Consider the following 206905-nt stretch of genomic DNA (forward strand, 5'->3'; position numbering starts at 1 on the left):
CCAGTGTCAGTGTTTCGGAGGCTTGCTGCCGATCCTAGCTGTCTTGAGAGTACATTGGTTTAAACTTGGCTACTCTGTTTCTCTTTTGCTGTCATCTGTCATCAACACAGGTAATGGTGGTAGTCACTTAATGTTGACCGCAGTCTCCATGCCTTTATGGCAGCCTCTGCCCGCTGCCTTTGCTCACGTTCAATGGCAGAGTCCAAGGCACGTGGTCTGCAGGTGGACGTGGCTGCGCTTATCTGGGACCTTGTCTGGCTGTTTTAAAATCATGTCTATAATTGTAACTAATTAAACTAACCAAGCTGGTTGAAACTTTCTTGAGTTCACACTCATGTGCTGTCAGTGAATAGAGAAGCCCTCTTTGTTCATGGAGCCATCTAGTTGGTTATGGAGGGCCATCTCTTCCTGCCTCCAGAAGTTGGGGCACACAGCCTAATGAAAAAGTACATTTGAGGGCCTGAAAGAAATCAGGCCAGCAATTTAGGAAATGCAGGCTAGTCTCTAGTGCCCCCAGCCTCCTGAAGTGTCTGCCTTCAGGCACATCTTCACTGTGACCTTGGTGAGGGTGAGGAGAGTCATGGGGCAGTGTGAGAGGCTTAGGCGAGCTGCTCGGTGGAGTTCTGGCGTCCTGGTGGGATTCGGTCAACACACAGCTCTACATTGTCGCTGAAGAATGTCACTTGCCCACGCGACTTGCTGCTTCAGTCTCAGTGGTTGGTCGTGGAGCTGGTTGTAATTCTGCGCCACCTCAGCTGTGGACTCTCATTTAATATGACTGACTAAGACCAAGGGAGCCATTCTCCTGGCTTCACTATCTTGGCATGATGGATCAGTGGTTGCTGTTTAACTGGTTCTGTAATCATGGCTCATAATGTTTGTGGACAAAACAACTCTGTGAGCAGCTTCTAGATTTGCTGATGGTATTACATCTTTGGTTACGCCATATGACCCAGGATTTTCAGATTCTAGGGACATGTACTTTACCTTGCTTGTAATCTGGGAACATCCAGCCCACAGTATTGCACACTATGTGCTTTAGCATGTCTACCACATCCAAGGGCATCTGGTGCCTCTAGTACTTTATTTCACGTGTGTGCTCTCAGAGTTAGAGGGGTGTTTGAAGTTTCTCTGTGCTGCAGCTGATACACTTTTCCACAGAGGAGCAGCAATGAGGAAATTTTCATTCAGTGCATTTCCCCTTATTCCCACCCTCCCCCTGCCTTCTTCCCAGTCTCTACAAGGTTTTCTCTATTGTGAAGTAATTACGCAGGCCATAAAATATTCTTCTATTATAAATGATGTGCCAGGAAGGTTTGCCAGGAACAACATGAGCTTTGTTTTTGTATTTTTTGCTGCAAATAATTACTTGATTTGATGTCATGCCACTGAATCAGCCAGATGATTATTATCTCTACATCCACAGTACTGATGGCATACTGGAATCTCTACCAACTTGTTATTTGTGGTGAGGGAGCTGTCAGAAAACCGTTTGCTGGCTGTTTCATTCTGTATGAGTTCCCAACCACGACTAATTTGCTAGACCTCTTCAGATGCTTTGTAGGCTTTTTTTTTTTTTAACTTTCACCAGACAACAAAGTTAAACTAGGTGTGAAGACATGAGAAAGGACATTCTGTCAGCCCACATGGTGTGAACATTCTGAGACAGATGACCTTGATGAAGGCCAGCTTGGGCCTTACAGCAAGCAGTCCATATGGGTGAGCTCACCTGGTCACCATTCTCGAGATATAGGTGGTGAGCTGGCTGACTTATTAAGTAGCTTATCATATGAATAAAAATTCATGTCCTGTCACTCTGCATGTCTTTAAAAATGAAATGATCAATCAGACATTACTGTGAATTCCGATATGTCCTTGATGTCTTTATTTTTGGTAACATAATGAACATTATAAAATTCAAGAGTCTGCTTCTCTGGAAATTTTTTCTTAAAGATGAGGTCATATCTCACTGTGGTACAGTTTATTTCTAATGCTTTTCTGAGGCGGAGTTGTCCAGATCTCCTCTAGCCTTTTAGTTTTCAGGTTGGCACAGAAGAGCAGTCAAATATTATTGATATTAGAGCCATGGCGGTTTTTCCAGTTTAACCCACTGCAGTGGCCTTGTCCCTGTACTGCCCCTTCAGGCGCTCTTTGCTCGTCCCTGATGCGGCGTCTTTGCTTGTGCTGTTATTTCAGCTGAAACATCCTTTTGATGAAAACCAAAAAAACTTCACACCCTCGAAAGTCAATGTCAAGTTCTACTTCTTTCAGGAGTAGTTTGTTTTGTTTTTTCATCTCTATTAAACTGTCCTCAAATTTTATATCATTTGTAGTCTATATCATATAATTTGATAGTTGATTATATAATATCTTCTGTTCTCTAATTTTTCACTTGTGTATAGCTCATGTCCCAAATTATTTGGTGGATTCCTCTAGAACAGGCAATGTAAATTAAAATATCTGTGTATGTATGTATATTTTGGTACTCCCCTGAAGCATTTACGACAGCCTAGCCACAAAGTGATCTCATAATCAGTGCCTGTCGGCACCTTCCTACACTGCAGATACTCACTGAACTGTACTCTCTCCTTCCACAATTACGGCAGGTCACCATTGGAGTGTCTCCATGGGCCTCTACCCCATTTTTAAAGGGAAGAGTTTAAAAATGGAGAGGTAGTGCCAGGCCACACCATGCCCCATTTCAGAGGCAAGGCCGAGGGCAAGAGTGGTGAAGTGGGTGCCCATGTCCCCGTCCTCTGAACAGCCCAAATCTGATCCAGGTTGGGGGACCAGGGGCAGTGTAGCCAGATCTGCCCCCTGCTGGCACCCATGAGGATAGAAGGCTGCCACTCTCCTCTTTCTGAAGGGGAAACCAGACTAGGTGAAGAATAAGTTAATAAAGATTCAACAACATAGTGTGGGGATATAATCTTAGAAATGGGAGACATCTCCAGAAGAAGCAACACACAGTAGCTCAGCCAGGAGTCAGGGACCGTTTTCGGTTTCCAGTGAGCGAGGGCAGGGCTTCTGAAACAGAAACAGACGGTGAGAAGAGAGGCGGAGGCCTGATGAGGGAAGCTTCCGGAGCCTGCGGGCGGGGGGCCTGAGCTGAGGTTAGCCTGATCTCCCCTGAGTGAAGACAGCTGTGTGAGAGGGCACAGCGCGCAGGCAGAGGGTGGTTCCCGCACGCTGCAGGATGCCAGGAGGCTGTCAGCAAGACTGTGTATGCCAAGCACTGCCGCAGCTCCTGAGGGGGCCAAGACTGAGATGGGGCCTTAGAAGCGGCCGGTGCGACGAGGCAAAGCCTGGACACACAGTCTCGGGGAGCAGGAGGCGGAACTCGAGGGCCACAGGCCCAGGGAGGGTGCTCCCCGATCACAGCTGGCGTTTGGGCATGTGTGCTCCTCCTCAACCCCAGGACCTACCTGCCATCTCAGGTGCCAACATCCCAAGTCCCCTCAGGCAGCAGTGCTTCTGAGCAGTGCTTGGGAGCTTGTCCGTTTCTTAGCCCGCAGTCACCCTCAGTTTAGCAGTATCCAGCACGCAGTCACCTCTCCCCTTCTGAGGCCCCTGAAGATGGCTTCTGGGCTAATCCCCAGAGGAACAGTTAGGAGGGCAGTCCCCAACACCCACATGATAACATTCAAAACACATTTCATACTAGCGGTAATACTCGTCAGCTCTAACACAGCGGACAACAGTTTATCTGTTGTTCTTTAGCTTATACTCTTCATTAGTGTTCTGATTTGAAAAGTACAAAAATAAAAATCTATTTGGTGTGGGGAGCCATGCACAATAGAGGTTTAAACAGATCAATGGAAGAATCTTGGGGAAGGTCCAAGGCCCCAGTGATATGAAATATCTCTCCCTCCTCTGCTCCCCAGAACTGTGTGTGTCATAGTTGTAAAGAGCCTGCCTGCCAGTGCAGGAGACATAAGAGACACAGGTTCAATCTCTGTGTTGGGAAGATCCCCTGGAGAACAGCATGGCAACCCACTCCAGTATCCTTGCCTGGAGAATCCATGGACAGAGGAGCCTGACAGGCTACAGTTTATGTGGTCGTGAAGCGTTGGACATGACTGATTGATGCTTTCACTTTCACTGTCCCTGGGGCCTGTGCCCTAGAGTTCGGACATCTGCTCCTTGAGACTATGTGTGCGGGCTTGGGGAGGGGGCAGCGATAGGGTCCCTGGGCTGGACCTGACCAGGTCTGCTCCTCACATAGTGAATGTGCATGCCGCTCCATCTTATGATCTGGCACTGATAAATGATACCTATAACTCTGTGGTGTTGAGATTTTCAGTCTTTGTTCAAAAACACCAGCTGCTTAGCTAATTCTCTTTTTGAAGAGTAATGATCTGAATACATTTTCTTTTTTAATCTTTATAGAGTAACTCTTAGTTCATTGGACACAAAGTCTAAAAAGCCATGTAACTGTACCAAATCCCAGTGTCTGAAATTGTAAGTAATCGCAAATCCTTCATTATTAAATAGAAATAAGGTTGTGTAGAGTCAGTAAGCGGAGCAGGGTCCAGACAAGCACGACGGCTAGCAGTGTCTATGCTACAGTTAAGACCCAAGAGCCGCACCTCACGCTCCCCGGAAACCAGAGCAACAAACAGCACTTTCTGCACAAGCCTGGTTGGGATCTTTCGGTATCATCTTGACCAACCAACTTAGTAAAAGACTCTGCCTGCGCCTCCAGTGGTGTAATTTCCTTGGATTTTGGTTTACGTTCTGCAGTCCCTCCAACAAGTGCTAAACACGGCATCCTTGTTGAGCGTTAACTGTAACATTTCCACGTCTTAGTTTTTAAAAGCTGGATGAATTGGTTTACTCTATATTGAATTCTTCTCAGAATAATTCTCCCCCAGGGATGCCAGCTCCTGGGAGGCTCGGTCAAGGGGGTGGGAGGGCAGGTTGTGAAGCAGAGTCCCGGGCTGGGGTGGACTGTGTGGCTGGAATAGGAGGTGGACCGGTGACCATGACTGCTGGCACCGTACCCTTGAGCTCCCATCCCCGCCCGTCACGTGGACATTCATTCTTGCAATCTGTCTGCTCTCAGTTTCCGCCCTAAGCGCCGATGTCTGACAACCCTAACCACAGTCTCCACACGATTTTTCCACCGCAGAGCTCCCGCTGACGCCACTGAGAGCCCACTGATGGGACAGTGATGCGGGTGCGGCAGTGGGTAGACAGCCAGACGCCTGTGAAGCTGGGCTCACAGAACAAACCGAGCAAACGAACGGATTGTTTAAGCCAGTGTTCAAGTCGAGGGCTGACTGTATGTAGATACTGAGCTGTCGTTGGTTTAGTCTGTGAATGCAAGTCCTGTGCCTCTCTGAACATCGGACACACCCTGAGACCGCTGACCAGGAGCCTAGAGATGCAGCTGGGTGAGGAGGAAGGCGAGCGGAGGGAAAAGCCTGCACCAGGCGACACTGTCGAGCCGGAGTGGCCGATGGAGACTTCTGACGCGGCGGAGGGCGGGGCGGAGGACTAGATGGACAGAGCTGGGGTGAAGGGGCTCCTGTGGACAAGGGCTGCCGTGCTGCTGGCTGGGTCGGCGACTGGGCTGCCCGTGAACACCCGTGAAGCCTAGAGCAGGGCGCACACTGCGCCTGGGGACAGAGAGAGGCGGCTCTTCAGACTTGGAAATAAGATGTCTCTAAGAAGGGTCGCTTTTTGATTACTTCATAATGGAAAGGCCCAAGAAATAGCTTTCTGCCTAGAAGCAGCTTTCCAGATTAATCTGTGACTAACGTGCTAAGGGAAGATTTTATCATCATGAGGGGGCTTGGTCAGCGTTGGAACAACTGAAGAGGAGGTTCAGAGCGTCTGTGGTGCTGTCCCGGGAAGGCAGACACTGTCTGGGGGCTGCGGGGGCCGCCTCCTGCAGGGCAGTGTGGGCGCCGTGCACAGGGGTGTGTCGTCCTCCCAGTGTGTTCTGTGCCTCTGCACCTCCACATTCACACTCACACCGGTGACTTTGCTTCCTCAGTAGCAGCATCCTGAGAAGCAGGGGGCCCTGAGTAAAGGCTGTGAACATTATAGGCACTGGAGGGGATGTTGTTTCCACCAAAAATTAACACACAGCACTCTGACCAGTGCATCTTTGTTTGGTTGGTACCAATCTACCACTGAGAAACCAATTATCTCCAGAAATACTGCTTTTGGAAAGGCTAGAAATGGGCACATTCAACCCAGGGGACCTTCTTGGTGAGATCTGTGCAAATGTTCTCTCCCCGCAGCTATGTTCAAAGCAATGGAATCTAATTTTCTTGGAGTCCATTTGTCCCACATTATTGGGAATCTCTCTTGGATAAATGTTAAGAGGGATTACTACTAACTGGCCGTTAATAAAGAGAAAACCACATTGTTGTATTTTTTAAAAATCCAAGTGATGCATACATGTGGGTTTTGACCCTGTCTGACCCTCATTCTAACCCTGAGAGAGAGAACATTTCCACGATTCTAAGTCTCATGGTGAGGAGGTCTGTGTCTATAACTACCTCCAGTGTCCAGTGCAAGGTTGATGTCTGCTGCTGCTGCTGCTGCTGCTAAGTCACTTCAGTCGTGTCCGACTCTGTGTGACCCCATAGACCGAAGCCCACCAGGCTCCCCCGTCCCTGGGATTCTCCAGGCAAGAACACTGGAGTGGGTTGCCATTTCCTTCTCCAATGTGTGAAAGTGGAAAGTGAAAAGTGAAAGTGAAGTCGCTCAGTCGTGTCCGACGCATAGCGACCCCACGGACTGCAGCCTACCAGGCTCCTCCATCCATGGGATTTTCTAGGCAATAGTACTGGAGTGGCTTGCCATTGCCTTCTCCGAGGTTGATGTCTACTGGGCACTTAATATACATGGCAGAAAATGAGTAGTGACTTTTGTTGAACAGAAGTTTTCAAATTAATATAGTCAAAATTATCAAGTGTCTTTATTGTTACTGCCTTTGTGTGCCTTGTTTAAGAAATCTGGCCATATCCCAAGGTTAAATAGATGTGCCATTAGACTATTTATAAAAGTTTAAAGGTTTGCTTTTTGTCATTGAGGCCTTAATGCACCTGTAATTGATTTTTGTGAATGGCATTAGGTAGAAATTAATTTTTTATCATACGTACAGTTAATTTTCTAGCACCATTTATTTCAAAGCCCTAATATGGTCACCCATAATCTGCCACGCATTCCCTGTCAGCTCTCAGAGTTTGAAGTACACATGTGGGTCTGGTTCTGGATTCTTAATCCTGCTCCTGGCATGGGTCCCACTTCTTAGTTGTAATGATTCGTCTATGAATTTCCTTCATCTTTGTATTTAATCAATCATCTTGTCTGCAAAGTGTCTTTGATGGTGTCTTTCCCATCCTTTCCTTTTCCTTGTCTTATGGTCTTAGCTAGGACTTCTACTGCTGTGATGAGGGAATGCTGGTGCGAGGCACTGCCTTGCTCCTGATTTTCACAGGAACGCTTCTAAAATTCCCTTACCTAAATTTTATTCCCTGAATAAAATATTTGCTGTCGGTTTTTGAGAAATGCTCTACAGTATGCAGAGGATATGCCTATACGCTGCAACAAAGACTCTAAGCGCCAACCGGGGCTCTTGAGGAGGCTGATGGGGGTTAGTGTCTCCACCTCCACCAGTCGTTCTGCCATCCTCCCGTGAGTGATTCCATTTTGTGGCTAAGAGGGCTGCCCCAGCTGCCACCCTCACGGTCGCATTCCAGCCACTGGGGAGGAGGAAAGAGCAGGGTAAGGGCACACACTGCTCACCTTCTGAGGCACAATCAGCGATTGCCACAGCCGCTTCCACCCAAATTCCCTTGGCCAGAACCTAGTCGTGGGGTCAGACCATGTAATGTAGGAAGCTGGGAAGTGAAGCAGAGTCAACCACGTTCTCAACTAGAGCCGTGGCAAGGGGCAGAGTGAGGGGCGTGTGGGCTGTTTTCTGCTGCATGCCCACCTCGGACTCAGAAAGTGTCCTTCTATGTATGCCTGGTTTTCTAAATGGCTTTCTTTTTTAATTTTTAATATAAATGAGCGGTGAATTTTATCAAAGCCTTTTTGCCTGCATTCTTTTAAATGATCAGATTGTTTTCCTCTTTTAATCTTACAGTTTGATCTATGACAACATTTTCTAATGGCCATCCACCCTCGTAGGCCAGAGATTAAACCCAGTTTGATCACGATGTATTGATTTTCTCTCTCGTGTGCACTGCTAGATTCAGTTTTTCAATATTTTGCTAGGATCTTTGTATCTTTTTCATCAGTGAGATAGATCTGTAATTTTCCTTTCTTGTATTTCCTTTGTTTGAAATTGCTATTAGTGCTGAATTGCCTAATAAAATGCATTAGCAGTCTTCCCAATTCCCACTAGACCCTGTTTTTCTCTAGCCTCTGGAAAAGTTGGGCAGGATAGGATTTATTAGTTGTTTGAAGTCTGATTAAACTTTGTGCATGCAGCTGTTTGATCTAATGTCTGGGATTTGGAGTGGGGGTATGGATGTGAGAGTTGGACTGTGAAGAAGGCTGATCGCCAAAGAATTGATGCTTTTGAATTGTGGTGCTGGAGAAGACTCTTGAGAGTCCCTTGGACTGCAAGGAGATCCAACCAGTCCATTCTAAAGGAGATCAATCCTGGGTGTTCTTTGGAAGGACTGATGCTAAAGCTGAAACTGCAATACTTTGGCCACCTCATGCGACGAGTTGACTCACTGGAAAAGACTCTGATGCTGGGAAAGGTTGGGGGCGGGAGGAGAAGGGGACGACAGAGAATGAGATGGCTGGATGGCATCACCGACTCTGTGGACATGAGTTTGAGTGAACTCTGGGAGTTGGTGATGGACAGGGAGGCCTGGCGTGCTGTGATTCATGGGGTTGCGGAGAGTCGGACATGACTGAGCGACTGAACTGAACTGAACTGAACTGAAGAGGTGGAGCACTCACTTTCTTTACAAGTTGCTGCCGTCTCTAAGTTTGTGTTTCTTCTTGAGTCCACTTTAGTGTATATTTTCTTGAAAATTATTGATTTCTTGAAGATTATTATTATTATTATTGACATTTTCAAGTCTCAGTATATCTCTGTTCATACAATCTTTTGTTATTTTTAAAAATTATTGATCTGTAGTTAGAGCTTTAAACTTTTCTAATTTTAATTTCTACTGTTGTTTGTTGTATCTTTTCTTCTCCTTGATCAGTCTCATGAGAGATTTGTCTGTTTTGTCAGTCATTTCAGAGCAGCAACTTTTGGTTTGATTGATTTTCTGGCTTATATTCCTGTTTTAAAAACATTACTTCTCACTCTTTACTCTTTTCTCCCTCATACAATAATTATTACAGTGCCTGCCTGCATGCCCAGTCATGTCTGACTCTGTGACCCCACGGACTAAACTGCCAGACTCCTCTGTCCATGAAATTTTCCAGACAAGAATACTGGTGTGGGTTGCCATTTCCTTCTCCAGGGGATCTTGCTGACCCAGGGATCTAACCTGAGTCTCTTGCGTCTCCTGCATCAACATGTGGGTTCTTTACAACTGTGCCACCTGGGAAGCCCATTTTCTCCCTCATTTTATTCCCTTGTTGTAATAGCTTTTTTGTGTTAAATGCTTATTTATTTACAATCTCTTTTTTAGGAAATGCATTTAAAGTGATAGATTGCTCTGTGTACTGCTTGACTGCATCCTCCAAGGGTTATGTGCTACTTTCATTGTCATTCACTCAAAATATTTTGTAATTTTCATTGTAATGTTCTCTTCACTGCGTGAATTATTTAGGTGTACATTTCAAAGTATCCAGATATACATGTATGCATATATATGCATGTATCTGTGTATAAATATTTTAAAGCAACATTTTTATTGTCAATTTTTATGTTTAATTATAATGTGGTGAGATAATATGGTTTGTATGATAGCAATACTTTGAAATTAATGAAGATTGCCTTATGACAATGTTTGGTCAATTTTTAATATATTCTATATTAACTTAAAAATGTATATTCTCTATTTGTTAGATGCATTTACTATCCATTAGTTCAAGTTTGTTAGTTTTGTTTTTTAAATCTGCTAAATGCTTATTAAATTTTGTGTGATTTATCTGTTTTTTTTTATAAAAGTGCATTAAGACATCTCATTATGATTGTGAATTTGCTTATTTTTTCCTTATAATTCCATTTTGGTTTATACTTTGAGCCTATAGTGAAAGGTGTACAAATTCATGATTGTTGTATCTTTTGTGAATTATTCCATTAACTGTTAAATGTGACTCTGTACCCTAGTGCTTTTTGCTTTATATTCTTTTTTTATATTGCTGTTACTAGACCGTATTTTCTTTGGTTAGTAAGAGCAAATTGTGCTCCTAACATCCTTCTATGTTCATACTTTGTGTGGTAGTGTTTTAGGTGTGTCTTCTGTCATCTAAATATAGTTGGGTTTTTATTTTGTTTTATTTACTTATTGCATTACTATTATTCTTTTTGGCCATGCCACACAGTGACCAGGGTTCTAACCTACCAGTGACCAGGGTTTGACCAAGGTTCGAACCTTCCTGCAGTGGAAGTACAGAATCTTAGTCATTGGACTGCGAGAGAAGTCCTATAGTTGGGTTTTTAATAAGCAAATCTAATAATACATGTTTCAATAGACTTTAAAATCTATTTGCATTCTTTGTCTCATTATTGACATATGTGGACTTATTTGTGTCACAAATAAGTTTCATAAATTTTTTTTGAAGTCTTAAAATGTATTTAAGATCTTTTCTTTCCCCAAATGGCAGCATTTCATATGTGCAATCTGCACCTTGCTTTTTTTAAATCATGGTAAAATATGCAAAACATAAAATTTACCATTTTAGCCATTTTTAAATAAACAATTCAGTGGTATTAATTGTACTCATGATGTGCAACCATCACCATTACCCATTTCTGGAACCCTTTTGTCATCTCAGATAGAAAGTCTGTACCCATTAAATAGGTTTCTGTTACCCCCAACCCCTGGCAAACCTCTGTTCTACCTTCTGTCTCTTAGTTTTCCGGTTCCAGGCACCTCATATAGGTGGATTCATACAGTATTGTGCTTTTGTGTCTGGCTTTTTTCACTAACATAATATTTTCAGGGTTCATCCATGTTGCAGCATGCATTAGTACTTTATTCTTTTTCCAGGTTGATTGATATCCCACTGTGTCATGGACCACATTTGTTTATCCACTGATTGATTGTCCATCATCTGTTGATAGACACTTGGGTGTTTCTACCTTTGACTATTGTGCATAATGCAGCCATGAACATGGGTGTGCAAGTGTCTGTCTGAGTTCTTGCTTTCATTTCTTTTGGGTATATACCTAGAAGTGGAATTGCTGAATAATATGGTAATTTTTTATTTAACTTTTTGAAGAAACGCATTACTGGTTTTCACAATGACTACATCATTTTATATTCCCATCAGAAATACAGAGTACCACTTTCGTGTTTTCTGATTACTGTTTTTTCCTTGCTTCCTTTTGCCTGATATATGGTCTAAAAAACCAATGGCAAAGTGGAAGAAGTTGAAGATTAGGAGACTATCACAATGGCATAGACAAAAATCATGATGACCTGAGCTAGGGCAGAGATGGCAGGATGAAGAAAAACCCACAGATTTAAGAGACATTTCAAACTGTATGTAAAGAGACATATACATTTTTCACTCTTATTTATTCATTCCACAAATATTTTTGATTCCTGTGATTTCAGGGATAGAGAAAACAGAAATTAACAAGATAAGTTATGGTCCCTGCCCTCTCAATACTCACAGTCCAGCTGGGGAGACAGACGTGAATATACAGTCACATACACAGAGACCATGGTGGATGTGTGGCAAAGGAGCAGCAATGGGCAGAGGGTAGTGGGGGAGCTGACCCAGTATGACAGCCAGGAAGAGTCTCCTGAGGAGGGGAGGGGTTTTGAATGACGAGGAGTTAATCAGGAGTTAATGAGGCAGAGGTGGATTCAAAGTGGGTCGATAAGAGCATTCCAGGCAGAGGAAATAGCAGGTACAAAGGCGGTGTGGCAAGAGAGAGAGGGTACCGGGTTCTGGGAACAGAAAGGAGGCCAGAGCCATTTGCGTAGTACTGTTCATTATACCAAAATGTACAAGAGAATCTGAGTGTTCAGTTTAAGGGGAATTATTAATCACTCTACAGTGATGTTACTACAGAGTGGGACACAGTGCAGTCATTACAGTGACATGAATCTATTTACATGTGATATTAACTCTCATATTGAAAGTAATAAAAGCAAGCTGTCATACTGAGTACTGACTTTGATACGCAGTAAAATCACATTGAAACTGTATAGAATATGATCTTGTTTTTATTTATATATGTAGCCAAATAGCATGTAGTTATTGATAACATGCATAGTTTTACAGAAAAACTCTGAAATACATTCACCAAATGATCATCTCTAGGGAGCAGGATTCTGAATTATTTTAATTTTTTCTTCTTATTTATATTCTAAAAGACTACAACAAATGTTATTTTCTTGTATCAAGAATACAATTAGCAAAGACATTTCTGAGCCAGAATCAGAAGACTTGGTAACCTCTTGGATATGAGAAAAGAGAGAAAGGCAGTCATCAGAAATGACTCAGGGTCACGTCACTGGGTGGGTGATGACACCACAAATGCAGAGAGGCTATAGCAAGAGCAGGGTGAAGGCTGAAGGTGAAGGTCAGAACTTAAGGTCTGGACACCCTAAGTTGAAGGTGGAAATGTCTGATAGGCAGTAGGGAAATGGTTCTGGAGCCTAATTGTGCCACTTGCTGCTGTGAGGTAAATGCAGTGCAGAGATCCTTGCATTTTCTGGTTAAGGAGGCTGTTGACCACCTTTGAGAGTTAGAGGGAGGCAGGAAGATGGTCTGAGCAGTAGGTTAAAGAATGAATGGGGACGAGGAAGGATGAGCAGCAAGTGAGGAAACCCTTTCCTAATGTTTGAGAAAGAAGAAAATGAGACTTTGGTGACACAGATTTACAAATCTACGTAAAGGTTTTTAAAAAGAAGGTGAAAGTTGCTCAGTTGTGTCCAACTCTTTGCAGGCCTATTCTCCAGGCCAGTAGTGGGTAGCTGTTCCCTTCTCCAGGGGATCTTCCCAAGCCAGGGATTGAACCCAGGTCTCCCACATTGCAGGTGGATTCTTTACCAGCTGAGCTACCAGGGAAGCCCAAGAATACTGGAGTGGGTAGCCTATCCCTTCTCCAATGGATCTTCCTGTACCAGGAATCAAACTGGTGTCTCCCGCATAGCAGGTGGATTCTTTACCAACTGAGCTACCAGGAAAACCCAAAGTTTTAAAAAGTAGTCAATAAATAAAATCACCCACCAAAGTGTGTAGAGCTAGAAAAGAAGTGTGCCTAGCTTGGATCTCAGTGACTAAACATAGCCTGACTGGGTATAAAATTCTAGATTGTCAGTTTTTCCTCTCTATGCTATAAAAATATTGTTCTACTGTTTTCCATTATTTCTAACACAAAGTCAGTGGTCAGTCTGGGTGATGTCTTTTTATCTTCGATTTTTCTTTCTATTTGCTTTTCTGAAATCTGAGGACCCACAACTGGAAAACACAGGTATCCTCACTCCAAGTATAACTCTCTTGTGTTTCTCTTTTCTGTCCTGTAATGCTTATCAGACATTCGTGACCTGCTAACTAGGGACCATTTCTCTTCATTTCTCCCATGTTTCTAACTTCTTTGTCATTTTATGCTGAATCTGGATCTAACTCTTTATCTTTCAGTTTATCCTTTCTGACTTTTAATTTTTGCGTTTATCCAGGTCGTATGTACATACTTTAAAGAGCCAAATAGGGAATTCCATGACTGTCCAGTGGTTAGGATGCTGCATTTGCACTGCTGAGGACCTGGGTTTGAGCCCTGGTCAGGGAACTAAGATCCTGAAAGCTGTGTGGCTCAGTAAAAAAAAAAAAAGTCTAATAATTATACAAGGTTTATGATAAAAAATGTAGTTCCTGATAATTGTTCCTTATTTTCTGATCTCCAGACATTTTCAGCCCTTAACCAAATCTTTTAGTATTTGCCTCCATAAATCTAAATAATATGCCTGTATTGCTGCTTCTTAGCTTTTCGGTTTCAGCATGATCTCTTATTGTTGTGCCATGAAAGATATGGATTTAGCTGTTTCCTCTTCCTACTCACACCTAACCCCCTCCCAGCATGCACATGTCCTGTTCCCAGGCATCAGATGTACTTTGTTAGATCAGTAGTGTTTTTATGACTATGAAAACACATCTGAGGCTTGATTAATATTCTTCCTCAACTTCTTTCTCTTCTCCTTCACATTAATACTTAGCTTTTAAATGTACCTAACACTAACTTCGGAGAAGGCAATGGCAAGCCACTCCAGTACTCTTGCCTGGAAAATCCCATGGATGGAGGAGCCTGGTAGGCTGCAGTCCATGGGGTCGCTAAGGGTCAGACACGACTGAGCGACTTCACTTTCACTTTTCACTTTCACACATTGGAGAAGGAAATGGCAACCCACTCCAGTGTTCTTGCCTGGAGAATCCCAGGGACGGGGGAGCCTGGTGGGCTTCCGTCTATGGGGTCGCACAGAGTCGGATACGACTGAAGTGGCTTAGTAGCAGCAGCAGCAGCAACACTAACTTACGGAGAAGGCAATGGCAACCCACTCCGGTTTTCTTGCCTGGAGAATCCCAGGGACGGGGGAGCCTGGTGGGCTGCCGTCTATGGGGTTGCACAGAGTTGTACACGACTGAAGCGACTTAGCAGCAGTTAGCAGCAACACTAACTTAACCCTTGACTCTCCTCTACTTGTGTAAGTGCTTTCTCAACATTTGCAAACACACTAGGTATTCAGTGACCTGGTCTGGAGGAAACCTTTCCTGCAGCCATCAAGGTCCTGCTCCTGAGGGGCTGGTTCCCAGCCTTAGGTACAGTTCTCCTTATGGACCCTCCTTCCAGCATTGGTCCCAGGGTTTCCTTTGCTTCTTCCTCATATCTGACCCCCTGGCTCCTGGATAGCATTATCTTCCTCATTCTTGATTCATTGCATTGTTTTCAGGCAGCATGTCCTCCAGCAGCTTCCCAAGCAAGAGTGATGGGAGAGGATGTTTTCAGACTGTGCTTGTCTGAAAGTGTTATGTCTGTCCTCACACTAAGATGATCACTTTGGATGGATGGTAGGATTTTCAACTTCAACTAATTAAGTTTTCCTTTAGGATTTGGAAGGCTTTGCTGAATTTTCTTCTGGTTTTCAATGTTGTTATGAAATTTTTTCTCACCCTTTGTATGAAACCTGTGTTATTCTTTCTAGAACCTTCTGGGATCTTCTTTTTGGTCCCTGTGCTCTGAAATCTCCGTGAAGTAGATTTGTGGGAAGGTTGCCTTTCAAGGATGCACACTTTAAAAGGGGTTTTTTGATCCAACTCCCACCTTCTGTAGCTCAGGCGCTGTCTCCTGCAGGAGTGTCCAATTTGAACCCAAGCTCCGGGCCACTAGGGGCCAGCAGAGGGCCCAGGACAACACTTGGCAGCTATAGAACTCACCCCTCTGGGTTCATAGTTTCTTATCTTTTCACATCCGACAATCTCCTTTACTCTCCTCTTTGTTTGGGATGAATTTTGACACATTATTTAAAATATTAAAATAATAAATGTTAAAATAATTTTACTTAGGAATTCTATAACAGGAAGGTTACTGCAAGCATCTAGTCCACCATATAGCCAGACGCAGAGGCTCTCCTGCCTTCATGCAGCGCTCTGTCGCAGGAAGCACACCAGGGCTTCAGGCCTTTCCTCAGCAGCTCTGTGAGCCCAGGCAGTCAAGCGGCAGAATTCCCATCTCCTGGCTCTAGACACTGACATAAATAACTTGGATCAGGTAACATGGGAAACTAGTAGCAGAGCTGATAGTAAACCTGCATATGAAGCTCTTTTCCATGAACTGTGCTCAGGAACAGAACACTATGGGTCCTCTCCAGTCACAAGCTGAAGCCGTAGGGTGGCTAATGAGCCTCCCAAAGCCTCTCAGGGGTGCAGATTACAGGTAGGTTGTTAGGAGTCTTTGTCCAGACACTGAATTCTTACGTAAGTTGAAGAAAGTGTCTTGTCCCTCTTCATACTGAAAAACCTCAGGCCTATAAATGCCTCGGCCATGCAGCACGAGAGGAAGCTCCTCCAGGAGCATGTGAAGCAGCTCACGGCCATCAGCACTGAGCGCCCTTTAAGGGTGAGACAGCGGAGAAGGCGCTGGCCACTGCCCTTGAGCCACAGGGTACTGCCTGCCTGACTCCAGGGCCTCAGGGTGGGAGGTGGATGCCCAGACGGGTCGACTCAGCCTGCTATTCTGTGGATTCTGCGCACTTCTGTGGAAGACCTGTGTGACAGCACTCAGCTGCGTCTCTGCCCCAGTCGTGTCTCCCTCCTCCACAGGCTGACGTGGAGTGGAAGTGCTACAAAGCCCAGGTCCACCTCCAGGTCCCTTAGGTTCTTCTCATAGGCAAGGTCTGGCTGAGAAGTGAGCTGGCATTCACTGGTGCTGGCTGGGTTGGGGTGGTTGATGGGAGAGTGGCTCTGTGCTCACCAGCTTACAGCTCTCCTGCAGCAAGGGTGGTGGGCGTTAGGGGAAGGAGGTAATGGATGCCAGTGGACATTGACTGGAAATTGTTTATTCTGCCAACTGCCGTGTTATGAAACCCATGATTTTCACTAGTCTCTCTCTTCTGTGTTGGTCCCTGGAGAACATCATCCCAGTGGATCTATTTTCACAGAAAGAGGAGAATCAGGTAACTTAAGGTCGTGTCCGACCCAGCGTGCTGGCCAGCCCTCTCCCTGTAGGTATGTGCACGCTTGTCTTCATATCCTCGCTGGGTGCCTTTGACACGCTGTGTTGTTTATCCACAGGTACTGTGATTGCTTTGCTAGCGGGGACTTTTGCAACAACTGCAATTGTAATAATTGTTGCAACAATTTACGTCATGAAATCGAACGGTTTAAAGCCATTAAGGTAAAAATTTCCTTTAAATACACTCGTGTTGATACATACATGTGGAATCTAGAAATATGGTACATATGAACCTATTTGCAGGGCCAGAATAGAGATGTAGGGAATGGACATGTGGACACGGGGAGTGTGGGAAGGGGAGGGTGGGACAAACTGAGAGATTCGGATTGACAGATACACTGCTGCTGCTGCAGCTATTGCTAAGTCGCTTCAGTCGTGTCCAACTCTGTGCGACCCCATAGACGGCAGCCCACCAGGCTCCCCCGTCCCTGGGATTCTCCAGGCAAGAACACTGGAGTGGGCTGCCATTTCCTTCTCCAATGCATGAAAGTGAAAAGTGAAAGTGAAGTCGCTCTACCACGTGTAGAGCACAGAGCTAGAGGAACTTGCTGCATAGCACAAGGAGCTCGGCTTTGCGTTCTGTGGTGACCTAGAAGGGTGGGGTGGGAGTGGGAGTGGGAGGCAGGCCCGGGAGGGAGGGGATATATGTATGCACACAGCTGATTCACTTTGTTGTGCAGCAGAAACTAACACAACATTGAAAAGCAATTAGACTCCAATTAAAAAATACATTTAAAAGTTCCAGGAATATTCACAAAACAATTTCTACAAGTTTCTCATTTCAATATTGGGGCAACCCAAAAGTGTTGAAGAGTATACATTAAATAGGACTCTATTCATGAAGGCGGGGGCACTGGCCATGACCAGAAGCTGCTGTGAGAGTGGCAGTCAGAGAAAGACCTTTATTCTCCACCCAGTATCAGGAGGCTTAGAGGGGCAGCAGGGTCCCAGAAGTTTCCGGTTTAAGGACATGCAGATATCCATTTTGTCTTGATTTGGGGTTTAGAAACTTAGATTGTGATCTGTAGCAGTAAGCCTAAGTTCAAAGAGAATAGTTTGAAAAGGTGTAGATGGTTCACTGTGTGAAGAAACTTTGATGAAAGCTCTCAGCCATTGTTAGTTTTGGCTGATTTTTATTCTTTCTGGCTTTTGGGCCAAAGGGAGAATCTAGAGGTGAACAGCACCTTGGAGAGCCCCTCAGGCCACCTGCTAAAGGCTAAATGCAGGAAAGAGGTTAACCACCACCCCTTCACCCCCACCCTGGTGATGAAAGACCACTGGAGAAGGGGACGCGGCACCCCTGCCCGGGCCGTGTCTTGCTGTCCTCTCACTTACCCGAGGAGACTTGGGCTTGAGGCTCTCATACTGTGCCATGGTTAGTCTGTGTTTTTCTGGAATAATTTAATTTGCCTCCATTTTTAGATAAATCATTTGAAAATCAGTTTTGATACTGGCAGATCCACAGGACAGAAAAAAGTAGGGATTCATCTGAAGTTCAACACAGTTGTATTTTCTTTAGGGGTAAAGAACACTGTCTGCAATTAAAAGTATAAAAAGTTTTATTTAAAAACCATGGAAAGCTGGTCACAATGTAAATTGGTGCAAGCACTTTGGAAAATTGTTTGGCAATAGTTACTAAAGCTAAACTTCTGTGTGTGCTGTGACCCGGCAGTTTCATTCCTGAAAATACAACCCCTAGAAATGAGTGTACATGTCCACCAGGGGCTTGTACAAATATGTTCACAGCAGCTGTGTTCATAACAGCCCCAAACTGGAATCAAGCCACATGCCTCTGTGGTGGACTGGATAGTCCGTAGTAGATAGTATGGTGGGTTACACACATTGGTGGGAAAGAAAGACCTCCAGCTCGTGCCGCAGCCCAGAGAGCCTCACAGACACTGCACTGATGGAAGAGGTCGGATGAGCAGGAGTGCATGCTGAATGGCTCCACTGGGCTGACGCTCCAGAGCAGCAAAAGTAAAGCAGCCCGAGTCAGAAGAGGGGTTCCCACTGTGGGTGTGTTGATGGGGAGGGACTGTCCTCTGACCTGGCCTGGGTGGGGGGTTGCACGGGGTCACAAATGCCCAAATTCATCATATTCTACCATCCCTTCTGCTTCACTAAAAAGTAGAACACACATTAAAGGATCCTCACTGCAAAGGCCCTTCTGCAGAGCCAGGCTCTGGTGTCAGACGGATCCCCCAGCTCATGGTGAGGGGAGAGGGAGCATGGGGCTGCTGCTGTGATGTCCATATTGCCCCGACCCAGCTTCATAAAGAGCACAGTGTCATCTTGTTAGAGAGGTGATTGAGACCCGGGGCTGGCCGTGAACTCAGAGAACTTCCCTGGGCTACAATCTTCTGACCCCTCGGCGCCTCAGTTTCTTCACCCATCAGACACCAAGAGGAGGGGGTGGTATTTGCTCCACAAGGTTGTGTGAGGCTTCAGTGAGAGAACGCATACATCGCACAGAAAGATGCCTGGAACACCGTGCCTGTTTAATAAATGTGAGCTGGTAGCAGAGTGCCGTGATCCCAACTATTAACATCTCAGGAAACAATGTACACAGGAGCCTGGAAGGAGCTGTGTGCACACGGACACAGTGATATTCTTTGCATCTTTACCGTCCACTAGTCCACCTTTAAGTATTCAAGCGATTGGAACAGGATAGGGGTAGAGGCCCTCTGCTTGTTGTGGCTGCTTCTGAAGTTACAGCTAGACCCAGTTATGGCAAGCCAGATACCTGGCACTAAGCATTGTTTTAAGTAATAAAGTGTATCTTGATGGTGTTTTGCATTTTCTGTCTTAGGCATGTCTTGAGAGAAATCCAGAAGCTTTCCAACCAAAAATTGGGAAAGGAAAACTGGGTGATGTGAAGCCTCGACATAACAAAGGATGTAATTGCAAGAGGTCGGGCTGCCTTAAGAACTACTGTGAGTGCTATGAGGTCAGTCAACAATTGCCAGGCATTATTTTTAAAAGCCAGGTAAATGGCCTAAGTAAGTTTGTGGTTAAAAATTTAATTAAGAATTTAATTTTCTTCCTTCCAGGGCTTCTAAAGAGCACTCATCAATCTACCTTAATGTCTCAAATATAAATTTCACTTTATGAAGCAAGGGCTCCTTTGGGAGCATGTCGTCCCCACTGAGCTTGCCCAAAGTGTCCTGGGAGGGTGCCCAGTGCCGCAGCCTTGCCCGCTCCACTGCTGCTAATCTGATGCTGGAGCCACCCTCAGGGCCCAGCAGTCTGTTGGCTCCCTGAGGTGGGCTTCTGCCCGGCTGAGCAGAGATGCTGTGGGAGGGGCAGTGAGGGCAGCCTTGTCCCCAGACGAGCCTTCCCCTGGGTGCTTTGAGGGGGCAACTTCTGAGTGGACAGAGACCAGAATGCAGAGTTGCCTTTGCTGCTGGAGAGATGCTGACCAGTTCTCAGACAGAGCTTTGTTTTCTTCCTTAAAAGATTTAAAGGCAGCAGAGGGACTGGTTTTCTCCTTTAGGTCCATCCCTCACTCACCTCCCTTTTCTGTCTCTCTCTGTCTTTCTTTGTGTTGAAGGGAAAGGAAGAAAGAGGGAGGAAGGGAACCCTCAGTGAAGCTGCCGAGAAGCCCCTCCTGCAAAGACTCTCTTTGATTTGCTTGAGGTCTCTTGGGGATGTTCCTGTGAACTTTATTTTTAGAAGATTGTCATAGAAGGTCAGACTTCAGTAGAGTCTTCCTGATTCTGGAGATCCAGCAGACCTAGCAATCCCCTAGCTCACATTTTGAAAATAGAGTCAAAAATACTGCAGAGCTGGAGATACAGGAAGGCAGCGGCTTCACTGCAGTGGAGCTGCTTTCAAATATCCTCACAGTGTCTCTGCTCTTCTCCACGTCCTCGCTGCTGCCCCGAGGCAGCGTGTCAGCCCGCTCTCCTCAGCCGGGCAGAGGTCCTGCAGTGCCCGATACTATAGCAGACCAGAAATTCCCAAAAACCTCCTGCGCAAAACCCCCAGAGGTGCAAAGGAAAGCACACCCCTTTAGATGCAGGTCTGAGTTTCCCTGAGGGAACCCCCCAGGGGCTGAAACCGTGAGGAGGCCAGAAATGAGCTAGTCTTCCCACTGCCCCCAGGCGTGGCTGGCACAAGGGGTTGGCCCCTGGCCCTGAGTGTCACCCGACCATGTGACAAGAAACAGTGTTCCCCACGAGGAAGAACGAAGGCCCTCCCCCTAGAATGCCCACCACTGGCCTGGCCTCGGGTGGGTTTAGTGTTTTACCCATGAGCACGTTCTCTACAACCACAGGGCCAGCACCACACTCTCAGTGCTGAAGGAAGGGTGGCTGGGCAGCTGGAGTTCTAGAATCAGCCAGGACAGGCTTCCTGCAGAACAAGGGTCAGGTAGAGTCTTCACTGTGTGCCCCCTGGGCAAGGGAGAGACTCGGCTCTCTGCTCAGGGCTCACGCCCACACCCACCCACCCACCTTCAGGGGCCGCCTCCCTCCCTCGCCCCTGGTGGCGTGACGTGGATGGAAACGTGCCTTCCTCTTTACAGCACCCTCACTCATCCATCTTCACTCCTCCCTTCCCCTTTTTTCTGGCATGAATATTGCGATTACTATGTGTGCGCACACACAAATATAAAACATTATTAAGGTCCAAATAGTTTTTGTCAGTTTTTGATGAATTGTATGGCAACCTAATTTTATTAAAGCATTTTATGTTACCAGGCCAAAATTATGTGTTCTTCTATTTGCAAATGCATTGGTTGCAAAAATTATGAAGAAAGCCCAGAACGAAAAACACTAATGAACATGCCACACTCCATGGAAATTGGAGGTTTTGAAGGCGGCCATCATTTGTCACCAACGAAATTTTCAAGACTGACAAAATTCAGAAAAGATAGGTAGGTACTCTGTAGTTAGCCTCCTAATAAGGGAATTCAAGGTTAACTTGAGAGGGGAATTGGGACTTCCTGGTGAAACAGGGCTTAGGATTAAGCACTTCCACTGCAGGAGGCATGGGTTCAGTCCCTGCTCAGGGAAACTAAGATCCTGTAAGCCTCACCTCACGGTCAAGAAAAAATTTAAGAGGAGAGTTAAAATAGTTTCTGCACTGGCAGGAAAGCATTTTGTCTGCAGGAGGGCAGGAGATGAGGGACAGGGAAGGGAGACTCCAGCTTCTCCATCTTGACCAGCCCTCAGTCCCACGCTGGGCTACCCCAGAGGTGCCCCTGCTGCCGAGACCCCGTGGTCTCTTCTGTCCTCTTAGCTCAACCTTTCTGTCCTCACTGTCTGAGTTATCCCTGAGCAGAGGGCCTCCAGGGCCTCAGGTGGCACGTGCCTGCGCCGCTCTTCACCACATGAAGTGACTGCGGAGGGCGGTCTCAGTGTGTGTCGTACGCCTCGCTAAAGGGCTGATGGAGTCCACTTTACTGGGATTTCTTCCCATGTAATTATTTTGAGGCCATTTTTTAATATTTTGTAATAATTACAAAAAATATTTGTAATTATTATACTCCTCAGTTCAGTTCAGTTCAGTTCAGTCACTCAGTCGTGTCCGACTCTCCGCGACCCCATGAATCACAGCACGCCAGGCCTCCCTGTCCATCACCAACTCCCGGAGTTCACTCAAACTCATTATACTCCTAGGAAGTCTCAAAGGTTGAGTAATAATTTTATTAGATATCGGACTAGATTCACCCATTTAAAAAAATTTCCTTGAGTTTGATGGGATGGGTCATGTCATGATAAATTACCAGATGTCATTAATTAATTGATAACATGTAGAAAAGACAAATTTATGCTTTGTTGGTTAGAGATATCGGAAATACTCATCACTGTAACCTGTAGAGGTCTTTATTGGTAAAAATTTACTGAAACATGGCTGCATCTTCTGTGAAATGACATGTGGAAACATTTTTGCCTGACATGGTGATGCTGAGTGTCTGACAGAATGTGACAGGGACTCCATACTCGGAAGTCCAGTCTCAAAATGTTAAGACTCTTGACCTGAGGCCAGCCCTGTTCATTCATCTGCAACGAAAGTCATTGTGTATTGCCTTGACAGATTTAAACCAATCCCAGCGTCTATATTTTCATAATCTATAGTTTTGCTAAATTTTTTCAGTTTGAGTATGACTTGGGCAACTGTCTAGCTAAGTCACAGTTGCCTCTGGAGCCCAGTGAGGAAGTGACTGGTGCTGTGTGACATGGTTCAGCCGACTTTCAGAACCGCTTCAGGGATCCAGGGGTGATAAGAAGCAAGCTGACAGTGTGCCCCCCAGGAGGCGACTCCTCAGAGCCACTGGGCCCCTGGGGGGGAGGGGCAGCGCCCAGAGCCCACTGCGCTGTGGCCGCTTTCCTCAAGCAGACAGACCTGTGCTCGGAGCCCAGACCGTGGTTTGTCTTAGCTAAGATTCCTGCTGCTTCAACCCCTGCCCAGCCTGCAGGCTGGACGCTGCAGCCCAGGTCTCCGGGCTCCTTTGTGTATCTAAGTTTGAGAAAATGTAGAATCTTCAGGGAAAAGCTGTCTAGGAGCTGACAGACTCATCTGTCCTCTGCATTCTTCTTCTAAAAGCAGTCCTTTATATGGTCACAGGGCATATAATTTCCAGTATTAAGAAAACAACATTAGATTTCATTAGATTTCAAAGTGCTGTAACAAGCATGTCCCCTGGACTGTGAAAGGTGTTTGAAACAGTGGAGTGACTGAACGTGGCCTTCAACTGGTTTGCTCTGACAGGCGGTCCACCTCGTGCATCTCCTGGGAGGTGGTGGAAGCCACGTGCGCCTGCCTGCTGGCCCAGGGCGAAGAGGCGGAGAAGGAGCACTGCTCCGAGTTCCTGGCGGAGCAAATGATCCTAGAGGAGTTCGGGAGATGCTTGTCACAGATTCTCCACATTGAGTTTAAATCCAAAGGGCTGAGAATTGAGTCGAGCACAGAGTGGTGAGAGACACACGCATGTAGGTTTTGTCTCCGTATTCTGAGGGAAACCTGTCGCTTAGATTGTTTTAAGGAGCATGAGGCTGGGTCTGCACCAGTAGCTGCATCATTAAGAACAAATGTTCTCTCTGCATCAGGACACTGAGTCTCTAAGGGATTTGGCGACTAAATCCTCCCCCACTTTTTGAGGAAGTGCATGACCCTACTGTTGTTGTCTGGACCCAAGGAGACAGCATGGGTTCCTGTAATCCTGGGAGAATGGTCTGCACTAACATTGAGTAATGGAGGGTGGAAGCAGGCCCTGGAGAGAAATATAAGTCCTTTCCTATTGACTTCACCCTCTCCAGGGAGTTTTCCTCCTCAGGAGGCTTCTCTGCATGAAAAGCCATAATGATTTTTCCCCTAAATTGTTTAGAAATAAATTCCCCAGATAGGCTGCTAAGGTACAACGTAAAATCTGTGGAGAATTACTAAATGCCTTAGAGAATTTCTGAGTGTAAATATTTCCCTGGAGTCTCAGAAATTACTAGTCTCCTCTAGGGTCACCATGAAGTACAGACAGTGGGGTTGGTTTGATCAGTAGCATTTTGAGTTGTGGGGCTGAAATTATCTAGTTTCTTATATGTTTTCATTTAAATTGTGGAAAAGCTCTATTATCCAATTAACTTCTCCATAATTACTGTTATATATTACTATTGTTTGTAAAATATGGTTAAAATAACTAATTTGCAGGTGTCAGCAGGAAAGATAAGTTATTAAGTTGACTCTCTTTTGGCTCTATTGTAAAAGCAAAGAATAAAAATTTCAAATGTCTTCCATTATTGCAATTAACTTAATAACTGAACATATATTTGTTACGTTTCTGTGTTCATTAAGAGTGTTGCCCCTTGGAGAATGTTTTAAAAACTCACTTACAAACACACCACTTAAAGAAGTGGAGTCCTAGGATCTGGTCACTGGGCACATCAGTGAGCAAGAAGCCAAGGAGTCAGTTGAGATTTGCAGAGCTGCGTTTGGAAAAGCCTAGCTCTGATGGGGAACCAAAGGGGGGATTTGTTGTTGTTCAGTCACTTAGCTGTGTCTGACTAGTTTGCAACCCCAGGGACTGCAGCACGCCAGGCTTCCCTGTCCTTCACTGTCTCCCGGAGCTTGCTCAAACTCATGTCCGCTGAGTCGGTGATGCCATCCAACCGTCTCATCCTCTGTCACCCCTTCTCCTCCTGCCTTCAGTATTTCCCAGCACCAAGGTCTTTTCTAATGAGTCAGCTCTTCGCATCAGGTAGCCAAAGTATTAGAGCTTCAGCTTCAACATCAGTATTTCCAATGAATATTCAGGATAAATTTCCTTTACAACTGACTGGTTTGATCTCCTTGCAGTCCAAGGGACTCAAGAGTCTTCTCCAACACCACTGTTCAATTCTTTGGTGCTCAGCCTTCTTTATGGTTCAACTCTCATATCCGTACATGACTACTGGAAAACCATAGCTTTGATTATATGAACCTTTGTCAGCAAAGTGATGTCTCTTTTTTTTAATACACTGCCTAGGTTTGTCATAGCTTTTCTTCCAAGGAGCCAAGTGTCTTATAATTTCATAGCTGCAGTCACTGTCCACGGTGACTTTGGAGCCCAAGGAAATAAGGTCTGTCACTGTTTCCATTGTTTCCCCATCTATTCGCCTTGAAGTGATGGGACAGGATGCCATGATCTTCTTTTTTTAGTGTTGAGTTTTAAGCCACCTTTTCAGTCTCCTCTTTCATCTTCTTCAAGAGGCTCTTTACTTTAGTTCCTCTTTGCCTTCTGCCATTAGGGTGGTGTCATCTGCAGTATCTGAGGTTATTGATATTTCTCCCGGCAATCTTGATTCCAGTTTGAGCTTCATCCAGCCCTGCATTTTGATTACACTTAGGTCTGTGCTCCACTTTGAGTTAATTTTTGTGAAGAATATATGGTCTGTGTCTAGATTCATTTTTCTGCACGCGGATGTCCAGTTGTTCTGCACCTTTTGCTGAAAAGACTACCTTTTCCTTATTGTATTGCCTTTGTTCCTTTGCCACAGATCAATTGACTGTATATAGTTTTCCTTTTTTTTCCTTTTTTGTTTGCTTGTCTGTCTTTTGGCCATAGCACACAGCTTGTGGGACCTTAGTCCCCCGACCAGGGATCAAACCCCAGGCCCTGGCAGTGAAAGCACCGAGTCCCAACCACTGGATCACCAGGGGTTCCCTATCAGTCGACTGCGTTCATGTTTCTGTCTCTCTATTCCGTTCCATTGACCTGTTTGTTAATTTTTCCACAGATATTACAGTCTTGATGCTGTAGCTTTATAGTGAGTCTCAAAGTCGGGCGCTGTCAGTCCTCAGACTTTGTTCTTCTTCAGTATTGTGTTGGCCATTCTAGGTCTTTCGCCTCTTCACGTCACTTTAGCATCAGCTTTTTGACATCACAAAATAACCTGCTGAGATTTTGATTGGGATTGTGTTGATTCTGTAGATCGAGAACTGACATCTTAGAAATACTGAGTCTCTCCATGAACATGGAATATCTATTTAGTTGTTCTTTGAGTTTTAAAAATGTTTATTTGACTGTTTATATATTAAACTGTGCTGGGTCTTTCTTGCTGCACAGGCTTTTCTCTAATTGTGGAGAGAGCAGCTACTCTTTAGTTATGGTGTGTGGGCTTCTCACTGGAGTGGCTTTTCTTGTTTCAGAGCATGGACGCTAGGGCACTCAAGCCTCGGTAGTTGCTGCTCCAGGCTCTAGAGCACAGGCTCAATCGTTGGGCCACAAGCAGTTAGTAGCTCCTACTTCTGCTTTATTGACTACGCTAAAAAGCATAGTCTTTTGACTGTGTGGATCACAACAAACTGTGGGAAATTCTTCAAGAGATGGGGATATCAGACCACTTGACCTGCCTCTTGAGAAATCTGTATGCAGGTCAGGAAGCAACAGTTAGAACTGGACATGGAACAACAGACTGGTTCCAAATTGGGAAAGGAGTATGTCAAGGCTGTATATTATCACCTGCTTATTTAACTTATATGCAGAGTACATCATGAGAAATGCTGGGCTGGATGAAGCACAAGCTGGAATCAAGGTTAACGGGAGAAATATCAATAACCTCAGATATGCAGATGACACCACCCTTATGGTGGAAAGCAAAGAACTAAAGAGTCTCTTGATGAAAGTGAAATAGGAAAGGAGGAGGTCATGGCAATCCACTTCAGTTTTCTTGCCTGAGGAGCCTGGCAGGCTACAGTCCATAGGGTTGCAAAGAGTCGGACATGACTGAAGTGATTTAGCACGCGTGCATGTAGAGTTTTTGTTAGATATTCTTTATCAAGTTATAGATATTCTTTATATATTCATTGTTTACCAAAGGCTTTCTTTTTTTAATCATCTATAGGTATTGGATTTTGTCACATGCCTTTTCTGCATCTACTGATAAGATCCTGAGGTTTTTTTCTTCTTTAGCCTATTTATGCAATGGATTGCATTAACATTTGTCTTTTTTTGGCTGTGCTGGGCATTCATTGCTATTCTCAGGCTTTCTCTAGTCATGGCAGGCAAGAGCCACTCTTCCGCACAGTGTTCGGCTTCTCGCGGCAGCAGCTTCTCTTGTTGCAGAGTGCGGGCTCGAGGGCGCTCGGGCTGCAGCAGCCTCGCCTCTCAGGCTCTAGACTGCAGGCCCAGTAGTTGTGACACCTGGGCTCCGTTGCTCCTCAGCGTGCAGGCTCATCCTGGAACAGGGGTTGAACCTGTGTCCCCTGCACTGGCAAGTGGATTCCTAGCCACTGTGCCACCAGGAAAATCTAACATGAATTGACTTCAGGTTGTTGAACCAGACTTACACACGTAGGTTAAATTCCACTTAGCTGTGGTGTATAATTTTTTTATACTCAGTTGGATTTGACTTGCTATACTTTGTTGAGGATTTTGGCATTTATGTTCATCAGAGATATTGGTCTGTAGTTTTCATGCAGTGTTTGTGTGTGTGTCTGGGTTAGAGTAATATTGCGCTCATAGGATGAGTTAGAATGAGTTGGGAAGTATTCCCTCAGCTTCTGTGTCTCAGAAGGGATAGTAAAGAATTGGAATAATTTTTTCCTTAAATATTTAGTAGAATTCACCAGTGAACATACCGAGGCCCCAAAATATATTTTAGTAGCTTCTTAAAAATTTAAAGATTTCATTTAAAGATAATTGTGATTTATATGGAGAAGGAAATGGCAACCCACTCCAGTGTTCTTGCCTGGAGAACCCCAGGGAAGGGGGAGCCTGATGGGCTTCCGTCTATGGGGTCGCACAGAGTCGGACACGACTGAAGTGACTTAGCTTAGCGGTGATTTATATACAATTGTAAGAAATAATACAGAGAGATATGTACCCTTTATCTAGTTTTCCCTAGTGGTAACATCTTGCAAAACTTTCGTACAGTATCACAGCCAGGATGGTGACGTTGACACAGTCAAGACGCAGAATTCTGTCACCTCAAGGCTCCCTCAGGTCACTCTTTTGTCTTCACAGCCACCTCCCTCCTTTTCCCATCCCCTCCCAAAGCTTGGCAACCACTAGTCTGTTCTCCGTATGTGTAGTTTAGTCACTTCAAGAATGTTATATAAATGGAGCCATGCAATATGTAACTCAGAAGAATTCTCTGGAGATCCGCCAGGTTGTGAGTCTTAATGATCTGTTCCTTTTCACTCACTAGCAGGTGTGGGTGACGAGAGAATAGCCCGTTGAAGGGCAGCTGAGCTGTTTCAGGTTGCTGGCTGTCATGAATAAACTACTGTGAATAGTCGCGTGGGTCCTTGTGTAAAGCTGTCTTCATTTGTCTGGGGTAAGTGCTTGGGACTGCAGGGGTCGGGTTGGATGGTTGTGGCATGTTTGATTTTTAAAGATGTGATCAGCTCTCTTCCAAAGCTGCTGAGTCATTTTACATTTTCAGCAGCAGCGTGAGTCATCCAGTTTCTCTGCGCCCTTGCCAGCAGTTGGCTGTCACTGTTTCTTCAGCCGTTTGAAGGGGTGTTTGGCGGTCCTTGGCTGTGGTGTTAGTGTTCAGCCCCCTAAACAGTAATTGTGCTGAACATCTCTTCTGGTGCTTTCCTTCCATCTCTGTAAGCTGGTCAGTGAAGCGTCTGTTCATGTATCGTGCTCATTTTAACTGGACTTTTTGTTGCGCTTTGAGAGTCCTTTATATGTTTTAGAGAACAGTCCTTGGTGGGGTATGTGGTTTGCAAATATTCTCTCCCAGTCCTTAACTTTTTTTTTCATGCTCTTTCTTGAAGGGCATCGTGTTGTCTGTGTATCAATTCAGAGACAGTCGACCTCTTCCCTCTGCTGAGGAGGCAGGAAGGGGCCCAGGTCTCCTCACTGTGTCATCCCCAGGCCCTGATTTCCCTGCTGCCCTGCCTTCCTCCTGACTTTGAATCTCCTAGTGTTTGTTTTATGTATAATGTCCAGGGCTTTTCACTGTACTGACAGAGGAATGAGAGAAAATACACCTATTTTCAAAAGCACTAGTCAGCAAACATCACATTTTAAGGTTAGATCAGAGGTGGTCAAGCTTTCTGCTTTCTAGAACCTTCTTTGTTGTTACCACAGATAAAATAGGGTAAAATTCAGACTTTAAAATGGACCATTAGTATCTCTCTCTCTTTTGCAATGTATTAAAAACAGAAGTTGAGTTGTATGTTAGAACGACAGGAGCTGTGATTCTTGTCATCTTTCTGAGACTTCACCGCCCTTCCCTGAGGCCTTCCTTAGCCTCCCGAGCCTCTCCCCTCCTCTCAGGCATCACCTCCTCCTCCCCTTTCTCCTCCCTCCTGAAGGGGCTCCCCAGGGAGGCAGACTCGCCCTTCCTCAGCCTGGTCTCCCTGTCGGCCACCTCACCCGCCCCGAGTGCGCCCGAGCAGCATGGCTCTGCGCAGATGGCGGGGGAGGCCCCTGTCCTTGGCCTTGGATCGCAGCCCTCAGCTTTCATGACCGCTCCTCGCGGGACAGACAGCCTCGAGGAAAATCTCCCCACGCTCTCCTCGTCCACCTCGCAGCTGGTCCCCTGGGTGGTTCTCAGGCCTGTCTGTAAATTCTCCACTTCCTCTGGGATCTGGTGAACTCTCCTCCTTGGAAATACTGGCCACGATTGGCATGGCCATGGCCAGCTCCAGCCACGTTCTCTCTGGGAAGTAAAGAGTCTCCTCCGCAGCCTTCCCCTGAGAGGGGCCACCGAGCCCATCACTTGTGACCAGCAGATGGCGCCACAGCCGCTCCCGGCCCTCGCCTCTCGCTGCCACCGTCTGGCCCACTGCACTTAAATCTAAACGGCAGAAGAGGCTTGGAGCAGGCGGGCTGAGGGGGTGAGACTGCAGAGCGCGTCCGGGAGCCCACGCGGCTGCACCTACACTGAGGCCCCTGAGATGCGCTCCTGCCCGCCAGGTGCGATGTTGGAAGCCAGCGTGTGGCCCCAGCTCACCTCTGCTCCTCCGGCAAGGGTGGTTTCCTGAGGGAGTTGCAGTGTGGGGAAGACAGACAGCCACAGACAGAACTCTGACCGGGGCAGCGCCACACCCCCTGGGCTTGCACACAGCCCCGCTCGGGGAGAGTGAACAGGAAGGCATCCCGGAGGAGGCCACCACAGAGCGGGGCCACGTGGGATGTGTAGGAGTTTACCAGACACAGGCAGGGAGGCATGCAGAGGTTCCAAGTGAGAGACACTGGGCCAGGGGCTGCAGTTGGCAGGATCTGGGGCTCAGGGCACAGGGAGGCTAGCAGAGCAGGCTGGGTGGCGCCCAGTGTGGATGGAAGGGGGCAAGGCCAGGGGCAGGGCAGGCAGACTGCAGGCGGGTGTGGGTGGGGAGTGAATGAGGTTAGTGTGGCCCCTGCCAGCCGCGCATGCCGGGCGCTTCTGAGGCATTCAGGCTCTGCCCACCTGGTCGTCCTGAGCACCCCGGGCAGGGGCCTCCCCCCGAGCTCTGACGGGGCTTCTGGGGGTGCCGGGGCCCCCGCGAGTCTGGGGGAGTTAGCAACACAGAAGAGGAGCCTGAGGACGGTGAGGGCAGGAGGCGAAGGCCGGCTGGCGCCTGGGGGACCTGCGGGTGGCGGCCTGCGCCCTGAGCTGGGAGGGCCCACCCGGGCGTGCGCGTGGCGCGTGCCAGCAGGAGCGGCTGGGGCAGGCGGGAGCGTTTCTGAGAGTCCCAGCCGGGAAGAGGCCGGGCTGGGCTCCCACCAGCGGGCCTTGGAGTACTAAGATTGTCTACTTCTTCCCGGAAGCGGGTGGTCAGCGCCACACTTGGCCGCGTACTGCAGTCACCTGGGGAGCATGGGAACATGGGCACCCGGACTGACTCAGGGGTCTGCGGGCCACCTGGGCCCCCAGGGGTGAGAGGCGCTGCTGGGGCGGAGATCACGGGGAGACCGCCTGCTTCCTCCTCAGATCTGCTCGGGCTCCCGAGAAAGAGCCTAGGAGCCGTCACTGAACGACTGTCTGGCTTCTTCGTCATCACCTGTTTCCTTCTTGGGTCTTTGGTAAGAAGACCAAGATTTCTACCCTTAGTCCCCACATGGTGTCCTTAACTCAGCACTAACCCAGCACATCTCCCGATCCAAAGAAAAGTGAGTTTTTCTGATAGTTGCCTCCGAACCCACCACATGAATTCTGATGCTCTGTGTTAATCCCCACCTCACCGTGGCCCCTGCACTGCTGCCCCTCACCACCCTACACCTCCACGAGCCCATCACATCCGCCTCCACTTCACTCCTCGCCCCTCAAGTTTAGGATTCCTTTAGGCCGTTCTCCCCCATCTCCCCATATCAGCTCCATGAGGTCAGGGTTCCATTTGTGGTTTTGTCTGTCTCAGAAACAAACTCACCTTCATAATTATCTTTGACTCAGCTTCATATTAGGACAACTTTGTTCCCCAAACATGACTGACAACAGAAGGTGTCTCAGAGACACTCTGGATGGTGGAATTTGAGGGTAAAGTTTTATCTAATACCCACGATTATAAACAAGCATCATCCTTTAAAAACACATTGGTGGCAGTGGTGACCAGACACCTGGAAGGAAGTGATAATCACAAGCCACTGCTGTTTTATTTTTTTAATTTTGCTACTCAAACTTATGACGGAAGGGGAAAAATCTGACATGGTAAGGACACAGCATCAGGGCAGCAGGGACGGGGTGGTTGCCGTACGACGGGCATCCTCTTCGAGCATGACTGCGAATGACAACGGGGAGACCGACGGGCCCCGGGAGGCTGCTCAGAACTGCTTGGCGTCTTCTGCGGATTCTGCTGTGGGGAGACCAGGCAGGCGCTCCAGGGCCCCGGCGTCTGCAGGCAGAAGGGACACACTCGCAGATTTCCCCACATCAACCCCAGAATCAGGCACGCGTCACATTTAACTCCCACACTGGGTATGCATTTAGATAATAAAAATCAATGTCCCCTAAGGAAAGAAGTTCCATGTTGCAACATTCCAAAAAGAACAAACAAACCCGTAAGAGTCAGTCTGCCCTTGCTGGAAAAGTCACCAGTTTCTCCACAGAGGTCTCCCCAGAGGCTCCACTGGGCTCCTGGCTCTGAGGTTTCTAAGTCCTTCTCCCACAGTCCCACTGCCGATGGATGGTTCTGAGGAAAAGCCTCAAGCTTAAATCTCCCCCCAACTCCTCCCCCGCTAAGCCCCCCACTAAAGGCAGTGGAGCCTGAGAGCAAGTGGATCAAGACAGAACCCAGAAATCCTCTTCACTCTCCCAACTGGACAACAAAAGTGTGACAGCCCTGGTGTCTCCCTTGGAGCCTCGGGGTGGCCCGCATCCCGCTGTGTCCCCAGGCCAGTGAGCTCTCAGAGCCCCTTCCACAGGGCGGCTCTGATTAAGGCCAGACTCTCACTGGGGCACGAGCGGCAGTCAGGAGCACAGAAGCGCTGAGGTCCGATGGGCCACAGGGAGGCCCCCTCGTCTGCAGCGTCCATGGAAGAGCCTGGATCCCAGGCCGCAGAGCTGAGGGGGTCAAACGCAGCCTGCCCCCCGGAGACTGCGTGCGGTGCAAGTGCAGCCAGGAGCCGGGGCTCCAGGCGGTCTGCGGGGAGCCTGGCTGTGTGCAGTGACTGCGGCCTCACAGGGACAGCTGCCGTCACCACGTCCACGAGCCTGGGTCCGCAGCGCGAACGAGCCCGGCCCCCCGTGGCTGGGCCCAGCCCCGGCCTCGTCACCCCTCCCGCCAGCGTGACTAGGTGTGAGGTGGACCCGGCCCCTCCCCGGGAGAAGTCCATGGAACCCTTTCTCCGCAGGCCTCCAAGAGTGGGGCTTCCCCTTGGTGGTACTTCACGCACCTTTGAGATGCAGGAAAGTCAGAAACTCGATTATCGTGCGCACGGCGTTGCTCTCTGCCAGCGGTCTGTCCAAGCTCCCTAGAAACCAGAGGGGGCAGGGCTGACGACTATGGTGCCTGTCCAGGACCTGGGCACCTGGGGGCATCACCGGGATGCCCCTCGCTCCCTGCCAGAGCCCGGTTTGGTGCAGGGGAGGCCCCGAGACCCCGCGGCTGCCCCAGGACCTCACTCTCAGGTTTGGGGCGCCTCGTTCTGGCGGCTGACAGATTTTGCCGGGCCCAGCTCAGGCTGGGTTGTGGATCGGGGGTGGCAGGAGACCAATGCCCCCACTGCCCCGCGTGCCCTGGGATTAAAGTCCTCTCACCTAGCCGGGCTTCATCTTCAAGCTCGAGTTCCCGCTTGCCGGCGAGGCCATGCTTGTCGTGAAATGACCTGTGGTTGTCGATGGCATCTGTTGGCAAATCAGGGAGGAAAGCACCTGAGTGTTGTCGTCGTGACAGGGCCTGCGGCTGCTTACCACCAACACACAACACAAGCAGACTGTACAAATCAAGCAAGCCAGGGACACCGTGGACGAGAAAGGGCCATTCTCCGCGGAACCAGAGGAGAGAACTCGTGCCAGGGCCAGGGCACCGCTCCCATCCAGGGGCTGGGGGTCCACAGAGCCGGGGGGAGCTGCTGGTCCAGACGGGGCCGGCAGGTGGCTGGTGGAGGGCACAGGCTCCGGGCCTGGTCAGCAGGGGCGCCCCAGGGGGGCTGGCGTTTGAACTGGGCACCTCCCAGGCAGAGGACAGGGGCTGGGGTCCTGTGTCCCTGAAAACAGGGGCAGGCGGAGCCACAGTATTCGCCCTTCTGAAGAAAGCAGATGTTATCTAAGACCACTGGCTGCTGTGAGGGAGACGGACTGGAGCCAGGGAGCGAGAGAGTCAGGGAGGAGGAGGAGGAGCAGGGAGGGGGCGAGAAGGAAGGCGGGAGGTGGAGTGTGTGCATGTGTGTGCACGTGTGCGCATGTATGTACGTGTATGTATGTACTCGTGTGTGCATGTATGTGCATGTGTGTGTGTGCTCGTGTCTATGTGTGTGTGTGCACGTGCATGCATGTTGGCTGGAGTGAAAAGCGGGAATTGAGGTTGCAAGCAGAGAGATCCCCTAAGAAAGTATTGAACTGGCAGGCCAGCGGTTAGGACTTGGCGGTTTCACTGCTGAAAGCCCGGGTTCAATCCCTGGTCAGGGAACTCAGATCTCATAAACTGCAGAGCGTGGCCAAAAAGATAAAGCAAAATAAAAAGAACTGGAAAGAAAGAATGAGGACTCTGCGCCAACCGGCCTGCAGTGAAGGGAAGGGCCTGACCTGGGGCCCTTTGGGGTAAAGGAGCCGACCTGCACCGTGGTTTCTGGCTGCCAGGCCTGAGGCACCGCATCGCCCCCAAGCCTGGGCAAGCGAGAACTAACGCATCTTCCCACCGAGTCCTCGGCCTGCAGAGCGGAGGAATGACAGGCACCAGGCATGTCAGGAGGCCTCCGGCTGCCTCTAGGCTCAGACCAGCCTGGCAGCAAGCACATTCTCGTGCTGCCGTTTTCTGCGCTGACGACAGAAGCCGGGAGCACAGTGCAAAGTCGTAAGGGCTTCTGACAAAGAGCTAGTCTAGGTGGACAGCTTCTGCTGATCTGACTTGATGGTGAAAAACAGCTTGTTTTCTGACTCAGGATTTTTTGGCCACGCTGCTAGACTTGTGGAATGTTAGCTCCTCAGTCAGGGATCAAACCCGGGGAACCGGAAGTGAAGGCATGGAGTCCTAAGCACTGGAAAACCAGGGGAGTCCCAGATGCCCTTGATAAATACATTTTAAACATGGGCTCCTCCTTTCTTTGGGTCCAGAAGCACCAGAGATGAGGTGCTTTCTTGGGAGGAAGAGACGCCAGGCTGCAGAGGGCTCAGGAAAACTTGTGAGTCAGTATCCGGCAGGCAAGGCCACTCCACCAACAGTGCCCAGACCCCTGGGGACTGGCCGCTGCTTTTGTTCCAAGGCCAGAGATGCCCAGGGGACCCTCCCTGTGGCCCCGCCTTGTTTTCATTTCTATCTCTGTGTTTCTCAAAGCCCGGCTCTCAGGGACCCTGCAGATGATCAGATAAACAACCACGTGCAGTGGAAGAAGAGTCTGTACTTAAACTCAGGAGTTAAAAACTAAAAGCAGCTTCCCAGGATCGTTTAAATGGGGATGGCTCTTCCCAATGACTCTGGAAGGACTGGGACAAGAGCTATCTGTTTGCCTCCTTTGCTGTGGGACAACAGGAAATAAACAGAGGTGGATTTTCTTCAAGACTGATGGTTGTCCCCAACGAAACCATGCCTGCAAATCTGAAAGTAGGGACAGGGGGGATGAGAAGTGAAAGGTCTCCCCTCACCCCTCCTTGAGGACAAAACCTGAAGGGGTCACTGCGGACAGAGGACGTTCAGGAAGCGGAGTGGGGGCGGGCAGGCGAGGGGTCTGGAGTGTCCCCTTTAGCACCTGGAGGCAAGCCACTTCCCACCTCTGCTGCTTCCCACGCCCACTGGGGAATTCCACAGCAGCGAGGCAGTCACCGAGCCCCGGGGTCTGTGTGCTTACCCGTAAACGCAGAAGTCGAATTGGGACTCTCTGAAGGCCCCGCTAGTCTACACTCACTGGAGTCTGCATCCTGAACAGAGGCAAATTACTCACACCAAGTGCAGACAACGTCACATCAAAGCCAAGCCCCCGAGGGTCAGTCACCCTGCAGGACGGCTCGGAACAGATTCGGAGCAGAAAGAGAACCCTTGACAGTCAGTCTTGGCATGAGCATGTTTTGGCCTCTTCATCAAGGAACGGACGGGCGCGTTCAGGGAGAGACAGAGGGACCCGAGGCAGGGCCCAGAACAGAGTCCCAGGGAGTGTCTGCCTTCCGAGACGCTCAGGGGAGGCCTGAACAGGGTCTGAGGCTGCGAGTCCTAGAGGAAGGCAAGGCCTCGGAAGGGCCTGGGTCAGCCCCTTCAGTTAAACCTACAGAGAAACCCACCCTGCCTGAAAGTCTCAGGGAAAACTCCCCTGTGTCCCTTTATCTGACTCGCAGTGGAATATCAAGGGCTCGGAGCAACGACCGGCAACGCCCGCATTTCAGGAAGAGCAGGGTCAGCACCAGGGCCGCAGCCAGCTTGACCAGAGCAGGTTTGCGGGAGATGCCGGCCCAGCCTCACTCACGTGGTCCGAGAAGGTAGCCGGCACTGTTCAGGGTCCAACCTCTCTTCTCTTTCACCTTAAACGGGAGGGCAGAGGTCAGAGGGCAAGCATCCTGTCTGGTGCAGGCTGCCATGGCTCAAAGAAGCCCCCAGCGGCAGCTTCTGTTCGTATAACCCACCATGGCAGCCTGTGAAGTTAGCATCTACTTCAAATAGCCACATTGCTTCATTGACAAAGACTCTTGACTCTCTTGGAATAAGCTAAGAGATGCAAACAGTTAAAGCAAGAGCTTTAAATGAAATTGCTGCTGCTGCTAAGTCACTTCAGTCGTGTCCGACTCTGTGTGACCCCATAGAAGGAAGCCCACCAGGCTTCCCCGTCCCTGGGATTCTCCAAGCAAAAACATTGGAGTGGGTTGCCATTTCCTTCTCCAATGTGTGAAAGTGGAAAGTGAAAAGTGAAAGTGAAGTCGCTCAGTCGTGTCCGACCCTTAGCGACCCCACGGACTGCAGCCTACCAGGCTCCTCCATCCATGGGATTTTCTAGGCAAGAGTACTGGAGTGGCTTGCCATTGCCTTCTCCGTTAAATGAAATTAGAAAGACATTAAGTGAAATTCACCCAGACTTTCCAGGCAGGATTCAGGAATTAGAATAACGTGTGTACTCTGGGAAACTGCAAGACATTCCAGACTTGCACCCCAGTAAGCTACACTCGACAGGAAAACAGCACTGCCTGCGTTATCAGGGAATTCCTTTAGAGTTACAGACCACAGACTCGGAGTGCACCCGCTGGCTTTTAAATGATGCTGAAGACACGTGTTGATAAAACCAGCTGGCCAGCGGGGCAACTGACGCTCTGCTGAACTTTACCAAAAGGGGTTCACCCCTCACTCGTCTGAGGCGCCAACCTCCGGTCCGCAGGCTCCACACTTAGTGGCCCACACCCAGGGGCTCTTTGTACTGGGAGAGGCGGCTGCCTGGAGGATCCGAGCGAGCGTCTCCGCGGAAACCCCCACCGCCCATCTGCCCTGAGGACTCGGCCCCTCCCCGCGCCGCCCCCACCCCCGACTCCCCAGTCTTCCGACGCCCCCACACCCCCTCCCACCCCGGAGGCAGAGTCCACGGCTCTCTCTGTTCCCCGCACAAGGCACTCACCCCACCCCCACCCCAGTCTGGCTCTGATGCGGTCGCCCCCTCTTTGCCGAGAAGGAGACTCGGCTTGGCGGGCGTTTGCCCCCGCCCTGCGCTTACCGGTGACCCGAGGCCCAGGGTGGCTGAAAGGGCCGCGGCGAGGAGCAGGGAGGCGAGCAGGAGGACGGAGCCTCTGGGCATCTGCAAGGGAAGGGGCGGTGGGCGTTGGCGCGGGGAGACCCTCCCCAGGGCGCACGTCGGGCCGGGGCTCGGGAGCCCCCCAATCCCTGCGGGTGCGGGAGGGGCAGCCAGGAGCCAGGGTGCCCAGGAGAGAGCCCGGCCAGGGGCGGAGGCGCCGCGCCGGCCCCGGGGAAGGTCCACCGGCAGGCGGGCGCTCTGGAGAGGGGAACGCGGTGAAAAAGTGGGGTGAGCTCGGGGGCGCGGTACCTTGAGCGGGCGCGGAGGGTCGGGGATGTCTGCGGGTCCTGGTGTCGGCGGGGCCGCGCGTCCGTCGAGTCGGGTGGGGCCGGGCCGGGACGCTCACCGCATGGCGCGGCCTCGGGGACGCGGAGGCGGGGAGCGCAGGGCGGCCGGGCTCCCTCGACGTGTCCGCGCCGGAGCCGCCGCCGCCGCTATTTATGCGGCGCATCCCGGAGCCGCTCGGCCGCGTCACGGGCTCCGCTCCCGCCTCCCGCGCCCTCGCCGGCCCGAGTGGGCGGGAGTGGCCGGAACTCAGTCCCCGGGGCCCTGAGCGCCCGCGGGGCGGGGGCGCGCGGTGGTCCTGCCTCGCGAGTGGGGCTGGCGGGGATGGCGAGAAGCCCCCCGCACCTGGCGGGAGAGCCCCCATCGCCGCGAAGGGAGAACCCCAGCCCGCGGTGGAGACCCCAGGCCTGTTAGCGCGACCCCCGGGCCAGCGCAGCCCGCGCTGCGCAGGGAACTCCGCAGCCGGAAACCCTCGCTCTGAGCTGGGCGCAGTCGCGGGGTCCTGGGCACCGCCGACCCCGCACGCTGTGCCCCCGCACACTGTTGCAGCGGCAGGATTACGGGCTCAGCCTCGAGAACCATCCATGGGGGAAGGACAGCAGCCCGAAGCCCGCCCAGCTTCCTCCTCCCGGGCCCAGTGGCCCTCCCTGCCCGGACTCCGGTCCCCTTTTTCTGGGCTGGGCTAAGTCTCTTCGGCCATGTCCGACTCTTTGCGACCCCATGGACTGTAGCCCGCCAGGCTCCTCTGTCCGTGGGATTTCCCAGGCAAGAAGACTGGACTGGGTAGCCACTCTCTTCGCCAGGGGATCTTCCCGACAGGGATCGAACCCGTTTCTCGCATTGGCAAGTGGGTTCTTTACCACCAGCCCCACCTGGAAGCCCTTCCTTTTTTTCTAAAAGGGGCGGATCCGCAAGCGCACTTAGGCTGTGAGGGCTGTGGGCGCCCCCCTCCATCCCACTGCGCTGCTGGGCGGGAAGGGGTACCTGCAGCCCTTCAGGACAAGGCAGAGCTCTTGGGAGCAGGGTCAGGCAGTGGATGAGCCTTTGAGGGCCTGGAACCAGACCCCCCAAGGTTCCCAGAGGTAGCCAAGGGCTGGGTGGGTGGGCGGCTGACAGCAGGGTGAGGCTGCCCTGGACAGGTGGCCAGAGTCACCTGGGAATAAGGCCATCCGTGGCTCACTGCAGGATGCGCCTTAGCTTGGGCCAGGCCTTGCTTGCAAAGACAGCTGGGGACACACAGGCCGGGCGCCTCCAGGCTTCTGAGGAGGGATGAAGCCATCAGGAGAAAATTTGCCCAATCCCCTCTCCCACCTGGCTGGACACTACTGGCCTTTGAAGTCCTCAGTGGCGGCAGGCAGAGGCAGACAGAGGGGCCCCTGCTGGAAGGTGCCAGCCAGTGGCCGAGCTGGTTGCCAGGAGGGTGCAGCCTTGTCCCCACCTGCCCAGCTGAATGTTAGGTTGATTGACTTAATTGAGGACTCTGGGGTGAACAGGATTCAGGAGAGAGAATCATGATGATGATACCCTATGTGTCACCTACATTTAGTCCCATGAACCTCAGTACTGAAAGCTCCGACCATCTCCAGGGGAGCCATTTGCTTCTGCAGGGATGGTAAAGGACGCAGGGCGCCTGAAGCCTCCAGTCCAGGCCAGCTAGCTGGTTAGGAAGGAGCAAAGCCCTAACCTGGGGTGCTGAGTACCCACCCTGGCTTACTGGAGTGTGGGGGGTAATGCAGGGGGCACCTGGCTTGGTAAGTGATCTCGGGGACACTCCTGGCTGAGATGAGGGCGATAGGGAAAGATGGGGTGTGTTCTCCAGGGCACAGCTGACTTCCAGTTGCTCCTATTTTGGCAGCCTGGGGTGGGAGGGGACTAAGGGGCAGGAGGGCCTAAGTAGGAATCACAGACTGATTTCAGAAGCCCCTGGTCAACCCAGCGTGTTCCTTTGAGGGAAGGAAGGGGGAATGGGGACTCCCGCTCTGGCAGGCTGTCAGTGGTGGGCAGATGGACGCCTGACATGAGGAGGAGCTGAGGGCAACTTTCTGCGACTCGCCGGAGAAGAATGGGGATGCCCATCAGACAGGTTGGGGAGTAGACAGGGGCCCGGCCAGGGGTACTCCCGGCTACCTGAGAAATGCCACCACCTCTCGACAATGACTGCTTTAGCAGGAGAGTCACGTGTCCGTCATAACACTGGCTGTTCTTCCAAGAACAAATGCATCCTGGTGCACCAGCAAGTGGCTAATGTCAGCCTTCTCCTGTCTGCCATGCTCAGCGAATCTCACCATCGACGGGAGCTTGAGGACCCTTCTGCTCAGTTTACTTTGTCAAGGAACCTCTTCGTCTGTCTGAAGAAGCAGAAGTTCTAAACAGAAGTCCTGGGTCCAGAATGCTCTGGCCACAGAGCCAGCATTCAGGTCCCTAAGTGGGAGGAGATGGCCCCGCAGATAAGCGAGACACGAGTGAGCCCCCGTTGGTGATACACCTCAGAGGGGCTGTCAGAGTTTTTATCCTGCCAGCAGCCCCCAGATCGTCCTGGAAGCCAAACCCTGATGCATGCTTGAGCCCTGGCCCTGGAGGAGGGCATGGCAACCCACTCCAGTATTCTTCCCTAGAGAATCCCATGGACAGAGGAGCCTGGTGGGCTACAAGTCTGTAGGGTCGCAAAGAATCAGACACAACTGAAGCACTTAGCACGCACGTGGCCAGGGCACACAGCAGGGGCACTGGGAGACAGAGCGAGAACCTTTCAAAAACCAAAAACCTGCCCTCTGGTCACTTTTTTCCACGTGTCTCAGGGACTATCATAAGCAGTCTTTACATGTATTATGAATCCACTTAGCAAGGCTGCGTGTATGCTCAGTCACTCCAGTCATGTCCAACTCTTTGTGACCCTATGGACTGTAGCCTGCCAGGCTCCTCTGTCCATGAGACTGTCCAGGCAAGAATACTGGAGTGGGTTGTCATGCCCTCCTCCATGGGATCTTCCCGACCCAGAATCGAACCGGCAACTCTTGCGTCTCCTGCCTTGCAGGTGGATTCTGGGCCACCTGGGAAGCTCTTCGCAAGTCCACGTTAAATAATTAGACACATGCTGTATACAAGCACGGGTCCCCCAAGTTGACGTGGTCTGTCACCATGTTGCCAGCCAGGGGCACAACCGCTGTCCCTGCCTCTCCCTGTCTGGTGAGGGGACTGTACAAATCCTGGGTGTGCCTGGTGACCCCGGCCAGGGAGAGGTGGGTGGGTACCAGAAGCAGGCAGACACAGCAAGGCAGAAGTGGGGAGGGTGCTCTGACTTCCCAGGACCAGCAGATGCGCTCAGACCAAGGAGGACCGCACCCCCAGATGGCAGGCACTGGCTTCCTGGCACAGGCTGTGCCGGGACCCACAGCCAGCACTGTAATGGGCTCTGTGTACCCAGCAGGGACCCGGTGGGACACTGTCAACCTGTCATCTTGAAGACAGCCTGGTGTGAGGCAGGCAAAGTGGGTCACCATTAGAGTAATGGAAACCAAGCAGGAAGCATAATTTGCCCCTGCACTGCGAGCTGGCCCAACTTCCCTTAGACGCCCTGTTCACCACCAAAACCAGCCCGGGTCTGATGAGCAAGAAGAGGAAGAAGAATCCAGAGGAAACCCAGGCTGCGGTCCAGCACTGGGTCTCATCTCTCCCTCATCCAGCCCGGGAGAGATGCTGCTTCCCCCAGCAGCGCACTGGGACTGCAGCAGATGTCCAACCCTCGTGGAGATTACAATCTAGTGGGGACCCAAATGCACAGAAACAGTTGTACAAGTAACTGCTTATTATCGTGAGAAGGATATTCAGAGTGCCTCGCCTGACAGGTGAGCAGGATCGGCCAGGTGGGACCGAGCACACTCCAGGTGAAAGGAATCCCATGGGCAGCCCTTTTCTGGCCCTTTTCCTTCCCGCCTTCCTGCGGCCTGGAATGCGAATGTGGGGCCTGGAACTGTGCAGCCATTTTGGACTAGAAGGTAATGACTCTGGATGAGCTGGGACTGAAGCAGCCTGGGCTGCGCACCTCCAGGCTTGTTTTACTACAGAGAGAAACAAACTTCTTTTACTTAAGCCAAATGTTGTTTGGAGGATTTCTATTAATGTTATATGTAGTTGGAATAACTTTACTAATACGGTGTTTCGCACAAAATAGCAAATGTTTAATGAACGAATTAATGAATAAAAGTGAATGAGGGGATACACAGCTTCAGTGACGGTGAGGAGCTAATGTTGGCAAAGGGGCGCACAGAGGAGGCTTACGAGGGAAGGCACTTTAGCCAGCTGATGCCAAGAGCCAACTCGTTGGGAAAGACCCTGATGCTGGGAAAGAGTGAAGGCAGGAGGAGAAGGAGACAGAGGATGAGGTGGTTGAACGGCATCACTGACTCAATGGACGTGAGTCTGAGAAAAGTGAAGACAGAGGCAGTGAAAAGACAGGGGAAAGGGAGACAGTGAAGGACAGGAGGCCTGGCGTGCTGCAGTCCAGGGGGTCGCAGAGTCGGACACGACTGAGCGGATGAGTGACAACGAAAGAAGGTGACAAAGAGGCTCCCCTGCTGACCCCACGATGGTCTCACTGTGTGTGTGTGTGTGTGTGTGTGTGTGTGTGTGTGTGTCAGTCGATCGGTCGTGTCCGACTCTGCAGCCCCATGGACTGCAGCTCACCAGGCTCATCTGTCCATGGAATTCTCCAGGCAAGAATAGTGAAGTGGATAGTCATTACCTTCTCAAGGGGACCTTCTTTATCATCTGAGCCACCAGGGAAGCCCTCAATGGTCTCATTACTATTAAACAAATGAGGAAATGCGTGACCATCTAACCTTGGCTTTTGACCCTGCAAGGGCTGCGCCCTTGGTCCTGCCCCTCTGTGGGTCCCAGTCCTACTCAACCTCCCGTCGTGGCACAGATATCATGAAAAAAAAACCAAAACCCCAGGTGCTCGCTGAAGGTAACAGCTTGCTACGGATCTGGCTGAAGTGAAGGTTATTACAGCTCTTCGAATGGCCTTTTGAGTGGATGTATTCAGCTCATCGTAGGTCTCCATTAAAGGACTCATGATATGTGCGACAATTTGTTTACTTTGTCCACGGGAACAATCGGTGGTTTTAGTAGGGCATTGGCTGCGAAGAAGGGAGAGACAGGGGAGAAGAAGGGGATGAGAGGTCTGGGAACTTTGGGTGAAAGGATCCCCTCCTCCCTTTGCCAATTCTTGGGGGACCTCTCCTCCCAGAGGCACGTCAGCCGCAGAGGAGGCTGCGGAACGGGGTCTGCAATTACATGCAGTGCCAGTGGCCCACTGAAATTGGGGTTCTGAACCAGAGGACAGAAGATTGGACCCTGGTCCTAGTGATCAGGGGGCTCAGCCTCAGGCAGGGCCCCAAGACAACTGTTCTCAAGGTTGCACGTTTTTGTAAGATTGAAATAAGCTACAAGCACAGCATCCCTGGTGGCTCAGACAGTAAAGATACCTGCCTGCAATGCAGGAGACCTGGGTTCAATCCCTGGGTCAGGAAGATCCCCTGGAGGAGGGAATGGCAACCCACCCCAGTCTTCTTGCCTGGAGAATTCCATGGCCAGAGGAGCCTGGTGGGCTACAGTCCATGGGTCGCAAAGAGTGGGACAGGACAGAGCGACTAAAGTGCACATAAGCACAGTCAGCCCAGACCCACGCCTTCCACATCTCTCCCTGCGCCATGATGGCCCCACGGAAAGTGGTGCCAGGGAAGCTGAGGGCATTTCTGGGCTCTCAGGGGAGGTTGGACTGGGGGTTCCATTTAGCTGGGGTTCAGGTGGGAGGGAAGATTTTTCCGGCTCCTGGTGGGGTGCTTACAGTGGGGCGGGTCTATCTCGCATGCATCTACGACAGTGTGGCCAGCCCTCCCAGTGTGGAGAGGCCCACAGCGTCCACGCCCGGGTCTCAGATCAGCCCTAGAGTTGCTGGTACGTCTCCAAAAGCTGGGAGCGGTACAAACCCGGGGTCACCAGGGGAAGAGACAGCAGCGTTTCAAGGCGCCGTCCGCTCTTGATCAGCCGCCACCCTCGGCCAGCGGCTCGTGGGGGCACCAGGACCTCTCATTAGGCCCACAACCCCACCAGCAGCACCCCCGACGCCATCACCCCCAGGGCTCAATGCTCCTGGGCAGGCTCAACTCTGGGGGAGTGGAGCGGGGGCTTGATGTTTCCGGGGTGGTCCAGCTTGGGTCCTCGGACAAGTCCTGGGCTCTGAGGTCTAAGCCATCCTCGCCTGCCACCTGCCCTTCCTGCCGGGGTGCAGGCTTCCTCTTCCCTAAGCCGGCCCTCAGCGTTTTCTCCCGCAGGAGCGCACCTCCCGCGGCCCGCTCCCCACTGCCCCGGGCTCTGTGCCAGGAAGCATCCTCTGCTCATTCCAGCCCCGGCCGCTGCCCACGCCCCCTGCCGCGCCCCGCCCACTCGCGCCCCCGCCCACTCGCGCCCCTCCCACCTCCCCTGCCTCCGCCCACCCCAGCCCCGGCCCCGCCCACCCTTCTGTTCCCGCCCCTTCCTGACCCCTCACTCGCCCCCCTCCCCCCAGGAGCTTCCCCAGGGAGTGCTGCTGCCAGTCAGAGGGCCAGCTCCCCTGGGTGTCGGGAATCCTCTTGCCCCCTGCCTGGGGTGACTTACCCGGGTGTTTTCCGGGTGGCTCAGCGGAGGTGGGCTAGTGACTCAGCCGCAGGCCTGGGCAGCAGCACCTGTTTCCTGGCCTTGAGTCAGGCCTGCGGCAGTACCCCCAGGGCCATGTGGGAGCCCAGGGTTGGGGGACCCAAAGGGAGGGGCGTTTGCACTCCGGGGGAACTGTGGGGGCTGGGGAAGCAGCCACCCTGGGCCCCGCCCCCTTCTCAGGGACCCAGAACACTTCAGGGGAATTCGGAAGCCATGAGCATTTAAAACCTTTAGTGGTTAAAAAAAATGAAAAAAAACAAAACCTTTAACTGAAGGACAATCCATAGACAAAAAGGTGCTCGGGTGTGGAGCTGGCTGAACGTGCACACGGATGCACCACCAGGGTCCCAAGGTCCCCCCAAATCGCCCGCCCCCGGCCACGGTGGCCCTGCAGGCTTCCAGCATCAGTGACTTCACCTGTTTTAAACTTTGTGGAAATGGAGCCGCCCGGCAGGGTCCCTCTCCCATTCTGCCCGGGCGCCCTCAGAGTTGCTTTGTGTCTGTAAACACAGAGCCTGCCAGAGGGTGACAGTGTCTGGCCCTCGGGTGGATGGGAGCGGGGTCAGTCACTTAGGGGTACTGGCCACTGTGATCGGCTCCACTGGGACTCCCAGTCCTCCACAGCCTCATCCTCTCATCGGTATTGATGGGCAGTCCCTGCGGAAGGACCCCTGGCCCTGGTGGTCTGGCGGGGGTGCTAGAGACACGGTCCACCCCCCAGCATCCCAGAGCCCCGCTGGGTCAAGGCTGGACCGTGGCCCCACCTTCGCTCCAAGTTCAGAGCCAACTAAGTAACACACACAGAGGCCAGGACAAGAGCCGAACACCAGGTTCAAATCCTACCTCAGCATGGGACACTGGTCAGCCATCTGGGAACACTGAATGGTGTTGGCCAGTTACCTAGAATGGTCTGCAGTCAAAGCCAGGCTGGCCTTAGTTATCTCCCTGGGGGGCACACAATCAGAAATCACCCACAATCGGATCACTTTTTAAAGCTTTAACAATAAGCAACATTCGTTCCGCCACCCGCACCTCTAGAGGAACCTCTGCAGACGGGCGTGTGTTCTTCCAGGCGCGTCTGTGTTTTCACTGCGGTGACATGTGCGCTTTAGAAGGAAAGGAAAAGATGGACCTAGAGATCATCCGACTGAGTGAAGCGGGTCCGACAGAGAGAAATACTGTATGATGTCACTTACACACAGAATCTAGAAAGAAGAGGTACAGATGATATTATTTCCAAAACAGAAACAGATGCACAAACTTAGAGAAGGAACTTAGGCTTACCAGTGTAGGGAAGGACGGGGGAAAGGACAGCTAGGCAGTTTGGGATCGACATGTACACACCGCTCCGTTTAAAATAGATAACCAAAAAATTAAAAAATGAAATGGCTTACCAACGAGGACCTACTGTATAGCACAGGAAGCTGCTCAAAATTATGTTGGTGTTGTTGCTCGATATTATGCAACAACCTAAATAGGGGAAGAATTTAGAAAAGAATAGATGCATGTGTCTGAATCACTTTGATGTCCACTTGAAACTATCTCAGCGTCGTTAATCAACTGGGCTCCAATATAAGATAAAACGTTGAAAAAAATAAAGTGGAATTTTCCTCTGCTTGTTCTTCCGTTTTACATCTGGGATGGCTTGGACCACAGTGTTCCTACCACTGTGCATTGCCCAGCTCACCTTCCCAGGCCACGACATCCTGGCATCCTTATGCAGAGTTCTCCAGGATCAGAGGATGGAGTCTTAGCCCTGGGGACAGGGACACTGAACGTGGGCATCTCAACTTCTGTTAGACGCACCCAGTGACCTTCTGGAAAGGCTGTGCCCATCACAGTCCCCTGACACCCTCCGCCCTCTGCCCCAACCCCTGGCTGGTCCTACCACACGGTCAGATTTTGCCAGTCTGACAAGGGGACCTGCAGGAGTCTGCTGGGGCTGCGGAAACAACCACCGACAAGGCAGCTTAAGCAACAGCAATGTAACATCTTCCCAGGTGGCGCTAGTAGTAAAGAGCCCACCTGCCAAGGCAAGAAACATAAGAGATGCAGGTTCGATCCCTGGGTCGGGAAGATTCCCCTGGAGAAAGGAATGGCAATCCACTGCAGTATTCTTGCCTGGAGAACCCCATTGACAGAGTTGTCCCATGAACTATAGGGGAGGGCCGCAGTCCACTCGATCGCAAAGAGTTGGACACGACTGAAGTGACTTAGCACGAACACACAAATGTAACATCTGACGGTTTGGAGCACGCTTGTGAGGATGGAGCCACATTTTCACCGAGTCGTCAACTGAAGGACACTTGAGTTGTTTCTACCTCCTGACTACTGTGAATAATACTGCCAGGAACATTCGTGGATAGGCTTTCATTCAAACGCGTGCATGCTAAGTCACTTCCGTTGTGTCCGACTCTTTGAGACCCCATGGACTGTAGCCCTCCAGGCTCCTCTGTCCATGGGACTCTCCAGGCAAGAATGCTGGTGTGGGTTGCCATGCCCTCCTCCAGAGGATCTTCCCAACCCAGGGATCGAACCCACGTCTCTTATGTCTCCTGCACTGGCATGTGGGTTGTTTACCACAAGTGCCACCTGGGAAATCCCTTCATTCAAATAACTGTTTACAATTCTTTTTGGTATATACCTCGGGGGTGACTTGCTGGGTTAGATAGGAATTCTTTTTTTTAAGTAGTTACTACTTTTAAAACATATACATATATGTGTGTTTACTTGGCTGCCTCAGATCTTAATTTTGGCCCATGGGCTTAGCTGCTCTGAAGCACATGGGATCTTGGTTTCCCAACCAGGGGTCAAACCCATGTTCCCCACATTGGAAGGTAGATTCTTACCCGCTGGACCACCAGGGAAGTCTCCAGATGGGAATTTTATACTGAATATTTTAAGGAATTTTATTTAAGTTTTTGATATGTTGCTTATCACAGATATGTTACATTTATTTGGATCTTTTAAAAGGATGTTTTGATATGGACCATTTTTAAAGCCTTTATTGAATTTGTTACAATATTGTTTTTCTGTTTTCTAATTGATGTTTCTGACTCACTGGAAGGTAAAGTCTTAACCACTGGACAGCCAGGGAACCACAGACAGTCCCAGATTTATTTTTATTTTTAACTTAGCTGTTGCGTTGAAGGCTTTATATTGGTTGTTGAGTCTGGGCCCCCCTTACATTTTGCTCCTGGCCCTGTGGGGTGGCGGCGGGCAGTGTGGGGGGATTGGGTGGATTTGATGCGTTTCTGGGAGGCAAACTTGCCCCCATAATTTTGTTCTTGCTGTTTCCTTGGTCTAGAACGGCCTTCCCCCTTGGGGTGACCAACCGTCTCATTTTCCTGGGACTGTGGGGTTCCCAGGAAGTCCTGGGCAAGCCGGGACTGATGGTCACCCAGGTCCCACCATTTCTTTGCCAGCTTCTTCCTCTCCCTCTTTTTTCCAATCAGGTGTAGCTGGCGGGGACACTGTCCAAGTTCATGCTCCCTGGAGGGTCTTCCTTGCATTTCCCATCACCCCTCCCCTGGGTTGTTCCTTTCTCGTTCACCTTTTTCTGGGTCCCTCTTGCTGTGGTAGTCAGCTCCACTTCATTCCAAATGGGCCCTTATTAAGTAAAAACACAGGATGTACAGTTAAACTTGAATCTCAGATAAACAACAGATTTTGATTGTAAGAATGTCCACACAATATTTGGGATGTATTGTACCAAAAAGCTGGAGTTCCCAGGTGGCGCTTGTGGTAAGCACCCCATCTGCCAACGCAGGAGACATGGGAGACAAGGGTTCGATTCCTGGGTCTGGAAGATCCCCTGGAGGAGGGCATGGCAACCCACTCCAGTATTCTTGCCTGGAGAATCCCATGGACAGAGGAGCCTGGCGGGCTACACTTTGTGAGGTTGCAAGAGTCGGACAGGACTGAGTGACTAAGCACAGGGGTCAGAGCGTGGTGGGGACTCGGGGACCCCGTCCTCTGGAACCTCGTGTCTTGGTCATGGAGACAAGCTGAGCAAGAATGACGCTTTCCCATTTCCACAGATAAGTATTTGGGGTCAAGCTCTGACCAGAGGAAAAACGGAGAGACCTGTGTGGGCTCCGTGTTTTGTTAAAAGAAGACATGGATCTGGTAGGGACGTGGATGTGAACACCAATTAGGAGGAAATCAGGTTGACAGATCCTCTGTGGTAAGAGCTTTCTTCCCCCTGTAATGCGTTGACAGCAGAACAAATCACGACCCTGGGGGAAAAAATTAAATTCTCAAACTCTGTTTATTGTATTTGAAAAGTCAGGCTGACTTCCCAAAGGAAGGACATTGCCAATTACCATTGCCAGGGCCCTCATTTCCCAGGGAGCACAGCTGTCCTGCAAGCTGTCCGGGAAGCAGCCCCCAGCCCGACAGCTGGGCCCCCAGCTCGGCCACATACATCCCCGGGGAGCCTGCAGACTGCTTGCCAAGGGGGTGAGGTGGGGACGGAGCTGCTGTGACTTCGGCAGGAAGCAACACCTGGGAACAGTGGTCAGACCTGTCCGGGGCTTCTCGGGGTGGTCACTGTGCTGGCCCCAGCTCCACCCATCAGGTGCTTATCCACAGAGTCCAGCCAACTCCTCCTTCCCAGAGTCTCCATGTCCCGGTTGCAGGTATTTATTGCCACGTAACAAATTACCCAGGGCTTCCCTATGGCTCAGTGGTAAAAAACTTGCCTGCCAATGCCAGACACATAGGTTTGATCCCTGGGTCGAGAAGATCCCCTAAGAAGGAAATGGCAACCCACTCCAGTATTCTTGCCTGGAAAAATTCCATGGACAGAGGAGCCTGTCCGTGAGCTTCAGGACCCGTAGCTGTCCATGAGCTACAATTCATGGAGTTGCAAAGAGTCGGACATGATGAGTGATGGAGCACGCATGCGCGCAACCAACTGCCCCCAAGCTGAGACGTTCAAAACAACAGTGTTTCTTGCAGTTTTGTAAGACAGGCAGCACTTTGCTGCACGCAGCCTTCCCCAGGGTGGGCTGGCAGGTCACTGCTGGCTTGGAGCTCAGCTGGAGGGTGTGGCCACTTGTATAGAGGCTGAGTTCCCAGAGGGAGGCGGCCTGGACCTGGCACAGTGGCCCTTCTGCCACGTTCTACTCTCAGTCAGAGACTCAGAGGTTCAACCCAGATGCAAGGAGCTGGGGAAGCAGCCCCCACAGCTCCGTGGGCAAAGTGGGAGGAATCTGCGGCTGTTTCTAATGGCCCAGACCCAGTTTCTCCTGCTCTTCCTAGTCCATGGCAGCCATGGGGAACATTCCCAAACATAGATCTGACTGTAACTCTGCTGCCAGGAAAACTCAGCAGCTTCTTTATCATCCAGGGAATCAACTTTAAACATTTTATGTGGTGCTGGCTTCCCTGGTGGCTCAGATGGGAAAGAATCCGCCTGCAATGCAGGAGACTCAGGTTCGATCCCTGGGACAGGAAGATTCCCCTGGAGGAGGGCGTGGCAACCCACTCCAGTATTCTTGCCTGGAGAATCCCATGGACAGAGGAGCCAGGCGGGTTACAGTCCATGGGGGTCACACAGAGTCAGACATGACGGAGCAACTTTCACTTCACTTGAGGCTCTCCAGCATCTGACACCCACACGTCTGTTCATCCCTCCAGCTCCCCCAGCTTATTTATTCTCCAAACATCGGGTCCACACACGGAGCAAATCCTTTCCAGGGGTACATTTTTCCTTATTCTGAAAAAATATTATCTCTCACACCTAGTATATTTTCTTGCTGGACTCGGGTCATGAAAAGTGACAACTTTTTAAATATTTATTTTTATTTATTTGACTGTGCCAGGTCTTAGCTGCAGCACTCGTGATCCTCTCTTGCAGCACTGGGGACGCAGTTCCCCAACCCAGGATCAAACCCAGGCCCCTGACACTGGGAGCTCGGAGTCTCAGCCCCAGGACCACCCGGTAAGCCCCCTGACAGTCTGTTTCCAAGTTGACTAAAGGTATCTTCTTGCCCTACCCCTCCAGCCACTTATTATTCTGTGTGAATTTAGAAAATAAAACTCTTTCTTGGCATTTGGTGTTTTTCCCTCCCTCTCGTTTTAATTGTCAGTAATGAAAAGATGCTTTTGAACTGTGGTGCTGGAGAAGACTCTTGAGAGTCCCTTGGACTGCAAAGAAATCCAACCAGTCCATTCTAAAGGTGATCAATCCTGGGTGTTCATTGGAAGGACTGATGCTAAAGCTGAAACTCCAATACTTTGGCCACCTCATGCGACGAGTTGACTTACTGGAAAAGAGTCTGATGCTGGGAAAGGTTGGGGGTGGGAGGAGACGGGGACGACAGAGAATGAGATGGCTGGATGGCATCACCGACTCTGTGGACATGAGTTTGAGTGAACTCCGGGAGTTGGTGATGGACAGGGAGGCCTGGCGTGCTGTGTTTCATGGGGTCGCAAAGAGTCAGACACGACTGAGCGACTGAACTGAACTGAACTGAATGAAAAGAGAAGCAGAATAGGAAATTTTGATGCCAATAGGCATATGAAAAGACTCTCAGCATCACTATTTATTAGAGAAATGCAAGTCAAAACAACCAGGTACTGCCTCACACTGGTCAGAATGGTCATCAAAAAGTTTACAAATAACAAATAGTGGAGAGGATGCGGAGGAAAGGGACCCCTCCTACACTGACGGGAACATCAATTGGCACAGCCACAATGGAGAACAGTATCAGTTCAGTTCAGTTCAGTCGCTCAGTCATGTCCGACTCTTTGCAACCCCATGCCTCTTGAGAGTCCCTTGGACTGCAAGGAGATCCAACCAGTCCATTCTAAAGGAGAACAGTATAGAGACTCCTTAAACACTAAAAGTGGAGCCACCACATGACCTGGCAATCCCTCTTCTGGGCACATACCCCAAGAAAACCGTAAGTCAAAAAGTTACATGCACCCCAATGTTTGTACCAGTGTTATTCGCAATACCCAAGACACGGAGCCAAGCCAAGTGCTCAAGATGGGTGAACGGGTAAAGAAGATGTGGTACAAATACACCGCGGAGTAGCGCTTAGTCACTGGGGGTGGGAGAGGGGACAACAGAGGACGAGATGGTCGGATGGCAGCACCAACTCAATGGACATGAGTTTGAGTAAACCCCAGGAGTTGGTGATGGACAGGGAGGCCTGGCGTGCTGTGTTTCATGGGGTCGCAAAGAGTCAGACACGACTGAGCGACTGAACTGAACTGAACTCAGCCGTAAAAAGAATGAAATAATGCCACTCGCAGCAACACAGATGGGTCTGGAGAACGTCATCCTGAGTGAAGAAAGTCAGAAAGACGACAAATGTTGCTCCTCTATGGAATCCAAAACAAATACGGTACAAATGAACTTATTTACAAAACAGAAATAGACTCACAGACGTAAAACACAAACCTATGGTTTCCAAAAGGGAAAGGTAGGAGAGGGATGAATTAGGAGTTTGGGATTAACATACACACACGACTATACATAAGACAGCCAGCCAGCTGACTTATGTGTAGCACAAGGAACGATACGCGTTATCATGCAATAACCTGAGACAGAAAGGAATCCAGGAAAGAATCTATATATGTGCACATTAATATGTGTAACTGAATCACGGCGCCGTGCACCTGAAACTAACACAACACTGCAAATCAACAACATTTCAGTTAAAACCGTTTAAGTTAAAAAACCTTCTCACTCTCCTCTTTCACTTTCATCAAGAGGCTCTTTAGTTCCTCTTCACTTTCTGCCATAAGGGTGGTGTCATCTGCATGTCTGAGGTTATTGATATTTCTCCCGGCAATCTTGATTCCAGCCTGTGCTTCTTCCAGCCCAGCGTTCCTCATGATGTACTCTGCATATAAGTTAAATAAGCAGGGTGACAATATACAACCTTGACGTACTCCTTTTCCTATTTGGAACCAGTCTGTTGTTCCATGTCCAGTTCTGACTGTTGCTTCCTGACCTGCATACAGGTTTCTCAAGAGTCAGGTCAGGTGGTCTGGGATTCCCATCTCTTTCAGAATTTTCCTCAGTTTATTTTGATCCACACAGTCAAAGGCTTTGGCATAGTCAATAAAGCAGAAATAGATGTTCTTCTGGAACTCTCTTCCTTTTTCCATGATCCAGCGGATGTTGGCAATTTGATCTCTTGTTCCTCTGCCTTTTCTACCAACTTGAACATCTGGAAGTTCACGGTTCACATATTGCTGAAGCCTGGCTTGGAGAATTTTGAGCATTATTTTACTAGCGTGTGAGATGAATGCAATTGTGCGGTAGTTTGAGCATTCTTTGGCATTGCCTTTCTTTGGGATTGGAATGAAGACTGACCTTTTCCAGTCCTGTGGCCACTGCTGAGTTTTCCAAATTTGCTGGCATATTGAGTGCAGCATTTTCATAGCATCATCTTTCAGGATTTGAAATAGTTCAACTGGAATTCCATCACCTCCACTAGCTTTGTTCGTGGTGATGCTTTCTAAGGCCCACTTGACTTCACATTCCAGGATGTCTGGCTCTAGGTCAATGATCACACCATCGTGATTATCTGGGTCGTGAAGATCTTTTTTGTACAGTTCTTCTGTGTATTCTTGCCACCTCTTCTTAATATCTTCTGCTTCTGTTAGGTCCATACCATTTCTGTCCTTTATCGAGCCCATCTTTGCATGAAATGTTCCCTTGGTATCTCTGATTTTCTTGAAGAGATCTCTTGTCTTTCCTATTCTGTTGTTTTCCTCTATTTCTTTTCATTGATCACTTAGGAAGGCTTTCTTATTTCTCTTTGCTATTCTTTGGAACTCTGCATTCAGATGCTTATATCTTTCCTTTTCTACTTTGCTTTTCACTTCTCTTCATCTGGACCCATCACTTCATGGGAAATAGATGGGAAAACAGTGGAAACAGTGTCAGACTTTATTTTGGGGGGCTCCAAAATCACTGATTGCAGCCATGAAATTAAAAGACGCTCACTCCTTGAAAGGAAAGTTATGACCAACCTAGATAGCATATTAAAAAACAGAGACATTACTTTGCCAACAAAGGTCTGTCTAGTCAAGGCTGTGGTTTTTCCAGTGGTCATGTATGGATGTAAGAGTTGGACTGTGAAGAAAGCTGAGCGCCGAAGAATTGATGCGTTTGAACTGTGGTGTTGGAGAAGACTCTTGCGAGTCCCTTGGACTGCAAGGACATCCAACCAGTCCATCCTAAAGGAGATCAGTCCTGGGTGTTCATTGGAAGGACTGATGCTAAAGCTGAAACTCCAATACTTTGGCCACCTCATGCGACGAGTTGACTCACTGGAAAAGACTCTGATGCTGGGCGGGATTGGGGGCAGGAGGAGAAGGGGATGACAGAGAATGAGATGGCTGGATGGCATCACCGACTCGATGGACATGAGTTTGAGTGAACTCCGGGAGTTGGTGATGGACAGGGAGGCCTGGTGTGCTATGATTCATGGGGTCGCAGAGAGTCGGACATGACTGAGCGACTGAACTGAACTGAACTGAACTGAAGTTAAAAAAAGGATGGGAAATGTTCAGGTACTAACGGGCCAAATCATTCTCTTTTTTATTTAAAAAAACCACAACAGTTTGGATGTACGTGTGTATTAGCTGCTCAGTCGTGTCCAGCTTTTTGCAAATCCATGGACTGTGGCCCACCAGGCTCCTCTGTCCATGGGACTCTCCAGGCAAGAACATTGGAGTGGGTTGCCATACCCTCGTCCAGGGGATCTTCCCAATCTAGGGATCAACCCGGGTCTCCTGCACTGCATGAAATATTAAAATGACTGTGACAAACACCCACGAGCCGTCACTCTTCCATCTCTACCCATCAACGCTGTCTCTGCCCAGACGCCATGGGTAGAAGCTCCGAGGAACGGGAGTGGGGGTGGTCTTCAATGCACCTGAGAGGAGAGAAGAGCGTGTTCCTGGGAGCAAAAAGAAGAGAAAGACTGCAGGCACTGCCCTAAGGAGGCCCTGGAGTCCATGCGGGGAGAGCCGCCTGACCCTCTGTCCTCTGGGCCAGGGATCCTGTCTGTCTGCACCAGGGACCCACCGAGCGTGACACTGTGCACTCCCCGGTCGGTGTTTTTGGCTGGATCCTGCGTGCAGGTGGGCAAGTCAGAGGTGCCAACTCTGGCCTTCGGATAGATTTTGCCAAACTGCCCTCCCAGGGTTGTACAGTTTCGCCTGCCTGCTCTTGTCAACAAAACTCCAATGAACTATCAAGGTAAGAAATACAAAAGGGAATTTTACTTGAGCCAAACTGAGGATTACAACTCAGGAAGCAGATTCTCAGAAGTCGAAGGCCCAGTGATACACCTTTTCTAGACCAAAGATCATGTGTCAAAATGACCCATTGATACCGTTTGTGAAGTTCACCAGGGACTCAAGTCCACATACACAGGGGGCAGCAACAAGTCACCACAATGCCCCGACTCGGAGCTGAAAAAGAACACAGTGCCTTTAAGAAGTCACACGGCCAGATTGGAAGAAAGAAAAAAAAAAAAGATCTTTATGGGGGGGCAGGGCCACCTTCTTTTAGGGGTTCTGGTTAATGTACAACACGGATGCACAGGGCACTTTAGGGAGGGAGTGGCGGCCCAAACATACACGCACACACAGAATTTTGTGTTCAAATGTTTTCTTGTCCTGCCTTACAATATAAATTCTATTTCATCACTCCCCAGTCCTCTACAACAGTGTGAGCCAGCTGGCAGGTTCTGGCCAATCCGACAGCTGAGAAATGTCCACTCAGGGTAGTTTTGACGTGAGCGTCTTTAGCAGGAGTGGAGGGAGCTTTTTCCTACTCTAGCGGCGTTTCTCCCCCTGTGCGCTGCCCTTTGCCTGCATCCCTCCACTGCTGTCATGCTGCTGTTCCTTCCTCGGAGGATTCTCCATGTGTTGGGGAGATAAGCCTTTGGCCTGTATTGTGACAGGCGGATACTTTTGCATTTAACTGATAGAGGTTTGCTTGTTTGTTTTGCTCTGCTTTTCTCCAACGTGGTAGAACTGATCAGTCTTTAATTTTATGGCGTTTGAATCCATCAGAAAGACCTCTCCTCCTCCAAGATTGTAAAGGAATCCGTCCGTATTTTCTTTGGAAACCTTTTTTGTGATTTCACTGTTTTGCCATTTACCCCGTTGTAAGGGTCACCTTGCTAGTTCTTAGAAAGTCAGGTTACTCCCCTGAAACGGAGAAACTCACACGTCAATCTATTTAAATAACTGTAGCTGGAGTCGGTCACTGTAAAGGTAACACGCCCTCAGTGAAGATGCTCAGAGGAGACAGTTAAAGGAGTCATCCTTTACCGCGACACCCGGCAGCCTGATTTGCTGTTGTTCGGTCACTGTGTCCGACTCTGAGTCACGCTCTTGTGTTCCCCCTCCCCCACGCTGGAACCAAGTGACCACGCAGGGACCAGGGCGGGCAGAGCAGCAGCTTCTCAGGGAAGAGTTCCCTCACATGCCCAGGGAGAGGCTGTGCTTACCTTCATTATGGTCCAAACATGATGAGTTAACATTGTTGTTCAGTTGCTAGGTCGTGTCCGACTCTGCGACCCCGTAGACTGCAGCACACCAGGCTCCCCTGTCCTTACCATCTCCCAGAGATTGCTCAGACTCATGTCCATTGAGTCGGTGATGCCATCCAACAAACTGGTCCTCTATCGCCCCCTTTTCCTCCTGCCCTCAATGTTTCCCAATGAGTTGGCTTTTTGAATCAGGTGGCCAAAGTATTAGAGTTTCAGTCCTTCCAATTGAATATTCAGGGCTGACTTCCTTTAGGATTGACTGGTTTGATGTAATTGGAGATATTTGTGCCTACACTGCTGTTTTACTTTGATCGACATCAGGACATGGCGTAAGAACGGTGGTTAGCTTTTATAACTAAGATGGTCCCGAAGAACCTCCAGATTGTTGTCTGACTTGAAGTCTCCTGAGACAAAGGAGGAAAGAAAAGCGCATTTAGTTTCTTTTTTTGAAATAGTTTAGCTGTGAAAATGACTGTTTTCATTATCGCCTCTTAGCCAAGAAGATGTTTTGAAATTATCTTAAAATGTTCCTTCTCCTAAGAAACAGCATATGGTAATAAAGGTGTATTTTCACCAAGAACAAAATGTCCAGAAAGGAAAGTTCTTAAAAGCGGAATGAATGACAACCTGCACACAGAGACTCGTCGCCTGCGCGGAGGCCGGGGCGGGGAGGGTGGGGAATTGGCTGGGGAGGGCTGTGGGGGTCTGGGGGCATGGGGTGAGGGAGCGGAAGTGCGGCGTGGACAGGGGGCCCCATTAGAGGCGACCTTCTTTGTGATGTGTCTGCAATGCGATCATTTGGCTCCTTTGGCCACTTTTTGGTTTGATTTCACTTCTTCCAACCTCCCATGGGACACGCGAGGGGCAGCATTAGAGGGACTTTCAGCTAACATTTTCTTTCGGAAGCCAAGCCCTCACCCGAGTCTGCAGGGGCTTGGAGGCAGATGCGGGCCGTTGGAAGCGGGGCTGGAGCCAGGGGGCGGACCGCGCCCTGGGAGGGACTCAGCCTAGCTCGCTGGTGGTGGGCAGGGAGCGTTCAGGGCCGGGGGCTGCTTTCCTAGCCCCAGAGGACACGGGGGAAACGGCTCATCCAACTGCATAAGCTGTTGCCAGTTAGTAGTTTTTTGGAGAAACTTCTCAGTTGACAGTGTGCCCAGGCTGGGGGTGGGGGCAGGCCTCTCAGCCAGCCTGCTCACGGACGCCCTTCCTGGAGGGGCCCCTCCAGGCCTGGGGCTCCGGGTGGACTGAGGGATGCTGAAGCTCCGCCTCTTGGAGGTCATGTTGACACACCTGCAGGGCCTGGTGAGCTGGGGGCAGACCCAGGATGGAGGGGAGGGACACAGGTGAGCCTCACCCCCAACCTACCCAGAGATGTGAGTTCGGCTGTCATTCTCAGCTCATGCCTTTCATAGACGGTTCTGTTGTTGTTCAGCCGCTAAGACGTGTCTGACTCCTTGCGACCCCAGGGACTGCAGCACTCCAGGCTTTCCTGTTCTCCACTATCTCCTGGAGTTTGTTCAACTCATGCCCATTGAGTCAGTGATGCCATCCAGTCATCTGGTCCTCCACCATCCCCTTCTCCTGCCGTCAGTCTTTCCCAGCGTCAGGGTCTTTTCCAGTGAGTCAGCTCTTCGTATCAGGTGGCCAAAGTATTGGAACGTCAGCTTCAGCCTCAGTCCTTCCAGTGAATATTCAGAGTTGATTTCCTTTAGGCTGGACCGGTTTGATCTCCTTGCTGTCCGAGGGACTCTCAACAGTCTTCTCCAGCACCACAGTTCGAAAGCTTCAATTCTTCAGCGCTCAGCCTTCTTTATGATCCATAATGGTTTACACAGGTGAATTATAAAATGTCTATATATGATCCAAATCATACACATATGTATGATCACAGATGCCACGAGGAGCAAATTTAACTCACATCCCAACTCAGTTGTATGGATTAAAAATTTTTTTTTAATTTTGTCTATTAACTAATGTCCCTAGTACCCCCACTTGAGATAAAACCATCAGCCACCTCTCTGGGTGTGTCTTGACTCTGCATGAATTCTAACGCAGGAAATAATTGATCCAAGAGTGTGGACGATTCTGTATTCTCGAAACCTGCAGCCAAATCCCTAAATTCATGTGGTTTTGCACCTCAGTCCTGCGGCGCTGAGCCCTTGCGGGGGCGGGACCGCAGCCCTCAGCCCAGCACTGGATTGTCAGGCTGCCTGAGTGTGCACGCCTGTGTCCTTGCTCACAGCGACCCAGATCCGCAGGTGGGTGGCGTCTGAAGAGGCTGCGGTCTCCGTACAACGGAGCATTCAAAAGGAAGGAAATTCTGACACAAGCTACAGCACGGGTGAACGCTGAGGACGGTGTGCTCAATGAGATAAGCCAGATGCGAGTGGACAAAGCCTGTACGAGTCCACTTGGAGGAGGTCCCGAGACCAGCAAATCCACAGACGCAGAACATAAAACAGAGGTTCCCAGGCTCCGTGGTGGGGTGCGGGGCACAGGGAGTTTGATGGGGACAGAGTTTCTGTTTGGGAGGATGAAAGGTTTTTGGAAATGGATAGTGGTGGTGGTTGCAGGACGTGGTGAACGTGAACAGGTATATATAGGGGCTTCCCTGGTGGCTCAGTCAGTAAAGAATCCGCCTGCAATGCAGGAGACGCGGTTCAATCCCTGGGTGGGGAGATCCCCTGGAGAAGGAAATGGCAACCCACTCTAGTGTTCTTGCCTGGAAATTTCCATGGACAGAGGAGCCTGGTGGGCTTCAGTCCACGGGGTTGCGAAGGGTTGGACACGGCTGAGCCCTGAATCACCTCCACCACCAAAGGTATATATATCTTTTATTAATTTATTCAGTGCACTGAAGTCTGTTGCTTTAACTGAAGTATAACTGATTTACAACAGAGCAGTAACTCAGTTATACATCTCTCTATATATATCTATTCTTTCCCAGTCTTTTCCCTTAGAGGTTAGTACAAAGTGTTAAGTATAGTTCCCTATACAATAGATCCTGTCAACATTGGGAATATATTTAATACCAATGATTTGCAGGCTTAAAATATATAAAATGGTAAATTTTTATTTATGTTTTATCACAATTTTAAAAAGTAAAAAAGTGATGGGAGGGAAGACCGCTGACACTCGAACAACACAGATTTGACCTGTGGGTCCACAAATAGGCAGCTTTTTTTTCCATAAAGATATATATGAACCATAAATGTATTTTTATTTTCCTTATGATTTTAATAGCGTTTATTCTCTAGCTTACTTAATTGTAATTAGTATACAGTATATAATATGAATGACAAACATGTAACATGCAAAATATGTGTTCATCACCTGAGCTGTTCATGGGTCAGCTGTAATTATTCTCCAAGTCATGTGATTCATTTACAAAATCCCTCCCAAAAGTAACCTGGAAAAATGTTCTTACAAATTTCACAACCTAGCTCCCAAAGTCTGCTGTGTTCCCGGTAAAGCTGGAAACGTCCGTGAAAAGTGACAGGCAATGGAGCGGCGACACCACGTGAACCAGGCTCTCGTCGTCCTTGGCGGGCCTGCTGGGCCCCTTGATGTCGAAAATGCTTTCTGATTATTATATAAATCCGTGCCTGTCAAGAGACTCAGGAGGGCGGTGTGACCCTTCTGATGGCATTATCTCAACTTTTTTAAGTCTCATTTCTAGGTCATCATGATGGAAAGATTCTTAAATGAATATTGCAGCTTAGAGTTGAAAAGCTCGCTATGCTTCCCATCAGTAATGGATCCTGCAGTTCCACAGCGTGGGGCCGGAGCCGGGGCGCCCTTTGTTTTCCGGGGGAGGGGGGCGTCAGGTGCCGTTTCCCCAGGGTAGGCATCTTCTTAAGGATTTGGGGACCTTGTCTAGTTGGGGGCAGGTGGATATCAGCATGGGAGGGGGCCCAGGCCGAGTCTCCGGGTCTTCACTTCCGCTCTCTGGCTGCCCCTTGCCCCTGGAGTGTGTGTGTGCTCGAGTGTGCCCATATGTGTCTAGGGCTGTGTCCCTGGGTGTGACCCGGACCCTGACTCTACCTGGCATCCCCTCCGCTCCTTTTGTGTGGGACAGACCCTCCCTGTCCACCCCCGCGGGCCTCGTGTGGGGAACATGGGGTCTCCTGACCTGGGGTCTCTGCCTCCTGAACGCAGGGCTCCTGGGGCAGGGACCTGCTGAAGGAGGGGCTGGGCTGGGGGTCTGCTGAGCTGGTCTGAGCAGGTACCTGGTTTTTTCCTTTTCCCAGCTGGGTTGGGACGGCCTCACTGAACCCCGCTGGCCCCTCACCTCCGCACTCACCCCCCACCTTTGACTCCTCTCTCCTCATCTGGGCCACATGGGCCTTTCAGCTCCTCTGGAAAGTGTACAGATGCTAGTTTGCCAAATCAAATTTGACTTATTAAGTTATTTTTGCCCTTTTTAAGAAAAACGTCACCATGCCTAGCAAATTTCCTAATTGAATAATATATAGCAAATGAACTTTTTTTTTTTAAATGAAAACCAAAACCCCTAAAAGCGTTATGAAATGGGGCACTATGTCGGTCTTCCTTCTGTTCCCACTGGTCAAGCCCCTTCCTTCCAGGAAAAAATTGCCTCCCACACATCAAAGCCCGCAGGCCGCCAGGGGACTTAGAGCAAGAAGGAAACCAGCTAAACACACCATGTGCTGGCAAGGGCTGGGCTTCCGGCAGGAGCAGGCCCCCACTTGCCCCCAACTCAAGGTCAGCCTCCTGTGTCGACCCTCCCTCTTCAGGCCCACCTTGGTTGCTGGTTGGTGAGGGGCACCCCAGCTGGCGAGGCGAGAGGCTTGCTGACACTCTCATCACCCCTGACCTTCCAAGCTGGACCACTTGGACGGGAGTAAGGGGTGGGGGAAGCCAGGGCCATGATTCCTGATTCGTTTGATCAGGAATCACGGGGCAGCCTCATGCCTGCCATCCCTCCCAGCCGCCCACAGGCTTGACTATTGCAGAAACCGTGGTCCCTGAGCTGGTCTGGTCTCGGGAGAAGGGAGAGGTGGGGAGAGTCAGCAGGATCTCAGGCCCTCGGGTCCTCTGGACTCTGCTCCTGCCCTGGGACGGACCCCCAGCCCAGGTGTGGCCCACACCTGCCCTCGCGCCATCCACTCCATGTACCCGGAGCACCTCCCAGGGGTTTCCACGACCAGACGAGCTCATTTATGTCAGACTCTGCATCAGACCGGACCCAAGGGGGCCCCGTGGATGCCAGCCAGTGCCCCAGGGTCCCTGTTCCACGGCAGGAGCCTCCTCTCTTGTGGGACAGCCCAGCAGAGTGACAGGACCAGGTCACAGTAACGGCTACGAGGGCCGCGCTCCTGGCCACCCAGACAATGCTAAGCCCCAGGCCGGTCCCGGGCCGGGAAGGAGGTGAGCCCGCCCCGCTCCAAACCTGGCAGAGTGGTTTCACCCCAAGGCCTCGGCCCCGGGCCTGCGGGCGGCCACCCCGTCCTGATCACCTCCCGAAGGCCCCGCCAGCCCCCGAATGCCATCACGCTGTTGCAGGAGCTCTTTCGGACAGCTGACCTGCAGGTGGGTCACCCTCACCCGAGAGCCCTGAAAGGCAGCGCCCCCACCCATGGGCTCAGTCAATATCTCATAGTCGACTGGGAGTCTCTCTCAGGGGGGCTCGGTGCCTCCCGGAGCCGCACCTGGGGCCTGCTGGGGGGGACTAGGGCAGTGTGTGTCTGGCAGAGCCCGCACCCCGGGGCCCTGGCCGGCAGAGCAGCGGCCCCTCGCCTCCAAAGACAGGAGCGAGGCCCCGTCCCCCGCCCTCGCCCCTGACGCAGAGGACAATACAGCTCAGCACTCACTTTCATCAGCAGGCAGAGAGCCCTGGTGGCAGCACATAATGGCCTAATTTACGCCGAAATTATCGATAATTTGGGCCATTGAAGCTCATGGGCTGATGGCTACCTTTCCTGAACACAGGATAAAGATGAACTCTTTAAAGTAGCTGTTTCTGGGGTTATATTTTCATGTTTTACTTTCTTTTAAATGCGTCCACAGCTGAGTGATGAGCCCTAGAAACAGGGCTGGCGAACAGGCTGCCCGGTGGCCCATGGCCCAGCTCCCGGCCCAACCCCACGTGCCACTGTCAGCGACCTGCCGCCCCGCCGCCTGCGGGCCAGTCTCTCCATCTCGTTTGCATTTTTATTCCTTTACAGGCCTTCCCCTTCATAACTTTCATATCTGTAAGCATTAAAGGCAGATGGAGATGTATATTTGAATTGACTTGGGCATCACCTAATGAGATTTGAGTTTCATTTGAAGCTATTAAAAACACATTTAGAGGATATTGGCCAGAGTTAAGAAGTTGAGCTGAGAATATTCCGGAGAATTGACCCTTCTGAGTGAAGGCCAGCTCACGGAAGTCATCAACAGGAGACAAGCTCATCGCTGGACCCCTGACGTGGTTTAGACGCCGGAGGGGCTCAGGGCGCTGAGGAGTCACAGGCCTCTGAGGGCCAGCTGAGCGTGGACCAGGCCTTGCGTGGATCTGGTCCTGGACAGTGTTCTCCCTGTAAGGGCTAAAGGGAGAGCACCCCTCGGAGCAGCGACTGGACCTCCATCGAGGTCAGGGGTGTCCGTAAAGGACCGGACAGTGACTGAGGCTTTGAGGGCCACCTGGTGTCACACGGCTCAGCCTGGAGCTGCAGCGTGACAGCCACTGAAGCCATGTGTGGGCAAGCCAGCTCAGCCTTGTTTCAATAAAATGTCACAAAACCAGGCAGAGGTCCGGGTCTGGCCCTAGGGCCGTAGTTTGCTGACCTGATCGGAATCCCCGTTCAGCCAAAAGGCCGAGATCACCATGTTCACACAGTTCGTTGCAGCATTCAGCTCCATGGTGGCATAAGTGATGGGAGCCTGTCTTTGTGGGGACGGGATTCAACCCCCACACGGGGACAGGTCCCTGTGGCTTGCAGGCCCGTCTGTGCGGTTAGTGTACTGACCGATGGCCACCCCGACCCAGCAGCGGCTCCTGGGGACACAGCTGCCACCCTGGCCTGTCATGGAGGCAGGGCCAAGGCACGGCCAAGGGGTGATGGTGTCCCCTGGCCCAGCCCTGGGGGTGCGTGGGGAGCGCAGGGGAGCAGGGCGTGGGGTTTGGAGCCAGAAGCCAGTCTGCGGGGCACTGAGCCTCGGGGAGGCAGGCCAGTTGGTGCCGGGCCCAGTGAGACCCAGTTCCCTCCAGTCCAGCTGCGCTAAGCACGCAGGTACAGACCCACCGCCAGGCTCTGCTCTTCCGACGGGAATTGGGTTCGTCAAGCCGCCTGCAGCTCCCGCGGCCAACTTGAGTCACAGCTGTGAAAGCCCTTCGGTGACAACGAGCTCGATGGAGTCTGAAAGTTCTCGGCTTCCCCGAGATGAGCTCTGAGGCTTCCGAACATCCCTCTCTACCGCCGACGAGGAGAAACAAGTCCACGTCGGCCGCTGGAAGGAAAGCTGTGCCCTTGGCCTCTTCTCTCCACAGCAAACAGTCACACGGTCCTGACACGGAGAGGAGAAGGGTGAGCACTTTCCAGAACGCAGGTGACAAGTCCCAGGCTGAGCCGGCCTTGCTGAGCATCCTGAAGGTCCTGACCTCGGTGATGAGGGCGGCACCCAGCGACTTCTGCAACTTTGTAATGTGTTGTGGTTTCCTTTCCCAGGAAATGGAATTTATCTACCCTCCACCCCCGCCCTTCTCACTCTTGGAGGTCCCTGCAGACCCCACCACACCCCAGCCGCTCTGCCAGAAGGATGAGGGGCTCTGACCCGATGGGTGTCAGGAAGTGGGCAGCCGTGGGAGCTGGACGGGCTGCGCAGAGGCTGCCGGGAAGACAGGCCAAGTGCTCCTTCTGGCGGGCAGACTGGAACAGGTCCAGGACTGACGAGTCCCCACAGCAGACTCCTGGGGTCCTGATGACCCCAAGGGGCGGAACCCGTCCTCCTGACACTTGCTCTGCTTGCAGGTACCCCCGCTCCCTGCGGGGTCAGGGATGTGCCCGTGGTGGCCTGAGCAAAAACTTGCAGGACCAACCACGTGAGAACATTCACAGCCCTCTCAATGCTTTGGCTATTGCTATTCTTCCTCTTCCCCTTATTCTACAAATTTCTCCTGGGAGCCACTCAATGTCATGCCCTGAGCAAGGATGATGGATTCCCCAGGGCACCCTTGTGACTCAACAAGCTGTGTGAAATGTTCTTCCCTGCTTGGGATCCTGATGTGATGGCTAGAGCTGCACAGCTGTCTTAAGACCATGAGGTCACAGCAAGAAGTATGGAAAGCCACCGTTCTGAGGGTAAAAGAGAGAAAGAGCCTGGGTGGTCGAGGTGCCACAAGCCAGCCCTGAGATGATCTCCTCCCCACTTCTCAGGAAGAGGAGTAATTCACGTCTTTGCTTTCAGTCATTGCCAGTCCAACGTTCTATTACTTGTAGCCAGAAGTGTCAGGACTGATTCACAGGCAAAGCTTTTGAACCATTAGGGTGACTGTGTTAGAGTGAGCGTACATGCTGATGGGAAAGATTAATGACTGGGAGAAGGAGGTGGGAGACCAGGGGAGGGGTCCTTTGGTGGGGATGGTTGCTGTTCAGTTGCTCAGTCCTGTCCGACTCTTTGCCATCCCACAAACTGCAGGACACCAGGCTTCCCTGTCCTCCATTATCTCCCAGAGTTTGCTCACATTCATGTCCATTGAGTTGGTGATGCTATTTTCTTTTTTCTACTAGCCATCCTAGTAGATGTGAAACAGTCTCACCTTTTCAGTTTGCATTTCCCTAATGCAGAGATTGGGGTTTCCCAAGTGGCTCAGTGGTAAAAGAATTCACCTGCCAATGTAGGAGATGTAGGAGAGGAGGGTTGGATCCCTGGGTCAGGAAGATCCCCTGGAGGAGGGCATGGCAACCCACTGCAGCATTCTTGCCTGGAGAACCCAATGGATAGAGGAGCCTGGCGGGCAACGTGGGGTTGCAAAGAGTTGGGCGTGACTGAGCACGCACAGTCTTCTAAAAGCTTCCAGAGAGAAGACATCAGCATCCAGGAAACAAGACTCAGACTGACAGGAGTTTCCAGTCAGGGACACAAGACCAAAGGCGGTAACAGCAGCACCTTCGGGCCCTGGAGGGAAGGTGAACCCGGATGCGGAGGCCTGGCCCTTCACCAGACAGGCGCACACCCTGCTGAACACACATCGATGAAGTTGTTCATGTCTCCGTGAAAGGCACCTTGACGAGAGTGAAAAGACAAACCAGTCTTGCAGGATGTTTGTGAAACGCGTAAAATGTCGAAGAATCAGCCCTGAGAATAACTGTGTGGAGGCGTCCTACAAATTCATGAGAAAGAAGTCAACAGAATGGACGGAAGACACAGCAGGCTTCTCACAGAGCAGGAGGTGTGGCCGGTGATACACCGTGGAGATTCGCTCCACGGCGGCTGATGGAACTCCGTCTGAAAAAGACACACAAACGCTGCAGGGACAAGGAGGGAGGAGGAGTGAGTTTTCTGTCTCTCCCTTCCCTGAGAACAGAGAAGATGAAGAGAATGGTGAGCAGACCTGAGCACCCCTCGGCGTTTACTTCGTGTGCTGTGCTTAAGTCACTCAGTCGTGTCCGGCTCTGAGAGCCCATGGCCAGTAGCCCATCAGGCTCCTCTGTCCATGGGATTCTCCAGACAAGAATACTGGAGTGGGTGGCCATGCCCTCCTCCAGGGGATCTTCTCAACCCAGGGATCGAACCCAGGTCTCCTGCATTGCAGGCAGATTCTTTACCATCTGAGCCACCAGGGAAGCCCAAGAATACTGGAATGGGTAGCCTATCCCTTCTCCAGGGAATCTTCCCGACCCAGGAATCGAACCAGGGTCTCCTGCATTGCAGGCAGATTCTTTACCAGCGAGCTATCTGGAAAGCCCAGTTTTTTACTTGAACTGCTCCCTACTCTGTGTGTCTGTAAGTTTGCTTTTCTGCCCCCTAACTCTGCAGGAGCCACACTTCACACCTAATTTTCCTTTAACTCTATGCTAAACACATCCTGTATGCGGTGTTTACCCTTACAACACCCTTCCCCTTGTAGTTATCAGAAAGGAGGCCACAGTCACCGAAACGCCAGTCAATTACCGATGCCAGCCTATGACTGTTTTTGAAACAATGCAAAAGGAAGAAATCAAGATGCTATCGCCTTTACTCCTCATCTTATGTGAGCCCCTAGACTCCTCACGGGGGCGGGGGCGCAGTTCTGGAGGGGTGAGCCTGCTGTGTTCCCCTCTGCCGGCTGCGAATTAAAGCCACCTTCCTATTCCTCCAAACTCTGTCTCCATATTTTTTATTCAGCTTCAGTGGGCAGAGGAAACAAGGCTTTTGGCCAGCAACACAAAGGCGACCGCTGCTCGTGTGGGACAGGACGCAGGGCGGTGCGGCCTCGTGCCTCGTTGGGTAGAAGGTAAAAGGTTCTGCTCCCTTGGGACGGAATCCTCGGGTCAACCTGGACGTCCACGCCTCACAGCTCCGCTGTGGGGTCACCCAAGCGGGACTGCGACCCTGTCTTCCCTGGGGACACACCCTAGAATGTCCTCAGAGGCACCATGTGTTGTAGCCAAACCAGGAAACAGCCCAAATGCGACAGTAGGACACGGGCTCTCAGTGACAAGCAGCTGCAGGATGGGAGTGGGGCCTGGGGAGCCCTCGGACCCCGCACAGAAACCTCCTGGGGGGACCCGGCCAGGGCACATGGCGGGCTCTGCAGGACGTTGCCCCCGGAAGGGCTGTGGCCAGGGCCGTGTCCTGCACCCCTTCTTGACCTCACCCCTGTGAGCCATCACCCAGGACCGGGCAGCTGTCCCCAGATGCAGCAGCTGCAGGTCCCACCCAGAGGCCCCACGAGACAGGACCGGGAGGACTCAGCTCCCTCAGCCCATTGAGGAGCCAGGGTCTTGCTCCCCGCCAGCCTGGCGTCCCCACCATCGCAGCTCTGGGGACCCTCACACACCTGGGCCTCAGCCTCCCCAGAGCCATTCCCCAGCCCCAGGTGGCTCTGAAGCTCACCTGAGCCCCCAGCCTGGGCCTTCCCGCCTGGCGGGCTTCTCTGGCCCAGTGAGGGGGCCTGGCCCAGGGGAACATCACTCCTTCCATCGCCAGGCCCACCAGGCCCTCTGGGGTCTCCCATCTCCTTCCGCGTGCCCTGCTGTGTCTATAGGCTCAGAAGTGGACCTTCAGACCCAGGTTCCCAGCTCAGCACCACTGACCCAGGGTGGTAACACTACCCACCAGGGGCCAGCGGCAGCTTCCCTGCAACACCCTCCTCCCCCCCGCCACAATGTCTGCACAGAAGAGCCGCCGGGGGCCTATGATCTATGAGCACATCCTAGCGGCCCGTGCCCCCCACACCCACAGCACGGGACAGGGCCCACCGGGTGAAAGTGAAGACGAGGCCCGAGGCCCCCACCTCTTCCAGGCTGGGGACACAGGCCGGAGGGCTGCACGCTGTCTCTGGCCTCAACAGGAACAGCGGGGTGGTGGCCTGTCCCACCACCTCCCCAGGATGGATACGCCCTTGCCGCCCTCAGGCCCGGGCCTGGAGACCTTCCCAGGGAGGCCCAGCTCGTCCACCCTGGGGAGACACACCCTAGGCAAGGTCAAATGGCACAGGAGGTCACAGAGGCCTCTCGATGGCCTGGGAAGCCTCAGAGCACCAGCTGAGTCCAGTCTGGAGGGAGCGACCCCAGGGGTGCAGAGCCCTCGCCTGTGGTTCATCAGCCGCCAGAGATCTCTGTGTGTAGACACGGTGATGCTTTGTTTTCAGAGTGAAGTCCCCAGAACGTGTTCCAGGATGGGGATCAGAGTCAGCCGTGCTGGGACCCAGGGTCCCCAGCAGAGACAGCAGCCGTTTGTTTTCAGAGTAAAGTCCCCCAGAACTTGTTCCAGGGTTGTGATCAGAGCCAGCTATGCTGGGCTCCAGGGCCCCGGCAGGGACAGCAGCAGGAGGCCACACAAGTCCTCGTGCCAGGTCGACACTTTCTGCGCATTCCAATGTCACCTTGCGGCCCAGATGCAGGCAAGGACAGAGCTGGCCTGCACCCCACGCGCCCAGGGCCAGCTGAGTGCAGCACGTGGAATGAAGTATGCAGCCCTGTGTTTCTGCAAAAACAAGCTGGTCGTTAGTTCAAGGGAACCTGCGGAGCAACCAGTTCCCGTGAGTGGCCTCAGCCACACCCCCGCACTCAGAACTGGACCCGACAGGCCTGGGGGTGAGGGCGCCACAGCCCCGAGGCTCCAGGATGTGGTGGGGGCTTTGGGGAGCCAACCTCGTGCGGAGCAGGTCCCTCGGAAATCGTGTGGCAAGTCTTCCCTGAGGGTCGCTGGTTTGGGACTGATGTTCTCATTCTGACCTTCTGTGCTCCAGGACCACCCCTGCTGCAGAGTATCAGCTCCAAAAGGTGGAGTCCCAGGGTCCCCAGGGCCTGGCGTGTAGGAAGAACTGAACCAAGACTGGACAGGAGGTTGAAGGTGGGCCTGGTGCCCCCCACCCCTGTGTGGCAGAGGCCACTCCCAAGAGGTGAAGTGCCTGCAGAAAATTTGGGATTTGATGGCATGGACCCCGCCTCTGAGGGTGAAGGAGCAGAGCTCAGGATCTGGGGCCCTGGGGGGACATGGGGGATGGGAGATGGGAGGGTGAAGGGAGGGGGAGGAGGGTGATGTTTCCCCTCCCAACCCTCCGCTGCCCAGCAAGGTGCCCTGGGTTCAGGTGCTGCCTTGGAAGGCACACCGGCTGGCCTGGGTCAGGGGTACTGGCTCCTCTGGCTGGAGCTGGGGGTGTGCTGGGAGGGACCTGGCTCTTTTCTGTGCCTGAGTCCCCACCGTGAGCCTCTGCTCTCCTGCGGGGATCCATCAGCTGCGGGGTAGGAGGGCCACAGGGCCCTCTGGGTGCAGGCAGGGAGCAGCACTCAGGGCAGAGCTGGGAGCCTATGGAAGGGCCGGGGGGTTGCGCAGAGCTGGCTGGGGGGCTGGGTTCTGGTTCTGGGTGGGGGGCTCTGGGCCGGTGTAGAAGGGCTTCGCCAGGCCCGTCCTACTCCCTCTCCCAAGCTCAGCTTGGGGAGCTCTTTTGCATGGCCTCCCTAATGGCCTTAATGTCTCAGGTGAACACTAATGCAAGTAATTTTGCCTCCCACTCACAGATTTAAAAAAAAAAAAATAGCATACAATGGCCCTAGTCCACTTCAGCAGAGAAAATAAAATAGTAGAAAAATAATAGGAAAAATTAGCGTGTAACTTTCATCACCTTTTTAAAAAAATTCACTTGCTTACCTTTTCTCCCCCGTTTTCCTGAATTTCCAACAAAGCGGAGGTTATGATTAATTTCCGGACAGGGTAACCTTTTTGTCAATGCATCGTCCACACAAATGAACTACTGCTTGTGGTAATGAATGTCATCTTGGGCCCGATGGCGCGTGCTAATAAGGATAATTGGCAGCAGCGAGCATTAGCCGTGATTAGTCATATGCCTCTATGGGGCCTGTAATTTTCCACACGGAAAGGGTTTACTTGTTTTCGGCCTCTGTTTTTAGGCATTGGACTCTGGGCCGAACATTTCTCTGAAAAGGATCCCCTTTCTGCCTGGTGCTCAAAAGCCGGGTTCTCTTTTCAAAGGTGGAAAAAGCACCATGTAGAACATTTTGTGTTGGCTAGGTTTTAATGAAAAAAATGGCTATAATGAAGTCAGCACCCCCTGGGATTTGGTGTTTATTAACATGGACACGCTCTTTGTATCATGATGAAACTGATGCTCAGAACTCAGAGATAGGATTCACCCAAGAAATATCACAATAGAAAAAGAAAGGCCTTCTTTGTAAAACAGAGTTTTAAACAGAGTTTTTCAGTTCACTTGAATGGCCTTGATAAATTGTTCCTGACATGCGAAGAAGAACAGATGATAGACAAGGCCGTGAAACAAATGAGCACAATGGATACTTTAAAATGTGAGGACTGGTAAGACCCGGTGATGAAACTGCAGGTGGCTTTCTTTTCTTTGTGCTTCTCTTTATGTTCTGGAATTCCTATAATGAACTTGCATTGCTGCTATAATCAGAGGGAAAAGATTTTATTAGTTATTTCACAGTGCCTTTCACCTTTCAGTCCAGTCTACACAAACTGTTAGATTATTTTCTCTGCAAAATCATGTCACTCCCTGTTAGATGAATGTGTTAGTTGTTCAGTCGTGTCCAACTCTTTGTGACCCCATGGACTGGGGCCCACCAGGCTCCTCTGTCCATGGAATTCTCCAGGCGAGAATACTGGAGTGGGTTGCCATGCCCTCCTCCAGGGGATCTTCGTGACCCAGGGATCGAACCCAGGACGCCTGCACTGAGGGCAGACTGTTGAACATCTGAGCCACTGCTGATGCTGTAATCAGAGGGAAAAGATTTCGCCTTTCAGTCCAGTCTACACAAACTTGTTTTCTCTGCAAAATCATGCCACTCCCTGTTAGATAAAGGAAGAAAGGCCCTAAAATCCAATAGGCTTCTTAAAACAATTATGTATTTACTTGTTTGCCGGTGCCGGGCCTCAGTCGTGGCACTTGAGATCTTTGCTCTTTGCTGCAACATGTACAGTCTTAGCTGTGGACTGTGGGATCTAGTTTCCTGATGAGGGATTGAACCTGGGCCCCCGGCATGGGGAGGGTGGAGTGGTTAGGATGCCACGCTTCCATCTCAGGTTGGGGAACTAAGATCCCTTATGATGCGCAGCGTGGCCAAAAATAGAATAAAATCTCCCTCGAGGAAACCTCTCACTGAGTGTTTGCTCTGCAGGCATCATCTCTCCATCCACCCTGGCATGGCAGGAGCTCCGAGGGGCAGGGCAGTGTCTGAATGGACCATACGAAACAGAAGCCAGCGTGTAATTTCATCCCTGAGGCAGGATACTGGCAACAGTTCCTGGGACAGAGGCGTCTGACCAGGAAGATAGATCCCTGAGCAAGCCTTCCATGGTCGTCTCTCAGGGGCCTGGAATTGTGGTGGGGGTGGTGTTTCAGAGAGAAATCTGGAGCTTCCCCTGAGTTCAGAGAGTATGTCAGGATTTGAGCAGAAAGGAGGGCGATGGGGTACCCTGGGGTGACTTGCTGTTGGTGTCCCCTCGGATCCACTTTACCAGGCCGGGGACGGTTGCTGCTGTGGATGTTGGTGGTGAACCTCTCAGGACGGCCCCTTCTCTGGAGACGTGCCCTCAGCGGATGGAAATCACGTTTCCACATGCTGCCCAGGGTGGCCACCGTCAGTGGCTGACGGATCCAGGCACAAAAGGCCAGCCCCTCAATGCGATATGCCCCACAGTCACGGCAGTGGAAAGTCACAATCTTCCAGGTCAGGGTGACAGAGAAGCTGGAAACAGGGGAGAAACCCTGGAAGCAGAAGGGAATGAGACCCAGAATCTGAGCATGAACTCTGCCCAGGGGAATTCCCTGGTGGCCTAGCGGTTAGTTAGGACTTGGCGTTTTCACTTCTACAGTCTGGGTTCAATTCCTGCTGGGGAACTGACATCCCACAAGCCGCACGGTGAGCCCCACCCACAAAACAACACTCTGCCCAGATCCCTAGATAACCACCAAACTAGACACGCACAGCAGAGCTCTAAGGGACCTCAGTAAAAAAGCAGACAGATATGAGAGAGGCATCTACCCTTAAAAGACATAACCACTCGGGGTGATATTCATGAGTCTTCTCTCTATACATACAGAGCTTAGCGACAGAAAGCTGAAGCCTTACTGGCTTGATGTGTCATAGGATACAGTGTGGACTGGCAGAGCTGCTGGAAAATTGGGTGTCAAGTTCCCAGACAAGGGAGCTACAGAAGGGCTGAGCCTCCAAATCTGAGCATAAATTCTGTTAAGTATGCAGACGCAGAGGGCAAGCCTCCAAGGCTACAGCTGGAAGCTAAAAAGCTGAGCAGAAATGCCAGCTGCCACACACCATGGAGAAAACTTTAGTTTCAGATCTGTCAAGTTAACTCCCAACAATCTTGAGAAGAACATAACAGAATCCAAAGTGGCTGAAAATACTACCTATGCTGTCCAGTTATCAACACAAAATAACTAGACATATGAAGCAATAAGAACTTGTGATTCATATTCAGGAAGAAGGCAGTCAACAGAAACTGACTCCAAATGGACCCGAGGTTAGATTTAGCAGATAGGCTCTGAAACAGCTATTATAAATATGTTCAAGGAATTAAATTTTAAAATGATCAAATAGCTGAAGCAAAACATAGTCTTAATGAGGAAACAGATAGGGATCTCAACAGAGAAAAGAGAACTCCAAAAAAGAATCAAATGAAAATTCTAGAGGCCAAAAGTGAAATAACATAAATGAAAAGTTCACTAGACAGGCTCAAAAATGAGATGGTAGGAGAAAGAACTTGTGAACTTGAAGATAGCTCAATAGAAATTAACCAAAGACGCCCAGAGGGAAAAGACAGGGCAAAGGGACAGCCTGAGAGCTCTGTGGGATATGAAGCAGTCCAACACACATGTAATTAGAATCCCAGGAGAGGAGAGCAGGAGACGCAAGGGAAGAGAAAGGCAGAAAAAAATACATGAAGAAATAATCACCCCCGGTTTCTCAAACCTTGGCACATCATAAACAAACTGCTAAAAGCCAAAGAGGACATCTTGAAAGCTGCGAGAGAGAAAAACAACACACGACGTTCAGAGAAACGACACTGCGCTCATTAGACAGAGGAACACAGGCAAGGTGGTGAAAGAAAACAGAAGTGCGCAAAACAATGACACTGGACTCCTACCATCCACCACTTGCAAAGGTTAACTTGAAATGGAAGACCTGACAAGAAAAACTCCAAGAAGAAAACATGGAGACAAGGTTCCTTTGACACTGGTTTTGGTAATATTTTTTGGATGTGACACCAAAATCATAAAATATTTCTTATGATTATTTTTTATTTTGACAGCAAAAGTAAACCAGCAGAACTACATTAAACTAAAAGGTTCTGCACAGCAAAAGAAACAAATGATAAAACGAAGAGGCAACCTACAAACATAGGTTTGTAGGTTAATATTAATGTTTGTGAGCCACGTATCTGACAAAGGATTAATCTACAAAACACGTAAGGAACTCATACATGCATGCACGCAGATTATGTCACTTATTTGTGTCCGACTCTTTCTGACCCCATGGACAAGAAGGCTGCCAGGCTCCTCTGTCCATGAGACTCTCCAGGCAAGAATACTGGAGTAGGTTGCATTCCCTTCTCCTGGGGATCTTCCCAACCCAGGGATCAAACTTGAATCTCCTGCATTGCCAGAAGGGTTCTTTACCTCTAGTGTCACCTGGGAAGCCCCATAAACTCAACAGCAAAATTCCCAAATAATCCAATTAAAAAGTGGGCGAAGAACCTGAATATACATTTTTACATAGGCATACAAATGGCCAACAGGTGCATGGCAAGGAGCTTAGCATCAGTAATCATCAGGGGACACGTAAACCAAAACTACAATGAGATATCACCTCACACCTGTTAAAAAGGCCATTATCAAATAGACAAGAGATAACGAATATTGGTGAAAATGTGGAGAAAGGGGAACACTTGTGCACTGTTAATGTAAATTGGTGCAGCCACCTTGGAAAACTGCAGTTTCCTCAAAAAATTAAAAATAGAACGACCATATAATTCAGTAATCCCAATTCTGGGTATTTATCAGAAGTATCAAAAACCAGTCAATCTTAAGGGAAATCAACCGTGAATATTCGCTGGAAGGACTGATGCTAAAGCTGAAGCTCCAGTATTTTGGTCATCTGACGAGAACAGCTGACACACTGGAAAAGCCCCTGATGCTGGGAAAGATTGAGGGCAGAAGGAGAAGAGGGCCTCAGAGGATGAGATGGCTGGATGGCATCACTGATGCAATGGACATGAGCTTGGGCAAACTCCGGGAGATGGTGAGGGACAGAGGCCTGGCGTGCTGCCCACGAGGTTGCAAAGAGTCAGACACGACTGGGCAACTGAACAGTAACAACTGGAAGGAAATGGAATCACTCTCGTCATATACAGCCGTGATTATGTTGTGGTATGTTCCTTCTATACTCAATTTCTTGAGAGTTTTCTTACTATGAAAGGATGTTGAGTTCTGTCAAATGCTTTTTTATGCATTTGTTGAGATCGTACGGTTTTGAGTCTTCATTCTGTTAACAAGGTGCATTTCATCTGGTGTATATTCCTGTGTGCTTCCCCTGCCTCCATGCTCCCACAACCATATAATCATCACAGACCTGTTTTCCTTTGGTCACCCATTTGTTCTTTAATGAGACCAACAAATTTCATTTACTTTACAGAAAATGCTATTTTGTCTCAAGGATACCCCGTGCATACCCTTTCAAATCAATTGAGCAAGGGCTAAGGGATTATTCTTTATCATGCTTAGAATTCCAAATACAACTTCTAATTCTGGAAAATAACCAGCTAGTATTTGTTCAAATATTGCTTCTCCACAATCTTCTGCAACTCCCCTCTCCGTGTTACAGCCTTGACCCATCCGCCAAGCCCTGCAAGCTCTCTCATCATTCATGCAAGGTTCTGGCCGAAGTTCTCAGAACCATCTTCTAACCCACCAGCTCTCTACCTATGTCCACAGCTGATCTTGTCTACTGCCTTTTTAAAAAATGTTACTGACTGTATTTTTCATTTACAAGATTTCTGATTGGTTTTCCTCTCTTCTTCTAGATGTTTTGTTTACCATAATTTTGTTTCTTTGGGTGGGAGGAATGTCTTCATTCTGTGTATCTTTGTTTCTCTCCTTGAGCCTCCTAAACATCCTTACTTTAGTCCTACTTTTTATGACCCCACGGACGGGCTGCACGCCAGGCTTCCCTGTTCTTCACTATCTCCCTGAGTTTGCTCAAACTCATGTCCACTGAGTCGGTGATGCCGTCCAGCCATCTCATCCTCTGCCATCCCCTTCTCCTCCTGCCCTCAATCTTTCCCAGCATCGGGGGCTTTTCCAATGAGTCGGCTCTTCACATAGGGGGCCAAAGTATTGGAGCTTCAGCATCAGTCCTTCCAGTGAATATTCAGGATTGATTTTGGTTTGCTCTCTTTGCAGTCCAAGAACTCTCAAAGAGTCTTCTCCAGCACCACAATTCAAAAACATCAATTCCTTGGAGCTCAGCCTTCTTTACGGTCCAACTCTCACACCTGTATGTGACCACTGGAAAAACCAAAGTTTTGATTATATGGACCCTTGATGGCACAGTGATGTCTCTGCTTTTTAGTATGCTATCTAGGTTTGTCATAGCTTTTCTTCCAAGGAGCATCTTTTAATTTCATTGCTGCAGTCACCATCCACAGTGGTTTTGGAGCCCAAGAAAATAGTCTGTCATTTCCATCCTTTCCCCATCTATTTGCCATGAAGTGATAGGACCAGATGCCATGATCTTAGTTTTTTGAATGCTGAGTTTTAAGTCAGCTTTTTCAGTCTCCTCTTCCACTTTCATCAAGAGGCTCTTGCTTTCTGCCATTAGGGCAGTATCCTCTGCATATCTGAGGTCATTGATATTTCTCCTAGCAATCTTGATTCCAACTTGTGATTCATACAGCCTGGCATTTTGCGTAATTACTCTGCATAGAAGTTAAATAAACAGGATGACAATATAGTCTTTATGAGACTGTTCGATAAAATCAGTTTCACCTGAAGTGGATCCGAGTTACAGAGTTGGATAACTTCTCGTTAACATTAGAATTCTGTATGTCAATCTTGGAATTTCAGCTTGTAAGATCTTCGGAGGTGGCATTTTTTCTCTGAGTTCACTGTTTTTGTCTAATGGCTTTATGACAGTCTGTGCAGCCTCAAACCATCTCCTGTGATGGCGCTTAGTGCCTGCTCTGTGTAGGGGACCCTAGAATATTCTGGATGGAGTCGCCCACTGTGGGGCAGGCTGATCCAGGATGAGGTCCCAGCTGCTCCACGGAAGTTGTAGTACCAGAGGTTGGCTCCCTTTTCCCACTTGTTTTACGAGTGAGTCCATCCAGCTGCTGTCCAGGAAGGTCCCCTGGAGGAGGGCACAGCAACCCACCCCAGTATTCTTGCCTGGAGAATCCCATGGACAGAGGAGCTTGGGGGGCTACAGCCCATAAGGCGCACAGAGTTGGACACAACCGAAACAACTTAGGAGGAGCCCACCCAGCTGCTGTCCTCAGCCTCCCACCTGCACAGACCTCCATGAACAGCTGTGATCTCACATACTATAACCTGCTTACCGATTTTCCTGCTGTTAGACAAGTTTTCGATCTTGTTATTACGAACAAAGTGACAACAAGCATCCCTGTATGTCTTTCATGGACATATGTTCTACTGGCTTCACATTTTCGTCAGTATTTGATAATGTTGGTCTTAATTTTAGACATTCTACCAGGTGGGAAAGGGTAACGACCTGTGATTTTAATTTGATTTCCCTAGTGACTCTTAACTCGACACAACCGCTCATGTTCTTATTGGTCACTTGTGTGGCTCCCTGGTGATGGTGTGCTCATCTCTTTCCCACTGGTTCCACTTCACCTCATTGTTTATTGTTTATTTCCTGGATGGGAGTCCTCTGTCAGACTCACAGAGGTTACTCTTGTCCTGGCTGTCCATGGACAAAACCTGTTCATTTTGAAGAGCAGAAAAATTTCACTTTGATGGCAGCCTCATTTCTTTTCCCTTGTGATTTGTGTCCTAAGAATTCTCTGCCCATTGCAAAGCTAATCAGATATTATTGCTTTCTTCTGGAAGCTTATGTAAATGCTTATGTTTTTAGACCCATCTGTTTATTTATTTTTTTTAGGGGGAGCTGTGACACGTGGCTTGGGGAATCGTAGTTCCGTGACCAGGGACTGAACCCAGGCCCTCAACAGTGAAAGTGCTAAGTACTAACCACTGTACCACCAGTGAGTCCCCCATCAGTTTCTCTGTATTAATTTTTGTATATGGTGTTTGACAGGATCCAAGGTTAATTTCTTTCCATACAGATAGCCAGTTGCCAGCTGAAAAGACTTTCCTTTCCCTGTCTAACTGCCTTAGCAATGTTGTTGAAAATTAACTCACCATGTACCTGTGGGTCTACTCCTGGATTCTATTCCATTTCACTGATCTATTTCAGGGGCCGGCAAGCTTTCTCTATAAGGGCCAGAGAATAAACATGTTGGGGTCTGCAGGCCGTATGGCCTCTGTTGCAACTACACAACTCTGCCACTGATCACGAGAGCAGCCAGCTGGGGCTGGGTCCAGGAGCAAGTATGAGCCCCTCAGAAGCCACTGCTCCCGTAATCCCATCAAGAGCGGTTCTCACACACACACTGGTCTGTGCTGTTTCTGTTCACCATCTGGCGCTGCCTACCACAATGCCTGTCACATTTCTATCGTTTTACTGGCCACTAAGCACTCAATGTTCGATGGTCTCCACTCACTGCTCTCCTCTGACACCAAACTGACAAATTCTAAGAAAAAAATAAACACCACAGGATGTGACTGGGAGTGTACTATAGTAACAAACAGTTACTGATATTGGCAGCTGATATTAGCTGAGCATTGTTCTTTAAATAATGAAAGTTAATCTTCACAACTCTTGGCACTTGCTAGCTGGGCACCGTTTGTCAAAACTAACGTCTGTGACCCTCTCATCCATGTGTGAAATGAGGACAGCCGTCCATCTCATAAAACTGCTGTGAAGGAAAGTTAATGCACATAAAGCTTTTAGAACAGTGCTTTAAGATCTCAGTTTCGGTTAACAAGTAGAGAACTGTACAGGAGAAATAAAACAGAACCACCCAATACCTTATGTCAGGTGGTATGAAACACCATCAGCTGAGTGGTCCTCATCTTTAAGCACATATAAGCCATCTCAGGGAATAAATTCAAAGGCAGCGCTTTGTCCTGTTCACTAGGTAAGCGATGAAAGACTGGTATAGATGGTAAGGGCAAAGCCCAGGCGCTGACCACTGAAATGGAGGGCTGAGCAGGAAAGGCATCAGTAGCAACAGGAGCAGGAAGCAGACGAAGAAACCGAACCAAAGGCAAGGATGAAGACCGGCTGTGGAGGGAGGCAAGCAACTCGACTCCTGGCCTGTCAGCGGGGTGCAGGAGCAGCAGAGAGCGGACAAACCAAGGCGCGTGGCTCTGTCCCGATAAAACTGAACACAGGCGTTGGGCCAGAGCTGCTACGGGAGAGGCAGCTGACCCTGAAGCAGAAAAATTACTAAATCCATCTTTCTGGAGTGAAGGCATCTGAGTTCTCCGGAGGTGCAGGCTGTAAACAGCTCAAATCCAGGCTCAAAGTCAAGATTTACAAAGGCCAGCAGGTGACGTTAGCAGGTGAAGAAGCGAGTAGGGAGTTCATACTAACATTTCCTGATTTACATTGCTGTGTAAATTGCTGTGGTTTTCCCATGTGACAGAAAAAGCAGCTGAGACAGAAAAGTTCTCCATCCTGTGTGGGCAGAGTGGCTTGTGAGTGAGTCAGTGCCAGCTGGCCCCGCTGCCCTCAGTGCCCTGGCCCTGAGCGCCTGGCAGGTTCTGCGGCGTCACAGTACACAGAGGTGTGTGTCCAGACTAACACGGGGGCCTGGTGACCAGCTGGTTCTGGAGGATGGGTAACAACCAGGGGGACACTTTCTCATGCAGATGGGGAAAAAGGGAAAGCAAGCAGCTGTGACGTGGCGGCGTCGTTGTGGAACAACTGAGAAATTTCACCTCCAAGTTACTGGTAATGCCAGAGCCCCAGGCTGGGGAGGCACTAAATATGGAGAACACACACACAGCAGGGAAGACACAGGCTCCCGCAGTGCCCCTGCCGTCGGCACTGACTGCTCTCGCCGCGGGGGCAGGACGCATGTAGCTCGTCACCTGGCATGGCTCCTTCTCGCCATCCCAGGATCTCATGCCAGGGAGCCTGACCCCTCAGAATCCAGTGGTGGTCCTTTCACAGCCCCAAACCCTGTCTGGGTACCAGAGCCCAAGCAAGGTACAGAGAAGACTACTGGACACAAAGAACCAGGCTTTATTTTGTTGTCTTTTTTGTTTTTTTTAATACAGGTCTGGTATCATAGACATCTGCAGTCTTGCATTCAGTAGGGCCAACCCACAAAAATTAAAGTAGAAACTCAATGAGCATGTACTCGCTCCAATCCCTGGGGCCGGCAGACTCCCACCCGACAGACTCTGCACTGCCCACCCGTGTCCCCTCCCTGCCAGGCGTGACGAGCGGGACACAACCCACCCCAAGGGCCCTTCCATCAGCAGCGGGCGGGATGAACAAGATGCCAGGTTTACCTTGGGAGGGTGCAGAGGCCGAGGAGATCCAGAGGGTGTGGGACTGTGCGTGCAGCCCTGGAGCCAGGCGGTGCCTGCAGAGCTCTCCACTAGGCCAGACCAGAGCACGCCAGCCGCCGGCAGTCCCCGAGGTCCGGCCGCGTCGGTCAGCACCCTTGAGACCAGCGAGGGGAGGCCTGTCCTCTGGCGGCGTTGAGGGTCCAGGGGTGCGTGCTTGAGGACAGTGTCTTCTGAGAGGAGCTCCCGAAAGAAAGGGTCCCTGAGTTGGTGCAGAGGCCAGCGCGGCAGCCCCACCGACTGTCCCAGGGCACATGGCTGGCCCCACTGTCCTTGGGGGCTAGTCTGCCTCCGGAAACCTCACCAAGGGCCTCCACACCATTTACAGTGGAAAAGTAAACCAGAAATAAGGCATTAGACATTTGATTTTTTTTTTATTTCCATATGCAATGTAATGTTTAGGCACGCTGCTTGGGATGCTATTTCTAAAAAAATTGTTGGCCATTTTTCAGAATATCCTTTTGGTTTTAAATACTGGTCAGGAAAAACAAATGATGTAAAAATACGTGAATAATTTTCTATTACAGAAATGAAAAACTGATTTGCATCTAAAAGTGCAAGAGGTGAAGTAATTTAACCCTTTCACCAGACGATATGGCAATATACAATATATTGCTTCAGCTGTTTGAGAAGGCTGTGATGTATTTTTATATTGACATAGAAAATTATAAATTACATTGAATTAGTATCCATAATCACTATATATGTACACAAACCAGTTCTAAAAAAAAATACACTGGTTTAGAATTTACGAGTGAAAACCTCACAAGGTACAGTAAAACAATGAACATGCTGAGGTGCTGGACTCTGATTTCTAGTTTAAAAAGACTAGCCTGTAAAATGAACGCACTCTAATTCCATTAGCAGCACGAGCATTTTTCCACTGACTTGCCTAATATGATTCAGGTATGTTAAATATGAAGATTGCTCTGAAATGTTCATTGGTGATGCTTGTTATTAACAAGGTAAATTTTGGTGAATGGGTTAAAAGGCAGATGAACAACCAAAACAAAACATAAAACAAACAAAACCCAAACCACAAGCCTGTACACTCCAAATATTCTAGTGTTTCACCTGCAGGGATAAACAGTTCAAGCAAACAAGACTTTAACAGAACATATGGCTTTACAATAACACAATTTATCAACTAAGTTGTAGCAATAAATACTTAATCTCTACCAATAGACTTACATTTTTTGATCCGTTTTTAAACAATACAGAAAACAGTTACCAATTAAAAACTGGTTATAAAAAGAACACCAAATATTTCTTATTCAAAATCACTTTTGTAAGTTAGAACAACCAAAATAACACTTAGGAGGGCATTTCAATCCTACAACTCCTTGTCAACCTGGAAGAAAAATGAATTCAGAATTTTGTACAAGGTGAAAAATGTATGAAAACTGCCTAATACTTTGGTCACACTAATAATTGTCAAATAGTTATGTTTCAAATACAATAGATCTGTGTATTCACTTTTATAAAACTATTCTTACAGCCATTTTAACTATAGTATTACTACTATTATTACATGGGTGGCAAGATCTTATTTCACAGGCTACCCATTATTTAGAACAATACAATATAAACATACGCAAAAATTCTTGGTATTTGTCAATGTGCAACATTTGTACACTTCTGGATTTCTCTGTACAGCGTCTTAGACTAGAATAGAAAGCTTGCTGGTCCTGATCCCTTGCAGAGTGAGTGCAGCGGCGGTGGCTCGGCGGGCTCCCCACGCAGCCCGGAGCCCCGCCTGCTCGGCGCCCGCCGCCCTCGGTCAGCAGCACAGGGGGCTCCTCATCATACAGGGCCATTGACCGCTGCATCGCCCGGCACACTCGGCAGCTCAGTCCTGCAGGGAGGGCGAGAGATGGCCTCAGGACTCCCAGAGAGACCAACGCCATGCCGCCCCCGGGCAGGGTGGATGACGTTCATCAGAATACTGTTCAGGCGGGCCTAGCACAAAGCCTGCACAAAGCACCATGAAATGCTTCTTAGTCAACGTTCCTAAAGCTACAGAAACTAACTGCACAGCTCTAAGCCTCGGCTGGGGGTGACAAGGGCTACAGAGCAGCAGGTGCTGGGAGACCCTCCCCACCTCGCCGCTGGAAGCGGTCTGCAGCCACTGTTCCCTGAGTCTTCATTAGCTATCCGATCACCCCTCCTTCAGCACAACTTTTCATGTTCCATACACTGCCATCCACATAAAATTTCACTTGGAAAAGTAGGATTCTGCTACTCAGAGAAGAGGTGGGGGGGGGTGGGGGAGGGACTGGAAAAGTCTATAAAAGGACCAACTTTGGAAACAAAGGTGTGTCCTGTAATATGTGCTCCCATGAAGAAAAGGTCAGGGTAACTCTGGGGGTGTGGGGGGTGTGTGTGGGGTGTGTGTGTGTGTGTGTGGGGGGGGTTATGTGTGTGTGTTTACAGGATACCCAGATTCTTCACGGTGTGTGTGTGTTGACAGGGTGTGTGTGTGTGTGTGTTGACAGGGTGTGTGTGTGTGGGGTGTGTGTGTGGGGGTGTCTGTGGGGTGGGTGTGTGTATGTGTGGGGTGTGTGTGTGTGTGGGGTGTGTGTGTGTGGGGTGTGTGTGTGTGGGGGGTGTGTGTGGGGTGTGTGTGTGTGTGTGTGTGGGTGTGGGGTGGGTGCGTGTATGTGTGGGGTGTGTGTGTGTGTGTGTGGGGTGTGTGTTGACAGGGTGTGTGTGTGTGGTGTGTGTGTATGTGGGGGTGTGTGTGTGGTGTCTGTGTGTGTGTGTGTGTGTGTGTTGACACAGTACCCAGATTCTTCAGATGCTCCCGGAAAGGAGACAGCGCTGACAGCACGCAGCACAAGGACTCCTGACCCAGCGTCCGCCGCTTCAGCTCGCCAATCCCAACAGAGACCCGTGAGGGCAGCTCCACACACACGGCAGACTCGACCCACACTTGACGCTGTCTCATTACATCAGAGACACAGGCCCTGCCTTCACCACCTGTGAGCTGTGTGATCTTCAGTAAGTTTCTCAACCACTCTCAGCTTGTTTTCTGCCCCTGTAAAAGGGGGGCAGAAGCCCCCAGAGCTTAGTAGGTCTACAATGCATGCACAATGCCCATCTGTGCACTAAAGGCAGATGCCACACACACGCGATCAACACTGAAAGACAATAGTTTGTGGCAACAGACACCAAGTCAACAGCACCTACAGCCTCGTATCTGGTAGACAGACCCCCCCAACGTAAGACTGCACACGGAAGTCCAAACAGCTGTCTCCACCTTCAGCACCGCTTTACACACACTGCTCTCGGAACGTGGCGTGCCGCATCAGCAAGCCCGCCTCTGTCCCTGTGGTCAGGCGTCCGCCTCCCAGAGCGCCCCTCCCAGTCCCTCACCCGGCGGCACGCAGTCTTCACGCCCCCGTGTTATCTGTGGCTCTGTCACCAGGACCAAACCGCTTTCCACTGTGTGACGACCCCCTCCCTCTCCCCCTGCTGGCTCTCCCCACCTGCTCCTCCACCACCTGAGGCCTGCAGGTTAGGAGAAGTCTCTAGGCTCAGAGAAGAGCATGTGCGTTTCCCCTGGGGCAGACACCCCTGCACTCCAGAGCCCAGAAACTGCTCCCACAGGCCTGCCTCCCTCACATCAGAGAAAGCAGACCCAGGCTCCACGGCTGCAGAGTGGGTGGGTTAGCTGGCTTGCAGGCCACACACAACAGGAGGGAATTTATGGGCAGACAGCGCGGGGATGATGATACCTGATCAGAAGCCAGACCTGCAGAGGACTCTGGAGAAACAAAGGAGATGCCCAGACGAAAAAATGGCTTACCCAGACCCTGAGCAGCACAGCTCGGCCAGACCCCCAAAGCCGGGTTTGTTACACAAGGGACACGCAGTTTACCGACTTGTGAACCGAGAGTGCCCCCTGTTGGTGACCACTGGTTATACTGTCCCTAAAATGCCTGGATTTTGGGGGATCAGGTGAGCAGAAAGCACTTCCCTGAAAAGGCTTCCTAAAGTTACGCAATTCCTTATGGAAGGAATATACAATCAAAAAAGGATGTATTTTTGATTCTATATATATATACAGAATATATTCACTATATATTGGATCTATTCAATCAAAAAAGTTCCCTCTGGGCAGGGCTGAGCAGAGGTCTGTGTGGTCCAAGGCAAGCTCTACAGCAGCAGGACGCTGTCCTGGCTTGTGGGGCCTATGGTGGCCCTCGGGGACGGGCGGAGGCTGGGGCTTGGCCTGCCCCTCCAGACCACCGGCTCACGCTAAGCACAAGGCGACTACAGAGGGTACGTTATACTGTAAATCCCTTGACTCTGCAGGTAAAAGCTTCAAACTTCAGCTGGACAAGATACTATTTTGCAAAAATAAAACCAAAGAGAGACTCACATCGAGAGCTGCGAACACTGAGCTTACGCATAGGGAGCTGCACTCTGGGAAGCCACCTGAGTGTCCCATGGACACGTCTGCCCAAGTGGGCACAGGAGCCGCTTGTCTTGGGAGCTGGGCATCTGCAGGACAGAGGGAAGCCAATCCCGGAGGGGGAACCCAACCCTGGAGGGGCTCAATATCAGCCCCAACTTGGTGCCCCTTCAAGAAAAACAGGAGGGGGTATGCCAGCACGAGAGACTCTCCCACCCCCAACAACTTCTCAGAGGACCAGTGACACTACCTCCAAGAATCAGAAGGTTTTCAGCCTCTGGGCTAGGAGGTGAACTGCGACAGGTTAAGTTCCCAGCTCAGTCACCTGGCTGCCATATGGAACTGAGGACCACTACCCTGCTAGGCAGTCACTGATCAGCGGAGGACAACTGCAATGGCCCCTCACCCCCAGGCCAGCGCCCCGCCCGGCTCCCAGGAGACAAAGCGGGGCAGGGCTGAGGCCGGCCGGGAGGAGGCAAGCACTCACCTCTGCTCTGGGCTGCTGCTGGGGGGCCGGGGGGCCACAGACTTGCCCTCTGCCGACTCAGGGCTCTCCTCCACGTCCTTACAAGCAGCATCTTGAGAGGTAGACAGTTTTCCTTCCTCACTGCATAAAGAGGACGACAGGCAGCGTGAGAGGCCAAGGTGGCACCAGCGGGCGGAGGATGAGGACGCATGCGATGGCACTGAAGTCATGGTGGCCATGGAGCCAAGCCCCGGGGCTGAGCATGCTCAGGGAGGGGGCGCAGGGGCCACAGACACGCCGGGGAGACCACAGGGGGGAGGACCACACACGTGGGAGCTGAGAGAGGGACGATGTGATGCAGTTGGTGTCTGGTAAAGAACGGCCCCGCGGCACTGTACATACCGGTAGGATCTCAACACTCTGAGGCCAAGGGTGCAAAACAGAAAAAGAAATGGACAAGACTTTCAGAATACTCCTAAAATGAGGTATTTGGGGGAATACTATGTCCACGACTGCACATAAGCAAACTGCAGGCTCGGAGAAGGTGTCAAATGAACCTGTTTGAAGGAACGAGTCTTCAGTTAAAGGTTTTGCGCCCAGGGCCAAGCCCCCCATCGGCTTGCTGGCTGAGGTCCCGGAAGCAGGAGGCCATGCAGCTGAGCCAGGACCAGCTTCTCGAGCTGTCTCTGACACGGCATGAGAAGGACAAACCATGGCAGGAGAGAGTGGGAACAGCGGACAGGACTGGGGCAAACCGAGCCTTAAGGGGTCAGAGGGCTTGGGGAAATGAAACACCAAAGGATCGTCTCCCCTTCGATGCTCCTGGCGTCTCCACTGTCTGTGGACTGGAAACTTAAGACTTTCGCCTAGTCTGTCTGGATTTCCCGTTTTTTTGTGTGTGCAACAATTCAAGACAGCACTAAACAGAGCTTAAGGGCAGCTACAGGTCCCACTATCCTTAGTGCTGGGTCCTATCTTCGATCCGCTTGTGAGAAACCTCATTTTAGGATGACTTATGAGTGGTTTTCAGATGGCTCGGGGAAATACATTTATGGGAAGAGACCCGAAGTCAAGCCCATTCCTCCTCCTAATTCATCCCCACTCTCCACTCCCTGCCCAACGCAGCTATGCTGATGTGTTCCATGCTTGTTACCTTCATTGTTGTAAAACGTAGAATCATTTTACCCATGTGGATTCTGAGACTCATGACTGGTCGTGAATCGCACCCTCCCTGCACTCAGGACTGTCCCAGCATAGCTGGGATCTCTGTCCGCCCCGCTGACGGGAGCACAGCACCCCGAGGCGCCCACCTCCCATTCCACAGCGCACCTCGCAGAGACCAGAGACTGTACATACAAAGCTGCAACAGCCGCCACTGCCTGCCTCCACCCCAGCGGACCCACTCGGGCACCTCTCAGGGCTTCACACACAGGACTGGAAAACACTGTCATCTTTCCTATTACAAGGAAGCCCCCGCTGCCCCTGAGAATGAATGCCCTGGTCAGCATCCACCGAGCAGGGCCTTGGGGCTCCTACGGCCCCACACCCATCAACACTCACGTTCCCTATCGTTCCCCCTCCTGCTGGTCTAATAAGATGTGTCTGAGTTCTCAGAATCTCTTGAGTTTTTCTTCTTTTTGCCCCTTTGGGTTTCCTTGTCTATAAACTGCCTGTTGCTATTTTTTGCCCATTTTCTGATCTGGGTTTTCATTCTTTTCCTTACTGGTTTGAATATTAAATGCTAATTTCTGGCTGATTTAGAACTGTAAGTTTTTCCCCCTTAATTTGCCATCTGCCTCCTAATTTTGTCTACAGTAATTTATCAACCAGAAATTCTTCACTTTGATGTAACCCAATCCTATTCTTTGCATGAAGTTTATGCTTTCAAAGGCAGTTTGTTTTGTTTCAAAAAAGAAGGCCCTTTCTGCCCTCAGGTCAGAACACTGCATTCTCTTCTAACTACCATGAGACTTTGGCCACACCATTTAATTCCAGTACCGCATTTCCCATCTGTAAAGTGGGATGATAACCATGGTGCTTTCAGTTTTAATCATATACATTTTTTTCCCCCAAACACGTCATCACAAATGTCAAATGACTTCTTCATTCTATTGATATGCACTGAATTACACAGACGGATTTTCTGATATTGAACCATCTTTACAATTCAGGGATAAACTAACTTATCATTATGAAGGATTTCTGGTATACTTTAAGGATGTTGACCCATCTTTACAGTTTAGGGATAAACTGATCATTATGAATTTTTCTGGTATACTGTTAGGTTCAGTTAGCAAACATTTCACATAGGATTTCTGCATTTAGTTTGCCTGTGACATAAGTTGATCATTTTCTGTAATTATCTTCATCTGGTTCTGGAATTAGGCTTCACTGCTTCATAAAAAGGCCCAGGCAGTTTTGACACTTTTTCTATTTTCTGTAACAACTTAGGAATTAATAGATTGACATGTAACATGCATGAAACAGCACTGAATTGTCACATCACTGACATAAGCCTGGCCCATTAGTCAGTCTACTTTTTCCCTCTGCAAATAACAGCTTGTTTGTATCCTCTGTCAAATTAAAAGTTATTTATTGTCTCTTCCTTTGGTATGAGGATCTTCCTATACCCTGTGTGTTTCTTTGCTAGTTATGACTTGTCTTTTCATTTTACTGTGTCTTTTAGAAGACTAGAAATTTTGTCTTTCATACCTGTATTGAGAACAGAGGTGTAACTTGTTCTCTGACATGGGTATGTGCAACTTATCAGTCCCTTCTCTCGTCATGAACGTCACCTGACCACGTCAGTGTACGGGTCTGCTCGGACAGCTCTGCACCATGGTCCCAGCACCATCTTAGGAACAGCGGGCCCTGACAGCTCCCACGGTAAGGCCCCTCACTCTCCTCTTTACAGTGATCCTGCTCAGCACAGCTCTCCTCGGTCTTCTCTGAAAAGTACAATCCGTTTTTCCCTTTCATAAAAACCTCCACGGGGATTTTGAGGAGAAATCTATTGAGAAGCAATGCCAAAGTTAGCAAACATGCTGTGTGAAGTCACTTCAGTCATGTCTTGGGCCTTTACGACCCTACGGACAGTGGCCCACTAGGTTCCTCTGTCCATGAGATTCTCCAGGCAAGAACTGGAGTGGGCTGCCATGCCTTCCTCCAGGGGGCTTTCTTGACCCGGGGATCAAACCCACACTTCTTATGTCTCCTGCATTGGCAGGCAGGTTCTTTACCACTAGTGCCACCTGGGAAGCCCTTCTGGCAAAATTAGCAAACTATAAAAGGTCTTAGTCACCTGGATAAACCATGATGGTGTGGTCACTCACCTCAAGCCAGACATCCTAGAGTATGAAGTCAACTAGGCTTAGGAAGCATTTCTACGAACAAAGCTGGTGGAAGTGATGGAATTCCAACTAAGCTGTTTCAAATTCTAAAAGATGATGCTGTCAAAGTGTTACACTCAATACACCAGCAAACTTGGAAAACTCAGCAGTGGCCACAGGACTGGAAGAGGTCAGTTTTCATTTTCATTCCAATCCCAAAGAAGGGCAATGCCGAAGATTGTTCAAACTACGGTACAATTGCACTCATTTCACATGCTGGCAAGGTAATCAGTACATGAACTGAGAACTTCCAGATGTACAAGATGGACTTAGAAAAGGCAGAGGAACTAGAGATCAAATTGTCAGCATTCTTTGGATCACAGAGAAAGCAAGGGAATTCCAGAAAAACATCTACTTCTGCTTCATTGACTGTGCTAAAGCCTTTGACTATATGGATCACAACAAACCGGAAAATTCTTAAAAGAGATGGGAATACCAGACCACCTTATCTGTCTCCTGAGAATCCGTATGTGGATCAAGAAGCAACAGTTAGAACAGGACATGGAACAACAGACTGGTTCCGAATTGGGAAAGGAGTATGTCAAATCTATACACTGTTACCCTGTTTATTTAACTTCTATTCAGAGTACATCAAGTGAAATGCCAGGCTGGATGAATCACAAGCTGGAAGCAAGACTGCTGGGAAAAATATAAACCACCTCAGATATGCAGATGATACCACCCTAATGGCAGAAAGTGAAGAGGAACTAAAGAGCCTCTTGATGAAAGTGAAAGAGAAAAGTGAAAAAGCTGGCTTAAAACTCAACATTAAAAAACTAAGATCATGGTATCCAGTCCCATCACTTCATGGTAAACAGAAGGGGAAAGAGTAGAAACAGTGACAGATTTTATTTTCCTGGGCTCCAAAATCACTGCAGATGGAGACTGTAGCCATGAAATTAAGAGGCTTGCTCCTTGGAAGGAGAGCTACGACAAACCTAGAAAGCGTATTAAAAAGCAGAGACATCACTTTACCAATGGTCCATATAGTCAAAGTGATGGTTTTTCCAGTAGTCATGTACAGATAAGACAGCTGGACCATAATGAAGGCTGAGCACCAAAGAATTGATGCTTTTGAATTGTGATGCTGGAGAAGACTCTTGAGAGACCCTTAAACTGCAGGGAGATCAACCAGTCAATCCTAAAGGAAACCAACCCTGAATAGTCATTGGAAGGACTGATGCTGAAGCTCTAATACTTTGGCCAGGAAAAGCCACTGATGCTGGGAAAGATTGAGGGCAGGAAGAGAAAGGGGCAACAGAGGATGAGATGGTTGGATGGCATCACCAACTTAATACACAGGAGTTTGCACAAACTCTGGGAAACAGTGACGAACAGAGAAGCCTGGTGCACTGCGGCCCCCGGGGCCGCGGAGTCTGACGTGGCTCAGCAACTGAACAACAAGGGAGCACGGCACTGACGCCTGAACCTGTGCACTTCGGTTTTTAGGTCTCAGTTACAGACACGGGTTAACTTCTCGTTTAAAGGGGAAGGGGTACAGCTCAGACATCTTGTGCTGGCTTCCATGGAGCAATCGACTTGAGGGTGTATTCAGTACACTTGCTAAACTTTACTAGCAATTCTGATGTTTACATACAGATTCCACTGGAATTTTTATATAGCAAGTCACAACCTACAAATAACCTGCAGTCCACGGGGTCGCAAAGAGTCAGACACGATTGAGTGACTGAGCTGAACCTACAAATAAACAAAAACCATTTTAGTTCTTTTGAATGTGTATGCCTTTTACTTTTAACTTATGCTGCATATGCTAAGACCAGCAGCACAGTGCTGATGAGAAGCAGTAACGGCAGGGCTCACTGTCTGTCTTGTCTTTGAAAATGAGTATTTCTTCAAAATAATGTTTTAGAGTCTGTTGTAGATTTTCAGTGGACACTTATATCAGTAGCTACTTCTTATTCCTAGCTTGCTAAAAAGTCACAAATAGCTTTAATTTTTATCAAATGTTTTTTTACCTACTGAAAGTCCAAAAGGTTTCCAACCATCTATCTGTGAATTGCCATCAGTAATCTTTTGGTTTGCCAGCTTCTAACTTTAAAGCATTCTGCATACAGACGCACACATGGAATCAGCGTACAATAATTTCTTCTTTCATGCTTTGTTTTGTGTTGGCTTCACAAGTTGGGAAGCATTATTCTTGGGACATGAAAGGGTCTGTGTAAGATGGAGACCAGCGCTCTAAGCACTGATTTAGCTGCAGCCTGTGGGTTTTGGTAGAACTTTTTTCACTACTTTTTCAGCTTTCCTTTTAATTTGCATTATGATTCCTTTTTTGACACATAAGTTTACAACTGAGGGTAATTTCCAAATATATTTTTGCAAGCTATCATTCTGTTACTGAATTCTGCTGGTTGCATTGTGTCTGGAGGAAATGATCTGTATAACACCAAACTTATGGTTTAGATGGTCCCAGCTTTGTTTTCTGTATCCAATGCAATTCCTGTTTCCAGAACTCATGTATTTTGAATCCATCAGTCTTCTCAACCTTTAGTCTTCAAAATACTATTAAAAGGGGAAGGGCAGACACCGAGACCCAAACTCCATCTCTTTGTTAAGACTTAACAAAGTTAATGGAAATAATAGAATGACGTCAGGCTAATGTCTGAACCCACGCTGGAACCAAATTAAGGGTGTCAGCATTTGTGGCTTCTCCCCCACCGCCCTCCCGACAAGCTGAAGCTGCCAGCATGGCCGAGCCTGGTTACCTTTTGAAGACCGCAGTCTCTGTCTTGGCGTCTACAGTGAGGCTGAGAGTTTCCTTCACGCCGCCATTCATCACTGTCTCAGTTACCTTGCCTGTGCTTTCCGCATCCTCCTCGCCATCGGAGCTGGCTTCCATGGCCACACTGCCTGGCGCTGAAAAGAACACAGCTGATGGTCATGTGCACCAACACCGACCCTGGCGCCCCTCTGAGGAGACCCACCCACCCAGCGTCGCCTCAGCTGCTTAGAGACAGAGACGTGAGACGGTCAGTCCGCTGCTGCCTCTTAATGACGCCCACGGGGCAGACGCTGTGAGGGATCACTGACTACAGCCCAGGACCAGCTGGACTCCCAGTCTGCCCCGCTACCTGCACACCCAACTGCCTCAGACGACTGTCCTGCCCCTCACTTCTCCAGCTCCCAGACAGGGCAGAGGCGGCGGCCAAATCCTCTGCAGCCACAGCCCACTGCTCCGCCAGCGCTGTTCGCGCTCACCCTGCGCCTCTCGCTTACCCACACTCGGGCCCTATTTTGTTCTGTTTGCTAACTTACCTTGTTCCGGTTCTCTGTGGATCATTTTTGTGTCCTACGAGAGGGAGTCATGTGGTAAACTGGTGACGAGCATCTGAATTCATACCTGGCCTCACAGACCAGGTCAAAGCACCCAACCTGGGCCTGAGTTTTCTTATGAACAAAACTGGAGGTGTTTGAACCCCCTTATAGAACTGCTCAGGGATAAACTAGGTCATCTACATAGAATGTGGCTCAGACAGTAAAGCGTCTGCCTACAAGGTGGGAGACCCAGTTTCAATCTCTGGGTGGGGAAGATCCCCTGGAGAAGGAAAGGGCAACCCACTCCAGTATTCTTGCCTGGAAAATCCCATGGATGGAGGAGCCTGGTAGGCTACAGTCCATGGGGTCGCAAAGAGTTGGACATGACTGAGCGACTTCACTTTTACTTTTCAGAAGAATGACAAAACACTAATTTCTGGATTTATTCATTTCCCTTGCCCCTTGGTTCTTGTGCCCTACACATGTACCCTCATTTTCTGAGAACTAACTTTTCGTCTCTTCCGTGTCAATCCCTCCTTCGTGCCCCTTCACCAACCTCCCACAGCCCTAATCATCAGGTTAGAAACAGTTCAGGGCCCATGCAAGCTACACCTGCCTATTCTGAGTAAGACAGTCACTGAACAGCCTCAACCATGTCACCTGTTCATAAAGATGCAAAGAAATAAACAACTACACAGCCTGAAATGCACCCAGACAGCACACTCCAAGGAATAAAAGCACCAGATGCAGCCAGGCCTGGAGCACCCATGACAAGTGCTGGCCTCATTCCCCCTGGGTGTTGCAGGCTAAGACACTGTCCTTTCTGGGCCTGTTTCCTTTCCTGTCTTGAGGGGACTGAATGACTGGCAACTTAGATACCTTACTCTTTCTAGGATCAGCATGCTGTGGTTCTAGAATAAACACACAATTGCTTTTCGCCCAAAGCCCTGAGGATATCAGACCCACATCTCATTTTCCTGGGTCCTTTGAGCCCGTGAACTTTTTTAGAAACCCTACTTGGCGGACAAAGACAACTTCCCAGATCTAGGGAAATCAGTGTCATATTCCAGGGCAAACACCCGCCAGGAGCGCAGTCCGTGGCTCCGGACCCACCTTCTGGCTGCGCACCTAGCGCAGCCACACTGGGCGTCAGAGGGTCCGTCGGTTCAGTGCTGGTTTCCATCTCCACCGGGGAGTTACTCCTTAAAGACTCTTTCGTACTTTTAGAGAAGAGAAAATTCAGAGGTGAGCAGTGGGAGACAGCCCTCAGGATCATCATTCACAGAAAACCCATGAACACTAGTTTCAAATCCACTGTGGAGACACAGCTGGTTACAGACGCCAAGAAACACAAACGTGAGTGTGGACGGCAGAGTGGAGTGGCAGATGAGCCGGGGTGGGAGACGTTCTGCTGGGTCAGCAAGGCAGCGACACGGGGACTTCTCGGAGGTTCCCAGAGAGTCTCAAGATGCCCCCAGCCCCTCAGGCTCACACAAGCACCAGGCTCCCGAGGCTGGGACAGGAGTGCACACACTGTACACTATCAACTGTATCTACAGCTCCGTTTTTACAAAAACCCTATCACCTCTAGGCAAACTGCCCAGAGGGCCTGGCCCTGCTGCTGATGTTCGATGAGTCAACACGGACCGTGCACAAGGGCTTGTAACGGGAAGCAGCTGCTCCAGCAGCATCCTCGAGCAACCGGAAGAGCAGGAGGCAGAAACCTGGCTGCCCTGCACTGGAGAAGAGCCAGCACCTCATCGTATTTTGGAGACATCTTCCATAAACCGCACTTCACCTCTGAGTAACAGCTCACTGCTGTTATCAGAGTTGCTCTAAAGCAACGAGGCTTTCAGTCTCTTCTCGGGATTTGTCTACGATGGTAACTGCTAGCTCACATCAGGTTGTCTTCTAATCTTTGCCATTACAGTGACTATTTAAAAACATGTCTTTTTAGAACAAGGAAAGAAAGTCTTTCAAGTCAGGGGGTGGAAATCTCCACCCCATTTTCTCAGGAGACAAAATGAAACAACAGTAAGCAAATCAAAATAAGTGTAAGGAGACATGAAATCTATGGTTAATACTCAAATGCTGACAATATTACTCAGGAAAACTACAAAATGATCAGTTGCTGTTGCTGAGACTAATACAAATAACAAGACTGACAGTCACACCTGACATACCCCTAAATTTACAGAGCTAGATTAGCCCCAAGCGGAATGTACGTTCAATATTATCTATTAAACGCAAGGTGCATGCTGCGTCTCTGTAACGCCCCTCACGGAGGCGCCCCTCAGGAACTCCTGGCTCCTCCTCGTCTGAAGCCTGTCCTGGCTCCGCCGTCAGCACTCTGCTCCCTGACTCCCTGGGCTGTCTCCTCAGCCCACTGTATCATCCACTCCTCCTCCCCGTTCACCCTGGGAGAGAGCAGGGAGGAGGAGGCTGGTGTTTCCCTGTAACTCAGAGCCGTGTCTACATCTCCCCCGTTGATTTTTCAATCTTGTTTAAGGCACTGTATTCAACCGGGAACACGCTTCACACACGGTTCTCAGGTGGGAAGGCTTGGAGAGCTGTGCCCGCGCTCACCTCAGGGAAGACGTGAACTCTGAGAAAGAAGCCCAGCCCGTTTCCTTTGTCGGCATAGGCTCCTCCGTGCTCCAGACGTCAGACCCCACGGAGTCTAAGGGAGCACCGTGCGTTGTCTCCATGGGGACATCAAAGTTGGCTGACCAGCTGGGTGCTAAAAAGAGGGGAGGAATTCCACTTTGAGAATGCTTCGGTAATTTAATGTAACACAAGTATTTTTCAGAAACAGATGTGCAGTGTTAAGAAAAGAAAAAAGACGGCAGGTGTGGGGCAAAGGGTATTCTAACACACCACTGACGGAAGGGGATAAGCCACAAGCACGTGGAGGGCCATTCGGTAACGTCTATTATAGAACTGTCAGTTTCCTTTGATCCCTTAGCAATTCCCCTTTCTGTGATTTTTTTTCCAACAGCAATTATCACACAAGAATACAAAGGCACACATAAAACAATATACTGATGTTAATTTCTCGATTTTGACAAAGGTACCAAGGTTACATGAACACTAGGAGGAAGCTGGGTGAAGGGTATACAGCCACTTCCTGACAATCTTTGCACCTTTTCTGCAAATCCAAAATTAGTATCAAATAAATAGCTTTTAAAAAGCATGTCAGTACTCAGTCACAGTAAACTGGGAATAAGCTCAAGGCTTCCTGCCCCACCCCGACCCCACACACCCCGACCCCACACTGGTCCTTCTCGCAGCGCCCCGCAGTCTACACCGGAGCGCACGCAGCAGGGGGCTTCCTGCGACAGGAGGAGGAATACAGAGGGAGCCTCTGCCCACCCCAACCCCACCCCCATCTCTGCAGTGACAAACGGTTTCTGTATCTAAAGAGATGAGACTGGGAGCTCCTGGAGAGCCTTGGGATGGGGACTGGGGGAGTGGGGCAATCAAGTGTGTAGAGAGCTGGAACTTTTGGCCCTTCCCCACCACCCCTCCCTCAACTTTCTAGAAGGGTAAGGGGCTAGAGGTCAAGTTAATCACTAATGACCAAAGATTTTACCAATCAAGCCCACTTAGCAAGATCCCCATGAACACCCAAGTTGCAGGGCTTCTGGGGTGGGGACAGAGGTGGCAGATGAAACTACACTGGGGACCCAAGTTTCTGCCCGTGGGACCCTCTGAACCTGTCCTGTTCATTTGCAGCCTTTAATATATCCTTTGTAACCAACTGGTAACGGCAGATAAAGGATTTTTCTGAATTCTGTGAGCAGTTCTAGCAAATAATCAAAACCACAGAGGTCACGGGAACTCCCAGTTTACAGCCAGTTGGTCAGACATACTGGCCGGAGGTAGGGACAGGCAGCCGACTCACGGGGCGAGTGAGCTCTAACCTGCGGGCCTGACTCAGACGGTCAGTGCCTCGGCTGAGCTGTGTGGGAGACTCACACATTTGGTGTCAGGAGTGAAGTTCTGAGAGCAGGGAGGAGCTCTGTTCCCGCTGGCTTTCTAGGTGCTGGAGGCAGGGGAGAGTGCTCAGGGATGGGGGTGGCAGGCGGCCGCGCCCTGTCTGTGCTGCTCCTCGCACCCTGCCGGTCTCTGCTTAAATGTCGCCCCCCGAGGTGTGTCCCTTCAGACGAAATCGGGTCTGCTTGCTCTCATCACACATCGTGCGGTTCCTTCACAGTACCCCATGCTGAATGCCCAAATCCTTGCTGCGGACGAGCTGGCAGTGGGGACCACCGCTCTTTATCAGGGATGCTCTCTATCACAATTGGAGGAGGCTCCAGGCTGTAAGGAAGGAATGCTAGGCTACGGGATCCTCGAGCTATTTGGGGATGCTCCTCAAGATAAATGACCAAGAAAGACCTGGTATAACAGAGGTGCTCCAACCCACAGACAGACCTTCCCGGGACTCTGGGCAACTTACTCAGCTCCCCCTGGGCTAGGTTTCCTCATCTGTTCACTTCAGATAAAACCATCTACTTAGTCCTGAGGGTTAAATGAGGGCCTCATCTAGCAGGTACTGACAGAGGGCTGTTTCTGAGCTTCCTGCCCTCCGATCTGTGTACCCAGGCGGCAGGGCTCCACAGGCTCTCAGAAGGAATAGTACCTTAATGTCTGAAAACCCCACCTGCAACCTCAGAAAGTCAAGAAAGTGAAAGTGTTAGCCGCTCAGTCATGTCTGACTCTTTGCAACTCCACAGACTACACCCTGCCAAGCTCCTCTGTCCATGGGCTTCTCCAGGCAAGAATACTGGAGCTTGTTGCCATCTCCTTCTCCAGGGGATCTTCCCAACCCAGGAATCGAACCCTGGTCTCCTGAATTGCGGGCAGATTCTTTACCATTTGTCACCTCCAGAGAAGGTGACAGGTATTTCTGCCTGCCCACGATATGCAAAGTTCTGGACTTGCTCCATCCAAATAAACTAGGCTACACAGAAATGACTGTTGTTAGTAATTTCTTATTATTATCATCCCAGGATAGTCTTCGGAGAAGGCAATGGCAACCCACTCCAGTACTCTTGCCTGGAAAATCCCATGGACGGAGGAGCGTGGTAGGCTGCAGTCCATGGGGTCGCTAAGAGTCGGACACAACTGAGCACCTTCACTTTCACGCATTGGAGAAGGAAATGGCAACCAACTCCAGTGTTCCTGCCTGGAGAATCCCAGAGACGGGGGAGCCTCATGGGCTGCCGTCTATGGGGTTGCACAGAGTTGGACACGACTGAAGTGACTTAGCAGCAGCAGCAGGATAGTCTTTCCCAGACTAGCTCCCCAGAATTACTCTAACATTAACCGTTGAGAAACTCTTCTCAACAGTCGAGAAAAACTCTGGAAGAAGCCACAGAGATTGGGTGGACGGCAGAGGCTCTCAAGTCAGAGGCTGAGGCAGCTCAGAGCCCTGGAGGGGAGCACTCCCTACCCTGGTCCCACCTCAACCCCGGCTGACCTGCCAGTGCAAAGAAAGCTTTCCCAAGCAGCAAGGTCAGGAGGGCTGAGACCTGTGCGGCCATGCCCTGTGGGTGAGCCTCACACCTCCGGCCCTCGTCTCTCCCTGTAGCTCCAGAGAAACCGTGACAGGGGGAGTGAGCCACACCAAGGGTACGGTCACTCCCCAAGTCACACGTCACCCACTCAGCGATCTCACAGATCCACAGACTCCAAAATATCATTCAGCCTTAAGAAAGAGTAATAAAACCCTGCTACACACTTGAACATGGATGAACCTGGAGGGCACCATGCTAAAGGAAGTAAACCAGTCACAAAAAGACAAAATACTCCATGACTCCACTTAGGATGAGGTCCCTAGAGGACTCAAATTCAGACACAGAAGGTAGAATGGTGGTGGCCAGGGACTGGGGAAAGGCGAGTGCAGTTTATGGGTATAGCTTCAGCTTTGCAAGGTGAGAAAGTTCTAGAGGCCCACTACACAACAGTGTGAATACACAACACTACTGAACCACACAGGTGAACACACACACACAAGCCGAAAGCTCTGGGCCTCCGTCCTGTCTTCGCCCCCTGCCGCCTGCCCCAGCTCCTGATGAGGCCCTGCCGTTTCTCACGTCTCACAATGAGTCCCGCTGCTGGTCTTCCTGTCCCTGAGCACGCTTTCTAATCCAGCTTTCACGCTGCTACAAAGAGTAATCATGTCAAAACAGGTCAAAACCCAGGATTCTCAATAGAACCCTCACGAGGAGGATTACAACCTCCAAAATAAAATTCTCCTTCCGGCCTCTGGCCACGTCTCCACCCTGAGCTACATTCACCAGTGGTGGGTCTATGACTTCCTAGGAGCTGTTTTCCTGCAAGCGAATCATCCCTACTTGTCCTCATGGCACACCCTGTCCTCTGGGCGGGCTCTGCAGAGGCCTGGGGGAGCAGGGCCCCCGTTCTCCCCACATTCTCCATCTGCTCAGACTCCAAGGCTCTGGAGGCTGTGCCTGTGCCCCAGCTCCTGGCACACAGCAGGAACCTGACACAGGCCGGCTGGTGTGAACGGCGTCACGCCCTCCTGAAGGCGGTGAGCCGGGAAGGAGAGGACAGAGAACGGGGGTGAGCACGCGGGGTCTGCTGGATGCCTGCCGAGCTCCGAGGTCACAATGAGGTTGAACCTGACCCCCAGAGTGGGGTTTCAGCCTCTAGAACCGAGGCATAAAAACCCTCCCAGGCAACAGGAAGCACTGTTGGTCTGGAGAAAAGCCCCGATATCAGCCTACACGGCTACTTTATGTGAAAATTTGTCTGAACTTTTAGGCATTAACAGTATTTTTAAAAGGCCAGTCAACTGAAGTCTTCTCAGCAAGTGGTCAAACGCAGATAAGCATTTGGCTGGCGAGTTTCTGGGTTGCAGGGCTCACACTGTGGGCCCCTGTGTGAGCCGCTCCAGCTCTAAGGATTCCCGTGGCTCAGGCGCACTCCTGACCCTGCAGTCTTCCCTCGGCTCCCCAGGAGCTGCGGTCCCTCCCCGTCTGCGACGGTGCCATCTCTGCAGCTGGAGGATGGACCTGTGGGCGCGTTGCTGTCCTCTACCCAGAAGCACACAGAGGGCTTCCAAACCGGAAAGAGACGCCCTCTCACCAAAGGTGTGACTGGTTCCTTCCCTCAGGCCCGGGCCCCGAGACGGAAACCTTCAAGGAAGCTCAAACGACAGCGTGTGCTTCCACGTAACTATCCCTCAGAGGCCACCCCAGGTTCTGCAGGCCAGCGCTGACGGGGAGAAGGCGGCGACTTACGTTCGTTCAGATCTACCTCCATTTTGTCCTCCGGGTTGGCACTACTGGACTCGAACAAGTCTTGTTTTGCGCCATCTTCCTCCTCAGAGTCTGTACTTTCCTCACTGTCTGTACTCCCCGAGCTGAGGGGAAAAGTCCAAAATATTACTGCTGCACATCGGCCCCCCAGCTAAATCCAGAGCCCAGAAGACATCCCACACCGAAACACCGTGCTGCGCTTCACCTGGGTCCCCCGTGCCTGTCACTGTCAGGACTCGCCCCACCCCAGGCACGGGCTGCTCCCATTGGGGCTGTGCTTGCAGACGATTCGGAAACCTTGCAGCTGCCTGGTGTGCAGGCGCCCCCTGGTGGCGAGAGTCCGTACTTCCCTCACGACCAAGGATGTTGAGCAGTTTCTCACACGCTCACCTCCTGTTCTCAAGCGTCTTTTCACATCTTTAGCCTATTTTAAAAACTCGGTTGTCTTTTCTCATTACTATAGAGTTTTGAGAGTTCTTCATATGCTCTACGTGTAAGTCCTTTATGAGATACATGATTCGCAAATTTTGTCTCTGTCTACGCCTTGTGCTTGTGTTAACATTGTCTTTTGAAGAATATTAGTATTCAATTTTGATAAAGTTTAACTTACCACCATTTTTTTTCATGTATAAGTGCTTCAATATTGTATCTCAGAGATCTCTGCCTCACCCAAGGTCACAAAGATTTTCCAGTATTAAAGTTTTCTAATGATTCAGACGTAAGATCCATTTTTGGTTACTGTGTATACACAGCAAGGGTACAGACCAAGGTCATTTTCCCACATATAATGTCCAACTATTCCAGCTCTTTTTCTTCAGATGACTACCCTCTCTCCATTGATCTGCCTCTGCACCTCCACCATCAATCAGACGTCTATGTGTGTGTGTAGGCCTATTTATGGGCTCTCTATTCTGTCCCCTGATCTACCCGTCTTAACTACTGTACCTAGAAGTCAGGCAGTGTCAATACTGTTCTTTACGAAAGCTGTTTTGGCTATTCCAGGTCCTTTGCATCTTCATATAAATTTTAAAATCAACTTATCAACTGCTACCAAAAAACCTGCTATAATTTTGTTTGGAATAGCAATGATTCCAGATCAATCCAGATCTGGGGAGAATTGGCATCTTAATAATATTGTCTTCCAAATCATAAACAAATATTTATCAAGCCTTGATTTCTCTCAGCTGTTCTTAGTGTATGAGCCTTGCACATCTTTTGTCAGATTTATCTGTACATATCTAATATTCTGATGCTACTTTGAATAGTACTATTTAGTAATTTTAATTCCAATTGTTGGCTGAAGTATGTAGAAAAACAATTACACCGATCCAAGATTATGCAATCTTGCTAAACCCACCAAACTATATTCTAGGAGTCTTTTTGTAGATCCCAACAAACTTTCTACATAGACAGTCATGTTGTCTATGAATAATGGTAGTTCTTACTTTTCCTTTCCAATCAGATACCATTATTTCCTTCTCTTGACCCACTGCACTGGCGAGCACCTCCAGCACAATATGAAAAGCAGGGGTTAAGAATAGGTATCCTCATCTTGTTCCCAATCGTGGGAGGAAAGCATTCAGTCTTTCACCATTAAGTGTGATGTCAACTGTTAGGTTTACTGCACAAGCGTTAAACAAATTGAAGACATTCCCCTGTCTCCAGTTTACTGAGCAGCCCTACCAGGAACAGATGCTGAATTCAGCCACATGCCTACTGACTTTCAAATGTTAAAGCAAGTCTGCACTGCCGGACTAAAAATTCAACTTCGTCAGCAGACACAGGACCATCTGGGTTATAGTTTTCTGTTTTTGGTTGAGGTTTGGTAGTTTGTGTCTTTCAAAGACCATCTAAGCTGTCAGATTTATTGGCAAAGAGTTGCTCCTAGTATTCCTTATTATCCTATTAATATCTGTAGAATCTATAGTGATGTCACCTGTCCTGTTCCTGATATTAATAATTTGTATCTTTTTCCCTTGACCTTCTGTCTGTGGGGTGTATCAATTTTATTAATCTTCTCAAAGAACAACTTTTAATTATGACCCATCGATTATAATGATTTTCTCTCCTGTTTTTCTGTTTCCTATTTCTCGCCGTTTCTTATGGTGGACACTGAGGTCACTGATTTGCTCTCCTTTTAATGGAAGCGGGTAGTACCAAACGTGATCCTTTAAGTACATTTCAGTTGCAGCCCCCACACTTCCTGGTAAATACTGAGTTCCCGTTTTCTTTCAATTCAAAATACTGTGTAAATTCCCCCTTTTTTCTTTAACTCATGTTATTTAGAGATTTTCTGAAGATCTGTCATTGATTTCTAATTTAATTCCATTGGGTCAGAAAGCATATTTTATATCACCTGAATCTTTTTTTTTACTGACTCTTGCTCTGTGGCCCAAAGATGGTCTCTCTAAGCAGTTCATGTACACTTGAAAGGAATGCACACTCTTTTGTGGAGTGCTTTGAAGATCCCCAGACGGTCAAGCTGGTTGACAGTATTATGTCAATGCTCCACACTTTTATACTTATCAATTACTAGGGGAGGAGTGTTGAAACATCTAACTGTAACTGCGGACTCGGTCTCCTCTTCGTGCTTCTATCAGTTTTGCTCTGTGTGCTCTGAAGTCCTGTTATTAGCAATGTAGATACTGACAGAACTGGCATTATGCTCTCCTAATAACCACTTTATGACCTTTGAATCTTTTCCTTCGAAATCTACTTTAATATTAATAAAGATTTCTCTACCTTTTAACCTGTTTAAATCTTATTTTAAAATTTAAGTTCTTAAATAATTTAAATCATTTCCCACAGGCAGCATTAAGTCAGGCCTTTTTTTTTTTTTTTTAATCCAATCTGACAAGCTCTGCATTTTATTTGGGGTTTTGGGATAGAATTTTGAAAATTGATCCCAATGGGTATCATATTACATGACTCTGTCTCAAGTAAAATTAATTTTTAGAAACAACTTTCCTCTTTCCAGGGAAGCTTTCAGATTTCTATAAGAAATAACACGTAACTCAGCTGCTGCTCTTATTACTAGTCAGGGAACACTCCTCAAGGCACCGTATGACGGCATTCCTCAGCATCACTTCCCCATCACAAGAGGCTGTGTCACAATAGTTCACGAACTATGTCAGAACACTTGGAGCACTTTCAAACAGGTTACCCTGACTTGTTCACACTGCAGACAAGTGAGGTGGTACCAACTCATACCAGTTAACAAGGGCCTTTCTGATCGTGACAAAAGCATGGATCTCTGGGTCAAATTTGTATGTTTGGAGAGGCAAATAATACTTGTTTTATGCACTGGACATTACTACTGTAACAGGCTATTGCTCACCTTGATCGTCTTTGGGATTCTGGTGTAAATGCAATATGCTTTTCCTCCCAGATATCTTCCTCATCAGAGCCACCATCATCAAATTGTTGTATTCTTTCCTTACAACATGCTTCAAACAAGGCAATATTTCCCTAAGTGAGACAGGAAAAAAATTTTAAAAATCAAGTTATTTTCGGCAAAAGTTACCAATGTAAATCATATTCTTAAAAAATGCCGATCACCTATACCAAAATAAAATTTAAGCATGTAAAGTCAGCTTCTATGTAAGTAACAACAAAAATGTCCCCCCAAGGACTGGCTTCAAAATTAGTATACAGGAAACTAACACTATCTATACATAGGCTCTCTTCATCTAATGAGAGCAGCATTTTCGTTCAAGAGCCTCCCCAGGTCATCCGCTTAGCACGCAGCCCCACGTACCCTAACAGCAACAGCAACCTGTACTTCCTCTGCTTTTCAAGGCCAGCTAAGCAATGAGGAGTGTCAACATCCGCTCAGTTAGTCTCCGGCTTATCAAAACAGCGAGTAAACCAGCAGACTCTCACACTAAGTGACATAAAATCAACATTGCGCCCATTCAAATGACACTAATGTCCATCTGTAAACGTGGCTGACTTGGCATTTCAGAACTGCCTGGTGATGAAGGGCTGGCCCCCATCTGGCCCAAGTTTCTCTCCTGGTGACATTCAGCAGATGCAAAAGGCAGCAGGTTGGAGTCAAACTGCTGTCTTTGAAGCCAAATGTCTACACTGGCTTCATTAGCCCCGTCACATCTTAAATGAGGGCAGCAAATTTACACACCTATGGGGCCAGGCAGGCCACGTGCGCGGCTGAAGTCACCGCCATCTAAGACAAAGGCTCCTCGAGTCGGGAGCCCTGGCACACACAGCACGCATTCCCACCGGTAGACCTCTCATACGCCTCACTACTCGCGAGCAGCATGAATACTTACACTTTCATTTGTATTGAGAGTAAAGTTGATGTCTGACACCCGATCAAAAGAAACACTGTAAACAAAAGACAAGTGCCATGGTTAATTATCTACAGACTCAGAAACAGGATTCATTAAATTATCCAAATTTACAGTATGACAAAATCTCCATTAGTAAAGCCAAATTATTTACATTAAGTGATCCCTCCTCCCTCGGTATAAGGAATTTACACAGGATGGGAGGCCTCAAAGCCTTCCTTATAAACAATGTTTAACAGCCACGGTAGAAACCATAGTTCTATGGGCCATGCCTACATAACCCCAAAAAGGTTATCTGCAGATAAGAAACAGGTTGAAATATGAAAAAAGGGTCACAGGCACTGTCAGACCCTGAGCTTTCTCCAGATACAGACAAATGCAGACATAAAATACAGACACCCTTGAAGTCTTACACTACAACATGGCATAGACGGGACAAAAACAGGGATTCAAAGAATCCCTAGCCTATCCAATGTGTAACTTTTGAGTAGGTAGGGCTATCTTAGAATCCTTAAAGAATATGTTTGAATCAAACATCATTCTAAGTATCCCATACAAAATTCTAGAGAGACTGGATTCCAAACCAGCAACTCTTAACAAATGGGCCCAGACAGGCAGGCGCTGAGACACCACATGCTGGGAGGTGGGGGGTGGGGGCTGCAGGTTCTGGTCTGAGTGCTCCCGGGGTGCAGACAAGCCCCGTGTGGAGGGGCCTTGCTCTTCTGGGGTTGAAATGAGCTGATTCCTAGGGCAGCTGACAGCCTCTACCACTGCTCTACCCACTTACAGTGGGGCCTCCAGGACTTCCCTGGGGGCTCAGATGGTAAAGCGTCTGCCTACAATGTGGGAGACTGGGGTTTGATCCCTGGGTTGGGAAGATCCTCTGGAGAAGGAAATGGCCACCCACTCCAGTACTCCTGCCTGGAAAATCCCATGGACGGAGGACACTGGTAGGCTACAGTCCACGGGGTCGCAGAGAGTCGGACATGACTGAGCAACTAAACTTTAACTTTCTAGGCCCTTGCCTACACGGCATAGTGTTTGACACAATCAGAGGGTGTGGAAAAGTCTTTCAGCTTCTCGCCTGTGGTAAACAGCAACTTAGGACAAACAGCAGCCTCCACTGGCTCCAGTTTAACCAATGCCCGAGCATCTACTGCTGGGGAGGAAACTGAGAGATGCTGGGTGTTGACGACCCTGCTCAGGGTGCTCCCGTGAGACAGAACTCTGCTCAGAGAGCTGCAACACACCTCGAGTAAACACTTGGTTCATAAACACGCGCATTTCCCAAGGTCAGGGGCCAGACCACTTGTCTTCCTTTCTGTGGACGGCTCCCACAGCAGCTGTTCCTGGATTCTGCACATCTCTGGGCTCCTCTTTCCCTGACTACAGGACAAGGGAACTGACTGCCCGGCCCTCGGGGGCGGGGAGCCCAACCCCAACTCCACCTTCCAGTTAGTCACTCAGACAAGAGAATGTGGGCAGGGTGGCGCCCGCTCAGCCACAGCGTGGTTCTGTCCACTGTGCTGTGCAAGGACCAGACCTGCTCAGGCCACTGAACTGACAGAGGGATTAACCACTGAGGACGCTGCGGCCCAGCGCCAAACCCTGAAAGGGAGGACGACGACTTGAGCTCCTGAGTCTAACAGAAATAAACTGCTGTGGAGACGTCGAGGCCGAGGGCAGGCTCTCCTTACGGGAGTCGCGTTCTACTCCTGCAGTTGTCTGGGTGGCTCAGGCTGATGGGCCAGACCTGAAGGGCAGGTTCCTCCCAACTCACAAACACAAGGATTCCAAGAACTCAGAGGAAACAGAGGGCAGGAGTGCAAGACACAGAAAGGCTGTGCAAACAGAAAGGTATACTCACTTGCCAATGTCATCTTGATCTGCAAACTTCTCATCGTTGAAGCCAAACTGGTCAATAAAATTGGACGTCATTTGTTGCATCTGATAATCAGAAAAGGCCTGGCAACCCCAGGGCCAGTGACAGTGATACAATGATTCTAATGGCATTCTACACACTATATGCCCACTTATTATGTTCCAGAAACCCCTGATTTATATACAGCCACAGGGCTTAAAAAGTTGGTGTGTTCTTTAAAAAAAAAAAACAAGTAATTTCAGACACAATTTATCCCAAAAAGGAAACATTTGGATTTTGTCCACAAATTATTCTAATGCACATGCCATGTAAGAAGTGTTAAATGACCACTGTCCTCTATTCTGAATTGTCTTGAGAGAGAGGTTTGGGTCCGGTTCAAAAAAGTGATCAAGTGACATGTGCCAGTCTGAAATTATAAGGTGTATCAGCCACCTCTGAACACAACCAACCTTAAAACCCAACAAGCGGTAACCACCGACCCTCCCTTTCAGCATCTCCCCACCCCCGTCCACTACAGCAACAGGGCAACAGAGGGAAAATGACTAGTGACCACAATCCCAACTCTACCACACCATCGCCAGGGAGCCTTCTTCACTTTCCCAAAAAAAAAAAAGATTCAAGTCTCAGAGGCTGAGAAGAGTACAAAGTAACTACCATCCTACCTACCTTAGAGAGAGGACAGAAAGCTTTAACACTGATTGGCAATCACTCTGAAAACCCACAACACTGAGAGATCCACGGAGGAAGCAGTTCTGTTTGCTACACCGTTTTTACAGAGCCCCAGGGTTCTCCGGTGAGGAAGGGGGACGCTACCATGGACTCCACAGAAGTGCTGCTGCTCTGACTGTGAACTGCAGCAGGCCAGGGGGACGGTGAAGTCAGCAAATGTGCTCCAGGCTCGCTCAGTCAGGGTTAAAGAGACGAAGACAAGCAAGGGCCCCCCTCACTCTGCCGCAAGCAACCCATACAGAGACAAACTGTGTGCGTGTGTGCTGCCCGTGGACAGAGCTGCCCATGGACTGTGCGGGGGCTCAAGCAACAGCTGTGGCTGGACTAAAGGCATTGGCCCTGAGGCCCCTGCCAGGCAGGCCACCAAGCTCTCCTGCGTTCTCTGAGCTGGGCCCACGGACTCCACCCTGCAGAAATGCCTCTGCCGTTAATTTCTGATGATTCATTATGGTGGCAGGGAATTATGGCATGGATAATCCAAATTGTGGATAATTAAAAAATAAACCTTATATTTGGCTTTGGAAGGCATCTTTTCCTTAGAACTAAAAAAGTGCTGCATATACAGTTTACTGAGAACCTAAAACCTCGCTCGCATTTCTCTAACTCGATACCCACCTCTCCCTGCTCACTGTTGCACCGTCAAGCTGCCCCTTTCCTGCCCTCAGAGACGACACTGCCCGAGCACCTGGGGGCTGGAGGCTGGCCCCAGGTAGGCAGATGGTAAGGAACACCAAGGCTCTGGGAGTCTGGGTGAGAGCAGAGGCAAGGACAAGGCCTAGGAGGCTGGGGGAGTTCCAGATGGGCGAATACAAAATATGCACACACATATTTGCACTATCTATCCACCTAAGGAGGAAGACAGACACAGCCTCCAAACAGTAACGCAGAGGACACGGGAAACCAGCGAGCCGCAGTCCTCAATAGTTCTGGGTCCATTGTTGCTTCTAGGAAGACCTACCAGCAAAGAAGCTAGGTTTCAAATCTGATTTTTACTAATAAAGCTGTCAAGGCTTACTAAACCCACAGCTGTGAAGACTGTTACTGTATTCTCCCTAAAGCTTTATGAAAGTGCTTTGGACACTGAGAAATTCAAGTCTGGAAAGCGCCATATGGTTGTGCAATTATTAAAAACTTTTAATTACATTTCAAAAGGGGGTAAAAGCCCCCCATGTCTCAAAACTGTCACCCTGGTCAAAGCCAGGGGCTGTTCTGGTCCTTTATTAAGTCAATCTCTTGCGGGGGGGGGGGTCCCCACCTGGGCAGCGGGAGTGGTCCCCACCTGTGGCAGTGAGCCCCAATCCTCCAGACACTGCAAGAGGAAGACCTCCTCCCCTTCCCCCAGAGAGGCGGCCACGGGAGGAGGGAGAGCAGACTCCAGAGGTGAGGAAACCAGCCGGGCACCAAGGCTGGGAGTGGGTGTGTTCAGTGACCCGCCCTGAGCTCTCTGTGCGTGCGCGTCACCAGACCTGGCTTCAGATGTGAATGAGCGCGCCACAGTGACACACAGAGACTATCTGGTTATGACGGAGACCAGCACGAACATTCTAGGTTAACCTAGACGTGAACTCCTGAACTCAGAAAAAAATACTTTAGAGTTCGCTTCCTATTTTCAAAATGATTCAAGACTGCTCTATAATTTCAACATGCAAAAACAGTTTACTGGAAGCCTGTCAACCAAAAGAGAGTACTTATTCTCCCTACCTTTGAGGGCTACATGGGGTGGATAGACTCCACAGGACAGGAGCCTGGTGTCACTGAGGCGTTCTGGTGACTGAGATCGGGCCACACACATCAGTCAGAAAAGTCTCCCCAGAAAACCTATGACCCCGGAACCAGATCTCAGGAGAGAGGCAGGGAATTCACTTTCCAGACACCAGAATGTCATCAGCTTGATTAAACTAGCTGCTGCAAACTCTGAGTTCATTAACTTATTTGCAAATATTTGCAAAACAAAAAGGGCGTTCTCTTTCTTAAAAGTTCTTAAAAGCTATTCACCAGAATCAGAATCACCCTGAAAATGCGCACTGCACACCATTCAGCTTCTCTGGAGAGGTGGAACGATGTGTAATTGGGATACAGAGCAGGTTGAGGGATCAATTTGATACTGTCCAGGTGCTCCAGGGTCGGGGAAGGATTGCTCAAAGGCACGAGGGTGCACAGGAAGCCAGCCGGGCCTCTAGGGTGGCCAGTGCTGCCGCGCAGTAGACGAATGTGTGAGCGGACCAGGAGGCCCACCTGCTGGACAGCTCCCCTGAGGGCTGGCTGCACCCTGGCCCTCACCTCGGGAAGCTAGTCTCCAGGGGCAATGCCAAGAATCAAGAGAAGCCAAAATGCTACCTCAGGCCCATCCTGAACATGTACACATTAAACTGCCTTAGTCCTAAAATCAGACGACTGCTTAGTTCAGCCTATACCGGGGTGTGTCAGTCTACTTGGACACCAAAAGGCAGGGCCTATAGAGTCATCAGGAACTTCATCCTGGCCCTGGTAAAAGGGGCTTCAGGATTGGGAAAAACATTCAGTGCCAGGGAAGGTAACCACATTAATTCCACTGCCACACCAAATCACCTGACAAGCAAGACTCGGTCCTGACCAAGGGTAGCTTCTCCATATAAGGAGCTGCTACTGCTGCTAAGTCAGACTCTGTGAGACCCCACAGACGGCAGCCCACCAGGCTCCTCCGTCCCTGGGATTCTCCAGGCAAGAATACTGGAGTGGGTTGCCATTTCCTTCTCCAATACATGAAAATGAAAAGTGAAAGTGAAGTCGCTCAGTCATGTCCAACTCTTAGCGACCCTATGGACTGCAGCCTACCAGGCTCCTCCGTCCATGGGATTTTCCACCTTCCAAAAGGGCTTCCAGGTTGAGCTCCCAAACGTGATACTCAGAAGGGACAGTGAATTCACTCCTCACCTCCGCAGGAACTACCAAGGGAGGATATATCAGTATGCCCGTTTTTATATCCTGTTTTTGCCCCCACAAAGATTCCCAGCACCTGCTAAATGAAGAGGAATTTGGGGACAGGATGAATCTGGGGATGCTACAGAATCTGAAGATATCAGAAACATATAAGTCATTTGGTTCAGGAACACTGGGTAAGTTACTTGCACTGACATTAAACAAGTCTTCCTAGTCTTCTCTACAAATCCCTACTGCAGGATCTCTGCATAATCAGCATGTCCAAAACGCATGCTTACTGAACTATCCATGTCATTAAAATCTCCTGAAAAGTTACCCGACTCATCATCATTATCAGATCTAAAGAAACATGCCCTGGAAATATAATCAACATACACCTTTCTCTCACATACCCAACACTTCCTCTTTTAAACACTTTGATCTAACTACTAAGTAGCCCCCAAACATACCCTAATTAATGCATGTCTGACTCCAAAGCTGATTCATAAATGACAACTAAACTAAGCATTTAAAATAAAAACAAAAAACAAAACTTTTAGGCATGACTCACTTGCTGCAAAGAAGAATCCTGTGAGAAACCCGTTTCTTTAAAGTCAATTTCATCATCACTGGATGAATGAATATGGCAGGTTGTAACCTATATGCATAAAAATGTAAAAAACTATTTAAGAGAGAAAAATTTTGGACATTTGTATCAGCAATTTTACGGAAGAAAATCACATTTAGTTTTTCTCTCAAATGTGTAACAATAGCATGAACAAAAACAAGTAAGAGCTAAGCTGTAAAATGCACCCAATAATTCCAGGGAGCACTTCACTCAATCAGGAGGTTCAGCCACCTAGCATTCTGCTGCCCACTTGCAGCTACTTTACCCATATTAACCACACCACAAAGCATGTGAGAGACGAGTTACTTCACATATGTGACTTTGATAATTATCTCCAATTAGATGATTACAAAGCAAAGGAAGAAGCAATGGCTCAGATAAAATATAAAATAATTAACTATTTCAAGCCTAAAGGGTAAAACTGCAATCCCAGGGATCACTAATGAGCCATTAGAAAGTTCAGGTTTAAATACAACCATTTCATTTTGAATTCTTGCACTTCTTGCCCATTCTAAGAAAAGCACTGCTCCTAAGTGCTAAATATGACTTGAGTCAACAGTCCCCTGCTCATGGTAAGACCTCAGACCTTCTGCCCCTTAACACGTAATCCCTGACCTCACAATTTAAAACTAACTCACATTAATTAAATAAGCAAAAGTATAAACAGGAACTGCTCACCAATTCACAGTGATTTTCATTAATTTATTCATTCATTCATAAATGTATTAACAAACAGAAATGACTAAGTACCACACTAATAATGGTAATTGCTACAGAGCAAGTAATAAATGTGAACAGTCTGCAAAATTCTAAGAACAAGCACTGTGCTTCTTAGGTAACTTACACTGTATTTTCTGAGTCACTTGTCCTGTAGCAGTGTTCTAGGCAGAGCTCTGTCCTCAGGGGAGAAACAGCAGCCGTTAACTACCAGCCCGTGCAGCTGTGCCCAGAAGCCTCGAGCGATAGACACTGGCCTGGTTTGCTCTGTGATGTTCCAACACTGATTCAAGAGGCCCAAAGTGGAATCCACAGGGGTCTGTATGTGGTGTGGCTTATGAAACTCTGAGCAAATTACTGTCTGAATAAAACTAATCTCATCTCTCTTTATCTGGACATCTCTGAGGAAGATACTAAGTCCAAGTGAATAACCCAGTTTCCAACTAACTCCCTCTCCATCCTCCCTAAAGTGCAGACAAAACATTCACATGAATTTTGCACTTGACCTGATGAAATTAAAGCAGAATTTGTGATCTGCCTGCCTGAATCAACCATTGCTTTAGCAAGCAGACGGGAAAAATGTGTGTGTGTGTGGGGGGGGGTAGTTTGTCCATGAGAGCCCAGCCGGAGTACAGATGGGAGGGGTGGAACACTGCTTGGTCACGGCAGCTGGCACCTTACAGGGTGACTGCAACGAGAGCAGGTCAGTGGCTCTGCTGCAGAGATTTAGGAGCTTCAGGCCACGTGGCTGGCAAGGCAGTACAAGAATCACACTAAGCCCATGGTGGGGGGTGGGGCACAAAAACAGAAGACAATTCAAAGAGAAAGCCGGGAGAACTGGACAGCCAAAAAGGCGTCCACCACTCCTGGTCTGTCTTGCTGTTTCAAGTTCAACAAGAATACAGTGTATCCTTATTCATACTTTTTGCTACAAAATAAGAATTTATCAGCTCATTAATGAAAACAAGAAACTAGAGTCTTGTTTTCAAACTTGAGCAACTACTATGTGCCAGACACTGTGACCCCTTCCATCTTCTCCTTAACTAGTATCCTCAAAGCAATTCAAGTAATCTTTTCCTCCAGAAAGAAACTACTGTTTTAGAAAGTTATTATTAATAACAGCACAAAGCATGTACACCTTCTCAATTATTCTACTGAGAGATGTGGTGATTCTGATTCTACCTACAGGGTAATGTAGTCTGAAATCATTAATAAAATGAGCTAAAAGATGCAATTTAACTTGTTAATCTTAGTCCCTGATCTAAACTTTCAGAATACACCCCTTTTGAAGCATCTCCAGCTCAATAAATGCCTCCCTCATTCCTCTTCTTCCAGCTGAAGTCTTGTCATCTTGTTTCTTCTGTCCCACCCACACCTGTTCACCCTTACTGTCAAAGCAGAACCTGAAACCCCATCACTTCTCTTCAAGTCTATCATCACCTCCCTAGGGAGGGTTTCTCTCTCATCTGGATGCACACTGCATCCAGCAGTCTCTCTGCTGCACCTCTAGTCCCACTAGAGTCTGTCCTCAAGCCAGCAGCCATGATGATCCTTTAAACATGACAGATTTAAAACCCACTGACATTAAATCACGGCACTTTTCATTCAGTTCCGAACCCAACGACTTTTCACCTCACTAAGATCACAACCCTGGGAGCGCGCCTTGAAGCTGCGAGAGCTCCCGTTTCCTTCTCTGCCACACTCTTTCTGACATGAATATGTGGGCACCGTACCGGCCTCTGAAACTGCTCTTCCAGCCCCACTCACCTCAGCCTCTGCACCAATATTCTCAAGGGCGTTTCCCTAGACCACTTAATTCTAAATGCACGGCTGCCCGAAACACTGCAACTCCCCTCCCCTCGTCTGCCCTCCCCCTTCGGCTGTCCACCTCCACGGAGGCAGAGAGTTTTGCCAATCTTGTCTAGTCCAACATCCAGTGGCCAGCACACAGTAGCCACTCAACGAGTTAATGAATTAAGGAAGACCAATAAATCACTAAATGAGAATACAGAATCATAACTTTTAAGAAAGTAACAGGGAGATAAGAACACTCTTGCCAAGCAAGATGTATTCTAAGCAAACTAGACTTTTTTCTTAATCAGCAAAAATGCTTTTGTTTTGTGCAAAAAGAGTAAACTATACTCTTGATACTACAGTGAATGAAAAAAAAAAAGCCTTTGAGTTGTTACCTTCTTTGATGATAAAATTTCAGATTTATTAACTGTTGTGAAAAGAAAAGGCAAGTAAGAGTTTTCTTCATCTTGGCTGATCAGGTTGCTATGCAGCCTTAAGTATCACCTGACTGGAAACATCTGGGTGAAAAGTAGAAGCCACAGACTCCTCCTTGTCCCACTGTGGACCCTGGGACCTACATGACCCAGGGCTGGTTGGAAACGCAAACCCTCAGAGGTTCCACCTCGATCCACTGGGCCTGCAAACAATTCCTATGTGCGCTCTGTATTCCTCTACACAACCTCCATAAACCATCTCATAAACTACCTCAACATTTAAAACACACACCCTTGCCCCTGGAGAGGAAGATAAAGAATGAAACAAACTCAGTTCTCCAAAGTCAGCACAAAAACATTTCCTACGTTTTCTAAATTTATCTAAATCCTTGCCAGTTTTTACAGTTTGGGGGCTTAGTCAAAACAGTGTAGTCTCTGGATGTTAAAATACCAAGTTTTATTGATAATAAGCTCCCAACAAAAAAACATGAAGAGTGTATGACTCTCTTGTGCATTTACTTTGGCAATAGAGGGTCACAAGGTTGAAGTACTTCAAAGAGCTCAGCAAGAAGGCAATTCTATATCCCTACTGGGACACAGCCTGAAACATTCTGGGCAGAAAATAAAGAGTTTGGAAGCTACAGTTCAAGTATCCTTGGTGGCCTGGGATTAATGTAAAAGGATCCTTAAAAACTTGGAAGCCCCACATCCCTAAAAATACAGGGTTGGCCATAACACTGATGAACAAACTCTTTGGTCAACCCAATACTACAAAGAATTCCCCACTGAAGGACTCAGACTAACGGGCAGTGGTCTCTTAGTCTTGGGTGTTTGAAACCAAAGAAGCGAGAGGTCCTGCGAGAGCGACACAGAGCCTCAGGAAACAAGATCAGAGTGTGGCCAAGTTGACACAGACAGAGCACCGCTAACAGGATCTATTACTGGCTGCTTCTGCCCCATGAGCCAACGTCTCCTCCTTCTGCTTTACTGTGGGTTATCTGCATTGTCCAAGGGTTATGGCAGAAAGTACAACGGGCAAAGGAGAACCAGGCTTCCGTCAGCATGACAGGTGGAGCCCAGGATAACTCTTCCTGCCACACAAGTGGAAACGTCTGTCTAGATGGAAATGTCTGTCTACATTTAAAGGACCCAAAGGAGCTGTGCACTAATTTCGTGCTGTATGGCCATGCTCCTGCGTGGCCATATACAACATTACACACAGTCACACACTAGATGACCGACAGCACAGTGCAAAGTAGCTGAGTGTCACCTGAACTTCAATGTAGTCCTTCTTTACATATTGACAAGAGAAATGTACTTGAATTACCGAAGTTTTTTAAAAATCCTGATAACAAGTTTAACTGACATTTTTTACTTCTACCTTTGAAGTTAATCAAAGGGCAAGTTTTAACAAATTTTCCCAAATAAGATCAGAATTAATACTCCTAACTATTTCTCTATGAATAAGAAAAAAGTCAAAACTCCCTTTCAAGGAGATCACATTGCCTGTATTCTTAACAAGGACTCAATATGGGGACCTCTAAATTAACTGGTTCAATTTAACAGTATGAAAACAACTTTACTCTGCAATAACACCCTGATCATCCAGAATTTTAACCAATTTGACGGGGGGAAAAAAAAACAATCTATAGTGGGTAATACGTTCATTAAAACTTACTTAACCATTCCCTGCGCAAAGGGCTGTCAAAGTGAATGTCACTTCCTCTGCTGGGCTGTGACACCCTGAGACACAGGGGCCACTAAACTGGTTTTAATTAAATGGCCCCACACAGCTCCCTTTCTACACTTACCTCTTCATAATTCTTTCAGCTTCTAGTACCTAATAATTCTCTCACTATATCCACCTTAACAAGCCACCAATCTGTCAAGAGTCTGTTAAAAGACAACCAAAGTTGTGAGATGATCTACAGAGTGGGAGGCGACAGGCCCTTGGGGCCATGTGACACAGGGTGACCCAGGGACTGCTCTGTAGCACTCCCTACCCCCACCCCCATTTCTAAATTCTGTTCTGAGCAGGTAAGGCTGCCAGGTACTTGACTGCCTAACAATCGAGGGAGTTACTGTGTATTAGAAATTCAAGACTGCAGCTGCTGAATTTCAAAAGCAGAACGAAATGTCTGATACATCTACTTCCATATACAATCAAGACTACCATCTCAGTTATCAAGTGGCATGTGCTTGCAAAAGGAAATGCTTTCCCTCATCTTCAAAACCAAATCAATACTTACCTTAAAACTTAATGTCTTAAAGAAAACAAAGACTACATTCCAAAGTCCAATATAATTTTTAAAAATATTATCAATGCCATTGTTCCCTGGCTCAAAGTACCAATCTGTTAAAGCTGGGGTTCCAAAGTCATCTGCAGAACTTCCCCCAACTGGGAATGACTTTAATGAAGGTAAACTCAACTAAGCAGAAGTAGAAACCAGACACAGGAATATTTTGGTTCTCTAACCACCTGGGATCACACAGGTGTAAGGCACCAAGCCCGAGCGTGACAGGACAGCTGGGGCTGTACGGAGGAGCCCGGGGAGCAGGCACCAAGGAGCCTGGGAGCAGGTGCCGAGGGAGGTGGAAGCGGTGCGGCAGGAAGCGGGGCTGAGGGGCTGCGTGTCCCCTACGTCGCCCCAGGCCGGAACTGGGAGCCGACTGGGCAAACGAGCCAGAGCACTGCGGATGTAGCCTCTTTTACTGGTAAGAAACATGAACGTACCCCTTGGTCTACCGTCACCAGGACAAGTGGAAGAAAGGTGCCTCACATCTTTCTGAATAAACAGGCAAAGCCCCAGAGCACCAAAACCACAGATATGTAAGCTTGTAGAACCTACTAGATCTACCGTGTTCCTCTTGTTAGTTTCTCCCAAGGAGCTCGTGCAGAATGTCTCCCATCGCTCCCTGACTTCGTCTGGAAGATCTTCAGAGGGAAGAAAAGGAAAAAAGCATGATCACTACAGTGACTCACACACAAACAGGGAGCACGAGAGGGCGCCACCATGTGGTCCATCAGGGATGAGCAAGCCCGCCGGGCTCTGGGAGGCTCAGGGTTACAGAGCCGTGCTCAGTCTGAACCCTGAGAACTTTCAGGAACCCCCCTACCTCACCCCCGTGGTCTATGCTTGATGACAAGAGCCCTAACCAATTATCTGAATTTAACAATTTTTTTAGGATCTTTTGGTAAAAACTTAACCTGGAAAATATTAATATTTAAGTGTTTCCACTGAACTCCTTACAAAGTTGTGGGTAACAGTGGTCCTGCTCCACAGTCATGCACGTTCAGGAACCACTGCACACATTCACTTCTGCACACTTCTTGAGAAATTCTAAGGGCTTTTAGCCCATGACTGCCCCATGGAACCCAGTGTGGGTTCTCAAGCTCCTCAAAAATAATGTTTTCTAAATACTTGTGTCATAGGAAAACAAACGAATATGTATGCAATAGTGAAATCTATCTTCTACAGAAAATTTAAAGAAAAGGAGACACAAATAGTTTTATGAGAAAAGGAAACTACAGCTGCAATCTGGGAGCCCTCACTAGACTGAAGTTGTCGTCTGACAATTCTGGTTGAAACACACGTTCATACACCCTCACAAACACATGTGGGGAGCAACCACCATAAAACTAAGACTGCTCTCAAAGAACACACAAATGACAGGGCCAATTCACGCATACGGCTAAGGACATACAGTGTGATGATATGGCTAATCTCTCTCTCAAGAAGCAAAATTCAGGGGGCCAAGCCCCAGTTTTCTCCATCACTGGGCCACAATCATGCTTTTACTGCACATTCAATAGGAATGGCCTCTTGAACACAAACATTCTTAAGAGAGAAGTAGGATAGACTGGGAGCCGATTTTCAGCAAGCTAACAACTGAACAAATGCTGTACTACGAGGCTAAGACATTTTGCCTTTGGAGTGAGTCACAGGACTAGTAATCCCACTGGAGCACACGGGGTTCTTAATGTTCTCATCCAGGAGAAGGTGGACTCAAGGCCAGGGAGCCAGTGTAAAAGGCATCCGCACAGCTTTTTCAAGGAATCTTGGGTTGATTACATTCAAATGCTAGTACAGAAAGAGTCTTTTAGGATACTGGCTAATAGCTCTCATTTTAGTAATAGAAAGATAGAAAAAAATGCTGGTAAGTATCTTAATATGCTAGTGAAAGGAACTCAAATCCACAGGCCATGGGGGGGCCTTCAGGAAAAAAGAAAAAGCAAGAGTAGCTAACTATAGCTCACAAGGGTCCACCGTCAGCCTATGAGGACTTCAAGCTCAAAGGAGGGACTTGTGAGCCATACCCTTAGAGAATGAAAGTGGGTGACTCCAGTTACCGGCCAAGCCTGCCGATACTTAGTAAAAGGACTGCAAAAGTAAGAACAGAGATACAGCAAAGAGTTATACTGTTCAAACACATTCTCAAGAGTCTCATTCAAATCTCCAGATAATGTGGAAGTAGAAGGAAACTCCTCAGACGGCTATTTAAAACGCTATGACTCCTTCCACTCTCCCCTAACTTCTTTCTCCAATCCAACAGAAACGACGCTGTAACCCCTGAGCCCGTTACCTTTGATGAGCTGCTGCACTAGGGCGCTGTTGGGGCCCTTCTCCGTGCTGTGCACGATGCAGTTAGCTATCCTCGTCAGGTGGCCCATGTAGCCGTGCCGCCGACCTCCCTCGGCCCTGCCAGGGGGCAAAGGACAGATGTTCAGACTCCTGACAGGGTGGGCTGATGAAGCAGCTGGGTGACTACTGTGGACTTCAGCAATCATTCTAAAATCCAAGCCACCAAGGACAAGAACAGACAGGAGAGGAGAATAAGGAGTCTTAGCAGACTCGGGGGGCAGTGAAATGTGTGGCAGGAAACAGTCTACTCAAAAAATTACACCGCAGCCTCACTGCTGCTGCTGCTGCAAGTCACTTCAGTCGTGTCCGACTCTGTGCGACCCCATAGACGGAAGCCCACCAGGCTCCCCTGTCCCTGGGATTCTCCAGGCAAGAACACTGGAGTGGGTTGCCATTTCCTTCTCCAATGTGTGAAAGTGAAAAGTGAAAGTGAAGTCGCTCAGTCGTGTCCGACCCTTAGCGACCCCAAGGACTGCAGCCTACCAGGCTCCTCCATCCATGGGATTTTCTAGGCAATAGTACTGGAGTGGCTTGCCATTGCCTTCTCCGGCAGCCTCACTAGACAGGACATATTTTGTTCAAGTATTTAAACCAAATGTCTTCAGTTATATATTATCTTTAAAAACAAAAACCCAAACATTCACTGGCGCCTGATGATTCTGTGGCTGTGACTTTCCTTTCTCTTTCTAGAAAACTATTTTTCAGACTAAACAGACTGTAGAGAACTGAGGTGAGAATTCTACTGGTTCATTTTGCAAAGACATTATATTAAATTTCTATCACATTAATCAATTACCAGAGAAAGTTATCTACTAATGGCATTTCTTGAGTTACAGTGTTAGCTGATTCGAGGACTTGGCCAAGAGGAGAGGCAGTCAGCTTGCATTTGGCCCGTACACCACTGGGAACACCGGCATGCATGTTACTCCTCACCCCTTCCCTGACCAGAGTCTAATCTTCACAACTGACCCATCTTCACACTTAAGACTTCTCACATCACTGTGACCTCTCTACCTGAATATTTAAAAAGTGTCAATATTTTAAATTCTATGAAACAAGACTTTTGAATGCAGACAGGAGGGAACAAACTCAAGAGATCTTTACTTAAAAGGGGACTCTTTCAGGAGCCACTTTAAAAAAGAAGCAAACTACATAATGCTTACAGGCCTGCCTCAAACATGAAAGTATCCGCTACCAAGCTTAGAGGCTGCACGGACCCCTACAGGCTGGAAGGCACAGGGCGGGCTTCAGCCGGAGCTGCTAAGAGCCTCTCCTGCTGTTCTTCAGTCGCTCAGTCGTGTCCAACTCTTTGCGACCTCTTTCAGTTTCACAATAAGATTCACAATAAGAACCTGAATGTTCATTTGGGGCAAATTCTCACAAACTCTGCTGTATTCCCTCAAACCTCCACAAGTGAAATCAAACACCCTTCTCCAAGCTTTTTGGCCCAAGGCTCCCAATGTTGTTTACGCTTCCTGTTCAAGGAAACCTTAAAAAGCTCTTTCAGGACCCCCCAAGGAAGAAGAAATAATCTTAGCCAGGATTTCAGAGGCTGGAGCTCACAGGGAGCAGAGCACTGGTGCGACGAGGAGGCAGAGAGAGGAAGGGAGTCAAGGAAGACGAAGATGGACCAGAGACGTCAGTCTGGCCACAGAAGGGCTCTTGGAGGAGGAGAGGACCTGAGCCCCAGCCACACTCACTACAAGCCATCTTTCTCCACAAAGAATCAAAGCAAAGCCCTATCGGTTTTAGTAAGTGATTTTTAAAAGAAATGTATACCCCAAAATGTATGCTTCCATAAATCTGACTTAAATGCAAACGCAAGAATGCCTTGAGAGTGTTTCCCAAACACACCCCCCTGCTGCAGAATCTATGGGAAGGCATAAAAGCTCCCTGGGCATTAGAGAGGAATGCTCATCCCAGACAACACTGCTAGGGGAAACTGCGTAACAAAACCACTCACAGGCAGCAGCAAATACCTCAAGTAATTGTGCCAAGCAGCTAAGGGAAATGTCCTATAAAAGGAAATACTGGGCAATTTTACCCTCCTCTAGCTCCAGGCACAAAGTGACTCTAGGAGCTAATTATCATCACAGAGGATATGCTTTTGTGATTCTGTTCCTTCTCCTTCCCATCATTCTCAGAAAAACCACCATTCACAAAGAAACAAGAAGTTTCAAAGGCAGCAACAGAGGAGGGGCGTACTCCCAACCCCTGGTTTCCCCTCAGGACAGGTAGAAAGACAGGGAGATCTAAAAGTAAATTATTAGAAAAATACCTGTTAACAATTAAATGCTCTGGAAGTCCCAAGAGAGCCATTTGTAACTAACTATACCATGTAACTAACCATAACTATAGTTAGTATAGTATAGTTACTAACTATACCATGTAACTAACTATACCATGTTAGATCTAAAAGTAAATTACTAGAAAAATACCTGTTAACAATTAAATGCTCTGGAAGTCCCAAGAGAGCCATTTGTAACTAACTAGTCCAAAATCACTGCAGATGCTGACTGCAGCCATGAAATTAAAAGACGCTTACTCCTTGGAAGGAAAGTCATGACCAACCTAGATAGCATATTAAAGAGCAGAGACATTACCTGGCGAACCAAGGTCTGTCTAGTTAAGGCTATGGTTTTTCCCGTAGTCATGTATGGATGTGAGAGTTGGACTGTGAAGAAAGCTGATTGCCAAAGAATTGATGCTTTTGAACTGTGGTGCTGGAGAAGAGTCTTGAGAGTCCCTTGGACTGCAAGGAGATCCAACCAGTCCATTCTAAAGGAGATCAGTCCTGGGTGTTCATTGGAAGGACTGCTGCTAAAGCTGAAACTCCAATACTCTGGCCATCTCATGCGATGAGTTGACTCACTGGAAAAGACTCTGATGCTAGGAGGGATTGCGGGCAGGAGGAGAAGGGGACGACAGAGAATGAGATGGCTGGATGGCATCACTGACTCGATGGACATGAGTTTGAGTGAACTCCAGGAGTTGGTGATGGACAGGCAGGCCTGGCGTGCTGTGATTCATGGGGTCGCAAAGAGTCGGACACGACTGAGCGACTGAACTGAACTGATACCATGTAACTAACTATACCATTAACTATACCATGTAACTACACTCATTGTTCCCTGTCTAGAGCAAGGGCGCACATTTTCTTCAAATTAAAAATCAGGGCTTCTCTGGAGGCTCAGTGGTGAGGAGTCTGCCTGCCAACACAGGAGACACAGGTTCGGTCCCTGGTCCAGAAGACCCCACAGGTCTCGGAGTGGCAACTGCTAAGCCTGTGCTCTAGAGTCCAAGAGCCACAACTGCTGACACCTGAGTGCCTAGGGCCTGTGCTCTGGACAAGAGAAGCCTCGGCAACAAGAAGCCCACATGCTGGAGCTGGAGGGTGGACCCACATGCCAGAACCAGCGCAAAAAAGCCTGAGCAGCAGCAAAGGCCCAGCACAGCCAAATATAAATAAATACGTAATCAAACCGAACTCCTATCAGAAAACAATATACTTACTGTTTCTTCTCATTCATTTCCCAGGCGTCAAGTATTCGTTCTATTAACTGACATTTTTGAAAGAGCTAAATAAAAAAGGAATGTTTCAGGTTAACATTGACATAAATGTCGAAGTGTCAAAATTTTAAAGTGAAACAGAACTCTAGTTAACCAGAAAAGTGATACATACCACTTTATACATACAACACAGCAAACTAAACACAGCTGAGAATTATTGGCTAAATCAGATGCAATGTGATAAAGTAACTGCTACCAGTGAGCAGCTGACCTAAAGCAACGCCAGGTTTTATTCTGAAATGGAATCGTGCCCCAGCAAAAATTTAGTTTACAACCCACAGCAATACTTGTACTTTTCAAATGTGAGCAACACTTAGTTCTACATGAACTAACACTGTTGCATTCTTATTGAAAACAGGCGTGGCTAGACAACGACCAGAGCTGTGGGCTGCATTATCAGAACGTGCAAGGCCAGTCTCATTCACATGGCACTTGTCTACCCATCTACTGGGTCACTCCAGGCTAGCCTTGCCCATCGTCAAGGCTTGGGGGTAACACAGTATGAGCGAGAGAATGTCCACAGTCACAGAACTGCAGAGCAAGAAGACACCTGAAGACGGACTCAGTAAAACCACCACCTCATATTTAACAGAAGACAACAGATCCCCGGAGGGGCGTGCTGACACTGCAGAGAACTCAGCTCTCCCCACTTTCAGTCACAGATTCAGCAACAGAAAAGAAAAGTTAGGCAAGCCAAATAACTGTTCAAATGTTATTTAAAGTTGTATTGTTTTTTTAATTTCCAAAAGGTTTCTAAATCTTCCAATCTATTGAGTTTACTGAAACTTTTTTTAAAAGTTCACCTAAAGGTGAACTGCCTAGGATATGATTTATAGAATCACTGGTTAGAAGTACAATCAAAATAAGACAGTTAAATCCTTAGATTCTGAAATCTCACCTCCTACCCTCAGACTTCAGCTCACTTCATAACTTAAAGAGAAAACTACTGTAACCAGGAGAGGCAGAAAAAAAGACACCAAGTAAGCTTACATGTTTCAGTAACAAGTTGTCACTAGTGGAGTCTTGATCAGTAATTGTGCTATTTTCTGTGTTTTCAAAAGGACTCGCAAGAATCAGTGCAATGCAAATTTCCACTTGTGTGTGTAAAAAGTTATTCCATGTGTATCTGAAGAACATGTCCTATAAAAAAAAAAAGAAAAGCAACGCTTTCTTTTACTGTCACCTCAATCTTCTAGTCACTACTTCAATACATTCACCAAATAATCAATCAATCAATGACGTCCTCCTGGTACAGTAAAACAAATTAAAAGGAATACATTATTTTTAAAGGCAGCTTAAAACACCTTCATAGACTAAACAACATTTGCTCATTCAACATGTCAGAATGTGCACGGAATCTAAGAGACCAACAGTAAGTGCATAAAGACAGTAAGAAATTTCTCAGAGAAAACCTGTTTTCACAGTGACTAATACAGATATGAAGTTTAGTAAATTTCCAATGATTTTCAAAGAAATTTATGCGAGTTTCATTTTGATTTAACAAAATGTTCACTGATGACTCCGGAGCAGTGCCCAGTGCCAGTTGCAAAATACGGTCTCCAATGTCAAGGTGCTCACACCTTAAAAAAATAACCACTCGAGCCCTCTAAACTCATGGAACTATAGCAGATGGAGCAAAACAAGACAGTATGGCAGGAGGTGATGTGTGGAACTCCTGGAGATGCAAGGGCTTTCCAGATTACCTGGAAAAGGCAAAGGTAGCAGAAAAGAAGACAGCTCCTAAAAGCGCAAAACACACAACTGCAGTATGTTTTCAGGATATCTCTGAGTCTGGCTATCCAATCTCAAAATGAAAAGGTAATAATTAATGATCCATTTAGAAGTTTTATCAAATCAAGCACTCAAAAGTAGCTCTAATATTAACAACAGAATGAATTAACAATAGCTGTACACTTATTAGCAGTAAGATTAAAGACTAGTAATTGATGACTTCAAGGAGACTCCCAAAGACAGGCGTGGGAAGTTATGCTCCTGTCAGAGGGTGAGGCAGAGACTCTGTCCCCAGGGGGCAAGGGCTATGCTACCAAAGAAAGTGTGATCCTGTGACGGCTCCTCTTGCCCCAAAATGGCCCTGCTCTCTGTGCCCTCCACTGATGTGTCCCTTAACACACCCGGCTGAAACACAACCGAAGTATCTCAGCGCTGCTACCAAGCACAACGGGATGGCTGATAGAGCACGCATGGGTGTGAACGTGGACGCGGATTCAAATCTTGGCTCCACGACTTACTAGCTGTACTCTGGGCATGATCTGAAAAAAACAGTTTTATACCCATGATCATAGGAGAAATGTATGTTAAGTGTCCACTTGATGCCTCTCATGTGAAGAGCAAACACCAGGCCCTCCTCTGAAACACACGTCAAATCCCCCCGGGGCACAGTGTGACCGCCCCGGGAACCGTCCGTGCTATGGCAGACAGGTCAGAGCCAGCAGGGGCCCCAGGCCAGGCCCGTGGATCCTAAGCACAGGCCTCGGAGCCGGGGACCTCAGGGGAGCGGGAAGTCCATATAAGACAGTCTTAATACCCTCTGCAGCTCTCTTTCAGTGGAAAAAAACACAAAAGCCTGTCCCCCGAAGAGAAGCATTATGAAGGGAAAACAGGGCTGCAGGCAACAGCTATTTATGGCTCACACAACCCCCCAAAGAAACTGACTACATTCACTCTATCCTCCACGGGAGACCGAGCTTCTGGAGGGAAATGTCTGTGTCTTAACTGTCCTGGAAATTCTCTATAACACAGACACAGATCTTTACACAGAGCAACAATAAATCACTACTGAAAAACTAAAAGCATTCAAAACTGATGATAACCTCAAGGGGAAGACTGTTTGCACTCAGACCAAGACACATACTGTGAATTTATGAGGTTCTACAACCAGCGATCTCATTCATAAAAGCTCAAGGGCAAGTGAAGACGTCTTTTGGGGACATCTTACCAGTATGACCCCAATGCTATTCAGCTCCATGAGGTCCCCGTTGATGCTGCTGGTATTCGTCTGGAGGAGGCTGGATACCAACCTAACCACACTCAGCCGGGTGTTCCCCACGGGGGGGTCCAGCACGCCCCACGTAGTCTTCATCACGCTTTTCTGACAAAGAAAAAGCTTTCTGATTAGGTTCAGTTCAGGACTTCCCTAGCGGTCCAGTGCTGAAGAATCCGCCTGCCGACGCAGGGGACAGAGGTTTGATCTCTGGTCCAAGAAGATCACACATGCCAAGGGGCAACTAAGCCCACGTGCCCTGGGGTCCATGCTCCACAACAAGAAGAGCCATCTCAGGGCGGAGCCCTCGCACTGCAACCAGAGGGCAGCCCCAACTCACTGCAACTAGAGAAAAGCCTGCAGGCAGCGACGAAAACCCGAGCACAACCAAAAATAAACAAAAAACTTAAACACCAGTTCAATCAATAAACAAACGATACAGGAGTATGTACTAAGATACAACACTAGTTAAACTAAGCCCGCGAACAACCTGGCCTAAATTCTACACCTGCAGGAAAATCCGAAACTCCTACTGATAGCTTTAAGATATAAGGAAATAAATGTAAGAGAAAAAAATAGGTAATTTCCCTCGACTACGTATTTTGTAAGAAATCAAGTATCCCCCGCCTTTAATATTCTAAACAAGCAGAAAGCTCGTCAAGTCCATGAAGAAAGAGTGCAATATTCCAAACCTGACCAGAAACCTGAGAAACTGAGAAAAGTGACAAGTGGTTTTGGAACACAAGTCCTCAATCTCTGCCAAATCTGTGATAAAAATGCAAAGTCAGTAGCTGTCTCTGGGTAACAATTTAGAAACAGAATCAACCTCAAACCTGCTTTCATCCATAAAAGGGAGTTTGTATTCCTTGAAATCACAGAAGATAGACCCAGAACACTTCAGAACTTTAGAAGTTTGGCAGGAGACCCGCGACAAAGTGGAAAGGGTATCCTTCTCCATGTCCCCGTCCAACAGGGCCTCCCCCGCCACTCCCTGCAGCACAGTGCTAATGAACACGGATCTACTCACACGCTGCACTGCACAATAACGCCAGTCACAGGCTGACCCACTGCCCCCAGCAGGGAAAGAGAAGTCCACACAAAACACTGCCTAACTTCGGAACCAGGCCCAAGAGGAGCACCAGAGTGAGGATCCACAGGAGATGCTTCTCTGGCCACCGAGAAAGGCGACGGCGACACCTGGGACCCGGGTCGGGGCGCCTGGCCACACGCCCGCTTCCCTCAGGTCCTCCCCCACCTCCGACTTTCACTGCTTTTCTCTTGGACAAATCCTGCTTCTTCCCTGACTCTCCTGCCCTGCTCCCCACGCCTGGCAGGAAGGACGCCACCGGCCAACATCAGTAGGCGCACTTTCCACAGTGGGCCCTGAGCACTCCGGCCTGTGCCCCAGACCACTGCCTGCTCGCTGGTCATACGAGGAGACAATCTAGAAGCTGAACCAGACTCCAAGCACAAAGGACATAAATTATTCTCTGCGCCCCCTCCACAAACTGGAAACACCTAAAGCAGAAGGGAGACACTACTACGCTCTATCCCCAGGAACTCACTCAGCAGAGGCCACAGAGATGCACTGTGTATAGCCTGAGACGCCGGATACAATGTTGCAAGCAGAAGAAAAAACCAAAGTGTAAGAACTGGTGTGGGCGGCAGAACTCTCAAGGAACTGTCTTCCTCCCCAGAGACACCACAAGGAAGAGCCCCGTCCCCTAACCTCAGTCTGCAGCAATCCAAGGGGTAGCCGTCACGAAGGACACTGCTATGGACCATGGACACCCTGCTTTTGTAGGTGTTCACTGTCTGCATTTTCAGTGGCTGCCTGAATAAACAAGTCATTTCTGGATTAGCACACGGATGCCCCTGACAGAAAAACTAACACTCCAAGTCACAATCAACACACGACTTCTTAAACGACAATCGGTCCATCAGGCAGTTACACTGCTCTAACTCTGAGTAAGACAACTCAACTTCCAAGATTAGTTTCTTGAAGATTAACCTGTACCTCAAAGATGGGAAAATAACATGCTATGAGAAGAAAACTATTTTACTTGCATGTAAATACACAAAATTTATAGGAAAAAAAAAAAGAACAAAAAGCTGAGTTTTCTAAGTAGGTGAGTATCTCCTTAATTTACTTAATTCTATTCCATTCATCAATTTAGACACTATATACAGATAAAAGCCAATTTAAAGACTAGCTCAAAAGCAATGAAAACCAATGGCACTTTTAACATTCTTTGTACAAGGGGGGTGGGTCACAGCTGGTTCTTTAACTCAGAAGGTTCATCTACCTTCTAACAGCTGAAATCAAATTACGGAGCTGTTCAATTATGCTTCAGAGAGCTGCCTTACCTTGGGGGGCTCAAGCAGGAGTTGGTGAAAAGATCCAAGTCTTCCTCGAATGGCTTCTAGAACACTCTTGTTGACCGAACAAGCTGAATGACTCATGCCTGGTGGGCAGATCTCTATATGGCCTTCAAATCTTGAAACAAAGCAAGTTAATTTTATTTATCATTTCAGAACAAACCATTCAAGGTGCTCCGTAACAGCGTATGGTAGTGGCTGAGTCACATGGTCATGTCTGACTCTTGCAACCTCACAGACTATAGCCCAACAGGCTCCTCTATCCGTGGGATTTTCCAAGCAAGAGTACTGGAGTGGGCTGTCATCTCCTCCTCCAGGGGATCTTCCTGACCCAGGGCTCGAATCAGTGTCCCCTACATTGGCAGGCAGGTTCTTTACCAACTGAGCCACCAGGGAAACCCATATCAGAGTACAGGGATATTCAAAACAACTGTGGAATATATGTAATTATATCGAAATTTCTGGAAGGATAGGAAGAGGGTATAATAAAATCTTGATGGGGATCAGCTGACATGACCAGAAATCCAAAAACATATGCTGTCAGGGGAGAAATTATATGCCATTTCCTCCCATTTTCTCCTGAACTTTCTAGCTCCTTGCACCCACTGTGCTAATACCATGTCTCTAACCAAAAAATGTGGAAAGCAACCAGAGATCCCTGAATTACAGTGCATACCATTCTTGCCTACCACTGGATGACTGTTAATAATAAACAGGCCTGGGATTTCCCTGGTGCTCCAGTGGTTAAGAATTGGCCTGCCAATGCAGGGGACACAGGTTCAATCCCTGGTCCAGGAAGATCCCACATGCTGTGGGGCAACTAAGCTCACAACTGCGCCACAACTACCAGACCTGGGCACCCTAGAGCCACATGCAGCAATGAAGACCCAGAGTAGCCAAAATAAATAGGTCTGTATTTGTTCTACGGGTTCTCTTAACTAATCCATCAACATCGCTTCTTCTTTAAAAGGCGAATATTAATGTTCTGTATAAAGCTCTATCTATAGTCATTATAAGTGGCTTGGAGCTTCCCTGGTGGCTCAGACAGTAAAGCGTCTGCCTACAATGCGGGAGACCAGGGTTCAATCCCTGGGTTGGGAAGATCTCCTGGAGAAGGAAATGGCAAGCCACTCCAGTATTCTTACCTGAAAAATCCCATGGACGGAGGAGCCTGGTAGACTACAGTCCATGGGGTCGCAAAGAGTCGGACACAACTGAGCGATTTCACTTTCTTTCACTTATAGTCATTATAAACCACTTCTCTTAGGAAAACAATTACAAAATTGCTTTCATAAAATCAGTGTTAGGAAGCACGGGGATTCTCAAAGTTGGGGGACAGAAGGGAGGGGTGTAAAAATGTGGGTGCACAATTCAGATTAAAAGATAAACCCAGGAGTGGTATGTCAGTGCAAACTCGCTCCCAACAACACAGCTGCTGGAGCAAGGCCTGCACCAAATCCTGACCCTTTGCTCACCAGCTATTTGTTCTGATACTGAAAGAACGGCCCTCCCAGGACTGTTGGGGACCACGCTGGCACCAAGGGCCGAGAGCAGAACCCGACACAGCTGACACCTGGAGAGGGACCGTTACAACAGTCATCTGAAAACTCTTTACACGTGCAAGTGATTTCCAAGAGCAACACGTAACAGCATTCAGAACTGCAATTACAGAAGGGCGCGTGGGCAGGGGAAGGACTCTGCTGTGACCAAGCGCTTTTCACCGTGTAGGGGCTTTAATAATTTATGTGGCCAAATACAGCATTCTTCACTACAGTTTCTGTCCAGGAAGCCATCCTTTAAAACTTCTTTACAATGTCATAATCCTATGAGCTTCTGCATACTTCTCCTCTAGTATTTTTCGTTTATTATCTGTAATTTATTTTTATGCAAAACAGGCATAGACACTGGATTTCTTCTCCAAGTGGCGAGTCACTTTCTAAGCCACATTTACAACCTGTTTTTTTCTACTCATGTGAAAATACCATACCAAAACTTATACTCAAAATCCTTACTCATTCACATAGGTTTCATTTGTTCATCTAATAAATACTGGTGGTGGTTCAGAAGCAAAGTTGTATCTGATTCTTTCCAACCTCATGGTCTGTAACCTGGCAGGCTCCTCTGTCCATGGGATTTTCCAGGCAAGTATACTAGAGTAGGTTGCCATTCCTTTCTCCTGGGGATCTTCCCAATGCAGGGATCAAACCCCAGTCTCCTGCATTGCTAGCAGATTCTTTTACCAACTAAGCTGTTCATCCAATAAATACTTAGTGAGCATAAAGTTATCTACCTGCCTTGACTCAGGTACAACAGTCAATATCCACAGTGTTTCTCACATTTTAGTTCTTTCAAATGTATGTAAAAATCCACCAAATCCAAAACAAAACTCACACTGATATTCCAAGCGGGGTATGTTAAATGCGGAACTCAGACTTGGAAAGGCACAGGCAGTGGTGGATGCTGGGGGCATCGGCAGTCAGTGCCCTTTCTCTGCTGAGCAGCGACCTAGCGTCCAGACACACCACAGCTTCCTCACCCACTCGCCAGGTAAAGACACTGCCTGCGCAGTTCCGGGTGATTACTAGTAAAGCGCGCAAACATTCACTTGTAAGTTCGTGTGATGCAATTTTCACTTCTCGTGGGTAAATATCTAAGAGTGCTGGATAACAAAGGTCTGTTACTTAAAAACTGCCAGGTGCTTTTAGAAGGTGGCCACGTGACTTTCCACCCCAGGTGGATGGTGTAGGCTTCACTGTCACCAGCACTGGCTATTTGTTTATGCTTATTTGGTTTAGCTACGCTAGTGGGCTGAGTGGTGTTCCTCCCCAAAAAACGCACTTGTCCACCTCGCAGTCCCCAGTCTGGATGCCGAGGTTTCCTTCCTGCCTCATGACCAACAGCATGAGGCCAAAAAGAACTGGTGAGGGGGATATTCTCGCCATGGCCCCTGATTTTGGGGGCTATGATTTCAGCCTCTACCATTAAGAATGATGGTGCGCCAGGGTTTTCTTTCTGTTTCTCAGTTTCCAAGTTCCTTTATATTTCTTATTTGCAGACGTTTATAAAAGACTTTAATGAAATAGTCACATGGTTTTACTTCTTTAGTTTGTTGATACGAATTACACTGATTTTTATAAAAACTATTTTTATGCAGTGGTTTTAAGTTCACAGAAGAATGGAGGGGAAGGTACAGACTGGCCGTGTGCCCCCTGCCCTCACAGCCTCCCCCACTGCCAACATCCTCTACCAGAGCACGTACTGCAACCCAGGACCCTGCACTGACACGTCACCGTCACCCGGAGCCCAGGGCAGTCTGCAGCGCACTCCAGACGGCGCACAGTTTACGCGTCTGGACAATAATGACACATGCAGGGCACCAAGACACTGTATGGAGGACTTTCACGGCCCTAAAGGTCCTGAGCGCCACCTATTCACTTAGCCCCCACCGCCACCCTCTGCTCATCAGTGATCTTTTTACCGTCTCCACAGTAAAATGAGACATTTCCCAGAAGGTTATGTAGCCTTTTCAGATTGACTTCTTTCCCTTCTTTTTCACTTGCATTCAAGGTTCCTCCATGCCTTTTCATGGCTGGAGGGTGCCTTCTTTTAGGGCTGAATAATATTCCACTGTATGGATGAGCTACAGTTTGCTTATCCACTCACTCACGGAAGACATCTTAGCTGCTTCCAAGTTGTGGCAAGGGTGGAAAAAGCTGCTAAACAACCACGTGTAGGAGGTTTTTGTGTGAACATACGTTTTCTACTCCTTTGGGTAAATACCAAGGAACATAACTGCTGGGACTGTTATGGTGAGAGCATGTTTGGTTTTGTAAGAAATTGCTGGACTGCCTTTCCAACTGGCTGCAGCATTTTGCGTTCCCACCAGCAAGGAATGAGAGCGCCCGCAGTTCTGCGGGCCCGCCAGCACTCAGTGCTGTCAGTCAGGCCCAGTGAACTGCTAGCACTGTGCTTCATACTGATTTCTGTCTGAATGTTATGTCTGTTTCTGAGAACAGTTTAGACTTACAGAAAAAGTGCACAAGTACTAAAGTGCCCATATGACCTATACTCAATTTCCCCCATCATTATCCTACATTTATCAAAGTTAATTCACCACTACTCACACGTAAAATCCACACTTCTTCAGGTTTCCGTGTATCTACCCCAAGTCTGTCCCTGTCTGGGGTCCACGCAGGACGCCTCACTATGCTCACTGTCACGCGTCCTCTGTCCTTCGGCTCTTCTTGGCTCTGGCAGTTACTCCAACCTCCCGGGCTGGGCACTCTGCACAGTGTCCCTCAGATGGGGGCTGGTCTTGTGCTTCTGTCATGATCGTGGGTTTTTGAGAGGAAGACCACACAAGTAAAATGCCATTTCCATTACACACCATCAGTACCACTTAACACTGGCTGCTGACTTTGAGTGTCTGGCTGAGGAAGTGTTGGTTGTAGCTGTCCTTCCAGTGTACTTTCTAGAAGGAAGTCATGAGGTGCCAGCTACAAGTAAAGAATGGAGAGTTTTGCTCTTCCCCCTGGAGATGTAATTATGAACCACTTGGAATCCTGCCACATGGGAGAGCTGTCCCTTCTTCCCCGTGTACTCGTGCAGTTGTTTATTTGTGTCAGCGTGGACTCATGGTTATTTCATACAGCCACTTTGTGTTAGAATACAACACTGCTTTAGTTTACTGTGCGAGCATTGGCAGTCCCAGCTTTGGCCAATGGGAGCTCTTTCAGTTGCCTCCTGTGTCCTGCTCACACACCCTTACTGTGGGGTTTTTTCCTCCTTTTTTTGGTCATCCTGCACATGGGTTCCTGGTTCCCTGACCAGGGGTCAAACCTGCATCCCCTGTATCGGAAGCACGGGGTCTGAGCCGCTGGACCTCCAAGGTGATCCCTGTGGGTGCTCCCTGCTGAGCACGCCCTTAGTCTCTGCCCACACGATGCTCCACGCGCATCTCATGCATGTCCGACCCCAGCGGGAGGACCAGCTGTTTCTCCAGAGCCCTGACTCCTTTACTGGAGGGCGGGGTTAGAAACCAAGACCCCGGCACACAGTGCACGTGTTTCTGGCGGTGCATCACGGCTTCTGGGCCTCACAGAGCAACTGCCTCCTGGGCCTGACTCTTCATATTTCACTGTAGGTAACTTCTAATGTCCTACAGTGATTCTTTCCTCAACTATGTCGAAGTTCACAAATGAGCCCCAAAATATTTTTCATTTGTTTTATTTTTCATTTCTAGCATTTCCAGGTGATCCTCCATAGCTCTGCTAAAATTCTCCATCTGTTCACACATTGCTGCTCACTCTTCCCACAAGTCTTTAACATATCAATCACAGTTTTTTTTTTAATTCCCTACCAGATAGTTCCAACACTTTGGACTCTAGTTCTATTGCCTGCTTTTTCTCTTGAGAGCGCGTCAGCTTCATCTGGCTTCTTCAGCTCGCAGTCTTTTGGTTGGAACATGGACACGCTGTGCAAGACAGCAGAGACCGACGTAACAAGTGCCTATCTGCGGCGGACACGCCTCTTTACCCCGAAGTCTTTACTGTGAACTTTGGGGACCAATTTACAGTCAGCAGCGGAGCTAGGTTCAGGCTCTGCTGTTGCTGTGACTGTTTTTTCTCAGTGCACCAAGACTTCAAACTTGTCTCAAGTTACTCTGTGTTTACAGTTACAGCTGGACCCGCCAGGTCTTTCTCAACGTCTGCTCTGCCCTCAGCTGAAGTTCCTCCTTCAAGCTCGCTCCCATGCTGACGGTCTCCCTGTGCCAGGCCGCAGCCTCCCCTCCCTCAGCACCCGGCTTCACCCACTCCACATGTGGTGGCCTGGGGCGGGGGGAGGCGTGGGAGAAAGGGCTCTGTTGTTCTGGCTCAGCCTCAGGCACCAGAAATGCCCCTGGGCCTCAGGGATGGGCCATCTCGGTGACCCCACCCTTACTTCGCAGACAGGGGCTCTCTAACAGCCTGGGTCCTGAATGTGTCCCTGCTTGTCCTGTGGGATAGAGGTTCTTTCCTGGTCCCCTCCCCCCACTGCCAATGGTCCCCACGCATGCTAAGTCACTTCAGTCATGTCCGACTCTTTGTAAGCCCACAGACTGTAGCCCGCCAAGCTCCTCTGTCCATGGGATTCTCCAGGCAAGAATACCGGAGTGGGTATGTATGCCCTCCTCCAGGGGATCTTCCCCACCCAGGGACCAAGTGGCAAGCAGTGCTCTTTACCACTAGAGCCACTTGGAAGCCCCCACCTGTGTCTTCAGGGTTACAGAGTTTGCTGCCCTTTCCCCAGTGGCTTAACAGCTGGCGGCCAGCATGTGCTGAGCAGGGCTAACAAGTGAATGCAAAGTCCTGTGTCCACAGTTTCAGGGCACCCTTGCTCTCCCTGCACCTGTGGCACTTACGACGTTAAGTAACCTACTACCACTCTATATTTATTAGAAAACACATCGGAACCATCACCTTTTAAGCTGAAAAATGGAACTATTATGAAAATACCTCAGTTCCTCAGTAGAAGATAAAGAGTTACACTGTGCACTAACTTACCCCTTCTCTCCATATTTCTTGAGTTTTATTAAAATAATCTGGAATTTGTGTTTTTTCAACATTTGACTTATCCAATTCATTCCTAACCTAACAGTCACATGAATTTTAACATCCCTGTTGCATTTATCATTACTTTCACCAATATATTTCTTTATCTTAAGTTCTTTATTCTACCTTACTTTTCTGTTTGACTTTGATAAAGTTCATCTTCAAGTAACTGGCCCCAGGAACAGATGGAACATTGAGGTCTCATATGACTGTAAATGCCTCATGCACTCACACAACAATGAAAGTATTTCAGGGTCACAATCCTGCCCTCTGTCTTTTGGTGTTTACGCAACTTTACAAATGAGATGTCTGGCAATCTGATCTGCTTTGTAGTTAACCCATTTTTCTTGTCCAAATAGTTTTAAGATTTACCCTTTATCCTGGGGACTCAGAAATCTCCTAAGGATAAGGCTAAGATCTTAGCCATCCACCACCCCTCTGTCCATCCCTCTTTAAAGTTAATCCTGCTGAGTGTCTGATGAACCTTTGTGGTCTGGGGGTAAGTTCCTTCTGATCAGAAATTTCTTCTGCCATTTCTTTTATAATTTCTGCTCTCAAGCCGAAGTTGTCAACATAAAACTCACAGCACCAGCTCATGTGCTTTTCAAGCATTTTAAGAGAAGATGCAACTGCCTTACACTAGGAGTAGCAAGATAACATTCCTGTACCCCCTGATTAATATCTTAAGTTACTGGTTACATTATTTAAAATAGGATTTAACAGGAAAAACACAGGATAAGTCAGAACTGCAGATACAATCCCAAAATTACAATACACTTGAAGCACTGCTGCCACATTGACATTCCACGATCAGTAACCAGAGCTGAAAAGGACAGGAACAGAGATGAAGACTTTGGGAAGCAGGGACTGATAAGGCTGTGTTCACTGTTTTGCTAAGAACCAACTGACGTCACTGAAGATAAACCCAGGAGTCCTGGACCGCTGAGCTCTTATGCTGACAGCAGACCTCGCTGCTCCTTCACTCCGTGCGTCTGCTTTACAGGACGGATCCAATGACGAACAGGAAAAAAAATTCTAATCTCTAAACCACATGCTACTGGAACACGAATGTATGCATACCTCTTCAAATTCTCATTCTCCAGGAAACAATTTGGAAAACTCTGACAATTAATAAGTAAATCAGCTTTAGGTATAAAACTGTAAAGAATATGACAAATATTAAATGACTTGTCCAGAGGCATACAAATACGAAAAACAGACTATCTTTCTAATTCTTAAACACGCCACAAAATTTTCCTCAAGGCCTCAAGCCACCTGTCCATCCATTTTAAACAGCCTAATGAACTGCAGTGCCTCACGTGTGAAGCCTCAAGTTAGCACAGAGAGGACAGACTCACAGGACAGAAGAGCCCTGGATCGTCACTTGGAGGAGAACTGCACACCAACCAAGAAATAAGCTCCTCCTGAATGTGAGCCATTCTGCATGGATTTGACTTATTATAGTAGCATTTTGGTAATGACTACAAAAACTCAAATGACAAGAATCCAAATGTTGCCAATAGTGTTTACTAAAGCATATAACTACATATTTGCATTGCATTCATATAAAACTATTTATACAGTTGAAAAATATTCAACAAACGAAATTCAAAGGCACAATACTGTAGTAATAAACCACTAACTTAATTCTTAGTTTTTAAAAACTCTAAAAGGAAAACTAAATAACTCATTTCACGAAACAGAAGGAAAACTTACGTTGGTCGCCGTGTCTCAAGTAAAGTCAACAATATCTGGATTGCACTGACTATGGCCGATTCGTTTTTCTCCGTGTGGAAAATATTTGATAGAAGCTGCTCTATAATTTCTTGCCTAGGGAAACAAATCAACAGTCAAGTGCTAACTGTAATGTTATTTAACACTAACAACTTCGGAAGAAAAGGTCACAGTAATACAAGTACTATATAAGAATGTACTTAATTAACCAAGATCTAAAACAGGTACAAGAGAGTATCGATTGCTGCGTTTTGCCCTAAAATTAAAACTTGGTAAATCAAAATAACGTGGCAGAAGTAAAATGGATCTGACTGAACTACTGCCCATTAAGTATTCTCCACAAGCTCTCCCCAGGACACTCTCCTATGCATGTAAACTGGTCACAATTAAGGTAAAACACAAGGGTAACCTGTTAAGTAAATTTATACACATGTTCTCAAGGAAAACGTGTTTCCCAGGCTCTCAGTAATTTTTAGAACCCATGCAGACTAAGAAATGGAATCTCCCTTGCACTGTGACTGACAGCTGGCTATACCTGTCGCTCGCCTGACACACACACCAGTCTCCCCACAGTACAGTGGGCTCAGCAGGTACTAACACCAGCTCCTCCACCAGGTCAGGATGGAAAGCAGGGAACAAACTCTTCCTCTTTGGGGGAAGCAAACAAAACTGGCCTCTAACCTAACTTCAGAGAATCCCCTCGCAGGAAGCAGTCTTCCAGTACTCCCAGCCAGCACTCAAACTGCTTATAAGATCTCTATCCCTAAACAGTACTGTAAAAGTCACTCAACACACAGCAGTCTATAGAATAAATATTAAACTTGGAATTGAGCTCTGAAAAACAGGCTGTTTTTTTTTTTTTTTTTTTTACAGTAAACCCATATATTCTTCAAACAGCAGCCTCACCCCAGAGAGAAAGGTACTGAGCACCACGTGTGGCCATGGAACATCAGAAGGTAACCAGTCTGAACTGACCTGAGTGTAAAGTACACGCTGGATTTCCCAGACTTTGTACACAGAAGTGAATGTAGAATATCTCTAATAATTTTAAATAAACACATGTTGAAATATTTTTGTATCTATAAATAACAGTATATACTTATATATATATTTTGTATTATGTAATTACTCTAGAATATATAAAAATTAATTTCACCTATCTTTTACTTTAATATGGCCACTAGAAAAATTTTAATTACATGTGACTTTTATTGTATTTTTATTAGACAAAGTAATCATGTACCATATGAAATTACTGACAGCCCACATTTTTTAACCTACCTGAATGGCAATTTCACACGGTTCAACCTCATACCAGTGTGGTTACTAGTATTGAGTGGAGTCATCAGCTACAATGACAAGTTTGACTAAACGGGGCAGGCAAGGTGACATGTTACTCAGAAGCTCTTAGGGTTTGCTACTCGAGAGGACTAGTGAGCTCCTTCCTATTCTACAATGCACACTGGGAAAATAAAACTTTATTTCTCAGAATACAGATTAAAACAAGATATTTTGTCTCTTATTTGTTCCTTGCTTGTCTCACACTTGCCAAATAAATAACACATACAAATGTCTTATTTTAATAAAAGGGCCTTCCCAGCCAAAAGATGCAAATAAGCCTCAATACATAGGAAGACTAAAAAAAGTTCCAACAAAGTCACTAAGAAGAACCGTAGCAGTAAACTGAAGCTAAACTGTCATTCGTACGTAACAATGCTAACTATTCACAGTCCTTCCCAATTATTCATCCAAAGTGGGGAAATGCCTTATCTTTATTAAAATAACTTTTAGTTTTATGGATTCAGGCTGAATGTATGCACAATGCTTGATGGTAAATATTCTTCCTGAAAACGTGTGGATCTAGATATACCAGTATGGTAGGCTGGCCACTCACAAACTTCACAACGGAACACCACCCCTAAGTGGTCTTCCACCTAAACACAAGATGTCTGTTCACTGGGAATTGCCTAGAAACAAGGGCAAAAGCAATACAAAGAAACGGAACACACAGGATGTGTAACCCTTCATATCAGGTCTGGTCAGGCGGCCCCTCGATGGCTGCCAAGGTAGAGTGAATCCTAAGAAGAGCTTCTGATCGAATGTGTTTGCACTTAAGACTCTCTTCCCTCAAAGACCATGGAGGCAGTGACTACAGTTATGATACCGCTGTCCCATCTCACAACCCGACACAGAAATAGCTCTTATTTATTAACACATTCTTACCCTGTAGGTCTCCAAAGGGCATCATGAGGGGCTGAGATCAGATAAGCAGGTTCTCCTGCCTTCTCGCCCGCCCACAGGTATTTTCCAGGGACCCAATCCCCCATGAGGAACACTTACCAAAGAGTGATAAGGGTAACATATCACAGAGCATCAACAAGAAAAGACAACAACAGAGATGCAGACGTACTTCTCTAGGGTGGCAAGCAGGGGGTCTGGCTCCGCACTGCTCTGGACCTGTAACATCTGGTCTCTGCTCAGGCGGACAATCTCACAAAGCGACTGTGCTGCATTCGAGTGCCGCTAGAGGAGAGAAGCACAGTGTCAACTACAGAACACACCAGAAGTCAAACTTGTAATAAAGAGTCAGTGAAGAAACTGTTTAAGAAGTAACACAAACTAACACTGGCCATAAGCTACAGTTAATAAGAAAAAACGTATGTAAAGCATTGAGTATTTTACCCTCTTGGGCTGATGAGCTTTGTTAACAATACTGCCAACAAAATACAGCTGCTGTGCAGAGAAATGTGATTAAAGTTATAGCAAGGAAAATTTCTACAATTAAACTTGAAGAAACATGTATGCCCTCAATTGATATACTTTAAGCAGCACAGAAAGATGAACCCACTTCCTTGACTAAAAAAAACAAACCACAACGCAGCTTCCTGGAACATACTAGTGAGTGAGAACACTGCACCTTCCTCCCGTGCCTAGTGTGTCACCCTGCAGGGCGCTCAGGTGTTGGCACCAGGCATGCGGCACTGAGCACCGCCTGCCCAGGGAGAGCAAACCCAATGGGATTCTAGTGCAGATGACAACACGCACTAGGATATCAAAACCCACTGTTTGGAATCAGGCGTCAAAAACTTAATAAATATAAACTGGTCAGTATAGTGTAGCATGCAGCTTATCACTTAATACCCAACAGAAATATCAACAGGACTGTCCAAAAAAACATAATAAACTTGCTTGCAAGTCAAGTAGAGAAGGTGCTGATGCCTCAAACATTTTGTCCTTTGCAAAAGGACTTGCTCCAGAGGTGGGCCTCTCCTTCACCAAGGCTTCAGACAGCAACCGTGTCCAGTTGAGCAAGAGCCTAGTAAGGAGCAAGTTGCATCCCTGCCCTGAGAACAGGCCAGGCCCGCCCCTGCCCTCCCTTACAGCGCACAGGAAATGTGCTCTCCAAACCATCGACCCCCCCAACCTCCCCTCCCCATTCACAGGAGGAGGGCCAAGGCCCCTCTGAAGCTATGGCATCCGAGACTGGTCCACACGGGAGTGTCCTAAGTGTCAGCAGGAACAATACTACAGGGACAACAAGTGAACTGTCAGAGGAGAGCTACAGCCCCATTCATGGCTAGCTCTTTACTTTTTTATTTTTCTGAAAGGGTCAGTGGGATGGAGAGCCTGCTTTTGATGAACTCCAGGAACCAAAAGGTTTTGAACAGATGGGAGTAGAAGGGAAGTCTCCCCTTCGTAGCGAAGAACACCCTCCAGCCACATGCTTCTTTTCTGGCACTCTTCTTCTACAGCGCTCACTCTCCAACTGACCCACAAGCCAGAGCATCAGAGGAGGGCGCCCGTGCGCTTGACACACCCAGCATGTTCTCTGAACCAACTGCTTTCTAGATACTACATCGAACCATGTGGAACCATCACCTCTCTAGGCAGAAACGGCCATGTGCTGGCCACTCCACAGGGCTCAGAGCTGCAGAGAAGCTGGGTGACTGTCTCCACTACAGAGGCACACCCGCTGGTGACTCCCCCCACCCCACCCCACCCCACCCCACTGAGCTCCCTGTGCAACCTCCAGAGCAGTTTTGACGCTGCCGCACAGTCAACCTTCAGCACCCAGGACAAAGGCCAAACAGGTAAGGGCACAAAAGCCTGAGTGCCCAAGAGCCCAGCACTCTGGGATGCACTGGGGACCCGGAGCTGCTATGTGTCTGGAGGCTTTCGCCTGAATGGAAAACATAAGCACAGACAGATGTGGCCACATCCTCTGGGCTAAAGATGGGGATAAAAGAAAAAAGTGTGGAGGAGGTTTGTGACGAACGCAAGCAGATACAGCCCCTGCTCTAAAGAGATGGAGCGAGACCCAGGGCTTACTGTTTCACATTCAGGAAACTGGGTATCAGCAGAATATAGCGTTCTTAAAAGCCTTTGGTGTTCAGAAAACTGTCAACCTGAAGCGTGCCAGGCGGCCACCAGTGCCTGCCCTCCACACTCACACCTAATAAAATGATGCTCTGGGCCCAAACGGACATGGCTCTTTTTTCAAAAAATTCAAGTTCAGACTCACAAAAGAGAACTTACATCTTCTTCTTGCGATGGATGAACTATTTCCACGAGCCTCTGGATAATTTTCTCCTCATTTAACCACTGTAAAACACATTGTAGAAGGAATCATAGCAATGAGTGGCTCCTGTTCAAGCCCCAGTGAAGATTAACATACTTGGAAATATCCATCATATTTTAAGTAGAATGTTACAGGTTTTCTCTGAACTTTGGACACTACAGGAAATTAAAAATCCCCCAAAGAAAATGCCAGTGAATATATTATTTTAACAGTAGCTACAGTACCAACTACTCCCCATATCACAAAACCACATCCTCAAATTCTACACATCAGCTTAGTGATGTGATGTTAGTTCTCAGGCACCAAGCACTGAAAAGTCTGTACTTTGGTTATGAAGGGCAAGGGGAGATGGAATTTATACATTTTCTGTAAGAGTGTTCATTTTAAGGGAGCTTCAGAAAGGCTGAGAAAAACAGTACGATGTATCAAGCCTCCAGTTTAAAACACACGATGAACTTTCAGATTCTAAAACAAAACCACCACAGGAAACGTGGGGGCTGGGGGGCGCCATACAAAGTTAATCTGCCCGGTCACATGCTAGCAGAGCTGTATCATGACTAGGACATTCTCCTTCAACCATGTATGAACTACCACCATGAGTGAACATATGAAAGGGATAAGAATAAATGAAAAAGCACCTGGCGTAATATTAATTCCACAAGGAAGAGAAACACCAAGTAAATAAAGGCACTCTCTACTAGAACAGATGGATGGACACACAGACACACAATCCCAAACGTTAAACGAGAGGGGGGCGGGAGGCGGGAAATCAAACACAAGTTGCTGCAGGCCGCAGAGAGATGCGGAGGCTGTCTGCAAGCTCCTCAAGGAGAATATGCCAAAGGAAAATGCAAACAAAAGATCTCAGGAGACCATCAGGAAGGCAGGGGCCCATCTTGTTTTAAGATGTTTTAAACTGTGCACATGAAGCCCCTCGGGGTCTTGCTCACACACAGGTTCCCACCCAGCAGGGCAGGGGTGAGACCCAGGGGATGTCTGGGACCACACTCTGAGTGGCCACGCCCTCAAACAGGACGCAAACGCCTCTGCAGAGAGGCTGGGGCTGAGGGGCCGGACCACCCAGAGAGAAAGAAGGGAACTTTGCGGGCAGCGAACAAACTGACCCCCCCCCACAGCTACCAACAAGCACCCACAGTCCAAGCCCACAGCTGGCCCCAGATCAAAGCCAGACATTCAGGAGTTCTAACTACCCTTCCCTCGACCTCTGCCTTTATTAACCACCCACCACTACATCCCTTGAGAAGCACACCTACTCCCTTGGAAGTGAGCCCTAAAATCCAACCCAGAAGTGACCAAAGGAACTCTAAGAAACCATACTGAATAACCTACTCCAGTAATAACAGATATAAAGGCAACCACCCCCTTAGCCTTAACTGCCTTCTCTGGAGTCCCCAACTCTACGAAGAAAACACTCGCATCCACAAATACACACTTAAAGGTGACCAAAGCCCCAATTTAGGGCCCTTTCCTGGGATATTCACTAGGTCCTCTCAGCTGACATACTCACGTGACCATGGCTCTCAGAAGACCTCTGCCTGGTTCTACAGACCCGGCCCTGACACCATCCCCTGACACATCACACCACACCCCCACACACCTGTCATGCCTGCCCACCTCAGCGGGCTATGCCCCTCTCCCTGGGACACCTCCTAACAGACCCTACTAACTCTCCTCTGGGCCTTCCCAGGTCTTTAGCATTTTCAATAAATCTCATTTCCAGAGTTCTGAGGTCTGAGGTTGAATATTAAAGACAGAATGGACTGGGGAACGGTTCTGAAAGAAGACAGTGAAGGGGATGAAAGAGAAGAAGAGACAGAAGAGGCAGAGCTGAGAGCCTGCGAGAACCCTCACCTTCAAATCATTCACACCCGCCTCTTCCCACCCAAGACAATCCTCCAGCGCCATACGTCCTGGAATAACCACCTCCCCCAAATCTGAAACACATGCCCCTTTGGAGGTAAACTCCATTCTCCTCCTATCCCATTGTCCTAGGCATCCATGAGAAGGTTACCTCTGAAGCCAGATTCCCTGGAAATACCACACCTCTTTCCTTTTGACTCTTAGAGACATCCCTGCAGGTGACCATCTCCTCGACAGAGGAGACTCCTCACAGCCTGCCCAAACGAGACTCAGAACTCCCGACCTTCTCATTTCTGCTCTTCCCACCAGACCAGCTAAGACAATTCCTTAATCCAATCTGTGTTCCCACTCCACTGAGGAGCAAAGCCAGCAAAGGAAAAGAACAAGAAGACAGTCTGTGTCGCTCAGGACATGCACACGGGGAACCCTAACCCTGGAAAGATCTGGATCTCTTCCTGTGGTGGAGCCCTCCTCCTGCCCCCCAACCCTGGTTTCCCAGACCCTTACTACCCGTCCTTGGAATCCCACCCAGCGGCACAGTCCAGAGGCATGAGCGCCCCGCCCCGCCCGCCCACACCGCCTGACTACTCACATTCAGCACCTCCTGCCTGGGCTGCGGGGGCTCGATGCACGTCAGGAGCCTGAGCAGCAAGTCCATGATGGCCGACGTTCCTATGTGCTTTATAATAAGGTCCACAAAGTCACGTTTCTTCTTCAGGAAATCCACAATCTAGAGGAGAACAGCCACAGCTGAAAGATGCGTCCCTGGGAACTATCAACGTTAGGGCACTTTCAGTCCTGACCCCTCGGGCTGCCCCCTCCGAAGTCCCATCACCACTTTAAGTTAAGGCAAGTCAAAGGCTGAATTAGCCATAAGATGTCAAACTGGAAAGCGTTCTGATTGTTACAGAACTGACAAACCTCTTAAAAAAAAATCTCCTAAATTACCACCTGTTCCCTGATACAAACACACCATAACAGAATCTTTCATTTCTGCTCACTTTAATTATTCTCAAAGAATGAGGATCAAAATTTTAACACTCCATAAAAAGCAAGAGAATATACCACTTAACAATTTATAAAGCAAGTCCATTAGGCTTTACACGAAAATGCAGATTTAACATTCAAAGTCCTAACTGTTCTCTAGCAAGAAAAACATTCAAAACACATTTCTGCATCAGTCAAAGTGGCTAACTCACATGCTATAGAAAATCACAGCTGCATTTTATTTCAGCCATTCACCTGATGAGATTAACACCAGGAGGTTGAGCGTGGAAGAGGCTGACCGTTAACCCGAGGGGATAAGAAAACATAAATGAAGTCAGGGTTGCCACCTGGGTCTCTTCTGCACAGGAAGAAACATGCTCTGCCTTGGACACCTCTGTGTACTTTCTGGCTTTTGTCTGTGTGCAGGAATCATCTGCTCAAAAGTCCCAGAAGCAGCATAGCCAGCGAGGCAGCTGCTATGACAATATTGCCCTGACATCTCCCAGAAGCCTGTGAGGTGGGGCTGCTCAACTCAAATGTTCTAGGTGAGGAAACTGAGGCTCAGACCAGTCAAGGATTTTGCTAGAAGCTGAAAAGTGGCTGCCTGAGATTTAAATCCAACAGAGCCACAAGCTCAGCACCCCACACGACAGCTGGAAGCCAGGGGTAAACAAAAACTGCTTCACACCATCAGGTGGAAATGCAGAATTAACCACCACACACTGCTTCTCTGAACAGTTAGGTTAAAGGCTGTAACACAAACCTTCAGTAAGTTATACATGATTAATCCACTCACAGCTGAGTCACACAGTAGTTTTTAAAAGCACAGTGGAGGAGAGGGGGAAGAAAAGGTGGCATGTGGCCAAAACACTGCATTTAGTGGCCGAAGCACTGACTCCGGAGCCCGCAGGCAGGGCCAAGGGGGCACAGCAAGGACGGCGAGGTGGCCTGTCTGGGGGACGGCACCGGCGGGGTTCACTCGCCAGCACTCAGGGTCCCCTCACAGAAGGTCCTGCTGCTGCTCTGCGAGTTAATCCTGAGAAGTGTCTATACTGGTTAAGTCAGACTGAGTCTGAATTCAGTGGCACATACCCTTACTAACATACCATGTGATGAGAAACCTTTATTTACGGTCACAATTCTCAGAAAGAGAGGAAGGTGCCCACTCCTGCAGCTGAAGGAGCAAGCGAGGACTCCTGAACCCTCTCGGGACTGAGGGCTGCCCCGAGAAGCACAACAAGCAGCAGAGTGAGCAGCCTGTCTCTCAGTGCTGAACTGGCACGTGCCGCCTTCTGTACGCAGGTTAGCACGTCTGGCCGTGAAGACCACAGCAAACACTCAGAAGCCCAGAGGGCTCCAGGCGCATCCTCACGCTGTACCAAAGACACCTGGAACACCAGGCCCCGTAAACGTGCGGCCTGGGCACAGAGGGAGGAGACAGGCACGAGGAGATGAGACTGCTCTCGATCGTGACCACAGCCGCCTGGAACTGACCAGGACACAGACTGATGGGGTGACCCGAACTCTCCCAGAAGAGTACGCAGTCCTGTCATTTCTCATCCAAAGGCAGGAGGAGAAAGGACGAGCTGTACTGGAGTGACTGGGATTCGGGGAGTGCTATCCAAGAAACAAGAAACTCAGTTCCAACACATTGAGAAAGGCAATCCTGCTCAACTAAGACACAAAAGCACGACCTCGTCTGTCTAAAATAAGACCTGTATGCACTTGACGTTGGCACAGGGCAGGCGTTCTGGGCCGAAAATAAGTTCCAGCCCCTCCAGGTCTGCTGATAGCAAGGACGGGCCACGGAGCCTGCCTTCCACCATGAAGGATGCCAGGCCCAACTGCCGTGACCCCTGCACCCCCGTCTTCATACCCCCACTGCCTGCACCCTGCAGACTCTTAGTTTGTTCTTGGGCATCTGAGGCCCCTGCTGCTCCCTGGGGCCTGTTTCCGTAACTGAATCCTAATCTCCTCGTAAGCAGATCCTTTTCCATACCAGTACCCACCAGAGCCGTGATTCTCTAATTTTAGCATGCGTCCCAGTCATCTGGGAGACTCCTTACACCCCAGACTGCAGGCCCCACCCCGGGGTGTCTGACTCAGCAGGTCTGGAATGAAGCTCAAGAACCTGCATTTCCAACAAATTCTCGGGTGGTATTCATGCTGCTGGACCAGAGACCACACTTTCGAGAACAACCACACACAGCAGATACCTGGAAAATACAAGTTTCCCAGTACAGGCGAACTGAGACCAAAACCAAGCAAGGAGATGGGAGGTGGGGACACAGAGGGCCAACACCGGGAATGACAGGAGGCGGGAGAAGAGGAGGACAGTGGGGAGGAGGCTCCTGCCCAAGTCCTGTCAAGCTCTCCTGGACAGAAGAGCAGAGCCCCCTGTGTGTACACAGCACTCACTACCCAGAGGTCTCCAGTGTTTGGGTGGAAGCAAAACAGAAGGAAAAAAATAATCACCGTTTGTATAAACCAATCATCAATCGCGTGTATGGGAAAGCTCTCTGACTTAAGCGTCACTTGTGATCTTCCTCAGGGAAAAGAATAAACACACTGTCACCTTACCACAGACTCACCAGGACACCACCCACATACCCTGCCACTCTGTGCATCCTCCTCACGGGACCCTCACAGCCTGACCCCAACATGCTCTTGCTTCCAACCACCTGTCACAAAAGGAAGCCAAAGGACATTGAAAAACTGAGATATGAGGCGCTTAGAAAAGAAGAGGCCAAATTAGAATGTATTCATTAAGGAGTTAAGTCAGTGGTAAGGCAGCAAGCATTGAGGATATTTAAGGTGTAAAATCTATTCTTTTAAAGAATGTGGGACATAAGGCACACTCAGAACACTGAAGCGACAGAAACACCGAGGATCACCTCAGGGGATGCTCAGCCCTAATACTTACCTTTTTGGAAAACAGTATTTACCTGTTCTGGTTTTCTGCTGATAAGAATACTTAGCACCTTGCTGAAGAAACTGGCAAGTAGTGGATTCAAGGGGGAATCGTTTAGGAGGAAGCTATACAATCTCATTAGCAAGGATTCATCTTCTCCCAGTCTATCGTTCATTTGGGAGACATCAGCAGTGAGCAACTCACAAGATATATTTGGGTACCTAGAAGAACAGGACACTCACGTCATCATCTGTACGAACAGTTACTCACATAAATCAGAACACAGATCACAAAGGTTTCCTAAAACTTTGGGAAAGTTGTTTTAAAAATCTTCTGGGAATGAGAAAATAATTTCAATCCATTCTGCCAATTTAAACTAGAGTGAATTTTTTTCTGTGTTTCCCCAACAAAACCAGAGCACACCTGGGGCTCAGGAGGCGAGGGCGGGGACCCCTCAGAGGGGACAAGATGAAGCCGTGGGCCGCAGCCCTCAGCTGCCCGCTTCGGTGTGGGAAGCAGCGCAGCTCGCAGGACCACTGCGGGGGACGCCAGCTTCCGGGAAACTGCACTGCACACGGCACCATGTGACTACTTGAGACACATTTAGGTTCCTGGACAGGCTGCCTGTATTCTCAGAAGGGTTGTCTATGGCATTAGAAAGCTGGGCATATCAAGTGCTCAGTCCACATTACATGTTAAGAGAATAAACACTTTAATATACTCGAGCAGAGAATAGGACACAGCCTGAATTCCCCGGGTGGGAAAAAAAAGTGTGTACAGAAACTTGAGCTTTCCACAGCAGCTTTCCAGTCTCCTGGGACCAGTCCACCTCAGATCTCAGTGCTGTCTGTGTACCACAGCCCTCTTTCACAGGCCCCCAGCCCTGACAACACCCGCACCCCTGTGACACATCTGCCCTGAGCGCCGGGGCTCGCTCTCTCTCTCTCTGAACAGGCGGCAGCAGATTCCTTTTCTCCACTTGCTTCTTTAACCACAAATGACTTCTCATCTGTTCTCAGAGCGATCACGGAGACTCCCAGGCCCGCCCAGACTGCACTTCTCCCCCACCCGCTGTTCACTTCTCTGCTCTTTACCCCTCCCTGGTGAGCAGGAGCAGCAGGGAGTGGCGAGCTCTGATGCTGAGCAGGACAGGGAGGTGACAAAACAGCCTGAAACGGCTCTGTGACAAAAGAGCGGGGTAGAGACTGCGGCCGGAACCCATGCAGCATCCCTGAGACAAGCCGGCAGCTGCCTGTTGACCAGTGACTTGAGAAGCAACTGGCACCAGACCAGAAGCTGCAGTATCTAGCAGGTGGAACACTGAACAGTGTAAGAATGTCCCCACATGAGCCTTTTCAGGGAGAAAAACATGGAAAAGCCATACAACAGAACCGGCAGGCGTGTGGGCACAAAGATCACACCACCAAACTGCTGTCTTTGAGGCTATGGCTCGATCAAATCACAGTCTTTCTTCACTTCAATTTACAGCACACATCAGCTCAAAGACACCACAACACACAGTCACCAGTAGGCCGGAGGAGGAAGAGGGGTGACCCGAGTGGCCTCTGGAGCCAAACCGCCCAGGCTCAGAACCTGTCTCCACCACTTACAAGCTGTATGATCTCAGGCACATTACCTGACTTCACTGGACCTCAGTTTCCAAGGCTCCAATATGAAGACAACAATCCTTATCTCATGGGAGAGAATAATACAAGATGCTGAGAAGGTCTACAGTAAGTAAATACCAGCTGTTTTAATTTCTCTTTATTTTCTACTTCATAAAACTTCTGAAATGAAGTTTTATTAGGATGTGGAGTTGTCTCAACTGCCCCAATTTGAAAGTTGCCGGCAGGCAAAGGGTCAGTAAAAGGTAGGAGACCCCAACTCCACTGCAACCCAACGTGTAAGGAGTATTCTCAAAATTCTAACACAAGAAGTCCAGAGGAGGGCACGGGCACCTTGTAAAGCTTCTCACCTGCTCCTCCGCGGCTGATCTGGAGGTCTGATCACGCTGAAGAAGCTCACACATGGGGTCCAGGCACTGACACAAAGGCTCAGCCCTCTGGTCTGAACAGGGTCGGGGCTACTCGCGCTCTCCTACCTCCCTCCCCAAGATTAAATAAGCCTCTCAAACACCCCAAGACTCCTCCACCCAGCCCGCCCCACCCTGGCCTCAGCTGCTCTGCACTGAGAACACAGCAGCAATGGGAGGAGAGCCAGCCCCACTGGACCCCTTCCTCCTATGCGGTGAAGTCCCCTACTGCCCTCCTAACCACTGAGGCCAGCCCAGCCCAGCACCAGACCCCCGCTCCCTCTACACCAGCCCGCTTCCCCAGCACCGCATCACCCACCAGCGTGTAAACACGCCAGTATTTCTTCCAGCTAGGAAAACACACACACCACGCCTCTCCTGGCTCCACACCTGCCTGGAGCTCCCACTTGCTCTCTCTGCTCCTTTTCCAGGGAACTATCTGAAAGAAGTCTCTGCTTGGTCTCCAATTCTTCCTCAGAAGCATTGCTTCTGTGTCCACTTCTCTGAGGAGTGGGCACTGAAGGGACCTCCACACGGCAAAAGCCAGTGGCTGCCTGGCCTGTCAGCACAGACCCCAAGCCCCCTGTCCTGTCTCCCCTTCCTGAAGCCTGGCCTCCCTTGACATTGAGGGCAGCAGCCCCACCTGGTTCTGTTCTTGCTTCTGAAGTCCCTCTGTGGGAACTTTGACTAGACCAAAAACATCTCAGCTTTGGGATTTACAATACTACTTAACGCCCTACTTTTAAAGTTCTGTTAGTTCAAATTTCTGCCACAGTAAACACTCCATCATTCATAAACTAGTCTAAATACACACAACACTAGTCTGCATTGCCTTAGACGATGACAGCCCACCTGAACCCGAAAGGCGGGTCCCATCTGAGAAACTGCTCTGTGCTAGGCCAGCCCGCTGAGTCAGCCAGCTCCGTGTAGCTACTGTAGCTGGTGGCTCTGTCCAGGCCAGAGGCTCAGCAGAGAGCTGCTCCACTCAGCTCAAGCCACGCTCTCTCAAAATGGTGCCAACCAAAAGGCAGCATGTCCAGGGAAACACACCTGCTCTTGCAACCTCCAAGGAAGCACAAAACACTGGCATGGCAATACAACAGATGCCATGACTACTTCTTGGTAAAATAAGCAGTTTCCGCAAGGCACGCCTACTCTTCTCCAGTTAGAGAAGTATTTCGCCTCATGCGGCAGGTGAGGAAACAGACCCAAGAAGCGTGGCCTCTTGTTCCAGTTCTTGGAGCTCTAGGAGGAGAGGGCTACGCTCCTCCCAGGGGGGCCTCCTGCCAGAATGAGCTCCCTGGCCAGCAGCACTCACACATCCAGGTTCACTGTGAAGGGAATTCCAAAGCATGAAGCATCTGTTTTTGAGGAAAGGAGTACACAGGTATTTCTGCCACCAAATCTCTGTCCTCTTCTAAAGTACTGATCTCCAAGTGGACATGCAACTGAATGACAGCTGACGATCTTAATAGCTGGCAGAGAACATGAATCCCCTGAAGATCCAAGCCATGAGCAACCTGAAAGCATCACTAAGGATTATTTCTGACACCAAAATTCTCCCCATGAAGCAATGAAAGATAACTGAAAAGAGGGACAGACAGAGGGAGAAACAAGAATTTAGGCCATAATTCTTCTCATGCCCTCAAACTTATTTAATGCATAATCAATGACTTTTGTTTTGTTCCTGAATCAGTTCTATTTTCAGGTGGAGAGAGACGCCAAATATTTCAAAACAGCTGGAGATGGAAAAACAACCAACTGAAACCCCAATGCTTTAAATACATATGGAGTATTTACAATGAGTTTCCAGGGGTCTGAACCCTGCAAAGTGCTATGAGCTGACAAAACTAGTGCTGAAGAAGACAAATCCACAGTATTTATCCAAGGTGTCAGCTGCTTAAACTTAGCTACACTAATGTTCACCAAGATCCATACCCTTATTTTCAGTTAACAAAAGGTCAGAATTTATAGTAAGCCAACACTGTTCATAAAACAAGCTCTGGCTCGGCTGTGCTGTGTGATCTTGACAGTCACATAATCTCTGTTTTCCTATTTGCAAAAAAAAGAGAAAACATTTACTTGGATCATCTCACTATTTTAAGGAACTTTATCAATGTTTATAATGCACTTTGCCCTTAGACAAAACCTTCTGGCGGAAATCTAGAACATTCATTTAAAAAATCCTGTGATTTCACTGAACTTGGCTCCCTAACAGGCTGTTTGCTCCACTGAACCTGTCCCTCTTGACAGGTTAACATTCTGTACCTGGTCTATGGCAGCCCTGAGAGGTTGCTGGACAACAAAAACGGTAATATATCCTGCCCCCACTTCACTTCAGCCCCACCCTAAAGAGAAGACTGAATTTTCTTACTTGTATCTGATCTTTTCATCCATGTCTTGAGGTGGTTCTTCAATAATGAATGAGACTAAATCTTCGAGACATTCTGCTTTTAAGAGAAACTCTATAAGTTTGCGGTTCTGTGCTTTACATTCCTGTAAAACGTCTTCCTCATCCATTAATTCCTTCAGCGTTACATCTTCTCTTTCTAGAAGTGTGTCTATGTGGGATGACGAGTGAAGATCAAATTTCCAAAACATGCTGGTCTAAACAAAATGCAGAGATATTTAAAATAAAACTTCAACTTCACATATTAATTTTTCAAATTTCCACCTAGTTTTACAGTCTAAAATGTCAACTTGAATCACATGAGAAAAACAAGTTTCATTTTGAATCTATAAAGTACCTTCTAAGTAAGTAAAATTGGTAAGAAATTTTCCTTCTCAGAAAATATTTTTATAGATAACAAAAAATTCTGACTTGAAAATGCTGAAAGAATGCTAAAACTTGGTATTTTAACCTGCAAAATTAACCCACCCATACTTAAAGAGTTTAGTGCTGGGAAAGGAAGAGAATAAATTTTTCTTCAGGGTGAGAAATACATTCTTACACAGAACTAGTATCCTCAACAACAAATGACAAGTATTGAGACCTAGGTATGCGGTACTCTCCAGAATATTACAACATTAAATAACCACCACAAACCAGAACTTTTAGCCCCAATAGCACTTTCACAGCTGAAAATCGAAAAGTCATAAAATAGTAAAACAATGCCATTCTTAACAAAGAAACAAAAAATAGTTAAATCACCTTAAAAAGAGAAGTGTTCACCTTGTCTTCAAAGTTTATCATGGAAAATTAAACCTTAGGAAGTCTACATACTGACAAAGTAGTTCACCATGCTTATTTTAAATGCTTCAGCAAAGCCACTGAATGAAAAGCTACTGCTGCTGCTGCTGCTGCTAAGTCGCTTCAGTCGTGTCCGACTCTGTGCGACCCCATAGACGGCAGCCTACCTGCTCCCCCGTCCCTGGGATTCTCCAGGCAAGAATACTGGAGTGGGTTGCCATTTCCTTCTCCAATGCATGAAAGTGAAAAGTGAAAGTGAAGTCTCTCAGTCGTATCCGACTCTTCGCGACCCCATGGACTGCACAGGCTCCTCCATCCATGGGATTTTCCAGGCAAGAGTACTGGAGTAGGGTGCCATTGCCTTCTCCGAGGAAAAGCTACCAGTGGTCTTCAAATGCCTTCCCGGGTCCATTCCACTGCCATCAGGCCCACAAGTAACAGCACAGTGACGTCGCTCAGTCCTGGCTGACTCTTTGCCACCCCATGGACTGCAGCCTGTCAGGTTCCTCCATCTATGTTCCTCCTCCAGGCAAGAACACTAGAGTGGGTTGCCATTCCCTCTGTATGTTTATTTTGATCTATAAGCCAAATTTCTCATAATCTAATAGTCTCTCCACTTGAAGTCAGATAGCTAGATGTAGTTAATAATTTAAAAAAAAACTTCGGTCTCATTTAAAGTAGCATGTCTTTTCATTTTTTTGGAATCCCACAGATGAAGGCAAAACATAAAGTATTAATAAATGAATCACAAAAGCAAATCTAATAGAGCTCTTATGATTGGCTAATTATAAACAAGATACACATTCATGACCATCAACTGAAAACTGTAAATGTCCACAAACTACTAAAATATGGATCAAGATATAGTCATGTATCTACGTTGATTAAAAAAATAACTTTCAAAATTTTAATCTTATAAACTTAACTCATCATATACTGGTTTATAGAAAAAACTGATCATCAGTGGTGCTGAAATAACAAGTGTTGGCAAACTGTGGCTCACAGACCAAATCCGGCCCACAGGCTGCAAGCTAAGAAGGGCTCTGATACCTTTCAAGGGTTGTTAAAGAGAACAGGGTTGTTAACAGTAAGACTATGTGACAGTGACCATGGGGGCCTGAACATTACTATCTGGTAGTTCACAGTAAAGGTAAGTGTCCCGTCTCACATTCCTTTCTGCCATCTCTGCAACCGCCTGGAGGGGCAAAGCCACGAGGTGCCAGGCAGGACCATCTACCGGGTTCATTCTCTCCCTTCCATGGGCACTTGCCTAGACCACGTCCCCAGCTTCTTGGGCAGGTAGGTATGGCCACACGACAGTTTTCTCCAATGTGCTGTGAGCCATCAAAACCTCCAGGTGGCCTCCTTTTCATTTGGCTGGATGTTGATGACAAAACAGACCCTGAGACAGACAGTAAGGCCCAAAGATGGAAGGCACCTCCATCCCCAAGTCAACCTGTGGAAGAACGCTGCCCGCTCACCTGAAAGCCAGCCCCAGGCTGTGGTATGAGGAGCCACCACACACCTGGTCTGGGATCCAGCCGGACAGCCTATGTACCCAGCCATCTCCTCCAATCTCCTGAGCCCTCAACGTCATGTTCCTTTATACTTATTTTACTATACATATGAAAAGAATTCTTGGGCAACTGTATGTTTTAAAATGCCTAACTCCTTTTGCTCTCCACTATCCTAAATTAGAATAGCATTTTTCAAATCAGGACACCTTAAAATACACATTTCCACAGTGTGTTTTCTTTAAATTGAGGAGGTATACTACAGGCTTAAAAATAAAATAAAACCACAGTAGACTCTTAAACAAACATTATTTTATCTTCCAGTCAAACAGCAAACTGGACTAGAAGCAAATAGCACTGGTCAATCAGTTACCCCTGGCCTGCCCCTAACTTCTACTAACTTGACCTTTGAAGCGGAATCAAGCTAGGCATGAACTAACAGGTACAAAGGTCAACTGCCAGGGGCCCTGAGGTAAACGGAGCCCTTTGAAAAATGTCTAAGATACTCAGAAAAAAAACGAAAGGAGTCAGAACTTCAGCAGCTCACATTCAGTAAATATAAGTACTCTTAAAAATTTCTACCCTAGCTATACGTCAATAGGATTGAGAGATAAGAGGGAATACAATTTCTTACAGTAAACCAAATCACAGACTTTTAAATCAATACTAACAAAGAGAGAAATGATAAAATCAAACTACTCTCCATCTTTCTGAAAAATCCTAGAGTTGTTTTTGCCCTTCATGGACCACAGCCTTGTCACGGTGAAGGGGCTCAGATAAGTCAATGAAGCTATGAGCCATGCCATGCAGGACCGCCTAACATGGACGGGTCACAGTGGTGAGTGCTAACAAAATGTGTTCCACTGGAGGACAGAATAGCAAATCACACCAGTATTCTTGCTGGGAGAACCCCATCAACAGTATGAGAAGGCAAAAAGACATGATACCAGAAGACGAGGCCCCCGGGGTCAGAAGGTATTCAGAATGCTACTGGGGAAGAGCAGAGGGCAATTACTATCAGCTCTAGTAAGAATGAAGACGCTGGCCAAAGTGGAAACGGCGCTCAGTTGTGGATGTATTTGGTGATCAAAGTAAAGTTGGATGCCGTAAAGAACAGTACTGCATAGGAACCAGGAATGTTAGGTCCATGAATCAAGGTAAATTGGATGTGGTCAAGCAGGAGATGGCAAGAGTGAACATCAGCATCTTAGGAACCAATGAACTAAAATGGACAGGAATGGGTGAATTTAATTCAGTTGACCATTATATCTACTACTGTGGGCAAGAAGAAATGGAACAGCCCTCAGAGTCAACAAGAGAGTCTCAAATGCAGTATCTGGGTGCAATCTCAAAATGACAGAATGATCTCAAGTGTCAAGGCAAACCATTCAAAATCACAGTAATCCAAGTCTATGCTCCAACCACTAACGCCAAAGAAGCTGAAGTTGACCAGTTCTAAGAAGACCTACGAGACCTTTTAGAACTAACACCCAAAAAAGATGTCCTTTTCATCACAGGGGACTTGAATGGAAAAGTAGGAAGTCAAGAGGTATCTGGAGTAACAGGCAAGTTTGGCCTTGGAGTACAAAATGAAGCAGGGCAAAGGCTAACAATTTTGTCAAGAGAACACACTGGTCATAGCAAACATGGTCTTTCAACAACACAAGAGACAACCCTACATATGGACATCATCAGATGGTCAATACCGAAATCAGACTGATTACATTCTTCGCAGCCAAAGCCAGCAAAAACAAGACCTGGAGATGACTGGCTCAGATCATAAGCTCCTTATTGCAAAATTCAGGCTTAAACTGAAGGAAGTAGGGGAAACCACTAGGCCACTCAAGTATGACCTAAATCAAATCCCGTATGAGTATACAGTAGGGGTGATGAGTAAGATTCAAGGGATTATTAGATCTGATAGACAGAGTGAAGAACTATGGATGAAGTTTATAACACTGTGCAGGAGGCAATGACCAAAACCGAAAACCATCCCTAAGAAAAAGAAATGCAAGAAGGCAAAGTGCTTGTCTGAGGAGGCCTTACAAATAGCTGAGAAGAGAAGCAAAAGGCAAAGGAGAAAGGGCAAGATATACCCACGTGAACGCAGAGCTCCAAAGAATAGCCAGGAGAGATAAGAAAGCCTTCCTAAGTGAATGCAAAGAAATAGAGGGAAAAATAGAATGGGAAAGACTGAAGATCTCAAGAAAATCAGAGATACCAAGAGGACATTTCATGCAAAGTTGGGCACAATAAAGCACAGAAACACTATGGACCTAACAGAAGCAGAAGAGATTCAGAAGTGGCAAGAATACACAGAAGAACTGTACAAAAAAGATCTTCACAACCGGAATAAGAACGATGGTGTGGTCGCTCACCTAGAGCCAGACATCCCAGAGTGTGAAGTCAAGTAGGAAGCATTACCAAAAACATTACCAAAAACAAAGCTAGTGGAGGTGATAGAATCCGGTTGAACTAGAAGATAATGTTGCTAAAGTGCTGCACTCAGTATGTCAGTAAATGTGGAAAACTCAACAGTGGCCACAAAACTGAAAAAGGTCAGTTTTCATTCCAATCCCAAATAAAGGCAATGCCAAAGATGTACAAACTATCATACAACTGGGCTCACTTCACATGCCATCAAAGTTATGTTCAAAATCTTTCAAGCTAGGCTTCAGCAGTTCATGAACTGAGATCTTCCAGATGTACAACCTGGGTTTAGAAAAGGCAGAAGAACCAAAGATCAAATTGCCAACACTCGTTGGATCACACAGAAAGCAAGGGAATTTCAAAAAACATCTATTTCTGCTTCATTAACTATGCTAAAACCCATGACTATGTGGATCACAAACTGTGGAAAATCCTTAGAGATGGAACACTGGACCACCTTACCTGCCTCCTGAGAAACCCGTATGCAGGTTAAGAAGCAACAGTTAGAATGAGAAATGGAACAACGGACTGGTTCAAAACTGGGAAAGGAGTATGCCAAGGCTTTATATCGTCACCCTGCTTATTTAACTTCTATGCAGAGTACCTCATGCAAAAATTCTGGGTTGGATGAATCACAAGCTGGAATCAAGACTGCAGGGAGAAGTATCAAGAACCTCAGATATGCAGATGATACTACTCTAATGGTAGAAACAGAAAAGGAATTAAAGAACCACTTGATGAAGGTAAAAGAGGAGAGTGAAAAAGCTGGCTTAAAACTCAACATTCAAAAAAACTAAGACCACGGGTCCATGGTACACAGAAGGAGAAGAGCTGGCACTAACAGAAACATCACTCAAGCTGCAATATGAGTCATATGCAAGTTTAAATTTTCTACTAGCCAAATTTTTTTTTTAATTTGAAGTCGCTCAGTCGTGTCCAGCTCTTTGAGACCCCATGGACTATACAGTCCATGGAATTCTCCAGGTCAGAATACTGGAGTGGGTAGCCTTTCCCTTCTCCAGGGGATCTTCCCAACCCAGGTCCTGCACTGCAGGTGGATTCTTTACCAGCTGAGCCATAAGGGAAGCCCAAGAATACTGGGGTAGGAAACCTATCCCTTCTCCAAAGGATCTTCCCAACCTAGGAGTCAAACCAGGGTCTCCTACATTGCAGGGGGATTCTTTACCAACTGAGCTATCAGGCAAGCCAAAATTCTAACACTTATAGTTTGCTTCCTCCTGCCACTTAAGAGAGAGATAAAAGATGTCTGACATTTGCAGCCTATTTCCTCCATTTGGAGACTCCTAGCCTTCCTACCTGTTACCCTCACATTCCCCCCTTCTCTCTCTTGAGAGAATTATGTTGCCTAGGGAAAGCGGCTAAAAAGTAAAAAAGAAACTGGTAAAATTAATTTTAAATGTATATACTGAACCTCATGTATCTAGACATTACTATTTCAACATGTAATTCTTGTGGTACTAAGTCTTCAAATCTGCGTGTCCTGACAGCACTGCACAGCACTTCACAATCTGCAGCAGCCACATTTCAGGTGCTCAGGAGTCACATGTGGCCACAAGGGACAAGACAGCAACGATCGTGAGTGCTGCAGCTGGGAGTCATTCTCTCCTGGCACTAAAACAGACTCCCCATCTCCTTCCACCGCCAAACACAATACTTAACCACTTTTCCACACAGGGGGCCAATGTGGGGTGGGCGAGGAGAGGTTATGAGGCATGGTTTTCCTTTCTTTTAAAATATAAACATACCTGAGAAATCATCTTTATTCTCACGTGTGTGTGTATACATACATACATACATACATATATATATATAAAGCAACTTAGACATTCTTAACTCAAAAAAATAAGTCACAAGAAAATTAGAACTGATTTTTTACTTCTGATATCTAGGGATACTCGTAGGGATAAAAGGTAAAATGTTAAATTCTTCCCCATGAGATAAAGGAGGATGCTAGCTGGAATCAGGAAGGTTGCTGCTACTGCTGCTGCTAAGTCACTTCAGTCGTGTCCGACTCTGTGTGACCCCATAGACGGCAGCCCACCAGGCTCCCTCGTCCCTGGGATTCTCCAGGCAAGAATACTGGAGTGGGTTGCCATTTCCTTCTCCAATGTGTGAAAGTGAAGTTGCTCAGTTGTGTCCGACGCTTAGCGACCCCGCAGACTGCAGCCTACCAGGCTCCTCCATCCGTGGGATTTTCTAGGCAAGAGTACTGGAGTGGCTTGCCATTGAAGGGTACAAGTAGCCAAACTTTAAAATAGGTGCATGTCTCTGGGAATTTATTTCATTTTCTAAGTTAATTCAGAAATACCAAGGAAAATAATGCCTTGATCCCGCAAACGTATCGGGAAACGATGTCTGATTAATTTTAAAAATAAATAAATAAAACTAGATTCCCCACTTGTCTTAGAGAAAACTGAGTCTTCACCGCCTCCATTTAGATTCAAAACAACGTGCTTATTATCCCACGGGGGCAGACACATCTAACCCAAAGCGTTGGCTGAGTTGACCAGCAGCCTGGGAACAAGATGGAGTGAACAAGCCGAGCTGCCCAAAAGCTGTTCTTACTGGCTCACCTACTGCTGCCAACGTCCAGACACCTGGGGTCTCGGGGCCCTGGGCTCGGATTCAGGTGTGCAGGGAACTGAGCTGGGCAGCATCTCACAAGACCCAAACGGGGGAGGCTGGATTCAAGAAGGGTGGATGATTGCTCATGCTGTCCACTAAGGAAGGCACACCACTAACAAAGGACAGAGAGGAAAGTGCCTATAAACAGGAAGATGCAGGCACTCTGAAGGGAGTAAGTGGCTGATAAACTGCCCCCGACAGCACTGCTGAAGGCAGACGCTGTAAGTTCCATGTGACGAGGAAGAAGCATGCCACGGAGGAGCGACGGTGGCCTCTGGAAGCAGCTTTTTAAGCACTAAGGGAGACACCACCATGGACGGGGACGGCGACCCCGCAGCGGCTTCTCTGTCCTCAGCAAAGGTGCGCAGCTCACACCACCGTCTCCTCACCCGACCCAGAGGCCGGACTAATGGCATCAGGAACCAAAGTGCCCGCTGTGAACGCAATTTCTTTAGAGGGAAGGTCAATATAAACTCAGGGCCAGCTTCATTACACTGGCTCCAAAACCGCTTCTCCCGAAGAACTCATCAAAAGAAATCAAGTTTCTTCCATCCAGATGTTCCAGACTCCCTTCCCAGTTTTAATCTGTGACTTCTTCAGGTTGTGAGAATAGTAAAGGAGGAGAATCCATTTAATATGCACTATGTTAATCAGCCAGTACTTTTAAAGCACTACTATGCACTGCATTGAGGAATGCAGGAATAACAACATAAATGCTGCCTACCTTCTTCAAGAGTACAACACAACTGAGAACAGAGAAGATACAGAAAATGAATGGCATAAACTAACTCCAAGCTCGTTCTACAGAAAGGTAGCTCCAGGGAGAAGAGCCTGGCCAGAAAAGACTTCATGAAAATGAGGCCTAAGCTGGGCTCAGAACACACAGGTAGCACTTAGTAGGTGATCCTGCAAGCTCAGAGGACAGGCCCGTAACTTGAAGAAACTCACAGGGAGACGGTCCCGATGACAAGAAATAAGAGCCTTTATAGAAGGCACTAGGGAAGGTGAGGCAACCAGTTCTCAAAGAGCCATGCAGGAACACACAGCAGAGTGGGGCAGGCTAGCTGTGCAGTGCAGGAGGGAGCCAGTCTGTTCTACCTGACATAATGTACATTAAGATAACTCTGTCTGTATGCAAGAATACTGGAGTGGGTTGCCTTCTCCAGGGGATCTTCCTGACCCAGGGATCAAACTCCCATCTCCTGTGTCTCCAGCACTGGAAGGCAGATCCTTTACCACTGAGCTACCTGGGAAACCCGTTAAGATAGTGATAGCAAAGATTAAACACAGTACAGAGAAAAAGATGACTCTGAACAGAAGTAGAGGAAAACGCCAAAGGAGAAGAAACGGAAGCTGTGGCACACACACACATCGTACTCCCACAAAGGCGGGGGTGGGGGGGTACTGAAATGAGGGCTAGGGCAAGGAGTGCTGAAGGCAAAACCACCGACATGGGACACTGCAGGTACCGTTCACCACTCGAAGACAGAAAGAGAAGTCAGGTGAAGCAAGGCAACAAGATGAGCTCTAGAGTTTACACACCGTGAACAGGAAAGGTGAATGGGAGAGGGTGAGCCTAGGCAGAGCAGGTAACCCAGAGACGGTTTCAGGAACTCACAGAGGATGCACATGAGGTCATGAAAAGCCTCCTTGAAAAGCAAGTTATTCCCTTCCTGAAATCCTAGAGATTTCACATTAAATAACTATCCCCCCACTCTCCAATTTCAATCATAATTCCCCCAAGGCCTAATTTTCATGTTTTCAATTCCTAGCTGTATACTTATGTATCAGATTTATGGCTTGCCCCTGGAATTCTGAGCCACCTGGGAAATACACAAAGCACATACCTAGCCACACACTGGGGCTAACTCCAAATACACCTCTGAGATGCTGTGGACAGGCAAGGGTGTGACCTTAAGCGCCCACTTCGCATTTATATTTAAATAGCCAACTGCCAATCAAAAACCCACTGTCACTCCTGTCACAGGGTCCACTAAAGTGATCCTCTACAAACTTTCATTATGAAAACTCAAGTAAACATGAATTTCTGTGCACAACTTCCCCAGCTTCAAAAACTTCAATACAAGTAGATGCGAAGCATGACTTATACATACTTATACATACAAGAACAAGCTGTGTGTGGGTGTGGGTTTTTAAAGCAAAACTGAGGGACTGGAAAAGAAACAAGCAATGAGGATGACACAACAGTAACCAGGTTTGTGCCAGGAGCCTCATCAGAGATCAGAACAATAAGGGCAAGGAAAACCCAGCTGGATAGAGGTATCTATCGGGCGGGGGAGCGGGGCAGGGTGCGCGTGTGCGTGCTGGATAGAGATGTCTACTGGAGGGGGGGATGTGTATGTGTATGTGTGTACACACACAAATTGAAAGGGAGGACACAGTGTAGATAAGAGAATATGACAAAAGTCAAATCAGAAAGTTCTAAGTAGAGGGTTCTCCATCTTGTAGAGGGTTTTCCATCTTAAGTGTCCAGCATTCTCTGAATCTCTGACACCAAGTGAGTTGTCAATAAATGTGACTCAAACATCAGAAAGAAGTGCCATGTAACTGCGGAGCAGGAGGAAACGCAATGCGACCAGAACACCAGTCACCTAAATGATTAGGAAATAGTTCCTCATCTAAAACTCTAAGGATGGGAATTCCCTGGCAGTCCAGGGATTAGCACTAGAAGCTTTTGCTGCTGGGGCCAGTGTTCAATCCCTGGTGGGAGAACTAATAAGATCCCACAGACCATGCCACGTGGCCAGAGAGTAAATGAAATAAAACTGCAAGGAGGAAAGTTACTCCTAAGCAAGTCAGGTACGGTATGAAAATGGCACAGACAAAAAAAGAGAATTCTGTACCAACACAGGGGAAAATGAGCCAGTACTGATAAGGATAGATTGACTGCAGGACTGTGCTAAAGGTGAGGAGCATGGACAACACCTCAAGGCTGCAGGTGCCCTGGGAGCCCGGATTCTCTCAGACGGCAACTTCCTGTTCTGGAGAGGAAGGCTGGACGAAGTGATCGCCACACGGCCCTCATGAATTTCTTTTCAAAGTCTATTTGATATAGAAGGCACGGCTACGTTTGGGCTGACATGGAGTCTCAACAAGAAAACAGAAAGGATTATGCAACTTTCCAGATGCCTAGTGGGTTGAAACCCACACAGCTCTCCACCCCGCTGGAGCTCCAGTAAAACGACAGTAACGGGCAAAGGAAACAACAGCCGAGGAGGCGGCCAGCAAATCTACGGAGAGATGGAAAATGGGGAAACAGCTCAGCAGGCCCATCGTCCAAGCGACAAGTGTTAGAACGCATTTTAATTCACCACCAACCTCCCTTGTCCAAAACATTTTTTCTCAGTGCGTAAAAATGTGACTCTCCCCTCAGGACCTACACATGGCATCACACTGAATGCGAGAAGATCCCTTAAGACAGTGTAAAAGTCAACAGTACTGGAGATTTTAAAAAAAGAATATTTAAACTTTTCTAGTGAGAAAAAACTTAAAAAAGAACTGGAAGTCAAAATGACATCAGTTTTCTCAACAGTAATTCTAGAAAAGAACATTTTCAGACCTGGAAGGTCAGAAAGATTTGTTCACAATTTCTTCAGGAAGCTACTGGAGAAAATGCTGGGCAGTAAGCCTCAAGCAGAAGACACAGAATCCACGAAGCCAGGGCTCCAACGCACTGAGCAGCAAAGACAAGCCCCAGCAGGGGTACAGAGAAGGAAATGGCAACCCACTCCAGTACTCTTGTCTGGAAAATCCCGTGGGGTCGCAGAGTCGGTTGCAACTGAGCGACTTCACTTTCACTTTCTGTCTATGATAACTACTGTGGGAGGCAGGGAGCTTAAACTGGAACCCCAGTCAGCAAATACATGTGGAAGTCCTGACATTCATCAGATTGGTAGGTTGTGAATATTCATCAGACATCAATATTCCACCTTAGAGAGCAGACTCTGTCCTCTTCCTTTTTTTGGATGGATATATTCCATCACTCTGGGTGCCTGGTGTCTGTTTTGCTCCTGCCATTTCTTAGTCACTGTGATTGCCTTTTGAATTCAGCAATTAAAGCCGTCTTCATGTTTCATACTCCACAGAATAAATCTGAAAAGGAAGTACACCTTTGCCTTTATAGAACCAGGAAGAGGCACGTCCTGGGTTCTGTTTTGGTTAATGTGCAGTTTGCCATCGTTCCAGAGACGTTAGCATACTAATATTAACTGAATGGTAAGTTACAATTATTTTATTGTGTAGGGTGTCAGTATGGAGAAGGCAATGGCAAGCCACTCCAGTACTCTTGCCTGAAAAATCCCATGGATGGAGGAGCCTGGTAGGCTGCAGTCCGTGGGGTCGCTAAGGGTCAGACACGACTGAGAGACTTCACTTTCACTCTTCACTTTCACATATTGGAGAAGGAAATGGCAACCCACTCCAGTGTTCTTGCCTGGAGAATCCCAGGGACAGGGGAGCCTGGTGGGCTTCCGTCTATGGGGTCGCACAGAGTCGGACACAACTGAAGTGACTTAGCAGCAGTTAGCAGCAGCAGGGGTACACCTGTAGCTACAGACAACGTCAAGAGGAGCCAGTGTGAAGCAGACCAAGAGGTGGGGGCTCTGGAGAGGAGACGTCCAAGGAAATGTATTGCCAGATTTACGTTACCATGCTGAGAGGAATTTTGCAAATTAAGGCAGAGATTTAGGAATCAAACAACATATACCATACTTCTACTATTGACCTTAACCAAAGTTGCGCTTAAACTATGCTGGGAGATGGAGAGGGAAACAGCTGTGCAAAGAAGAACTAAACCTTCATCTTCATAACTGGGAAGTAAGACTAAAAACTGCTACCTACGGTTACATGACACAGAAATGCAGGAGGCAGAGATGAGGAATCAGCTAAGAGATGGACAGAGCAGTCCCTGCTGCGTAATCCGAGGATGCAGAGAGGACAGGATGGCCCAAATGAAAGAGAGGACTGCTATTTTTTGTTATAAATCTTGTGATACCATTTGATTTTTCAACTATGTATTTACATAAGCTACATACCTATGTATGACAAAAAGGTTATGAAAAGAAAATAAAAAGCACTCAGCACAGTCCCTGGCACTCAGGAAGGGCTCTACAAATACAGGTACATACTAGAATCAGGATTTCATGAAAGACTGTCTAGCAAAAAGACCATGAGGCGACTCCACATGCTTAAGGTTCCTCCAAACAAAAAACAAAGAAACAGAAAAATCCAACCAACAGCAAAACTCAACATGGTAGCTTTTCAGTTTACATCGTTCCCCACGCCAACTTTTTTCTGCCATGAGTGTGTGAAATGACTCCAGAGACCTGGGACACCTAGGGGCACAACACTGAGACGGTCAGATCTGATGTGCCATGCTTTTATACAGTGCCTGAGCAAAGAATGGTTTTTACCTTTTCACTGTTTGGAAATTTGGGGGGGGGCGCCAGGGGAGGAGGTATCAAAAAAATGCTATTCCATGACTAGCACCAATCCTATGAAATTCAAATTTCAGTGTCCGTACAGTTTTAGGGGAACAGAGTCATGCCCGCCTCTACAGTCTGCCTCTGGCTGCTCTCACAGCAGAGGGCAGGGTCGAGCAGTCGTGACGAGGGGCCACACGCAGGCCTTGCGTCACCTGGCACTGCAGCTGGGCACTAGGAGCTGCAGACACGGGTGTAACGCGACAGGGCTCCGAGTGCCATATGCTGCACTGCAGTGTTTCATTATTTCGAATGCACGCCCAACACGTCAAAACAAGAAAAGAAAATATGGACTTAAATGTTGTGTTTTTAAGGTACAATGGGATGTGGACTATTTTGTTATGAAATTAGAGGGCAAAGCATTGTTTATTATGCAATCATACCACCCCTGTGCTGAAAGAACACACTACATGTTGACATGAGCAGACTAAGCAGTCACTGCAGTATTCCCAACTCACAAGAAAGCAACAGTCAGAAAAGTTAGAGAATATTAAATGGAATATAACAGGAAAATTTCTTCATAAATAATGAAAATAAAACTTCAATCAAAAAGCTGGTCTGTTAACAGTTAAAGAAGCCAATGATGACTTTCCTCGATTCTTGATGAATTTAAGATCTTGGAGTTGTCATTGACTTGAGGAGTCTGAAGTGACGAAGAATTAGCTTCTATGAACAGTCGATGTGAAACAACTACAGGTAGAATATTGTCAGAGAAGCTCAGCAAAGATGAAACCACTACAGCCTGCAGCAGAGTCTGCCACGTGTGCCCAGTCGTTCAGTCGGGTCTGACCCTCTTGCTGCCGTGATGGGCTACAGTGATGGTGGTAAAACTTTGCATACGGGGAAAAAAAGGCTTAATCAGACAGATTTAGTTTTTGAGATCCAGTATCACAATAGAAAAAAAGGATAAATGTTATCAGTAATTTATACTGCCCAATAAACATAAAAACATGGTGAACCTGTAAAATAACCAACTGAATTCAACCTGGAGGTCTCTGTGGAGTTCTGAAATTAGTACCCCTGTTCCCATGGTCCCCAGCTCCGAACCAGCGGATAAAGACAAAATAACATGATCATGGATAACAAATATCCTCTTTATTATAAATGAGTCAGTCAGATCAGTTTATTACTGCATGCTCCTGGACTTATTAATAAAGTTGAACCCTCAACTGAATTCTCCACTCAGGCAGGCAGGCAGGCAACTGAAGAGTCCAAATCTGCAGAGTGAGAACCTATACAAGGGCAGAGGAAAAAGGGGCTGAGCCCCCTGAACAAAAACAACCAAGCCAACAAAAACGTATGAGACAAGGCACCAAGAGAGAATGGGAATTCACTTACGGGGATTCTTCCCCCGGATGTATAAAGAATAATATGAAGATAAAAGATGGACAAAACAGGTGGCTCAGTGGTAAAGAATCTGCCTGCCAATGCAAGAGACACGGGTTCGATCCCTGATCCAGGAAGATCCCACACGCTGCAGAGCAACTGATACCAGAGCCCAGAATCCACAACAAGACAGGCCACCACAAGAGAGCAGCCCCCGCTCCCGGCAACTAGAGAAAAGCCTGCACAGCAACCAAAGGCCAGCACAGCCAAAAAATAAATAAATAAACTGAAGCTGGAGAAAACAGGAGATATGAAGATAATCTCTAAGAAAGAGCTGGTGCTTCGCTGTGTGAGCAGAAGGGGGTGCTGAGGAAGAGTCCTTCACGGGGGCTGGAGGAGGGCGAGGGCACAGGCAAAGGGGCTCACTGCCAAGGAATTCGAGGCCCTCACTGGGGTTGAGAGGCAGAGGCCTATCACAACTGACCCACTGCAGCATCTCCTGAGACACCGAAGCCTGAAACGCGGATGGTTTAACGGTCCGCACCCACCTGCTCCTCCAGACACTGCAGAGCAGTGAGAATGGGTGAGGGTGTGTGCACGTCCCCCAACGGCCCTACCAGGCCACTGTCTATTAAGCGCCAGCTGACCCAAAAGTCAAGGATGCAAAGTAAACCTCTGGTCTTTAACAAAAAACCTCAGGAAAGAGTTGCAAGGTGATAATAATTAAGACTCAAAAGAGTCAGGTGGCTGGCTAGAAGCCAGATGTCCCTTGGCTGGTATGAAACAAAACAAGCCCCCCACCTCCCAACACACACATAGCACCAGGTGACCAAGGGGTGGCAGGTGGGTCTCTACTAGTAATCTTGCTCTGGCATGCTGCCTTATCTGGTCCTTAGGGCCGAGCTCGATCCCACCCCAACCCCCGTCCTCTGGAAACTGGGAATCCCATTGGTGCTGCAGATTCCAAGACATCCCAGAGCAAACTACAGAGGCTGCTATTTAATTTCCTAAAAATACCACTGTGTCACAGAACCAGGTCATCTCAAAGAGACGACCCAGACGGGTCCACCTAGACTCCAGGGTTTCACAACAGAAAACTGCTTTCCTTGATGTAACTCATGGAAAGAAACTCCTCATAATCACTGTGACCTTACCTTTCAAACCAAGTTTAAAAATTAAAAGAAATGTTTTCTTCTCTGTGGCTCCTTGCCCATTACAGGTTCTCCTGGAAATGGTTGTCTTCCAATTTACTGCATTAGAAGATCAGCAGGAATAAAGCAGGATGGTGGACATTGAACAGAAGTTCTCCTATAAAGAAAAAGAGAGCCAAAATCACAGTGCATTCTTTTTCGGTCTGATGAGAGCTGCCACTAAAGATACTGGCACAAGGTCTTTACACACAACTAAACCTCAGAGGACTAAAAAGTTCTGGCTAACTGAAATGTTTTCTATGCAACAAGAGGGAAAAGGCATGGCCGTCCTTCTACCTAAGCTCTTACCCTACGCTGAACAAGAACCCAGAAAGAGAGACATGAGAGTGAACAAATAAAATACCCGTGCTCACCCTCACCTCATGAGAACATCAGTGGCAATCTCACTCAACACAGGGTTATTTAACAGCAAAGGCACCATATTTTAGAATACGAAAACAAAGTTTTACAGTACTCTCTTGCAGCCCCATGGAAAACCTTTAAACAACTGTGACTTACCAGAAATTGTGAGCTAAACATTAAGTTCACTTAAGTACTGCTGCTGCTGCTAAGTTGCTTCAGTCGTGTCCGACTCTGTGCGACGCCACAGACGGCAGCCCACCAGGCTCCCTGTCCCTGGGATTCTCCAGGCAAGAACACTGGACTGGGTTGCCATTTCCTTCTCCAATGCATGCAGGTGAAAAGTGAAAGTGAAGTCGCTCAGTCATGTCTGACTCTTTGCGACTCCATGGACTGCAGCCTACCAGGCTCCTCCGCCCGTAGGATTTTCCAGGCAAGAGTACTGGAGTGGGGTGCCATCACCTTCTCCGTCACTTAAGCACTAGCTGCAACCAAATCCTGTCTCTAATGTGAATTAACCAGATGCCACATGTGAAGGACTTTAAACTGTCTTTCAAGGCACTTCATTTAAATCTAAACACTGCAGGAAAAGACACAAACTATGGACGATATACTAATTACAAGTCTTATAAGGATGCAGTCTACAAGACATCTCAAAATAAATGCTGTTCATTTCATGCCTTTGTTCCACAAAACTCACACTACAGGGTGATTAACTAAACATTTTCCCTCAAACAAGATAATAAATAGAAACAATGCTAACCACTTGCTAAAAGAAAATGAACCAACAAAAGCCTAGTTTATTATGAAGAAAATATCTGATTCTGAAAACATTTTACCAGTGAAATGTTTTGTAAACAAAACCTTGAAAAAGTTAACTAATCACCTAAATTTTTGCTTTACATCATAAGAACAGACCACCTCCACAGTCCTCAGATGTGACTAACTCAGCGTGCTGCTGAAATGAGTGGGTTTCTAAATGTTGCAGGTAATTCTAGTCCCATCACAACCACTCTCCGTGGAAGGAGTTTCAGAGCCCTTTAAAAATCCAATGAAGTTACATACTCCACAAAATGCATACGTGCCCCACACGTTTGGCACCTAACTTTGAGAAGCTGCAGGGCCCTCGAGTGATCTACAATCTTTTCTCCCACCAGTCAAGACCATCCACTTCACCCACTTCCAGGCTGGTCAATCACAGGCTCCCAGCAGAGCTGTACCAACCTGCCAGCCCCCTGCATACTCCTGCCCAGGGAAGCCAAATGATAAAACAGCCCTCAAACATGCTCACAGCATCACAAATCCAGGTGCTTATGAAGTAAGACTTTTCTGGAAAAAGGTCTGTGCTAATTACTCAGTCTTTTCCCTTAGACTAATTACGGGAAAGAGTGGGTCTATACTACTGATAGTAAGAAATCTGGTTATCCCAAAGTGTGAGAATGTGAGAAACAAGATCAGAAGAGAGGAAACAGAATGGTCCTGGGTAAACAATGGACACTAAACACACACTGAAATGTCTCTAAAACTACAAAGAACTGCTTTGGTGTTTTGTCTTGCTTTTTAAAGGCATAATCCCAAGAACCAACAAAACTAGAGGAGTGCTGGAAGGAAGCAAAAGGAACACTGGCTGAAAAAGGTTATTCGGTGAACACTTAAGATTCCCAAATCCCCTTGGCCTTCCAGCCCTCCCAGCCCCAGATGACAAGAGGAAGCCAGAAAGGATGGTGACCCCCACAGAACTGAGGATGGGTTTGCCACTAAAAACAGAGGGATCCTGTGAACTGCAGAAAGAATGCAGAGTGAGGCCCACTCATCTACCCACCCCATCCCCTCCAGATTCTCCTCCTGGGCTCGGCCATTTCCAGCTATGAGGAAGACTGCTAATGACTTCTAATCACTGACCTCAAGAAACAAAGGCCTGAAAATCCTGACCCTGGGGACTTCCCAACCAAAGGAGCTCAACCAGTCACTCTGATGAACAGTTATGAGCCCCTACCCACGAATGGAGTCTCCAATCAGCCCCCCTTACTTTCATCCTTTCTTTAAAAGTTTTCAAGGTAAACCTGCAGAACAGTTACAAGAAAAGAACAAGAAACTCCCACAGAGCCCTCACCCAGATTCACAACTAGTCACTGTATCACGTTTGCTTTCTCCCATCCCAAACATTTGAGTTCCTACAGCCATCATGGCCTTTACCTCTAAACAGTTCACTAGGTGTTTCCTAAGATCAAGGATATTCTCTTCCACAACCACAGTACTTATGTCAAAATCAGGAATTTAACACATTAACAGTCCCATGATAGACTGTATAGTTCACATTCCAAACCTGCCAATTGTTCTATGATGTCCCTGATGGCAAGCCCCCTTCATCTCAATTCAGGCTCACGAATCACACCTGACATTGTGTCTCCAACTAAAACAGTTCTTCAGCAGTTCTTTGTCTTTCATGGCATCTCTGAAGAACGCAGGGTGTGAATTTCTGGCAGCAACACCACACAAGTGGTAAGTGAGGTTTGTTTTTCCAAAGTATCACATAAGTAGTAAGATGGTATCAATGTGTCCCATTATTGGGATTTTGATCAATTAGTGAAAATTATATTTGTCTTATTTCTTCACTGTAAAATAACCATTTTTCCCTCAGTAATTAGTAAATAATCTGTATGGAGATAAATTTTGATATTACATTCCTAAAACATTCACCCAATAGTTTTAATAACCTCTGGCAATTCTTGTCTGAATCAACTGCTACTGACAGTTATAAAATTATGCTTATTTTGCAAATCTACTGTTCCTTCTACACTTATCAGCTGACATTATATTTCCTTCTCCCGACTCATTCTTTAATTCATTAGTAGTATGGACTCATGGATTCTTAATTTATCAATATCACCATTCAGTCTGATGCTCAAGTTATCCCAGATCTGGCCAAGGGGAACCCCTTCAAGCAGAGGAATGTGTACTTTTCATGTTTTTTGAGTATTTCCTTATTTCCTTGCATAACAACATGTTCCAGATTAAACTTTTACATTTTCTGCCCCAGCTCTGAAATCACCCATTTCTCCAAGGACTCCTTGTTCCTTATAGTGGAAGAAGTGATTTAGAAATGAAGATCTGAGAGCTATGTTCACACATAGTGAACAAAGCTGAGAAAGAATGGAACTGTCGGATGAATTCAACTCTGTGTTGTGTAACTTTTAAATATGAATGAAAAACACAGGTTCTGATAACATCTAAGGAAAACCTATATCATGAATCATAGGGAACAAAACAGAGAAATGGAGGATGGAGGAAAGACTACACAAGGAAAAAAGTACCTTAAGAAATTATCCGACATCCTCAGGGAGATAAACCTCTGAGAGAGAGAGAGTATGTGTGTGTGTGCGTGCAGTCAGTACACCCATCAAATAAAAATGGGATACCATTCAAAAGGGCAGCAAGAATAATCAGCAGACTAATACACAAGGAAAATTATTTCCAACCCAGAAGTCTATCCCCAGCCAAACTATCAATAAAGGATACAGAGAAAGTCTCAGAAGATCATTCTCACAGAAAGCTGCTGGAGACTGTGCTCCACTGAAACAGGAGGGAGAGCACCTCGAAGGACGATGGAGCCACAGGAGGTGCGGGAGAGGCGAGAGCTCCTAGGGTCCCAGCAGGGGGACAAGCAGTAAAATTGCTTCAAACAACTAAGCTGATGGAATACTGAATACGTAAATGGCAACCCACTCCAGTGTTCTTGCCTGGAGAATCCCAGGGACGGGGGAGCCTGGTGGGCTTCCGTCTATGAGGTCACACAGAGTCGGACACGACTGAAGTGACTGAGCAGCAGCAGCAACTGGTTAAAAGTTTGAGGTTAAACTAGTGATTGATACATTAAAGGAAAAAAAAGGCAACATTTCCAAGGAAAACCAGAAGTTGTTTACAAAAAGTATTTGTAATGTGCCATTTGACACTATAAACAGCATCCCAAGTAATAACAGATAAATACTGATTTAACCAAAATCGCAATAGAACGATACTGAAGAGACAGGGAAGAGGGTGCAGTGTGGGGGATGGGGCAGCTAATACTTTTCTGCCCTATCTTTTCACAGCAGGAAATCAACAGATGTGCTTAAAACTAAAAAGAAAAAAAATCAGCAAGCATGCATATGAACTATGAACTCTTCCAAAACGCTCTTCAGACATATGGAGGTAAATATGTATTTTTTTTAAATGGGCTAAAAGAGTTCTAAGTAATATAGTTACCTTCAGCGAAGAGGGAAAGAGGGAGGGGCGCCTAGGAAATGCTGTCATCTATCCAAACTCCAAAAACTGGTTCACCCTTAACTGGAGGTATGCAAAATTGACACCAAAAGAATTTTTTTCAAATACATTTTAAGATGAATATTAGACTGGGAGAGAGCATTAAATGTTGAGACCAGAGAAGTGTAACATCAGCTACTCACTAGTTGTGTGACCTAAGACAAGTCACCTGACCTGAGGATCCACTTCTTCATTTACAAAATAAAGGAGCTGGGCTAAATTAACTCTAAACTTCCTTCCTGTTTCAATAAATTTATAAATCTAATATAAAAATCATCAAAATTTTAAATATGGTGCCGGTGGCCATGGACAGCAGCAAATTAAATTACAAAAAGAATGAAGCAAGACTTGGTGAAACAATAAATGGACAGAAGTAAAATGGGGGAAAACACTTCTGCTTTCAGCCTGTGGGTACCAAGATGGTGCTGACGGTGAAGGTGAAATGAGAATAGCACTGTTTGATTAACGAAGACAAAACAGTTCCCAATCCTGGCAAGGACAAAAGTGAGAAAAGGACATGGTTACAGAACAGTGGGACCAACTGCACAAAGCCACAGAAGCTAAAGGAGGAAAACGGAGATTTGCTACTAAAGAATCATTTGATGCCTTAGTCTTCCTGGGTTATAACAGAATACCATACATTCGTAACTTACAAACAGCAGAACTCAGCTTCTCACACTTCTTGAGACTGGGAAGTCCATGGTCTGGTGAGGACCCCCTTTCCTGGTTCACAGACAATGGCCTTTGCTGGGTCCTCACACAGCAGGAACGGGTGAGGGAACCCTCAGGAATTACCAAGCCCATTCATTAAGGCTCCACTCTCATGACCTCATCACCCCAAGGCCACACTCCCCCAAACCATTACACTGAGGATTCGGTTTCAACATATGAATCCTGGAGTGGGGACACAAACATACAGGCTATAACAGTCGACAGCGTTAGATTATTCTCTCAGAGAAAATGGATCCAGAGGCGCCCCCTCAAAAAAGGGAAAACAAGATTTGTTTTTAAGGTAATACACTTTTACTTTCATATTTATTCTTGACAATCATTCCTTAAAGGAGCCACATTTTCCTCAACAGCCATACAACATAACCCTATCAAATGAGTCTGATCAAGGCCAATGAAGAGAATGTAAGAACATAATTATAAAAATATCAGTCAAGAATGAGGGCTGGGTTTAGCCTAAAACAGCAAAGGAACAGATTCTCAACTAAAGAGTAACTAAATATGTACTTGCTTAGTCACAGAACTCGAGAATAGCAAGAGCGAGTGTCTACCCTTACAAGCCCTCTGTGCCAGCATTATACACGTGCTTCTCAACCCTCCTAGGGATTGTTCCTATTTTGTAGTTGAGAATAAGAAGAAAGGACTTACTCCAAAAGAACACTGAAATTATTATTTTTTTAATTCACTTTGGGGGAAAAAAGGAATAATAACCTCTATGTTCTTACATGAATTTTTAATATAAATTCCCTGATATTCTTCACAGATGCAAATTCACAAGAGGAAATTACAGCTATTACATAACAGGCAAGAAAATATTTTCTCCTGTATCACATATCATACACCGACAACTGAAAACAACCTCTCAGTTACAAACAGGTGAAACAGCCTAGAGCCCGGACACACAGACGCAAGTAACTACTGTTACTAGCGAGTACTGAGATAGGCCAACTCCCATATGGATTTTAATAATCCTTTTTCTGCAAGCATGCTCACACATGTTTTCCAAACACCCAAGTCTAAAAAGATTCAAGACAGTGAGATGGGAAGACAATTCCTCTCTATAAAGTTTTATTCAACATTTTATCAATGCCTAGCACATAGAAAATAAATTAACTCCCCATATTCTGACCACAAAAATCATCAAAAGTGAGCACATAAACACTCGTAATTGAGAGAAACAACCTAAATAAGTACCATCATTTGCTAACTTCAGGGGCATCTTTATATATACAATATATATTATATATTCAATAATTGTGTATATGTATTATACACATATGCACACACACATAGATGTAACTACCAGCTAATTTCAGAAATACCAATTTAATACAAGCTGTGGCAAAAATACAGGCTTTGAAACCAGTAATCAAAAATATCTGTACCAAGAATACAAAAAGACTACTTTTTAAAGTATAAAACACCCAAGGTAACTCCATACTACCACCTTTCAAAAGCAAAATCATGAATTGTAAAGTACTTTAAGTAAAACCTTTGGCCCCTAATCGGATTACATCATTGTCTGGCTATGTACCCTAATGGACATTCAAATCACTGCCATCGTGCATAAAGCCAATCCAACCCAAGTTGCTATTAAAATGGAGCCAAATCATAAATTAGTAAATGATCATCTGAAGTAAAGCCCAGAAAACCAGCTCCGGAGAGTTACAAGGTCCGTGTGCAGAGAGGCAGAGCGATGTGCAGAGGATGGCAGGGCTCCGGGCACCAAAGCTGCACCCGGCTGGCTCACCCACACTCACACACCAAGCGTCATCTGATACAAAAGCCGACACTCCACAATCCACAGCACCGGGACAAGAGAGACATCAACCTGCTATAGGACATCTTGGTAACCAAGCAATTAACACGTGAAACCCAAGTACAGAGACTAGAAAACATGCTAAGCAACATGAAAGTGAATGAATGTATTCACTGAAAACTCAACCCAGGAATGGGAATTTCAACTAGCAAACCAAGATATCTAAGAGATGAAAAAGGAAAATCCCTTCAAATAGGCTCTTGGTTACTGTCTTAAAGAGTAGATGAAATAGGAATGGAGAAAAGGCCCAAGTCACAACCACAAGCACTGCCACAAGCTCCTCCTACTTTTAAGCACAAATCTGATTACCAACTGGCGATTCTAATCATACTCATAACTCTTGTTGGTGTCCAGCACCAACATTTCTAAAGGTGTAAAAAAAAAAAATTTTTTTAAGGTAAATACTCTGTACCTACACTGTCCAATACAGTAACCCACTTGCCACACACAGTCAGGAGTACCAGCAATACAGCTAGTTAAGACTAAGGAACTGAATTCTCAATTTTAATTTAAATAGCCCACTGAGCACAGAAAACAGAATACTATTTTACTGGACATCACTGTTCCAGCTCACAGTAAATATAAAGCACAGAATAAAACATTTATAGTCTACTATCTTGGGTTAGGTTCACATTTATAGGCTTCAATTTTCTCAACCAAAATATGTAAAGAGGGTTCCAATTGTCTCTGTGACTAAAAATAAATTAGGGCAGCAGGTAAACGAGTTCTAATGCCTTCGTTAGAACTGGCGAAGTAATTAAAGCCATACTTCCCCCTCAAACTTCTGGCAGGTTACCTCACTCTGATCATGCAACGGTATCATACTACCCCTCACTTCGCCAAACTTAATGGGGAAGACCATGAGAACACTGATTCAGTTCAGTCTACCTTTGGACAAGTAACCTCACCTTTTCAAGCTTGTTTTCGTAACTGTAAGATGAGAGGATTAGACTAAACGATCGTTTAAGATGCTTCAAATCCTAAACTACTACTTTTCTGTGGCTCTATGAAGAAACATAAGTGAAACCAAGATACTCCAAGAAATGAAGAAAAAGGAATCAATGAATAACCACAGTCTCACACTCAAAAGAAATTAAATTTAAACAAGATCTTTAAGTAGAGAGTCCCAATGATAGAGAATTTAAAGTTACACCGTATCAGTGTCTTCCGCTGGGAGGACACAGCTTGGTCTATTTAGGGGTGCCCAGTTTTCCATTTTTGATTAAAGTCCATGTGGGACATGCTGCTTCCTCCAAAGCAGGGAGATCAGTAAACAAGGTGAATGCAGGTATCGCAGGAACACAGCACACAAAGGTTGCACTGCCCCTCCCTCACACAAAGCGCACGAAGGAAGTCCTCCTCCTCCGTCAGGCAGGCTGCAGTAGAGCCACCACTGCTCCATGCAGGCTTTTCAGACAACGCCAGACGTCTGCTCACTCTGTCAATGATCCAAACCAAGTAAAACGATCCTCTCATGACAGGAGCTGTGGCTATCTTTAGAGGAAATAAGGAAAACGGGAGTGAATTCATCCATGAACCCTTAAGACGTAGTTATAGCCATCTTTCCTGCGGTCTATAACTCAGAACATATAACAAAACAGGACAAAAAATCCTAACAGGAAACTGGAGAAGGGAATAGTGACTAGTAATTTATGTGAAGTGTGTTAAAAGGCAGATCAAGAGAGCAGGACAGGCTTAACACTGCTCTCCAAAGGTGTATTTTCAAGTATCTTCTGTGCCAGTAACAGACCCACTGGTATTTTTCTCAATCTTATAAAATGGTGCGAGGGATGGGTTCACTCTCAAAGTACCTCAAAGTATCATTTACAGCATGCTAGAAAAAAAAACCCAAATGTTTTATCTGATACTGACTTTCCTTTACATTACAAGTGACTTAACCAGGGCACCACTGATGACCATTTAGTTTTCAATTTTTACTACCATGAAAAAATGTCAGTTTCCAGAAGTGGAACTGCTGGATTAAACAAGGCCCGTTTCCGACTAGGTACACAAAGCCTAAGGGCTCTCCCCGGAGGTCATGGCTACTCCCACCAGCCCCGCCCGATTCTTTACACCCATGCCCAGCATCCTCTTCTCTTAGAGCACTGTTTTCATCTAAGAGCCATTTATACTTCACTTTTCTCCAACTGTCTGTTTATATCCTCTGTTTGTTTTTCTACTGGGTTTGTCTTCTCAATGATTTGTAGTGGTTCTTTAGAAGTAGAAGAAAAGGAGCCCTTTGTCACAGAGCATTCCCTCTTCAACTCAGTCCAGTCTGGTGTCTATCTGTACCACGCAACTGAAACTGCCTCTTCAAGTGACCTCCTGATGGGGCTAACTCTAAGTGAAACTCTTCCGTCCTAGTCTCAACTTGGCTCTCAGAGCAGCCAGTACACTTCGCTGCTGGGCCCTCCTTACTGACACAGTCTCTCTCCTTGGCTTCTTTGAGGTCTAAGGCAGGTTCCCACCAGGTTCAGACTGGACACTACCTGGGCGCATGCTCCCGGGCTGACGACAGCGGTCAGGGTGTCAATTTCCACGTGTTCTATTCACACTATCACTGCAGCATCTCAAACAAGACTTGGGGAGAATCTTTTTTAAAGGTTTTTGTTGAATAAATGAAGCCATTTCCACGGGTTTTTAAATATACCTCTATAAACACACATGAGATCCAAATTTATAAAACTGATTAAGGCCACCTCTGCACCTCAAACACAGGGCCCCGTTTGCCCTTGGATGTCTTGCAAGCATATTAAATTTAATCTCTCCTAAGCAGGCTGTTGCTATCACACACCGATCACCTGACAAACCCTTTCTCACCACGTCCGCCCCACCCCAGAAAAGGCACACCCCAACTGGGGTGGACTCCATTTCTCCCTCAACATCCAATTCACCAAAATTGTGTCAACTGCATCTTCTGAGCGCCTCCCCTTCCCCAGGTTCTCTGGCCACCACCCAGAGGGCAGAGACAGCTTCCCAGCTGATCCCCTGCAGCTCCTCTGCCCCTTCAGCCACCGCGGCTCCTAGTCCATGTCCCCTGCCACTGCATGTGAGCAGTGAAGACCCTGCTGACAGTCTGATCTGTGGGGTCCACCGCGGCAGCCGTGCCAGGCTTTGGAGCACATGAAGCACGGCTAGTTGAAACTGAGAAGAGTTCCTGTATAAAATGTAGCTGACTTCAAAGACTGAGTACAAAAAAGCGAACTGAAAATATCTCATTAATAATTTTGGATGACATGCTGAAATTATAATATTTTGTATTACTGGGTTAAAATACATTAAAATTAACTTTACCTGTTTCCATTCATGAGGCTGTTAGAAAATTTACGATTATATAGGTAGCTTGCTCTGTATCTCTGAGACACTGTCCTGATTCACTGAGGGCACCAGCATTGTTTTAATCACATGTGACCAAAGTATAGAAAGCACAGGCCTGGCACTGGGCGGCACCAGATATTTGCTGGAGGCATTAAGGCCAACAGTCATTATCCTTTATGCACACTCATTTAAAAACGAAACATGGAAAAATTTACCTCTTATCTGAAGTTGAACCACACTTTAAAGTACAATTTTTATTAGGACAACAACTTTACTTTTTTCGCTGTTTAATTCAACAAATATTTACTGAGACCTGCTCTCCAGAGCCCACCAGATTCATGTGTCCCAACTTCCAGCTGGTGCTGCTGTGGGCTCACTGCTGCCCTTTTATTAAGGAAAACCCTTAATAAACGTGGGATCAGAGAAAGGTCTTCTTTGCTTCTCATATTTTGCATTTTTACAATAAAACATCATTTGAATTTACACAAATACATGAATACAACCTTTTAAACTATTAAAACAACACATATAAAGTGACAATCTCCTTTTACCTACATAGCTCCTTCTAATCAATTTCAGAACTGTTAAGAAAACAACTTTACACATACATGAATTTTAAGAAATACTGTCTACTTCTCTAACAATCGTTATAATTGTATCATTAATTTCTAAGATTTTCCATTGTTAAATTTTCTATCAGAAGGGAAACATAGAAACTGGGGAAGACTGGAAAATCAAGGTGGCCTAAAAAGATTCTGAGTCATCAATCCTTAAAACATTAGTCATCACAACTCAAAAGATCATCCGTGAGAGCAGGAAAGCTAGTGGACAGTGCAAGGAGGAAAAGAAACAAGTAGGTGGTTATTAACATGGAAAGTCTAATAAATACAAGGTGGGCAGTAATCATCTTATAATGTACAGTAAGTCCGCCATATACAAATGAGCTCTCTTTCAAGAACACGTCTGGAAGCCCAATCTGTTTATAAGCCCAACAGAGTTAGCCCAGATACCCAACTAACACAGTTGGCTATGTAGTGCTACACTGTAATAGTGTATAACCCTTTCTGTACAAACAATGAATAAAAAGCAAACAAACACAAAAAATGAAAAACATTTCTAATCTCCCAGATGTTGAAAAATACAGCAGAACAGTACAACCGCTGGCATCGAGTGAACAGGCAAGAAGAGCTGCTGCCTGGAGGAGGGAGAGGCGGCGGGGGCGGCAGTGATGCAGGGTCGTCCGCATCAGGAGACGGAGGGTAAGCTGCGGGGTCACTCCTGCCTGAAGCGGATGGCATCTGACGGCACAGGTTCTGGTTCCTTCCTGAATTCAGTTCTATCTACCCTCCTGAAAAAACTACCCAGTGATGTCTGGGTAGCAGTCCCTTTTCGCGTCACAGGTGACACGGCAGCACTGGACTGCATTCTGAACGGCTGCTGCAACCCGTGGGTAACATTCTATGCTTGGGGCCTATGACTCAAAAGCTCACAGCACTTCCTCAAACAAAGAAAATCTGCTCGCTGTTTCCTGTGTCACAAATCTCTCCTTAGCGGTGCCAGCTCCCTCACCGCTGCTTTGACGCCTGCTTCCGGATATCCTGGGCTTGAAGTACCGTACTACCTACTGCACTCTACACAGTGAAGTGTTCAGAAGCACAACCACACGCAGAGGACACACACGGGACAAGCTGCACCGGACACGAGACTGGACGTGCAGATAAACGCTCAAGTCTCTGAGAGCTCACAGTGCAGAGGCTTGCATGCAGGGGACTTACTGTATTCAAACGTCCGATCACTATGCTGTACACCTGAAATAACAAGTGAAAAAACAAAGAAAACAAACCCCTGGGGGTGAGCATTTGGACCCCCCAAAGATGTGTCAGACCACCTTATGTTATGCCCCGTGACATCTGAACTACCAGAGAGGGTGGTACCCTCAGAGGGGAAGGCTTCCTCCAGTCAGCATGAGGGCTCCCACAGAGAAATGCACTCTTGACAGCCTCACACACACACAGAGCACATTTCAAGACACAGCATAGGACTATAATCTGAATGAATTTCTATGCAATTCAGGTTGGAAGCCCTTTAAAAATTTCAGTTTGGGTCCACAGTAAACCTTCAGAGATCAATCACAACCAAAAGAAGAAACGCCAATGAAACTACAGTCCAGTTTACCGCCCAAACACAGAAACTCACAACTACCTGCTTATAAGACAGAGAACTCTGCAGGGACACCACAAGACAAAAAATCCAGGTTTTCCACAAATAGGTGACAAGAGGTACAGGGGGAACTGTTTTAATTGCTAGACTTTATTTGTATCTCAGTTTGAAAACATTAGAAAACTATACATATAAAAATTACTGTATTTGAGACAGTTGAAAATTTCGACTAGGCATTGGATAGTATCAAGCAACTACTTTGTGGGAGTTTTAGGCTAACCATAAAGGGAAAATTAACTAACTGAATTACATCAATATTAACTCCTCTGCCTCAAAAGACACAATGACAACCCAAAGAGTAGGCAGAGATATTCACCATATTTCAGTTCAGTTCAGTCGCTCAGTCGTGTCCGACTCTTTGCGACCCCATGAATCACAGCACGCCAGGTCTCCCTGTCCATCACCAACTCCCAGAGTTCACTCAAACCCACCTCCATCGAGTCGGTGATACCATCCAGCCATCTCATTCTCTGTCGTCCCCTTCTCCTCCTGCCCTCAATCCCTCCCAGCATCAGAGTCTTTTCCAGTGAGTCAACTCTTCACATGAGGTGGCCAAGTATTGGAGCTTCAGCTTTAGCATCAGTCCTTCCAATGAACACCCAGGACTGATCTCCTTTAGAATGGACTGGTTGGATCTCCTTGCAGTCCAAGGGACTCTCAAGAGTCTTCTCCAGCACCACAGTCCAAAAGCATCAATTCTTCGGCGATCGGCTTTCTTCATAGTCCAACTCTCACATCCATACATGACCACGGGAAAAACCATAGCCTTGACTAGATGGACCTTGGTTGGTAAAGTAATGTCTCTGCTTTTTAATATGCTATCTAGGTTGGTCATAACTTTCTTTCCAAGGAGTAAGTGTCTTTTAATTTCATGGCTGCAATCAGCATCCACAGTGATTTTGCAGTCCAAGAAAATAAAGTCTGACACTGTTTCCACTGTTACCCCAACTATTTCCCATGAAGTGAGGGGACCAGATGCCATGATCTTAAGTTTTCTGAATGTTGAGCTTCAAGCCAACTTTTTCATTCTCCTCTTTCACTTTCATCAAGAGGCTTTTTAATTCCTCTTCACTTTCTGCCGTAAGGGTGGTGTTACCTGCATATCTGAGGTTATTGATATTTCTCCCGGCAATCTTGATTCCAGCCTGTGCTTCTTCCAGCCCAGCATTCCTCATGATGTACTCTGCATATAAGTTAAATAAGCAGGGTGACAATATACAACCTTGACGTACTCCTTTTCCTATTTGGAACCAGTCCGTTGTTCCACGTCCAGTTCTAACTGTTGCTTCCTGACCTGCATACAGGTTTCTCAAAAGGCAGGTCAGGTGGTCTGGTATTCCCATCTCTTTCAGAATTTTCCACAGTTTGTTGTGATCCACACAGTCATTGCCTTGAGAACCCCATGAACAGTATCAAAAGGCAAAATAGTATACTGAATGAGGAATTCCCCAGGTCGGTAGGTGCCCAGTACGCTACTGGAGATCAGTGGAGAAATAACTCCAGAAAGAATGAAGGGATGGAGCCAAAGCAAAAACAATACCCAGCTGTGGATGTGACTGGTGATAGAAGCAAGTCGATGCTGTAAAGAGCAATACTGCATAGAACCTGGAATGTTAGGGCCATGAATCAAGGCAAATTGGAAGTGGTCAAACAGGAGATGGCAAGAGTGAACGTAGACATTCTAGGAATCAGTGAACTAAAATGGACTGGAATGGGTGAATTTAACTCAGATGACCATTATATCTACTACTGTGGGCAGGAATCCCTTAGAAGAAATGAAGTAGCCATCATGGTCAACAAAAGAGTCCGAAATGCAGTACTTGGATGCAATCTCAAAAACGACAGAATGATCTCTGTTCGTTTCCAAGGCAAACCATTCAATATTACAGCAATCCAAGCCTATGCCCCAACAAATAACGCTGAAGAAGCCGAAGCTGAACGGTTCTACGAAGACTGACAAGACCTTTTAGAACTAACACCCAAAAAAGATGTCCTATTCATTATAGGGGACTGGAATGCAAAAGTAGGAAGTCAAGAAACACCTGGAGTAACAGGCAAATTTGGCCTTGGAGCACGGAATGAAGCAGGGCAAAGGCTAATAGAGTTTTGCCAAGAGAACGCACTGATCATAGCAAACACCTTCTTTCAACAACACAAGAGAAGACTCTACACATGGGCATCACCAGATGGTCAACACCAAAATCAGATTGAGATTATATTCTTTGCAGCCAAAGATAGAGAAGCTCTATACAGTGAGCAAAAACAAGACCAGAAGCTGACTGTGGCTCAGATCGTGAACTCCTTATTGCCAAATTCAGACTTAAATTGAAGAAAGCAGGGAAAACCACTAGACCATTCAGGTATGACCTGCATCAAGTCCCTTATGATTATACAGTGGAAGTGAGAATTAGATTTAAGGGACTAGATCTGATAGATAGAGTGCCTGATGAACTCTGGACGGAGGATCGTGACATTGTGCAGGAGACAGGGACCAAGACCATCCCTTCCCATGGAAAAGAAATGCAAAAAAGCAACATGGCTGTCTGAGGAGGCCTTACAAATAGCTGTGAAAAGAAGAGAAGCGAAAAGCAAAGGAGAAAAGGAAAGATATAAGCATCTGAATGCAGAGTCCCAAAGAATAGCAAGGAGCATTAAGAAAGTCTTCCTCAGCAAAGAAATAGAGGAAAACAACAGAATAGGAAAGACAAGAGATCTCTTCAAGAAAATCAGAGATACCAAGGGAACATTTCATGCAAAGATGGGCTCGATAAAGGACAGAAATGGTATGGACCTAACAGAAGCAGAAGATATTAAGAAGAGGTGGCAAGAATACACAGAAGAACTGTACAAAAAAGATCTTCACGACCCAGATAATCACGATGGTGTGATCACTCACCTACAGCCAGACATCTTGGAATGTGAAGTCAAGTGGGCCTTAGAAAGCATCACTATGAACAAAGCTGGTGGAGGTGATGGAATTCCAGTTGAGCTATTTCAAATCCTGAAAGATGATGATGTGAAAGTGCTGCACTCAAATGCCAGCAAATTTGAAAAACTCAGCAGTGGCCACAGGACTGGAAAAGGTCAGTCTTCATTCCAATCCCAAAGAAAGACAATGCCAAAGAATGCTCAAACTACCACACAATTGCACTCATCTCACATGCTAGTAAAGTCATGCTCAAAATTCTCCAAGCCAGGCTTCAGCAGTATGTGAACTGTGAACTTCCAGATGTTCAAGCTGGTTTTAGAAAAGGCAGAGGCACCAGAGATCAAATTGCCAACATCCGCTGGATCATGGAAAAAGCAAGAGATCCAGAAAAACATCTATTTCACCATATTTATATCTCCTGAAAAATTCATATCCAGAATAAAATAAATCCTCCCAAGTGTTGTATGTGAAAATTTGTCCACAAACTCTTTGACACGTTTCAGAAAACAGAACTTCACTGTCCAAGGTGGGACAAGGTAAGTGACTCTCTTCTAACAAACAGAATATGGCAAAATTAAAGGCCACAAGGCTTCTAAGGTCTTGTCATAAAAATTATAGTTTCCACCTGGTGCTATTTTCTTTCAGATCTCTCTCTTTCAGGAGGAAGTCAGCCACCATGCCCTGAGGACAGGACACAGAGGCATCAGGACAGAGGCCTGCATGAAAAGGAACCGCGGCCTCCCCACCACAGCCAGGACTAACTTGCTGGGCATGAACATGAGCCACCTTGGGAAGGATCCTCCAACTCTGGTCAAGACTTGGAAGGCTGATGACATCCAAGCCAAACAGCCCAGCGACGCCACATCCAAGTTCCTAAATCACAGAAACTACAAGATAATAAATGTTTGCTGCTGTCATAAGCCGCTAGGTTTGGGGTAATTGTTATGAATCAACAGAGAGCTGACGAGATAAAACAGACAATGCGATAGAAAGAAGAAAGGAGACGTAAATACCACTCTTCATTGAAAGGAAAAAAAAAAAAAAAGACTTCCCAAGTAGCTCAGCTGGTACAGAATCTGCCTGCAATGCAGGAGACCCCAGTTCAATTCCTGGGTGAGGAAGTTCCCCTGGAGAAGGGATAGGTTACCCACTCCAGTGTTCTTGGGCTTAGCTGATGGCTGAGACGGTAAAGAATCCGCCTGCAATGCGAGAGACCTGGGTTTGGTCCCTGGGTTGGGAAAATCCCCTGGAGGGGGGCATGGCAACCCATTCCAGTATTCTTGCCTGCAGAATCCCCATGGACAGAGGAGCCTGGCAGGCTACAGTCCACGGGGTCGCAAAGAGTCAGACACAACTCAGCAACTAAGCACAGCACATTCATTAAAAAAGGATAACTATGGTATGGCCAGGGCTGGGGAAGGACTGAGTTTGGGATCAGCCAATGCAAACTATCACACGTAAGACAGATAAACAACAAAGTCCCACTGCAGAGTACAGGGAAACATATTCAATATGTTGTGATAAACCATGACGGAAAAGAAGGAATATATTTTGATTTCCCTGGCAGTTCAGTGGTTAAGACTCCACACTTCCATGGCAGGGGTTCAATACTTGTTTGTGGAACTAAGATCCCACATACTTCATGGTACAGTCAAAAATAAATAAATGAAATGAAAAAGGATGTGTGTGCATGTGTATAAAACAATCACTCTGCAGTATAGCAAATTAACACATAAATCAACTATACTTGAATAAAATTTTTAAAAATAAAGTAACTAACCAAAAAAGCATGAAAACATACTTTACTTCACTAGCCCAAGCTACAGCTGTTGTAAGGCATCACCACACAGCTAGGAGTGTAAGTAAAATGAAAAGGATGAAAGACAGGAGCCGTTCAAGAGAGGATGGAGTAAGTGGACCCTCACACACCGCTGGGGGGAATGTAACCTGGTGCTGCCACTTCAGCAGACGCAGCCACAGGTTTCCAAAGTGGAATAGATGCACGCCTCTACGACCGAGCAATTTCACCTCCAGGTATATCCCCAGAAATCACACACACAATGTCAAGAGACACGCTCAGACACACGTGAACATACCACAGATTTACTGAAGGAACGAGACTGGGCAGAACTAATCAATGCAGTTAAGTATCAGGACCCTGGCTGCCCTCAGCAGACGGTATGACTTAAAGTGGACAAAGGAGATGCTTGGGACCCAGGTACCCAGGTGGGTTTCAGACCGTGAAAATCCATTTATGAGGTACACTCTTCTGTATTTCTATCACACTTCAACAGAGATTTAAGCCATCTCAGGAGAGATGTCGGGGCTGAAGGAGTAAGCAGGGCACCACTGACCTTGGGTTTATGGGGCGGGCACCACTGACCTGAGGGCTCATTATACTAATTCTGTGTTTGTGCATGTTAAAGTTTTCCCCTAATAAAAAGACCTTAAACATACATTAATATAAAATTGGATGAAACTGCTGGTCAAAGTATTGTTGCTGTTTAGTCGCTAAGTCGTGTCCGACTCTTTGCGACCCCATGGACTGGAGCCCGCCAGACTCCATGGGATTCTCCAGGCAAGAATACTGGAGTGGGTTAACATTTCCTTCTCCAGGGGATCTTCCCAACCCAGGGATCGAACCCGTGTCTCCTGCGTTGACAGGCGGATTCTTGACCACTGAGCCACTGTTTTTCTGGCCATAGAGATCAAAAGGCTTTAAAATCTATACATTCCTTGACCCAATTACTCTGCTTTAATGAGTTCATCCTAAGGTGTTCATCCTGAGTTAAAAGTCTTATATATAACAATATCCAAAGAGTGAATAGCAGGGGGGAGGGGAGAGAATCGTCCAAATATAGAGGTCATAGGACACTGTGGGCACCACCACAGGACAAACAATCCAGGTCACCCACAGTATGTGAAACCTGACTAACAAAGGTTTTACCTACCCCAAGGTTCTTTTATCTATCCAATGAAATACAGTCATTAAAGACGATGTGATCCACATCATTACGTCACCAAAAACATGCAAATTACGCAAACAATGTGATACCACTACACGCCTATTTGAACAGCCAAAGTCCACAAGGCCGACCCCCCAAATGCTAGGGAGGGTGTGGAGCCACCGGGACTCGCAGTCACCGCTGATGAAAGTGCAAAGTGGTGCAGGTACCGGGCAGACAGTTCAGCAGTTTTACACAAAACTAAGCACATTCTTACCAGACAATCCAGCAACCACGCTCCTCGGTATTCTCCCAGAGGAGCTGAAAACAGAACAACAAAACCCTGCACACAGACGGTCACAGCAGCTGCTTCCACACTTGGAAGCGACCAACATGTCCTTCAGCAGGCGCGTGGGTAGACTTTCCCCTCCCCTCATGTTTCCAGGAGGGGGAAAGGAACTTTTTTTATTTTGAAACATCAGGACATTTGGTCCTTAACAAAGCTCACCTTCAAAAAAAAGAGAAAAAACAACTATTTTACCAGAGCCTAACCCACTGGGGTTTTACCAGAACCTAACCTACCTGGAGGAAGGGAAATATCCAACTCCAGCCCCTCTAACCTTCCGCATGAGGAAAGAGAAGTACACAACTCCAGACCATTCTAGCCATCCTGTACCACCTAAGAAAAGGAAAAAAGCAGAGAAGCACTGGTGAAGTTCACAGCTCACCGAGACTGAGACCGCGCAGGACTGCAGAACATTCCCCATCCCCAGGACAAATAAACTACATCTCCAAAGGGCTGTTCTTCACATTTCCTTTTACCAGCGTATCATGTCTGCCTTTCAGAAAGATTGCAAAGCATACTAAGGCAAAGGCAAAAAGTAGTTTGAAAAGACTGAACAAGCATCAGAACCAGTCACTTATAGGGACACTTTCCTGGGGGTCCATGGTTCCACTGCAGGGGTGCAGGTCCCATCCCTGGTCAGGGAACTAGAATCCCACATGCCATGGCTGTGCCTTCCAACCAAAAAAACAAAACAAAAGCAAAAAAAAAAAAGTCATGTATGCCAGACACACTGGAATTATCAGAACAGAAAAGCTAAGGGCTTTAATGGAAAACATGCAATAAGAGAAAAAATAATCAAAACAAAAATTCAAAGAAACGATCAAAAAGAAATGCTTCAGACCAAACACTAACAGAAATGGACAATGTCTTTGATAGACTCGTTAGCAGATTGAACATAGCTGAGGAAAGAAACTCTTGAGCCTGAAGATGTGACACCTGAAATTTTCAAAATGGAAAAGCAAAGAGAAAAGACAAAAACAAAGATGGGGATGGGGGTGCAGAGCATGCAGGAGCCGTGGGGACTATGAAAGGTGTAACAGACGTGTAACGGGGCACTGGAAGGAGAAGGGAACAGGAACAGAAACAACATCTGAAGCAACAGTGACGAAGAATCTCCCCAAATTAGTATCAGACACCAAACCACAGATCAGGAATCTCAGGGACCACTAGCAAGATAACACAGAAAAATAAAAACCTACCCCCAGGTATACCATACACCGTCCACAAGAAATCCGCTTTAATACAGAAAGCTAACACTCTAATAGTAAAGGAACGGAGCTGTGCCGTACTAACACTCATTAAACAAAGTGGGGGCAGCGACAGTGACTTCAGACAGAAGACTTCAGGGCAAAAAGCCATTACCAAAATGAAAAGGGGGCCAATACTCTAAGACATAATAATTCTTAGTGCTATGCACCTAACAACACCTAACAATCAAAATACAAGTTAAAAACAGATAAAACTGCAAGGAAAAATAGATGAATTCACTTTTACAGTTAGTGACTTTACTACTCCTCTATCAGAAACAGATATATCCATCACACAGAAATTCAGTAAAGACATAACAGAACTCAACAGCACCATCAACCAAAATCAACTGTATACAGTTGACATGTATGGACTACTGCATCCAACGACAGCAAATCACACACTCTTAAACACACATGGGATATGCACCAGGACAGACCGTGTTCCACGAAACACACCCTAACAAACGAAGAACAAAAATCACACCGTGTCTGCCTTTAGACCACAGTGCAAACCAAGTCAGCAACAGAAATACAGCTGCCAAAACCCAAAGTACCTGAAGATTACAAATCACACTTCTAAACAATGCATGGATTAAAGAAAAAATTCTCAAGAGAAACTTTAAAAATATCTGAACAAAATGAAAATACAACTTATTAAAATTAGGGGGATGCAAAAAACACTGCTTAGATTAAAATTTATAGAATTGAAAGCACGTATCAAAAAAGAAAGATCTAAAATCAATAATCTAAACTTTTGCCTTAGAAGAGCAAATTCATTCCAAACTAAGCAGAAAGTGAAATAATAAAAATGAGAGCAGAAAAGAATTTTAAAACAAGAAATCAGTAGAGGAAATCAACAAACCCAAAAGCTGAGTATCCCCGCCCCCTCCCAAAAACATCAATAAAATCAGTAAGACTTTTGCCAAAGGAAAAAAGACCTGAATTACTAACATTAGAAATGAAAGAGGGAAATCACTACAGATCTCATATGCAACAAAAGGATAATGAAAGAGTATTATGAACAACTCTACAGCCGTGGATTTGATAACCTGGATGAAATGGACTAACTCCTTGACAGATATAATCTGTCACAACACACATAAGAATAGACAATTTGAATAGGGCTACATCTATTAAAGAAATTGAATCACTTATGAATAACCTTCTGAAACAGAAAGCATCATGTCCAAACAGGTTTACTGGTGATTTCTACCAAACAGCTAAAGAAAAAAAATTTGTACCAATTCTCTACAGTCTCTTTCAGAAGATAGAAACTGAAGGAATACTTCCTAATTCATTCTATAAGACCAATCATGCTCAATGCTATTTACTCAATTTAACTGAAAACTTATGTTTACACAAAAGCCTGCATACAGATGTTTGCATCAGCTTTTTCATAACTGCCCAAACTTGGAGGCAACCAAGATGTCCTTCAGGTAGAATGGATAGACTGTGGTACAACCAATGGATATTACTCAGCACTAAAAAGAAATGAGCTCTTAAGGAGTGGGAAGACATGGAGGAACCTTAAATGTATATTACTAAGTTGAAAGAAGCCAGTCTAAAAAGGCTACAATACTGTATGATCTCTACTATATTTTGCTCTAGAAAAGGCAAAACTAGAGACACATTAAAAAGATCAGCGGTTGTCAAGGGTTAAGTCTGAGGCAGGGATGAACAGGCAAAGCACAGAAGATTTTTAGGGCAGTAAAAGTGTTCTGTAGACTACTATGATGGTGGATATGTGTCATTACACATATGTCTAAACTCAAAGAATATATAACACTAAGACTGAACCTAACGTAACCTGTGGACCCTGAGTGACAATGCTGTGTCAGTGTACATTCACAGGGCTGGAGGGGCACGTGGGGAGACAAGGAGTATACGGACTTCCGGCTCTTTGCTGCTGCTGCTGCTGCGTCACTTCAATCGTGTCTGACTCTGTGAGACCCCATAGACGGAAGCCCACCAGACTCCCCCGTCCCTGGGATTCTCCAGGCAAGAACACTGGAGTGGGTTGCCATTTCCTTCTCCAATGTGTGAAAGTGAAAAGTGAAAGTGAAGTCGCTCAGTTGTGTCCGACCCTTAGCGACCCCACGGACTGCAGCCTACCAGGCTCCTCCATCCATGGGATTTTCTAGGCAAGAGTACTGGAGTGGCTTGCCATTGCCTTCTCTGGCTCTTTACTGCTGGCTCAATTCTGCTGTGGACCGAAAACTGCCCCAGGAAATAAAGTTTATTAATTTTTAAAAATGTAAATTTGTGTTGCATATTTTTATAGCAAAAAAGATCTGCTAAATAATTTTTCATTTATAATAGAGCTTAAAAACATCATACATGTAATGCGTCATCTGAAAAGGAAAGAGAAAAGCTTTCCAAAAGTTTCCATCTAACAGGTGCACTTCATATATAAAGATAAAAAGCAAAGAATCCAGCTTATAATTCAGTACTTCACCTATTTCTGTACCAAACACTAAACTTCGAAAGCTTCCAAGTTCGAAGTGCTTTACTGTAAGAAACTGTTTGTGACAGAAAGAAACCTAAAGCCCACTGATCCAGGAAATGGCTATCAAAGACACCTCCACGTGAGTAATTAACAAGGAGGAGATCTCAGATCTGTGTACTGCATGGGAGTCAATGACAAGTGATAACGGATTTAAAAAGAAAGTGTGTATGTCTAACACTGGGCTTCCCAGTCTATAAACACACAAATAAATACACAAACAGAAGAAAATCAAGAAAAGAGATCAAAAAAAAAAACGATCAACAGCAGAAGACAGAAAAGGACTGAGGGAAGGTGAGCAAAAGAAATTTTAGTCTTATCTGTTTTTATTTTTTATCAAAGCAAATATAATCACACATTAACCAGTTTTTTTAAACTAAGACCTCTGAACAGAAAAATGGCAAAAAAGTAAAAAAGAAAATTTCACAACATCCTACCACCAGTCAAGATTTCAAAACCAAAGCCAGTAAAAGATTTCATAAAATAGGGTATTAATCATTAACAAAGTCAGCTTCGCCATATCACTTGTTCTATGAAAGTTTATAATTTCTACATTAATAAACTCACAAGGGAAAAAAAGCCATACAAATTCAAATTACCCAAAGTTAACCTTCAATGGGGAAAAGAGAAGTTTAATATTATTTCCATTTTATACAGAAGAAACTGGAGCTCAGAGAGCGAAATAATTTGCCCCAAATCAGACAGCTAGTTCAGGGGTCAAACCAAGGTTCCAATTCAGTTCTCATCAATTTAAGGACTCTCTGGAAATCACTCTGGCTCACCCGTCCTCCCACCCTCCCAGGGGCTCCTTCCTCATACAAAAGACACTCATCTTGAGGTGAGAGTGTTAAAATATGCAAGCAGTGAGTCGAGCAGAAGTGGTAACTGTAACAACAGGCACCGGGCATACAAAATAGGAAGAGACACAATTACATCTACCCAGGGTAAAGATGATGCTGTTAAAGTGCTGACGAAATATTGTCAGCAAATTTGAAAAACTCAGCAGTGGCCAAAGGAATGAAAGAGGTCAGTTTTCATTGCAATCCCAAAGAAGGGCAACGCCAAAGAATATTCAAACTACCGTACAATTGTGCTCATTTCACATGCTAGCAAGGGAATGCTCAAAATCCTTCAAGCTAGGCTTCAACAGTACGTGAACCAAGAACTTCCAGATGTACAAGCTGGGTTTAGAAAAGGCAGAGATCTAATTGCCAACAGCCACTGGATCATAGAAAAAGCAAGAGAATTTCAGAAAATCATCTACATCAGCTTCACTGACTACACTAAAGCCTTTGACTCTGTGGATCACAACAGTGTCACAACAAACTGTGGAACATTCTAAAAGAGATGGGAATATCAGACCACCTCACCTGTATTCTGAGAAACCTGTATACAGGTCAAGAAACAAGTTAGATCCGGACATGGAACAATGCACTGGTTCCAAAATGGGAAAGGAGTATATTGTCTGCATATTCTCACCCTGCTTATTTAACTTATATGCAGAGTACATCGAAATGCCGGGCTGGATGAAGCACAAGCTAGAATCAAGATTGCTGGGAGAAATATCAATAACCTCAGATATGCAGATGACACCACTCTAAAGGCAGAAAGTGAAGAGGAACTAAAAAGCCTCTTGATGAAGGTGAAAAAGAGTGGAAAAGCTGGTCTAAAACTCAACTTCCAAAAAAAACTAAGATCATGGCATCTAGCCCCATCACTTCACAGCAAACAGATGGGGCAAAAGTGGAAACCGTGACAGATTTTATTTTCTTGGGCTCCAGAATCACTGTGGATGGTGACTGCAGCCATAAAATTAAAAGACGCTCCTTGGAAGGAAAGCTATGACAAACCCAGACAGCGTATTTAAAAAGCAGAGACATCACTTTGCTAACAAAGGTCTATATGGTCAAAGCTATTGTTTTTCCAATAGTCATGTACAGACATGAGAGTTGGACCATAAAGAAGGTTGAGTGCTGAAGAACTGATGCTTTTGAATTGTGGTGCAGAAGACTCTTCAGAGTCCTTTGGACAGCAGGGATACTAAACCAGTCAATCCTAAAGGAAACCAACACTGAATATTCACTGAAGGACTGATGCTGAAGCTCCAATACTTTGGCCACCTGATGCAAAAGAACCGACTCATTGAAAAAGACCTTGATGCTGAGAAAGACTGAGGCCAGGAGGAGAAAGGGGTGACAGAGGACAAGATGGTTGTGTGGTATTACCAACTCAATGGACATGAGTTTGACCAAACTCTGGGAAATAATGAAGGACAGGGAAGCCTGGCATGCTGCAGTCCATGGGGTCGCAAAGAGTTGGACACGGTTTAGTGACTGAACAACAATGAACAAGGGTGAGGTGGGTACATGAGCAAGGGCAGACTGCTGGAGGTTTACACTAATCAAGAGGCAATTCAACAGTAACTGACACCAAAAGCTGAGAAATTTTTAGGCCTGACAATGTGTAAATGGCAGGAATGGACTCTTCTTTTTTCAGGGAATAAACACAAACATGCCCGGTAATGTTTATCCTTAATTCTCACAACAATTCTGCTAAACCAGCGCGCTCTCTCTACCCTGTGCCCCTACGATCCCTTCTCATTCTTTCCTCATTGCCCTAGAAGATCATCGAACTTTATTTTCTGGAAGTTGATGAAAACAATAGTTATAATGCCTGTGCATTTCAGACTCCTTGGCATCACTGAAAATTACCAGGACAGAACTAAAAGTAGCAATTAACTCTTTACTCCTGGGATCAGCAGTGCTGACACCAAACCCCCTAATCCTTCCTCAGTTTACAAGGTCTGCTAACCAGCATCACAAAGTGAGTTCCAACCTCACACAGCCTACACTAGGTATGCCCCTCCATTTCTCTTTTCATTGATTAGTTGAAATAAGAAAAAACTTTATATAAAGAAATACCAACAAGTATGAAACCATCCCTCCTCTCCCCCAGGAGAGGTCAAGTACTCTAAATGCTGAACTCCACTCATTTCCCAGATGTGGCCGGTAATCTATTTTAGTCCACATCCCTTTTCCAGACTGTTTTTGGCATACTATACTTGGCTAGAGTCGCATTTAAGGTTCACACAAACGTTTTCTAGCAATCAAAATGATCTTGTTTCAAAAAGGTAACTTATTCTGGAAATCTTTTCCATTTCTGGATATAAAAATGAGCTGCTTCAGTCGTGCCTGATTCTTTGTGACCCCATGGACTACAGCCAACCAGACTCCTCTGTCCATGGGATTCTCCAGGCAAGAGTACTAGAGTGGGCTGCCATTTCCTCCTCGAGGGTCTTCCCCACCCAGGGATCAAACCCTTGTCTCTTACATCTACCTGCACTGGCAGGCGAATTCTTTACCGCTGTCGCCATCTGGGAAGCCCCCGAATGAGCCAACTAACATGAAAGAGCAGAAAATCTTTAAGAAATTCTTTACTGACACTCCATTTAGAAGGATGGAGAAAAAAATCACATCTGCCAGTAAAATGAATATCCTCTTTTACTTGTAATTTTTTTAAGTTTTTTTGAATACTGGTTGAGACATATCCAAAACAGTATCTGGTACTTGATTATTCAAAAGCAGCAGACACCAAAAGAGCAAACCAACACCAGCAACCTAAAAATAAACAAAGACTAAACATACCTGCTGGACTGGTCAATATGAAGAGCACTTTAGGTACAGAATACCTCAGACTCCTGGATAAGGAACAACTGGCAAGTCATTTCTAATTAATCTCAACAGCAAGTGGAAAAAGATAGGAAATACTGTCAAAGTGCTCAGGGAAAACAATGAAAACAATCATCAACCTAAAACTAGGTAGTAGGCAAAATGCCTTTCAAGAATGACAGTATTTTTTTGTAATGCCCAATTTGTAGGATTTTAAGAGCAGCAAAATGAAAATTAGGCAGTAGATGCACATAAATTGTGAAGGACAATGAGACTAAAAGCATTCAAAAGTTTCTTATAAGGATAAAGATACCAATTAACTTTAGGCCTTAGGTTAAACATGAAATGTCTAAGATCACCAGAAGTGTCTAATCTCTTACAGAGTACAGGCAAAAAGAGTAGACAGGAGTTAAGGGGAAAAAATCCCACAATACGTAGGCAAGAAAAGAAAAAGAAAAGGAAAAAACTCCAGTTAGAAAGCAAAAATACAATAGTAGAAATAAACTGAATATTTCAATCACAATGAATGTAAATTAGTTGAAATATGAAAAGTCAAATAATGAAAATGCAATCCAGCTGTGTGCTGCTTTCAAAAGGCACATCAAAGACGACACTTCAGAAGCAAAAAAATACTTATCAGGTAAACATTAATTAAAAATCACTTGGTACAGCTATGCCAATATCCGACAAAATGTATTTTAGTGGAAAAAATGTTCCTAGAAACGAAGATTCAAACTGTGCAAGTCACTAAAAACAAAAATTCTAAACTTATAAAGATAAGGCAAAAATTGAGAACAACCAGAATTCAGCAAATCTTCTATCATAATGAAATTTTAACAATATCCCTCTCTATAACTAAGGGAACAAGCAGACACTATTAGTTAAGGACACTAGTTTGAATGTGACTTCAATTAATGTGCTTTATCTAACAGACATGGGAAAACCTGACCTTAAAATTAGAAACGCATTCTTTTTAAACACACATGGAATAAAAATTTGCCACTAACTAGACACCGTTAAAATAGCCTCAATAAATTTCAAAGAATAAACATCACAATGGACCATATCTTATGAGCACAATGCATGCTAGCAATCGATAACAAGATATATATGATATGTCAAGATTTTTCAATACACTTTCTAAACCTCTAAGTCAGAAAGAAGTCAAAATGAAATTGTGAATATATTCAGAACCGAAAGATAAAAATCCTACACAGCAAAAGTGTTATTTAAAGGGTAATTACTATGGTTTTTCCAGTGGCCATGTATGGATGTGAGAGTTGTGCTATGAAGAAAGCTGATCGCCAAAGAATTGATGCTTTTGAACTGTGGTGCTGGAGAAGACTCTTGCAAGTCCCTTGGACTGCATGGAGATCCAACCAGTTCATCCTAAAGGAGACCAGTCCTGGGTGTTCATTGATGCTGAGGCTGAAACTCCAATACTTTGGCCACCTCATGAGAAGAGTTGACTCTTTGGAAAAGACCCTGATGCTGGGAGGGATTGGGGGCAGGAGGAGAAGGGGATGACAGAGGATGAGATGGCTGGATGGCATCACCGACTCGATGCACATAAGTTTGGGTGAACTCCAGGAGTTGGTGATGGACAGGAAGGCCTGGCGTGCTGCGATTAATGGGGTCACAAAGAGTCGGACACGACTGAGCGACTGAACTGAAGTACATATTATACATGCTAAAAATTAATGAGCTAAGAATCCTGTTTAAGAAATTAAATATTAATAATTAATTACAAGTCAGGCAGATTCAAAAAATAAGAAGTTATAATTTTCTTCCAACATAACTGAAAATTCAGACAAAATGAGTTTTAGAAAAACATAAATTACCAAACGTGACTCAAGAAAAAAAAAAAGACTCTAATGATCCTATAAATATTAAAGCAATCAAATCAATAATTTTTAAATCTCAGACAGAAAACACCACACCTTCATGGTTTTACAGGCAAGTTTTATAAGACACTGAAGGAACAAATAATCCTAATTTTACTTATGAACCCTCTCTAAGAAAATTAAAAAGGAGGAAATACCACAGTTTATTTTATGAGACTAGAATACTCTTTGATAACAAAACTCATAAGGCTGATACAACAAAAAAGGAAAATTAGAGATCATTCTTACCAATAAACATAGATACATAAATCCTGAGATTATAGCAAATTAAAAACAAAAGGGGTGGGAGGAATTCCCTGGCAGACCAGTGGTTAGGACTCTTCATTGCTGGGGCCCAGGTTCAATCCCTGGTTGAGGAACTAAGATTCCACAAGCACGGAAAGGCCAGAAAAACAGCCCAAAACAAACAAGAAAACAACAACAAAAACCTGAAACAGACAAAAACATATATAACAAAAACAAAACAAAAAAACCTTTTTTTAAAGAATACATCATTATCAAGTTGGAAAAACTGTCATATCATCATCTCAACAGATGTAGAAAATGCATTCAATTAGGACTTCGCAGGCGGTCCAATGGTTAAGAATCCGCCTGCCAATGCAGGGGATACGGGTCTGACCCCTGGCCAGGGCACTGAGGCCCCACACGCCCTGGAGCCCGCTGCTCCGCAGCAAGAGAAGCCCACGCACCACAACCAGAGAGTGGCTCCACTCGCCACAGCTGGAGAAGCAAGACCCTCCACAGCCAAGAGTAAATCAATCAGTGAAAATTGTTCAATGCATTCAGTTAAGTTCAGTGCCCACTTGTGAGTTGCTTTTTTTAAAATTCTCCATAAACTAAGGTTGAAGAAATCTTCCTCAACCTGTTAAAAGAAAAAAAAGTATCCACACATGCAATGGTAAAAGATAAAACCATTTCCCTTAAAACTGGGACTGTGACAAGGATGCCCGCCACTACCATTTATATTCTCCACTGGTGATGGTTGCCATGCAGCAACGCAGTAAGACTAGAGTAAAATATATTAAATGATAAAAGGACTGGAAAGAAATGAACTGTCATTATTCACAGGTGAGATGTGTATCTACATAAAACCCCAAGAGTCCACAAGCAATTATTAAGCTAGAGAAGCTTAATGTATAAAAATATATATTAACTAGATATAATAGCCACATACAAAGTCATCTGCATTTCCATTTGCCAACAAACAGAAATTTTTAACTTAAAAAAATAATTAACAGCAACAAAATATAAAGTAACCAAAGAATAAATCTAACAAAAAATACGCAAAATTTGTAGAAAGAAAAGAATACAAAACTTTTTAAAAGACAACTACCTATAAACCAAAAAAGCTATTTCCTCTTCTACCTGGGTAGTATGAAGGACAGAAGAAAAGATTGGAAAATACTAAAATCCATTTTTGTCCTTTTATTACATGCTTTCAATAAACACTTTTTAAAAAATCCCATAAACACAGTAAAACAGTCACAAATTGGGAAAAGATATTTGTCACAAAGATAGAATCAGAATGTATAAGAATCCCTACAAATAAGAAAAATCAAACTCAAGAGAAAAAATAAGACATAAACAGGAAAAACAGAGAGAGACATAAACAGGTATTTCACAAAAGTAGAAATCTAAATAGCCAAAAAGAGATGCTCAACTCCATTAGTAATTTGAAAAAAGAACATTAAAACCATGCAATGATAAATAAAACTGGGCAAAGAACTACTTGAATAGACTTTCCTCTAAAGAAGATACACAGCCAATACATACATGACAAGATGCTCAACAATATTAGTCATTCAGGAAAGGGAAAACCACAATGATACACCACACTTCACACCCCCTAACATGGCTATAATTTTTTTTTTAAACGGAAAAGAATATATATTAGTGAGGACATGGAGAAATTAGAACCCTGGTATGGTGTTGGTGAGATATAATATGGTACAGTCACTGTGGAAAACAGTTTGGTAGTTCTTCAAAATTTTAAAACACAGGAACAATATCCAATAATTCCACTCCTAAGTACACATCAAGAGAAATAAATACCTACGTCCCTCCAAAGACTTTCAGGCAAACACTCACAGCAGTATGGTCGGTAACAGGCAAAAAGTGGAAACAACCCCAACATCCACCAACTGATGAATGGATAAATAACAGGTGGTATGTCCATGCACTCAAACGCAACAAAGCACTAATACTGAAATAAGCTACAAGGATAAACCTTGAAAACATGCTGAGCAAAAGAAGCAAGTCACCAAAGACCACATACTGTATGATTCCATTTACATGAAATGCCCAGAATTGGCAAATCCATAAGAAAGTCCATCAGTGGCTGCCCAGAGGTTAGGTGAAATAGAATCACTGCTAACAAGTACAAGGGTTCTTTTCAGGATGATGAAATGTTCTAAACATTAGATTGTGGTGATCATTACAACTCTCTGAACATACTAAAACCTACTAGACTGTGCCCTTTAAATGGGTAAACTGTAACATGTAATTACATCTCAATAAAAATAGTAATTGATGAGATGTAAGGTCATAACCACCACCAATTTGACAAATATAAAAAAGTCTGACAATACCAAGAGCTGGTAAAGATGTAGAACAGTGCTGGCAGGAGGGTACTTATAACTAAAGTTCAATTATTTTTCACTGAAGTTATAACTGTACAGGTCCCACTACCCTGCAATTCTAAGTCTCCCCAGGCTTTATACCTTGCAGAAATGTTTTTTGCACTTGTCCAAAACCTCACTGTTCTTTACTGGAAACAATCCTATCCCATAAGAATAGGACAAAGAACAAAATGAAATATATTCAGTCTGAAAAAGAAAACGGAAGCGAAAAGGAATAAACTACAATTATACACATCAACATGGGTTTCCGAGGTGGCTCAGTGGTACAGAATCTGCCTGCCAATGCAGGAGACGTAGGTTTGATCCCTGTCGGAAAGATCCCCTGGAGAAGGAAACGGCAATCTACTCCAGTATTCTTGCCTGGGCAATCCCATGGACAGAGTAGCCTGGAAGGCTACAGTCCCCCATGGGGTCGCAAAAGAGTCTGATATAACTTAGCAACTAAACACATCAATGTAGCCAAAACTCATTAGCTGCAGGGCCTCACTTCCCTCCCTTCCCAGCTTCAAGTCCAGGCCTCACCATTATAAACACCCCCTTTACCTTCTCTCTTTTTTTAACTGGAGTACAGATGCTTTACAACGCTGTGTTAACTTCTGCTTGCTGTACAACAAGGTGACTCAGCTCTATGTACACATACAGTCCCTGCCTCTTGGACCTCCCTCCCCGCCAGCCACCCAGGATCCTACTTGTCCAGATGATCACAGAGCAGCGAGCTGCGCCCCCTGCACCACACAGCAGGTTCCCACGAGCTATATCTGCTCTACACGTGGCAGTGACCTTCTCCTGCTGTCACTCTCGCATGCAGAAACCACAACTGCAGCACTGCCTGCTCTACTCCCAGGAAAAAGAACACAACTGCTTCTTTCCACTTTAAACTAGGAGGGCTCCCTAGGGGAGCCCATTCCACGCTGCAGATCCACTCATGCTTTCTTTCCATAGAATACGCCACACTTTTCTCTCCTCACAGACCACATGCCCCTGAAAGTGAAAGTCGCTTAAGTTGTATGCGACGCCAAAGAAACCCCGAAGAAGAAAACCGTCCTGGGCTTCCCTGGTGGCTCAGTAGTAAAGGATCTATGTGCCGACACAGGTTCGCTCCCTGGTCAAGGAAGATCAACTCAGCCTGGGCGCCACAACTACTGAGCCTGCGAACCCCAACTACTAAGCCCCGCAAATCCGAGAGCCGGGCTCTGCAACGAGAAGCCTGTGTACTACAGAATTAGACTCCCCTCACCCCAACTAGAGAAAAGCCCGAGCAGCAACAAAGACCCAGAACAGCCAAAACAAATAAATGAATTAAAAAAAGAAAACAGTCCGGCTCCCACCATGCTAGCTCCCCAAGTCTGCTCCCTGTCCTCTCACCAAGCAAGAGCCAATGGGCGCTCCCCATGGGCCCGTTGCCCGTCTCCTTCCCCGCAAATGAATGTCACTGGGCTGTGCATTCTGAACAGATATCATTTCCCACCAACAGTCCAAAAACACTGTAACTTCGCCATCTCAACAAAGCCATTTCATGGGCCCCAACTCTCCCTTTAGAACTGTGGCAAGTGCCCATGAAAGGGCTTTCCTCTGCGCCCTCTGCTCTCAAGCCCTTGGGAAGCCTCCCCCCCAGGCTCTCCCCACACCACCGTGTGCAGACTGCTCCCATCAAGACCACTGATGACTCATGTGCCACCGAAGCCGCAGGACAAGCCCGGGCCCTCATGCCACTGGAGGGCACGGCAGGAGCACTGCTCGGGGGTTCTCACTCCCTCCCCCTTGAAGATACCTCCCCAGACTTCAGAGATTCAAGGCCCCCCTGCTCCTCCTCCACCTCGGAAAGTGCCTGGCCCCCTTTTCCTCACTGCCTCGGCCCTCACCCTGCGCTCACTCTCAGCAACAAGGACTTCTAAGTGTCAGAGAACACTGAACACTCTCACGTCTGTCTTCAGCCAGACCTCTCCCCTCAACTCCAAACACCTTCATCCCACGTGGCCCCAGGCGGCTCTCTGGAGTTTCATAAGAGCAGTGGGTCCAGACCCCAACTCTTGACGGTACTTCAACAACCTGCACCGCCCACAATCTCGACCAAGAGCAGAAACCTCTGGTTGGTAGGGAGCTGCTTCACCCTGCTCTCTCAGCCACGTTCAGTCTGTCAGCAAATCCTGGCGGCTCTACCGTCCACGTGCACATCCACCAGCCTCTCACTGCTACCCGTGCGCCCCTTCAGTCCAAGCTGCCATCATTGTCCTGGGGGGTCCTTGGCACGAGAAAGGCAACTATTCTTAACAGTTTCAGGGGACCTTTTAAAAACATACGTCAGATCTCATGTCACACCACTACCCAAAACACTTCCATGACTTCCCATCTCATGCACAGAAAAAGGCAAAATCCTAACCCTGGCCTGCATGAATGGTTCCCACCCGGCCCCTCTGACCTCCTCCCCTGCCATCCTCCACCCAGCCAGGCTGGCCTCTGTCTCCCCAACACACCAGGTACAACCCTTCTTAGCACCATACACACTCTGGACTCTGCCTATAAGACTCCCCCTACCTCCCCCCTCCCTGCAGCCACGTGGCTCCCTCCCTCACCTGCTGATGTTCAGAGGTCTCAGGAAGGCCCATCCTGACCACTTTATTCAATCTGCAAACAGCCCCCACCCAGCCACTCCCAGCTGACTTTGCTCCCAGCTGCACCACTCATGACAGCTGCCATCTCTGACTCACCTGTTAAGTCTTTCTCCACTAAAAGGTAACTTCCAGAGAACAGGGACAATGACAATGTCTTTATGGCTCACTAATAACATAGTCAGCATCACAACATAAGACCTAAGTACTCAAACACACAAATGAATCTCAAAAAACAGTAAGGAGAGGGTGAGTTACACAACAAAATGATTCAATTTATATAAAGACATGCAAAACTACATTACATTATGTAAGGATAAAAGGGTACAGTCACAAGTGCTAACACCACAAAGTTAATCAACAAAACGACACAAGCAGGGCAGCCCTGCTTAAGAAGCTGAGAAGAGGGAGGAATGGCGGGGGTCATACAGGAAGCCAAAGGTAACGGCAACATTCTGTTGCTTAAACTGGTGGTCTTAACATTTAACGTTTGTACACATGCCAATACAGACTCTTGGAATGTATGATTCCATTAAAAATTAAAATAAAAAAATAGCTTAGAACAAGACAGGTCAAACCCAGCCCACCACCTCTTTTTGTAAATAAAATTCTATCAGAAGCTTCATTTGTTCAAGTGTCAACTATGGCTGCTCTCACAGCACAGCAGCAGAACTGAGTGGTTACAGAGCCCCCAGAGCCTAATGTATTAATTAACTGGCCCTTTACAGAACACAGTTGTCTGGTTATAACGTGAAACCTGTAAACAAATTAAGAGCAACATTTAAAGAGCCAATCATCAATCCTTCAAGGACGTCCCTGGCAGTCCAGTGGTTAAGACTCCATAGTTCCACTGCAGGAGGCTCAGGTTTGATCCCTGGCCGCAAAACTAGGATCCCACATGCCACACAGCTGAGTACATAAATAAATAAAAGTTCAAAATACAAAAGGAAAAAAAAGTGATCCTTCAAGACATGTGTGGTTATCTCACAGCACAGAACATTGAAAAAATATGGTTCTACATAACATGAGGGACTCCAAAGCAAAGTTTTTTATACTCTCAAGCACCAGCAAGAGAGATTTTAAAAATGAATATTTCAGAACGTGCTTGCGTGCTCAGCTGTGTCCAACTCAGCAAAACCTCAAATGTATGATCCATACTCTCACCACAGTAGAAAAAAAATCACATTTTAGTAAGTAAAATCTACATAAAACAATCCAAATCTGGGGGGTGGGGGGACACCACCGCCTAACTCTGTAACCTGCCCTGACCCACTTCACCTCACCCTATACTTCCTCAGAGCAGCCAGTTAGACCTCCAAGGCCTTCTTCTGGAACACTCCATTTCTTCAGGGCGTTTCACTGCAACTTCTGTTAGTCATTTCTGACCTTATTTCTACTGTTACTAGGAAGAAGACTGATAACAGTAATAATGCTGCTGCTGCTAAGTCACTTCAGTCGTGTCCGACTCTGTGTGACCCCATAGACGGCAGCCCACCAGGCTCCCCCGTCCCTGGGATTCTCCAGGCAAGAACACTGGAGTGGGTTGCCATTTCCTTCTCCAACAGTAATAATACCCAAACAAATATTACTGTGTGCTAGGCACTGCACTAATTAGTTTACATTTAATATTCATTTCACAGACAAGGAAACTAAGGAACAGAGATGTCATCTAATATTATGATTACACAGCTGGAAGACTGGGAGCCAGAACTCAAAGTCAGCTATTTTAGATCCTTTGCACTCTTGCCCTCCACAAGATACTCTGACCTGAGAACAGAGAACAGGTATTAATCTGTGAAAACTCCCTTAGTTTAACACACAAGGCCTATGATAGGTGCCAAATGCACAGCTGCTGTATCATCTATGAGTATAATAATAAATTGAGGACACAAGGTCCACAGTCGGGGGCGGGGGGTGATTCAAAGAGTGTTGCTTAATCAGAAGGGACTGGGTCTTGCTGGAAGGCAGCTGAGGCAGATGTGAACTGCCCACTGCCCAGAGGCAACAGAAATCCTGTCTATCTCTGTCGACAAAAGTAAACCAGGAGGCACTACCCCCTCATCTACAACAATGACAAAAACAGACAAAACACCAATTCAGAAGTTAAACATTTATTCTTTATTTTTTAATTTTTATTGGAGTATAGCTGATTGATTACAATGTTGTGTTTACTCTTAACTCTCAGTGAGTTCCAGCTATGTTATTGTTGAAACTGACACTTAAAATTATGGTCTAGTGGGGTCACCAAAACCCTAAGGCCTCACCCTGGAACTGAGATTTCTCTGCTGCCTACAGGCCCTTTCTCCCATATGACCTAAATTTTTCTCTAATATCAATGACCTCCAAAACCATGATTCTCATGAAAGGAAGCGCCGAACAGCCAACGGAGTCAATACTTGTCAATGTTCCTCCCACCACTGTCTCATCTGGAGAATGAAACCCCAGGCTTCACCAAGATCCAGCCCGTGTCTCCTGACCAAGCCTCACTGGACAGTGCAAGCCACCCCAGAATGTGCCTTAGTGGCCAGTACAACTGCTGCCTCACTCGCCCCGATTAGGGTCTCAGGGCACCATGCATTCTCAGGCAAGCTCCCCTTCTCATCAGTGTCTCTGACACACTGCATTACTTTCACACCAGCATTATTGTTCAGATTTACATACAAGTACAGGGAACTTTAGGCTCTCACTGGCGATCCACATAGCTTTCTCCAAGTCTGACTCAACATTCAGTCATACTTTTATTTCTGCAATCTTTTTACGTTTCTGCAACCTTTTTAGTGCTGCTTCCTACTGTTTCAAAAAAAACAATCTCATTCATCTCTCCTTTGGGCCCCCAGATTTCATGGCAGTCAGCCTCTGGGGCACACAAACCATTCCGAATCAATACACACTCCCTCTGTAAGAAATTCTGGAACTAATAATACCCTTTCTCCAGAGTTGCCAAAAAGTACAAAATCAGAGTCTCTTTGTATCAGGAAAGATGTTCATAATCTATTCAAATTTATTTATATAAAATCAGTCAACTGTGGATTCTTCACTAATAAAACAGGTCAACACTAGCCAGCAGAAGTGCGAAGTAGTAAACCACCTTTACTCAGATCTTTGTGAGTCTGTGACACAAAAATGTACCAGTTAAGGTAGGAAGCCTTTCAAGTACCGCCAAGGTTCCCTTTCACTTGCTTCTTTACCATCTAGCCAATCTACCTGATAGCCAGATGTCAGTTCATAAACATCCAAAACGTGAAACAAACTGGGCATTGATCCGACTAGTAACTCTCTCTCCTCTCAGTAAAGAAAAATAAAGGGGGAGGGAGGAAGAAAGGGGGTTTCCATGGCAACTAAATCTAAGCCAAAGTCAAAAGGCCACAAAAACAAATCTCCAGTCACCTCAATCCAGACTGCAGCAGGAAAATAAACCCATTCCCACTGGAAGCACCATGGATTTCAAGGACACTCAAGACGTTTAGCATGAATCTACACCAAGCCTCTGATCAATCAGTAGAGAAAGTGAGCTTTTCAAGTTTGATCAAGTGACAGCCAACATCTATGGAGCAAAAGAGAACACAGGTCAATCCTATTTGTCATTACAAAACAGCTCCACCAGCACAGGAGGAATAACAGCATTGCTTTTTAAGACAAACCAAACCAAAGAGGAAAGTGGAAATTAACTATTTAATACCTATGAGAAACAAAGGTGTAACTACTTCACTCTTTGACAACAGACTTCTGGCAATCTCAAACCACCCAACCAACAATTACAAGCTCTTTCCTCTGAAGCCTCTAGGGTCTCTCACTAAAAGTATGTTCACTTACACCACATTACTCAGTTCACAAGCTGAGTTACCTCAGCACAAAGCACATCTCTTGTCAGTGCCGCCTCCCCGCAAAGACTGAAAGTCCTTAAGTGCCTGTTCATGAGTGAATCCCTAATACTGTTCCTGACAGAATAAGGATTCAATATATTTGCTGATCAAATAAATGAAGACTAGATAGCAACATTCATGATTTTCCTGTGAGTGATCCCATTATCTACCTGGTAATGCTCTGTTCCCACCACCTCCATGCCACAACACTGCACTGGGTTTAGGGCAGCCAAGAGTCGAGGAGACTTGTATGATACTGTATGGTATCTCTTATGTGCAATTTAAAAACAACTCAAAGGAATATACATGCAAAACAGAAACAAACTCAGGTTTAGGGGTTTCACTGGTGGCTCACTGATAAAGAACCTGCCTGCCAATGCAGGAGACGTAGGTTCAATCCTGGGTCAGGACGATCCCCTGGAGGAGGGCATGTCAACCCACTCCAGTATTCCTGCCTGGAGAATCCCATGGACAGAGAAGCCTGGCAGGCTGCAGTCCATGGGGTCTCAAAGAGTCGGACATGACTGAGCGACTACTCACACAGAAGAAACCGATGGTAGCGGTCACCTGTCACTCTCAGCAGCTCAGTGAAAGTCGCCCAGTCGTGTCCGACTCTCTGCGAACCCACAGACACATCCAAATTTCAGGACAAAGGATCAGATCTCCCAGATCTCCCTTTTACACATCCAAACTTGAACATTCACTTGGCAAAAATCTGTAGTTTTATAGTAACATTCTTCCCATTCAATACACTAGGATCATCCGTATTCTAAGGATGTGAGAGAAAAGGATTTCTCTTTCACTGCACTTCATCTCCCCAAAGGGAAAAACACTTGCCCACTTGGGTCAGAGTCCAGAGTTCAGGCAAGCCCCTGGTGGTAGCAAGCAAGGGTCACTGTGCTAAAAGATAAGCATCCAACCGGCCTCTCTCTTGCCTTGCAAAGGGCAGATTTGGCAAACCAATCCAGGGCTAACTCTCTGAAAACAGGCCTTCATTAAAATAATAATAATAATGAAGCTGGCATCTAAAAACAGAATTGACAGCTGACTGACAGGATGAGCGCAATAAAGACAAAACTCAAAAATCACAGCAGGATACGGTTATTTGGCATAGCCATTAAGGCCCCGAACACCTAGAGTTTCAGCACAACATATTGATGGATTCTCATGAAGCAAGAGAAAAGAAAAAGTTTCTCAATTACTTTATAAAATATTCACTTCTAAAAATTTTTTTTAAAGTTCAGTCTTCAGGCACCTGAAAATTCTGTATACCATCTTTCCCCATCACTAAGTCACATCCAAGTAGGATCGAGGTATAGACAGAGCTCACAGGGAACAGAATGCCTTGACCTACATGTAGCTCCTAAAAGTTGTGGTCCAGTGGTTCCAGAACCTGGCTGCACATCCGTATTACTTGGGAGCTTTTAAAACCATTCTCACTCTTACCACACGTTTACAGAACAGTCTTGACAAGTATTCCAAGTGATCCCAAAGCAGGTCAGATCAGCATCTATCCAGAGCAGGGTTGCTCGACCTCAGCACTACTGACATCTGGGGCTAGCTATCGTTCTGTAGAGGGGGGAGGTTGCCATCTTGTGCATCACAGGGTGTTCAGCTGCATCCCTGGTCTCTACCCTCCAGAAGCCACTGCCCAACCCCACAGATGTGACAAGCAAAATTTACTCTCCAGACATCAGCAGATGATTCTTGGGGGCAAAATCCACCCCCCTCAAGTTAAGAACTGCTCTAGAGTAAATAAAAAAAAGTCATCTGAGTCTCCTTTAAGAAAGGAAAAAAATAAGAAAACTTCCTAAAGCCAAGACATCAGGTCTATTTTTTCCATCCAGCTTACCTAAGAAAAAGTAGTCAACTCCACTAGGCCAGGGCTTGGATCTGACTTATGAGAACCAACCACAGCTTCTTGTGCTTTGTACATAAATAAACGCAGTGCTGAGTTTTAATTGAGCAGATGGTTACAAGAACTTCACTGTCACTACCATTCTTAACCATTCTATATCAGTAAGAAAGCATTGTAAAATCTTAGACAAATATATACTCAGGCTGCCTCTCAAATATCCAAAATATAAAACCGCAAGATTCAAGTTTATCAAAGAAGCAAACTAAATACCAATCCTGACAAATACTGTTTTAAGGAAGATGTCTTGTCTGTAATAAGCACATTATCTCTGTACCACATCAGTGCCAAAATTTATTTCAAAGAGACTAAGCAAACCTCACCCTGTCAGGCCTTAATTTCATCACTATTCATTTTCTGTCCAGTTATGGTCTGATTCTCAAATTGCCAGGCAGTTAATTGAAACCAGCAAGTTTTGGTCTGCTATACTTTACACAAAAGCTAGTTTTCTAATCTAAAACAATCTTCTTCCTGTTCTTCAGTAAGTTACACCAGCAAGATGTTCATCTCTACTTAAGAAGGAGTCTATCAAAATAACATTTCCCAGGGCAACAAAGGAAGCCAGGTCCCAAGCAGGTAATTCCAGGGGAAGGACAAGCCTGGTTTCCAGCAGCAGGGAGAAGAGCACAGGGCGGGAATCAACAGACTCAGTAGATGCATGAGTGGATGGCATTCTGTTAGATATTCTAAACTCTCTGATCAAACGTACCTGAAATGCAAAATAACTTCGAAAGCATCCACCCAGGACAACAGTTATTTCCCAAACTAGCTTCACTGAAGAATATCTCAATACACAGTAACCTTTCAAACCTCAATAAGAACCCAGGAGTACACTAAGAAACTCTGGAGTTACTACTGATTTGGGGGCCAATCACACGCAATAAGCGGTATTCAAACGTACAGGAGGAACAGAATCTGACGTGAGCTCCTGGTGGCCTTTCATTTAACCACGTCGTCAACAAGCCAGTCTGAGGCGTCACCACTAATGACTCCAGAAAACATCTGTAAACGTAATCAATCCTCAGCCACCCTCTCCTGGGTGGTTCTCAGCCGGAAAGACTCTTAAAAACACAGGGCTTTCTAAAGACAGCCACCAAAAGCCAGGACTTAAGACAGGCACGTGACTTCCCAATAGTATCTAAACATTTAAAAATCAAATCCAAATTAATAATAGCCACTAATTACTAAGCGGATTCTTCACGCCAGGCACCGTTTCTAGCTGCTTTACACATATTAACTCTTCCTCCCGACAGACTTATAAGGCAGACACTGCTATTATTCCCTTATTACAGAAGAAGCAGAGAGGTTGAGGGACTTGTCCAAGGTCACAGCGCCAGAAAGTGGTGAAGCCAAGATCTGGAAACCACGCAGTCTAACTCGACAGCAAAGGAAGCTCTAACACCACCCTTTAAGTGGATTTTCCAGCGGCTAGAAATCTGGAGCCTGTTTCCCACTTGCTGCCTACCTACAACGTGACCTTGAGGACAAAATCGCAGTCAACTCCACGTTAACAAAACAGCCACATTCACAAGTGCTGTGACGATAAGCGGAAACAACCCCCAAGCGCCCCTCCCAGAAAAGCAAAACAGAAAAGCTCGATCCGACCCACAGAGAAAACGGGTTAAGTACAGCGATTACACGGAGCTCGGAAGGTGAGACGCCAAGACACACAGGTGCATCCAAAGACTCGTGCCGTCCACCTCCAACCACGAGTCCAAGTTGTGGTCAGAGCAAGCCTGACCGCAGGAAACCCCTCCAAGGGAGCGGCGAGAGGGCTTCTTTAAGAGGGAGGTACTTGCGGCCGAGAGAAGGACCACCCCCCCACCCTGGCGCATATTCGCCAGGGAGGCTTTCGCGACCAGGTCTGCGCTGGAGTCGCAACCCTGGAGTTTAAAAAAAAAAAATCACTCGGAAGGAGGTTTTAAACACTCCGAGCCGGGCGCCGGCGTATCCCGCTGACTCTGAGGCGAAGGGGCAGAAACCCACAGAACTTGTTTCCCGGAGAACCGAGTCCAACAATGGCCTCTTCGCGAGTCTCCGGCGAGCCGCCGCCTCCTCAACTTGACACGCTCCGGGGCCCGCGCCCAGAGAACTCGTCCGGGGCCCGCGGGCGGCGGGCGGCGCTCGCTCGGGGCGCGCCGGCCGGCGCGGAGCGGGGCCCGGCCGGGCGAGGGGCGCGCCAGGCCGCGGACGTCAACCCGGGCGCGAAGTTCGCCGCCCGGCGCGCGGCCCGGCCCGGCGGGGGCCCCCGCAGCGGGCGAGCGGGCGGCTGACAGGCGCGGGCGGGGACGGGCCAGGGCGCCCGGGCGCCGCGCCTCCCCGGCGGCCGGGAGGCGAATTCCGGGGGGGAGGGGAGGGGGCCGGGACGCTCCCTCCCCGCGCCGCCGGGGCCGGCCGGAGGGGCGCCGCCGCCGCCGCCGCCCGCGCGCCGCGCGCCCAGCGCACCCCGCGCCGCGGCCCGCTCCGCCGCGCCCCCCCTCCTCATTACCTGGAGGTGCCCGCGACTCGCCGCTAGTTGCGCTCAGGCGGGAAACGCGCTCACCGACACCATCAGCGAAGCGCCCAAAATGGCGGACGTATCAAGCAGGCCTTGAGTTCCCCCCTCCCTCCCTCCGAGCGCCTCGCGGCCAATCACGACCCTGCCCCCGCCCCCGGCTCCGCGCTCATTGGCCTTTCTCTCCCGCCCCCTGCCTCCTATTGGGTCACCCTGCGGCCCCTGTTGAACCTACTCCGATTGGCTCGCGGACGCCGTCCGTCAAGGGCGATGGGGCGCATTCTTTTCCCATGGACTTGACGGATCCGGAACCTCTAGGACCCCGGAGTCTAGAGCCAACAAATCAGAAACCGAGGGAAACCTTGACTGGGTCCCCCTCCACTACGCCATAGCAACAGCAGGGCCTTCTCTTGACGGACAGCTGGCGCCACCAATCGGATGGCCAATGCTTTTTAAAACTAAAGTGAGCCAAGCCAATCATGGCAGTAGGTCTGGGAGCTGCACAAGAACCAATGGGGTAGCGGGCAGGTGGGCCAGAGGGCCTGGAGGAAACCGGTGATGACGTGAGCCACCATGTGTTTCGGTGGCGGAAGTCTGCCGAGAACTGGGGAATTAGCTCAAGTGGTAGAGCGCTCGCTTAGCATGTGAGAGGTAGCGGGATCGATGCCCGCATTCTCCACGGCTGAATTTTATAAAGTTGGTGAGGGAGCGGGGAAGGTGGCGGTCAGTGTCACTTGCCTCAAAGGTGGAGTTTGTACCAGATGTTGAGGACAAGGTGTGCTAGGTACCCCTATCTGTGCATCCGCCTCTGCTAGGGAGGAAAACTGGATGGATTGGGGGCTAGTCTTCCTTTTGCCTTTCGGAATAAATTATACGAAAGCAGCTTCTTCAAATCTAGTGAGCACTCGCTCTGTGCCCCGCCGGCCGGGGTATGCAGGAGCAGAGGGTCCTGGACGTCACACTCCACCTGAGCAACACAAGTAAAGCAGGCCACAGAGAGATGGTGGTGGTGTTTCTGAGCAAGTAGACATTTCCACCCACGGGACACGGAGGACAGAGCCGCGGGGCTCAGTGCGGGTTGGCAGCAAGGACTCCGGCAGGAGACTGTGGCTTGGTCAGGGATGATCACTCCGGCTCACGGAGCGGAGGCAGGCTTTTACTGTGGGGCTTCCCCCAGCTACCTCCCAGATTCCGGGCCTGAGCAAAGTGACAGGGCTTGCCTCGGGTCTGCCTTGCCAGTGCTTCCCTCTGCACCCCTTTGCCTCGGCCCCA

At 47.3% G+C, this 206905-nt stretch overlaps 2 protein-coding genes and 1 non-coding gene across 10 annotated transcripts; 1 reads left to right on the forward strand and 2 right to left on the reverse strand.

The window, feature by feature from the left end:
* Positions 1-31839: 31839 nt before the first annotated feature.
* Positions 31840-38023, reverse strand: GAL (galanin and GMAP prepropeptide). The gene is made up of 6 exons (XM_055414934.2): positions 37863-38023; positions 37536-37616; positions 36306-36360; positions 33451-33537; positions 33087-33164; positions 31840-32086 (listed from the first exon to the last, which is right to left on the reverse strand). Exons 2-6 carry the CDS (start codon positions 37614-37616, stop codon positions 32016-32018), a joined length of 372 nt encoding a protein of 123 aa, XP_055270909.1. The 5' UTR covers positions 37863-38023; the 3' UTR covers positions 31840-32015.
* A 41118-nt stretch (positions 38024-79141) lies between these two features.
* Positions 79142-205740, reverse strand: PPP6R3 (protein phosphatase 6 regulatory subunit 3). 8 transcript variants are annotated; one of them, XM_055415328.2, is made up of 25 exons: positions 205628-205734; positions 183025-183121; positions 163785-163938; positions 148398-148630; positions 144026-144212; positions 140686-140823; positions 138170-138235; positions 136044-136156; positions 133616-133729; positions 125298-125427; positions 122886-123038; positions 120920-121069; positions 119873-119937; positions 116301-116416; positions 114566-114651; positions 108715-108801; positions 104502-104599; positions 102617-102671; positions 101665-101795; positions 98310-98431; positions 93628-93781; positions 92155-92261; positions 90492-90642; positions 84398-84517; positions 79142-81348 (listed from the first exon to the last, which is right to left on the reverse strand). In XM_055415328.2, the coding sequence occupies exons 4-25, from the start codon at positions 148622-148624 to the stop codon at positions 81297-81299; spliced, it is 2622 nt and encodes an 873-aa protein (XP_055271303.1). In that variant the 5' UTR covers positions 148625-148630; positions 163785-163938; positions 183025-183121; positions 205628-205734; the 3' UTR covers positions 79142-81296. The 8 variants fall into 8 exon arrangements, with proteins under 8 accessions (XP_055271303.1, XP_088688584.1, XP_055271304.1 ...); XM_088832458.1 differs by lacking the exon at positions 183025-183121 and having other exon boundaries at positions 104502-104581; positions 205628-205740; XM_055415329.2 differs by lacking the exon at positions 183025-183121 and having other exon boundaries at positions 205628-205740.
* A 499-nt stretch (positions 205741-206239) lies between these two features.
* Positions 206240-206312, forward strand: TRNAA-AGC (transfer RNA alanine (anticodon AGC)). The gene has a single exon. It is a non-coding gene; the product is annotated as a tRNA-Ala (tRNA).
* The last annotated feature ends 593 nt before the right edge of the window (positions 206313-206905 follow it).

This window comes from Moschus berezovskii, chromosome 25, assembly GCF_049115385.1.
Source record: "Moschus berezovskii isolate FMDL1 chromosome 25, NW_MosBer_1.0, whole genome shotgun sequence".
Taxonomy (NCBI): domain Eukaryota; kingdom Metazoa; phylum Chordata; class Mammalia; order Artiodactyla; family Moschidae; genus Moschus; species Moschus berezovskii.

Coding starts and splice junctions, on each gene's coding strand:
- PPP6R3 (XM_055415329.2), bottom strand. CDS start 148,624: ATGTTTTGGAAATTTGATCTTCACTCGTCATCCCACATAGACACACTT. Junction 138,236..140,685: donor CCAGGCAGGAGGTGCTGAAT/GTGAGTAGTCAG, acceptor TGTGTTTTACAG/TGGTTAAATGAGGAGAAAAT. Junction 104,600..108,714: donor AGGATTCTTCTTTGCAGCAA/GTGAGTCATGCC, acceptor TGGGGTTGCCAG/GCCTTTTCTGATTATCAGAT.
- GAL (XM_055414934.2), bottom strand. CDS start 37,616: ATGCCCAGAGGCTCCGTCCTCCTGCTCGCCTCCCTGCTCCTCGCCGCG. Junction 33,165..33,450: donor TGAAGATGAAGCCCGGCTAG/GTGAGAGGACTT, acceptor TCTGGTTTCTAG/GGAGCTTGGACAGACCGCTG. Junction 32,087..33,086: donor GACTTTCCTGCATCTCAAAG/GTGCGTGAAGTA, acceptor TTCTGCCTGCAG/ACGCCGGGGCCCTGGAGCGC.